The 288358-nt window shown below is 42.5% G+C and overlaps 7 protein-coding genes and 1 long non-coding RNA gene across 12 annotated transcripts; 3 read left to right on the forward strand and 5 right to left on the reverse strand.

Moving 5' to 3' along the window:
* Positions 1 to 5732: 5732 nt before the first annotated feature.
* Positions 5733 to 39709, reverse strand: LOC139423240 (ceramide synthase-like). Its single transcript, XM_071175042.1, has 5 exons — positions 39123 to 39709; positions 25067 to 25153; positions 16670 to 16889; positions 11386 to 11481; positions 5733 to 8739 (listed from the first exon to the last, which is right to left on the reverse strand). Exons 1-5 carry the CDS (start codon positions 39242 to 39244, stop codon positions 8419 to 8421), a joined length of 846 nt encoding a protein of 281 aa, XP_071031143.1. The 5' UTR covers positions 39245 to 39709; the 3' UTR covers positions 5733 to 8418.
* Positions 39710 to 50773: 11064 nt separating this feature from the next.
* Positions 50774 to 53130, forward strand: LOC139423241 (uncharacterized). Its single transcript, XR_011635816.1, has 3 exons — positions 50774 to 51460; positions 51865 to 51985; positions 52128 to 53130. It is a non-coding gene; the product is annotated as an uncharacterized lncRNA (long non-coding RNA).
* Positions 53131 to 70373: 17243 nt separating this feature from the next.
* On the reverse strand, positions 70374 to 116121 carry LOC139423242 (ubiquitin carboxyl-terminal hydrolase 2-like). 3 transcript variants are annotated; one of them, XM_071175044.1, is made up of 12 exons: positions 82618 to 83186; positions 76863 to 76913; positions 76626 to 76746; positions 75957 to 76068; positions 75611 to 75721; positions 73286 to 73350; positions 73089 to 73192; positions 72854 to 72934; positions 72656 to 72734; positions 72132 to 72239; positions 71659 to 71779; positions 70374 to 71453 (listed from the first exon to the last, which is right to left on the reverse strand). In XM_071175044.1, the coding sequence occupies exons 1-12, from the start codon at positions 82774 to 82776 to the stop codon at positions 71363 to 71365; spliced, it is 1203 nt and encodes a 400-aa protein (XP_071031145.1). In that variant the 5' UTR covers positions 82777 to 83186; the 3' UTR covers positions 70374 to 71362. The 3 variants fall into 3 exon arrangements, with proteins under 3 accessions (XP_071031145.1, XP_071031144.1, XP_071031146.1); XM_071175043.1 differs by lacking the exon at positions 82618 to 83186 and adding an exon at positions 115924 to 116121 and having other exon boundaries at positions 70549 to 71453; XM_071175045.1 differs by lacking the exon at positions 82618 to 83186 and adding an exon at positions 77113 to 77207 and having other exon boundaries at positions 70549 to 71453.
* Positions 116122 to 116162: 41 nt separating this feature from the next.
* Positions 116163 to 170546, reverse strand: LOC139423260 (tectorin alpha). The gene is made up of 24 exons (XM_071175070.1): positions 170483 to 170546; positions 170049 to 170188; positions 169586 to 169873; positions 167534 to 167671; positions 166754 to 166919; positions 166139 to 166551; positions 163440 to 164010; positions 154327 to 154937; positions 150842 to 151412; positions 149902 to 150572; positions 148417 to 149101; positions 147268 to 147467; positions 143313 to 143693; positions 142847 to 143008; positions 142606 to 142730; positions 142007 to 142287; positions 131203 to 131313; positions 130694 to 130896; positions 128702 to 128865; positions 128129 to 128377; positions 126374 to 126536; positions 126128 to 126212; positions 125866 to 125985; positions 116163 to 116518 (listed from the first exon to the last, which is right to left on the reverse strand). Exons 1-24 carry the CDS (start codon positions 170544 to 170546, stop codon positions 116382 to 116384), a joined length of 6699 nt encoding a protein of 2232 aa, XP_071031171.1. The 3' UTR covers positions 116163 to 116381.
* Positions 170547 to 185947: 15401 nt separating this feature from the next.
* LOC139423261 (tubulin folding cofactor E-like b) lies at positions 185948 to 206763 on the reverse strand. Of its 2 annotated transcripts, none has more exons than XM_071175071.1 (8): positions 206694 to 206763; positions 198185 to 198335; positions 195380 to 195519; positions 194726 to 194907; positions 193907 to 194169; positions 193218 to 193344; positions 192715 to 192831; positions 185948 to 188486 (listed from the first exon to the last, which is right to left on the reverse strand). In XM_071175071.1, exons 2-8 carry the CDS (start codon positions 198321 to 198323, stop codon positions 188129 to 188131), a joined length of 1326 nt encoding a protein of 441 aa, XP_071031172.1. In that variant the 5' UTR covers positions 198324 to 198335; positions 206694 to 206763; the 3' UTR covers positions 185948 to 188128. The 2 variants fall into 2 exon arrangements, with proteins under 2 accessions (XP_071031172.1, XP_071031173.1); XM_071175072.1 differs by having other exon boundaries at positions 198185 to 198331; positions 206694 to 206743.
* Positions 206764 to 218475: 11712 nt separating this feature from the next.
* On the forward strand, positions 218476 to 225614 carry LOC139423263 (H-2 class II histocompatibility antigen, A-Q alpha chain-like). The gene is made up of 4 exons (XM_071175075.1): positions 218476 to 218596; positions 223035 to 223310; positions 224073 to 224348; positions 225263 to 225614. Exons 1-4 carry the CDS (start codon positions 218527 to 218529, stop codon positions 225400 to 225402), a joined length of 762 nt encoding a protein of 253 aa, XP_071031176.1. The 5' UTR covers positions 218476 to 218526; the 3' UTR covers positions 225403 to 225614.
* Positions 225615 to 230558: 4944 nt separating this feature from the next.
* LOC139423262 (HLA class II histocompatibility antigen, DQ beta 1 chain-like) lies at positions 230559 to 236404 on the forward strand. 2 transcript variants are annotated; one of them, XM_071175073.1, is made up of 5 exons: positions 230559 to 230743; positions 231559 to 231843; positions 232386 to 232658; positions 232973 to 233083; positions 233255 to 236404. In XM_071175073.1, the coding sequence occupies exons 1-5, from the start codon at positions 230680 to 230682 to the stop codon at positions 233302 to 233304; spliced, it is 783 nt and encodes a 260-aa protein (XP_071031174.1). In that variant the 5' UTR covers positions 230559 to 230679; the 3' UTR covers positions 233305 to 236404. The 2 variants fall into 2 exon arrangements, with proteins under 2 accessions (XP_071031174.1, XP_071031175.1); XM_071175074.1 differs by having other exon boundaries at positions 230629 to 230739.
* Positions 236405 to 251127: 14723 nt separating this feature from the next.
* LOC139422056 (TIP41-like protein) lies at positions 251128 to 262670 on the reverse strand. Its single transcript, XM_071173197.1, has 8 exons — positions 262632 to 262670; positions 255449 to 255576; positions 255072 to 255251; positions 254812 to 254911; positions 254125 to 254256; positions 253791 to 253886; positions 253541 to 253603; positions 251128 to 252812 (listed from the first exon to the last, which is right to left on the reverse strand). Exons 2-8 carry the CDS (start codon positions 255571 to 255573, stop codon positions 252681 to 252683), a joined length of 828 nt encoding a protein of 275 aa, XP_071029298.1. The 5' UTR covers positions 255574 to 255576; positions 262632 to 262670; the 3' UTR covers positions 251128 to 252680.
* Between the last annotated feature and the right edge of the window lie 25688 nt (positions 262671 to 288358).

Raw genomic sequence — 288358 nt, forward strand, 5'->3', positions numbered from 1 at the left:
TAGGTTCAACATTAGCTACTTGCTTGAAGGTTTGTACTGAATGGCATGTTTTCCCAAAACTGTGCACCGCGTTCATCAACAGCTTTTGAAGAATGTTTGCTCCCATTGGGTGGGTGTAGCCTGATCAAAATGGGTGTGAACATGTATGGTGTGCTCATGAAGCACACCATACACAATCACCCTCTGGGCCACCATAATCACATCGTTCTTCAAAATAGTTGTCCAGTACAGTACCTTTTCCATTAAATTAAACATTGAACAACGTTCTGTTGTACTGAACGCACCTCTGGGTGGTGTTCATTGGGACACACCATAGCAAAATGGGAAACGAAAGTTCTTAGACAACTTCAGATTGAAACAGGGAGGTACTCTCTGTTTTCCGTGATTCCCTCTGAGAATGTTCTTCGATTTCATGCCTACTGCAGACAGTGTTCTCAGAAAATTGAGGCAGAGGCATGTACAGCAATTAACACAGATTCTGGTTTAAAAGGATTCATCAAATCAGTTTTATTTGTCTTTATGGGGTGTCTTTTACAAGTTGCAACAAAATAATTCCTCTCAATCAATGTTTAGGTTAGTTAAAGAGCCCATTCGTTTCTCAGATAAGAAATTCCTCGAAAAGGGCACACTACAAAAAAAAAAAACTTAATATATATATGTATATATCAAAATCAGATATATAAATATATATGAAAACATCTGATAATGTTATCAAAAATAACAGGAGGCAGGGAGTGTTGAAGGTAGTGAATAAGCTGCATTTAGTAAATTACACAGCCAAAAGGTGACATGAGGTGACAGACACTATTGTGAGGATGGAAGTCCGATTCGGGACAGAAAACGTTAACAGTACACCGTGTACTGTCATAGAGAGAGTCTAAATCCACAAAAAAACAAAGCACAGCAAACAAATTCGGAACTTGAGTATATAAAAACTAACCAAACCGTGATGATGGAAGAGATAAGCACATTGGAAGACCCCCCAAAGGAGTTGACAAACACCCTTTGTCTTAAAAAATATATAAGGCCTCCCGAGTGGCGCAGCGATCTAAGGCACTGCATCGCAGTGCTTGAGGCGTCACTACAGACTCGGATTTGATCCCAGGCTGTGTCACAACCGTCCGTAACTGGGAGTCACATTGTGCGATGCCCTATTAGCCCAGCGTCGTCCGAGTTAGGGGAGGGTTTAGCCACTGGGGGCTTTACTTGGCTCATCGCGCTCTAGGGACTCCTTGTGGCGGGCCGGGCGCCTACAGGCTGACTTTGGTCGTCAGTTGAACTGTTTCCTACGACATATTGGTGCAGCTGGCTTCCGGGTTAAGCGGGCGCATGTTAAAAAGAGCGGTTTGGCGGGTCATGTTTCAGAGGACGCATGACTCGACCTTTGTTTTCTCTCTCTCTCTCTCTCTCTCTCTCTCTCTCTCTCTCTCTCTCTCTCTCTCTCTCTCTCTCTCTCTCTCTCTCTCTCTCTCTCTCTCTCTCTCTCTCTCTCTCTCTCTCTCTCTCTCTCTCTCTCTCTCTCTCTCTCTCTCTCTCTCTCTCTCTCTCTCTCTCTCTCTCTCTCTCTCTCTCTCTCTCTCTCTCTCTCTCTCTCTCTCTCTCTCTCTCTCTCTCTCTCTCTCTCTCTCTCTCGTTGGAAAGTTGCAGCGATGAGACAAGATCGTAATTGGATATCACAGAATTGGGGATGAAAACGGGGTAAAAAATAAAAGTATGGGGTATTTTTGAAAAGAAGACGTGTACAGTAGTATTGTACAAAGAGGACAGAGGAAATGCATGCAACGGATAAAATGCATATTTAAAAAATATATATAATGTTTTATCAGCCCAATTATAGAAATGTAACCCAATTCAGTTTGAACTTGAATCCAGTGGCCAGCCAGTCAGTGGGCCATACCCTCGACACCTACCAGGCTCCTGTGAGTCCCTTGATAAGAGGGACCGGCCCTGTGTGGATATGTGTGAAATCAAAGCAGCAAAACTACTGGAAAAGTAAGCCTAGGGGGCACTGCCCCTAGACCCCAGCTAAAATGTTCCACCTATGCACAGCCATTAATCCTGATCACACTGATAATGCACAACTCACGCTTCACTGTGCCGAGGCTCCTACATAGACTGGATATGGATGGATGCTGACCTGGGATAAGGGTTGTGTTAGTGGGAAGGGGAGACACTGCCCCATGCAGTCTGGGGGGGGGGGGGGGTGACTAAAGTGCCTGACAATCTTTGGTCTACCAACCCTACAGGTTGCAATACCACAAGCCATGTCAAAATGCATTTGGAAGAAAGCAAAGAAGAAAACAATGGCACAAGCAGGAGAAAACCGCATGCCATTCCAGGTATTTTCATATTTCAGAATCCATTGTTTTCATTGTAACTCGTTTCACAATTTTTAAAACAAATCTAAGTTATACAGTTATATGTTAACATCTTCATCAAACCCTGAGCAAAGAGAGGAGCCTCCAAGAAGGCCGAACATAAGACTTCATATATTATAACAAAACAAATCTGTCCGGATTAAGAATTAAAATAAAGATGATTAACAGGATATGTGTTTTGCATGCAGACCCTTGAACCCTATGCATGATTTGAAGGCTCTGGATTGGATGTCAGGGTAGGGGGCGGGGGATAGCACTTTAGCGACACGTCAAGGTGCACTGAGTGTCAAAGTGTACGAGACCACTAGCTCTCTATAATCTGCCTCATACCTCACGACGACGTCGACCGTGACCTTGCAACAGACTAAGGGAAATTTCAAAGGTATACCATGGAAATCTCTTAAGCCATCAATGTCACCCTCACCTTTTCAGGCCAAACCCCATCTGTCATGGTCTTACATATCAAATCAATAAAAAAATACTTCAAGATGGGGGAAAATGTCTCTGAAATGTCGATGTCAACCATATAAGGTTCCCAAAAGTGGTTGTCCTGTATTGTGAGGTGATTGGTTGCGGCGGTCCTGCATCATGAGGACATTTGTGGCATTGACTTGTGAGGGCACGCAGATTCTGCTCTGGTCCAATAATAATAATACATTTTACTTGGGTACACATTTCAAGATAGTCAAGGACATCTTGCATTAAAAGAAGGCCTACATAAAATCAAGTGCAGTACATAAAATAGGGCTCTGGTCGAATGTAGTGCACTATATAGGGAATAGGGTGCCAGTTGGGAGGTAACCCATGTGAACAGATGGAGAGTCTGTCCTTTAGGCGTGTCACTGTGAGCAGTACATCCAGAGAGCCTTTTTAAAGCCATGATGGCTTGATTGGCCTTGTTAGGAAATGGCCCTGTAGCCTAATTAACCCTGCGTTCCCTGGACTCTTGAGCGGAGAGACTGGACACCTGATGCCAGCAACGGCTCATCTAGATCAGTGGTTCCCAAACTCTGGGGCGGCATAATTTTTTTAAGGAACACAGTCGAGCTTTAAAAACTTACTCTTGAGAGCTGTAATCGTAGAATGCTCAAGGTGCAATTTTGAAATTGGGTAGTGCATCATCAGGTCCTCTTGTCATGTTAGTCATTGCATACCTTAAAGAGCTATTTACAACTTGTTATAAATGTCCAGATCAACTAGCCCATGTCAGCTAACATTTTTTTAGCTCATAGATATTGTTGTAATTTTTTTGTCACTCAATATCACATGAACACACATTAGACATGGCAAAATGTATGGAACTGCAAAAACATTTGTATTAAAACTGAACAATTTTCTTTGCACCCCATGACAAAAAAGATAATTTTAATTAATTAATTAATTACAATTCTTTTTAAAAATTAATAACATATATATATTTTTGGGCAGAATTGCAGGAAATAAGCTTTAAACCTGCATTCTCTCCACCAACAAGAGAGGTGTGAACAGTTTGTCATGAACAGTGCTTGTGCCCATAGAAATAGACGTGGCGCATACGCGGGATGTTCCCCAATGCTGGTAAAAGTAAAGTAAGGGTATGAGGAGTGAGTGAGAAAGATGGAGACAGGAAGGGAGAGAGAGAAATAGGGAGGACAAGAGAGTGAGAGCGCACAATTAGAAGGCCTGGGATGTTTCTGTATGGAGATCTGTGGTCGCATCAGTCAGACAGACAGACAAAAGACACGAGTCGGGGCATATTGATAAAGCTGGACTCTGTCTCGGGGTCCGGGCCAAACCAGACAAACAATCCCATCGTTTAAAAGCAGCAGCACTCAGCTTCCCTTCCTCCCTTCCCCAGCCTTCTGCCTGCTCTGCTCTTGCTCCAGCGCCGCCCCGGAAGCACAGTGGCCTGGTTTGGTCCTTTCCCGGACAGTATTTCTCAGCAGAAAATGGCTGAGTCCCCACAATGCAGGGGTCTACGGAGTACAGCAGTGTCACCACAATGCAACCGTCCGCTAGAGAGGAGAGCCCCTACAATGCCGCAGTTTCCTAAAGAGAGCAGAGTCCCCACAATGCATCAGTCACCAACAGAGAGCAGTCCCCACAATGCAGTAGTCTCCTACAGAGGACAGCAGAATCCCCAAAATGCAACCTAACATGCAGACAGAACTTCAGCGGACAGGGCCACGTTGACAAAACTGACCTGGGGCCCAATACTTATTAAAATAGCCTCTAAGATCAGATAACGTTGATTAAATACATGATGATTTGCTCAAGCTAAAATGTGGTCAGGGCATGTAGGTTTGAAGCAAAGTTGTTTTGGTCCTCACACAAACACTTCCCTCCATTCTCAAATATATCCAATTGCCAAGGGCAGCCTTCTTAAGTCTGGTCAGTGTTAAAACTAGAAGAATGTGTTGAGTTTCAGCAGAAATAGTGTGTGTGTACGTGATATTAATGTACCTCTCACGGCCTCAAACTTTTCAAAGTGCTAACAGAATCTACAGTAGCTTCTCATTATCAAGGTTGTCGTCATCATTTTTTTTTGCATATGGTAATGCATTCTCTAAAAACAAACATTTAGTTATAATTATCCTTTATTTACAGCTATGTGATTGGTGCTCCATGCTAGCAGCACTGATGCCAACAAGCGTCAGTTCCTCCTTGCCACTATAAAACACATGCCGTGGATGGGCACTCTGGCTAAAATAACCAGCACTTCAATTTACTAGTAAATTAGTAATAATTATCTACAAGTTAACAGTGTTTAATTTATACAGAACCATTGCCTTCATATTTGAAGGCTACGGACGGAGTAGGTTAAAAGACAACATAAAACTCTGGGAAAGTATTCAAGGTATTATTGGTTTGTGGACAATATGATAAGATGTATCACATTTAAAGTAACTGGCCAGTGTCCAGATTTCTATGAAATATGACCTATAATAAATTACAAATGACTGGAATTGTTTCTTCTCCCAAAAAAAATGAATTATGTTAAAAAGCATATTTTCTGTTTTGGAATGGTGTGGGCGTACCCAAACAGCCGAATGGTGTGGGCGTACCCAAACAGCCGAATGGTGTGGGCGTCGACCAGTCAAAAAATATTGATGCGAGTAGACTGCTGGGATGACGTCATCCTCTATGTGGAAATAGCTAGCATTTTTAAAACTGTCTGTAGAGCTGGGCGATATGGACAAAAACCCATATCATGATAATGTAAAAAATAAAAAAAAAACACAAAAAATGCTCCAATGATAATTCTGCGCTAAATTATAGAAATAAAAATTGGGAGGTGCTAGAACTGGGCGATATGGACAAAAAGTAGTATTGCAATAAATGTAACAATATTGCTCGATAACAAATACAATGATCTTTTTTTTTTTTTTAAATGGACAGTTACTTTACATTAAAATATGATCCAATATTAGCAGGTGTATTTTTGACGACATCTTTGTGCAGATTGGCCTAAAGGCTATATTATTCACCACCTGAGGATGTGGGAACTCAAAATAGCTAGATTGCTAACTCTAAATATGATATTGTTGCTATATAGAATAAATAATTAGCCTACATGGCTATCAGTAAACGTAGGTGAATGTCCTACAGAAACTTTCCACCGCTAGGCCTAGGCTACATGATGTAGGCATATTAACTGCAAATGGCGGGCTCTGCTCATCTCCGCTGCATCGAAACCATACTAACTACAGCCTATTCCGGTTGTAAAGTGTTTCCATGAACTCAATTGAGGTGATAAATACATGATATACTCACAGAAAGCTGTGTCTCCTCTCTTACTACAACAAAAGTAGTTGCTTTGAAAACGGTATCCCCCCCCGCCCCCCCAAAATAGCATTTTGAGCAACGGCCATATGCTTGTGCTTCTCAGAATGCATCTCTCCTCCGCCGTGTGCAGTCGGTGTCAGCAGCCAACAGCAAAACAGGGACAAGCAGGAATCAACATAATGCATAGGCTATTACTGTTGACCATATAATAATTTTAGGACAACCTACAGAAACATTGTATAGCAAAATCACAGAAAATTCCTGATGTATGCAAAATGCTTCGGTAAGGGGAAGGTAATGTCGGTAATTTTCTGCTTATCGTCCCAGCTCTAGATACAATTTTGAGGTGTTTTTTTCCCTCCAATTTATGCTTTGGCCACAAATACAACTATAGGATGAGTCAACATTTGGGTACGAGTTAACAGAATATGAACTTTTAAAAGTGATATTTTCACTGGACAGCTCCTTAAAAAAAACTGGGGTTGTTTCCTGCTTGCTGACCTGTTCTAAGGAGCCAACCAAGTCGGGGAAAACTCATAATTAATCCCCAGAAAAGGCAATCATGAGTAAAAGTAGAATACATGAAATGAGTGTATCGCCACCATCAAGCCTTTCTTATTCTATTCGACAATCTTCTGTTTGAAAATAGAGTATAATTTTGGAGCAGGGCCGCATGCAGCTGTGTAATCATCCTGCTCCAGCATCATGCTAGGAACATTACTATTTTTTATCTAAACATCAGGTTAATCTCTACTACATGGGGTTTTAAATTGTCCTCGCCATTTTCAACCCCGTCTGTTTTATTGCTCCAACTGGCACCTAGTGGGCCGGTCCCTGGTGGACACAATGTGACCTTAAAAGGGATTCCCAGTGGTATACAAGCCCCTCCCATGTGGCCCCCAGACCCCCTATTGCCAGAGGGCAGCATTGACCTAAAAGAATCACCCCACCACTCCCACCCCGCAAACTTGACGTCGATGTGACCTTAAAGTCTTGTCTCCACCCATTAAAAGCAGCTTCAGCTGTTGCAATGGAGTCGAACCCGGGACTAAACAAGCAATCCCATTCCTTCTAATGCTGCTACAGCGCTCCCAGAGAAGTCTTGTGTATGTAAACATACGGACAAAGCTTTTGCTAAGCCACCCCCTTTAGGTAGGGAGGACACAGTACATAATATAGAGAGAGGCTCCTAGCTTGTGATGCCCCACCCTGTGTGACACTGAGGGGCGTGGGTTTAGAGAATTCATGTAAACAGACGCAGCAGGGCAGCACACAGAACCCTGTTGGGCCGTAAACAACAAAGGAGGAAGACGAGCGCGCTGCAGGCACACCGATTGGCCAGCGGCGGCAGCCTTGGAGAACTGTGAATGAGGAAACGGGACAATGGGGAGGCGCTGAGGTGGATAAAGGAGGGTGGAGTTCCACAATCCAATCACATTAAATGGGTTTTTGTGTAGCTATGCTGGTGCAAAGAGCTTGGTGCAAACATTTCTTTCTCATTTTCTCCTTCAAATGTAGATGAGGTGACACCCGTACCTATCTTAGTTTGTAAACACCCCATCCCATTCCACCCCTCCACCCAGCCTTGTCACCATTACTATCTGCATGCCAAGTCCCCTTTCCTACTTCTCCTCTCCCGCCGGCAGTCTTTTAAAGATGAGGACTGGGTGGGTGGACAAACACTTCATAAAATGTGAATTTTCAGGACTTGACATAAAAACCATTGACAAAACAAAATAAATCAACAAATTCTACATACACATTCATCTACACTAACTGATCTTCCAATCAGCAGAGCAAGTAATAGGTGAAGTGGAGGGGCGGGGGAGTGTATCACCACCCCCCCCCCCTCCTCCTCCGAAAAAAGCCAGGACCTCCATTCTCGGTCTTCTTCATATCTTTTAGGGAAACTCCAGTGTAGCACTACAAATATAACCCCTGTCCAATCACTCTAATCCAAGCACACGAGCACACACAAAAAAAAATGGAGTAGAGCTTGGACTGGGCATGGAGCGATCAGTAGTATCGAAGCAAAAGGGAAACATGGGGGTGGGGGCTCAGGGGGAGGAGGAGCAGTAGCAGTACTAGTGGAATCATAGTAGTAACGGTAGTAGTTTTGTGGAGACTGTGGTATGTAGCCGAAGTGCTTCTGCAGTAGAAGTAGTAAGTAGTAGTCGATGGTGGTTCATTTTTGTGTGACTCGAGCGCATATAGAGTAGAGAGAACCGAGAAAGAACAGAGAGAGAGCGATGGTGACGGAGTGAGCTCTCCAGCTCTAATCATTTCCCTTGGGTTGGTTGTCCGTGAGGGAGGGGGGGCTAGGTGGGGGCAGGGGGGAGGAGTGACACTGGCGCTGGTAGAGCCGCCAGCCCTTGCGGCAGAGCAGCACGAACCAGTAGACCTGCGGCGCCAGGATACACAGGCTGCCCAGGTTGACCGACAGTGTCAGGTGGAAGGGCACGCCGTAGACGGGGATGCCGTAGTGACGGCCGTAGACCCAGTACATGTAGGGAAAGAGGGCGATTCGACACAGGAAGAAGCTGAGCAACACCATGCCCCCATTGGCCTTATGGATCCAGCAGTCCTGCAGACCCAGCTGTGAGAAACGATAGGAGAGGAGGATGGAGGGAGAGATGTGTTGGGAGAATATTGAAAAGAGACAAAGAGAGAGAAAAAAGGTCATTATATGGTCAAACAGTCTTGAAATTCTAAGTGAGCAAAACTGGGCTGGAATCCCTGGAACTGTTTGAATACTTTGAAAATACATTCTTCCTTCCATGATGTAATCACTGATCTGAAGACTGGACTGGTGAAAGCTATGAAGTGGTACCCATGCATCATGGTAGATCTGTTGATAGATACACTATTACAGGAAGCGAAGGAGAGCAGAGAGTGGCCCTACTGAATGAAGAGTCAGAAGTCAGCAGAAAGTGAGCTGGAGACCAAGCAGGCCCCCTGCTCTTTGCTCTTTTAGTGAAACATATACCAGGAGTGTTTATTTAGTGAGTATCTGTATGGATACAAGTACATACAGGTACCTGCCAAAATAAAGGAAACATCAACATAAAGCGTCTTAATAGGGCGTGGCACACACAGACACCGAGACAGACACACACACACACAGACACCGAGACAGACACACACACACAGACACCGAGACAGACACACACACACACACACACACAGACACCGAGACAGACACACACACACACAGACAACGAGACAGACACACACACACACAGACACAGACACCGAGACAGACACACACACACACAGACACAGACACCGAGACAGACACACACACACACAGACACACACACCGAGACAGACACACACACACACCGAGACAGACACACACACACAGACACCGAGACAGACACACACACACAGACACCGAGGCAGACACCGAGACAGGCACCGAGACAGGCACCGAGACAGGCACCGAGACAGGCACCGAGACAGGCACCGAGACAGGCACCGAGACAGGCACCGAGACAGACACACACACACACACACAGACACCGAGACAGACACACACACACACACACAGACACCGAGACAGACACACACACACACACAGACACCGAGACACACACACACAGACACCGAGACACACACACACACAGACACCGAGACAGACACACAGACACCGAGACAGACACACACACACACAGACACCGAGACAGACACACACACACACAGACACAGAGACAGACACACACACACACCGAGACACACACACACACAGACACACACACACACAGACACATAGACAGACACACACACACACACACAGACACACACACACACACACAGACACCGAGACAGACACACACACACACAGACACCGAGACAGACACACACACACACAGACACCGAGACAGACACACACACACACACAGACACCGAGACAGACACACACACACAGACACCGAGACAGACACACACACACAGACACCGAGACAGACACACACACACACAGACAACGAGACAGACACACACACACAGACACCGAGACAGACACACACACACACAGACACCGAGACAGACACACACACACCGAGACAGACACACACACACACACACAGACACCGAGACAGACACACACACACACAGACACCGAGACAGACACACACACACACAGACACCGAGACAGACACACACACACACAGACACCGAGACAGACACACACACAGACAACGAGACAGACACACACACAGACAACGAGACAGACACACACACAGACACCGAGACAGACACACACACACACACAGACACCCACACACACACAGACACCGAGACAGACACACACACACACACAGACACCGAGACAGACACACACACACACACAGACACCGAGACAGACACACACACACACAGACACAGACACACACACACACAGACACAGACAGACACACACACACACAGACACAGACACCGAGACAGACACACACACACACCCAGACAGACACACACACAGACACCGAGACAGACACACACACACAGACACCGAGACAGACACACACACACAGACACCGAGACAGACACACACACACAGACACCGAGACAGACACCGAGGCAGACACCGAGACAGACACCGAGGCAGACACCGAGGCAGGCACCGAGACAGGCACACAGACACCGAGACAGACACCGAGACAGACACCGAGACAGACACAGAGACAGACACACAGACAGACACACAGACAGACACACAGACAGACACACAGACAGACACACAGACAGACACACAGACAGACACACAGACCCACCCTTTGAACCCTCTATGCTCCTTTGAGACCTCTCTTCCAAAGTCACTTAGATCACTTCTAGCCATGATAGCCAAAATAATGAGCAACTGGACATTTTTATACATGACCCTAAGCATAAACAATTGCCTCCATGGATATGGTCCGATTCTGGCAAAGCTACTTTGAAGCAAGATAAGACATAGATAAACAAGATTCATAACAAATATACTGTACACGCGTGAATTTCATTTCACAACATCATTCAAATTTACTTACAGACCGATAGACTGGTATTACCATCAATGAACAGGCTAAAAAGCATTATTTCGCAATGTGATTATTTTCTTCTCCCGGGCAATTGGCCGGTGTAGATTCGTTTTATTAGTCTGTAATAGCCGGCTTTTGGCCAATGAAAACCTTGGTGTGTATACATGGTTGTTATAAGTGGTGATTAGGGTGTTCTAATGTGTGTGTGCGTGCATCTCTCTCACCTGGATGAGGATCTTCCCTAAGGAGACGAAGGGCGTGCTGAGCTCTGTGAGGAACAGGCAGCCGATGAAGTAATCACCCTGGTCCCTCCTGAAGAACTGAAAGGCACAGGGAGGGAGACGGCACACAGTTACAAAAATCTGAAACAAGACCATGCACACACCGAAATACACACACACCCACCCAAAATGGTCCTCGGTACTATAGGACTTAGGCAAATCGACTTTCCCTAGGGCTGCACATACAAAAACACAAGTCAGGACACAGCTCAATAACACCAACAAGGCTACAAACCAACTTGGCCAACAGAGGTCAAAACAGGCCCAGGGTCATGTTCATCAGGCAACAAACAGAAGAAAATGGACTGAAACTGGGAGGAACTACCTGGACTTTTCCAACAAGAAACACTCACATTTTGTAGCAAAAGGTTTCCGTTGCATGCAACAATGAACAAGACCCAGACTTATGCCATAAGACCAGGCGTTAACCTCTTGAGACTAGGGGGCAGTATTTTGATGTTTGGATGAAAAACGTACCCAAATGAAACTGCCTATTTCTCATGCCCAGAAGCTAGAATATGCATATAATTGCAGATTAGGATAGAAAACTCTAAAGTTTCCAAAACTGTCAAAATATTGTCTTTGAGTATAACAGAACTGATATTGCAGGCAAAAACCTGAGGAAAATCCAACCAGGAAGTGCTGCTTTTCTGAAACCGCTCTGTTCCATTACATGCCTTCCCTCCATTTAAAGGGATATCAACCAGATTCCTTTCCCTATGGCTTCCACATGGTGTGAAGAGTCTTTAGACATAGTTTCAGGGTTTTATTCTGAGAAATGAGTGAGAATGATCACATCGCGTCAGTGGATAGCTGGGTGTGCTTAGATTTTTGCATGCGCGAGCAGCTTGGAGCAGACCTTTTCTCTCTCTCTCTCTCTCCTATTGAAAAAGCTACCGTCCGGTTGAAATATTATCGATTATTTATTGTAAAAACAACCTGAGGATTGATTTAAAAAAAACGCTTGACATGTTTCTACGAACTTTACGGATACTATTTGGAATTTTCGTCTGCCCGTCGTGACCTGCACGAGCCTTTGGATTTCTGAACAAAACGTGCCAACCAAATGGAGGTTTTTGGATATAAAAGTAACCTTTATGGAACAAAACAAACATTTATTGTGTAACTGGGAGTCTCGTGAGTGCAAACATCCGAAGATCAAAAGGTAAGCGATTCATTTTATTGCTTTTCTGACTTTCGTGACCAATCTACTTTGCTGCTAGCGGTTTGTAATGTTTTGTCTGCTGAGAGAGCTGTCCTAACAAACACTTGTTTTGCTTTCGCTGTAAAGATTTTTTTTAAATCTGACACGCCAGGTGGATTAACAACAAGCTACGCTGTGTTTTGGTATATTGCACTTGTGATTTCATGAAAATTAAATATTTTTAGTAATTTTATTTGAATTTGGCGCTCTGCAATTCAGCGGATGTTGACGAAAATGATCCCGCTAAAGGGATCGGTGCGCCAAGAAGTTTAAGGTAAGGGAATAGATCACAATGAGTAAATTAGTAAATGTATGGAGGAGCATTGATGGAAGCTGCAGACAGGGAGGATGCCAAACAGAGCGCTCTGTGTGTGTTATGTGATGATGAATAAACCAGTAGTGTGTGGGGCCGAGACACCAGTTCTGCCATCTGCCCAATGGAAGAATGACCTGCAGCACAAACTGCTGCCATGTAACACTACACCTACCTACCCCCTGTACCTGCCTGCTGGACCCAGTGTGTGTGTGTGTGTTACCTGACTGTGTGGGAGGGAAACGAAGCAGGGAGCAAGGGAGGAGTAGGAGAAGGGGAGGAGAAGAGGATCACAGCAGCTGGAACCTGAATAATGGAGGTGTAAGGTAAGGTGATCTCATATCACCATTGAAAGCCACTGAAAACTAAGATGCCAGGTTTCCAATGCACTTGACCTCTCTACATAAAATGGACACAATTTCTTATTTTACCTTTATTTAACTAGGCAAGTCAGTTATGAACAAATTCTTATTTTCAATGACAGCCTAGGAACAGTGGGTTAACTGCCTTGCTCAGGGGCAAGAACGACCTATTTTTACCTTGTCAGCTCAGGGATTCGATCTTGCAACCGTTCGGTTACTAGTCCAACACTCTAACCACTAGGCTACCTGCCACTAATACGACGTTTGTATGTGAGAGAGAGAGCGAGAGAGAAAGAGAGAGAAAGAAAGAGAGAGAGTGAGTGAGTGATGGAGCAAGCTAGCGAGATCTCAGGGTTTTCTTTAGCGGGCAATTGCCGGCTTTAGGCCCCCAAAAATAAAATGAAAAGCCTAGAAATAAAACTGTTGCCGGAAAAACAAATCCCATTGCAAACTAATGCTTTTTAGTAATTGATGGAAATAGCAGTTGATGTAAATGCATGTGACCTTCAGGCTTATCGGTATATAGGTTAATTTGCATAATTTAGTGGAATTACTTTAGACTGTATTTTCGTTAGCCATCATGTATCTTATTTATTAACTAACAACTATCACACACACACAACATTCAGAGACTATTTTGAGTGGGATTTCTCCTGCAGCTGGAATAAAACATGTGCTTTTAAAAGCAAATTAATTGCACAACAATTCTAAATGCAACCACGTGCTGAAAACTGTTTTGGTGCAACATTTTTCAAAATAGCTATTATTTTTTATTTCTCAACTGGTAATTAAAGCTAGCCTCCCATTCAAGCGCAGGCAACAGGCTATCAGCACATCACCCACCACTTTACAATGGAAGCTGGAGGCAGTATGCATTTTGAAAACATAGTTAATTTCTTGAAATCAGAATGTTTTATTTAATACTATGAGGAATGTCTTACTCTGCTTCAAAGTAACCTATTGGCAAAATCTGACTATGGGAGCAATTATTACTTCATTGGCAGAGCGTGAGTTTCAAATTTGGGGAAGCTTAAAATGTATCCTACCAATCTGTGTGCCAGTTGTGCATTTCTCAAAATCATTGTCACGTGGTCAATCATAAAATTTGGAACTAATGTGAGATCACCAGCCTCTGCCATAGGGACACATTGATACGTGATCCATTGGCGGCTAAAGAAAGATTTTTCAAATAGTATACTTTGAATTATAGTTTTAACATCACTCACATTAGATGTTAACCCATATGAATCTAAGTCCCTGAGGTTCTACTAAGCTATATGGAATTGTTTTAAGGTTATACCAAGGATCATTAAGCTAATTGATGTAGAATTTTAAGACCCCTTGAAGTATATAAAAAAAATTTAAAAGTACAAAAATTATTAGATAAATTATTTTTGGCCTTACTGCTATTAGCCCATACAAATGCATTGAATAACAGATTCACTACATGGAACATCATATAGTACCAACAAAAATATCAAAACGTTTTTCTATGTATCTGAGAGACATAAGAACAGGAAACATATACACACACTTTTTTTCTTCACACATGTATTTAACCCCATTAAGACAAGTCTTCTGACACTTGTGGAGAAAACCATCATGTTTGTGAGAATCTCATCTTTACATGGAGGGATTACATTAGTCGTTTAGGTCAAACCGTTTGGACGCTACAGACGATTTTGTAAGAAGGACAATTTTCGGGATGTTTCATGGTCTGACGAACACCCCTCTAGCTCTGTCACCTTTCACCGCAGATGCGGAAGTGCGACATAGAAAAACAAAGATCTCTAGCTTACATTTACGGATTCTCATGAGGATTTTTGTATTATGCTAATTAGATGTCCACGCTCCCCCAACATTATCAGGACAGAGAAAAACAGACATCCTCATTGCTCACATGGAGCAATCCAAATGAAAGACAAATCTCGTAAATGATGGTTATGAAATAAACCAACGTTTGTTTTTCACAAGTGTAGCAAGTTGTAAACTCTGCAAACAATGTTTCCACTCCAAGAATGAGAACAGTAAAATACTAATTAATACATGCATTAACATAAATTAATGTAACCAAATGACTGACATATGTAAATTGATAAAAATAAATAAAAGGGTAAACAATTCACACAACGAAACAATGAATGCGAAAGAATTGGCAGGAGACAGCAGAGCCATTCTGGAGAGAGATTCGCCACACACCGCTCCCCTTCTTCTTGTCTCAACATTTAAAATTCTACTCAAGACATTATCTTCACACTTATTTTAGATGCTATTCACTGACAGCCACAACTCAATAATCAGCTAGGCCTATTGCCACGCAAGCTGCCCAAATTGCGGGATAATGATCCTCGATTCTTTCTGGTGAAGAAGAATTTTGAATAATGCATTTATTTCCTACTGGACCCACCACTATGCCATCACATCAACTTTCTGTCATTGTCCAGAAGCCAAAGGCACAATTCTAGTCATATTAGCAACCCATCCTAGTTGTGGCATCTTCAGATTCCCCCTCTTTCAAAGTTACTAACAGAGATTTTCATCTCTATCACATATGGAACCGCTATCGGGTGCGCTGTTTAGAATGGTGTTTTCCCGCGAATTGTATTTTGGGAAATGTTTGAAAATGATGTTTTATTGGCTGCTTCATTACATGAGTTGAATATTCTGTTAAGGTGCATTACCATAATGTACTTGTGATTTCTGTCATGCTGAGCACCATGGGTGGACGCCTTAATGGGTTATGCACCCAATGCATATGGGTCCGGTTCATTTCTCAAATTGCCAGTAAATTAAAATGTTCCCGGTCACATTACCATAATTGTCCAGCGCCACATTTTCCGTGGGTATGTGTGTTCTCTCTCGATTATTGTCATGATACACTACTCATCTGTCGTTATGTGGATATTAGCTAGTGTTCTTGACCGAAAATGCAGTCGACGGGGAAGACAATGTAATGAAAACTAAAAGGAGAAGCAAATATCAGCTAGCCAGGCTACACACAGGTCTCTTTCACACGCTCTCTGACCCATTTCATTTTCAAAGCACTTTCCAAATAGAGTTAGTGCCATCCTCCTTCCCCTCTATCCACCCTTCCATCCCTCTCACTGTCAGGCAGCAGAATGATGAGCAGGGAATCTCACCCCCCTCCTCTCCGTTCTCTTGCACGAGAGTGATGGGCAGCATAATGGTCAGAAGGGTCATATCACGTTATCACTCTCCCCTCCTCTCCCTAATCAGTGACAGGCAGCAGAATGGTCAGCAGGGACTCCAAAACCTGACAAGTTTTCCTGGTCAATAAGTACTGTGCCATTTCGGCACAAACCAAGGTAGTGTGTGTGTGTTACTGACCAGGGTGACGGGCAGCAGGATGGTGAGCAGCGCAATGTGGTGGAGCACCAGCAGGAACTCACGGCGGACAAACGAGTTGACCGTGGTCAACGAGTGCTCCTTATACTCCTCGTGACCCTTGACCCGGAAGCGGTAGTAGTGGCTGAGGTACATGGCGTAGATATCATATGTCATGTAGGGCACGCCATACCAGATGACAAAGTAGGTGGCCAGCCAGTACCTGAGGGAAAGGGAGGGTTCATTATTTCACACCATTATGCAATGAAAACAAGAGTTTCTTATTTGACGAGTTCAGTGAGTAGCTAAGTAGGCAAGGTCATGGGTTCAATTCATTCCCACAGGGATAGCACACATATACAGCGCATTCAATGTACTTTAAATCACTTGGAATAGTGTCAAGTGTTTGTGGCATACATTTTATAACATTACCTCTAGCTAAACGTGGGAATTAAAAAATGTGGAGTGGGTGAAACGCATGACACACATCACCCCTCCCCCCCAGTCCAATTAGCCCAGTTGATTACAGCACATTAGTTGTCACACACGTGTGTTGTAATGTTACAGGCTGGCAGGCAAGTGGTAACTCATGCACACTGGCTCTACACTGCGCTGTGGGAGTATTAAGAGTATTAAGCCCTGGTGGTGGGGGGGGGAATTAGCAGAGCACTGATGCTGGGTTAGGTCAGAAGGTAGCCAGGGCATTGCTGGAGGCTGCCCTGAGTCAGTGTAGTCTGACCTAACCCAGCATCAGTGCTCTGCATCAGACTATTAGCATTAGTGTAAATATAATGCCAAATAGCACTGGCCGAGCCAAGATACAGGGATAAGGATGCTAAACGATGCTAGGTTATGCTAGGCACTGGCTGAGACAGGACAAGGACGCTAATCGAAAACGATGCTGTTAAAAGTCAACTGCCGCTGAGAACCAACTTCTCCTGGTTTAAAACTGCCTGTGTGACATCGATGAGTCAGAAGTGTAAATAGGGCCTTCCGAGTGGCGCAGTGGTCTAAGGCACTGAATCGCAGGGCTAGCTGGGTCACTAGAAATTCTGGGTTAGAGTCCAGGCTCTGTCGCAGCTGGCCGCGACTGGGAGACCCAGCGTCGTCTGGGTTAGGGGAGGGTTTGGCCCAGCGTTGTCTGGCTAAGGGGAGGGTTTGGTCGGCAGGAATGTCCTTGTCCCATCGCGCACTAGCAACTCCTGTGGCGGGCCGGGCGCAGTGCACGCTGACACGGTCGCCAGGTGTACGGCGTTTCCTCCCATACATAGGATCATTTTGTAAGGGAGTTCGTCATGAGTTACAGCAACTAGGAGTGAAGTTGGGCTTCCATAAAGATGGTACAAACTTCCAATGCATTTCAACAATATGGAAAGATGGCCAGGAATGGATTACATCCAACACGGCTGCCTGTTAACAGTCAAACCACTGGTGTTGTTGAGTACGTTAGCTAAGTAGATATCTGGTACTAGCGAGCTAATAGCTACTTTTGGTTATACAACATGTGATAGTGCTAGCGAGCCAGGCTAGCTATGATACTCGATGAAAGAAGAATGATACTGTAGCCAGCTAAATACATCAAGTGTTTTTATTTTATTTTTATTTTACCTTTATTTAACCAGGCAAGTCAGTTAAGAACAAATTCTTATTTTCAATGACGGCCTAGGAACAGTGGGTTAACTGCCTGTTCAGGGGCAGAACGACAGATTTGTACCTTGTCAGCTTGGGGATTTGAACTTGCAACCTTCCGGTTTCCAGCCCAATGCTCTAACCACTAGGCTACCCTGCCGCCCCAGTGTAATGTAGCATGTCAGAGGAAGATGTGCATTATTCACGTTAGCTGTTGTTAGCAAGGTAGCTAGCTAACTGTAGCTCATTGGCATTTAGCCTCAATACAGGGCAGGCACTTGGATACTAGCTTGCTAGCTAGCTAATCACAGGATGTAGACAGCTTGCTTTCAAAAACATTTAAACTCAAACTGGCTAGCTAACGTTAGCCAACTCAATTCAGCTCTGACAAAGATATTAGGTAGCTAGCATTCGGGGGCTTCGTCTGTTCACCCAAAACAACATACGTGTTCTCATAAAGGTTTGTGTATTTTCTTGTGCAAAAATAAATGAAGGATAGTACTTGTCTACTACAAATATAGCTATGGCTCTGCCAGCGAATAGCAAACTGTGTCGGCAAGCACTCAGCAACGTACACAGCTGGTTGCATAGTCATGGTGTCAGCGTCACCGACCTGAATCTATTCTGTAGTTAGTCCCTCTATTAGCATAAATTACTTACAAACTAGAGACAGTAATTTCTCACTATATGTTCATTGAGTGACAATATTTTATTTCATTTAATTTCATTCCATTCACAGGCTAAATACAAAACATGGTGAATTGTTTACATTTTTTATTCAGCAATGTTGTGGGAACACCTCCCCCTTCCATATTAGGAGCTGTTACAGAAGGCTGAGGCAGTGGCCACGCACAAGTTCTGCTTCAGAGTAATGGGGAGACACTTGAATCAGGTTGGTCACAGTTATGACTAGTTTCAGGAAACTAGGCGTATGTCGCATGCCACTACTTCAGGAGCAGCATTTGAAAGTAAACATGCATTTTATTAGCACAATTTTTTTTTTTTTTGCAAAAATGCCTTCAAGAACATGTTCCTTAATAACAAACTTGTATTACATCCATAAATACGAATACAATTGTTAAAATTACAAGCCTAGTTGGTTTAGCCATGAAAAAAGGACAACCTTCCCACTAGCCATGATTGGCTGAGATAATGTTCCACTGTGCAACTGGACTACTCCTTGGACCGAGTGAGTAATGCCATGCTGGCACGTGTCTCTTGTGAATTGGCTGTAAATCAGGATCTCTGATTGGCTATGTTCAACCGTGTATTTATAGTTAGTTGGCTTCCATGACTGTATGGGTCAGATATAGGAGCTGAAGTCGACCAGTATCTGTGACGAGAGGGTCCTGGAACTGATCTATGCTGCAATGCCCATTAGGTGTAGGAAAACTCCTCAGAAGGGCCAAAAGTTGTTCACTGTGTGTGTATTTATTTCTTGTGTCAGTATTTCATTTTAAATGTATTTCTTTTGTATTTTGTATATATATTTTAAACTCTACATTGTTGGAAAAGGACTCGTACATAAGCATTTCACAGTTAAGATTTGTTTACACTGCAGGCTTAACACAAAAACCAGTTTGGTTTTTCAAATCCATTTTGGACTACAGACTGTCCAAATAGCAAGTTACAAGTGTCCAAATCGGATGTGTGTGTGATCAAACAGCAGCCATTTGCTGACATGGCTACGCTAGTTGTCATAGTAATGACGGGTGTGCACGCAGTTGTGTTGGCTGATTCGTGGTGGTGCTCGTGGTTCACTCAGAAGTTATATAGCAAGCTAAGGTGACAATGCCTGCTGTAGAAATTTACCAGTTGCTTTGCATGTTCAAAATCATAGTATAAGAACACAAAGACTCATAAGGATAAGCTGATCCAACTTTCAAATGAATGAATCCTTTTTGGATCAGCCACAGCAGTCAACTTGCTAGCTAGATAGCGGTTTAACACGTTCCCTAATTTGTTTGTAAACAATTAACAAGCTAGTTAGCTACTACATGTTCTTGTCAAACTGTCAGAGTCGTTAGCAAGCAATATGCCATATAAGTCTAAAAAACACTTGAGGGCAAATTATTCTGATTTGACCGTTCAGACAAGTCACATGGCCAGGGATGATATGTATCCAACTTCAAACCAACTATAAATGTAGTTTGAAATGTCACATTCAATGTGCTCATTGGCTGTCCAGACTGCAAGAAAAATAACCAATTCGAATATGCAAATAAATAGGATTGGAGTCACTTCAAACTGACAATGTGAGCAGGGCTTTAGTTTACACCTGTTGTTTATGAAGCATGCAACACATGACATTTGATAAGGTGATTACTAATAAGACAGTACATCACAAGTGTTTAGTAATATGACCCTTCAATGAATGTCACTCATCAACTCTTCCTCGTTTTTCTACAGATGGCCTGAAGAGACCCTGTGCATTCTTCAAACATGTCAGGGAGCCAACTTTTGGCTACCCAGGCTATTTGCATTAAACTCATTTTTAGTTTTTTGACTCAAATGCACACTCACTACCCACACACACATGCATTCAGAAAGTATTAAGACACACACACACACACACACCTCTGTTTATCATCTATCCTGATGTCCTAGTCACTTTTATACCTACTTTTATCCCTATGTACAGTTGAAGTCGGAAGTGTACATACGCCAAATACATTTAAACTCAGTTTTTTACAATTCCTGACATTTAATCCAAGTAAAAATTCCCCGTTTTAGGTAATTTAGGATCACCACTTTATTATAGGAAATGTGAAATGTCAGAATAATAGTGGAGAGAATTATTTATTTCAGCTTATATTTCTTATCAATTAGTATTTGGTAGCATTGCCTTGAAATTGTTTAACTTGGGTCAAACGTTTTGGGTAGCCTTCCACAGGCTTCCCACAATAAGTTGGGTGAATTTTGGCCCATTCCTCCTGACAGAGCTGGTGTAACTGAGTCAGGTTTGTAGGCCTCCTTGCCCAAACATTTTCTATAGTATTGAGGTCAGGGCTGTGTGATGGCCACTCCAATACCTAGACCTTAAGCCATTTTGCCACAACTTTGGAAGTATGCTTGGGGTCATTGTCCATTTGGAAAACCCATTTGCGACCAAGCTTTATTGTGTTGTGTTCTGAGATGTTGCTTCAATATATCCACATAATTTTCCTCCCTCATGCTGCCATCTATTTTGTGAAGTGCACCAGTCCCTCCTGCAGCAAAGCACCCCCACAACATGATGCTGCCAGCCCCATGCTTTCAGGGTGTCGATATAGGACTCGTTTTACTGTGGATATGGATACTTTTGTACCTGTTCCCTCCAGCATCTTCACAAGGTCCTTTGCTGTTGTTCTGGGATTGATTCGCACCAAAGTATGTTCATCTCTAGGAGACAGTGTCTCCTTCCTGAGCGGTATGACCGCTGCGTGGTCCCACGGTGTTTATATTTGCGTACTATTGTTTGTACAGATGAACGCGGTACCTTCAGTCATTTGGAAAATGCTCCCAAGGATGAATCAGACTTTGAGGTCTAAAAAATAAATTCTGAGTTCTTGGCTGATTTCTTTTGATTTTCCCATGATGTCAAGCAAAGGAGGCACTGAGTTTGAAGGTAGGCCTTGAAATACATCCATATGTACACTTCCAATTGACTGATGATGTCAATTAGCCTACCAGAAGCTTCTAAGCCATGATGTCATTTTCTGGAATTTTCCAAGCTGTTTAAAGGCACAGTCATCATTGCACAGAGTGAGTCCATGCAATTTGCGACTTGTTAAGCAATTTCTACTCCTGAACTTAATTTGCCACAAAGGGATTGAATACTTATTGACTCAAGACATTTAATATTTTTTATTTGTCAATATTTAAAAAAACATAAATCCACTTCAACAATATGGGGTATTTATTGTGTGTAGGCCAGTGACACAAAATCTCTATTTAATCCATTTTAAATTCAGGCTAACACAATTGTAGGAAAAGTCAAGGGATGTGAATACATTGTAAAGGCACTGTACCTCACACATACTATACTGACACTCCAACACACACACACACACGCATATTGACGCCACACACACACACCGTCTATTATCTATCTTGACTGCCTGGTCACTTTTACCCCTACTTACATGTACATATTACCTCAACTACCTCGTACCCCTGCACATTGTCTCTGTACTGGTACTCCTTGTATATAGCCTTGTTATTGTTATTTTATTGTGTGATCATTTATTTAGCAAATGTTTCTTACTTAACTCTGCATTGTTGGAAAAGGGCTTGTAAGTAAGCATTTCACTGTAAAGTCTACACCTTGTGTATTCGGCACCTGTGACAAATAACATTTGATAGTTTGATTAATTGATGTATTCATTCGGGTTCACAGTGTGGACCGAACAGAGGTCACCGTACCGAACGGCTTGCTACGAATATGTACAGTTACAACTAATATTTGCACATTGTTATATATTAGCATAACACTGCTTCCACATTATTATGTGAAGTATGGTTTATTCTACATAGAACTGTTACACTTTAAAGTTACCAAAACACTTAGTTTAGAATATCTACATAAGTTCAGCAATTGCACTAGTCTCAAATGACTCTTTAGGCTACTGACCGATGCAAAGCTTCCTCCTGAGTGGTATGAGAAGAGTGCCATCCTCCTGCATCTCACATCTGCTTGTAGTTATTGAACTCTGCCTGCTGGAACCAAGGGTTGAGGCAAACTCTGTCATATCCAGGATGGAGTGTCATGCACTTCACCTCCCTGCCGTGTAACTGCACCCTTCTATAACCTGTAATACATTACATAGATGGAAGGGACTTCATCACCCACTGGAGACTTGAAGACAGAACCACACCCAGAGAGCTGTGCATGTCAGTGTGTGCTTAGACAGCCAAATCCTTAGAGTCGGCCAAATAGACTAATAGAATGCCATTCTAGTTCTGGTTAGACAGCTGAAGTTGTGCTCTACACACAACAGATTTTTATTTGCTTGGTAAGTGTAGGCATACTGGTCTATATTGACATTCATATGATAGTTGCAGCATAAAAATGTGTCTTTGTAACAAACACACGGATACATTTTTAGTTGATAAATGGATCTACACTAAAGCTGGGCGATGTTTGTGCAATGTCCACATGTAACCTACACCTGTAGAGATAATAGTTCTGGGATTTGTCTCCCGGGAAAGATCTAACAGCGGACATAAGGAGAGATGAGACAAAACTAGCCAGTTATAGAACATTGTGATTTAGGACAGCTGAGCTGACTCAAGACTGGGCATTCAACTCACAGTTGACACAGTTTCAATGGTAACATGTACTTACATGACATGATGAAACGTTAAAACTAAGTTGCAAGCTAATTTTATAGCAAGGTGTTGTAGAACAAGTGTCTTATGAAACACATTCCAGACACTGGCTCCTGCCATAACTGATTTGACAGAAATATCAGCTAGATAAGGTAGCGTGGTGATATCTGTAGCTGGCTATGCTAGCTGGCTATACTAGCTAGCTGCTGTCAGCTTGGCTAAACACAAGGTCAGTGCAGGCGTTAGCTGACACGTCATTCTCTAGATGGTCAGCTGAATACACGACCTGGTAATATATCTGGCTCTGGGGACTTGTGAATGTTAACCTATTTAAAAAGGTCTTACTCCCATTGGCTACGGAGACATGATCACACAGTCATCTAGAACAGCTGGTGTTCTCACGCATGGTTAAGTGTTGATTGCCTCGAAGCGAGCATAGAAAGCATTTAGCTCGTCTGGTAGGCTTGCGTCACATGGCAGCTCGCTGCTGGGTTTCCCTTTGTAATCCGTGATAGTTTGCAAGCCCTGCAACATCCAATGAGCGTCAGAGCCGGTGAAGTAGGATTCGATCTTACTCCAGTATTGACGCTTTATCTCTGATGGCGTCGGAAGTCATAGGCAGATTTCTTATTGGAGTCCCGCTCCTTGAATGCGGCAGCTCTAGCCTTTAGCTCAGTGCGGATACTTCCTGTAATCCATGGCTTATGGTTGGGATATGTACGTACGACCTCATCGATGCACTTATTAATGAAGCCGGTAACTAATGTGGTAAACTCTTCAATGCCATCAGATAGAACATATTCCAGTCTGTGCTAGCAACACAGTCCTGTAGTTTAGCACCATCTTTTTAATTGACCACTGCTACTTTTAGTGTTTAGGTTTTTAGCTTGTAATCAGGAGGATGGATTTATGGTCAGATTTGCCAAATGGAGAACTTTGTATGAGCCTATGTGTGTGGATTAAATATGATCTAGCGTTTTTCCTCTAGTTGCACATGGCATGCTGGTAGAAATTAGGTTACCATTAGTTATTCTAACTCAGGCGAGCAGAACCTTGATACTTCCCTAATATTAGAGATTGCGCACCCGCTGTTAACAGACACATACCACCCAAGGTAGAGCCTGAGTGAGTTCACTCAACCACTGATAGGGGGCGGCAATTAAGCCCACTATAAGCTCTGTGGAAAACCGAGGTGATTTGTTCAGACCACAACTTACCGTTGTCATTAGGTATGAAGAAAAGGCAAGATGATAAGAGAGGGAGGTCAGGGTGTGTTCATTAGGCACTTATCCAATAAGAAGCTCTTGCTTTTGTGGTCCTGATACTGCTTGCATGAAGCATTGCCGTGTAGCGTAAAAAAACAACTATGCAGACAGAAAGAAAACATGACTTCTTCGGCCGCACTGATTGGAGCACCCGAGTCGAGGAACTTGTCCCCCTGTCTGTTACTGGCTGACCTACCTGTCAGTCATGACGTCACCGCTGCATGCCAACACGACGATGACTCCTGCCGTGGTGGCCATGATGGCGTGGATGGAGGACACCAGCCTGAGAAGGATAAGAAATGTTTCAAAATAGAAAGTTACATATTTTAGGAGAAGCTTTAGATTCACTGTAATTAACATCTTGTTCATCAAATCAAATGTTATTGGTCAAATATACAGGGTTAGCAGATGTTAATGCGAGTGTAGTGAAATTATTATGCTTCTAGTTCCGACAGTGCAGTAAAATCTAACAAGAAATCTCACAAATTCACAACGACTACATTATACACACAAATGTAAAGGAATGAATAAGAATATGTACATATAAATATATGGATGAGCGATGGCCGTACGGCATAGGCAAGATGGTATAGAATACAGTATATACATATGAGATGAGTAATGTAGGATATGTAGACATTACTAAAGTGGCGTTATTTAAAGTGACTAGTGATACCTTTATTAAATCCGCTTATTAAAGTGGCTAGAGATTTGAGTCAGTATGTTGGCAGCAGCCACTCAATGTTAGTGATGGCTGTTTAATAACAGTCTGATGACCTTGACTGAAAAAGAGCTTCTGTCTCTTGGTCCCAGCTTTGATGCAACTGTAATGACCTCGCCTTCTGGATGATAGCAGGGTGAACAGGCAGTGGCTCGGGTGGTTGTTGTCCTTGATGACCTTTTGGCCTTCCTGTGACACAGGTGCTGTAGGTGTCCTGGAGGGCAGGTAGTTTGCCCCCGGTGACGCATTGTGCAGACAGCACTACCCTAAAGAGAGCATTGCGGTTGAAGGCTGTGCAGTTGCCGTACCAGGCTGTGATACAGCCCGACAGTATGTCCTTGATTGTGCATCTGTAAAGGTTGAGTATTTTAGGTGAAAGCCTCCTGAGGATGAAGAGGCACTGTTGCGCTCCATTCACCACACTGTCTGAGTGGGTGGACCATTTCAGTTAGTCCGTGATCTACTGTCCCGTCAATGTGAATGGGGTGGAGGGGGGTGCTCCCTCTGCCGTTGCCGGAAGTCCACGATCATCTCCTTTATTTTGTTTATGTTGAGCGAGAGGTTATTTTCCTGACACCACACTCCGAGGGTCCTCTGAGCTCCTAGGATAGGGCAGTGTGCAGGCGATTGCGTCATCTGTGGACCTATTGGGGCGGTAAGCAAATTGGAGTGGGTCTAGGGTGTCAGGTAGGGTGGAGGTGATATGATCCTTGACTAGTCTCTCAAAGCACTTCATGATGATAGAGGTGAGTGCTACGGGGCGATAGTCATTTAGTTCAGTTACTTTAGCTTTCTTGGGAACAAGAACAATGGGGGCCATCTTGAAGCATGTTGGGACAGGGATTGATTGAATATATCTGCAAACACACCAGCCAGCCGGTCTGTGCATGCTCTTAGGACGCGGCTAGGGATGCCGTCTGGGCCGGCAGCCTTGCGAGGGTTAACACGTTTAAATGTTTTACTCACGTTGGCCACGGAGGAGGAGAGCCCACAGGCTTTGGTAGCGGGCCTTGTCAGTTGCACTTTACTGTCCTCAACGTGAGCAAGTTGCTTCATTTGTCTGGGAGCAAGATGTCAGCGACGGGGCTGGTTTTCCTTTTTGTAATCTGTGATTGACTATAGACCCTGTCACATACGTCTCGTGTTTGAGCCGCTGAATTGCGACTACGTTGTCTCTATACTGATGCTTTGCTTGTTTGATTTCCTTGCGGAGGGAATAACTACACTGTTTGTATTCGGTCATGTTTCCAGTCGCCTTGCCACTATTAAAAGCAGTGGTTAGGGTTTTCAGTTTAGCGCGAATGCTCCAATCCATTTCTGGTTAGGGAAGGTTTCAAAAGTCAGTGGGAACAACATCTCCGATGCACTTGATATTAAACCCAATCATCGAGTCAGCGTATACGTCAATGTTATTGTCTGAGGCTACCCGGAACATCTCCCAGTCAACCTGATTGAAGGAATCTTAAAGCGTGGAATCTGATTGGTCAGACCAGCATTGGATAGACCTGAGTACGGGTGTTTCCTGTTTTAGGTTCTGCCTATAGGATGGGGGCAACAAAACGGAGTCATGGTCAGATCTGCTGAAGGGAGGGCGGGGAAGGCTTTGTATGCATCGCGGAAGTTAGATTAGCAATGGTCCAGAATTCTACCCACTCGTGTCAAGCATTTGATATGCTGATAGAATTTAGGAAGCCTTGTTCTCAGATTAGTGTTGGTAAAATCCTGAGCTACAATAAAGGACACAGTTGAAGTCGGAAGCTTACATACACTTAGGTTGGAGTCATTAAAACTCGTTTTTTAACCACTCCACAAGTTTCTTGTTAACAAATTATAGTTTTGGCTTTTCGGTTAGGACCTACTTTGTGCATGACAAGCAATTTTTCCAACAATTGTTTACAGACAGATTATTTCACTGCATCACAATTCCAGTGGGTCAAAAGTTTACATACACTAAGTTGACTGTGTCTTTAAACAGCTTGGAAAATTGCAGAAAATGATGTCATGGCTTTAGAAGCTTCTAATAGGATAATTGACATCATTTGAGACAATTGGAGGTGTACCTGTGGATGTATTTCAAGGCCTACCTTCAAACTCAGTGCCTCTTTGCTTGACATGGGAAAACCAAAAGAAAATCAGCCAAAACCTCAGAATTTCTGAGGGAGCAATTTCCAAATTCCTGAAGGTACCACGTTCATCTGTACAAACAATAATACGCAAGTATAAACATCATGGGACCACACAGTCGTCATACCGCTCAGGAAGGAGACGCGTTCTATCTCCTAGAGATGAACATACTTTGGTGCAAATCAATCCCAGAAAAACAGCAAATTACCTTGTGAAGTTGCTGGAGGAAACAGGTACAAAAAGTATCTAAATCTACAGTAAAACGAGTCCTATATCGACATAACCTGAAAGGCCGCTCAGCAAGGAAGAAGCCACTGCTCCAAAACTGCCATAAACAAGCCAGACTACGGTTTGCAAATGCACATGGGGACAAAGATCATACTTTTTGGAGAAATGTCCTCTGGTCTGATGAAACAAAAATATAACTTTTTGGCCATAATGACTATCGTTATGTTTGGAGGGAAAAAGAGGAGGCTTGCAAGCCGAAGAACACCATCCCAACCGTGAAGCACGGGGGTGGCAGCATCATGTTGTGGGGGTGTGCTTTGCTGCAGGAGGGACTGGTGCACTTTACAAAATAGATGGCATCAGGAGGCAGGAAAATTATGTGGATATATTGAAGCAACATCTCAAGACATCAGTCAGGAAGTTAAAGCTTGGTCGCAAATGGGTCTTCCAAATGGACAATTACCCCAAGGATACTTCCAAAGTTGTGGCAAAATGGCTTAATAAGGACAACAAAGTCAAGGTATTGGAGTGGCCATCACAAAGCCCTGACATCAACCCTTTAGAAAATGTGTGGGCAGAACTGAAAAAGCGTGTGCGAGCAAGGAGGCCTACAAACCTGACTCAGTTACACCAGCTCTGTCAGGAGGAATGGGCTAAAATTCACCCAACTTATTGTGGGAAGCTTGTGGAAGGCTACTTGAAACATTTGACCCAAGTTAAACAATTTAAAGGAAATGCTACCAAATACTAATTGAGTGTATGTAAACTTCTGACCCCCTAGGAATGTGATGAAAGAAATAAAAGCTGAAATAAATCTATTATTCTGACATTTCACATTCTTAAAATAAAGTGGTGATCCGAACTGACCTAAGAGAATTGTTACGAAGATTAAATGTCAGGAAATTTGAAAAACTGAGTTTAAATGTACTTGGCTAAGGTGTATGTAAACTTCCGACTTCAACTGTATATGGTTTCCAGTTTACATAGAGTCCAGTGAAGTTCTTTCAGGACTGTCGAGGTATCTGCTTGGGGGGGGGGGATATACATGGAACCGGGTGGCTGTACCCACTCTGACAACATATCCCGAGTGAGCCATGTTTCCGTGAACCAGAGAATGTTCAAATCTGATGTCTCTCTGGAAGGCAACCCTAGTGCCCTAATTTCGTCCACCTTGTCGTCTAGAGATTGGACATTGGTAAGTAATATGCTCGGAAGCGGTGACTGGTGTGCTCGCCTTCTAAGTCTGACCAGTAGGCCGCTCCATCTGCCTCGCTTGCGCTGACCGCGTTGTTTTGGGTCGGCCTCTGGGATCAGATCCCATGTCCAGGGTGAAGGTCCGAACAAAGGATCCGCTTCGGGAAAGTTATATTCCTAGTCATAATGTTGGTAAGCTGACGTATCTTTTATATCCAATAGTTGTTCCTGGCTGTATGTAATAACACTTGAGATTTTCTGGGCTAACAGTGTTAGAAATAATATATAAAAAAACGAATTACTGCATAGTTTCCTTGAAGCGAGGCGACCCTCTCTGTCGGCGCCATCTTGTCATCTCATGAATACAAGTTGAAGTAGAAATATGTTAATAAACAGAAACAGTATTTACAGTACTTACAGGCAATAGTCAAATGAAAAGCTGTCAACTTTGCCAATGTATGTTAGATTCCGATGAGAGACAAGCAAACAATAGGGAGAACAGCATCCTCATACCCTCCGTTTTCTAAAGTAGGAATGTCACTACACAAGTTGCAAATGGACAGAGTATAATTTTTCTTCAGGGAAATTAAGGATGTAAGCATTTTACCCAGGGTAGCCTACTCCACATCCTGCCTCACAAGCAATTGTGGCAGGCTAACAGATAAGCACCCATTTCATCAGTTTGCTGTTCCATTTGGTATTTCCTTTGGTCTTGGTCTGCAAACTTCTATTAACTATATTTCTGAGAGGTGCGATTCACATATAAGAGAATGGAATACTCCGTTTCACTTCTCCCTTTCATTCGGGGGCCTGCCTTTTATTGAAAACATTTGCGCCCAATATCTGTAATGTGGGGTGTTATGCAAATTGTCAGCGATTGGATCATCTTCACAGAAGTTGCAATAATACCCAATTCTGCGTTTTTCCACACAGGAAAATAATATAAAATGTTTAAGAACAGATTTATTTTTTATAGTCAGCATTTTGACAATACATATTTCTGAAAGCTATGGGACCTCTGCTTTAACCAGGGTTGGAGTTTAAAATAATAATAATAATAAATAATAATAAGAGTAAGTCAATTCAGATAGGGACAGGGGGATACCTAGTCAGTTGTGCAACTGAATACATTCAACTGAAATGAGTCTTCAGTTGGAATTCAGGAAGTGAACTGAAATTCCAATTAATCATAAGAGGCATTTACTTTTTAATGACTTCTGAATAAACTGAAAAGGAGAAGCTATATATTTCAAACGTTTTTCCAATTTTTAAATCATACATTTAAATGAATTGCTGAATTGGGTGACCTTAATTCGAATAGACCCCAACCCTGTCTCTCTATTGACAACGCTAAACCAGCACATTGTTTCTTAGAGGACAACGATTGGACCGGTTACTTTCTAGACTGTCCAACTGCCCCCCTATTGGAGCAGCTCTAGACTTAATCCTTGTAGTGAAGGAAATAAAATGCTAGTAAAACATAGCGACATTCAGTTTGGACTCCAGGCCAATTCAATGGGAACATAACGGGCAGGTGTGACTGACAGACACTGCAGAGACTTGATATGGATCGCCCATCACAAATCTAACCACCATTCATTCTGCACAAATTCAAGGACCAAAACACCAAATAATTATATTTCATATGGGCTGCAACCAAAATTGCACCACTATGGGCCCTGGTAAAAAGTAGTACACTAAAGGGAATAGGGTGCTATTTCAGACACAATCAAGGAGTTCGCCTTTAAAATGTGGACGAAGGGCTTGTTCAACCAGGCACTCAACTTCCGGCTTAGTTTGACAGATCTTGGCATCTCTGGCAATATGCAGCTTGAAATCACATTCCTTCACCCTTGCCCACAGCCACTCGCTATTCACGCCTTTTATGAATCGCTCAATTTCCAAATTATTAAAGGTATTTAGCAGTACAGTAGTCTCACTCCAGGCTAGGTCAAAAGAGGGAGAAGGCACACAGAGACATTTCCTGTTGAGACCTGCTGCTCCGGAGGCTCGCACCCTTCTCCACAGACCTTAGTTTCATATTGCAGCTTTAATAGGCCTATCATTTCTTTCCTATGGACAATAAAGTATCTATTCATCTATCTAGTATTTATTAGTGCTGTCACAATACCAGAATTTTGACTTCGATACCATCACGATACTCAATACCACGGCAAAAAAAATAAGGCATATAAGCCTAAGTCACAGAATGGCACTTGAAACTCAGCTACTGCTCTGTTTAATCATTGGCTATCTTTTGAGCTCAATATCATTCGATTTTTTCAAAAACTTTCAAAGACAGCAATGTATTCATTAATAATCAATTTGACTTTGGTAAAAGCAATCTAACTACATAAATGGTCATCTTTTATCTGAATGGTAACTCTATTGATCGCCCAAATTCAGTGTTCAGATAACGGTTTCAATACAGCCCATTCCTGAATCTCTCTGCAATTATCAGTGGTTTGGGAGAATGTCCTTTTAAGGTAGCCACAATTTCATCATATGATTTATCACTAGGTTTTCCAGGCGTTACTAGGCTGTGCAGTAGATTGAATGTTTTTCCTCCCATAACAGTAAAAAAAATTTGGCACAATGACTTCTGCTATAATTTCATTTGCCAACACAAAGTACTCAAAACATTCTGTGTAAGAACTCCATTGTTCCACAGATTCATCAAATGTTCCTATATTTCCAACCAAGGCAGACATTTTTTGTTTATTTTTCTTTCTCACACTTTTCAGACGGTCCCTTACTCCTAGACCCCTTTTTTTCTTCTTTTAACTCATGATGACTTCACTTTCTTCCCCAGCGAAACTCTTCCTATCCATTGAGGCTCTTGTTGCTGTGACATCAAAAGCTAGCTAGCATCACTTGACTGGCTAGCTCCACGATTTGTTTGCGTATTTCTACAGCGGAAAAAAACTCAGACTTTGACAAAGATAATGAGCCCAAACGTGAGAACATTTCTTCCTTGTTGTGTGGCACACTGTATAACTTATACAACTAATATATGGACAGGACATGAGACGGGAGTAGAAATTAACGTGGGCATTGTTTAATGTGTTTAACAGTTAGAACATTCCATGCATTTCAACGTAGGTAAGCAAGGGGGGGGGTTACAGGTGCCTTAAAAGGAACAAAACTAGAATATCAATACACAACAAAGGGATATATCTGTTCCTGGTTAATTTTTTGGGGAATGGGGCATGCTTATTTAAGATGGTGAGGAAAGCACTTAAAGAATAACCAGGCATCCTCTACTCTACTGGAAGATGATTTAACAAAAAAGCACAATCGTTGCACGACTGTACCTAACCATAAACACCAATGCCTTTCTTAAAATCAATACACAGAAGTAAATCTTTTTAAACCTGCTTATTTAGCTAAAAGAAATCCAGGTTAGCAGGCAATATTAACCAGGTGAAATTGTGTCACTTCTCTTCCGTTCATTGCACGCAGAGTCAGGGTATATGCAACAGTTTGGGCAGCCTGGCTCATTGCGAACTAATTTGTCAGAATTTTACATAATTATGACATAACATTGAAGGTTATGCAATGTAACAGGAATATTTAGACTTAGGGATGCCACCCGTTAGATAAAATACAGAACGGTTCTGTATTTCACTGAAATAATAAACGTTTTGTTTTCGAAATTATAGTTTCCGGATTCGACCATATTAATGACCAAAGGCTCGTATTTCTGTGTGTTATGTTATAATTAAGTCTGAATTGATAGAGCAGTCTGACTGAGCGATAGTAAGCAGCAGCAGGCCCGTAATCATTCATTCAAACATTACTTACGTGCGTTTTGACAGCAGCTCTTCGCAAGCACAGCGTTGTTTATGACTTCAAGCCTATCAACTCCCGAGATTAGGCTGGTGTAACCGATGTGAAATGGCTTGCTAATTAGCGGGGTGAGCGCTAATAGCGTTTCAAACGTCACTCGCTCTGAGACTTGGAGTAGTTGTTCCCCTTGATCTGCAAGGGTAACGTTGCTTCGAGGGTGGCTGTTGTCGATGTGTTTCTGGTTCGAGCCCAGGGAGGAGTGAGGAGAGGGACGGAAGCTATGCTGTTACACTGGCAATACTAAAGTGCCTATAAGAACATCCAATAGTCAAAGGTATATGAAATACAAATGGTAAAGAGAGAAATAGTCCTATAATTCCTATAATAACTACAAGCTAAAGCTTCTTACCTAGGAATATTAAAGACTCATGTTAAAAGGAACCACCAGCTTTCATATGTTCTCATGTTCTGAGCAAGGAACTTAAACATTAGCTTTTTTACATGGCACATATTGCACTTTTACAACACTTTATTTTTGCATTATTTAAACCAAATTGAACATGTTTCATCATTTATTTAAGGCTAAATTTATTTTATTGATGTATTATATTAAGTTAGAATAAGTGTTCATTCAGTATTGTTGTAATTATCACAAATAAATAAAAATCGGACAATTAATCGGTATCAGCGTTTTTGGTCCTCCAATAATCTGTATCGGCGTTGAAAAATCTTAATCGATCGACCTCTAGCTTGTAAGCATGCATTTCACACTAAGGTTGTATTCGGCGCATGTGACAAATAAAATGTCATTTGATTAAGCATACATTTTTGTTAACTGTAATTTTGTTAGTTATGCTCCAACTTTCCCTCCATCTTGTGCTAACATCAGTTCTTTATAAGTATTGGTTCCAATAGTTTAATAGAACTGCCATTCTAACAGCAGAAATGGGGCAGCTGAAGCAACCAAGATAAATGCCTTCTGGTGCAACGATGTGACCATGGCTCTCTCAATCACTGTGGAGGGAACAATCCCCGAATCAACTCAGTGATTTCTAAACAAATGTGGAAATGGCCCAAGAGAGTGTGGTTCAGTTTGTTGGAGGAGCATGGGGCGTGGAATAGCAGAGCTGTGGGTTTGAATTAGTTGTTGTATTAGCCACATATCAAATACAATTTGACTTGTTACATGATTCGTAAACACGTGTGGACTAACAGTGAAATACTTAGACCCTTCCCAACAATGCAGAGAGAAAGAAGATAGAGAAATAGAAAGTAAAAGACAAAAAGTAATAATAGATACATATTAGGGCTGGGCATTGACAGGGACCTGAAGATACGAAATTATCACAATACCATAGAATCGCAATACGTATATGTATTGTTATTCAATACTGCGATTTTATTGCGATTTGATGTTCCAAACATATTGCTTACTACGCTGAACAAAAATATAAAGTGCAACATGTAAAGTGTTTAAATCCCTGAAAATGTCCATACAAAACGCTTATTTCTCCACAAATTTGTTTACATCCATATTGGTGAGCATTTATCCTTTTCCAAGATAATCCATCCACCTGAAAGGTGTGGCATATCAAGAAGCTAATTAAACAGCATGATCATTACACAGGACTTCCACATCAAGCTACTTCACCTGTGGGATCGTCTTGACCTTCGGGGGGGTGTTGTAACTCAGTCAAATATTTTGTTGCATGTTGCGTTTATATTTTTGTTCAGTATGTGTCTGCTGTAGATAGAGAAGAGTGTAACAAGTTTGGTTGTTTCCATTTGCCACTACACAAATGTATTTCAACGTTTATGTATATATATTGGTTAATTGAGATTACATATCAATAAGGTGTATACCATTGGTCTTGCTGCAGACAGGAGGGTAATACAGTTGTCCTCCACAGCTAAATGTTCTTGTCTATTTTTAGGTATTTATACCTATTGTATATTATACTATTTTTGTAATTGTTGTCTTTGATTACAAAAGCCCAGTCTGATAATTCAATACAAGCCAATAAACAACAATCAACTGGGACTGCTGGCTGAGCATTCCTTTCTTTAAAAAAACAATGCAAGGGAGTTAAGAAGTACGATCACATCTGTTACAAGAGCATAAGAAAATTAGTTTTGATCAGTCATGGAAATAAAAGCGTTGAAAACATGTTGGCTCACTATTTAAAAAAGGAAGCTGGAGAACCAGCTAGATTATGAAAAATGCAAGAGATTTGGTACAGCTGACTAGCACTAGCTAACGCTACCAAGCAACAACAAAAATGATTATTTTTACAAATCAATACGGAGTCAAAGTATCAATATAATATCATCCAAAATAATAGTGTGATATGCAACTATCGATTTCTTCCCCCATCACTACCACATATAGTTTAATGAATACGTCTTAACTGTATGTTTCATTGGATACAAGTGTTCACAAAAGAACCATGTTATTAGAACTATATTATTCCTGCATTGGCCAATAGCCACATATTGTGGAGCAGGAGCTCCAAGTGTGTAATAATGTTTAGATTTTATAGATAGTTCTACAAAAGGACCTATAATGGAGCGATCAGGTTGCATCTATGGTAACTAAGTGCAGCAAAACACTTTTTTCCATACTCTACCTTAAAAGATTCAAAGCACCACAAGACCTGATGAACATTAACACTGGCTACATATGCCCCACCCTGGAATATGCCGCAGCTCATGGACCCAGGCCTAGTCTGATGACCCGGAGCATATTCAGAAGAGAGCATGCATGCCGCATCATCCTAGGAGGATACTCCAGTTATACTGAGGCACTACTGACCCTGTCCCTACCCAGGCTTCTTGAAAAGGAGGACACAGCTCTGCAGACTTCGCTGTCAGCCTCCTCAACTCTCCATTCAGAGACTATCTACCCCCTGACCGAAACACAGCAACAGGTAGGAACACCCGCAGCCAAAATCAACTGACAATCCAAAAGTCAACAATACAGAAGGTCACCTATCCCATACCTCTGTTCATTAATTAGTCACTTAGATCGCTGGACCTCGATTAATAATTGTATAATTTCTATACATTTTTGTATTTTGTCAACCTCTTAAATCATCCATATTTTGTATGCGCAATGATTTCAGTTTGTATTGACTGCTATGAGTGTATCATTCTTTTTACTTTACTGAACACACTCACATGACCAAATGTATGTGGACACCCCTACACCATTGCTGACAGGTGTATAAAAATCTAGCACAGCCCTGCAATTTCCATAGACAAACATTGGCAGTAGAATGGCCTTACTAAGCCCAGTGACTTTCAACATGGCACCGTCACAGGAAGCCATCTTTCCAACAAGTCCGTTCATCAAATTTCTGCCTGGTCAAGTGTAAGTGCTGTCATTGTGAAGTGGAAATGACTCGGAGCAACAACGGCTCAGCCGCGAAGTGGTAGGCCACACAAGCTCACAGAAATAGGACCACTGAGTGCTGAAGCGTGAATAAATCATCTGTCCTCGGTTACAACACTAGCTAACAAGTTCCCAACGGCCTCTGGAAGCAACAAGCCCATGATTTTGGAATGAGATGTTCGACGAGCAGGTGTCCACATACTTTTGGTCAGTATCTATCCATCTTTAACTGTATGTTTCATTGGATAAGCATGTTGACAAAATGACCATATTATAATTCATATGAAGCCTATATTATTATGTTAAGCGTGGCTACGAACAGTGTGGCTACATAGGTGATCTTATGTTCTTCCCATGATGGAAAGACCTGGGCTTATCCTGCCTGAACACACCAATAGGAGGAGGCCTTCACATCAGTCCCACACACATGGTGCACTGCAGGTGAAGATAAGGTCATTTCCATGTAAAGGGTTCCATGAGCACCAACATGTGAAAATGGGTTTCAAATTAAAGCTATGAGTCTATATAGAAAGTCTACATCTCCATTAACTTATTTTTTTAAAACATTTTTGTTGCATTACAACGTGGGATTGAACAATTGAATTGTATGTTCAATGCTCGATCTACACAAAATACTCCCTAATGTACATAATCTAACTTTTGACAAATTAATACTAATTTAATAACTCAAATAGTAGTTGCATAAGTATTCACCCATTTTGCTTAGGCAAGGCTAAATTAGTTCTGAAATAAACTTTGTCATAACAAATCACATAACTGTGTGAAATAATAGGACTTTTTTTTTTGTCCCCCATACATACAACAACTGTAAGGTCCCCCAGTCAAGTACTGAATTTAAAGCACATATTCAACTACAATAGGCCAGGGAGCTTTTCGAAAGCCTCAAAGAGGGGCAGTGATCAGTAGATGGGTAACAATAACAAATCAGACATGGACTATATCTTTAAGCATGGTCAAGTTAATAATTACATTGTGGATTATGTATTAAGCCACCCAGACACATCAAAGATGCTGTAGTCCTTCTGAACTAAGCTACAGGACAGGAACAAAACTGCTTATGGATGTCACCATGAGGTCATTGGTGATATAAAAATGTCTAGAGTTCAATGGCTGTGATGTGAGAAAGCTGAGGATGGATCAACAACATTGTAAAAAAAAAAATATGGTTTGGCATACATTTTAAGTGAAATCAGTCTCACCACAATGAAATTGTCCACAAAACACCACTTTACCCACGTGACACAAACCCCGACGAATGCTGTTCACAACGGTCTTGAGGGGAGTTGGGGCAAATGAGAATAAAACTGTTTATTGTTCATTACAAATATCAATACCATTCTTCTACTTAACAATATAGAGGGGATATATACTACATGACCTTCTGGGAAAGCTTTCCACTAGATGTTGGAACATTGCTGCAGGGACTTGCTTCCATTTTGCCATGAGCCTTAGTGAGGTCGGGCACTGAGGTTGGGCGATTAGACCTTGCTCGCAGTCGGTGTTCCAATTCATCGCAAAGGTGTTCGATTGGGTTGAGGTCAAAGCTCTGTGCAGGCCAGTCAAGTTCAAGTCTAGCAGGGCAGAAATTTGACGAACTGACTTGTTGGAAAGGTGGCATCCTACGACTGTGCCACGTTGAAAGTCACTAGGCTCTTCAGTAAGGCCATCATACTGACAATGATTGCATGGCTGTGTGCTCAATCTTATACACCTGTCAGCAACAGGTGTGTCTGAAATAGACAAATCCAATCATTTGAAGGGGTGTCCACATACTTTCATATATATAGTGTATGTGGAACGAGAAATGGTCTGGTCTAATCTTGTTATAGAATCTGTATTTTTTTTAAATGCCACTGCCTAAAATACCGCCAGAAGGAGAAAATCTCGAGCAGCACACTGCAGCTTTTCCAGATGCTCACTGACCCACTGGCACTTTAATGGGCAGGTAAAACAAATACAACACATACAGTAGCAGGCCAAGAGATCGTAAAACAAACGTATATGAATTAACTATTAATTAGGTTGCTGATGGGCATTCATGATAACATTAGTTGTCTTTTTTTGTAACCTAGTCTACGTTATTGCAGCCAGATAATGCCCGATAGCTTCTCCCGCTATCGGGATATGTGACATAATCAAACTGGTGAGGCATTCAAGGCTGACTTGACGGGTTACTGAGCTAGCTATTTAGCTATGTATCCCCCAAGGCATCAACACATGCGTTTAAGAAATGCATTTTCCGTTAGATGAGCATTGGCGAATTAATAGGAGCGTGATTAAGGCCAAACGATCGACTGTAGTTCAGCACTTTACATTGCATAACTCGGCCACCACAGCGATCGAGTTTGAAGGGGAATTATCAACTAGCTAGAGAGTGACAGGGTACAAATGAGCATCGAACTCACCCCTGCGCATGTGATTGTGTAATTTTGACCAAGACGCAGCAATATTCCCATGGTATTACTATGTTGTAATTCACAGGGCTAGCCACCACCGTTATGATAACGCAGCCTACAATAACATTATCGGGTACGACAATGGCCAAGACGACATATCAAATGTACAAAAGCATAATTTCTAATCTAATATCTTTCAGCACTGTTTGAAATAGCAACTGTGGCTAATTCGGTTAAAACCCAAGGCAAGCTCGAGACTCAGCAATTTGTTGTATCAGCTTGCATGGCCGTACTAGCTAGCATAGCCTCCTAGGGCCAGCTACTGCTTGACCAGCTATGTCCAGGATTAAACGTTTACCATCTGGAGAAAAAAAATAATAATAATTACCTCTCGCTGACCAGTACAACGTCTGCATCGGTCCACTGTTTGAAAATGGACGGGAGTACCTTCCGAAAGACGAAGAAGAGTCCGGGAAAAACTACGACGCCGCAAGCCAGCACTTGCAACATCGTTGCGCTTCTCCCACTATCGACCTATCTATTATTACAATATGGGTCGCAAGATGTATTTTACACCGCGTTTTACACCGGCGACTGGGATTCGCCGTGTTTGCTAGACAGCATTAGTGCTCACGCCACAAGATCCAGTCACCGGTGACCGCTGCGTTTTTCCCCTTGCCTCAGCAACACCACACTGTACACACAACCTAGCTAGCGAAGGTACTCGGTGATTGATTGGTCTTCACTCCTGGCGCAAAGCCGGTAACGTTAGACAGCACGCTAACTACATGCCGCGGAATACAATTTAATATCGAGGTTTGGGAATATTCTACCCGAAAAAAAACTGGGGAAAAAATAATACATATGTGAATTAAACCGAGGCAAGGTTTGACCTACGCGTCGGTTTCTCCGAGTTGGGGTACCTTGCTATGCGAACTATCAACGACTCGACAAGCGCTCTCTTATCAAAGATGTGTATAACTTAACCAAGACAGACCACAGCCTGTCGTTTCAAATGAGTCATAGTGGGCAGAACAAGCAAGGAGGTGGGCAGAGTCAAGCACGAACTAGCAAGATCCTATTGGCGCGTTTTAGCTGTATTTGCATATTTCCGATAGGGAACGCCTTCTCCATGCGCGTGTGCAATATATCAATTCCTTTTGCACTTCTAAACAACGCAATTTAAAAAAAAACTTAAGCAAAAGGTAAAGTCTAGAAAACTTAGTCCACTGTTTGTAACAAATTATAGTTTTGGGATCAGAAAACTGTATTGAGATCAATGACAAAATGTGCTATGTCAGCCAAAATCCATCTTGTTCCATCTTCTCCCACTACTGGCCACTGGACTTCCTCTCACTAACATGTTTGGTAGTGTGTGGAAACGCCAAGCGGATGCTTCATATTTACACATCCGCTGAAATATCTGTCTAATTGTTCCATCTGTGCTCTTATTCATGACGGTGCAGAGACCCTACAAGCAATGTGGACAAGGCGCATTCCGCAAGACAGCGCCATCTAGGCAGTAGCGGACCTGTGCTGCCCATATAGGCATAGTTCACCCTGATCATTTTTAATTTACTGTAATTTTCTGTTTTAGAAGCCTACTCTTACTGTACACATAATTAGGCTATGCACTGTTGCAAAATTATTCATTTTTGCAAAAACACACTATTTAAAGAGGACAAGTACAAGAGGTCATGTACATTAGAGTGCCTAGTTTGAGAAACAGACACCTCACAAGTCCTCAACTGGCAGCTTCCTTAAATAGTACCCGCAATACACCAGCCTCAACGTCAACAGTGAAGAGGCGACTCCGGGATGCTGGCCTTCTGTTGCCCATGTTAATCTTTAATTTTTATAGGCCAGTCTGAGATATGGCTTTTTCTTTGGAACTCTGCCTAGAAATCCAGCATCCCGGAGTCGCCTCTTCACCGTTGATGTTGAGACTGGTGTTTTGTGGGTACTATTTAATAAAGCTGCCAGTTGAGGACTTGTGAGGCATCTGTTTCTCAAACTAGGCACTCTAATGTACTTGTCCTCTTGCTCAGTTGTGCACTGGGGCATCCCACTCCTCTTTCTATTCTGGTTCGAGACAGTTTGCACTGTTCTGTGAAGGGAGCAGTACACAGTGTTGTACGAGATCAGTTTCTTGGCAATTTCTCGCATGGAATAGCCTTCATTTCTCAGAACAATAATAGACTGACGAGTTTCAGAAGAAAGACCTTCATTTCTGTCCATTTTGAGCCTGTAATTGAACCCACAAATGCTGATGCTTCATATATTCAACTAGTTTAAAGAAGGCCAGTTTTATTGCTTCTTTAATCAGACCAACATTTTTCAGCTGTGTTAGCATAATTGCAATATAGTTTTCTAATGATCAACTAGCCTTTTAAAATGATAAACTTGGATTAGCTAACAAAACGTACCATTGGAACATAGGAGTGATGGTTGCTGAAAATGGGACACTGTACTAGAGGTCGACCGATTATGATTTTTCAACGGCGATACCGATATCGATTATTAGAGGACCAAAAAAAGCCGATACCGATTAATCTGCCGTTTTTTTTTTTTTTTTTTTTTTGTTTGTTGTTGTTTTTTTTTTTTTTTGTAATAATGACTATTACAACAATACTGAATGAACACTTATTTTAACTTAATATAATACATCAATAAAATCTATTTAGCCTCAAATTAATAATGAAACATGTTCAATTTGGTTTAAATAATGCAAAAACGAAGTGTTGGAGAAGAAAGTAAAAGTTCAATATGTGCCATGTAAGAAAGCTAACGTTTAAGTTCCTTGCTCAAAACATGAGAACATATGAAAGCTGGTGGTTCCTTTTAACATGAGTCATCAATATTCCCAGGTAAGAAGTTTTAGGTTGCAGTTATTATAGGAATTGTAGGACTATTTCTCTCTATACCATTTGTATTTTATATACCTTTGACTATTGGATGTTCTTATAGGCACTTTAGTATTGCCAGTGTAACAGTATAGCTTCCGTCCCTCTCATCGCCTCTACCTGGGCTCGAACCAGGTACACATCGACAACTGCCACCCTCGAAGCAGCGTTACCCATGCAGATCAAGGGGAACAACTACTCCAAGTCTCCCGTTAACTAGCTTGCCATTTCACATTGGTTACACCAGCCTAATCTCGGGAGTTGATAGGCTTGAAGTCATAAACGGCTCAATGCTTGAAGCATTGCCAAGAGCTGCTGGCATAACGCACAAAAGTGCTGTTTGAATGAATGCTTACGAGCCTACTGGTGCCTACCATCGCTCAGTCAGACTGCTCTATCAAATCATAGACTTAATTATAACATAATAACACACAGAAATATGAGCCTTAGGTCATTAATATGGTAGAATCCGTAAACTATCATCTCAAAAACAAAACGTTTATTCTTTCAGTGAAATGCGGAACCGTTCCGTATTTTATCTAACGGGTGGCATCCATAAGTCTAAATATTTCTGTTACATTGGACAACCTTCAATGTTATGTCATAATTACGTAAAATTCTGGCAAATTAGTTCGCAGCAAGTCAGGCGGCCCAAACTGTTGCATATACCCTGACTCTGCGTGCAATGAACGCAAGAGAAGTGACACAATTTCACCTGGTTAATATTGCCTGCTAAGCTGGATTTCTTTTAGCTAAATATGCAGGTTTAAAAATATATACTTCTGTGTATTGATTTTAAGAAAGGCATTGATGTTAATGGTTAGGTACAGTCGTGCAATGATTGTGCTTTTTCGCAAATGTGCTTTTGTTAAATCATCCCCCGTTTGGCGAAGTTGGCTGTCTTTGTTAGGAAGAAATAGTCTTCACACAGTTCGCAACGAGCCAGGCGGCCCAAACTGCTGCATATACCCTGACTCTGTTGCAAGAGAAGTGACACCATTTCCCTAGTTAAAATAAATTTATGTTAGCAGGCAATGTTAACTAAATATGCAGGTTTAAAAATATATACTTGTGTATGGATTTTAAGAAAGGCATTGATGTTTATGGTTAGGTACACATTGGAGCAACGACAGTCCTTTTTTACAAATGCGCACAGCATAGATTATATGCAACGCAGGACTCGCTAGATAAACTAGGAATATCATCAACCATGTGTAGTTAACTAGTGATTATGATTGAGGGATTTATTGTTTTTTACAAGATAAGTTTAATGCTAGCTAGCAACTTACCTTGGCTTCTTACTGCATTCGCATAACAGGCAGGCTCCTCGTGGAGTGCAATGCAGGTGCAGGTGGTTAGAGCGTTGGGCTAGTTAACTGTATTTTTGCAAGATTGAATCCCCGAGCTGACAAGGTAAAAATCTGTCGTTCTGCCCCTGAACAAGGCAGTTAACCCACCGTTCCTAGGCCGCCATTGAAAATAAGAATGTGTTCTTAACTTGACTTGCCAAGTTAAATTAAGGTGTAAAAAACAACAACAAAAAACAATCGGCCAAATCGGTGTCCAGAAATACAGATTTCCGATTGCTATGAAAACTTGAAATCGGCCCTAATTGATCGGCCAATCCGATTAATCGGTCGACCTCTACTCTGTACGCCTGTGTAGATATTCCATTAAAAATCAGCCGTTTCCAGCTACAATAGTCATTTACAACATTAACAATGTCTACACTGTATTTCTGATCAATTCAATGTTCTTTTAATGGACAAACCATGTGCTTTTCTTTCAAAAACAAGGGCATTTCTAAGTAGTGTATATATCACAAAAGGGAATTAGAGAATACAAGTATTCACATGCTTCCTTCTTTTTATATCTTTACAGAATATTTATTCATGTAATGTGCATAATATTTCTAATCACATTTGAGACTGTACAAAATATGATATATGTATCAGAAGAGCTTTGTCAATATTAATATTTGCTCCAAATCCTATGTATAGCAAGCAGCCTCACGAGGCTGAAGAAATTTGGCTTGTCACCCAAAACCCTGACAAACTTTTACAGATGCACAATCGAGAGCATCCTATTGGACTGTATCACAGCCTTGTACGGCAAATGCACCGCCCTCAACCGTAAGGCTCTCCAGAGGGTGGTGCGGTCTGCAGAACGCATCACCGGGGGCAAACTACCTGCCCTCAATGACACTTACAGCACCGATGTCACAGGAAAGCCAAAAAGATAATCAAGCCACTTAAATAATAAAAAATTGGATGTAATAAATGTCACTATAATAATGTTTACATACAGTTGAAGTCGGAAATTTACATACACCTTAGCCAAATAACGTTTAAACTCAGTTTTTCACAATTCCTGACATTTAATCCTAGTAGAAATTCCCTGTCTTAAGTCAGTTACGATCACCACCTTATTTCAAGAATGTGAAATATCAGAATAATAGTAGAGAGAATGATTTATTTCAGCTTTTATTTCTTTCATCACATTCCCAGTGGGTCAGAAATGTACATACACTCAAATAGTATTTGGTAGCATTGCCTTTAAATTGTTTAACTTGGGTCAAACGTTTCGGGTAGCCTTCCACAAGCTTCCCACAATAAGTTGGGTGAATTTTAGCCCATTCTTCCTGACAGAGCTGGTGTAACTGAGTCAGGTTTGTAGGCCTCCTTGCTCGCACATGCTTTTTCAGTTCTTCCCACACATTTTCTATGGGATTGAGGTCAGGGCTTTGTGATGGCCACTCCAATACCTTGACTTTGTTGTCCTTAAGCCAAGTCAGAATTGCCACAACTTTGGAAGAATGATTGGGGTAATTGTCCATTTGGAAGACCCATTTGCAACCAAGCTTTAACTTCCTGACTGATGTCTTGATATTTTGCTTCAATATATCCCCAAAATGTTCCTACCTCATGATGCCACCTATTTTGTGAAGTGCACCAGTCCCTGCTGCAGCAAAGCACCCCCACAACATGATGCTGCCACCCTCGTGCTTCATGGTTGGGATGGTGTTCTTCTTTCTTGCAAGCCTCCCCCTTTTTCCTCCAAACATTACGATGGTCATTATGGCCAAACAGTTCTATTTTTGTTTCATTCATACAATCTTTGTCCCCATGTGCATTTGCAAACTGTAGTCTGGCTTTTTTATGGTGGTTTTGGAGCAGTGGCTTCTTTCTTGCTGTGGGGCCTTTCAGGTTATGTCAATATAGGATTCGTTTTACTGTGGATATAGATAGTTTTGTACCTGTTTCCTCCAGCATCTTCACAAGGTCCTTTGCTGTTGTTCTGGGATAAATATGCACTTTTCGCACCAAAGTACATTCATCTCTAAGAGACAGAACACATCTCCTTCCTGAGCAGTATGACTGTTGCATGGTCCCATGGTGTTTATACTTGCCTACTATTATTTGTACAGTTGAACGTGGTACCTTCAGGCATTTGGAATTTGCTCCCAAGGATGAACCAGACTTGTGGTGGTCTACAATTTTTTTTCTGAGGTCTTGGCTGATTTCTTTAGATTTTCCCATGATGTCAAGCAGAGGCACTGAGTTTGAAGGTAGGCCTTGAGATACATCCACAGGTACACCTCCAATTGACTCACATGATGTCAATTAGCCTATCAGTAGCTTCTAAAGCCATGACATAATTTTCTGGAATTTTCCAAGCTGTTTAAAGGCACAGTCAACTTAGCGTACGTAAACCTCTGACCCACTGGAATTGTGATACAGTAAACTATAAGTGAAATAATTTGTCTGTAAACAATTGTTGGAAAAATATTACTTCTGTCATGCACAAAGTAGATGTCCTAACCGACTTGCCAAAACTATAGTTTGTTAACAAGAAATTTGTGGAGTGTTTGAAAAACGAGTTTTAATGACTCCAACATAAGTGTATGTAAACTTCCGACCTCAACTGTATCTTACATTACACATATCACATGTTTATACTGTATTTTATACCATCTATTGCACATTGCCTTTGCCGCTCGGCCATTGCTCAACCATATACTTAAATGTACATATTCTCTTTCACCCCTTTAGATTTGTGTGTATTAGGTAGTTGTTGGGGAATTGTTAGATTACTTGTTAGAAATTACTGCACTGTCAGAATTAGAAGCACAAGCATTTCCCTACACTCGCATTAACATCTGCTAACCGTGTGTAAGTGACCAATAACATTTGATTTGATTTTAATGCATGCGATGGAGGGCAGTAGTGAGTGGAGATTTGCATGCCCAGGGTGTGGGGTACGGTGGGGTGGGGACAGGGCAGGGTTGCGCTCCGGCTGTGACGCTCACTGAGTGGTGAAGGGCCCGTGGTGTGACCCACAGGTCACCCAGTGCTGCTGAGTCCACACAGGATCCCCTTTGTTCTCCAGTCTACAGTGCTTGGGATGTCACAGCCCCTAATCCTGCCCCTGCCCCACTCGCTCCCCAGGCCAGCATTGTTCACTTACTCCAACTGAGTTCACACACATGCATGCACGCACGCACGCACGCACGCACGCACGCACACACACACACACACACACACACACACACACACACACACACACACACACACACACACACACACACACACACACACACACACACACACACAGTCGTGGTGTGATCATAACATCATACATATCCTGAGGCTGCATTTATTGTAGCTGTGGATTTTAACAAAGCTAATCTGAAAACAAGGCTCCCTAAATTTGATCAGCATATTGAATGTGCGACCCGGCTGGCAGCATTCTGGATCATTGCTACTCTAACTTCCGTGATGAATATAAAGCCCTCCCTCGCCCTCCTTTTGTCAAATCTGACCACGACGCCATTTTGTTGCTCCCAGCCTATGGACAGAAACTAAAACAGGAAACGCCCGTGCTCAGGTTTGTTCAACGCTGGTCCGTCCAATCTGATTCCACGCATCAAGATTGCTTCGATCACATGGACTGTGATATGTTCCGGATAGCCTCAGACAACAACACTGATGTATACACTGATTTGGTGAGTGAGTTTATTAGCAAGTGCATCGGTGATGTTGTACCCACTGTGACTATTAAAACCTTCCCCAACCAGAAACCATGGATTGATGCAGCATTCGCGCAAAACTGAAAGCGCGAATCACTGCTTTCAATCATGGCAAGGCGACCAGAAACATGACTGAATACAAATAATGTAGCTATTGCCTCTGCAAGGCAACCAAACAAGCTAAGCGTCAGTATAGAGACAAAGGAGAGTCGCAATTCAACGGCTCAGATACGAGACATATGTGGCAGGGTCTACAGTCAATCACAGATTACAAAAAGAAAACCAGTCCCGTCACGGACACAGACGTCTTGCTCCCAGACAAACTAAACAACTTCTTTGCTCGCTTTGAGGACCATACAGTGCCACTGACACGGCCTGCTACCAAAACCTGCGGGCTCTCCTTCACTGTAGCCAACATCAGTAAAACATTTAAACGATGGGCCAGCAAGGCTGCTGGCCCAGACGGCATCCCTAGCCGCATCCTCAGAGCATGCGCAGACCAGCTGGCTGGTGTGTTTACGGACATATTCAATCAATCCCTATCCCAGTCTGCTGTTCCCACATGCTTCAAGAGGGCCACCATTGTTCCTGTTCCCAAGAAAGTTAAGGTAACTGAGCTTAACAACTATCACCTCGTAGCACTCACTTCTGTCATCGTGAAGTGCTTTGAGAGACTAGTCAAGGATCATATCACCTCCACCCTACCTGACACCCTAGACTCACTCCAATTTGCTTTCCGCCCCAATAGGTCCACAGGTGATGCAATCGAAATCACACTGCACACTGCCCTAACCCATCTGGACAAGAGGAATACCTATGTAAGAATGCTGTTCATCGATTACAGCTCAGGATTTAACACCATAGTACCTTCCAAACTCATCATTAAGCTGTGCAACTTTGTCCTGGACTTTCTGACGGGCCGCCCCCAGGTGGTGAGGGTAGGAAACAACATCTCCGTCCGCTGATCCTCAATACTGGGTCCCCTCAAGGGTGCGTTCTCAGCCCTCTCCTGTACTCCCTGTTCACCCATGACTGCATGGCCATGCACGCTTCCAACTCAATCATCAAGTTTGCAGACGACACTATAGTGGTAGGCTTGATTACCAACAACGACGAGACGGTCTACAGAGAGGAGGTGAGGGCCCTCAGAGTGTGGTGTCAGGAAAATAACCTCACACTCAACGTCAACAAAACAAAGGAGATGATCTTGGACTTCAGGAAACAGCAGAGGAAGCACCCCCCTATCCACATCAACGGGACAGTAGTGAAGAAGGTGGAAAGTTTTTAGTTCCTCGGTGTACACATCACGGACAAACTGAAATGGTCCACACACACAGACAGTGTGGTGAAGAAGGCGCAACAGCTCTTCATCCTCAGGAGGCTGAAGAACTTTGGCTTGCCACCGAAAACACTCACAAACTTTTACAGATGCACAATCGAGAGCGTCCTGTCGGGCTGTATCACCGCCTGGTACGGCAACTGCTGTAAGGCTCTCCAGAGGGTCGTGAGGTCTGCACAACGCATGCCCTCCAGGACACCTACACCACCCGATGTCACAGGAAGGCCAAAGAGATCATCAAGGACAACAACCACCCGAGCCACTGCCTGTTCACCCTGCTATCATCCAGAAGGCGAGGTCAGTACAGGTGCATAAAAGCTGGAGAGACAGAAGCTATTTTTCAATCTCAAGGTCATCAGACTGTTAAACAGCCATCACTAACATTGAGTGGCTGCTGCCAACATACTGACTCAAATCTCTAGCCACATTAATAATAAAAAATTGGATGTAATAAATGTATCACTAGTCACTTTAAATAATGGCACTTTATATAATGTTTACATACCCTACATTACTCATCTCATATGTATATACTGTGCTCCATACCATCTACTGCATCTTACCTATGCTGCACGGCCATCGCTCGTCCATATATCTTTATGTACATATTCTTATTCATTCCTTTACACTTGTATAAGGTAGTTGTTGTGAAATTGTTAGATTACTTGTTAGATATAACTGCACGGTCAGAACTAGAAGCACAAGCATTTCGCTACACTTGCATTAACATCTGCTAACCATGTGTATGTGACCAATAAAATATGATTTGATTTGATTTTGACACACACACACACACACACACAATCCAAGCATGCACACACACACAAACAGGCATATACACACAGATGAGGGCTATTTCTCTCTCTCTCTCTCTCTCTCCAATTTAATTTAATTACATTTCAATATAAGGGGCCTTATTGGCATGGGAAACATGTTATATTTAAAGTACAAAAGGGTAAATAAATAAACATAAATAGGGGTTGTATTTAAATTGTGTTTTTTCTTCACATGTTGCCCTATTCTTGTGGCAACAGGTCACAAATCTTGCTGCTGTGATTGCACACTGTGGTATTTCACCCAATAGATATGGGAGTTTATCAAAATTGTATTTGTTTTCAAGTTCTTTGTGGGTCTGTAATCTGAGGGAAATAATGATGTGTCTCTGATATAGCGATACATTTGGCAGGAGGTTAGGAAGTGCACCTCAGTTTCCACCTCATTTTGTGGGCACATAGTCTTTCTCTTGAGAGCCAGGTCTGCCCATGGCAGCCTTTCTCAATAGCAAGACTTTGCTCACTGAGTCTGTACATAGTCAAAGCTTTACTTAATTTTGGGTCAGTCACAGTGGTCAGGTATTCTGCCAGTGTTTCTCTCTGTTTAGGGCCAAATAGCATTCTAGTTTGCTCAGTTTTTTGTTAATTCTTTCCATGTGTCAAGTAATTATAGTTTCTCATGATTTGGTTGGATCTAATTGTGTTGCTGTCCTGGGGCTCTGTGGGGTCTGTTTGTGAACAGAACCCCAGGACTAGCTTGCTTAGAGGACTCTTCTCCAAGTTCTTCTCTCTGTAGGTGATGACTTTATTATGGAAGGTTTGTGAATCACTTTTTTAAAATTGAACCTGTATTTAACTAGGCAACCCATTAAAGAACAAATTCTTATTTTTCCATGACCATGACCTACCCCAGCCCGGACTCCCAATCACGGCCGGTTGTGGTACAGCCCAGGATCGAACCAGGGTCTGTAGGGACACCTGTAGCACTGAGATGCAGCACCTTAGACCTCTGTGCCCCTCGGTGGTTGTTGAATTAAATGTCTCTTTTCTGGATTTGTATCATTAATGGGTATCGGCCTAATTCTGCTCTGCATGCATTATTTGGTGTTCCACGTTGTACACTGAGGATATTTTAGCAGAATTCTTCATGCAGTCTCAAAGGTTCTACAGCCTCAACATCGAGAGCATCCTGCCCAAAACACTACTAGGGCTAAGCTGCCTGCCATCCTGGACCTCTACACCAGGCGGTGTCAGAGGAAGGCCCTAAAAATTGTCAAAGACCCCAGCCACCCAGTCATAGACTGTTCTCTCTACTACTGCATGGCAAGCGGTACCAGAGCGCCAAGTCTTGGACCAAAAGGCTTCTCAACAGTTTTTACCCCCAAGTCCTAAGACTCCTGAACAAGTAATCAAATTGCAACCCGGACTATTTGCATTGTCGTCGTCCCCCCAACCTCTCTTTTACGCTGCTGCAACTCTCTGTTAATCTTATATGCATTCTCACTTTAACTACACATTCATGTACATACTACCTCAATTAGCCCGACTAACCGGTGCCCCCGCACATTGGCTACCTGGACTATCTGCATTGTGTCCTGCCACCCACCAGCTACCTCAATCAGCCCTGTATATAGCCTCACTACTGTTATTTTTCACTGTCTTTTTACTGTTGTTTTTCTTTCTTTACTTATCAATTGTTCACCTAATACCTTTTTATTTAAACTTAAAAACCGCACTGTTGGTTAGGGCCTGTAAGTAAGCATTTTACTGTAAGGTCTACCTACACCTGTTGTATTCTGCACACATGACAAACTTTGACAAATAAACTTTGATTTTATTTGAATTTGGTGTTTGTCCCATTTTGTGAATTTTTGGTTGGTGAGCGGACCCCAGACCTCACAACCATGAAAGGCAATGGGTTCTTTAACTGATTGAAGTATTTTTAGCCAGATCCTAATAGGCTCTATGCATTATAGCGCCTCCCACATTCTATTTGACTTCCTACCGGGTTGCTGACTTCCGGAGCGATTTACGCTATTGTTTTTACCATTAGCTTATTAGTTAGCTAACAGTCGTCGATGCATTTCTCACTGAAATAGTTTGCAACGCCTACGTTCAAATTACAGCCCCGTGAAGGACGTGCTAATAAACATTGTTCACTGCCTCTGTGTTCAGGTTCTTCAAAATGTAATGGTATTGTGTGCTTCCGTAGTTTCCCAGTCGATGTAGAGCTCAGGAAGCGGTGGTTGGTGGCAGAACGTCGTGACAACTTTACTGTCACCAAACGCGCAAAGGTGTGTAGTACACATTTCGTCAAGAGTGACTTTGTTGGGGGAAAAATTGTGGGGCGACAATACCTAAAAAGAGGTGTTGTTCCTACAGTCTTCGAGTGGAACTGGCACATTCAAAAGAGACCTGGTGTTTGGGAAAGAAGACTGAAACCTCCTGCCCCGACTGAGGAGGATGAAGAACAAGGTGCGCTGCCTATGGACTGTGCCGTCTCTTGATCTGGTTCAGACATATGATTACTGTGCAGTCCCCGAACATGGCCCTAATGGCAAACCATGAGAACATAAGAGAAATTGAGGAGCTTCGAGCCAAGCTGGAGAAACTGACCGCACAACACGGCTTTGGTCTACAGCGATTTGCTGGTTCTGACGAGGATATACGTTTTTACACAAGGTACAGTAATGATTTATTATCCTGCATTACTATTGTTTATTATTTATTATTCCAAAGTCTATGTTACCTTTGAGAACATGTCCATTGTTATTTAAAACTTGGCTAGCATATCTTAGCATAAGTAGGCACATTGAATGTATATTGTCTTTACATTAGTTTTCAGTTAACCCCCAGGTCATTGCTGCAAATAAGATTTGGTTCTTAGTCCACTTCCCAGGTTAAATAAGGACAATTTAAAACAAATTCACTGCTTTGATGAAAGCTGCTGTGAATTACAGTACGAATTGCACTAATAAGAAAAACAGGCTACAATAGCAGCTAGGTCATGTCTAGTGCTACTTAATGCTTAGAGAAAATGGGTGATGAGCTTTTTTGGTATTCAAATACTCTGGGTCTGTCTTTAGATTTGCAAACTACACCCACCTGATGGCCTTCTGGCACTTGATTGAGCAGGCAGCAGAGACCAAGTTTATAATAGTCACAAGCACCAATCCATCTGAAACAAGTATTACTTGAAGAAAACCAGTAAGGGACAACTTCATCAAATGCAGTACTTAATAGAGAATATTATTTGATCTTACTGTAACTGTTCAACATTATTTACTTTTTGTGCTATGGACTGAATGTAAGGACTTTATTGTACTAAAACTGTTTTCTTTATGTTCAGACCCTGCCATCAATCGACCAGTTCTTCTTGTTTATTACTCATCTGTCGCTGGGTCTGAAGCATAAGGATTTGGCCCATCGGTTCAGGATCCAGCAATCGACAGTGGGACAGATTATCATCGCTTGAGCCATCTTCCTCTACTGTCTGCTTGGATCAGCACGGATATGGATCCCCAAGGAAATATCAACGTGCAGCTGCCACCTGAGTTCAAGGACTATCCAGACACCCAGGTAGTGATCGACTGCACTGAACTCCGCTGCCAGACACCATCTTCACTGCTACTGCAGAGTGAGGTGTTTTCTTCCTACAAGTCACACTGTACCTTTAAGGGCATGTTGAGAATGTCACCACATGGAGCTGTCACTTATGTGTCATCGTTGTATGCTGGATCTGTGAGTGACAAGGAGATATTCAAGTAGTCTGGAATTATTTCCTTACTCACCCCTGACATCGGTGTTATGGTGGAAAAGGGCTTTCTAGTAGATGATATTGTTCCGTGCAAGGTCTACCAGCCAACCTTTCTGTCAAGACACACACAGATACCAGCGCATGAGGTTAGGGAGACCCAATCCATTGCCAGGCTGAGAGTGCATGTTGAATGAATGATCCACAGAGTAAAGGAGCATAAGCTGTTTGACACAGTCATCCCCCTGACCATCTCAGGCAGCATCAACCAATTATTTGCAGTGGCGTGCCTGTTGGTCAACTATCAAAATGGACCTTGGGTCAGAGCATAGATCAAGCCAGTGTAAATGTACATGTGTTTATTTGCTAGCAGCAAAATAATAATTTGTTTATCTATGACATGTATCAATAATTTGTATTGTAGTGAATATCGTTTGTGTGGAGCTTGTATTGGCTTTAATTAGGCAGAGTTTAGGGGTGGGGAAAATAAATAATTTAAACACAGAATAGCCAGAATGCAAGATTGAATAAAATATTAGAGGTGTAATTGATTAACTGAACTGTTGAACATTTGCTGAAATATTTTTTTTTAAACAAATCTATTCTACTGTAGTTTTCTTCACAAGAACATCAAAACGTATTTTTCATGATACCACTAAACTTGGCACACATTCAGGTGCGAGAGAGACACTTCTGAAAGTGGTGGTAAAAAGAAAAGTGATCAACCTTCTCTTATAGTTTTTGAAACCTGTAGATCTTTATATATCCTTTCAACTAGGATGTCCTCATGTGCATAGATGACAGTCACACCAGCTACAACCTGTGAGAAGGATTTGACCTAGCTCCTGCCAGTAGTAAGCATGAGATCTCTTCAACTTCAGCTCTCCATTCTATATCTTCAGGTAAGGGCAGTCAACATAACTTGGAACATTTGGGCACTTGACCTCTAAGAGTCCAAAGTGCGGTCTCACACTGGGATCAAATATGATGCCATCTGGAGAGGATCCTAACCACGGAGCATCTGGGTGCACTACGAAGCCACACGGAAAGAGGTTAACATTCTTCGGGGTGCAGTACTCCTGTACAGCCCCTGGATCCATGGCTAGCCCCCACTTCAGCTAGGCGGTCAGCTGAGGTCTCTCCCAGGACATGGCAAACCTCTCGAAAATGAGAGGATGTTATTCTCATTTTCCTGAGCTGATGCTATTCTGGGCTGCTGCTCTGCTCCCTTGTAGCAACCTCGACTTTGTGTGACATCTCGTAGGTTGTCTCTAATGCCTTGGCGTGGAACTGCTCCTGATGGCTAAGGACGTAAGCCCACTGGGAAGACTGAAGCCTGTAGACATCTAATGGAAGTATTGGTGGAGCAGGGGCATCGTCAACCTTCACAATTTCACTGGTCTTTGGCTGTGGAAGTATAGGACAGCACACTGCCAGCTTGCACTGGCCCAAAGGCGGACTCAACCAGGGGCACGTCAGCTGACAATTCCATTGTTGTCACAAGAGGGGCAGTAAGAGAAGTAAAGTTTGCATATGTTTCTGAGATGCAGAGAAAGTCCATGTCAGGCATGTATCCATTGAGTGCTTTGTAGAGAGAACTTCTGCAAAGCATTATAAAACCTTAACATCCGGTTGGAGAGGTTACTATGACAAAGACTCATGTAACTTCTCCAGAAACCACAAGCCCGAAGGTTAAAATTAAATGGATTAAAATATACAAATTCATAGATTATTATATATTTCCCCCAGTCTTTGTTCCAAACATTTGTCATTACATTGTAAAGACGCCACTGTTTAGGCTTATCATCTGGATACAAAAAAATCACAAGAAAATTAGAAATAGAAGTAAGGTATTGTTTGCTTGCTAGTCACAGGTAATGGTTTGATGCTTAAACCTGTTGGATTGAGTTCAGTGGAGCACACCATAGCAACACTTTATAAAACAGAAAATGACAATTTCTTATTGGACTAGTCCCTCCATATTTTAGTAAATGTTCTGACATTTAGTGCAGAATGAACACTATAAAATATATTTTAAAATACATATTTAAACATATACACTGAGTGTACAAAACATAAGTCTATCCATGAAAGACTGACCAGTTGAATCAAATCAAAATCTAATTGTAGTTGTCACATGTGCCGAATACAACAGGTGTAGGTAGACCTTACCGTGAAATGCTTACTTTCAAGCCCTTAACCAACAATGCATTTCAAGAAATACAGTTAAGAAAATATTTACTAAAGAAACTAAAGTGAAGAAAAAAAATCTAAAAGTAACACAAGGAAATTACATAAAAATAGCATGCCTATATATAGGGGGTACCGAGTCAACGTGCGGAGTTACAGGTTAGTCGAGGTAATTTGTAAAGTGACTATGCATAGATAGTAAACAGAGAGTAGCAACAGTATAAAAACAAAGGTGGGGTCAATGTAAATAGTCCGGGTAGGCATTTGATTAAATGTTCAGCAGTCGTATGGCTTGGGGGTAGAAGCTATTAAGGAGCCCTTTGGTCCTAGACTTGGCACCCCGGTACCGCTTGCCGTGTGGTAGCAGAGAGAACAGCCTATGTCTTGGGTGACGAGTCTTTGACAATGTTTTGGGCCTTCCTCTGACACCGCCTAATATATAGGTCCTGGATGTCAGAAAGCTTGGTCCCAGTGATGTACTGGGCTGTACGCACTACCCCCTGTAGCGCCTTACGGTCAGATACCGAGCAGTTGCCATACCAGGTGGTGATGCAACCGGTCAGGATGCTCTCGATGGTGCAGCTGTAGAACTTTTTGAGGATCTTGGGACCCATGCCAAATCTTTTAAGTCTCCTGAGGGGGAATAGGTTTTGTTGTGCCCGCTTCACAACTGTCTTGGTGTGTTAGTACTATGATAGTTCGTTGGTGATGTGGACACCAAGGAAATTGAAACTCTCGACCCGCTCCACTACAGCCCGTCGATGTTAATGGGACCTACCACTGTTGTGTTATCAGCAAACTTAATGGCGTTGGAGTCGTGCTTTGCCATGCGGTCGTGGGTGAACAGGGAGTACAGGATGGGACTAAGCACACACCCCAGAGGGGCCCCAGTGTTGAGGATCAGCATGGCAGATGTGTTGTTGCCTACCCTTACCACCTGGGGGCGGCCCGTCAGGAAGCCCAGAATCCAGATGCAGAGGGAGGTGTTTAGTCCAGGGTCCTTAGCTTAGTGATGAGCTTCGTGGCTACTATGGTGTTGAACGCTGAGCTGTAGTAAATTAACAGCATTCTCGAAATAGGTGTTCCTTTTGTCCAAGTGGGAAAGGGCAGTGTGGAGTGCGATTGAGATTGCGTCATCTGTGGATCTGTTGGGGCGGTATGTGAATTGGAGTGGGTCTAGGGTATCCGGGAGGATGCTGTTGATGCGAGCCATGACCAGACTTTCAAAGCACTTCGGGGAAGTAATCATTTAGGCAAGTTACCTTCACTTCGTTGGGCACAGGGACTATGGTTGTCTGCTTAAAACATGGAGGTATTACAGACTCAGTCAGGGAGAAGTTGAAAATATCAGTGACGACACTTGCCAGTTGGTCCGCGCATGATTTGAGTACACAACCTGGTAATCCATCTGTCCCTGCGGCTTTGTGAATGTTGACCTGTTTAAAGGTCTTTCTCACATCGGTGACCGAGAGCATTATCACACAGTCATCCAGAACAGCTGGTGCTCTCATGCAAGCTTCAGTGTTGCTTGCCTCGAAGTGAGCATGAAAGGCATTTAGCTCGTCTGGTAGGCTCGCGTCACTGGGCAACTCGCCTCTGGTTTTCCTTTCTAGTCCGTAATAGTTTTCAAGCCCTGCCACATCCAACGAGCGTCACAGCCGGTGTAGTAAGATTCAATCTTAATCCTGTATTGACACTTTGCTTGTTTGATGGTTTGTCTGAGGGCATAGCGGGATTTCTTATAGGCGTCCGGATTAGTGTCGTGCTCCTTGAAAGCGGTAGCTCTAGCCTTTAGCTCGACGCAGATGTTGCCTGTAATCCATGGCTTCTGGTTGGGATAAGAACGTATGGTCAGTGTGGGGATTACGTCGTTGATGCACTTATTTATGAAGCCGATGACTGGGGTGGTATACTCCTCAAAGCCATTGGATGAATCCTGGAACATATTCCTGTCTGTGCTAGCAAAACAGCCCTGTAGCATAGCATCCGCATCATCTGAGCACTTCCGTATTGAGTGAGTCACTGGTACTTCCTGCTTTAGTTTTTGCTTGTAAGCAGGAATCAGGAGAATAGAGTTATGGTCAGATTTGCCAATGGAGGGCAGGGAGAGCTTTGTATGCATCTCTGTGTGTGGAGTAAAGGTGGTCTGTAGTTTTCTTTCCTCTTGATGCACTTGTGACATGCTGGTAAAACTGATTTAAGTTGGCCTGCATTAAGTCCCCGGCCACTAGGAGCTCCGCTTCTGGGGGAGCATTCATTTGTTTGCCTTAGAGTTGGTTGAGAGCGGACTTGGTGCCTAAATCAGTCTGTGGTGGTAAATAGACGGCTGTGAAAATATAGATGAGAACTCTCTTGATAGATAGTGTGGTCTACAGCTTGTCATAAGGTACTCTCCCTCATGCGAGCAATACCTCAAGACTTCTTTAATACTAGACATCACGTACCAGCTGTTATTGACACAAAGACACACAGCCCCAACCCTTGTCTTACCAGACAGTAGCTTCTCTGTTCTGCCGGTGCATTGAAAATACCTCCAGCTCTATATTATCCGTTTCGTCGTTCAGCCACAACTCGGTGAAACATAAGCTATTACAGTTCTTAATGTTCTGATGGTAGGATAATTGTAATCATAGGTCATCAATTGTATTTTCCAATGATTGCATGTTAACAAGTAGAATTGATGGCAGTGGGAGTTTAGTCGCTCGTCACGGATTCTCAAAAGGCAGCCCAATCTGTGTCCTCTTTTCCTCCGTCTTTTTTTCATGCAAATGTATCTGGGCCTGTTCCTGGGAGAGCAGTATTTCTTTCTCATCTGAAATGTTAAAGGAAAAAGTTTATTCCAGTTCGTGGAGAGTAAACCTAGTTCTGATGTCCATAAGTTATTTTCGGTCATAAGAGATGGTAGAAGCAACATTATATACAAAATAATTTTTAAAAATCATTTATAAACAATGCAAAAAAACGAACAAAATATCACAATTGGTTACGGATTGTAAAATGCATACAGTTGAAGTCGGAAGTTTAGATACAGCTTAGCCAAATACATTTAAACTCAGTTTTTCACAATTCCTGACATTTAATCCTAGTAAAAATGCATTGTCTTAGGTCAGTTAGGATCACCACTTTATTTTAAGAATGTGAAATGTCAGAATAATAGAAGATAATTATTTATTTCAGCTTTTATTTCTTTCATCACATTCCCAGTGGTTCAGAAGTTTACATACACTCAATTAGTATTTGGTAGCATTTCCTTTAATTGTTTAACTTGGGTCAAACGTTTTGGGTAGCCTTCCACAAGCTTCCCACAATAAGTTGGGTGAATTTTGGCCAGAGCTGGAGTCAGGTTTTGTAGGCCTCCTTGCTCGCACACAAGTTTTCAGTTCTGCCCACAAATTGTCTATAGGATTGACATCAGGGCTTTGTGATGGCCACTCCAATACCTTGACTTTGTTGTCCTTAAGCCATTTTGCCACAACTTTGGAAGTATGCTTGGGGTTATTGTCCATTTGGAAGACCCATTTGCGACCAAGCTTTAACTTCCTGACTGATGTCTTGAGATCTTGCTTCAATATATCCACATAATTTTCCCGCCTCATGATGCCATCTATTTTGTGATGTGCACCAGTCCCTCCTGCAGCAAAGCACCCCCACAACATGATGCTGCCACCCCCGTGCTTCACGGTTGGGATGGTGTTCTGTCTTGCAAGCCTCCCCCTTTTTCCTCCAAACATAACGATGGTCATTATGGCCAAACAGTTCAATTTTTGTTTCATCAGACCAGAGGACATTTCTCCAAAAAGCACGATCTTTGTCCCCATGTGCAGTTGCAAACCGTAGTCTGGCTTTTTTATGGCCATTTTGTAGCAGTGGCTTCTTCCTTGCTGAGCGGCCTTTCGGGTTATGTCGATATAGGACTCGTTTTACTGCGGATATATATATTTTTCTACCTGTTTCCTCCAGCATCTTCACAAGGTCCTTTGCGGTCGTTCTGGGATTGATTTGCAGTTTTCGCACCAAAGTACGTTCTTCTCTAGGAGACTGAACACATCTCCTTCCTGAGTGGTATGACGGCTGCGTGGTCCCCAGGCGTTTGGAAATTGCTCCCAAGGATGAACCAGACTTGTGGAGGTCTACAATTTCTTTTTCTGAGGTCTTGGCTGATTTCTTTTGATTTTGCCATGATGTCAAGCAAAGAGGCACTGAGTTTGAAGGTAGGCCTTGAAATACATCCACATGTACACCTCTAATTGACTCAAATTATGTCAATTGTAAGTAAGAATTTCACGGTAAGGTCTACTACATCTGTTGTATTCGGCGCATGTGTCAACTAACATTTTATTTTATTTGAATTGAGGCTGTTCTGAGAGCAAAAGCGGTTGCAACTCAATTTTAGAAAGATATACCTAATTTTTTGCACACTCAGTGTATAAAAACAAATGAGCATTGAGTAGTGAATTTAGTGTGATTTATTTGAAAGTGCTTATGTGGTAGGTGTGAGCAATTGTGACTGTTAACTCTTTCCTCTTCTTTTATCGTCAGCCATTCTCTATGCATACATTTCTCCTGCACCTGCGGAAAACACACCCACCCCAACAACACCACCTACAAACCCAGAGGCTACTACTACCGATGTGTCCACCTTCGCATCTTCCACTGCTGATACTTACACCTCTACTCCAGTGACCGACCCAACATCTAACCCCACAGAGGCCACCCCCACATCCACCCAGGCCAACGAGGGAGCCCCAGAGCCAGTATTGTCAACTGGCCAGACAGTGAGTGCAACGCACACAGACACACACACAAACACACACCTTATCTATTCATTAACAGAACAGAGGAAGGGGGAACCCAATATTGAACCATGAAAGTGATACCACACTGGTTTATTGGCCATCATGTTTGTGTGTAACCAAATTAATTCAAATGCTACTATTCAAATTACTCTATTAGGCGGGAGCAGCAGTCCCAACTGCCAAATCAGAGGACAAAGTAGGTAAATAGATACAAAATGACTGAAAGTGAAATAAAGTACAAATAAAACAGACAAACAAGGAGACATACATCTGTCAATGAAAATGCCTGCTCCAGGCTACTCTGGCAACAGCAATCGTTTTTTTATTTATTTTTATAAACAAGTCCAAGTAGTCCTCCCTCTTTCAGCCATTTACTTCCATTTGGTTCTTATTTAATATGACCTGGTTGTACTGTAGGTACAGTGCATTTGGAATGTATTCAGACCCCTTGACTTTTTCCACATTTTGTTATGTTACAGCCTTCTACTGAAATTGATTAAATATTTTTCTCCCTCAATCTACACACAATGCCCCATAATGACAAGCAAATACAGTTTTTTAGAAATATTTATAAAAAAACTGAATTATCACATTTACATAAGTATTCAGACCCTTTTCTAAATACTTTGTTGAAGCACCTTTGGCAGTGATTACAGCCTCGAGTCTTCCTGGGTATGACGCTACAAGCTTGGCACCTGTATTTTGGGAGTTTCTCCCATTCTTCTCTGCAGATCCTCTCAAGCTTTGTTCAGTTGGATGGGGAGCTTCGCTGCACAGCTATTTTCAGGTCTCTCCAGAGATGTTGGATTGGGTTCAAGTCTGGGCTCTGGCTGGGCCACTCAAGGACATTCAGAGACTTGTCCCAAAGCCACTCCTGCATTGCCTTGGCTGTCTGCTTAGGGTTGTTGTCTTGTTGGAAGGTAAACCTTTGCCCCAGTCTGAGGTCCTGAGTGCTCTGGAGCAGGTTTTCATCAAGAATCTCTCTGTACTAGTCTCCTAGTAAATGCTGCTGAAAAACATCCCCACAGCATGATGCTGCCACTACCATGCTTCACCATAGGGATGGTGCCAGGTTTCCTCCAGATGTGAAGCTTGGCATTCGGGCCAAATAGTTCAATCTTGGTTTCACTACCAGAGATAGTGTCGTATGTTTTTCCCCCAACACCACGTTCCATCAATTTGTGTAGCAGACCCTCATGCCAAATTGAGTCAAAAGCTTTTTTTAAATCAACAAAGCATGACAATACTTTGCCTTTGTTTTGGTTTGTTTCTTTGTCAATTAAGGTGTGCAGGGTCAATACATGGTCTGTCATAAGAACAAGGCTTCCCTGCTAAAAAGGGTTGGAACCCAGTGTAAATCAATGATGCCTCTAGCCTCCCGTGTGGCACAATGGTCTAAGTCACTGCATCGCAGTTTCCAGTGCTTGAGGCGTCACTACAGACGCGGGTTCGATCCCAGGCTGTGTCACAGCTGGCCATAACCGGGAGACCCATAAGGCGGCACACAATTAGCCCAGCGTCTTCCTGATAGGCGAGGGTTTGGCTGGCTGGAATTTCCTTGTCACGTGGCGCTCTAGCGACTACAGCTGGACAGTGTTTCCTCCGACATATTGGTGCGGCTGGCTTCTCGGTTAAGTGAGCAGTGTCAAGAAGCAGTACGGTTTCGTAGGATGCATGGCTCTCGACCATCACCTCTCCCGAGTTCGTAGGGGACTTGCAGCGATGAGACAAGACTAACTACCAATTGGGGAGAAAAAGGGGTAAAAATAGAAAATAATTCAGTTCAACACATCAAACTAATCAAATGTCTTGCTTTGGTGGAGATGCTCACTAGATTAGTGTCGTAGGTGCAGGATGGTTCTGAAAGATGTGCCAGGGCTGTCTCGATCTCCTCAAGTACCAAAAGAAAGCACGGAGAGAGAGTCCAGCGAGACAAGGGACCCTGGCTCAGCAACAGACGTCCTCAACTGGCAGCTTCATTAAATAATACCTGCAAACACCAGTTTCAACGTCAACAGTGAAGAGGCGAATCCAGGATGCTGGCCTTCTCGGCAGAGTTCCACTGTCAGTGTTCTTTTGCCCATCTTAATCTTTTATTTTTATTGGCCAGTCCGAGATATGGCTTTTTCTTTGCAACTCTGCCAAGGTCAGCATCCCGGGCTTGCCTATTCACTGTTGATGTTGAGACTGGTGTTTTGCGGGTACTTTTCAATGAAGCTGCCAGTTGAGGACTTGTGAGGCGTCTGTTTCTCAATCTAGACACTCTGTACTTGTCCTTTTGCTCAGTTGTGCACCTCGGGCCTCCCACTCCTCTTTCTATTCTGGTTAGGGCAGTTTGTGCTGTTCTGTGAAGGGACAAGTACACAGCGTTGTACGAGATCTTCAGTTTCTTGGCAATTTCTCACGTGAAATAGCTTTAATTTCTCAGAACAAGAATAGACTGATGAGTTTCAGAAGAAAGTTATTTGTTTCTGGCCATTTGAGCCTGTAATCAAACCCACAAATGCTGATGCTCCAGATACTCAACTAGTCTAAAGAAGGCCAGTTTTATTGCTTATTTTTAATCAGAACAACAGTTTTCATCTGTGCTAACATAATTGCAAAGGGGTTTTCTAATGATCAGTTAGCATTTTAAAATGATAAACTTGGATTAGCTGACGAAGACAGCTTGGCTGTCGAAACGTTGGTATTACATTTTTGCATCTGAGCTCCAAGAGTGTGCGGCTCTCTTTTATTTTCAAACTTGGATTAGCTAACAGAGCGTGCCATTGGAACACAGGAGTGATGGCTGCTGATAATGGGCCTCTGTACACCTGTGTTGATATTCCATTAAAAAAATATATCGTTTCCAGCTACAATAGTCATTTACAACCATAACAATGTCTACACTGTATTTCTGATCAATTTGATGCCATTTTAACGGACAAAAATGTAGGAATGAATTTGCTGCATCATTGGCTGTAAGTGACAACAACGAAAGTGATCACTGTATAGTTAAAGTATTCTACCTATGAACAACATAGTTATCTACAGTTCATTTTTGTCAATGGAATAGGCCATGCAGCTACAGGTGAACTTTTGTTTGATTGTTTCTTTGTTTATTACAGTTAGGGTTATGTTTAGGCATTGACCCCAAATTCTTAAGGTTAGGCATTAAGGGTTAAGGTTTGGGATAGGCTGAAAACTAAAATATCAAAAACAACTTTCCATCACTGGATTAGAACATGCAACCGTTGGAATCGGAGGCAGCTGCTTGCGCCCATCCACAACGCCCCAGCAAAACCGAAACCTACTTGAACGTAACAGCGCTCACTATTGCTCCTAGTGGCCGGTTTCCACATCTCCCTCACACATGGATGTGCGTCTAATATTGACTTCTATCACGGGTGACCTGCTTGTTTACAACTACTTCTGGTACAAAGTCAAGGATACTTTCCTTTGGAAATAATTGGTATATGTCTTCAAGGTAATCGACCCAGAAAAATACCAAAGTATTTGATGCAAGAATTGTGAACACCATGTACGCCTCACAAAAGACCTCATCCAACATCAAGGGGCCCCATGTCCAGTTTGACATTGCACAGGAAGTCAGCAGGACCATTGGAGGGCAGACAGACCTCATGCAGCGATTTGATTAAGACTGTGAGCAGAAGTCAGTCTGGAAAGCCCTCAATCTCAAGTAGATCTGAGGACATCAACCATATAGAAAGTGTGCTTCTTAATCAGAAGGTGTTTGCTTTGACCGCTGGCAGGTTCTACCCAAGCTTCCAGAACTTGCAAATAAACCTGTTGCACAAATTGGACTATGAGGACCTAGTGTTGTGGATCAGCAACCACAAACTGAAAATACACAGTGAAAAGAACAAATTGTCAGTTAGAGAAGTAATGTAAGAGGAAATAAGACAGTACTGTAACCAATGACAATGTAGACTCACAAAAGGTGAGTCTACATTGTCATTGGTTACGCTACATTGTCATTGGTTACGCTACATTCATAATTTACATAAATTACCATTTACTTGTGTAATTACTTTTACTTACAATGTTATGTACTGTTAACATTCTTCCTGTTGTTGATGTCTGAAACTTGATATAGGAGTGCGTTGTATGGGCTGTGATGTGTACACCATGCAAGAGCAGTAACAAATGCTATTTCACAATTTTTGGGCCAAAACTGGGGGGGGGGGGAAAGCCCACACTTTTTCTACTTTGAAAGTTGTGTAAAGTTTATAGTAGTATACTTTGTTACTTATTTCATCCAAATAAGGCACCTACAAATTACAATGAAGTCATACAACCCACTGAACATTAATGTTTCCAAATCTGGAATATTTATTGAGGAGAAAAGTGAAAGATACAAAATGCTATGGGTGACAGGTCACATCTTGGCCAAAAAATATTTAAGCAAAATATTTTCTTTACAGTGTGTGTATGGTATATATTCTACTATTCCACAGCTCAATGGTAAAAGGGCCTGTTTCCACAAAAATAATATCCTACCATAAGTCTTTGGAAGTGTTAAGCAGACAATACCTACAGTATTAATCAACATGTAAAAGTCCTCATGTATACACAATCATGTTTGCAAAAGCCCCAAGTTGTCCCAACACTGAATCATAATCATGACCACTCAAGTGTTCATCATCCCCAAAAACCTCTATGGTGATAGAGGGTAGGGCTATTGTATGCCTCATGTCAGTAATAGGCAGAGCAGAAAACATTTCCTAAATTCAGAAAAGAAAGGGAATTGCACTCAGAATATTGTCTATTTTGTCAGGGTTACCGCCATTGGCTGATGCGCAATAAACAGAGACACTCCCATGAACACCTGTGTGCGCCATCTCAAGTGCAAGTTCATGTAATTTCTCTCAGGCATTTCCTGTGCTCTTCACTGACCAGCCTATATTTGGGTTGTTATTGTTGTCCTACATGCCTCTCCAAAAGACTTGAATTGCCCTCACATACGTCCTTGCAGTTGCATGAAGTAGCACAATTGTCACCCCAGTCATGTTTGGGTGATTATTGGTTGCATGACCAGTGAAATGTTTACTTACAAGCCTTTAACCAACAATGCAGTTAAAACATTTAAAAAAAAATTAAGCATAAGAAATAAAAGTAACAAATAGTTAAAGAGCAGCAGTAAAATAACAACAGCAAGGCTTTATACCGGGGGGGGGGGGGGCAATGCAAATAGTCTGGGTAGCCATTTGATTAGATGTTCAGTCTTATAGCTTGGGGGTAGAAGCAGTTTAGAAGCCTCTTGGACCTAGACTTGGAGCTCCGGTACCGCTTGCCGTGCGGTAGCAGAGAGAACAGTCTATGACTAGAGTGGCTGAAGTCTTTGACAATTTTTAGGGTCTTTCTCTGACACCGCCTGATATAGAGGTCCTGGATGGCAGGAAGCTTGGCCCTAGTGATGTACTGGGCCGTACGCTCTACCCTCTGTATTGCTTTGCTTTCGGAGGCAGAGCAGTTGCCATACCAGGCAGTGATGTAGAACCTTTTGAGGATCTGATGACCCATGCCAAATCTCTTCAGTTTCCCGAGGGGGAATAGGTTTTGTCGTGCCCTCTTCACGACTGACTTGGTATGCTTGGACCATTGTTAGTTTGTTGGTGATGTGGACACCAAGGAACATGAAACTCTCAACCTGCTCCACTACAGCCCTATCAATGAGAATGGGGGCATGCTCAGTCCTCCTTTTCCTGTAGTCCACAGTCATCTCCTTTTATCTTGATCACGTTGAGGGAGAGAATAAGGGTAGTGTGGAGTGCAATAGAGATTGCATCATTTGTGGATCTGTTAGGGCGGTATGCAAATTGAGTGGGTCTAGCGTTTCTGGGATAATGGTGTTGTGAGCCATGACCAGCCTTTCAAAGCACTTCATGGCTAAAGACGTGAGTTCTACGGGTCGGTAGTCATTTAGTCAGGTTACCTTAGTCCCTGTGCCCAAGAACACTATGGTATTTTTCCACATTCTGTTGTTACAAAGTGGGATTCAATGGATTTAATTGTCATTTGTCAACGATCCACACAAAATACTCATGTCAAAGTGGAAGAAAAATTGATTAGATAAGTATTCAAACCCTGACTCAATACATGTTAGAATCACCTTTGGCAGCAATTACAGCTGTGAGTCTTTCTGGGTAAGTCTCTAAGAGCTTTCCACACCTGGATTGTGTAACATTTGCACATTATTATTAAAAAAAATCTTTAATCTGTCAAATTGGTTCTTGATCATTGCTGGACAACCCTTTTCAGATCTTGCCATAGATTTTCAAGCAGATTTAAGTCCAAAACTAAAACTTGGCCACTCAGGAACATTCACTGTCTTCTTGGTAAGCAACTCCATTATAGATTTGGCCTAGTGTTTTAGGTTATTCTCTTGGTGAATTTATCTCCCAGTGTCTGGTGGAAAGCAGACTGAACCCAGTTTCTCTAGGATTTTTCCTGTGCTTAGCACCATTTAGTTTATTTTTTATCCTTAACAACTTCCCAGTCCGTAATGATTACAAGCATACCCATAACATGATGCAGCCAGCACTAAAATATGTTGAGTGGTACTCAATAATGTGTTGTATTGGATTCGCCCCAAACATAACACTTGGTATTCAGGACAAAAAGTTAATTGCTTTGCCACATTTCTTGCAGTTACTTGTTGCAAACAGGATGCATTTAAAAAAATATATTTTTATTCTGTACAGGCTTAATTTTCACTCTGTCAGTTAGGTTAGTATTGTGAAGTAACTACAATATTGTTGATCCATTCTCAGTGTTCTCCCATCACAGCCATTAAACTCTAACTGTTTTAAAGCCACAATTGGCCTCATGGTGAAATCCCTAAGCAGTTTCCTTCCTTTACGGTAACTGAGTTAGGAAGGACGCCTCTATCTTTGTGGTGACTGGGTGTATTGATACACCATCCAAAGTGTAATTAATAACTTCATCATGCTCAAAGGGATATTCAATATTTTTTTTTATATTTATTTTTATCCATCTACCAATAGGTGCCCTTCTTTGTGACGCATTGGAAAACTTCCCTGTTCTTAGTGGTTGAATCTGTGTTTGAAATTCACTGCTCGACTGAGGGACCTTACAGATAATTGCATTGTGTGGGGGTACAGAGAGGAGGTAATCATTCAAAAATCATGTTAAACACCGTTATTGCACACAGTAATGTCATGCAACTTCTGTGTCTTAAGCACATTTGTACTCCTGAACTTATTTAAGCTTGCCATAACATAGGGGTTGAATACTTATTGACAGAAGACATTTCAGCTTTTCATTTTTAATACATTTCTAAAAACATAATTTCACTGACATTATGGGGTATTGTGAACGAACACTGGCACTTGCCTCTTTCCGCCCTTACTACTGTAGCTCTGACTTAGCTGATAGCTACTTTATTGAAGAAAAATATACTTACTATGACTGTCGCACCTTGCTATCTTAAGATGAATGCACCAGAGGAGGCTGGTGGGATAGGAGGACGGGATCATTGATTCCACTCGAGCCATTACAATGAAGCGGAGCCAAACACATTGTTTCCATTAATACCATTCCAGCCATTACAACGAGCCCATCCTCCTATAGCTCTCCCCCCACCAGCCTCCTCTGCAATGCACTAACTAAGTCGCTCTGAGTACGAGAGTCTGCTAAATTACTAAAATGTCAAATGGAAATGTAACCCAGTGACACAAAAACTCAATTGAATCTATTTTAAATTCAGGCTGTAACACAACAAAATGTGGAAAAACTAAAGGGGTGTGAATACTTTCTGAAGGCACTGTATACAGAAACTCCAGGGCAGACAGCCAGGATGACAGCCGGGATGGTGGACTGTGCACTGGAACATCCCAATGCGAATCACAAATGCAGTGAGCCAGCGGAAGGCCATGTTGGATAGAAGCAGTCGTATTGGACTAGCAATGAATCAAAGCTTACTTCTTTATAATAAAGGAGGTGACTTAAGTGTCCAATCCTGGAGGCACACGTTATAACGCAAGTTATAACTGGTCTATAAATCAGCTACCAAAAACTAAAGATTACATTCGTCATAAATATTCATAGTTGATATTTCCGCCTATTGTATCTCTGTGTTTAAAGGTCTATATTTCCAAAATGAATTAAGATATCCTAATGCTTTTTATTTGTGTATATAGTGCAGACAATTGACTAGTTGTATTCCACATTTTAGCAATTTCAGAGCTTGCAATGTTTGATTACATAAGATTTTGTGGCCCACTCTCCTTCAAGCCAGGCATTATTTTGCAGTTTAGAAAGTGTTTAATTTAGAGCTGATTACAATAGCCACAACATTAAAAAAATACATGTTTAACTGTATGTATTTCTGTCAGGCACCACCATACAGCACTGAATTTGACAGCTAACCAAAAGTAAAGCTTACATTCATAGTTGGTATTTCTGCCGGTTGTATCTCTGTGTTTACAGGTCTATATTTCCAAGATGAATTAAGATATCCTAATACTGTTTGTGCATGTAGGGCAGACAACACACTTTTTTTTGTTGTTGAATTTTTACCCCTTTTTCTCCCCAATTTCGTGGTATCCAATTGTTGTAGTAGCTACTATCTTGTCTCATTGCTACAACTCCCGTACGGGCTCGGGAGATGAAGGTTGAAAGTCATGCGTCCTCCGATACACAACCCAACCAGCCGCACTGCTTCTTAACACAGCACGCCTCCAACCCGGAAGCCAGCCGCACCAATGTGTCGGAGGCTACACCGTGCACCTGGCAACCTTGGTTAGCGCGCACTGCGCCCGGCCCGCCACAGGAGTCGCTGGTGCGCGATGAGACAAGGACATCCCTACCGACCAAGCCCTCCCTAACCCGGACGACGCGGTCGCGGCCCGGTTACGACAGAGCCTGGGCGCGAACCCAGGGACTCTGATGGCACAGCTGGCGCTGCAGTACAGCGCCCTTAACCACCCGGGAGGCCACAACACACTACTTGTACTGACATTTTTGCAATATCAGGACAAACATAAGCACCCACCCCCCCCAAATTATTATATGTGAGAAACAGCATGGAATGTTTACAAATCCGAGCACCGAGAAAGTGATGTGCACATGTGTGTATAGAATGTATATTGTGTAGAGTAGTGTAAAGCGAATATTAGCAACTGAGTGTATACAGACAAGTATGCATGACACAAGTACCTTTTCGAACAATTGGCTTTAGAAGCTTCTGATAGGCTAATTGACATCATTTGAGTCAATTGGAGGTGTACCTGTGGATCTATTTCAAGGCCTACCTTCAAACTCAGTGCTTCTTTGCTTGACATCATGGGAAAATCAATAAATCATCCAAGACCTCAGAAAAAAAATTGTAGACCTCCACAAGTCTGGTTCATCCTTGGGAGCAATTTCCAAACACCTGAAGGTACCACGTTCATCTGTACAAACAATAGTACGCAAGTATAAATACCATGGGACCACGCAGCGTCATACCCCTCAGGAAGGAGATGAACGTACTTTGGTGTGAAAAGTGCAAAACAATCCCAGAACAACAGCTAAGGACCTTGTGAAGATGCTGGAGGAAACAGGTATAAAAGTATCTATATCCACAGTAAAACGAGTCCTATACCGACATAACCTGAAAGGCCGCTCAGCAAGGAAGAAGCCAAAACTTTTGTTATTGACCAAATACTTATTTTCCACCATAATTTGCAAATGAATTCATAAAAAATCCTACAATGTGATTTTTCTGGAATTTTTTTTCTCATTTTGTCTGTCATAGTTGAAGTGTACCTATGATGAAAATTACAGGCCTCATCTTTTTAAGTGGGAGAACTTGCACAATTGGTGGCTGACTAAATACTTATTTTGCCCCACTGTACATGCACACACCCTCTCTCTCTCTTTAATACCCACATTAACAAGATCAGTGACATAAGGATTAGTCTCCAGCCAGAGGTCACTGAGGAGAGAAATGGGGTGACTGACCTAGATGTAGAGGCAGGCTGAGGGAGAGAGTTCAGAGGGAGAGAGAGAGAGACAGAGCGGTAGAAAGAGAGCACGAAGAAAGGCAGCAGGCAGGTTACCTCCAAATTAGCCCCACGCAAAACAACAACTATCCACTGTGTTTGGGCCAAGCTGCTGCTACTGAGAAGATTTAGACTTGGACTCACACACAATCTCCCATGGGAGTATGTTAGTGGGGAGACCACCCCCTAGTGGACTGTATCATGGCCCGTATTCAAATAGTCTCAGAGTAGGAGTTCTGGTCTAGGATCAGTTTTTTGCTTTATAATATCACAATGAATAAGATTGTATGGACGGGTGGGACCTAGTCCTTGATCAGCAATCCTGCTGCGAGACATTTTATCAATACAGGCCTTAGGCATTTAGACATTTAGGGGGGCAGGTGCACAAGACATCCAAATTAATTATTGCCATTAATTTTGCTGAAAAATGCAATCTGATTAGACATCCACATCTCCATAATGGAAAGTGGTAACCCCCCCAACCCCATCTCTTAGCTTAGCTCTAGCAAACCAAGTGACGGGCTGCAGTTGTGTTGTTTTCTGCATTATGGAATGGGCCCTTAATACTCTGAATTGTTTAAAGTCATGGTTAACTGGGCAACAAAATCCATTTATATAGATCATTTGGACATGAAATGTAAAACATGCTTTATGGAGAAGATTAACCTACATTGGTTTCTGTTTAAAAAAATGCTAACAATATTAGCATTTGTTAGCAGAGACTAGTTGAACAAAGTGTGGATTGTAGTCACGGTTTGTCAATAAACTGCTTTCAAGATAAGGGAATAAATATCTAAACATGTAATTTCTCTGAACTGTTCCTTTAGGAGTTCATAGTTGGCACAGGTGGAGAAGATTACTCTTTTAATCAAAGCCATTTACTGTACAGGTGTGTGAATATTAGATAGACAATTACACCATTTTGAGTCCTTGTTTTGAACAGATCAGGGTCGTAGACACCAAACAGACAAATACAGACCAAATGGGTTAGGGATTAGCTGAATTTGTCCAATAACAAACTAGTTTTTGTAGCAAAAAACTCATCTTTATTATTTACACTAATAAATATGACCCTGGGTTCAAATACTATTTAAAATCATTACAAATACTTTAGCTGTGCTTTATTAAGCTCTCCTGTTGCAATGGAACAAATGAAAAGTCACAAACGTGCTCTGCAAACCCTGCACACCTGGCACCCCAGGCAGGCTTAAGCAATACCTCAAAGTATTTTAAAGAGTTTCAAATAGTATAGGAACCCAGGTCAAATACTGTTTGAAGTCATTCCTAGTTATGTTTAAGCCTTTTACAACTGTACCTACAAACACTGACCTCGTTCTACCCCAGATGGTGCTAGACAGTCATCCATCTCTAAAGTCACAAATATGGTGACGTTTGTTTAAATAGAATAATTTACAGAACGGAAGGTCAAGTGATAGTCTTATGTCTCAGTGGTGACCTTGAAGTGAATGACGAAACTCCGGCTTGGGGTCTTAGAGACCTCATTGTAGTGCAAAAATATATATATTTTCACCGTCGGCATGGCGACTGCGCACGCACACACCCACTCTTCCCAACGTCCCCGGGAGAACCGCTATGGTTGAACCTCAACTCAATAGCTGTATCCTGGCAGTGCAGCCTATGTGTTGTAGCTGAATCCATGGTGCCAAGGGCTACTGTATACATATATACAGAGCAAGGCTCAAAAGTCAACTATCAGACCAGGCACAGGCTTTTTAGGCTCGTTGCATAGGATCCAGGCGCTGTGTAGATCTATGTAGTCCATATATTAGCCGTATGACCAGGCTTTACGTAGCCTATATGTCCATGACATGTAGCTTCACAGGCGTGAATGAGAGGAGGAGGCCAGCTCGTAGAAGAGCACGTAGGCATCACTGCTGCGGACCTGGCTGGATGACATGGGGCTCACCCTGTAGGGAGGACGCAGAGAACAAGTGTGTGTTAATTAGAGCATTGTTATAGACACAGAGATATAGAAATATAGATAGACACAAAACAGAGCCATTGAAAACAGAGCCATTGACTCTGAGTAGTAAAATGTACACCTTAGTGGTAGTATGATAATGTTAGGGGGTTATATAGGGTGGAGGGGGCATCATGGCGTCATTTACATACCTGGAATCATTGTAGCTGTACCACTCCCCCAGGGCTGGGTTCCTGCAGTAGGCTGTGTAGTGGCCACCCAGTGTGTTCCCAGAGTGGTTGGACACCGCATAGAGATTATACACTGCATTCACTACACACACACACACACACACGTGTTATGTCATTGACATCAGAGGCCTTCATTCAGTTTCAACAGACACCCTATCATTATTGAAAGACAATGCCTGTTTTAAGCCTGATTTACAAAGAGGATGGCAAATCTATAGACTATAAAGCAAGTCAGTTGAACTGTGTGGGTGTGTGTACTGTATGTGCCCTGAGTTCAATGAAGCCAGTTGATCTAGTCAGTCGAGCCAGTGCTTATATTAGACCACTCAATAATCAAGAAATGGCACTAAAAGCAATTCTAAAAATATTAAAGTTGTTGGAGACAGAGTGCTAGCCTATTTACAGATCTTGTTGCGTGTGTGGGTACTACTTACTGCTGTTCTCGGAGGCAAATTCCCTCATGTCCAGCTCTTTGAGGGGGAAGTTGACATAGGTAGAGAGTTTACTGGTTCGGATGCGGTTCTCTGAAAAGCGCTTGAGGTCTGGGAGACAGGCTCCGTCAAGGACAAGCACATGTACAGCTCGAGCATAGTAGCATAGATACAGTAGCTATGGACAGCATGGTAGAATAGACAGCTATTGATAGCATAGCAGCATATATAGATATTGAAGTAGCGTTGAGCTATACCTGGCTTCCGTAGCTCAGCCGGCTACCGGGTTAACCCCAGAACCATAGACATTCATTACACTGTTTGAAACATAACATTACAATGATTTTGCCTGCAAAGTTCCTAGAATTAGTTCATTAGAAACAATTAATTCTAGCTCTGGTTATACTGTGTTATTGCTACTCTTCTACATCCTATAGTAGTACAACTTCACTACTACAAGATTGAGAGTAATTTAATTGTTGGGGGAACCAATGATGGAGGCCAATATGATGTAGTAGAAAGGATACGAAGCACAAGGATCTGGGGGAACTTCTGGATGGTGAACTTCTTCGTGCATTTCCTTCTGGCTTTACACCTGCAGCATGTCTAGAGGAGAGGAAGAGGGGGTTTGGTCATTACATGTAGAAACTCAGTCTCACTCACTCACTCACACACTCACTCACTCACACACTCACTCACTCACACCAAGCGCAGTAGACCCTTACCGGTTTTTCATCTCCATCCAGTACATCTTCTTTGGTGAAGAATCGCATGCAGTCTGTCAGACTCACCTCCCCTGAACCTTTCTGCGGACACAAACACCCTCAGTCAGACACAGCTTTCACTGTTTCTTTGTGTGTGTGTGTGTGTGTGTGTGTGTGTGTGTGTGTGTGTGTGTGTGTGTGTGCGTGTGTCCATGCCTGCTTGCATGTCTGAGTGTGTACGTGTGTGTACACTGACCTTAGCGATGGGTAGTGACAAGTCCCAGAATGGATCGAACACTGTGGAGCAGTAACCACACTCACTGCAGGTCAGAGAGCTCTTCAGCTGGCCAACAAACAGATCTACACAGAGAAACAGACACACACACACGATTATACACATAGGACATTACACAAACACACACACGTAATACACACTTTTTCTCAGTCACTCACCGACCACTTTGCTGTCCTCTCTCTCTAGGTATTTGTTCCACATTTTCTTCCCTTTCTCATTGTCACTGTGGAGGAGACAAACACAGATCCCAGGTGAGTTTACAGTCAAACAAGTTGTCCTCTAGAACAGACACACACTCACTCTAACATAGATCCTGGGTCAGTTTACGTTAAACAAGCTGTCCTGTAGAACAGACACATTCCTCTCTAATACAGATCCCAGGTCAGTTTACGGTCAAACAACCTGTCCTCTAGAACATAACGGTCTGAGAACCATATGTTTCTTAGAGCTAGGTTAGAGTGTGGTTGTCCTATGGTTATTTTGCATACAACCATTCCACAACTTTCTGGGAATGGTGCAGGATAGTTGCTTGGCTTTTGGAAGATCCTCAGAACATTAAGGGAACTTGAAACCCCCCCCCCAGTATTTTAGTGGTATTTCATTACTTTAACAGAACGTTTCCCATAAGTTCAAACATGGCTACATTTCATTTACATTTTTGTAATGCTCTAGGAACGTTCTCCAACTGGTTTGACATTGTGAATGTTCTGAAATAGTTCAGAGACATTAAGATGCACACACTGGTTGAATCAATGTTGTTTCCATGTCATTTCATTGAAATTACGTTGAATTGACGTCTGTGCCCAGTGGGAATGTTCTTCTGTGGGAATTTCCTAATGGCTCTATTTAAAGTAATGTTCTCAAATCGATAAGAAACAACGTTCTTCTGTGGGGATTTCAGTACTTCAGCAGAACGTTTTCTGCATGCTTCTATTTACAGTAATGTTCTCCGAACATTAAGAAGACATTCCATAAAAACCACAAAAAAGCATTTTCATAATGTTATTGAAAAACATATACATTCTGTTCTGTGTCAAAAAAAAATGATCCTCTTCTTGTTAAGTGTATTGAGGTGATATTAATGACTTTGTGTTTCCTTTGAAATAAGGTCCGTTTGAATTCACTACAATGAACAGCATTGTATGCGTAAAAAAACATGGCATCCTGGTGGCGTAGTGGACTAATTCCATGGATAGAGAACATAAAATCATAGGTTAATGCCTAAGCAAATTCATTTCCATGTGTCCTATCAGTGCTTGGAGCTCAAAACCATTAACCCAAATTAAGCTAGCAGTGTTATTAAAAGTCTTATTGAAACATGTTCTCAGAATGTTATTTAATTACCTTCAAATAACCTATCATTTCCATTCTCAGAACGTTAATAAAACCTTCCAGGAAAACTTTCAGGGAATCATAGTAAAACATTATCAGAACCTCGCTGAAACCTAAAAATGGATGTTCCCAGAACAGATAAAATGTTCACTTAAAAAAATAAAAAAAATATGATTCCCCTGTCAGGAAGCCATATGTTTCGTTCACAGCACCAATGGGAAACCAAACACGTACATTCCCACAACTTCCAAGGAACCAAATGTGCTAGTTGGGTCCTCTAACACAGATCCCAAGTGAGTTTACAATCAAACAAGCTGTCCTCTCCAACAGACACACTCCTCTTGAATACAGATACCAGGTTGGTTTAAACTGGGGCACCCAGTCTTGGTAAAAAAAGCACTTAAAGACATGCTCTGGTACTTTGCTGACTAGCAAGTATTTTTGAAACCTGCAGCTTTGGGCTATATGTGGCAATGTGTAGTTCATGCATGCATAATCTGTTTAAAGAATTACTGACTTACTTCAATCAGCCACGAAGTACCTAGTTTGAAAGCAACTGTTTTCTGGAGGCTGTCCTATGCCATTTACCCCCACGTGGGCCAGCCCCCTAGCAATTCTAGTTACAGCCTCTCGCCATTTGAGTGAGAGCTAGCAGGATGCACACAGTAGAGGAGAGAGCAATGACGTGGTGCACATATCCACACATTTGTGAAGTAGTGTACAATTTTCAGGGACTACTTTTGGCTCGTGCACTACTTTCAGAACTACTGGCTAAAAACTATTCAAAAGTACCAGAGAATATCTTTAACCAATAAAACATGACTCATTATAAAGGCAGTTAACTGCCTGAATGCCATGAGGCATGTCTAGGCATGTCTAATCCGAGGAGAACAGGTCAGGTTCATTATCTACTGGGCACACACTGTTTGAATCAACATTGTTTCCATGAAATGCCGTAGAACCAACTTGGAATAGACGTTGAATTAATGTCTGGGCCCAGTGGGTGGGCACCAAACAGAAGAAAACGGATTGAAAAGGTAAGGGACTACCAGGCTTGTCCACTAAGAAACGCAGATTTTCCTTTTCCTTTTCAAAATGGTTAAAACTACTGAACATGTCCCTGGGTTGGTGCTACAGGAGGTGAAACTTACGAGAGGTGGTCAATGTCCTCGGCCGGGAGCCTAGGCCGCACTGTCACCCTGTTGACCTCGTTGTGGAGGCCGTCCAATAGGAAACGCAGGAACTCCTGAGCGTCCTGCTGACTAGAGGAGAGAGAGAGAGAGACATTTCATTTCAAAAGCTTTCTTTTTTTTTCAACCACAAAATAAGAATTTAAAATGAAAGATATTAACAGACCTTACTGGGAAAGGGAGAGAGAGCGAGATGCCGTTTTTAACAGTTAACACTAATTTATGAACTTGCGTTCTCGCGGCACACGTATGACCATAGAAATATAATTACTAGAACAGACCACAGCCCTTTTCTGAATTCACCTACTTGTATCCCACAAATTTGGGCGCGTATCTCTGGATCTGGGTCTTGAAGTCTGAGGGACTGATGGCCTCGCTGCTGACTGACGTCCATAGGGTCTGAGTGAGTTTGGCAAACTCTGTGTGTGTGTGAGAGAGACGGGGAGACCGAGCGAGAGAGAGACAGGGGAAAGAAAATGAGACCACTTTTAGAGCCCTTGTACTGTGAAGCAGAGGTCACATTGCAGGGGAGAGGAGCCATGTGAAGAATAACAATCAGGTAGAAGACAGACGTTAGCTACTGATCAAATGTTAATAATTTCCAAACCGTGTGTGTGCTTGCGCAGAATAGCTCCTATAAATTTCAAATGAATTTACGACACAATCTGTCCAAGTATTAAGCATAGAGGTTATGTTACACATTAGAGGTCAGTATTTTAGTGTCCCCAGGTGGTTCTGGAAATATTCTTAGGATGATAATTATGCTGCATAATCATAGTTAGTGCTTCTTTACACAATGTTGTCCTAAGGGAAATAACGGATTATTATTATGTTTTATTACCAAATAGTCCACACTGGCCCACTTCCAACCTTCTCAGAATTTGACAGCTGGTAACGTCCCAATGTTATTCTAACAATGCACTTTACACTCAGGCTTAAGTAAAGTGCTCCTTGTTGGATCAGTAGTGTGCCTTACCCTCCATGAGAGCGGTCTTGGCCCTGCAGTTGTTGAGGTCGGTGCGGTGCGTGTTCCTCAGACAGTAGTCCCTCAGGTCAGAAGTGTTGCTCAGACACTGCAGGATTGAGTTCATGAAACACTACACCAGGACAGAGAGAGAGGAGAGACGACATCAGATCCACTACCAACCAGACCAGACATAAACAAAGTGTAAAAACAGACTCGTGTTTGTGATTGAAGTAATGGTTTACTCACGGTGTTGCCGAGGTTTCTCAGTCCCACCAGGCCTTGAGGACTCTTGGAGTTCTTTTGAGGCAAAGAAAAGAGAGACGCGGGTTAGAGCACAGCAGAAATCTTTCTTCACTCAGTCACACTATGGTACATACAAGAACATGGGACCAAACACGAGGTCACCAGTTTAAGCCTGCTCTTGTGAGTCAGGCAATATAACCCAGAGTACTGAAGTGAGTGAGTACTGAAAGAAACTGGTGGTATTACTATTTACCCCCGCGGAGTATTTGACTCTGTTGTGAAAACACGGACATTAGAAACTGGGTAGTTCGAGCCCTGAATGGTGATTGGCTGAAAGCTGTGGTACATGACAAAACATTTATTTTTACTGCTCTAATTACGTTGGTAACCAGTTTATAATAGCAATAAGGGACCTCTGGGGTTTGTGGTATTTTGCCAAAACACATCTAAGGGCTGTATCCAGGCACTCCGCTTTGCGCTGTGCGTAAGAACAGCCCTTAGTCATGGTATATTGGCCATATACACCACACCCCCTCGGGCCTTATTGCTTAATTATACACAGTGCATGAACTATATGGCCTTTGATGACAGTAGTGTACACTGACATGTTGGATGTTCACTGGAGTGGTGTAACGTTGTCTGAAGGGTATGGTATTACTACAGTAACACTACGGTGTAAGAGCTGGGATGAGAATAGTCGGCATACTGAACATATGACAGCGTCTGGCGGCGTATACCGCATTCCGCATGTGTGCGAGAGACTCACGGGTTGTCACCCTGTCACACGGAGCACATAGTATCACTGGAGGAATCTGCCACTGCTCTGCTAATTGTCACCATTCCACAAAGTAACACCGCCACCAACAGGCTCCTATTTTATTTGCATTTATTTTATTTAACTAGGCAAGTCAGTTAAGAACAAATTCTTATTAGGTCTTATTTACAATGATGGCCTAGGAACAGTGGGTTAACTGCCTTGTTCAGGGGCAGAATGACAGATTTTTACCTTGGATTCGATCTAGCAACCTTTTGGTTACTGGCCCAACGCTCTAACCACTAGGCTACCTGCCGCCCTTGAGGTGATAACTTTATAGCAACCCACGTGATAGAATTCACGGGGACTTGTGCTACACATGGGTAAGAGAGTGAGTAGCCCTACAATTGCTATGTTGGTTGTGTTGGAATGGATCTCAATTATTTAACATTTACTGTACGGAGAGATCTAGGTAATTCAGCAATTAACTGTCCCTATTCAACCCATTCATATGAATACTGGGTTAAGCATAAGCGTAAATTCTACACTGTATAGATTATAGACTTAGCTTGTGTCAATGTCAGTGTCAATACGGTCACCACACATACACTACATGGCCTAAAGTATGTGGACACCCATTCAAATGAGTGGATTTGGCTATTTCAGCACACAGCCATGCAATCTCCATAGACAAACATTGGCTGTAGAACGGCCCGTATTGAAGAGCTCCGTGACTTTCAACGTGGCACCGTCATGGATGCCACCTTTCCAACAAGTCAGTTCGTCAAATTTCTGCCCTGCTAAAGCTGCCCCGGTCAACTGTAAGTGTTGTTTGTGAAGTAGAAACGTCTAAGAGCAACAACGGCTCAGCCGCAAAGTGGTAGGAAGACAGACGATTTTTACGTGCCACACGGCCGAGTGCTGAAGCATGTAGCGCGTAAAAATCGTCTGTCCTCGGTTGCAACACTCACTACCGAGTTCAAAGCTGCCTCTGAAAGCAATGTCAGCACAATAACTATTCGTTGGGAGCTTCATGAAATGGGTTTCCATGGTCGACCAGACGCACACAAGCGCATGCGCAATACCAAGCGTTCGCTGGAGTGGTGTGAAGCTCGCGGCCATTGGACTCTGGAGCAGTGGAAACGCGTTCTCTGGAGTGATGAATCACGCTTCACCTGCTGGCAGTCCGACAGATGAATCTGGGTTTGGCAGATGTCAGGAGAACGCTATCTGGCCAAATGCATAGTGCCAACTGTAAAGTTTGGTGGAAGAGGAATAATGGTCTGGAGCTGTTTATCATGGTTTGAGCTAGGCCCCTTAGTTCCAGTGAAGGGAAATCTTAAAGCTATGACATTCTAGATGATTCTGTGCTTCCAGCTTTGTAGCAAAAGTTTGGAGAAAGGCCTTTCCTGTTTCAGCACGACAATGCCCCCGTGCACAAAGTCTAACCTTACGGGAACCCACTAGACAGACCAGGTCTTCCTTGAATACTGGGTTAAGCCATAAGCATATAGTTGCTTTACTCTATAAACTATAGACTTGTAATATAATTGTACATTAATCAATCAAATGTATTCATGAATCCCTTTTTACATCAGCAGGTCACAAAGTGCTATACAGAAGCATAACATTTTAATAATTTAGCTGATGCTCTTATCCGAGCAACTTACAGTTAGTGCATTCATCTTAAGATAGCTAGGTGAGACAACCACATATCAGTCTACATTCTCCCCCCCCCCCCCCCCCAACATCAGCCGTAATGTGTTAACGTAATCTTCCCTGAATACTGGGTTACACCAGTTCTGGGTTAAGCAGGTTTAATGGATAATGTTGCTTTTCTGAGCTAACTGCTACATGTAACCCACTGTATACAGTGTCCCCGTAATACACATTGCTGTAATAGAGGGACATTTCCGGGAATTGGAAATTCTTGGAAGTTACATATTAATATTAAATATTCCTCTAGTGTTCTAGCTAGTCTAGTCCAGATTGAAGTGGAGGGTTTGGTGAAAGTGCATCGCTACATCTGCTCATCTGCTGACGAATGAAACACCTACGGGAGGCAGCACCCGCCTGACACCACAGCTGACAGGACTGGGGTGGCATCACACGTGCATGTGGGTGCAGTATAAACACAAACAGTCAGGCACACACAGGCTTAAAAAGAACATGCACGCACACACACACACATGCCATAGACACACACACACTGTGAATGAAGTAGAAACAGCAGTCAGATGCATGTGAGTCAGTGACTTTCTCCTGTCCCACCCCAAACCACTCCACATACTGTACAGTATGTAGCACCACAATGTCACTTCTCACACCCATACAGGTACCAAATTCCTCATACTTCTTTCTCAGAGTTCACTTTCCACTAGTAGAGCAGTGCAGGCACTGACTAAAGGCCAAATTCATTGAGCTGGAGTGCGAGTACTGAGTACAGACAGTGCTGCTTTACATGGCCCTTCAGAGAGCTTGTCTGGGCCCACTCCTCATCGTTAGCGCTGAGACGGACCATATGGCTTGAGCCGCATGCACAGGTCAGTTTCTCACACCCTGGGTAGAAATAGCACCAGAGCCAGGGACACTGTTACAGTGATTACTGAGGAGAGGCCTGTAGAGAATGGGCTCTATTGGCATGTGGCTCACTCAGAACATGGAGGGACGTCCAACAATAAAGGGCCCTGATTGGCTAACGGCCCATCTGTTCTGAGGAGGCAGATATTCCATTGGTTGGCACAGGTTGAAAGTGTAAGAGTGGTGAGAACGCTGTGTTCTCCAACCTTGCTTTGCAGGACTAGTCACAGCCAAACAACTTGTGACTGGGCGCACACACGCAGGCGCACACACACAAAACCCGCTTCATAGCTCTCTCATACACACACTCATACCCACATAAAGTTGGCATATGGTGCCCCACCCAGCAGCCACACCACCGTAGGTGGACTGTACTGCCCATACCAATAAGACTAGAAACTGTGGTGGATAAATAATTGATAACGTATTAGAACCATTGATAATGTTGTCAAAGCAGCAATAATGTTGCATTACGGTTATGCGATGGTTGTCACTGTGACGGTGCTGACTGAGGAACATTCTGCTCTCTAGATGTCCCCGTAAAGGACATCCATATCTTTAGGCCCTCAGCCCATTCCGAGGACCGACCCATGCACCCAGTCACCCACAGCTTACTGTACAGTACATGAGATAAGACGAGACGTTCTTGGAGACACAGGCTGACATTCCTTATCTATTGGTGTTCGTTCAACGTCATAAAACAACGGCACGCCCCTAATTGTTAGTGTGACACAGGCCAAATGGTGTTAACAGTGTTCTCGATACCCTAACGTGTGTTGAGGTTATGTAACAATAGGCAAAATCAGGTTATCTTCACCCACAAGTGCTGATGGGACCTTCCTCTATCAACCAGGGAACACGGTGAGGTAAGACAGTGTTCTTGGTCAAGTGTATACTGCGGTACGTTTGACTTTGAAGGGCTAAGCCGCAGTCACTGATGGCCATGATTATGAATGGTGGTTTGTTTGGTGTTTCATTGCAAGGTTTTGTGTTGAGAACTTGACTGATAGAAGGAATGATAGACAGGGTGCTATCGGGCACTGTGAGCCTTTGGTTTGTCCACTAGGGGTCATCCTGTCATTTCCTCAGGGTTATTCATGTAAGGATTAATGAGCCGGTATTCATAAAGGGTCTCGGAGTAGGAGTGCTGATCTACGATCAGTTCCCCCATGTCCATGTAATCATATTCTGTATGATCTTAAAAGCAAAACTAATCCTAAATCAAAATCGTACTCAGATGCTTGATTCTGTCTATGTTGTATGTTATACAGGCCTTTAGTCCATTATCCATATATTTTTAAAAAATACATTCTTTCAAGAACGACTAAAGTACTGTGTAGTGTTAACGTAGTCTGTGCCACATCAGATGATCTTTTTTTCTTTAGGCCTAATTCTTCTCCTTTCAGTAGACTATAGTGCATGTTGCATTGGAGCTTCAGAAGGGAAAGGCACAAATTTGTCCCTGTCACTAATTCTCTGTACTGTACAGTGTAGCCTACATTCAGGGCCAAAAAAGAACAGCTGGAATGGAAGAAAGCAGGCCTATATTATGTGCATTACGGCCAGCGGTGCACAAACTCCTACTCGGCTTAGAGCAGTGGTTCCCAACCTTTTGCTGTTACTTCCCAGAGTAATCCAGGGGGTCCTGGTTGAGAAACGCTTGTGTACAGGATGCTCCGAGCTCTGTAAGAACTGCTAAACTGCAGATTATGTAACCAAATAAACTGCACGAGGTTACAGTAAATTGACAGGCAGGCAGCTGTTTCGAGCACTGTTTTCAGATGCCTGATGACTTGAACATAATGCGAAACTATTCCTATTGGATTGAAACGATTGCCTTTGAATGCTGTCATACCATATTTGGATCCACATTTGTTAACAACGCAACAACATTGAGCCTATATTGGCCTGTGTAGGATGACAACATTCCACCACACAAAAGTGTAATTCTATTATTTTATATTATCACGGGTGTCGAAATAACATGTAACTTTTTTTTTGAGAGGCTTGCCTATTCGACCTACAGGTGCCGAATTTAAATTAGCCTTGCTTCACTTTTGCAAATCAATAACTAAGCCACGGACCCGTCAAGATTCCAAGTTCCAATGTGGAAAGTGTAGTTTAAAGGGCTCAAGCTCTAAAAGCAATTTCATAACACATTTAATCTGTTGCTGACAGGGTAAAGTGACATTGTTATGTAAGTACGTAGACTATAGCTGCCAACACGATCCTTTCCTGAGGTTTATGTTGTTGATGGAAATGTCACCTTTAACTAAAACAAATCTATCCGATGATAAATGTAAATATGAAATAGGCACATAAGTCTAATATCAAAAATCGTCTGACAATTTATTCGCTCAGTCACAATTTGGGCACCGGCTACCTGAATATGCCTTCGCTTGCATACGGAATAGGCGCACTCACCTTGGCTTGATTAATAAGAAGACCCACAAATGTGGACACCAACATTGAGCGCGACATTGGAGGACTCTTCCTGCGCAGGTCCGTCTTTAGGAAGGGGAATGCGGTGACCGGCGGCTCCTCGGACACGGTGACGTTGTACGAATGTCGCATACTAGGCATGATGGCGGTGTAGGCTACGGTCTATACAGCAGACGATACAATCAATTAGAGGTGGCGATGCTGAAAAGTTGTCTACCGCGGGTGCAACAGTAGCTGGTCCCTGTGTAACGTGGTTGCACTTGGTAAGGAAAATCCTTCGAAACACTTTAATGATCAAATAAAACAGGCGTTGATGATCAATTGTCGCGATTTGCAGTCCGTCAGAAGTGAGACAACCCGATAGATCAGGTAGTCAAGCCTATATACTAGCCTTTATTTATTAATAAACAGTAACATATAGGCCCCAAACGGCACTTTGCCTACCAGAATAACATTAGACCCCAAACTCAATCTGGAATATCACTGCCTGCAGACTGAGGCCGATTCGGTTGTATAAGGTTCCACCTCTCTCAGTGTGGGTTGAATAAACTAGAGTCGGTGTGATGTGCCCTTTCGTTTTACTACACAGCACACGCCCCCTCGGACTCAATAGACGTCACGAAATATCTCATGCTTGTCGAGACGTCAAACGGCAGAGGACGACACGTTCTCCCCATTCACAGAGGAGGATGAGAACTGAGAGGAGGGTGGTGGAAATGCACGATATATCCGTCCGTCTATAATAATATATGCAATTTAGCTAACGCTTTTATCCAAAGCTACTTACTGTCATGCGTACATTTTACGTCTGGCGGTCTCTCTATATAGATCAATTTATCCATCCATATATTTTTATACTTTGCCTTACAGCATTGGCTTCTTCCACCATGACATGTGAATTTAGCTTGACAATATAATGCATAATATCAGTGTAATGTCATAAGTAAAACCTATAACATGGTATGACAAGCATTATGTCATGCTTATGGCATTATGTCAATCAAAAGTCAATAACGTCCAACGTTTGTTGCTTGCAAACTAAAGCAACAGTTGGTCCTAGCTCAAGCATTGCCATGCGTTTCTCTAGAATATTGTGAATGAATGACAAAACTGAGTCGCATTCACTAAGGATCAAACAGCGCGAAACATGGAGGGATCTGACCAATAAGAAACGTTGTTTTCGTTTTCCGTTATAGAACGTGTTGCTACGGTGTACAGTAATGAATACGACCCTGGGGTACAGTAAGAGCAATGTAACATATTACCCAATCAAACCTTTCCCTGGAACAGAGCTTCTTTTTTTATGCAAGCAGATATTTGGCATACCAGGGTTGTGCTCATTAGGGCACACAGTCGAAAAGGGTTTTGCAACCGTGAACGAAAATTAGCTTTCCAGTTCAGGTATTCCCTTCCCCGTTTTCTGCCATTTGGGGTCCAATGAACTCGACCCTACTCCTAATTGGCCCATCATCACTCTACAGTCATTTTCAATCTGTACGCAGAATAATACCAGCTAGAGGGGGTGTTAAGAAAAAGTAATACATAAACAGGAAACCCAACAACCACAAACACAGCTCCATAATCTTACGAAGGCAAAGTGTCGCTTTTCGCCGAATCATTACGTAAGCAGCGTGGAACTGACCCGTTCCCTGAGAATCAGTGCATTCCTCTTATGCAACGCCACTTACGTAAAGTTGGGAGTTATGGTCTAAAAATCATATCTAGATTTTTTCAGTTATGTACAATTCACGATATATATCTCGATTTAAGTGTTATCTAAATAAGCTTTTTGTACAATTAAAGGTAAAACACACTGCATTGCAAATAGTCAGCAATAATATAATACATTCAGGGATTGTGAAATTATACCTAGGCTAAATATGTGCCTTCCACAACCATAAGACCCACTAATGATTTATTTATTTTATATAACATAGATTAATCTGTCTTTTATGAAATAATCACTGATCTGGTATTCAAGTCGGTCTATTAAAATGCCCTTTTTGTAAAAAAAATAAAATAAAAAATGACCATGCATAATGCACACTGGGGGAAATGGCCAAAATATCATAACATGGTATTTAAAAATTGTTTGACAGTATTTTATGTTTTTGAATAATAAAACTCCTACATTTGCTTTATGAGTAATGCATGACCCTAGGGTGGCAACACATACATTCTAAGTGATTTCAAATGGGTCTTTCTCCATTCTGATTGTTTTATACTTTAATTCAACCCAAAATAATTTCCTGCATTTTCATAACATTTCTCAATTTCCTGCACTCATTTTAGATAATTTCCACACTTTCACATAGGGCTGCAAAATATAGAGGCCTTATTTGTAACCCAAATGTTGCAATTGTGATTTCACGTGCGATTTACATGAAAAAAAATGTGTGTGAACTGTTGGAATCATGGAAATATGTTTATTCTAATTCTATAGTTAGAATATAAATCATTGTGGGCACTTTGAATACAGTGCTGTTTGACATGACAATGAATGAAAATGCCAGGAAGGAGTTATTGTGACAGGGTAGGAACCAAAGTGTTGGTCAGTGTTTCCTAGGGGACCCTATAATCTGTGGCTACATTAAATGTTTCTTCATGCAGCCAAAATATACTGCTCAAAAAATAAAGGGAACACTAAAATAACACATCCTAGATCTGAATGAATGCATGCTCCTGATGAGGTGGCGGATGGTCTCCTGAGGGATCTCCTCCCCGACCTGGACTAAAGCATCCGCCAACTCCTGGACAGTCTGTTGGTGGATGGAGCGAGACATGATGTCCCAGATGTGCTCAATTGGATTCAGGTCTGGGGAACGGGCGGGCCAGTCCATAGCATCAATGACTTCCTCTTGCAGGAACTGCTGACACACTCCAGCCACATGAGGTCTAGCATTGTCTTGCATTAGGAGGAACCCAGGGCCAACCGCACCAGCATATGGTCTCACAAGGGGTCTGAGGATCTCATCTCGGTACCTAATGGCAGTCAGGCTACCTCTGGCGAGCACATGGAGGGCTGTGCGGCCCTCCAAAGAAATGCCACCCCACACCATGACTGACCCACCGCCAAACCAGTCATGCTGGAGGATGTTGCAGGCAGCAGAACGTTCTCCACGGCGTCTCCAGACTCTGTCATGTCTGTCACATGTGCTCAGTGTGAACCTGCTTTCATCTGTGAAGAGCACAGGGCGCCAGTGGCGAATTTGCCAATCTTGGTGTTCTCTGGCAAATGCCAAACGTCCTGCACGGTGTTGGGCTGTAAGCACAACCCCCACCTGTGGACGTCGGGCCCTTATACCACCCTCATGGAATCTGTTTCTGACCGTTTGAGCAGACACATGCACATTTGTGGCCTGCTGGAGGTCATTTTGCAGGGTTCTGACAGTGCTCCTCCTGCTCCTCCTTGCACAAAGGCGGAGGTAGCGGTCCTGCTGCTGGGTTGTTGCTCTCCTACGGCCTCCTCCACGTCTCCTGATGTACTGGCCTGTCTCCTGGTAGCGCCTCCATGCTCTGGACACTACGCTGACACACACAGCAAACCTTCTTGCCACAGCTCGTATTGATGTGCCATCCTGGATGAGCCGCACTACCTGAGCCACTCGTGTGGGTTGTAGACTCCGTCTCATGCTACCACTAGAGTGAAAGCACCGCCAGCATTCAAAAGTGACCAAAACATCAGCCAGGAAGCATAGGAACTGAGATGCGGTCTGTGGTCACCACCTGCAGAACCACTCCTTTATTGGGGGAGTCTTGCTAATTGCCTATAATTTCCACCTGTTGTCTTCCATTTGCACAACAGCATGTGAAATTTATTGTCAATCAGTGTTGCTTCCTAAGTGAACAGTTTGATTTCACAGAAGTGTGATTGACTTGGAGTTACATTGTGTTGTTTAAGTGTTCCCTTTATTTTTTTGAGCAGTGTATTTATGCTTTGCCTATTTCTCTTTGATTTAGAAGATACTGTTGCACAAACAGCATGCTGATTTAGGCCTACACCATCACTGGTATCAGGCTGTATTAGCTATCTACTTTTGCTCTGACTAAGTATATTTATTAAATAGATAGCTAGCTAGCCAACTAGTGATTGGCATTAGAGCCTAAAATTATTTAGCTAAACTTTCTAAGAAAAGACAAACTAGCTGTTTGCATATGTAAGAAACACAAATTAATAGTGTAATTATAGAACGCTTGTGGATTTATATTAAGAAGCAAAGTGGAAACAACATAGTTGTGATCAACATTGTTGCATGTGTCACTCAATGACCAACAAATGTGTTCATTGAGTGACAGGGGGCGGGGCTAGGTCTGTGTGGAAAGTGGCATGGAGAGAGAGAGGAGAGGGATGACTCAAGTAGCGTGTAAAATATGCACACAGAATTTTGCATTTAACAAACAAAACATTAATATATCGTTATAGAAGGTAAAGTAAAAATCCAAACCGGTCAGTACATCAATACTGGTATATAGTCAAATCCATTATACTGCCCAGACCTACTAATAATGACTAACTTCTTGTAGCAGGCATTATAGAAAATTAACACAGGTCTCAAACAATCTTCCAAGCACAAGCCAACGTGCTAGTGAGTAGCCAGCAAATCCTTGGGCAGCCAACTTTTGAAGAAAGCTTGGAGTGACATTTTACCTAGAAGGAGTCAGGGGGAGGAAAATTGTACTGTTTTAAATCTAATTACCTGGATTTTTACATATTGGCTTAGGCCTGTGACCAGGGTAAAAAAAAACAGGTCAGGTCTATTCAAAATTATTTGAATATTAAATTAACACAAAAAAATGTACAACTTTGTTACTCTGAGATTTTGGGGGGATGAAATTTAAAGTATGCTAATATTTTTAACACATTTTTTAGGTGGTTTGACACTTTATTCAGAAGGTAATGAAATTAGAGATGGGGAGACAGGCAAATGGGAGAAACCGTGGGAAGGTCGGAAGCACGGATTGATCCCTATTCTCCGGTGGAAAGTTGTAGCAGGTAGCCTAGTGGTTAGAGCATTGGGCCAGTAACCAAAAGGTTGCTAGATTGAATCCCCGAGCTGACAAGGTAAAAATCTGTCATTCTGCCCCTGAACAAGGCAGTTAACCCACTGTTCCTCGGCCGTCATTGCAAATAAGACCTACACCAAGTGTCAAACTCTTTCCACAGAGGGCCGAGTGTCTGTGGGTTTTCGCTCCCCCTTGTACTTGATTGATGAATTAAGGTCAATAATTAGTAAATAACTCCCCTCTCCGGTTGTGTAAGTCTTAATTGAAAGGGAAAGCCTAAAACCTGCAGACACTAGGGCCTCCATGGAATGAGTTTGACACACCTGCATTACACCAATGCTCTGCACAGGAAATACTAATATTAATGGCAGTCGGTAACCAAATCATAGATTGCAGTCTCCTTGTCCATAGACTGCTTTCAAGGCAAGGACACACATTTTGGTGAACTCTCTTTAAAATATGGCTTGTGGCCTCTCGGCTGGCGTGGTGGTCTAAGGCAGTGCTAGCTGTGCCACCAGAGACTCTGGGTTTGAGCCCAGGCTCTGTCGCAGCCGGCCGCGACCGGGAGATCCATGGGGCGAAGCACAATTGGCCTAGCGTCGTCCGGGTTAGGCAGGGTTTGGCCGGTAGGGATGTCCTTGTCTCATCGCAGTGCACGCTAACCAGGTCGCCAGGTGCACAGTGTTTCCTCCGACTTATTGATGCGGCTGGCTTCCGGGGGTGGATGCGCGCTGTGTTAAGAAGCAGTGCGGCTTGGTTGGGTTGTGTTTCGGAGGACGCATGGCTTTCGACCTTCGTCTCTCCCGAGCCCGTACGGGAGTTGTAGCGATGAGACAAGATAGTAACTACTAACAATTGGATACCACAAAATTGGGGAGAAAAGGGGGTAAAAACTTTTTTTTAAAGGGTTGGAATAAAACCCTGCTTGCTCTCCAGAATGGTTGTCCACCCCTGATCTGTTTCCCAACTGCTGGGTGTTTGAAAATGTTCTTGTTATAACAATTAATTTATCAAAATCACCCAACCTTGAAGACAAATCTAATGTAAATCAATATTTAGGTGGTTAATGCCAACGAGTTGAAGATTCTTGCCATCATCTTACTCGACATAGACAAAATATGATGAGTTTATGAGTTGTGAGTCCCCCCTACCATCTCTGCCTAGCATGTGCACAATACTGAAATGTCAAAATATATATTTGAGGTTTGGAGCATTTAATATGCAGGACATAATATGTAGGACTTATTCAAAACTGCCCATGAATGGGTGCAGAAATACATAGCCTGATATAATTCATTTTCAAAGAGTCATATCAGATTTCAAATATGTGATTACAGTGGCAAAATTGGGAAGAAGCAGAATACAATAATGTGTGTGGGGAATAACATTAGTGTTCTTGCTGACAAGCACATTAATTACCCTTTATTTTAGCCCATTGTTAAGAATAAGAATTGTTCCATTGATCAGACTAAATAAAGTACATTGCTGATGAAATCTCATGATCAAATTATGTTTATATTCATTATCTCCCCTCTAGAATCAAACGTACACCTTTGGGTTCACAATAACTTTGACAAAATTATGTTCATAGTTACAAATCAGGTCACCCTAGCAAACTTCCCAGCTACAACATACAGTATGTAAGCTGCATTTTAGCTGTCACAGCCTGCCAATCGTCAAATGAGGGGACTGCAAGTGTGGATTAAATCGATTTATGTACATGCTGTCAAAAGGCTGCATTCTGCAATAGGACCCCGAGTAACAGCAACCTAATTTTGTTGACACCATTGTACATAAAACAGCGTTACCGTGCTGCTCTTTTTACAGTTTTATAAAGTCAACGGAGAACGTTCTCTCCATTCAGCTCCACTCTGATCTTGAGGGGCGTTTTTTTTTAAACGCGCATCCAACCCCCAATCCAACCCCCAATCCCGTATTTAACAAGACCAATCATATGCTTCAATGTGCGGTGGTTCACAGTGCTGTGACAAGACAAGACAAGACAATGACCGAGGTTCCGCTCTTGATGTAAAATTGAAGTCGCAGATGCCACGATGTCAAAACAATATGGAGCACAGTTAAAAAGTTTACACACTACACAATGGACTCATTAGAAAAATTAACGCAGTAATTTTCGTTGCGTGATATATAAGAGGTGTGGCGTGCGATGGTCAATAGCGTGTCTCACGGCCAATGAGTGGGAGTTGGCAGCTCTGTAATAATTTTAGCCAATTTGGATCTATTTTGTAGCTAACAAGGTAGACCAGTTGACTTGTTATAAACACGCACTTCTGTCCGTCTGCAACAGTTTGAACAGAATGCTAGCCTGTCCACTTTGTTCAGATGTTGAAATGTCGAGTGGCCATCCGTATTTCTCCGAATGAGAACGACTTGCCAATTCGTTATATAGTTGTGTTTTATGCTTTAACACAGACTAGACAAATAATATAACAGTATTTGGCTAAAATGCCGCACGCAATAAACTGAGCATTAATTTTCAGGGGCAATTTAATCCATTTTTTTAAAGGCTGTAACCTAACAAAATCTGGAAATATATATTTTCTAAATGCACTGTATGCCAAAAATTTACTCCACTATCACCCTATCAGTGAGGTATCTGTGTACATCAGAGATGTGTAAAACAGAATAGGTTTTAATAGTGGGAACCAGTTAAGAGATTTATCGGACAGACAGCGCATCTCAGTATGGAGCGCAGTTCACAATGCATGCATCATCTCATCAGCTGGTAACTTTTTTCCTTGTGACAGGTACATTTGCTGCACCATAGTCTATGCTACAGTAATATCAAATTGCATCCAAAATAGATAATCCTGTTCAAGATACGTATATCGATGTCCTAGCCTACCCCTTTCAGGTAGTAATACATTCAATGCACTATTAGCCTTATATTTAGCTAATGATTGAATGATGGGTTAATATGCATAAGCTTCTAATTTATAGCCTCTGTACTGTTCTCTTGCACAATATGCATCTGCTCTCAGCTGGCCTCTCTCCTTCTTTGCAACATGGATTCAGGGGTAGACGTAACATAGTAAACAAAAAACCACGACACTCAAATTGATATGATATGTTACGTATGGTATGTATAAATTTGTCGATGTCCATCATTCATTTAATATGTTATCAATTACAATTCGTATGATACACTACGAATTACAAATCATACAATATGTTACAAATTTGCAATACATGATATGAATTACAATTTGTTGTGGATAACATTAGCTAGGTTAGGGGTTAAAGTGAAGGTTTATAGTTAGGAGTTCAAGGTTAAAGGTTTAAGGAAGGGTTAACTAACAAGCTAAGTACACTTAACAAAAATATAAACGCAACATGTAAAGTGTTGGTCCCCAGAATTATGAGCTGAAATTTTTAAAAATCCTCTAAATTTTCCACATGCACAAAAAGCTTATTTCTCTCAAATTTTTGGCACAAATTTGTTTACATCACTGTTAATGAGCATTTCTCCTTTTCCAAGAGAATCCATCCACCTGACAGGAGTGGTATATCAAGAAGCGGATTAAACAGCATGATCATTATACTCTAAAATGTGCAGTTTTGTCACACAACACAATGCCACAGATGTCTCAAGTTGAGGGAGCGTGCAATTGGCATGCTGACTGCAGGAATGACCACCAGAGCTGATTCCAGATCATTTCTGTCTGTAATAAAGCCCCTTTGTTGGGAAAAACTCATTCTGATATGCTGGGCCTGGATCCCCAGTGGGTAGGCCTATGCCCTCCCAGGCAAAAGTAGCTAAAAAGTATTTACAAAGTTGATAATTAGCTAAAATGCTAAAGTTGTCCGTGGTGAGATTCGAACATGCAACCTTTGTGTTGCTAGACATTCTCATTATTATAGTTTTTTGCCCTAAGTAACCTTCTGTCTTATGTAACCATACCAAACTGAAAATATCATCCTAATTTGAGTGTCCCGGATTTTTGTTTACTATGTTACGTCTAGTCTACAAGACCAGGCTTTTCTTTTAGCTCATGTGGAGTCCCAGTAAAAGCTAGACTAGAATAGCTTGTTGAAACCTAGATTTTCCCAAATCTGTGGAGACTGAAAGGATCTTGATTGTTATCCATTCCTAAGAACGGGTTTGGTAACGTATGATTCTGAACTTAATTAATGAAGTTACATATGAAGGGAGTTTCTTTAAGATTGCTTTGTAAATAAATAGAAGAGAATGCAGCTCTCTTCTTACAGACAGAGAGGTCCATCCCACATTTTTATACAGACTACAATGACGAGTCCTAAAATTGTCCCGTGATAAAATGTATTGCGGAATGGTAGACTGCATCCAAGGGTTCCAAAACAGAGGTTGACACATGCATGTAAACAACACCACCAAAAACCAATACAGGGTGAACCGTTGTTAGAACAAACCTTCTCCAATTGTCAATGCTGAGGCATGATTTATTTCGATATCAAAAAACAGTCTTGGGTCTCAGCTTCTTAGTCAGATTTTCTATATGCGTTACGAAGGACAACTTCGGACATCAATCTAGACACCCAGGCACTTATATTGAGAAACAATATAATGCAAGCTCTTGTTTGCTCAATGTTAAACACAGCAGCCAAAATAGCTCGCTATGAGTTTGAAACAAGTGCGAGAACGAGCGATAGGCTATAGCAGTTATTTATTCAGACCATACCCATTCAATCTTCGTGAAGAGAAGCAAAACCCAGGGCGGACTGACCATCTGGCATTCTGGCAGATGGGCTGGTCCATTTTTGCGCAAAATGATCATTAACTGGCTAATAATGGGGACCTCAATGAAAATAATGGGCCAGTGTGGATGCCTCAAGGAAAATAATGTCTGGTGTGTTAGAAATGCCAACACTGGTTTTTGGTCCCAGAGGACAGCTAGTTTCCGTCCTCCTTTGGGTACACTGATTTCAATACAAAACCTAGGAGGCTCATGCTTCTCACACCCTTCTATAGATTTAAGGGGTCTACAGACAATACACATACAGGGACGACTGAGCGTAGCACAGTGTTGCAATCTAGTTCTGTGTCACAAAAGGGGCAGATCCTTATAATACGCTCCACAGTTTTTTTTCCTACCTGGAAATTGAGACCCGATGTATCATTTCTTGCAAAGACTGAGGGGAAGTATTGAGTGAGTTTTGCAACGGAAGTCCCGTCCGTGTCTACATCACATCTTCTCTGGTATTCCTTCTGGTATAAACACAGAAAAGATGGACGTTATTTTACTACTTGCAAGCTTCCTTTTTTATGCTTTTTATTTAGAGATTTGCTAAGCGCAATTATGTCTATGTCCAGTTTGGAGGAGCGTCTGTGCGATCTGGTGAGACAATACAAGAACCTTTACAACCCTTCAATGCGGTTGTATTCAGACAAGCTAGCAAAAACAACAGCTGGAGGGAGATATCACGTAATTGAATCACCGATACTGATATCAAAGAAACATGGAGAAAGATTCGGGACCAAGCAGGCTGTGCCTTTTACTGAGGAGTGTCTTCCATCTGGCCACTCTACCATAAAGGCCTGATTGGTGGAGTGCTGCAGTGATGGTTGGTCCTTCTGGAAGGTTCTCCCATCTCCACAGAGGAACTCTGGAGCTCTGTCAGAGTGACCATCGGGTTCTCGGTCACCTCCCTGACCAAGGCCCTTCTCCCTCGATTGCTCAGTTTGGCCCGGCGGCCAGCTCTAGGAAGAGTCTTGGGGGTTCCCAACTTTTTCCATTTAAGAATGATGGAGGCCACTGTGTTCTTGGGGACCTTCAAATGCTGCAGACATTTTTTGGTACCCTTCCCCAGATCTGTGCCTTGACACAATCCTGTCTCGGAGCTCTACGGACAATTGCTTCAACCTCATGGCTTGGTTTTTGCTCTGACATCCACTGTCAACTGTAGGACCTTATATAGATAGGTGTGTGCCTTTCCAAATAATCCCCAATCAATTGAATTTACCACAAGTGGACTCCAATCAAGTTGTAGAAACAGCTCAAGGATGATTAATGTAAACAGGATGCACCTGAGCTCAATATCGAGTCTCACAGCAAAGGGTCTGAATACTTCTGTAAATAAGGTATATCTGTTTTTTATTTTTGTAAATCATTTGCAAAAATGTCTCTGAACTTGTTTTTGCTTCATCATCATGGGTTATTGTGTGTAGATTGATGAGGGGAAAAAATGATTTAATCCATTTTGGAATAAGGCTGTGACATAACAAAATCTAGAAAAAGTAAAGGGATCTGAATAGTTTCTGAAGGCACCGTACATACACACACAAAGTGGCAGCGTTAGAGTATTGAGCTGCTGTTTGGGGCCATGTGCCTGACAAATGAGTAACAAATGCTAATAGGAGTGTTAGTGCACTGAGACGGGGTAAGCACAGTGGTGTGGGCATGTGACCCATGGTGTTGGATGGATGCCACCTCTGGACTGCTGCTGCGAGAGGTGAATGGACTGAGAGAAAGCGAGGGAGAGGGGAGGGGTTCAAGTAGAGGGGGAATTAATGAGAGCGAAAAGAGATGGATAAGAGAAAGTGGAGTGGGTGGAGAGAGACAAAGATATTTAAAGGGATAGCTCACCCAAATTACATATTGGTTGCTTTACCCTGTAAGCAGTCTATGGACAAGGTATGACAGCAATCCATGCAGCAATCCAACTCACCTCTGTTATAGGCCTATTTCTATTTTGCCCTGTTTATCAAAAGTGTTGGAAAAATGTGTCAATAATCAACTGACTGGCTTTCTTGATGTCTATAGTATTCTCTCTGGTATGAAATCTGGTTTCCGCTCAGATTATGGATGTGTCACTGTCACCTTAAAAGGTCCTCAATGTCGTCATCATTGCCCTTGATTCTAAGCAATGTTGTGCTGCTATTTTTATTGACTTGGCCAAAGCTTTTGATACGGTAGACCATTCCATTCTTGTGGGCTGGCTAAGGAGTATTGGTGTCTCTGAGGGGTCTTTGGCCTGGTTTGCTAACTACCTATCTCAAAGAGTGCAGTGTATAAAGTCAGAAAATCTGCTGTCTCAGCCACTGCCTGTCACCAAGGGAGTACCCCAAGGCTCAATCCTAGGCCCCACGCTCTTTTCAATTTACATCAACAACATAGCTCAGGCAGTAGGAAGCTCTCTCATCCATTTATATGCAGATGATAGTCTTATACTCAGCTTGCCCCTCGCCGGATTGTGTGTTAAATGCTCTACAACAAAGCTTTCTTAGTGTCCAACAAGCTTTATCTACCCTTAACCTTGTTCTGAACACCTCCAAAACAAAGGTCATGTGGTTTGGTAAGAAGAATGCCCCTCGGCCCCACAGGTGTGATTACTACCTCTGAGGGTTTAGAGCTTGAGGTAGTCACCTCATTGAAGTACTTGGGAGTATGGCTAGACGGTACACTATCCTTCTCTCAGCACACATCAAAGCTGGAGGCTAAAGTTAAATCTGGACTTGGTTTCCTCTATCGTAATCGCTCCTCTTTCACCCCAGCTGCCAAACTAACCCTGATTCAGATGACCATCCTACCCATGCTAGATTACGGAGACATCATTTAAAGATTGGCAGGTAAGGGTGCTCAAGAGAGGTTAGATGTTCATTACCATTTGGCCATCAGATTTGCCACCAATGCTCCTTATAGGACACATCACTGCACTCTATACTCTTCTGTAAACTGGTCATCTCTGTATACCCGTCACGAGACCCACTGGTTGATGCTTCTTTATAAAACCCTCTTAGGCCTCACTCCCCCCTATCTGACATGTCTACTGGACCCCTCATCCTCCACATACAACACCCGTTCTGCCAGTCACATTCTGTTAAAAGGTCCCCAAAGCACACACATCCCTGGGTCGCTCATCTTTTCAGTTCGCTGCAGCTAGCGACTGGAACGAGCTGCAACAAACACTCAAATTGGCCAGTTTTATCTCCATCTCTTCATTCAAAGACTCAATCATGGACACACTTACTGACAGTTGTGGCTGCTTTGTGTGATGTACTGTTGTCTGTACCTCCTTGCCCTTTGTGCGGTTGTCTGTGCCTAATAATGTTTGTACAATGTTTTGTGCTGCTACCATGTTGTGTTGCTACCATGTTGTTGTCATGTTGTGTTATCATGTGTTGCTGCCTTGCTATGTTGTAGTGTTGTCACTCTTGTAATGTGTGTTTGGTCCTATATACTGTATATATATATATATATATATATATATTTTTTTTTTTTTATCCTAGCCCTCGTCCCCGCAGGAGGCCTTTTTCCTTTTGGTAGGCCGTCATTGTAAATAAGAATTTGTTATTAACTGACTTGCCTAGTTAAATAAAGGTTCATAAAAATAATAAATTTGGTTTAGTTTCTAAATGCTAACAATTTAGCATTTTTGGCACATATCCCATTCTAGTCATGATATCGATATTAGCATGTTTTGCGCATCATGTTTAAATAATCTCATAATGGATTGGATTTATATAATGAGGGACTCAAAGCCCTTTACATAGTAAGGGGGGAAACTCACCTCTTTCACCACCAATGTGTAGCACCCACATGGGTGATGCACAGCAACCATTTGTACCAGAGCGCTCACCACACATCAGCAAGCATGGTGGAGAGGTGAGGAGTGATATTTGCCAATTAGGAATGAGGGTGATGATTAGGTGGCCATGATGGAAATGGGGCCTGGTTGGGAATTTAGCCAGGACACCGGTGTTAACACCCCTACTCTTACAATACGTGCCAAGGGAGATTTAGGACACCGTTTAACATCCAAAAGACAGAAGTGACAATCAATTTGACATACTTTCGGATGATTTGAACATGATGCACGAAAAATGCTAATACCGGTATGACTGGAATGGGATTTGTGCCACAAATCCTAAAACATTAGCATTTAGAAACAGTGCCAGGAAAATAAAACCAAAGCATGGATAGCTGTCATACCTTGTCCTTTGTCATTTGGGTGAACTATCCCCTCAAGAGCAGTGCTTCACAGACTGCCACGGAACAGGTCCACAACAAATTCTGTGAACAAACCCGATGTCACTGGTTGCATGCCTGCATCACTGTGTGCATGTGTGTTTTTGTCCTCATTGTTTTTTGTTATTTATTTAAAAAATAAAAATGTAACCTTCATTTATACATGTTATTCTCATTGAGATAAAATATATTTTTCAAGAGAGACCTGGTCCACAGCAGCAGGGGGAACAATGTTTCAGACAAAACAACATTGAACAAAACTATAGACACACATGCAGTACAACAATTACATATTACGTAAAAAACAAAAAAACAAACAAACAACAACTTCACCTTGTTACTAGGTGAACGTGCACTTGCTGCATCTTTGTGTGTGTGTGTATGTGTGCGTTCACATGCGTGAGTGGGTTTTCATCTCAACAATTCCATTTTAACTTGGCTGGCATTTCATCTTTAAAACAACCCACACATCACAAGTATGCAACAAACAAACCAGGCCTGGAAGAGGAGGAAGGAAGAGCTCTACCTACAGTGGAGGAAGGAAGAGCTCATTCAGGAGCTTGTGTCCTGGGCCAAGCACACACATAGACACTGAGGAGTTGGCTGTAGAAAATGTCCTGTAATATCCCTTCATGTAGCAATTCAAGTGACAAAGTACCTCTGGTATTTTCAGCAACACAGGCTCACTTACAAGTAAACATGGTCTGACCAACATGTTCTTAACCCCACTGAGCTGAACTTTCTTATGGCCTCAAGGTGTTATGTCCCTGGCTGTGTATTATATTGAACATATTCCCTACATTGCACCTTTCTTTTGACCAGGGCCCATAGATCTCTGGTCAAAGGCAGTGCACTGTGTAGGGGTCCTGGTCAAAAGGAGTGCACTGTATAGGGTGCCATTGTGGACGCACCTGTGTGGGGAAGTGGAGAAAAGGGGACTCAAATACAATGTAGGTATAGAAAGAGCCTATAGTGTACTACACATACTATGAGTACAACATGGAACTAGAGTATGGACTGTGTACATTCACATAAGACTGACACAGTGGCACCGTTATGATGGGAACAGCAACAGCATTGGGCATGGGTACACGGTCAGTTTGTGGCCAAAGTGTAGGACATTACCCAAGAGCTTTTGGTCACTCAATGAAATGAGACTCAGCGGGAGTAAAACAACAGATCCCTTGTTTCACATCGTGTTGATGCCAAGCAGAATGTTTGTCTTATGTGGCATTGTGTCAGTCATATGTGAATGTACACAGTCCATGTCTAGTTCCATGTTGTACTCTGCCATATTATGTGTAGGCCACTATAGGCTCTTTCTATACCAAATCAAATCAAATTGTATTGGTCACATACACATGGTTAGCAGAAGTTATTGCGAGTGTAGCGAAATGCTTGTGCTTCTAGTTCCAACACTGCAGTAATATCCAACAAGTGATCTAAAATTCACAGCGACGAGCTTATACACACAAATGTAAAGGGATGAATAAGAATATGTGCATATAAAATATATGGATGAGCGATGGCCGAACAGCATAGGCAAGATGCAGTAGATGGTGTAGAATACAGTATATACCGTTGAAGTCAGAAGTTAACATACACCTTAGCCAAATACATTTAAACTCAGTTTTTCACAATTCCTGACATTTAATCCTAGTAAAAATTCATTGTCTTAGGTCAGGTAGGATCAACACTTTATTTTAAGAATGTGAAATGTCATAATAATAGTAGAGAGAATGATTTATTTCAGCTTTTGTTTCTTTCATCACATTCCCAATGGGTCAGAAGTTAACATACACTGAATTAGTATTTGGAAGCATTGCCTTTAAATTGTTTAACATGGGTCAACCATTTCGGGTAGCCTTCCACAAGCTTCCAACAATAAGTTGGGTGAATTTAGGCCCATTCCTCCTGACAGAGCTGGTGTAACTGAGTCAGGTTGGTAGACTTCCTTGCTTGCACACACTTTTTCAGTTCTGCCCACACATTTTCTATAGGATTGAGGTCAGGGCTTTGTGATGGCCACTCCAATACCTTGACTTTGTTGTCCTTAAGCTATTTTGCCACAACTTTGGAAGTATGCTCGGGGTCATTGTCCATTTGGAAGACCCATTTGCAACCAAGCTTTAGTCTTGATGTTGCATCAATATATCCACATAATTTTCCTCCCTCATGATGCCATTTATTTTGTGAAGTGCACCAGTCCCTCCTGCAGCAAAGCACCCCCACAACATGATGCTTCCACCCCCGTGATTTACGGTTGGGATGGTGTTCTTCGGCTTGCAAGCATCCCCCTTTTCCCTCCAAACATAAATATGGTCATTATGGCCAAACAGTTCTATTTTTTTCATCAGAGCGGTATGACGGCTGCGTGGTCCCATGGTGTTTATACCCCACTGTATGTATGTATGCATGTATACATACATACAAGTTTACATATACACACACACACACACACACACACACACACACACACATATACACATACATACATACATGCATACATGTAAATATGTGATTACAGAAGTTTACACATACATACTGTGGGACAAAAAAGTATTTAGTCAGCCACCAATTGTGCAAGTTCTCCCACTTAAAAATATGAGAGAGGCCTGTAATTTTCATCATAGGTACACTTCAACTATGACAGACAAAATGAGAAAAAAAATATCCAGAAAATTACATTGTAGGATTTCTTATAAATTTGTGTAAGTTGGAGAACTTGCACAATTGGTGGCTGACTAAATACTTTTTTTGCCCCACTGTACATACATATTGTCATGACGTTGGCCTGGGGGAAGGTTTGACAGTCATAAATACCTCTTTCCCCCTTTTTCCTCTCTCTACCCTACTGATTTTACATTTGCAAATTCTTGGTTAACATAGAGATTCTGGGAACATCAGAAGGTGGGGGGAAATGAACTATATTCTGGTAATCCGACCAATTGAACATATGCGGTGGTACTTAATGAATATGATAAGATGACAAATTCTACAATGGAAAGTCTACACATCAGAGTTATCGGATTCACATGGAATTGTTGTTCAATTTAAAATGTTTGAATAAGAAATTATTCGTGATGGGATGAAATGTGATTTTAGCTTCTAAAATGTGAGATTTGGGTTTTCATAAGGGCTCTGCTCATCAGTGGCCCGCCCCTGTGAAGGGACATGGGCTATAAAACTTTTCAAACACGCCCTCCTCTCCCTTCCTATATAAAGCCCTTAACGACAATATAACCTCCTGTTCCGAGGACGACGGTCCGATGTCAGAATGGTTCAGATAATAACTACAGAACGAAGCCAACATCAGCGTGAGCTTTGGTTGCGAATGGTATGAACTTTGAACTCTTATTCACTACAGAAGTGATACCTCCAAGCCGTTGAGTTAGCAACAGCCGCTGCAAATGAGGGTTAGGAAGGAACAGACAGAGTATCCCGTCTACCACTCAACGACATTCCTACAACGTATTCAATTTACCAGCAGAGACATTCTTCAAAAGAACAAAGGACTCGGTTGGGCAACACGTTCTTCCATCTACCACCAACCTACCGAAGCGCAGCTAAAAGTAAATATTTATTGCATTTTCCTTTTCCAAATGGGCGGTAATTTAGAATGCATAAGATACTGTATTTACGATAGCACAGCTTCGCCCTTTGTTCCTCAGTTTTCCCGCTCTTTCACTCAAACCCAGCCCTTTTCCTTTGTGTAACCAGCTGTCATATCTGTTCCGCCCGCTAGGGACCTTTTTCTTTATGACGTAATTTTTAATCAAGTTATGATTAAATATGTGTATGTGTAAATCTGTGTGATTAGTTAGGTATTTAGTAAATAAATAATTAAACCCAATTTTGTATTGCTGATTAAACTTGTTAGCCAGGGTTCGTGCAGATAACCAAGAATTTACAACTCTCAGATGAGACTGAATTAAGATGACGATTAATATTGACTGCTATTGATGTGAAATATTACTAGGTCTTTAAGAGTTTATTCGGAAGATAACAGCTCTATAAATATTATTTAGTGGTGCCCGACTCTCTAGTTAATTACATTTACATGATTAGCTCAATAGGGTAATATTAATTACGGAGAAATTATTTTATAGAATAGCATGTCATATCACTTAATCCGGCATAGCCAAAGACACGACAATATATATATTCACACAGAATACTCACCATGTGGTCATGCTGGAGAGCGGTGCAAACCCATCACCTGGTGATATTTGTTGGGGTGTGGCTTAAGTCACAATTATTCTACAGTATTTTAATGTGTGTGTTTCGGTAGGTATCGCCAATGGTGGGGCAGCATTTATTTTTAGAAATATGTAAAAAAATAAAAAAAAAATAAAAATAAATACTAATTAGATCAGTACAGTGGCTTGCAAAAGTATTCACCCCCTTGGCATTTTTCCTATTTTGTTGCCTTACAACCTGGAATTAAACTAGATTTTTTGGGGGGGTTGGTATCATTTGATTTACACAACATGCCTACAACTTTGAAGATGCAATTTTTTATTTTTTTATTGTGAAACAAACAAGAAATAAGACAAAAAACAGAAAACTTGAGCATGCATAACTATCACCCCCCTACAGTCAACACTTTGTAGAGCCACCTTTTGCAGCAATTTCAGCTGCAAGTCTCTTGGGGTATGTCTCTATAAGCTTGGCACATATAGCCACTGGGATTTTGCCCATTCTTCAAGGCAAAACTGCTCCAGCTCCTTCAAGTTGGATGGGTTCCTCTGGTGTACAGCAATCTTCAAGTCATATCACAGATTCTCAATTGGATTGAGGTTTGGGCTTTGACTAGGCCATTACAAGACATTTCAATATTTCCCCTTAAACCACTTGAGTGTTGCTTTAGGTGTATGCTTAGGGTCATTGTCCTGCTGGACGGTGAACCTCTGTCCCAGTTTCAAATCTCTGGAAGAATGAAACAGGCCTCTCTCAATAATTTTCCTGTATTGAGCACCATCCATCACTCCTTCAATTCTGACCAGTTTCCCAGTCCCTGACGCTGAAAAACATGGATGGTGTTCTCGGGGTGATGAGAGATGTTGGGTTTGCACCAGACATAGCGTTTTCCTTGATGGCCAAAAAGCTCAATTTTAGCCGTATCTGACCAGAGTACCTTCTTCCATATATTTGGGGAGTCTCCCACATGCCATTTGGTGAACACCAAACATGTTTGCTTATTTTCTTCTTTAAGCAATGGCTTTTTTTCTGGCCACTCTTCCATAAAGCCCAGCTCTGTGGAGTGTACGGCTTAAAATGGTCCTATGGACAGATACTCCAATCTCTGCTGTGGAGCTTCACAGCTCCTTCAGGGTTATCTTTGGTCTCTTTGTTGCCTCTGATTAATGCCCTCCTTGCCTGGTCCATGAGTTTTGGTGGGTGGCCCTCTTGTCAGGTTTGTTGTAGTGCCATATTCTTTCTATTTTTTAACAAGTGACTTAATGGTGTTCCTTGGGATGTTCAAAGTTTCTGATATTTTTTTATAACCCAACCCTGATATGTACTTCTCCACAACTTTGTCCCTGACCTGTTTGGAGAGCTCTTTGGTCTTCATGGTGCCCCTTACTTAGTGGTGTTGCGGACGCTGGGGCCTTTCAGAACAGGTGTATATATACTGAGATCACGTGACACTTAAATAAAGTCCACCTGTGTGCAATCTAACTAATTATGTGACTTCTGAAGGTAATTGGTCGCACCAGATCTTATTTAGGAGCTTCATAGCAAAGGGGGTGAATACATATGCACGTACCACTTTTCCGTTTGTTTTATTTTTTAAAGTTATTTTCAGATGATCATTTGAATCAGGCGTGTAGTGATAGGGCAAAAACTACAATGTGCACCCCTTTGGGTCTCCAGGAACAGGATTAAGAAACACTGAGTTAAAATATTAATAAGAAAGAGAGTTCCAAAACTCTGCCAATATCAGCTAGTTTTCAGTTTTCCACTCAGACCACTCCCAGACAGTCCTAGCAAAATTCTTGCTTGAGAAATTGCTCTTTGCTAAGAAGCCATTTGTTTATTTTTTTATCATTTTAATTTTTAAAAAATCAGGTAAGTTACTTAATTGTTATGCAGAAATGGTTTGATAGTCAGATAAAAATGGCTGCACAGAACCTTTAAAAATGTTTTTTTTTTTATTGCCTTCGATTTAATTTGAGCATATCATGATGTAAATAAAAGTTTGGAGACTCTGTTGTTTGTATGGGGGTAGGACTGCAATTTGCAACACTTCTGTAGAACCACCCATATAGTGCACTACTTTTGACCAGATCCCTATGGGCCCTGGTAAAAAGTAGTGCACTTTATAGGACAGGGATCATCAACTAGATTCAGCTGCGGGTCAAAGTTTTCTTGAGTGGTTGGTCGGGGGGGCCGGACGATAATAAATAACACAATTTAGAAGCCCAAACAGATAATATTTGACTAAAACGATCATTTCAAACCTTGCTTACATTTGTAAACAATCACATTCAGAAAGTATTCATACCCCTTGAATTATTTCACATTTTGTTGTGTTACAGCCTGAATTCAACATTTTATAAATTTAAGTTTTTCTCACTTATCTACAAACAATATCCCATAATGAGAAAGGGAAAACATGTTTTTAGAAATTTTAGCTAAACATAAAATACAGAAATCTCTCATTTACATAAGTATTCACATCCCTGAATCAATACTTTGTAGAAGCACCTTTGGCATTGATTACAGCTGTATTTCTGGGTAAATCTCTAGGAGCTTTCTACACCTGGATTGTGCAACATTTGCGCATCATTCTTGTCAAAATTCTTCAAGCTCTGTCAAATTGTTTTTTTGATCATTGCTAGACAACCATTTTCAGGTCTCGCCATAGATTTTCAAGCAGATTGAAGTCAAAACTGTAACTCGGCCACTCAGGAATATTCAGTGTCTTCTTGGTAAGCAACTCCAGTGTAGATTTAGTCTTGTGTTTTAGGTTATTGTCCTGCTGATGAATTAATCTCCCAGTGTCTGGTGGAAAGCAGACTGAACCATGTTTTCCTCTAGGATTTTGCCTGTCCATAGCTTCAGTCCATTTATTTTTTATCCTGAAAAACTCCCCAGTCCTTAACGACTACAAGCATACCCATAACATAATGCAGCAACCACTATGCTTGGAAAAATAGAGTAGTACTCAGTAATGTGTTATGTTGGATTTGCCCCAAACATAATTTGTCTGGAATACAGTGTTAACTGCTTTGTCAATTTTTTTTGAATTATTACTTTAGTGCCTTATTGCAAACAGGATGCATGTTTTGGAATATTTGCACTCTGTACAGACCTTCCTTCTTTTCACTTTGTCATTTAGGTTAGTATTGTGGAGTAACTACAATGTTGATCCATCTTCAGTTTTCTCCTATCTCAGCCATTCAACTCTTTAGCTGTTTCAAATCACCATTGGCCTCATGGTGAAATCCCTGAGCGGTTTCCTTAGGCTCCGGCAACTGAGTTAGGAAGGACGCCTGTATCTTTGTAGTGACTGGGTGTATTGATACACCATCCAAATTGCAATGAATAATTTCACCATGCTCAAAGGAATATTTATGCCTTCTTTTTTTACCCATCTACCAATAGCAGCCCTTCTTTGCGAGCCATTGGAAAACCTCCCTGGTCTTTGTGGTTGAAACTGTGTTTGAAATTCACTGCTCGATTAAAGAGTACAGAGATTATTATTGAGGCTATAACACTTATTTTGCACACAGAGTGAGTCCATGCACCTTATTATGTGACTTGTTAAGCACACACTTTTACTCCTTAACATATTTTGGCTTGCCATAACAAAGAGGTTGAATAATTATTGACACAAGACATTTCAGATTTGAATTTTTTCCACTTTGACATTCTGGGGCCAGTGACAAAAAAAAGTCTATATTTAATCAATTTTATATTCAAGCTGTAACACAACAAAATGTGGAACATGTCAATGGGTGTTGAATACTTTCTAAAAGGCACTCTATGTCTCTCTATTTCCAAAATTAAAATCACTTGGAACTGATTTCCTGGAAAATAAAAAATAAAACTTGGGGGAGCAAATAAAAGTACGCTTGGCCACCAGGAACCTTGATATAGGGAATATGTTTCCATTTGAGATTCAGCCCCAGAGTTCCTGACAGGGTCTTCTGACATCATCACCACCACCCACACTCTGCTCTCCGCTCCCAGCCAGCTGTCAATTACCGCTATCGCTACTAAGTCATCTCCCCCAATAGCACACTTTAAGGTGGAACATTAGCTGGTGGTGTTCCTGGGGGTTCTGATTGGTTGGTGAGTGTCATTGCCGTTGCTGCCAGCCAATAGGGCAGCTTTAGGGCGCCACATGTATCTAAACTATTTGTTTTGACATGACATAATGTTCAACTTAGAGAACATGGCAATACATAGTCTCTGCTAATATGATCTTTCTGCCTCGTAGCATTTTTTTTAATGGAGAAACAGAGAGAGAGTGTGAGCAAGATAAGAGTGTGAAACAGAGAGAGGCAAAAGAGAGGGAAAGACAAAGAAAAGGCAATATAGAAAGTTTGAGTAAGAATGTTACTTTCTGGTGCTTATTGAGAAAATGTTGAACTACCTGAAACCAAGTGGTTTATTTCCTACTTGTTTCACTGAATCCCACTGCAATTTAAAAGGAATATAAGCAGGTAATAATGAGGCAATAAAGCGGTTACCAGAATTTCCAAGTAAACACTACACTCCTAGAAACAGGTTTAGATTTGTTCTTAACGGGCTTAACGGGCTACAAACGCTTGTCACTGTAGTCAACCAAATTAAGGAGATGATTGTGGACTTCAGGAAACAGCAGAGGGAACACCCCTCTATCCACATCGATGGAACAGTAGTGGAGAGGGTAGTAAGTTTTAAAGTTCCTCGGCGTACACGTCGCACACAAACTGAATTGGTCCACCCACACAGACAGCATCGTGAAGAAGGCGCAGCAGCTCCTCTTCAACCTCAGGAGGCTGAAGAAATTCGGCTTGTCACCAAAAGCACTCACAAGCTTTTACAGATGCACAATCGAGAGCATCCTGTCGGGCTGTATCACCGCCTAGTACGGCAACTGCTCCGCCCACAACCGTAAGGCTCTCCAGAGGGTAGTGAGGTCTGCACAACGCATCACCGGGGGCAAACTACCTGCCCTCCAGGACACCTACACCACCCGATGTCACAGGAAGGCCATAAAGATCATCAAGGACAACAACCACCCGAGCCACTGCCTGTTCACCCCGCTATCATCCAGAAGGAGAGGTCAGTACAGGTGCATCAAAGCTGGGACCGAGAGACTGAAAAACAGCTTCTATCTCAAGGCCATCAGACTGTTAAACAGCCACCACTAACATTGAGTGGCTGCTGCCAACACACTGACTCAACTCCAGCCACTTTAATAATGGGAATTGATGGGAATTGATGTAAAATATATCACTAGCCACTTTAAACAATGCTACTTAATATGTTTACATACCCTACATTATTTATCTCATATGTATACGTATATACTGTACTCTATACCATCTACTGCATCTTTATGTAATACATGTATCACTAGCCACTTTAAACTATTCCACTTTGTTTACATACTCATCTCATATGTATATACTGTACTCGATACCATCTACTGCATCTTGCCTATGCCGCTCTGTACCATCACTCATTCATATATCTTTATGTACATATTCTTTATCCCTTTACACCTGTGTGTATAAGGTAGTAGTTTTGGAATTGTTAGCTAGATTACTCGTTGGTTATTACTGCATTGTCGGAACTAGAAGCACAAGCATTTCACTACACTCGCATTAACATCTGCTAACCATGTGTATGTGACAAATAACATTTGATTTTATTTGATTTAGTTGTACCCTGTAAGATACGTCCTTTGTACCTTTTTTATAGGAACATAATTGCACCCCAGTTCATACCTCAGATAGTACCTTTCTTACATATAGTCCACAAGTACAAAAGCATGCCTTTAGATAAAGTACATTTAGCCTTTAGATAAAGTACATTTAGCCTTTATAGAGTGCCATCACAGTGAGTGCCTTCACAGTGACAGAGCCACTTGTTCCTTGTAAGTGGCATAAATGTACCTCTACCATAGACCACTTAAAAACTGGTTCAACACTTCCATCAAAGGTGGCCAAAAATAACTAACTGAAAGCAACGCCCCCACTAAGCCACGCCGCCATTATAATTTCCCAGTGTGCCTTGCCTTTGAGTAAATTGTAGTTACCACATGGTTGCTCAATTAGTTTGTTTTCAACCGAATATACAACTCTTTATGACAATAAATTACATCTCATAATGCCTTATTTTAAGGCCTAAATTCACCCTAATACAGTGATCATGAAACTCATGGTTTACAGGCCACATCAGGCCTACAAGTAGGTTTGCAAAATTCCAGTAACTTTACGGAGTTCCTCCTTATTCCCTCCCATTTCCAGGAATTTTCCAACCAAGATCTCTAGAAAAGTTGCAACCCTATCTAGGATATTCAACAGTTGGAATTTTTATTAGCCCGCAACCTGCATTCAGAATGAATGCCAGAATTAGGAACATTATGAAGGAGACTACCTAAGCCATTTCAACTAGAAGAACCATTTCAGTAACAGGTGCAAAAAAATCCAACTAAGTGAATGGATTAGTTTAGAAAAATGTATGTTATTTATCTTTGTGTAGCATAAGATTAATCAATCAATGCACATGCAAAAACACAGATATTTAAAACAATTCTAAAAATCAACCTGCAGTATAGCATGCTGGGAAATATGATCATGATTATAGTACAAATCTTCCTTTTAGTATAGCACCACATTGACAAAGCCGTTAATTTCAATTGGCAAAAGTTAATTAAGTTCATTTCAAGTGGCAAATTGTATCTTATGGTGGGTATTGAGAGTATTAAGGGTTCACAAAATAAAAGTTTGTACCCTGGAAAACAGAAATGTACCTTCACCGTAGAATGTCATGACTGTACCTTTTACATTCAAAATATTGGGTACAAAAATGTTCCATTATACTAGATTATCCACACATGTAACCTAAAAGAAAAGGTACCAAACAGTACCATGTGAGATCATTATGTGTACCTCGGAAGGTACATTGTGTATTTGGATCTATCTTTTTGTACGTCAGGGAACAATTTGTACCCTAACCGTACCCTTATTTCTAAGAGTCAGGTAAACACAAATGGTTCCTTGTAAGAAGAAAAGACAGACAGCGAGAGGACTGAGGTGTCTGTGCAGTTCCTTGTATACGTGCTAGAACCCACATGGACCTCCCCAGTCTCTGGTCTCTCTGGGTTCTGTCAGAGGTGGACATTTACATCAAAGAGCAGGTAAATGGTCACGCACACACACGGACACAGGAACAATGAATGTGCTGGTTAGACTAGAAGCCTTCATCCTAGGAGGACTCATCGGCCCTGACATCAATCTATATAGCTAGCGTGACACAGAAAAGCACAGAGGACAGCAGCAATTGTAGCCTTGATTTGATAGCGTCTTTGTTAACCTTACAGCTCTGTACAGACCATTAGGGAGACAGGTAAAGTTAACAGTTTATTGCTGGGTGGCCCAGAGCCATTAAGTGTACGCTGGGCAGAGTCCAATGCCACGTAACTCCATCATGTACTTTGATGATGAATCAGGTTATGATTGGATGGTAGATGACATCTGTCGTAAGTGAGATGTCCTTGATCTCACACACACACACACACACACACACACACACACACACACACACACACACACACACACACACACACACACTGGATAAACCTGGTTGTTATTCAAGGCACACAATTGAACACGCCGGTTCTCTCCCTCCCGATGTCACCTCACCTCGCCAATATACTATACCAGGACAGTTTAAACCTGACCGCATTCCACAATCACTGTGTCACTCCAGGAAAGAGCTGTCTGGGTAAGGAAAGCTAAAAGACTCAAATGGCAGAGTTCCATTCAAGATCAATTTAACAAGGATATTTTAGAGCCAGCAGTGGGAACTGAATAGATTTCTGTTATACGTTAGCATAGAAACTATTTATTTTGGGGACAATTACATTACTTACAGAATCCTGGGTCGTATTCATTAGGGCAAACAATTGAAAACGTTTTAGAATGTAAATGAAAATAAGCCTCTCTCATTGGACAAGTCCAAGGAGTGCCCACAGTTCATTTCAGTCTGTTTCTTCTATTTGGTGCCTAATGAACATGCCCATGGTCTCAGTACTTCTCAGTGAAAGAAAAGGAAGAGGAGCGGTGTCTCTGGAAACAGTAACGCTAGGATGTGTCTTATTATTAATAAAGGTTTCCAAAAATGGCTGTAAAATCAGAAACATTACAGAAATGAATTAAAAACAATTAAATTGACCACACATACACTACCGTTTAAAAGTTTTAGAACACCTACTCACTCAAGGGTTTTTCTTTATTTTTTCTATTTTCTACATTGTAGAATAATAGTGAAGACATCAAAACTATGAAATAGCACATATGGCATTATATTTGAGATTCTTCAAATAGTCACCCTTTGCCTTGATGACAGCTTTGCACACTCTTGGCATTCTCTCAACCAGCTTCACCTGGAATGCTTTTCCAATAGCCTTGAAGGAGTTCCCACATATGCTGAGCACTTGGTGGCTGCTTTTCCTTCACTCTGCAGTCCGATTCATCCCAAACCATCTCAATTTGGTTGAGGTCGGGGGATTGTGGAGGCCAAGTCATCTGATGCAGCACTCCATCACTCTCCTTCTTGGTAAAATAGCCCTTACACCGCCTGGAGGTGTGTTGGGTCATTATCCTGTTGAAAAACAAATGATAGTCCCACTAAGCCCAAACCAGACGGGATGGCGTATTGCTGCAGAATGCTGTGGTAGCCATGCTGGTTAAGTGTACCTTGAATTCTAAATAAATCACCAACAGTGTCACCAGCAAAGCAGCCCTACATCATAACACCTCCTTCATGCTTCACAGTGGGAAATCCACATGCAGAGATCATCCATTCACCCACACTGTGTCTCACAAAGACACGGCGGTTGGAACCAAAAATCTCAGATTTGGACTCCAGACCAAATGACAAATGAAATTTCCACTGGTCTAACGTCCATTGCTCATGTTTCTTGGCCCAAGCAAGTCTCTTCTTATTATTGGTGTCCTTTAGCAGTGGTTTCTTTGCAGCAATTCGACCACGAAGGCCTGATTTCACACAGTCTCCTCTGAACAGTTGATGTTGAGATGTGTCTGTTACTTCATCTCCATGAAGCATTTATTTGGCCTGCAATTTCTGAGGTTGGTAACTCTAATGAACTTGGGTCTTCCATTCCTGTGACTGTCATCATGAGAGCCAGTTTCATCATAGCGCTTGATGGTTTTTGCAACTTCCACGTTGACTGACCTTCATGTCTTAAAGTAATGATGGACTATTGTTTCTCTTTGCTTATTTGAGCTGTTCTTGCCATAATATGGTATTTTACTAAATAGGGCTATCTTCTGTATACCCCCCAACATTGTCACAACACAACTGATTGGCTCAAACACATTAAGAAGGAAAGAAATTCCACAATTTAACTTTTAAGAAGGCACAGTTGTTAATTGAAATACATTCCAGGAAGCTGGAATGAAGCTGGTTATGAGAATGCCAAGAGTGTGCAAAGCTGTCATCAAGGCAAAGGGTGGCTACTTTGAAGAAGTAAAATATATTTAGATTTATTTAACACTTTTTTTGTTACTACATGATTCCATGTGTTATTTCATAGATTTGATGTCTTCACTGTTACTCTACAATGTAGAAAATAGTCAAATAAAGAAAAAAAACATAAATGAGTAGGTGTTCTAAAACTTTTGACCGGTAGTGCACGTGTTATGCAAGCCATAAAACTGAAATGCAAACTTACACACAATAATATTGACACAAACAAACCTACATATACATTAGAATACATTCACAGAATTGAATATACAGTGCCTTGCGAAAGTATTCGGCCCCCTTGAACTTTGCGACCTTTTGCCACATTTCAGGCTTCAAACATAAAGATATAAAACTGTATTGTTTTGTGAAGAATCAACAACAAGTGGGACACAATCATGAAGTGGAACGACATTTATTGGATATTTCAAATTTTTTTAACAAATCAAAAACTGAAAAATTGGGCGTGCAAAATTATTCAGCCCCTTTACTTTCAGTGCAGCAAACTCTCTCCAGAAGTTCAGTGAGGATCTCTGAATGATCCAATGTTGACCTAAATGACTAATGATGATAAATACAATCCACCTGTGTGTAATCAAGTCTCCGTATAAATGCACCTGCACTGTGATAGTCTCAGAGGTCCGTTAAAAGCGCAGAGAGCATCATGAAGAACAAGGAACACACCAGGCAGGTCCGAGATACTGTTGTGAAGAAGTTTAAAGCCGGATTTGGATACAAAAATATTTCCCAAGCTTTAAACATCCCAAGGAGCACTGTGCAAGCGATAATATTGAAATGGAAGGAGTATCAGACCACTGCAAATCTACCAAGACCTGGCCGTCCCTCTAAACTTTCAGCTCATACAAGGAGAAGACTGATCAGAGATGCAGCCAAGAGGCCCATGATCACTCTGGATGAACTGCAGAGATCTACAGCTGAGGTGGGAGACTCTGTCCATAGGACAACAATCAGTCATATATTGCACAAATCTGGCCTTTATGGAAGAGTGGCAAGAAGAAAGCCATTTCTTAAAGATATCCATAAAAAGTGTCGTTTAAAGTTTGCCACAAGCCACCTGGGAGACACACCAAACATGTGGAAGAAGGTGCTCTGGTCAGATGAAACCAAAATTGAACTTTTTGGCAACAATGCAAAACGTTATGTTTGGCGTAAAAGCAACACAGCTGAACACACCATCCCCACTGTCAAACATGGTGGTGGCAGCATCATGGTTTGGGCCTGCTTTTCTTCAGCAGGGACAGGGATGGGAAGATGGATGGAGCCAAATACAGGACCATTCTGGAAGAAAACCTGATGGAGTCTGCAAAAGACCTGAGACTGGGACGGAGATTTGTCTTCCAACAAGACAATGATCCAAAACATAAAGCAAAATCTACAATGGAATGGTTCAAAAATAAACATATCCAGGTGTTAGAATGGCCAAGTCAAAGTCCAGACCTGAATCCAATCGAGAATCTGTGGAAAGAACTGAAAACTGCTGTTCACAAATGCTCTCCATCCAACCTCACTGAGCTCGAGCTGTTTTGCAAGGAGGAATGGGAAAAAATGTCAGTCTCTCGATGTGCAAAACTGATAGAGACATACCCCAAGCGACTTACAGCTGTAATCGCAGAAAAAGGTGGCGCTACAAAGTATTAACTTAAGGGGGCTGAATAATTTTGCACGCCCAATTTTTCAGTCTTTGATTTGTTAAAAAAGTTTGAAATATCCAATAAATGTCGTTCCACTTCATGATTGTGTCCCACTTGTTGTTGATTCTTCACAAAAAAATACAGTTTTATATCTTTATGTTTGAAGCCTGAAATGTGGCAAAAGGTCGCAAAGTTCAAGGGGGCCGAATACTTTCGCAAGGCACTGTACATTCTCACCCACAGGCACACACTCTGAAATATCACACCCACTCTCTCTCTGCTCACATCTGAGAGAAAGAACACCAAAGTCATTACTAATATTCCTGATATTACCCAATACATCACATGGTCTGTATCTCAAATGGCACCCCTAGTGCACTTATTTTGTCCAGAGCTCTGGTGAATAGTGCGCTATATAGGGAATAGGGTGTCATTCAGGATATAACCATGATGCCATGGAAGCCTCTGCGGGAAAAGTCCTTCTAGGGAAACCTCCCATACTATTGCTAGATGAGGCATCATCACCCTGGCAAACAAACAAGACAGAACATCAGTAGAGCAGGCTACATGACTCACATTCGCCACTCAGAAGATATGGATAGTCATAAGTCTACTCTCATCTAGGATGATGATACTGAGAAACAAACTGTCATAACAAACAACATACACTCAATAACCAATGATGTAGACACACCTTATTTTGTGGTTTGGCTTCTTCCACCTTTTACATTAGTGGTTTTTTTTTTGCATTTAGGATTTATCTTTCAAAAAAAGATAAAGCTATGAAGGAAAAAAATATTGCAATATTGTCAAAACAATAAAATATATCATCAAAGATAATATCCCGATGTAACTATAGATTTTTCCCCCTCATCACTACTATGAATAAGGCCAGTCCTCCATTCCATTTTTTTTTATTTATTATTTGAAACCAAATAAACTGATTTAGGACATAAAGGTCACAACTCATTTCACTGAAACATTGAAAAGGCTGTATAAAACCCTGAATAAATACAATCTATGATGACTAATAAGTGGGTTTGGTTATGGCAGAGGCTGAATGCCTACATATGGATCTCAGTCTTGTTGTCATTCTCATAGTAGTGGCACCGCCCCAGGTCGCACTGGGAGAACAATTGCTGACAGTGCGGTGAATAAAAATGCAACTGTAATTATTTTCAGGAGATTTTTAAATGTGCGTCTGAACAGTCATCAAAACCTGCTGTTTCTTAGAATGCAGGGTTGAATCCTAACTTGAGAGACATGCGCACATGCACATAACTCTAAGTATTACGTTTGTGTCAATGAAAGTTTTGTGTGAAGGTTTCAAGTTGTTCAGTGCTCTCTAGTCTCTACCATTTTGGTACTATATTGTCAAAGATAGTATTCCTTTGCCCTCTCTGTTGGACATAGGCAAGGATGCCATCAAGTGGTCTACAGTGAGTATTGAACAAATACCTAAATTATTTCACCTCAATGTCCTTGTGTGCTTTTACCACCTGCCCTGTGTCTTGAGAGCCCAGGTCGTGTCTACACTTGACACTTACATGCGACTTCTGCTATCAGAATACGAAGACCACATTGAAAAGACAGGTCTAGATACACAAAAGTCACTGTGGTCTGATTGTGTTCAGATCTGGCTGACCACTTCAGAAGGTGGTCAGGGATGCACTGTGTGCGGATTTCTCCTCAGTCTGGACGCAATCATGTTACCGAAAGCGCATACAGTGGGCGATGTCATCAGGACTCCTCCCACAAGTCTCCAGAAAACTTGTGTTTTGGGACCGAGAGGCACCTTTATTTAACTAAGCAAGTCAGTTAAGAACAAATTCTTATTTTCAATGATTAGGAACAGTGGGTTAACTGCCTTGTTCAGGGGCAGAATGGCAGATTTTGACCTTGTCAGCTCAGGGATTCGATCTTGCAACCTTCCGGTTACTAGTCCAACACTCTAATCACTAGGCTATCTTTTCATTCTAACGTTAGAAGAAATACATTCCTAGTGTGTGAGGAATGTGTTTGCTGGCCTCAAATGCTAGCCAGCTGGCTAATATTTCGGGAAAAAAATGTTTGATTGGCTAGAGTTATGCTAACCAGTTTGCAATCACTTTAGCATTGCTTGCTAGCTACAGAGGTTAGCTGGCTAGTTAGCTACTGTCATCAGTTGCTGTTGTGTTATTATCATATTTAGCCTGGCATTTGAATAAAGCGCAGGAATAGGGAATCCGGACACACTGTGGACACATTTAAATATAGGTGTAGACGCATGACATGTTCGGAATTCCTTGAACATAACTACGATCAGAATACTACATCTGCATGCACTGTCAAGTTAAGACACGGCCCCAGAGGCCTGGCAAGCAAAGCTATGTAACCAATGCCACCATGGAACATCCAAGTCATATAGCTATCTTTATCTGCAGCTGATGTGCACCTTTAAATGTAAACTCAGCTAAATCACATTGACACGAGCAGCACAGCAGATATTGAGATGAGTGAGATGCAAGACTTTTCAGTCACACATAGTATCTGTGCATGTACAAAGGTTTACTTCACGCTGTCACAGAACCAAAACAGCTGAAGATGAGCCTTGTGCGTCCACACTCGTAGTTGTTGTAGAAATTGACCCACTATTGCTGTTTACTTTTGGAATATACAGTTGAAGTCGGAAGTTTACGTACACTTAGGTTGGAGTCATTAAAACTCGTTTTTCAACCACTCCACAAATGTCTTGTTAACAAACTATAGTTTTGGCAAGTCAGTTAGGACATCTACTTTGTGCAGGACACAAGTCATTTTTCCAACAATTGTTTACAGACAGATTATTTCACTTATAATTCACTGTATCACAATTCCAGTGGGTCACAGCGTGGTAGCCACTGCTCCAAAACCGCCATAAAAAAGCCAGACTATGGTTTGCAACTGCACATGGTGACAAAGATCGTACTTTTTGGAGAAATGTCCTCTGGTCTGATGAAATGAAAATAGAACTGTTTGACCATCATTATGTTTGGAGGAAAAAGGGGGAGGCTTGCAAGCCGAAGAACATCATCCCAACCGTGAAGCACAGGGGTGGCAGCATCATGTTGTGGGGGTGCTTTGCTGCAGGAGGGACTGGTGCACTTCACAAAATAGATGGTATCATGAGGGAGGAAAATTATGTGGATATATTGAAGCAATATCTCAAGTTAAAGCTTGGTCGCAAATGGGTCTTCCAAATGGACAATGACCCCAAGCATACTTCCAAAGTTGTGGCAAAATAGCTTAAGGACAACAAAGTCAAGGTATTGGAGTGGCCATCACAAAGTCCTGACCTCAATCCCATAGAAAATTTGTGGGCAGAACTGAAAAAGTGTGTGCGAGCAAGGAGGCCTACAAACCTGACTCAATTACACCAGCTCTGTCAGGAGGAATGGACCAAAATTCACACAACTTATTGTTGGAAGCTTGTGGAAGGCTACCAAAAACATTTGACCCAAGTTAAACAATTTAAAGGCAATGCTACCAAATACTAATTGAGTGTATGTAAACTTCTGACCCACTGGGAATGTGATGAAAGAAATAAAAGCAGAATAAAGCAATAAAATCTGAAATAAATCCATCTCTCTACTATTCTGACCTTTCACATTCTTAAAATAAAGTGGTGATCCTAACTGACCTAAGACAGGGAATTTTTAGGATTAAATGTCAGTAATTGTGAAAAACTGAGTTTAAATGTATTTGGCTAAGGTGTATGTAAACTTCCGACTTCAACTGTACGTCATATTGCTGAGTCTATCTATGAATCAACTACAGATCATCTCAGCCTCTCACAGTACATAACATTTTATTTTTACGAATAATGGTGTCAGTATGTCTCACTCACTCTCCTTCACCCACCATTCAACTATGCATAGAACTATGTATAGAACTATGCATAGAGTATGTACAGTACTTCCGTCCCACTAACTCACCTCAGAGACCCAGTAGGGAAAGCTATAGTAGTCAGCTCTGGCTGGACTCAGTCCTCTGATGGCAGGGCAGGGCTGCTGGTCAGACAGCCCCATGGAGGCCAGGTCCTGGGTGAGGGTCGACTGGCTGATCAAGCGATGCCGGCGGGACAAGGGCGAGGTGGACATCATAAGGTACGCCGGACGAGTCGGCGAGAGACCCCTACTACCCCCATTGGGGAGCGTATTAACACCAACCGGCCGCCATTTGTTGGTGGCCCCCAGGGCTCGGCTGAAGCTTTCACTGCGCCGACTTGCCTGGGGGACCTCGATCCTGGGGAGGGGTAGCTGGGCTCTCCCCCTCTCTGGCCCTCTGTGGTTGTGGCTGGGGCTGATGAGGCCCAGGTTCCTGGAGGTGGAGATGGCGTACATGGAAGATGGGAACGGGAGGTGAAGAAGCTCTGATCCCCTACGGGGGTAGCTCATGTTGGGCTCATAAGTACTATAGTAGCCCAGGGGGTTGGAGCTGGGGCTGTACCTGGGGGTGGAGGACACTCGAGACATGCTGGAGCAGAGAGGTCAGCCACAGGGAATGATACAGCAGGGATGGATACCAAGACTGGAAGAGAGCAAGGAAGGAAGAGCATCAAGTACTGGTCTGAGGTAAAGGAGTTGGACCCCCCCTTAAGATACAGCCAATAGAGCTGTCAGCTTCCATCTAAAATCAGATCTGCTGTTTTGAACAGATGTGTATTGGATACAGGTGGAAGATACACACTTTACGTGCTACACACAAAACACACACAGACGAGGCCGAATCTCACTGACACACATAGGCCCCCCCTAAAGGAGAATGGAAAACATGACACAAAAACACAGACATACAGATCACGTGCACACACACTGATACATTACAGATGCATGCATCACTCACACACACACACACACACACACACACACACACACACACACACACACACACACACACACACACACACACACACACACACACACACACACACACACACACACACACACACACACACACACACACACTATATGAAAGTCCCAGTGTCACCCCTCTGGTTATGATATTCAAGACAACCAATGCGATATTATGAGAAGCTTGTTATGTCGGTAGGCACACATGTGCACATTTGATAGGCTCCATAAATAACGTTACAAGGCTGACAAGGAAATCCACTGGCTGCCAATGTGCATGTTACTAATGCATTAATCAAATAAACTCAAACAAACACCTGTTGCTGTAGTCATGTCGTTGCTATAAACAATCTGAAAGACAAGAAAGAAAGCCTCAATTGGAGGGGGTAAAAAGTACCATAGCAACAGTAGTTGTCTTGTCCACCAATGTCCTTTCACATGGAAACAGATTTAAATCCAGTCGGTAACCAACGTTCGATTTACACTAAGCCAGTTAACGTTACATCATCGCAATGAGCTATTACTGTACAGTAGGCTATATAGAAGAAGTATGTTATCTCTCACCTTCGAAGGCACTTTTATGGAGTGTCCAAAACATGCATCTTCTGTGTCGATGTCAAACCAACATTAATTTTGCCCTTAACTATATCTGCACATTATTTATTCTATGTTCCACTTTCAATCAAGATAGGGATAAAGTTGTCCTTGCGCGCAGTGTACGGAGCATGAATGCATGTAACAGGTAGGTGAGGGCTATTTCTTCTTCTTCTTCAAATTTGTATTGGCCGATCGCAACCAACTTAAAAGGTGCTTAGAGTGCCACCTATGGTATTGGCGTGGCCCTATTAATCTACTCCTTTTATCTAGCCCTGTGTTTCTGCATACTTTTCTGTGCCCGGAATTTAGGTTTCCTGAATTTAGGTTTACGAGTGTTTTGGCACAGGGTTGTGACAACTAAGGAGGACACTGTGTCCCGGTGTTGTTGCCATTCATATTCTCCCTATTGAGTAGACTGTATCACGGTAACATCTAGATGGCTACCAATATTCGTTATTTTTTGTGCAGTCTGCTATCCTTATCGCTGGCGACACTGCTGTTACAGCTGCCCTGTGGCAAGCACCCTATTTTCCAAAAACACCGCTGCTCTCGTATCAGCTTTCTCCATTCAAATCTTAGTTTAGCATTAGAATTATTCCACAAAAATAACGAAGGATCAGCTGCTAGAAAGATATCACCTATGGCTGCAAATATTATAATGCTTACACCCACTATAATAATGCACTAAATCAAGATTTGGCACATCATTGCCCTTTTTATTGCACTTTTTAGGCTACACATGAAATATATTGAGACAAATTACAGACAGTAACCTATACAAGTAGTAAAATACTCAGTTGGTTGAACATTAAATGTATTTCAATATGATTGAAAAAGGCCTATTGCCTACTGTATTTATTATTTATTTCAGTCATCTCGGGTTTTAATTTGAAGCATTTTTTATGTCTCTTGTTTGGTTCAATTGTGTTTGTAGTCAACTTTGTTCTGAAGTTATCTGTGTTAACAGAGAGGCGCATAAACCATGTGATTATTTGTTTATTGGAGATCTTCTGTGTATAAATGACATTGGAGGGCAAAAAAAGCATCTAACGACCCAGTTAGCTGTTCTACCAGTGGTCTGAGGCAGCCAGAGATGGGCAATATTTCTGATACTTGTATTTGAAATACGTATTTTAATTACTTCTGGATATTTTGTAGTTTGACACTGGTTTGAACTACACTTCATCTTGTATTTTCCATTTTCAAAATACTGTAATACGAATTTTCAAAATACTAAATACTTTTCTATACCATTTTTTGTTTGTTGAGCCAGAGCATACCAAATATGCTCAATGGGTGACATGTCTGGTGAGTATACAGGCCATGGAAGAACTGACATTTTCCACTTCCAGGAATTGTGTACATATTCTTGTGACATGGGGCCATGCATTATCATGCTGAAACATGAATAGCACAGTCGCTCTGTGCATTCAAATTGCCATCTTTAAATGTCCATAGCTTATGCTTGCCCATATCATAACCCAAACGCCACCATGGGGCGCTCTGTCAGCACAACGCCATACACATGGTCTGTGGTTGTGAGGCCGGTTGTACGTACTGCCAAATTCTCTAAAACGACTTGGAGGCGGCTTATGGTAGAGCAATTGACATTTAATTATCTGGCAAACTCTGGTGGACATCCCTGCATTCAGCATGCCAATTGCACGCTCCCTCAAAACTTAAGACATCTGTGGCATTGTGTTGTGTGACAAAACTGCACATTTTAGAGTGGCCTTTTATTGTCCCCCCAGCACAAGGTGCACCTGTGTAATGATCATGCTGTTTAATCAGCTTCTTGATATGCCACACCTGGAAAGTGGATGATCTTGGCAAAGGAGAATTGCTAAAAGGGATATAAACACATTTTTTGCAAACAATTTGAGAGAAATAAGCTTTTGGTGCCTATGGAAGATTTCTGAGATATTTTATTTCAGCTCATAAAACATGGGACCAAGATTTTACGTTTATATTTTTGTTCAGTGTAAAAATGAACAATTGCAAAGCATGCTGAATATTACTCTGATGAGCTCTGCCCCGAAACAAGGCCAATAACCCTTTGTGCTTTGCCGTTTATTTTTGGTATGTTCATTTTCACATATACACATTTGTATTTTGGTCATTTAGCAGACTTAACCTTTACTGAGAATGTTGTTGATGTTCGGGCTGGCTACATGCAAATGTATTTTTATATTTTAAAATACAAAAGGCGTGTATTTTAAGTCAATACATTGATCTTTATGGTATTTTGTGCCTGTATTTTGTAATTGTGTTTTCTAATTTTTGCCCATCCCTAGGGGCAGGCATTAGATTAGGTTTACTAGCGTTTTCAAGTACAACATTAATAACGGTGGTTTTGGGAAACAGCTCGGAGATTTAACGATGCTCCTACAAAGGTTCTAACGATGAACTTAGCCTTAAGATGTTTTTGGGAAACCGGGATCTGGAGTGTGAATTCATTGCGCTTTGTGGCACAAAAGGGAAGGGGAAAAGGACGGGAAAAAGGGAAGAAGAATTGCCTACCAACGAACGCTACAGCCATTAAAACCTCACCACTATTCCACTACTTGGTCCTATCTGATCCTACACAAGGCTGGCAGCCTGGGAGGACAGGACACTATCGTTCGACACACCTTGTAAGCACTCTGCAGTACTTCTCTGTAACTGCCACCACAACATCTATTTTCTATGATTTTACGTTCCATTTCTGCGGTACAGTTGATAACCATGGCTATAAACGCTAAGAAGCCAACCTTACTAAAATGCATGTTATTTCAGCATGATCTCAGAGATCATAGATTTTGTTGCGATTCTGCCATGGGCAGATAGAACATTTGGAAATGTTATAAAACAAATCCATGCAATTCTACTCATTTTGCCATGGGGCAGAGATACATTTTTGCTGTTCTAAAGCAAGTTTCCTGCAGTTCTACACATTTTGCCATGAGGAAGGCAGAACATTTTGCAATGTTATAACAAATGTTCTGCAATTCTATTCATTTTGCCATGGGGCAGAAATAAATGTTTGCAGTTGTAAAGTTACATTTCCTGCCATTCTACCCAATTTTCCATGGGGTGGAGAGACATTTTTTTTTAAATTAATTTCCTTCAATTCTACACATTTTGCCATGACTATGCCATGTTAATTACATCTGAGTAAGAATGACTAACAAATTCACTGGGGGCCGCCTGGAGGTCAGGTTGCCCGGTCCGTATTCGGCCACAATTACTACAAGCTTAGATAACTGGCTAGACTAACTTACAAGTCTAAATATTGCTAGCTGACATGACTAATTTAGGGACTGTCAGTGACTGACAACACAAGAGAAAAACTGCTGAAGCACAACCAAATTTTGAACTTGCACCTTGTGTATTATTCTATTTTAACTACCAACAGTAAGTTGAGACCCCAACTGAGTTCCTAAAAAAATATATAGTAGTAATCATTTGGGGTCTTCACTGCCTCAGCATTATACACCTTCTGTACTACTCTGATCTTGGCAACATCAACCTACCTTTCTCTCTCACCAGACACTTCTGATCTCCAGTAAAAAAAAATGTGTTAAATGTCTTTTAGACCCGCCCATCACACGGTAGTTTGGGCGACGAGATACCCATGTCCTGCACACGCTCACCTGTAGAATTTCGTGCCTATTTATCATTCACCTGTACAAAGTCAAATTACCGGTAAGCATATTAGCATTTGTAGCACTTTCACAAATGTTTACCATATAATTAGTTGAGTTTCTGTATATTTGTTCAAATGTTTTTTTCCAACTGTGTTTTAACCCCTTTTTCTCCCCAATTTCGATCTTGTCTCATTGCTGCAACTCCCCAACAGGCTCGGTAGGCGAAGGTCAAGTCATGTGTTCTCCGAAACATGACCCGCTAAACCACCATTCAACTGAAGACCAAGGTCAGCCTGCAGGTGCCCGGCCCGCCACAAGGAATTGCTAGAGTGCGATGAGCCAAGTAAAGCCCCCCAGCCAAACCCTACCCTAACCCGGACGACGCTTGGCCAATTGTGCGCCACCCTATGGGACTCCCGATCATGGCCGGTTGTGATACAGCCCGGGATCGAACCCGGGTCTGTAGTGACGCCTCTAGCACCGCGTTACAGTGACTTAGAACCACTCAGGAGGCCCCGAGGCCCTGAGTTTATGTTTTTATAAAATCATTGAAGCATTAATGCATGTAGGTGCAACTTTTTAAGAAACATTGACATAACAGAGACTTAGAATTATGAGAACCATTCAGTTTATTCTGGAAATGGTATTGCTTCTCTAAAATGGGATGGTTGCCTTTCTTGTCTTGCTGCCTTTTTTGGGTTACTTAATTATCCAAATTCAATATTTAAAGGCCATTTGAAATTCATACAATATCACATAAAAAAGCCTGTATTAACAATATGTACATTTGTACATAATGAAAATGTTATGAAATCCTCCGATATTTTCTAAAATAAAATTGTTATTGCTAGCTATATGGAGTTGGGTGAGCTTCCTTCTGTGTCATTCATTGTACATAAACATTACCTGTTCACGTGCTGTGAACAGCATAGGTAGGCACATCTGGTATATTTCCATTACATTTATGGGGGGTCAATTAAAGAAGACATCCTCTTCTGTAAACCACTGTAAACCAGGACAACAGGAGAGGATATGGACAGCTTTGTGACATCAAATGGACTTTGGTGGTCAAGATGTGTTTGTATCTGTACTGATGGCGCAAAAGCCATGACAGGTAAACATAGTGGAGTGGTAACGCGGGTGCAAGCAGTTGCTCCCGACGCCACTTGGGTACACTACAGCATCCACAGAGATGCTCTTGGTGCCAAGGGAATGCCTGACAGTTTGAAAGACATTTCGGACACTACAGTGAAAATGGTTAACTTTGTTAAAGTAAGGCCCCTGAATTCTCATGTATTTTCTGCACTATGCAATGATATGGGCAGCAACCATTTAACGCTTTTACAACATACAGAAGTGCGCTGGTTATCATGTGGCAAAGTATTGACATGTTGTCACGAGAATTTTCAATCCCAATGATGATAACTAAACAATTATTTAAGCTTTGACCAATCCCAGAGGTTTGTAAGACCCTGGGTTTAATAATAATTAGGCAAAGATTCAGCTTCTGCAAATGGTTCATAAGGTTTATTCAGAGAACGTTCTAAAGTCCACCAAAATGTGAGCAGTCTATAACCCCCCCATATACACGCACACATACACACACAGATAAGAGGGACCTTGGAAGGAGCCTCTTTCCTGTTGTCCTTTGTTCTCTCAGCTCTCACACCACTACACAGCAACACAATGGTCTAGTCACACATATTATGGAATTATCACTACTAACACATTTCATACAATTATATGATTTCAGGGTGGAATCATTAGTCATTACTTTAAACATATAAATTCCCTTATTACATGTTTTTTTTTTCACTTGTCTGACTGTAACGCCTGTTGGTGGAAGAAGTGGATGGCCAAGGTGCAGCGTGGTACGTGTTCATGCTTTTATTAGAACTGAACACTGAAATAACAAAAAGAATGAACGAAAACCGAAACAGTCCTGTGAGGTGCAAAACAGAAAACAACTACCCACAAAACCCATGTGGGAAAAAGCTACCAAAGTATGGTTCTCAATCAGAGACAATGATAGACAGCTGCCTCTGATTGAGAACCACACGGACAAAAAACAAAGAAATACAAAACATAGACAATTAACATAGAATGCCCACCCTAGTGACACTGACAGCTTGCATGAAGACGAGTTTCTTACACGACTGGTCTATCTGGGTGATGTTTTTTCTCGCCTGAATGATCTGAATCTAGGATTACAGGGACTCTCCACAACTATATTCAATGTGTGGGACAAAATTGAAGCTATGATTAAGAAGTTGGAGCTCTTCTCTGTTTGCATTAACAAGGACATAACACAGGTCTTTTCATCATTGTATAATTCTTTGTGTGCAAATGAACTCAAGCTTACGGACAATGTCAAATGTGATATAGCGAAGCACCTGAGTGAGTTGGGTACACAATTAGGCAGGTACTTTCCCGAAACGGATGACACAAACAACTGGATTCGTTATCCCTTTCATGCCCTGCCTCCAGTCCACCTACCAATATCTGAACAAGTGAGCCTCGTCGAAATTGCAACAAGCGGTTCTGTGAAGATTTAATTTAATCAGAAGCCACTTCCAGATTTCTGGATTGGTCTGTGCTCAGAGTATCCTGCCTTGGCAAATCGCGCTGTTTAAACACTGATGCCCTTTGCAACCACGTACCTATATGAGAGTGGATTCTCGACCCTCACTAGCATGAAAACTAAATACAGGCACAGACTGTGTGTGGAAAATTATTTAAGACTGAGTCTCTCTCCAATACAACCCAACATTGCAGAGTTATGTGCATCCTTTCAAGCACACCCTTCTCATTAACCTGTGGCGAGTTATTCACAATTTTCAATGAACAAATAAAGTTTTATCATTTATGTAAGATGGCTAAATAAAGAGCAAAATTATTGATTTTTATTATTTGTGCCATGGTCCCTTAAGAGCTCTTTGTCACTTCCCACAAGCTGGGTTGTGACAAAAACTCACGCTCATTATTATGTTTAATAAATGCATCGTATAGTGTGGGTGTGGCAGGCTTACAATGATGGCAAAAAAACAACATTTGAGAGTGTGCTGGCCTTGGCGCTAGAAGGGGTATGCAGCTGGAGGTTGAATGTTTGAAGGGGTACGGGACTGTAAAAAGTTTGGGAACCACTGCACCAGAGCATTACTTTGTATGTTACTGAGACTCATACTGTAGTTTCAGATTAGGGGATTAGGGGCTGAGAAGGGAACAGGTAATCGATTCACATACACAGCCTCTAATTCACATATAAATAATGATACAATGATTTTAAAAACATTTTAGCAACCAAGCTTTGCTATCAAAGATAAATGTAGAGCAAACTATACCCTCACCTCTCATAAAAAAACACTGTATCTAGCACAAATTCACTAAACTGTTTGTTAAATGAAATATACCGACTTTCTGCTGTCTAGCTAAAGTATACGTGAATAGAGAGACTCTTTTGGAGGGCTTTTTCCATTGTGATCCAGTGCCCCAGTCTTGTGAGTTGTTGTTGTTTTTGTTTAGTGCAATGGGTGGGAAGTGCCTCTCTGCTCTGTGATTGGTTGCTGTGGCAGTCTCTGTGACAGTGAGTAGGAAGTGTAGATGTCTGCTCTCCTCTGGTTGGCTGTTTTTTTCGTGTTATATCTCTCTCCCTCCTCTCTCTCTGACTGTCCGCCCAGGGTTAGGAGAAGAGGGAATTGTGTGTGTGAGTGAGGAGCACGGAGACCACGGTGCTAAGAGCCAGAGGGAAAACAAGGGGTCGAAGGTCAACGCTGGAGCTGACAGCTGCATGGAGGGAATAAAAAATAGAATGTCTTATGAAGGTTAGAATAGAAGGTCAGATGAGAAAGAAGGTTGAATCTGTTTGAAATTCACTGCTCGACTGAGGGACCTTACAGATAATTGTATGTGTCACAGATGGTTGGTGGCACCTTAATTGAGGAGGACGGGCTTGTGGTATTAGCTGGAGTGGAATGAGTGGAATGGTATCAAATACATGGTTTCCATTCCATTTGCTCCGTTCCAGCCATTGTTATGAGTCGTTCTACCCTCAGCAGCCTCCACTGGGATGTGTGAGGTTGTCATTCAAAAATCATGTTAAATACTATTATTGCACACAGAGCGAGTCCATACAACTTATTATGTGACTTGTTAACCTTGCCATAACAAGGAGTTGAATATTTATTGACTCAAGACATTTCAGCTTTTCATTTTGACATTATGAGGTGTTGTGTGACACAAACTCTCAATTTAATACATTTTTAATTCAGGCTCTAACAACAAAATTTGGAAAAAGTCAAGAGGTCTGCATACTTTCTGAAGGCACTGTAAGTACCTTCAAAATTAAGACAGAGTATGTGCCCACTGTACAGTGCGCGGGATCAATGCATTTTCAATTCAGTCTATTGAAATGGAATTGACCCAATCTCTCGTACATTGTACTCCCTTTTTTCTTTGCCAAATTCCCATATTATGCAGAAATCCTGATTTGAGGATGACGTTTTTCTTGCTTATTCCCTTCTGATTCCGATAATCTTCCAACCGGGATTTCTGTAAAACCTGGGAATTTTGGGAAAGTTAACGGAATTTTGCAACCCTAATTACTGTTAAAGGAATTTTTCTTCATTGAACCTATTGAGATGGGAAACATGTTTGTTATGAAGTTGCTCTCTATGACAGAATGGTACAATTAGGTGAAAAATGTATTTTTAACAAAATTACACTACCTTAAAGGCAGTATTCATAGAATGACCCATATTATTTATCAGCACTCTATAGACGTGAGAGGATGATGTGTGTCTACCTCGACAGCTCTTTCCGTCCCTCTGCAGCATCCCAGTCACACAGCTACACATTGCTCCCATTCCTTTACTGGTGCAGATCTGCTCACAGCCTCCGTTACCCACCTCACACCAGTCCGACTCTAATATGTACACATAAACACAAAATTATTAATCACACACATACTGGTATTTACACAAACATAATGCATGCATATGTTGCAGTTGGGCATCACACACACACACACACACACACACACACACTAGGGCAACACTGATGTGTACCTCGCCTTCTGATGGGTCCTACAGTGAGGATCTGCTCCTTGTGATCGCTGTAGTCTGAGTACATTCTCCTGTTGTGGGGACAGTTCTACAAACACACACACACAGACGTGATAAGGTGGAATAACGTAGCCATTGTAAGCTTAGCCATTGTATTCCTGGACAGATTAAAGTGGTTCCTGATGTAATATCGACCTGTGTTCAGTGGTCACCACCATGTTCAGTGTGCAGTGTTCAGGATCTCCTCACCACTTTGCAGGCATTGGTCTCGTGGTCACACAGTGACACGTCACAGTGGAGGTGGACCTCACTGTAGTCCCCGATGAACTTGAAGACGGTGACGTGGAAGCGACAGGTGAGGGACACCCCGTTCTCAGCCATGCCGATGGTATTGTCCTTGACGTTGGGACAACTTTGGAACAGAGAAGGAGAAGTTAGTGTGGTCCTTTCCTTTGTTGTCTTACAATATCCTACAGCCAGGATTTCTGGAAAACCTGGGAACTTTGGGTGTCACGACTTCTGCCGAAGTGTTCATAGTGGAGGTGGACGCGTCTGAGACTGGGATAGGAGCTGTGCTCTCTCAGTGCTCGGGTACGCCACCGAAGCTCCACCCCTGTGCCTTCTTCTCGAAGAAGCTCAGCCCGGAGGAGCGAAACTATGATGTGGGGGACCGGGAGCTGTTGGCTGTCGTCAAGGCCTTGAAGGCGTGGAGACATTGGCTTGAGGGAGCTAGACACCATTTCCTCATCTGGACTGACCACCACAATCTGGAGTACATCCGGGCGGCGAGGAGACTGAACCCTCGCCAGGCAAGGTAAGGTGGGCCATGTTTTTCACCCGTCTTGTGTTTACCCTTTCTTACAGACCAGGCTCCCAGAACGTTAAGGCAGACGCATTGTCCCGGCTGTATGACACAGAGGAGTGGCCCATGGATCCCACTCCCATACTCCCCACCTCTTGCCTGGTGGCGCCGGTAGTGTGTGAGCTGTACGTGGACATTGAGCGGGCGTCACGTGCAAAGCCCGCTCCCCTCTAGTGTCCAGCTGGGCATCTGTACGTTCCGTCTGCTGTCCACGTCCGGCTGATATATTGGGCTTACACATCACCCTCCTCTGGTCATCCTGGGATCGGTCGGACTGTGCGCTGTCTTAGTGGGAAGTACTGGTGGCCCACTATGGCTAAGGATGTGAGGGTTTATGTTTCCTCCTGCTCAGTGTAAGGCTCCTAGGCACCTGCCCAGAGGTAAGTTCCAACCCTTACCCGTTCCACAACGGCCGTGGTCGCACCTGTCGGTAGATTTCCTAACCAATCTTCCTCCTTCACAGGGAAACACCACGATCCTGGTCATTGTGGATCGTTTTTCTGTCGTTTCCTTCCTTTGCCCGGTCTCCCTACAGCCCTACAGACTGCGGAGGCGCTGTTTACACATGTCTTCCGGCACTACGGGGTGCCTGAGTTAATAGTGTCTGATCGGGGTCCCCAGTTCACGTCGAGGGTCTGGAGGGCATTCCTCTCTCCCTTCCAGTGTGTATTGGGGTATCAGCCGGTTCTGGCTCCTTGGCATCAGAGTCGGAGTCCCCCCGATTACCGCATTAACACCTCGTTCCATGTGTCTCTCCTCAGGCCGGTGGTAGCTGGCCCGCTCCAGGAGTCTGAGGTGCGGAAGGTCCCTCCGCCCCCTCTGGACATTGAGGGGGCCCTGGCGTTGTGTATTTAACCCTTTGTTTCCCCTCATGTTTTTGTCGGTGATTGTTTGTATGTTTTGTGCAAGTCATGTTCTGGTGTGCGATGGGTTTTGTACCCTTTTATATAAATGTTTGTATATATTGGTTTTCTGAGGTTTTTATTAAACATTTATTAAACTGCTCCGTTTATACCAAGTTCACTCTCCTGCGCCTGACCTCCCTGCCACCAGCACGCACCCATTACATAGGGAAAGTTGCGAGAATTTTCAGAGCCTAATAATGGATAGGGTGCTATTTTGGCCGTAGGTGTTGAGCCTACCCTCTCTCTATGAGGACGTAGCGGAGGTGGTCGTTGCTGTAGCGGGACGGCGTGGCCCAGCACATATTGACGATGAGGATGAGCTGGTCCTCGTCGGCCCCCTCCACAAACACCCCCACAAAGATGACGTCCCGTGTGCTCAGCACCACCTCACCCTCGCGGTACGGTTGGCGGTACGAGGAGTTCTTGTACAGCGCCATCTTAGTGATGAAGTTGCCTTCCTGGGTGGGGAGGGTGAGGTTGATAACACTGGAGAGAGGGAGAGAGAGAAAGCGAGAGGGAAGTTGGGAGAGAGAGAGATAATGTGGGGAGGAGATAGGGAGAGGGAAGTCAGGGAATGGAAAGCATTGAATGTGTGCAATCTCTTGTCTCCTTGTCCAATGTGACATAGCACATACGGTATATCTATCGTTCAAATAAATGTATAGATATAAAACCAAAATAAGTAAGTATTCTAGATTTCCTGCTAATTCCCTTCTGATTCTGGGAATCTTACAATTGGGATTTCTGGAAAGCCTGGGAATTTTGGGAAAGTTTGCAACCCTAGTGTTGAGAAAAAGAAGGTCCTCTAACCTAAGCATGGGCTTGAGCACGGTCTCCAAGGATATTTTGATGTCTAGCTCGTAGGCGCAGGTAAACTCCACGTTGATTGTCTTGTCCCTGGTGATGATGTTGCCTGTGTTGTTCACACTCTCGATCCACACTGTGTTCTTGTACATGATGTGTGTGCCGTTGGACTGGTAGAAAATGAAATGTTCACATTTTGAAGATTCAAATTCCAGACAATAACCGTCATTACAGTAGGTATAGTATGACTATTGATCTGGGAAGATATTTCACTAGTAACTACTGGCAATTTGGATACACTGCAAAAAGTAAAATCTAAGCAAGCCTAAATACACTGTATATACAAAAGTATGTGGACACCCCTTCAAATTAGTGGATTCAGTTATTTCAGCCACACCAGTTGCTGACAGGTGTATAAAATCAAGCACACAGCCATGCAATCTCCATAGACAAATATTGGTCGTAGAATGCCCTTACTGAGGAGCTCAGTGATTTTCAACGTGGCACCGTCATAGGATGCCATCTTTCCAACAAGTCAGTTTGTCAAATTTCTGCCCTGCTAGAGCTGCCCCGGTCAACTGTAAGTGCTGTTATTGTGAAGTGAAAACGTTTAGGGGCAACAACGGCTTAGCCGTGAAGTGGTAGGCCACACAAGCTCACAGAATGGGACCGCCGAGTGCTGAAGCAAGTAGCGTGTAAAAATTGCCTGTCATCGGTTGCAACACTCCCTACTGCGTTCCAAACTACCTCTGGAAGAAATGTCAGCACAAGAACTGTTCATCGGGAGCTTCATGAAATGGGTTTCCATGGTCAAGCTGCCGTACACAAGCCTAAGATTACCATGAGTAATGACAAGCGTTGTCTGGAGTGGTGTAAATCTCACCGCCATTGGACTCTGGGGTGATGAATCACGCTTCACCATCTGCCAGTCCCGACAGACAAATCTGGGTTTGGCGGATTCCAGGAGAACGCTGCTTGCCCCAATGCATAGTGCCAAGTGTAAAGTTTGGCGGAGGAGGAATAATGGTCTGGGGCTGTTTTTCATGGTTCGGGCTAGGCCCCTGAGTTCCAGTGAAGGTAAATCTTAACGCTACAGCATACAATGACATTCTAGATGAGTCTGTGCATCCAACTTTGTGGAAACGGTTTGTGGAAGGCGCTTTCCTGTTTCAGCATGACAATGCCCCCGTGCACAAAGCGAGGCCCAAACAGAAATGGTTCGTCGAGATCGGTGTGGAAGAACTTGACTGGCCTGCACAGAGCCCTGACCTCAACCCCATCGAACACTTTTGGGATGAATTGGAATGCCGGCTGCGAGCCATGCCTAATCGCCCAACATAAGTGACCGACCTCACTAATGCTCTTGGAGCTGAATGGAAGCAAGTCCACGCAGCAGTGTTCCAACATGTAGTGGAAAGCCTTCCTAGAAGAGTGGAGGCTGTTATAGCAGCAAAAGCGGGACCAACTCCATATTAATGATTTTGGAATGAGATGTTCAGCAAGCAGGTGTCCACATATTGTTGGTCAAGTAGAGTATCTTCTATTGAGTGATAAATATATATATATATATTTTAAGAGATTTATCACTCAATATAAGATATTTAGGCTTACTTAGATTTCACTTTTTGCAGTGTAGTAGGACAGATCTACCCTATTGGCTATACGGATTATAGCAGATTCTCACCAGGAAAATGGAGCTCTATTATCCCTGAGTCACAAGCCTAAGACGTATTCGCCACCTGTAAGTGGAAGTAGCACTCTAACCACTAATCCAAGATCAGATATTTTTTCATCCCGCTAATGATTACAGTTCTGATTAAAGGTAGACTAATCCGACTGTAGATCTGTGGCTACCTGTCTGATAGAGCCACACTGTTCCTTTGTGTTGTTTATGTGGAAGGAGACCACTGATACAGGGACAGATATGTTATCACACCCCTAATGATAAAGGTTAGAATTGAAAAATGATCCACTGACCCTCAATCTGTGGTTAATTACCTGTACAATGGAGCCGCAATGGCCCTTGGAGTTGTTGATGTGAAAGGAGATGAAGTCCTCTCCCTCAATGCCGGGGCAGTACTGGTCATTGATCCTCACGTCCTCACGCTCAAAGCCCAGCTGGAAGAGCTTACACTTGGAGATGGACACCTCCATCTGGGTGTGTTTACATGTCACCTCCGCCTGGATTATGTCATCCTCGCCTGGCGGGAAAACTGAGGGCTTGAGAATCATAAGAATACAGTAGCTACCCAGTATTCAGTTTCTAGACTTGGGCTTAAGTCGTGTTCAAACGGTTTACTCCCATTTCATGCCTAGTGAACACAACCCAGGTATTTCTTGTAAGAGATTTGATCAAATGTGACCGAGTAGGATAAATAAATAACTGAGATTAAAAAAAAAAAAAATTCTACATTTGTCTCTATTCTTGTCTAGCCCAACAATCAATCCCCCCCCACCCTCGCTCACCCCCTTCTCTCGACTCCCCCACTCTGCCCCCTCGCACTCACCACCAGCGTTGTTGGGCAGCTCAGGGCAGCCACACAGGTCTCCCCCGTTCTCCTGCTCACACGTGTTGTTGGTGCAGATCTCTCCTGCACAAGGGTCGTAGATCCATTCTGCTAAAGACAGATCCAGGAACAATGTTAGCTGTCACACCATTAACACTCAACCATGAGAACACAACTGAACTGACTGTCATTCTTGAATAGCCTGATGCTCAGTTTAGAGAAACATAAATCAAATTTCCCTGAAATTTCCTCCACGGACACCTACGCATGCTCAAAGTTTTGGATCCACACCCAAGTAATTCATTGACCCCACAGCTACACCTCAGTTAACTGTGTATCATCTGCGTAACAATGAAAGCCATAACCATTGCATAACGTGTTTTGTGTTTTACATCGCCCTCCGGTAGCATGTGTAGTAAGAACAATAACGGACCTACCCTGCGGAACTCTGTATGTTGCCTTAAAGTAGGGGTATTCAAATCTTACCCTACAAGTTCCAGAGTACTGCTGGTTTTCTGTCCTACCTGATAATTTAATTGCACACACCTCCCAGCTAACAAAAAAATGTTCCCACAACTTTAGAGAATGTTCCCTTTAGAGTCTCATTAGGTCATTACCTAATATTTTCATATGAATCTTCCAGTGATGTGCAAGAACTGTTTCCCAGAGACCATTCCCTTAATGTCAAACGAAACTTGCCCAGAACATGGTTACCATGTTCTCAGAATTTTCTATATTAATGTTTTGGACACTTTTCATTGGAACGTTGTAAGAACATTCATGTGTCTAGTTTTCTGAGGGTTAGGAGAATATTCCATCAACGTCACAACCAAACACACATAGAACATGGTTGTGATGTTCTCGGAATATAAGATATGAATGTTCTAGACACGTTTTGTGGGAACGTTGAAAGAACATTCCTGTGTTCAAATGACATAGTTTAAAACAGTATGTTCTGTCAAGGTCCTCTGGAGGTTTTTGTCTAGTTCCCAGCTTGTTCAGAGGGACGTCCCTAAATACCTTTTTACGACTTCGCCTGATGGTCCCAAAGAAACAAAAAATAAACATGTTTCTTTACACACCACCTCCTTTCACTTTTCCGAGCCAATCAAAGTCCAAATCGGTGAACCACTGATCCATTCATAGCTCTTTGTCTGTTGGCAAGGTCAGGGACACCCACACATAAAGTGTTTTTAACATACAATGTTTTGAATTTACATATTTGCAGGGCCAGATTAAGACAGGGGCTTACCGGGGCTGAAGCCCCTTGGCCCAGGTTCAAGAGGAAACAAAAAAATATATAATTATAATAAAGGAAATATATACTGTATATATTATATATGTAGTGTATATTTAAGTGATAATCCCAGAGAAGCCGGTGTTTGGAGGATATTTTCGGCACAGTTGTTACCGTGCCAATATATCCTCCAAACACAGGATTCGAGGGCATTATCACTTTTATACAACCGGTTACCAACATGTTTAAATAATGATTGGCATATTTTTATTAAAAATGTTATTCCCAAAATATAGTCCCGAAACAAATCTAGGGTTGCTACCCAAGCCAGCTGGTTGTTCGTTCTATTTGTTCGGTTGCCAGAGACGCGACCGAGTCATTCAGTCTTTTTGTTCTGTATCTATCTCTGTACCCAGTCGTTCATTCTAAATGTTGCTTGCTAGCTAGCCAACTACGGCTAACAGTGCAGACAGAATAACAACAGTAGCTGCATTTGTTTAAGCTGTTTTCTAGTGACATTTATTTGGACAATGAGCCAATGAGGCACGATTTCGCCTGACATAGAAAATGTGCTCATTAGGACACTGTTGTTCAGAGGAGTTCGCCTCTGCACAACACAATAACTTCAAACTGAAGCTGGAAAGACTCCAAACTAGCTGCACTTCATTTCGTTTTACCTTTTTTCAATTGACATTTCTTTGTATATATCCATAAAAATGATGCCAGCTCATTCATGATTTCGACAGGCTGAAAAACACTGCCTGCCTCTCCCTCTCGTCCCGACTCCTACAGGTTCATTACTATGGGACAGTTGAAGATCACATTTGAATATTGAAACAATGTTGCAAATGTCAGAGAGACAGACAGCAAGGTTTATATAAATGTCCACTGTTGAAAACCAAATGCTAGTCTAAAAGAAATGTGAGATAATGACTAGATTATTTTTACAGTGGAGATCAAATGTATAACTTCCCTGCCTGAGCTGATGAAACAGTGGATTGCGCAGTCAGATGGAACAGAGTAAATAGGCATTTTAACGTCATATATTTAGCCGATGGTATCTTGTGTAATAGACACTGGCTGGAATGCGCTTTTAACCAATCAGCATTCAGGATTAGACACACCCGTTCTATAAACATATATATAGTACCAATCAAAGGTTTGGCCACGCCTACTCATTCAAGGGTTTTTCTTTATTTTTTAAACTTCTTTCTACATTGTAGAATAATAGTGAAGATATCAAAACTATGAGATAACACATGGAATCCTGTAGTAACCAAAAAAGTTTTAAACAAATCAAAATATATTTTATATTTGAGATTCTTCAAAGTAGCCACCCTTGCCTTGATGACAGCTTTACACACTCTTGGCATTCTCTCAACCAGCTTCATGAGACAGTCACCTGGAATGCATTTAACATGTGTGCCTTCTTAAAAGTACCTTTGTGGAATTTCTTTCCTTCTTAATGCGTTTGAGCCAATCAGTTGTGTTGTGACAATGTAGGGTGGTATACAGAAGATAGCCCTATTTTGTAAAATACCATATTATGGCAAGAACAGCTCAAATAAGCAAAGAGAAATGACAGTCCATCATTACTTTAAGACATGAAGGTCAGTTAATGCGGAACATTTCAAGAACTTTGAAAGTTTCTTCAAGTACAGTTGCAAAAACCATCAAGCGTTGTTGATGAAACTGGATCTCATGAGGACCGCCACAGAAAAGGAAGACCCAGAGTTACCTCTGTTGCAGTTAACTCTAAGTTCATTAGAGTTAACTGCATCTCAGATTGCAGCGCAAATAAATGCTTCACAGAGTTCAAGTAACAGACACATCTCATCATCAACTGTTCAGAGGAGACTGCATAAATCAGACCTTCATGGTCGAATTGCTGCAAAGAAACAACTAAAGGACACCAATAAGAAGAAGCGGCTTGCTTGGGCCAAGAAACATGAGCAACGAACATTAGATAGGTGGAAATCTGACCTTTGGTCTGATGAGTCCAAATTTGAGATTTTTGGTTCCAACCGATGTGTCTCTGTAAGACATGGAGTAGGTGAACGGAGGATCAATGCATGTGTGGCTCCCACTGTGAAGCATGGAGGAGGAGGTCGGATGGTGTGGGGGTGCTTTGCTGGTGACACTGTCTGTGATGTATTTAGAATTCAAGGCACACTTAACCAGCATGGCTACCACAGCATTTTGCAGTGATACGCCATCCCATCTGGTTTGAGCTTAGTGGGACTATCATTGGTTTTTCAACAGGACAATGACCCAACACACCTCCAGCCTGTGTAAGGGCTATTTGACCAAGAAGGAGAGAGATGGAGTGCTGCATGAGATGACCTGGCCTCCATAATCACCCTACCTCAACCAAATTAAGATGGTTTGGGATGAGTTGGACCGCAGAGTGAAGAAAGAGCAGCCAACAAGTGCTCAGCATATGTTTCATCAAGGCAAATGGTGGCTACTTTGAAGAATCTAAAATATAACACTTTATTGGTTACTACGTGATTACATATGTGTTATTTCATAGTTTTGATGTCTTCACTATTATTCTACAATGTGAAAATTGTACATATAAAGAAAAACCCTTGAATACAGGTGTGTCCACTTTACAGGTGTGTCCACTGTGTAAACGTCATAATAAATAAATGTGACTGGTCAATTGTGTGAGTTATCCAACCACAGAAGCCCACTCTCAATGTTTAAAATACACCAGAGAGCATCATTTTGCCACAGAGGGTCAATAGTTTATAAAAAATATAACTGCACAGGCACATACAGGTATCTGCCAAAATAGAGAGAACACCAACATAAAGTGTCTTAAAAGGCTGCAAGAACAGCTTCAATGAGCCTTGGCATAGATTCTACAAGTGGTCTTAAACCTTGCCAGGAAAATGCACCCAACACCATAACATACTTTTTATCCCTTGTTTACTCAAGTGTTTCCTTTATTTTGGTAGTTACCGGTATGTCTACAATTGGGAAGGCAGCAGTTTGGGCAGCATGTTGTCGTGGAATAATCAGAATTTGTTGGTAACACATGTAAGATGTTTTATATTCATCATATGTTTGTAAATTACTTCTCATCAAGAATGTTATTTTTGTATAATACTGTGGCAGGGTTTGCAGTATCTGTTCTATGTCAAGACTAAGTTGTTTGGGCTAGAGAGAGGGGAGAGGTCAAGCGTGTATCTCTTGGCTCCACAATGTTTGTGTGCCAGTCAGTGTGTCTCTGTGATCTTGTCAAGATAGGATTGGTTGTATTTAGAGTTGGTTGTATCTAAATGACAATTTGATATATGCCTGTTGATATGGAGGATTGGTTTATGGTTCTGGGGTTTGAGTAAGGAGACAAAGCTGAACGATTTATTATGTCTATGCTGTCTGACTATGTGTGTTTTTTTGCTATTAAAGGAACTCAGCTGCAATGAGAAGGGGCTCTCAGAGAATTCATGGTTAGACACTGAATTGCCTGAGAGTCACAGGATTGTGATAGAGCTGATATAATTAAAGATGGACTTTGATAACTAACTCTGACTTGTGTGTGGTTTGCTCCCATGATTTGGTAAATAGAGGAAATTTCCACGACATTTGGCGACGAGGAGGGGATGTGAATCTTCACTCAGTGACCGTTCCTACGATCTAGGTAAATAAATCGTGCACGAGGGATCCCCTAAACTTGGGATCTCAGGGAGAACCACACTTTGGGAACAAAGCAGATGGACCAACCTTTGATCTAAGAGGAAGCGAGCCGAGTGGATACCACATCTCGAACTGAGTGTTTTTTAAAGAAAAAGGTGAGCGAACCACACACAGATTTGAAGTCAAGTTTTTTAATTATGTCTGTTACGTATACTCTGAGCGTGAATTCCTTTGTAAGCAGGGCCGAGTCAGAGGAGAGTAATCTGGGGGTTTTGTGGACTCAAAAGATACTCTGCATTGTCCGGTTGCCAGTGACCAAGAGCCCTCCTGACACTGAATTGATCACAGTGGGGATTTGGTGATAGTCTGTCGGGGTGATGGGCCAGGGGGTCTGTGTGTTCTAGGTGAAACACGGCACTTGGTGAAGCCCTATTGGAAGAAGGACCTCATTCTGTGCGTCTGTGTGATTTGTCTAAGTGACCCTCAGATGTGGTGAATTCCAATTATTTTAAATGTGCTAGCCAGGTATGCCCTGGGTTACTCTGTGTGAGTATTTTCTTATGGGATCACTAGGTAATAGTTGTCGGACCGTTCTGTGTGAGCGGGGTAGGGTTGACTCTGTGTGGGCAAACCTTTTTTCTGAAGTTCTATGTGAACATCTGACCAATCCTGTGTGGATGATCCTGAAAGTTCTGTGTGAGTACCTAAGATTTCTTAAGTTTTATATGGATTCTGTGAATTATTTGAAATTATGATGAATTGTATGTGTGTATAATCAATTACTAGAGATTTGATGCGCAGAATCATTAGATACAATTTAAACCACCCATTCGTAGACGTACGTAGGTTTTGAGTTGATATCTTAAATGGATAATTTGATAAAGATGAAGTTTTTAAGCACTATTAAAATAATCTACAAAATCTGGGAAATTGAGCTCTAGAAACTGATTAGAGTGTGTCCACTTTTGGTTATCTTACCCTAACGATGCAACTATAGAACGCGTATTGGATTATCTCCGTCTGGGTGAAACATTTGAAATTAAACTGCCCTTAAGGTCTGAACATGTTATCATTTTTCTTCCCAGTATGAGAGAAGTTGCGGGATTTATTGAATAAAGTTAGAGAGAATTAAGGGGGAATCTCAATGTAATTTATAATGTCATACAAAGCCTAAGGTTTTCCATCAAACTAATTATCATTGCGTGATTAATGTGATGTAGTAAAGTAATTGAAAGCCGTTGCATAAGTAAACATAATCTATTTTTATTAAAAGGCGCAATATCTGTTTCCTAGTCATTAACTGTCGATTTTATTCTTTGATTGCTAATATATTCATTTGGAATTTGAGAATCATAGCTGGAGTATGAGAATCATAGCTGGAATAACGTTTGTTCTATTAAAATTGGGCTATTATTCTTCTGGGAATTATCGATAGTGACGTGTTTTGATTTTACTGAAAAATTGGGTTTATATGCGGAGAATCTTAGTTTTTCGGAATAGCATTAGTGGTTCAGTGGTAGAATTCTCGCCTGCAACACGGGAGGCCCGGGGTTCCATTCACAGGCTGGCTGAATTCTGAGTTTTTGATTGTAAATAATCTATTTGTATGTTTTGCCTGGAAAGTTATGGTCGCTAGTGTTTGGATAAGAGATAAATTGAACGTTTTCAATAGATTGTTTAGGTTAAATTGATAGACTAATTCAATTTTAAATAATAACGAAGCAAATTCTGATGCAAGACAATGTCTGTTCACTAAATTATCTGCTGGAATAATGTATTGAGAATTGGGTCGTATTTAAATTACTGTATCAATAGAGAAGACAGTTACCTAAGTTAAAGAAATTCTGAATAATAGCGGGGAGAGAATGGCAATGGAAAGTGATTACCGAAATGTTTTTCATTCTTATAGATTGACTGACGCATGTTATAATTTTGGCGCTGTGTGTTATTTTTAAAGAAATAGGATACATTTCATAAGTGTGGAGAGCAAAGAGAAGAGGAAGTTATAAAGTTGGGGTTTTAATCTTACGATAGAGGTAAGGAAAAAACGTTGAAATGAGAGGGGTTATATTTTTGCCCAATGAGAAAAAGAAATAGGAAAGTTGAGTTGAAAGTATGGAAGAGAGTTAGTTACTGTGTTGACTACTAATTGTCAGGGAAAGTTGCTGGAGGCAGGTAGATTGTTGCAGCATAACGAAAATGTGCGTTATTAGTTTGAATATACAATAACCTTACTCTAATTGTTTTGACCGTTGTTCAGGTACATTTTTTTCTGTATTTCTAGCAGCTGATTCGCTAGGTGGGCATCATAGATTTGTGGGAGACTGGATGTCTGAATCATAAAACATTGTGAGAATAGATTCTGATGGTTATTGATTCTTGGTTTGATTGTTTAAGTAACACCAGTTAATTTGAGTAGGAAAGTTCATGTAGTCTAACATTATAGTATGTTTCCACTATGTGGAACAATGTCAGGTCATTAAAGATGATTGCTGGATTGAATAGTATGAGAACCTGTTGACAAAAGACTGAATGGGTATGAATGTTGAAAAGCAAGCTTGGGCCAAACTAGTAAGCTAATATGTTAAGTGGGGGAGTATAATAGATTTTAATTATAGTGTTGTTACCGCAATAGTCAAAACAATTTCATGGAATTAACATTAGGTTTGGTTTATAGTTCACGTTTGAGTTTCTGAATCGATGTAGTGTAATGAATACTAATACTAAGTTTTCTCCGGGAAAATTGACATTTCACTGTCTCTCTCTGGAATGTTTCCAGGGACTATACTCTTGGGGAGAGTGAGTGAAATTGAGGCCATAAACTACCACATTGAAAGGGGCACTCACCACATTGGGATTTTAATGAGTTTTTATTTTCTGACTTTTCATTACACATGCAAATTCTTTTGATAAAGGAATGTTCTGGGAACATGGAAATACAAAAATGTTTGGAACTAGTTGATTATTGTTTGCAAATTGTTTTATATAGTGAAGCACTGCTTTGAAGGGTTTTGTATGACCTATGACCTTCTGATGACTTTCCGTTGTGGCTTGATCACCCGCATTGGAAAGCCATTTGGATAATAAATGTATGGTCATCTGTAATACTGCTTTCAAAATAATTTGTGTAATTGGTAAATATGTTTCTTAGCCATATTTGTAATTTGGACCACTGTGGAGGGCATTTCTTTTAACTAAGGGTATTCTGCTTTAAGTCTATTTTCCAATGACCATAGGGGTTAAATAAAAATTCAGTTTAGTGATTTTAATTTGATTAGGTTAGCTGAAATGTTGTTTTACATTACTCTCATACGGAGAGACGTGTGTAAAACATGGGGGAGGATTCAGTTTTTTGAGGGTTTGATTTGAAGTTATACAACTTAAGTGATATGTGAAGGAGTGTATTGTATTGTTGAGTGTATTGTATTGTTGTGTTTGTTTTGTTCTATTCCCGAGGGGTATAGGTCTAACTTCTTGATCCTTGGCTCTACGATGGAGTTGACAGTGAGATGGGGAGTATAAGCCAATTTGAAAGAATAGTTTCAATAGAATGTTTTGATATTCTCTGTGAAATATGTTTAGATGTGTGTATTAAGAATAATTGGTAAAAGTAATAATTTATCATGTAGTTAATGAACTGAACTGAACTGTTGTTCTGATCTGTTCTTTCGAGGTTATCATGAAAAGTGACATCAGACGGTATCTTAATGCATGGAAGAGATAATTTGGACCGAATGGTGTGTGTACCTCAAAACCCCCTCTAACTGGCTGAAGAAGAGAGACAAAGGCATTGAAGGAGGCTTTCCAAACCACTTCTACCGAGAGAAAAGAACCAAGCCAGAAATTGGTGTACAGTATCAGATCTAAGCTCTCATACTGTGAGAGTCCACTTGGAGTGATCATGGAGAAAGATCTGTTCTAACATTTTCCTATGATGCTGGTATATTGGTTGACGAATGGACAAGACATGAGCGGTAAAGATGAGACATTGAAATTGGGACATTATCATGGGCCGTCCACTTTGAACTGTAAAGCTATCTGAAGAAAAACGAAGATGCCAGAAGATGCCGTGCCTGAGGGGGGGGGGGGGGGGGGGGGTATCAGGTTGATTGAAGAGGTCTACACCATGTAAATTGTAGTCATTTAGATTAAGAATGCATTGAGATACTGATCTGTATTAAAATCATGATTAAAAAAGTTAATAGTAGAATTATGGGATAATTATACTGTATGTAAATCTGCTAATATTGATGTGTGTTAAATTGATGTTTTTACTTTGAGTGATAAGACAAATTTGAATCACTGAGGAGTGCTATTCTAAATATTGGTTGGATAAATAGTTGGGTTGTTACTTATGATTTGGAATATGAATGATTTCACTGCCCTATGCTCTATTCCTGAGTATATTTCTGAGCAAGTGAGGAGGCCTGTGTTTAGAAACTGGTTCTCATGTAACTTAAAGAGCATAAATATGTTATGTTTTATTTTCCTCAAATGGATTATTCTGTGTTATTAAACATGTGCAAGTTTGTCTTGTAGAATAAAGATTGTAAACTTAGTTCCAGAAGGGAGAAAGCTTACATATAAGCTAAGGTATTTGACATTGAGGGGATTTGAATTTTAAAATATTGAGTATGTTACTATTCTAATTCTTCAGAAGGGACTGAGTCCCTTGAGAGGGGAATGTCGTGGAATAATCAGAATTTGTTGATAACATATGTAAGATGTTTTATATTCATCATATGTTTGTAAGTTACTTCTCTTTTTGTAAGTTACTTCTCATAATACTGTGGCAGGGTTTGCAGTATCTGTTCTGTGTCAAGACTAAGTTGTTTGGGCTAGAGAGAGGGGAGAGGTCAAGCGTGTATCTCTTGGCTCCACAATGTTTGTGTGCCAGTCAGTGTGTCTCTGTGATCTTGTCAAGATAGGATTGGTTGTATTTAGAGTTGGTTGTATCTAAATGACAATTTGATATATGCCTGTTGATATGGAGGATTGGTTTATGGTTCTGGGGTTTGAGTAAGGAGACAAAGCTGAACGATTTATTATGTCTATGCTGTCTGACTATGTGTGTTTTTTGCTATTAAAGGAACTCAGCTGCAATGAGAAGGGGCTCTCAGAGAATTCATGGTTAGACACTGAATTGCCTGAGAGTCACATGATTGTGATAGAGCTGATATAATTAAAGATGGACTTTGATAACTAACTCTGACTTGTGTGTGGTTTGCTCCCATGATTTGGTAAATACAGGAAATTTCCACGACAATGTGCACTAAATATACAGCTTCTTGCATTATGGCCATAAACATTTAATCCATAGAAGGGTTTTATAACCTCTCACCTTGGCAATTTGACTGTTAAACTCATGGGTACACTAGCAATGGATGCCAGTCCTCCTGATTTGAATGGGAACTGTCATCTATGGATGCCAGTCCTTCTGACTTGAATGGGAGCTTTGACTGACTATGGTTGGTTGAGGCTGTCGGTATGCCTCTTTTGCAGATTTCAAAATACAATCGCGGGAAAAACGTACCGTTTGGAAAGCAAATGCCTACTGCTGGAAATACTCATCTCTGTACAACCAATAGATTTTATTTTTCTCAACACCCAATTTTTTGCTAACAGCAGAACTGTTTTTTCAAAGTAGCTCATCTTGAGATGGGCTATTGCCACGACGAGCGCATCGGCCATCCCCGTGAGTAGCCTATGGCTTCACCTTTATCATTAGGGGAGTCAGTGTGCCACTGGAAATGTTAGTTAGTAGCCTACTGTAGCATATACAGTATATATATATATATATATTCATTAACATGTTTTATCAATATTCACCCTTGTACCTCCCCTTGTAACCCCTTCAGAAACCCATTCTCTCCTCCCAGTGGCGCCATGCCCCCATGACCGTCCCCATGCCTGTGCCCTTACAACAATTCTCCTGGGCAATCCACTTGGTGGTGAGCGTGCCTAGGGAGCGGCAGGCCTCGGCGTAGGCAGCCAGCGAGCCGCACACCTGGGCCTTGTGGTGGTTGTAGCAACCGTCCAGGTAGCAGGACTGGTAGAAGGGCCTGGGGTCCAGCAGGCCGTGGCAGGGCTGGAAGAAGCCCTTCATCTGGGTGAGCTTCTGGCACCCCTCCTCGCCCTGGAGGCCCAGCACAGCTGTGTTCTCACACGACTGGGCCAGCGCCATGTACTGGGTCTCATCACAGCTGGAGTGAGGGAGGGTGAAGAGATGGGAGGTAGAGGTAGAGTTGGGCAGATCCATCCATGCTTTTGAATGCACCAATGATACAATATGTTTCAACTAGCACCACTACATTCTCCATAAATCCTAGGACATTCTGGACGTTGCTAATTAACCAGTAAACACATTTTTTAATGGCTTGGAGGAAGCAATAACACCATAGGGTGTTTTTTAAAATATATATTTTTTAATAGAACTGTCAATTTAACCACTAACTGTCTATCTCTCCCATGCCCCCCCCCCCCCCCCCTTCCCCCTTCCCCATGGCTCCTCTCCCCCTCACCTGTTCTGCATGCCATTGGTCTTCCAGCTCTGGGCCAGCTCCAGGGCGCTGATGGCCGGCTTCCCACGGGAGGTGATGTAGTCGTCAGTAGGGTCTCCATTGAAGTTGCCGCAAAGGCCGCACACCTTACAAATAATAATACATGCTATTTTATAGCTCTCTTAGTTATTTTCTAAAACCCAAAGATGCTTTACAATAACCAGGTAATGTTCTCCAACCATAAGGGGAAACAACAACAAACCTTGTTTTGCAACCGCTGGCCCATAGTGATGCTGAGCGTGTTGAAGCGGTTGTAGCGCACCTGGATGTCCTGGGGCGTGTCGATGACCAGGAAGCCCTCTGATGTGGAGACGCGCGTCATCAGGCCCGTGACAAAAGGCAACGACACAGGAGTGCCATTCACCTGGTTGGGGGGAGGACAGGCTGTGAGATTCATGCACTCGTGGTCAGACTTACACACACACACACACACAAAAAATTGTATGATAGATGTAACTATACACATGACTCACCATCCAACCTCAAACTAATAAAAAAAAAACACATTTCACATGTATTCTCTCCAAAATAAACAGATGATAGCGATGCAAAAATAAAATGCACCTGTTGACATCACCCCCACCCCAAATCATCTTCCTGCGGCCATGCACTCATCCATCCAACCATCTAACCACCCTTTAAATCTACCCTCAGTCCCTCCCCATCACCTTCACGGTGCTCCCGGAGATCAGGATATTCTCCTCGTTAATATAGAGGTATGCATGGGAGATGGTGGTGAGGTTGGGTGTGCTCCACTTGTCGAAGTTTGCGATGAGCTGAAAGGAGAGGTCAGGTAGCTTGTGGCAGTTGGTGGACAGCACGAAGGAGCAGGAGGCAGGCAGGCGGAGGGACGCCCCGTCAAAGGTCCTGAAGACACCGCCACCGGACGCCACGCAATGCTGCGAGCGCTGGGTGAAGCAGCCGCGCACGTCATGGCGCAGGGCGCACTCCTCCTCGGCCTTGCAGCGGCGCGGGTCACACTGGATGAGATTACGGCCGATGCACTGGCAGCGCTTGGTGCAATCACTGTTCCAGAACAGCTGTTTGGGCTGGAGGAGGGATAGCAAGCGGAAGGGGAAAGGAAACAAACTTAATGAACTCATTTTACAATATATATTTTTAATGCCTTTCCTTGCTCACAAAATAGATTTAAATCCCAATGGGATTTTACCTGTATAAATCAGTGCAAAAAAAACCTTTGACCGCGCTACAGAAGGCTCTACTGCTCTTCTAAAACACACCTACTCATTCAAGGATTTTTCTTTATTTTTACTATTTTCTACATTGTAGAATGTAGAAAATAGTAAAAATAAAGAAAAACCCATGAATGAGTAGGTGTGTCCAAACTTTTGACTGCTACTATATATATATATATATGAAAAATCTGAAGGAAAAAATAAATTATTATAGATTCTTCAGGGGGTGCTATAGCACCCTCAGCACCCGTACTTGCTGTGAATATGTTTCCTGGGAGGTTTTTATTAACATTCTGAGAATGGAAATTATAGGTTATTTGGAGGTTTTTGAATAACTTCCTTAAAAATTACACTGAATGTTTCAATAAGACTTTTAACAACACCGCTAGCTTATTTTGGGTAAACTTTTTTTACTCCAAGCAGAGATAGAAGACATGGAAATTAATGTCCTTTCATATTAATTATGCAAACACATGTATTCAGTGAGATTCAACCCTATAATCTTAAATTATCTATCCATTGAATTTGTCCACTGTGCCACCAGGATGGAGCTAGCATGCCATGTTTTTTTACGAATACAAAGCTGCTAATTTTAGTCTATTAAAACAGACCCCATTTCAAAGGATACAGCTCTCATTAAGATCAGGTGTGACCAATTAGTGGACCCCTGAACAATTAACAAGATAGAGAATAGAGAGAGTTTTGTTTATGCTGAGAACAGAATGTACAGTGCCTTGCGAAAGTATTCGGCCCCCTTGAACTTTGCGACCTTTTGCCACATTTCAGGCTTCAAACATAAAGATATAAAACTGTATTTTTTTGTGAAGAATCAACAACAAGTGGGACACAATCATGAAGTGGAACGACATTTATTGGATATTTCAAACTTTTTTAACAAATCAAAAACTGAAAAATTGGGCGTGCAAAATTATTCAGCCCCCTTAAGTTAATACTTTGTAGCGCCACCTTTTGCTGCGATTACAGCTGTAAGTCGCTTGGGGTATGTCTCTATCAGTTTTGCACATCGAGAGACTGAAATGTTTTCCCATTCCTCCTTGCAAAACAGCTCGAGCTCAGTGAGGTTGGATGGAGAGCATTTGTGAACAGCAGTTTTCAGTTCTTTCCACAGATTCTCGATTGGATTCAGGTCTGGACTTTGACTTGGCCATTCTAACACCTGGATATGTTTATTTTTGAAACATTATATTGTAGATTTTGCTTTATGTTTTGGATCATTGTCTTGTTGGAAGACAAATCTCCGTCCCAGTCTCAGGTCTTTTGCAGACTCCATCAGGTTTTCTTCCAGAATGGTCCTGTATTTGGCTCCATCCATCTTCCCATCAATTTTAACCATCTTCCCTGTCCCTGCTGAAGAAAAGCAGGCCCAAACCATGATGCTGCCACCACCATGTTTGACAGTGGGGATGGTGTGTTCAGCTGTGTTGCTTTTACGCCAAACATAACGTTTTGCATTGTTGCCAAAAAGTTCAATTTTGGTTTCATCTGACCAGAGCACCTTCTTCCACATGTTTGGTGTGTCTCCCAGGTAGCTTGTGGCAAACTTTAAACAACACTTTTTATGGATATCTTTAAGAAATGTCTTTCTTCTTGCCACTCTTCCATAAAGGCCAGATTTGTGCAATATACGACTGATTGTTGTCCTATGGACAGAGTCTCCCACCTCAGCTGTAGATCTCTGCAGTTCATCCAGAGTGATCATGGGCCTCTTGGCTGCATCTCTGATCAGTCTTTTCCTTGTATGAGCTGAAAGTTTAGAGGGACGGCCAGGTCTTGGTAGATTTGCAGTGGTCTGATACTCCTTCCATTTCAATATTATCGCTTGCACAGTGCTCCTTGGGATGTTTAAAGCTTGGGAAATCTTTTTGTATCCAAATCCGGCTTTAAACTTCTTCACAACAGTATCTCAGACCTGCCTGGTGTGTTCCTTGTTCTTCATGATGCTCTCTGCGCTTTTAACGGACCTCTGAGACTATCACAGTGCAGGTGCATTTATACGGAGACTTTATTACACACAGGTGGATTGTATTTATCATCATTAGTCATTTAGGTCAACATTGGATCATTCAGAGATCCTCACTGAACTTCTGGAGAGAGTTTGCTGCACTGAAAGTAAAGGGGCTGACTAATTTTGCACGCCCAATTTTTCAGTTTTTGATTTGTTAAAAAAGTTTGAAATATCCAATAAATGTCGTTCCACTTCATGATTGTGTCCCACTTGTTGATTCTTCACAAAAAAATACAGTTTCATATCTTTATGTTTGAAGCCTGAAATGTGTCAAAAGGTCGCAAAGTTCAAGGGGGCCGAATACTTTCGCAAGGCACTGTATATGTTTTAATAACGCTCTTACAACGTTTTCTGAACGTTACTAAAGTTCTTGTGGTTTTTATTGAAAGTTTACATTCTCGGAACAATTTGAGAACATGACTTTAAATAGAACCATGTGGAAACCTGTAGGAAACTTTATGCTGAAGTACTGAAATTCCCACAGAATAACGTTTTGTTAACGTTCTTGGAAGAATTTTATTTTTATTTTTATTTTACCCCCTTTTCTCCCCAATTTCGTGGTATCCAATTGTTAGTAGTTACTATCTTGTCTCATCGCTACAACTCCCGTACGGGCTCGGGAGAGACGAAGGTCGAAAGCCATGCGTCCTCCGAAACACAACCCAACCAAGCCGCACTGCTTCTTAACACAGCGCGTATCCAACCCGGAAGCCAGTGCACCTGGCGACCTGGTTAACGTGCACTGCACCCGGCCCGCCACAGGAGTCGCTAGTGCACGATGAGACAAGGATATCCCTACCGGCCAAACCCTCCCTAACCCGGGTGACGCTAGGCCAATTGTGCATCGCCCCACGGACCTCCCGGTCGCGGCCGGCTGCGACAGAGCCTGGGTGCGAATCCAGAGTCTTTGGTGGCACAGCCCTAGACCACTGCGCCACCCGGGAGGTCCTTGGAAGATTTTGAGAACATTCCCAACGTCAAACTATTCCCAATGTCAAAATGTGACCATGCTTGAACTTTTAGGAAACGTTCTGTTAATGTAATGAACGTTTTTCTGTCAAGTTCCTTAAATGTGCTGAGAATGTTTCAAAGCCATTGTCACCATCAGACCAACTCCTTGAATGGCCTACTCCATGAAGTTTACACTTGTGTCTAAAAAACATTATTTACCTCAAAACATATTATTTTTACCATTAAGTGTGTTAACCTTACTGTATTTATACGCAGGGTTTTGTTTTTCAACAGAAAAAGTAAAAAATTAGCTGGAGTGCGTCTTTAAGTACTTTCTGTGTACTTTCTGTGTACTACTCACAAGCCATAATTGAAATCTTAAGCTAACTAGCTTGCCACATGTATACGAATGTCTGTGGAGACAGACTACTGTCTGTGTGACTGACTCACCTCATAGTACTTGCCGTCGTTGTAGCAGCCACAGTTCTGGGGCCGGACGCAACCCTTGCCATTGAGGACGTATCCCTGGTCACACTGGCAGCCCTCCACACAGTCTTGGGTGCACTCCCTCTGGCCGCGGGCTGGGGCGCACTGCGGTTGGCACACTGACATGCAGCTAGAGTAGTGGCTGTTGGCTGGGCACGTCAGCACTGGGGACGGAGAAAAATACATGTCTTTATATGGGTAAAGGAAATGTGAGTTGTGTCCAAAATGGCACCCTACTCCTTATGTAGTGCGCTAGGGAATATGATGCCTTTGATTGAGACACAGACATGACGATTACATGATTAATTTACCTGGCATTGGTTCTCTGGACAGATTACAGTTTGGGTGCAAAGTGGAGGATAGATGCAGAATACATAAGAACAAACGTTAAAATATCAGTTGGTTATTCATTTGACAGCGTACTGTATGTCATTGTGTAGGACGGTAACATAAAGCTGCTGCTTTGTGATTCATCTCTCCTTTACTCATATGACTGAGAACTCTATGTAACCTTGGTGAAAGTATCCGTTGTTATTGTTGGGCACTAACTTCTAAACTCCTGAGGGTATGGACATCTATTGAGTGAGAAAGGGGAGGGCAGAAAGTTTACATTTTGTAAGAACATGCTTTTGTAAAATCTCATGTATCCTATGGAGAGGAGGAGGGCAATGGTTCTGGTTTCAGTCAACAGATAAGGTAGGACAGGCGTGAGTTGGGGAGGAGTGAGGAATTTTGGCCGAGGTCAGATGAGTCCAGGTCAGATGAAGTGAGAAAGAACAGGCACCACTAAAGTCCTGTCTAGCAAACAGAGATGTATTGGTTGTCCCAGATGTGCAAGGAGGAGACTCAGCATAGGAGGAAGGTATAAATATATGTGCTTGTGTAAACATGTTTTGTCTTTGCAGCTGTTTGACCCAGTGGGTGAATAAACTTGGTTTGAGCTTTGACCAGTTGTCCGTTAGTTTTTCACTCTGTTTGTCAGAACCTAATAATATCTAATAGGCTATTACTACTGAGGAGTAGTCCCATGTAAGATAAGCCTCCACCTGGGCTGGAAAGAATTAAACTCAACTCAATCTACTTGATTCGTGCCTCAATTATTATTGTGCTCACCACAGGGCGTGTCACTCCTCCAGCCTAACACACGCACCCCCTGGGTCTGGCATGTGCTGGTGTAGATCTGCAGCCAGTTGCAAATGGTCCCCGAGGCACCCCGATCCAGGCATGTGTCCTGCAGGCAGTTCTGGTAGAAGAACGCCGGCGCCACCTTGCTGTGGCAGCGCGCAAACACACCGCCGCGGTCCACGATCAACCCGCACAGACGCACTGCCTCGGGCTCCACAAACAAGTGCAGCCCATCGCCCAGGTGGAATCGGATTCCCGTGTAACCCCCGCCATCAACATTGATTCCTCCTCCCTCACCATCTTGGGCCACGCCTTCCATGTAGGCGTCCGCGACGAGTAAAGGGGCATCGGTGGCAACAAAGCCTCTCTCGACCAACCCACAACGTGGGCACGAGTCGCCGCAGCCCACCTGGCAGAATGTGTCTTGCTCAGCCCAGGCCATGCCCCAGTTGCTGGTGGTGAGTGCGGGTGGAGAGGAAAGTGGCATGCCCTGGCACAGGCCGCAGGTGGTGTTGTAGAGGCGTCGAGGCAGCGTGAGCAGGAGCAGGGTGTTCCAGTCGAAGGCAACCTTCAGGCCAAAGTCCGTCTCCAACACCAGCTGCATGCCGAAAGTGAAGATGTGGACCTTCCCCGGCCCCAGCTTCAAAGGCAGGTACAGACGTTCCTTATTCACCTGGGAGAGAGCATGGGAGAGTGAGTCATGACTGTTTGTGTGTGTGTGTGTGTGTGTGTGTGTGTGTGTGTGTGTGTGTGTGTGTGTGTGTGTGTGTGTGTGTGTGTGTGTGTGTGTGCGCACGTGTGTGTGCGCGTGTGTGTGTGTGCGTGTGTGGGGGAGTGTTGTGTGTGTTATAACTAGCAAGTGTGAGTGTATAGGATTGAGTGTGTGTATTGTGGTTCTCCTCAGATCTTTCGGTTGGTTTGTGAACCTTTTCCAAATGTCGCTCAGGTCAGCCGTTACCCTGAGCCCAATCCAGTCTAATAAAAGATGCCAATGGAAATAAGATCCGCCCTGAGCCAATCAAAGAGGAATTCACTCTTCGCTCCGCTATTCTATCGGCTTCATTAACAAATAACTCTCCCTCACATGTCTGTGTGAGATTCACAACACATCAGTCACACTGGAAGGATGAATATGCATAGAAATGAAAAGTGTCAAGACATTGTAAGAACACATTTCTCCTGTCTTTTTTTCAGTTGGATTCTCTGAAAAGCCTTGGTAAGATTCTTGGCCTGTTACTTACCACGTTTTTCTTCCTAATAAAGTCTAACAAGACTGACTGTGCCCCAGGCTTTTCACCCTACTGAGTGGAACCGAGCCAAGTCAAAACAAATTTTACTGGGCTGGCCTAGTTACGCATCCACCATAGTTTCTGGAATCGTGCTAAAAAAGGACAATGGGAAATGAAAATATCTGAGCCAATACAGTTTAATTCAGGATGGAAAGGTAGTGTGAAAAGTGTATAATACACTCACCGTGATTGTGTGTTTATAGCTCCGAGAAACCTCAATCTCATAGCCGTAGACTTCCAAGATGAACCCCCTCACCCAGATGGCTTGCCCCGTGTCCCTCTCCTCGTTCCGGGCTGACAGCTTGAAGCGAGGGAGGTCGGCGCTGGTGCTCGTCTTGGGTCGGGTGGCGGTGCTCTGGTCCATATCCTCCTCTCCCGCCACTCCGCTGTTGCACCTCGTTGTAGCCAGGATCAAGGTACAGCTACTCTGCAGCTCGAAGGGCACACCTCCGAATGGCAGGAAGTGACTGTAACCAGCGGCAATGCACTGCGCTTCGGTGCGCGGCTGGCAGAAGTAGAGGCCCTCAAGGCCCTCCTGGCAGTACTCACCCTCCTGGCACGGTGTCAGCGTGCAGTAGACGCGGTTGTCCGAGCCATTGCAGTAGCAGCGCTCCTGGCACTCCCAGTCATTCCAGAAGATCTGGTTGGTGGCCAGCTGCCGGCCCCCAGAGCTGATGCAGCCGCAGTCGCTGCGCGCCACGCACTGGCCGTTGTGGAGTGCAAAGCCCTCCCTGCACTGGCAGCCCTCCCGGCAGGACAGTGGACACAGCTCGGCGAGCTCGTCCAGGCCGGCGCAGGTCAGTGGGCAAGCGCTGGTGCACTCATCGTAGTAACTGTTCTCCGGACAGGGCAAGGCTGCGGGAAGGAGAGAGAGGGGTGGGCAGAGAGAGATGAGTGGGGTAATAGACAAATAGAGAGAGAGATAGAGGGATCGTAACAGAAAGTAAAAGAGAGTGAGAAAAAAGGAGAGAGACATAGAGAGAGGTCGGGACAGAGATAGAAACAGAAACAAGAGAAAGGGCTATTCAGAATTAGCAGAGCCAAGGTTTGGTTAATAAAGGAAAAATACACAATCAGTCCATCACTCAACATCACTCCAAGGTGGTGGCGAGGGACTAACTCACGGCAATTGGTAGCACTCCTCCAGGCAGCAAGGTCCACCTGGGCATCCTGACAGGCCGAGGCATATGCCTGCAGTGAAGAGCAGAGCACCGAGCGGTTTCCCTCCCGCATGCACATGTTGTACAGGCAGTTCCGGAAGAACGGCGAGGGGTTGACGGCACCGTGGCACGCCAGGAAGGAGCTGTTCCCCAGGTCGTTGATGTTGCCACACATCCACGGGCTCTGGTAGAGCCGCAGGTCCGTGCACATGCGGTACAGGTCGTCGCAATCGCCATTGCATGTCAGGTCGTCAGCGATGGCCCGCCAGCCCTCAGTGAAGAGTTCGAGGGATTCGGCCAGCCGGCCGTTAGGCAGACGGAGATCGTCGCTGGCGTTTCCGTTGAAGAGACCGCACAGGCCGCAGGTGGCGTTGTAAAAGAGGGTAGAGAGAGAGATGTTGAGGAGGCCCTGACGGGTGTAGCGGACTAGGACCAATCCGCTGGACTCCACTACGGTAGCGTTGCCAGGGGCGCGGTAGATCATTAGGGTCTCCAGTGGGTGGACATAAGGCAGTAGTACCAGCTCACCGTTCAGCTGGGATTTAGACACATCATAACATTATGTCATAGAGAGGTAGTAGCAGCAACATTCAGTCACTGTAATGTACAGTAGTGCAGTGATATATCTGTTACGTAGTTACCCATTTTCAATCAGTAAGGCTGGTCCGAATGGATCTTTTCATTCATCTAGTAAACTCATAATTCACATCGCTTCCTATCTCACTCATCAGCATAGCAGGTATTTACAGTGCCTTGCGAAAGTATTCGGCCCCCTTGAACTTTGCGACCTTTTGCCACATTTCAGGCTTCAAACATAAAGATATAAAACTGTATTTTTTTGTGAAGAATCAACAACAAGTGGGACACAATCATGAAGTGGAACGACATTTATTGGATATTTCAAACTTTTTTAACAAATCAAAAACTGAAAAATTGGGCGTGCAAAATTATTCAGCCCCCTTAAGTTACTACTTTGTAGCGCCACCTTTTGCTGCGATTACAGCTGTAAGTCGCTTGGGGTATGTCTCTATCAGTTTTGCACATCGAGAGACTGACATTTTTTCCCATTCCTCCTTGCAAAACAGCTCGAGCTTAGTGAGGTTGGATGGAGAGCATTTGTGAACAGCAGTTTTCAGTTCTTTCCACAGATTCTCGATTGGATTCAGGTCTGACTTGGCCATTCTAACACCTGGATATGTTTATTTTTGAACCATTCCATTGTAGATTTTGCTTTATGTTTTGGATCATTGTCTTGTTGGAAGACAAATCTCCGTCCCAGTCTCAGGTCTTTTGCAGACTCCATCAGGTTTTCTTCCAGAATGGTCCTGTATTTGGCTCCATCCATCTTCCCATCAATTTTAACCATCTTCCCTGTCCCTGCTGAAGAAAAGCAGGCACAAACCATGATGCTGCCACCACCATGTTTGACAGTGGGGATGGTGTGTTCAGTGTGATGAGCTGTGTTGCTTTTATGCCAAACATAACGTTTTGCATTGTTGCCAAAAAGTTCAATTTTGGTTTCATCTGACCAGAGCACCTTCTTCTACATGTTTGGTGTGTCTCCCAGGTGGTTTGTGGCAAACTTTAAACGACACTTTTTATGGATATCTTTAAGAAATGGCTTTCTTCTTGCCACTCTTCCATAAAGGCCAGATTTGTGCAATATACGACTGATTGTTGTCCTATGGACAGAGTCTCCCACCTCAGCTGTAGATCTCTGCAGTTCATCCAGAGTGATCATGGGCCTCTTGGCTGCATCTCTGATCAGTCTTCTCCTTGTATGAGCTGAAAGTTTAGAGGGACGGCCAGGTCTTGGTAGATTTGCAGTGGTCTGATACTCCTTCCATTTCAATATTATCGCTTGCACAGTGCTCCTTGGGATGTTTAAAGCTTGGGAAATCTTTTTGTATCCAAATCCGGCTTTAAACTTCTTCACAACAGTATCTCGGACCTGCCTGGTGTGTTCCTTGTTCTTCATGATGCTCTCTGCGCTTTTAACGGACCTCTGAGACTATCACAGTGCAGGTGCATTTATACGGAGACTTGATTACACACAGGTGGATTGTATTTATCATCATTAGTCATTTAGGTCAACATTGGATCATTCAGAGATCCTCACTGAACTTCTGGAGAGAGTTTGCTGCACTGAAAGTAAAGGGGCTGACTAATTTTGCACGCCCAATTTTTCAGTTTTTGATTTGTTAAAAAAGTTTGAAATATCCAATAAATGTCGTTCCACTTCATGATTGTGTCCCACTTGTTGTTGATTCTTCACAAAAAAATACAGTTTTATATCTTTATGTTTGAAGCCTGAAATGTGGCAAAAGGTCGCAAAGTTTAAGGGGGCCCGAATACTTTCGCAAGGCACTGTATATGGCAGGGGTTATAATGATACCTTGTCAGCATGGCAAGTATTTATAGTATAGTGTCTTAACGTTAGCATAGCGTCACGTCTCTTCCTCCTTTTCTATTAGCAAGCGTGTGGAATATCATTCACCTATTAACTTCAGCCTATGAGCACGGCACACTAAGGCAAATCCACCACTGTTGCTGATTAACCTACTCACTCGTGCAATAATCACTATCTTTCTTTCAACCAATGGGCATGAATCTAAGGGAGTATTTATATGTCAACTCAAACCTTGTTGTTTTGCAGCAACAGTCAGTCGTCCAATGACCTATCTCCCCACAACCACCAGCATAATAACCTTAAGACCTGTCATTGGAACTCCTTTCCCAATGCATAGGGCAATCTGTCATCAGCATCTTGCTCTGGGGAGCATTCCTTGGAGACAAAGCCTACACCAAACTATTCAATAAAATGCCTTACTATATTATCTCTGTTGTCATTCTGTTAAGCCTGTATTCAATTGAACTACATATTCCAGCTAAATTACTTTGAGAAAGGTATTCATCTCATGATGACAGACTTTCAGGGCCAGTTTCCCAGACTCATATTTAGCCTACTCCTGGTGTAAAAATATAATGCTAAATGAAGTTTCTCCACTGAAAGTGATTCTTAGTCCAGAAGTAAAGTTGCCTTGGGTCCAGTGGAGGCTGCGGAGGGGGGACTGCTCATGATAATGGCTGTAACGGAGCGAATGGAATGGCATACAATAAAACGGAAACCATGTGTTTGATACTATTCCACTTATTCTACTACATCCATTACCATGAGCCCGTCCTCCCCAATAAGGTGCCACCAACCTCCTGTGCCTGGGTCTGGAAAACCTACCCATAATGTAGCACAATATCAATGCTCAGATAATCTTTACACATACTTTTGTATGTTTATTTGTCTGGTGACTCATGCATTTTCTCTCAATCGGACTGAGGTAGCACCAAAATAGCCTGGTCCCCATACTGTATATTTGGAATGACAATGAACAAACACAGAGAAAAGTTGGCTAAAGCACAAACAGACTGGAGCACCAGGCTATAATACTGACCTTCACTGTGTCAAAGTCCGATCCACCCATCTGGGCCTCCAGGTTAGCCACCCTGACCATCACAGGCCGCATCCAGTATGGACCCTTGTTTACCAGCTGCCGGCCCATCTTTACTTCCACAGCAGACACGTTAGCCGGCATTGGCCCACACAACCTCAGCAGGTAGTAGGAGCTGTCGTCCGGGAAGGGCATGGAGGTCCCGTCGAAAGAGGCCGTCACAAAATTCTGGCCTAGAGAACACACCCCCTCCCTGCGGGGGTAACAGCCCAACAGGCCGAACTCTGTCACACACACTTCGCCTTCTCTACATGAATCGTTGAAGCAGGAGACTTTGCCGTTGGGCCCACAGACGCAGCGCAGGGTGCACTCTCCACCCTCGCCGGCAGGGCCCGCCCAGAAAGTGTCGTTGAGAGGGTAGTAGAGGCCCTCATGCTCGCAGCCGCAGTCCTGGTGCCGGACGCAACGGTTGCCACTCAGCACGTATCCCGGGTCACACTGGCAGCCCTCTGTGCAAGGGTGGGTGCAGTACAGGTGGGAGGTGAGGTCCGAGCATGAGGCGGCGCAGGCACTGGTGCACACCTGGTAGTGGCTGGACTCAGGGCATTTCAGGGCTGGCAACCAATCAAAGGAGAAATAGGATGTTACTGTATTTAACGAATCAGATTAACCTAAGATTGTTATGCTGTTATGTGCTACATGATTACATGATTACATAAGTTACATTATGATATTAACCACATCTAAGGGACAGATCGACATTTACTGGGGGAGTGGTGGTCAAAAATAGGGGAGGGTTGTCAAACTGCTGCAACTGACAGTTGAACTTGAGGTGAGGAAGACCGTTTCAGGCCTACCAGAGTAACTCATATCTAACAATATAGTGTTTATCTTTATACAAAATATAAGGATAGAACATTTACAAATTACCCTCCTTCTGTACATCTATATCTGTGTAGTAGACGCAGTAACCATCTGACATAAAGAAGTCATCTGACATGCTCAAATCTCTGACAGCTAAACCGTGAGGTGGACAATTATTGTTTTAGTAAAGTAGCTTAAAACCCCTCCAAAACAATAGACTATAAAGTGTTGTATATGCTACACATCGGAACACAAGGAATAGTGTATTTGTAATTAGTTATAGGCTGTTATTAAGGACACGTAAATGTGTCTCATTTGGCCAACATCCCTCGTTTATTGATGGTGCTGGCTGCACCAGGTTGAATTTGAATGCATATGAATGTCCATTAAATTTCTCAAATGTTCGGTAAATTAAAATCTTCCCTGTTATGTTGTCCGGTGCCAAATTATCCTAAAGGAAACTCTGAAATGGCATATTGTTATTATGAAGATTTTAGAAAATTCGCATGAAAATCTGTCGCCAATTGGATGGAAACCTAGCTATAGACATGTTGAAAACTCTGGCAAGTTTGCTAGTCCAGTGTCACTTTGATTATTGTAACGAATGTCGTCGGGAGAAGGAGAAGAGCACCAAGGTGCAACGTGGTAAGTACAGTTCTGCAAGGTGCAATACACGAAACAGAAAACAACTACCCACAAAACCCATGTGAACAAGAGCTACCTAAGTATGGTTCTCAATCAGAGACAACGACAGTCCCTGATTGAGAACCATACCCGGGCAAAAACAACGACATACAAAAAAAAGCCTCTCTATGGCCAGGGCGTGACAGTACCCCCCCCCCCCCCCCAAAGGTGCGGACTCCAGCCGCAAAACCTGACTCTATAAAGGGGAGGGTCCGGGTGGGCCTTCTTTTTGGCGGCAGCTTGGGTGCGGGACGTGGACCCCACTCCACCTCAGTCTTGGCCCACTTAGGTGGCGCCTTTGGAGTGGGGACCCTCGCAGCGGGCATCGGACTGAAGACCCTCGTAGAGGGTGCCACTGGACTGAAGGGCGCCTCTGGACTGAGGGTCTGTGATTCTGGCGGCTCCGGAGTGACTGGCGACTCAGGCGCCTCTAGACTGACGGGCGGCTCTGGCAGCTCCGGACAGGAGGGCGGCTCTGGCAGCTCCGGACAGGAGGGCGGCTCTGGCAGCTCCGGACAGGAGGGCGGCTCTGGCAGCTCCGGACAGGAGGGCGGCTCTGGCAGCTATGGACTGGATGGAGACATGGTTCTGGGAGCAGGCACAGGACTCACCAGGCTGGGGAGACATACAGTAGGCCTCCTCCTTAGCCGAGGCATCGGATGCACTGGGCCGTGGAGGCGCACTAGAGGTCTCGAGCAACGAGCCTGCACAACCTGTCCTGGCTGGATACCCCCTGTAGCCCGACAAGTGCGGAGAGTTGGAACAGGCCGCACTGGGCTGGGCTGTGCTGGCGAACCGGGGACACCGTGCGTAGGGCTGGTGCCGTATAATCCGGGCCCGGCATTATCCCTCCTGGCTCGATGCCCACTCTAGCCCGGCCGATTCGAGGAGCTGCGATGTAGCGCATCGGGCTATGCGTGCACCCTGGGGACACTGTGCGCTTCACCGCATAACACAGTGCCTGCCCAGTCACTCTCTCGCCACTGTAAGCACGGGGAGTTGGCTCAGGTCTCCTACCTGACTCCGCCAATCTCCCCGTGTACCTGACTCCCCCAATATTCTCTGGGGCTGCCTCTCGTGCACGTTACCTCGAGCCAATTCCTCTTAGTGTTTCCGCTCCGCTCTAGCTGCCTCCAGCTCCTCTTTCGGACGACGATACTCTCCCGGCTGTGCCCGGGGTCCCTTGCCGTCCAATATTTCCTCCCATGTCCAGGAGTCCATTACACGCGGCTTGGTCCTTTGGTGGTGGGTAGTTCTGTAACGAATGTCGTCGGGAGAAGGAGAAGAGGACCAAGGTGCAGCATGGTAAGTATTCATAATAGGTTTAATAAATACCAATACTTTAACAAAAACAACAAACAAACAGTTCTGCAAGGTGCAATCCACAAACAGAAAACAACTACCCACAAAACCCATGTGGGCAAGAGCTACCTAAGTATGGTTCTCAATCAGAGACAATGACAGACAGCTGTCCCTGATTGAGAACCATACCCGTGCAAAAACAACGACATACAAAAACATAGAAAAAAGAACATAGAATGCCCACCCTAATCACACCCTGACCTAACCAAAATAGAGAATAAAAAGCCTCTCTATGGCCAGGGCGTGACAATTGTGCCTTCACATCATGGTTCACCAGCAGCCCCAAACTTATAAAGAATAAGCTACCACCAAAACAAAGTTGTAAGAATTGTACTTAAAATCATCCCTCATGCTAATCTGAAGGTTGAGCATTTATTCATCTCCATCTCTATCTATCTATGTAATTATATATTAATTATGTAAAAAATAAGTCTTGCAATCAAAAGTTTGGACATACCTACCCATTCAAGTGTTTTTCTTTCTTTGTACTATTTTCTACATAATATGTGGAATTTCTTTCCTTCTTTAATAGGTTTGAGCCAATCAGTTGTGTTTTGACAAGGTAGGGATGGTATACAGAAGAGCCCTATTTGTTAAAAGACCAAGTCCAAATTATGGCAAGAACAGCTCAAATAAGCAAAGAGACACAACAGTCCATCATTACTTTAAGACATGAAGGTCAGTCAAAACAGTACATTTCAAGAACTTTGAAAGTTTCTTCAAGTGCAGTCGCAAAAACCATAGAGCGCGGTTGATGAAACTGGCTCTCATGAGGACTGCCACAGAAAAGACCCAGAGTTACCTCTGCTGCAGAGGATAAGATCATTAGAGTTACCAGCCTCAGATATCGGCAATTAACTGCACCTCAGATAACAGCCCAAATAAATGCTTCAGAGTTCAAGTAACAGACACATCTCAACATCAACTGTTCAGAGGAGACTATGTGAATCAGGCTTTCGTGGTCGAATTGCTGCAAAGAAACCACTGCAAAAGGACACCAACAATAAGAAGAGACTTGTTTGGGGAAAGAAACACGAGCAATGAACATTAGACCGGTGAAAAACTGTCCTTTGGTCTGATGAGTCCAAATCCTTTGGGTTCCAACTGTCGTGTCTTTGTGAGACGCAGAGTGGGTGAACAGAAGATCTCCGCATGTGTGGTTCCCACTGTGGAGCATAGAGGAGGAGGTACTTCGCTGGTGACACTGTCAGTGATTTATTTAGAATTCAAGGCACACTTAACCAACTTGGCTACCACAGCATTTTACAGTGATACGCCTTCCCATCTGGTTTGCGCTTAGTGGGACTATCATTTGTTTTTCAACAGGACAATGACCCAACACACCTCCAGGCTGTGTAAGGGCTATTTGACCAAGAAGGAGAGAGATGGAGTGCTCCATCAGATGACCTGGCCTCCATAATCAGCCGACCTCAACCCAGTTGAGATGGTTTGGGATGAGTTGGACCGCAGAGTGAAGGAAAAGCAGCCAACAAGTGCTCAGCATATGTGGGATCTCCTTCAAGACTGTTGGAAAAGCATTCCAGGTGACTACATCATAAAGTTGCTTGAGAGAATGCCAAGAGTGTGCAAAGCTGTCATCACGGAAAAGGTTGGTTACTTTGAAGAATGATTTGTTTAACACTTTTTGGTTACCACATGATTCCATATGTGTTATTTCACTATTTCACTCTTCACTATTATTCTACAATATAGAAACTAGCCAAAATAAAGAAAACTCTTGAATGAGTAGGTGTGGCCAAAAACGTTTGACTGGACTGTACGTATGTCAGATCTCCCCAAGGAGACATCCTGTAGTGGACCAGCTACCACCGGCCTGAGGAGAGACACATGAAACAAGGGGTAAATACAATAGTAAGAGGGGAGCTGTAACCTATAACACACCTTGTTTATTCTCCTCAGGACTTTAAATGGCCCCACAAACCACGGACCCAGCTTCCGGCAGGGCAGGCGGAGAGGCAGGTTTCGGGTCGAGAGCCAGACCCGGTCCCCCGGTGCGAACACGGGGGCCTCACTACGGTGGCGGTCAGCGCTCACCTTCTGTCGCCCACCGGCCCGTTTAAGGGATTCCTGGACGTCTCTCCAGGTCTCCTTTGAGTGCTGCACCCAATCCTCCATCGCAGGAGCCTCGGTCTGACTCTGATGCCACGGTACCAGGACTGGCTGATAGCCCAACACGCACTGAAACGGTGACAGGTCCGTGGAGGAGTGGCGAACCTCGCCCACTCTCCAGGCCGGTCCTAGGAATACGACCTCAGAAACCTGCCCACATCCTGGTTCACTCTCTCCACCTGCCCATTGCTATCGGGGTGAAAACCAGAGGTCATGCTGATCGAACCCCCAGACGCTCCATGAACGCCTTCCAAACCCGGGAAGTGAACTGGGGACCCGATCAGAAACTATATCCTCAGGCACCCCGTAGTGCCGGAAGACGTGTGTAAACAGGTCCTCCGCAGTCTGTAGGGCCGTAGGGAGACCGGGCAAAGGGAGGAGACGGCAGGACTTAGAGAACCAATCCACAACGACCAGTTTCGTAGTGTTCCCCTGTGATGGAGGAAGATTAGTAAGAAAGTCCAGACAGGTGTGACCAAGGCCGCTGTGGAAAGGAGAGGGTCTGTAACTTCCCTCTGGGCAGGTGTCTAGGAGCCTTACACTGAGCTCACACCGAACAGGAGGAAAGATAAACCCTCACATTCTTAGCCAAGGTGGGCTCCAGTACTTCCCCCTAGGAGCCCGCACTGTCCTCTCAATCCCCAGATGACCAGAGGAGGGTAGCGTGTGGGCCCACCTGATCAATCTATCACGAACACCAAGCGGGACGTACCTCCGACCCGCTGTACACTGAGGTGGTGGAGGTCCTAACCGAGATGCCCGCTCGATGTCCGCTTCCACCTCCCATAACACCGGTGCCACCAGACAAGAGGCCGGAAGTATGGGGGTGGGATCGATGGACCGCTCCTCGGTATCATTGAGAGGGGACAGTGCGTCGGCCTTCGCGTTACGGGAACTTGGTCTGTAAGAGAAAGTGACGCGAAATCTGGTAAAAAACATCGCCCACCTTGCCTGACGATTATTCAGTCTCCTCGCCGCCCGGATGTACTCCAGATTACGGTGGTCAGTCCAGATGGTCCTAAATGTGGTTTTCCACTCATCTCAATCCCGGATTCGCAACAAGTTATACGCGCTCCTAAGATCCAGTTTTGTGAAGAATGACTCCACCGCCATGGCGATGAGAGGTAGCGGGTAACTGAACCCCACTGTGATGGAATTTAGACCTCTATAGTCAATGCATGGACACAGACCTCCCTCCTTCTTCTTTACAAAAATGAAACTCGAGGTGACAGGTGATGTGGAGGGCCGAATGTACCCCTGTACCAGAGATTCGGTGACATATGTCTCCATAGCCACCGTCTCCTCCTGTGACAGGGGATACACGTGACTCCTGGGAAGTGCGGCGTTCAGCTGGAGGTTTATCGCACAACCCTCCAGTCGATGTAGTGGTAATAGGGTCGCTCTCTTTTTACAGACGGCGATTGCCAAATCGGTATATTTGGGGGGGGGGGGATGCGCACGGTGGAGACCTGGTCTGGACTCTCCACTGTCGTTGCACCGATGGAAACTCCCACACACCTACCTGAGCACTCTTCTGACCACCCCTTAAGAGCCCCCTGTTTCCACCAAATTTTGGGATTGTGATAAGCCAACCAGGGAATACCCTGGCAGGCTAAGGCGTAGGCCACTGGAAACGCAGGAGAATCGATTAGGAAGAGACTAATACGCTCCTCATGAACCCCCGCGTCACCATGTCCAGTGGAACCGTGGCCTCCCTGATCAACCCTGACCCTAACGGACTATCTAGGGCGTGCATGGGGAAGGCTTGGTCTATCTGCACCAAGGGAATCCCTAACTTCCACGTGAAACCGCGGTCCATAAAACTCCCCGCTGCGCCTGAATCGACTAGCACCTTATGCTGGGAATGAGGGGAAAACTCAGGAAAGGAAATCAACACATACATTTGACCAACAGGGGGCTCTGGGTGAGCCGGGTGCTGACTCACCTGAGGTGTTCGAGCCGTGCTCTGCCTGCCCTCTCGACTCCCAGACACTCCTCCAGCACCGGTCAGCAGTGTGTCCTCTCCGACCACAACTGGTGCAGGAGGTGGCTCCTCCTCCGGTGGCCCTTGCAGCAGCACCTCTAACTCCATGGGTGTCGGAGCAGGAGTGCTGGGGGGTGGAACAAACAGACCCTGATCAAGACACCCGTGAGCAGCCAGCAAGTTGTCCAGCCTGATGGACATGTCTATTAGCTGGTCCAGTGTGAGAGTGGTGTCACGGCAGGCTAGCTCCCTGCGGATGTCCTCCTGCAGGCTACACCTATAATGGTCCATCAGGGCCGAGTCATTCCACCCCGTGCCGGCAGCCAGGGTCCGGAACTCCAGTGCGAAATCCTGTGCACTCCTCGTCTCCTGCCTTAAGTGAAACAGCCGTTCACCCGCAGCTCTGCCTTCTGGTGGGTGATCAAACACCGCCCGGAAGCGGCGGGTGAACTCTGGGTAATGGTCCCTCGCAGAGTCCGGGCCCTCCCAGACCGCGTTGGCCCACTCCAGGGCTTTACCCGAAAGGCAGGAGACGAGGACATTGACACTCTCTTCTCCCGAGGGGGTCGGGTGAACGGTCATCAGGTAAATCTCCAGCTGGAGCAGGAACCCCTTACACCCGGCAGCCGTCCCATCGTAGTCCCTTGGGAGAGCTAGCCGAATCCTGCTGGGTCCGGACGCCGCCGGAGAAGGTGTTGTTGCAGCCTGGCGAGTGGCTGAAGATGAGGTAGGGAGGCCGCTCCTTTCCCATCTCTCCATTCTCACTAACACCTGATCCATAGCTGTCCCCAAACGGTGTAATACCGCCGTGTGCTGTTGAACACGTTCCTCCATGGACGGGGTGGGCGCGTCCGCTCCTGCTGACTCCATGATTTAGGGTGCAGGATTCTGTCAGATCTCCCCAAGGGGATGTGGGTGTGGAGTCAGGCACAGGAGAAACAAGTAGCCACGAAACAACACTCAGACACAGTCCAGGGAAAAACCACCTGTTAAACATGAACTGATGAAAACGAAACCCAAACTCACTGATAGTCAAACAAAAACAATCCCACACAAAACCCCAAGGGAAATGTCGAGATAAATACCCCCCCTAATTAACCAAAATGAAACCAGGTGAAACACAAAACAGACATAACCAAAAGAAAAGGAAAAAGGATCGGTGGAAGCTAGTAGACCGGCGACGACGACCGCCGAGTACCGCCCGAACATGGAGAGGAGCCACCTTCGGTGGAAGTTGTGACAGTATTTATTTTACTGACAAATTCAATCAATCAATCAATCCAAACTGTGCAGCAGCCAATTGATGAATGGAAAGAGACATCTGTTACAAAATACCAAAAAGTTTAATGACATTCGGAGATTGTCAAGCCAAGCCTTCGATACTAGGTAAGCCTACAAGGTAGGGAGGGATATATTTTCAAGATTGACATGGTCTATTTATTGTGGTGTTAAAAACGCAAACCATGATATTAAAGTGCCCAAAGTCGTTATGCTTTGTTTATTGGTTGTGTGGTGCATTGGCACAGAACCCTGTTGGTGGAAAATTTATTAATTTAATTAATTTAATCAAATTAAATATGGCATCAACATGTTGGAAATCTGATTTCACCCTAGCTGATCAGTGTGTGCAGCCGACTCTGATCGTAGTGTAATGAAACAGGCAGGGAGAGTGAGCTCGTCTGTGGTGGTCGGCCAACACTCAACCTTCTGGCCCGTAGCCCTGTGTGGCATCGACTGTGCCACAAAAGCATGCTGAAGTGGCAAAGTTGATATCCACTTTTAGAAACACAGTTATGTTATTTGTGGTCATAAACATTATTTTCAGTTAATTATATGGGGGGAGGGTGTTCAATTTATTTTACGGTAAAAGGGGAGTCATGTGAAAATATTTTAAACTTTGGGGAGGGGTATGCATTTTTTTTTAGGACACTGAGTTGGACCAGCCCCTCCCAACCAGTAAATTTAGATACATCACTAACAGAAACAGTAGGTAACATATTTATTTTAAGGATAGGTAGCTATAAAAATGTCCAAACAAAAACATTTCTACCCGACATATAGATTATATACATCGGGACAGAAGATCACCCACCACAGAAGGTGTGTGACCTCCAGGTTCGTATGGTGACCCCCAGGGCTTGGCAGGCTAAGGCGTAGGCCTGAATGGCCTGACAGAGGGTGGTAATGTTGTCCTTGTTGTTGCACATGTCGTAGACACAACTATAGACAAAGGCCGTTGGGTCCACCACTGCCCTGCAGTCCCTGAAAGGCCCGTCCGTCTTGTTGATGATTCCACAGTAGTCCGGGCGGAAGTAGAACGCCTCGGTCAATGGTTCACAGACACTGCAGTTCTGGGCACAGCCGTCTGTGCAGCGCCAGTCAGCATCCTCCGCCCGCCAGCTGCCACCCAGCGCCACTACGCTCTCGGCCAGCGAGCCGTCGGGCAGCACAGGGTCGTCGGCAGGGTCGTCGTTATAGTTACCGCACAGGCCGCATGTGTTGTTGAAGTAGGAGCTGGGCAGGGAAATGGAGGCGTAGTGCTGCCCATCGTAGGTCACCAGGAGGCCGAAGTCGGTCTCCAGGGCGACGGCCATGCCCGACTGGTACACCCTGACTGCACCTAGCTGGAGTTGGACTGGCAGTGTCTTCATCAGTCCATCCACCTTGAAAAGGAGAGGTAGGAGATTCAGGGCAGATTATGTAGGACAGTACCACATAAACACCATATTAGATTAGATAGCCCAGCTAACAATTCTAGAGAAAGATAACTTTTTTGTAATGTTACCTGTAATGTTCCCCAGATGTTTGAGTGTCCAGTTTTCTGTTAGTTAGGGGAACATTCTATGTATGTTAGCAAAAACCTCCTGAGAACCTATTTAGCATGTTTTGGCAAACATTCCCTTAATGTCAAACATAACTTACACAGAACATGGTTGCCATGTGTTCAGAACATAATATATGCATTTTCTAGACATGTCTCATGGGAATATTTCAAGAAAATGTCTTTGTATTAGTTGTCAGGACTTCACCTGATGATCCCAAAGAAACATTCACCCTCCAAAATATTCACATTACACATTTCGCCTTTTTACTGTTGCTGAGCCCATCAAGGCCCTGATTGGTGAACCACTGATCCATTCACAGCTCTTTGTCTATTGACAATGTTCGGGACACAGTGCTTTCAACTTACATATTTGACACTCTTTGAAAAACATGATTATACTGTGCATGTTCAATTATACAGTCATTATTATTCAGCATGTCCTCACCTCGGAATTTGAACTCACAACCTCTTGGTTCACGGCATTCTGATATTTATGCTACGCCACCGTGTCTGTGTCAGTTACAGTTAATCTGAATATTCTCTCATCATTTATTTGATGTACTTATTTCAGCAACGTTAGGGCTTTCTATATAGTGATCTATTGTTGGTGGGGCACTTTACCAGGTTTTAATGTTACTCCTCAATCACTATGATCAATAAAATGTTTTTTCTTGAGTGCACTTGAAGAGATTTACTTCAAAGTGCATTTCAAGCAGACGATGGAGAGATGCTCATGTAACAAAGTTAAGAACATGCCTTAACCTCAATCCACAGCTAGCTTGAAATCATTTGTGCTCAAGGGGTAATCCTACAGGTTCCCATCTTTCATTGAGAAACACATGTTTATTAGATCAATTACGGGTGCTGCAAATGTTGCCAAATAATGACATTAACATACTGTATACTGCTAATAATGTGAGTGTGACTCCCCTAGCAGGTCACAAACCCAGGCCACAAGCACCAATGACGAATGCCCTAACCACTGTCCCAATAAGGGATAACCTGAGAGCAGGTGCTTATGGGGCCAGTATAGTCTGGCACTGTCCAGAAACAAACCCTAACATCGTCTTCCTAGGCACTTGTGTAGATCTGAAACATCTGGATATGTGTAAGCAATAGGGTGAATACACTTTGAAGGAAATCTCAGCTCTGTTAAAGGCACACTCAAGAAAAACAGGTTTTTAAAAAAAGTATAATTGCGAATCAAGAGTAACATTAAAACAAGGTTATATGCCCCACCAACATTAGAAAACTATATAAAAGCCCTAATATTTCTGAAATAAGTAAATCAAATGAATTAAGAGAGAATAATCCGATAACACAGACATGTAGCAGATACATCAGACGGCTGTGAACCAAGAAGTTGTGAGTTCAAATCCGAGGTGAGGACATGCTGAATAATAATTACTGTATAAATGAACATGCACAATGTAATCATGTTTTTCATAGTGGGTCAAATATGTAAGTTGAAAGCACTGTGTGCGTGTTCCGAAAATGGTCAACAGATATAGAACAGTGAATGGATCAGGGCCTTGATGGGCTTGGCCACAGTAACAAAGGGTGCTGTGTAATAATTAAACAATTGGGTTTCTTTGGGACCATCAAGCGACGTCCTGACAGCTGATACACAGGAATGTTCATGAAAGGTGTCTAAAACCATATCTTATATTCTGAGAACATGTCAACCATGTTCTTTGTATGTTTGGTGGGACGTTGATGGAATATTCCTATGAAAACTTTAGGTAACGTCCTAATGAATCTCTTGGAGAGCGGTACACAGGATCTGCTGGTCTTACCTGTCAAACTACATGATCAGACCACTGTTATGTACCTAGCCTCCCAAAGGCACAACATCTGACCTATGACCATCTGACCTATGGCAAACTGACAAGACTGGGTCAGCCCGCTGAGCTAAAACCTAGACATCCCTACAGATTTGTCCTCCTTGAAAGTGCTGCTCTGCTCACCTGTATTGTGCCCTGGCTGCCCTTAGGCAGGATGACTCTGTGGTCGTACACCTCCACAGTGACATCTTTCAGCCAGGACACAGAGGCCATGCCGCGGTTCTCATTCTTGGCCTCCACGCTGAAGAAGGGCAGGCCAGCCACCTCCCAGCAGGGCCGAGCTAACAGGTAGGAGCAGGTGCCCTGGAAGTGGTAGAGGAAGCCATCAAAGGTGTGGTAGTGAGGGTCGCCGAAAACCACACAGGTGCTGGTGCGCGTAGACTGGCAGTAGAAGGCACCCTCCTTCTGCTCACAAGTTTCCAGCTGGCTGCACGGCGCCTCCCGGCAGAGCACCTCATTGTCCATGTCCAGGCAGCGGCACCGCTGGGAGCACTGGTCGGACAGCCAGAAGATCTCACCGCGCCGATAGAACCGCCCTAGGAGAAGATATGGACATTCATGACTATGGGTCTCCCCAGCCATGATGTTTTTTTAATAAGGGGACTCATGCTGTGTTATGAGGAGAGTGATTCAAGTTTACAGAAACTGTCTACATGGACTTGACTAGTACCTAGACATTTGAACCTAGACATTTGACCAGTGTGTCAAGTCTTTGTTTATGTTATACTTTTTGCCCACCATTGTAACTGCAGCCATTGGCAGGGTCTATCAGGGCAGTGTCTACACGGAAGACCCACCGGCCAGGCAGGTTTACATTGGTCGTCCTCTCGATTTCAACCACGGCATTGGAACGGGACCCAGGTAGGTTGAGGAAGTTACCGATTTCTCCTCCATTAAAACCTGACTGGAGAGGGGAGATATTGGGAAAAGGCAAGTGAGGAGGTTATCACTTTCATAGAGGTGGGAGGCATCAAGATTGGTCTGCTGTATTTTAGCTATATCTGGGAGGTTGTGATTGGTCTGACATGTTTTAAGGGTGGTTTATGGGGCATCATGATTGAACTGATGTGTTTTAGAGGTGGTAAGTGGGGCGTTGATATTGACGGGATTCGATTAAGCTATGACCGGGTGAGGAAGGTGCGCCCTGCACAAATCGAATGGTAATCTGTGCTGCTCTGTTATATTGTCAACCATGCAGAATGGTGCATTGTACAACATCTATTTCCATTAAAATATAGATTCAAATTTTCAAACTAGTTATCATTGGGAAGTTGGATAAAGCGTTAAAAAAAAAAATCAAAAGCAATCAATTTTGCATGTGAAAACACAGAATCTTACTCATTACTCCACGCGCTTAACGGGGCACCTGGCTCACACGGAGGGAGGCAGTCCGGTTCCAAATCAAATGCAATCAACACTAACCCGGTTCACCCGGGACATGCCAGAGGCATTAATCGAATCCCCTCATTGGTTTGATGTGTGTCAGGGATGGTATATGTAGGATATCATGATGACTACCTGTGCTGTGCTACCACCTAAACCAGTCAGAGGGTCTCCTCCACTGGCTGTGCCTGTGCTCCAGTTGATCTCTCCATAGTTGAACATGGAAAAGCATGACAGACCGTCGGATATCAACACAACCTGAAATGTGTTCACCTATAGAGAGGTGAGAATGTGCAAGCATATGGTAAGTTCAATAGTGAGACAAAGCAAAAATTCACCACCTGGAGGAATTGACCTTTTAACCTAAACAAACAACCCCTATTAGACTAAACGAATACTTACCCAGAAGTTCAAAGAGATTTCAACTTGAGACGACTACATACAGTGGGGCAAAAAAGTATTTAGTCAGCCACCATTTGTGCAAGTTCTCCCACTTAAAAAAGATGAGAGAGGCCTGTAATTTTCATCATAGGTACACTTCAACTATGACAGACAAAATGAGAAGGAAAAAAATCCAGAAAATCACATTGTAGGATTTTTTATGAATTTATTTGCAAATTATGGTGGAAAATAAGTATTTGGTCAATAATAAAAGTTTATCTCAATACTTTGTTATATACCCTTTGTTGGCAATGACAGAGGTCAAACGTTTTCTGTAAGTCTTCACAAGGGTTTCACACACTGCTGGTATGTTGGCCCATTCCTCCATGCAGATCTCCTCTAGAGCAGTGATGTTTTGGGGCTGTTGCTGGGCAACACAGACTTTCAACTCCCTACAAAGATTTTCTATGGGGTTGAGATCTGGAGACTGGCTAGGCCACTCCAGGACCTTGAAATGCTTCTTACGAAGCCACTCCTTCGTTGCCCAGGCGGTGTGTTTGGGATCATTGTCATGCTGAAAGACCCAGCCACGTTTCATCTTCAATGCCCTTGCTGATGGAAGGAGGTTTTCACTCAAACTCTCACGATACATGGCCCCATTCATTCTTTCCTTTACACGGATCAGTCGTCCTGGTCCCTTTGCAGAAAAACAGCCCCAAAGCATGATGTTTCCACCCCCATGCTTCACAGTAGGTATGGTGTTCTTTGGATGCAACTCAACATTCTTTGTCCTCCAAACACGACGAGTTGAGTTTTTACCAAAAAGTTATATTTTGGTTTCATCTGACCATATGACATTCTCCCAATCTTCTTCTGGATCATCCAAATGCTCTCTAGCAAACTTCAGACGGGCCTGGACATGTACTGGCTTAAGCAGGGGGACAAGTCTGGCACTGCAGGATTTGAGTCCCTGGCGGCGTAGTGTGTTACTGATGGTAGGCTTTGTTACTTTGGTCCCAGCTCTCTGCAGGTCATTCACTAGGTCCCCCCGTGTGGTTCTGGGATTTTTGCTCACAGTTATTGTAATCATTTTGACCCCACGGGGTGAGATCTTGCGTGGAGCCCCAGATCGAGGGAGATTATCAGTGGTCTTGTATGTCTTCCATTTCCTAATAATTGCTCCCACAGTTGATTTCTTCAAACCAAGCTGCTTACCTATTGCAGATTCAGTCTTCCCAGCCTGGTGCAGGTCTACAATTTTGTTTCTGGTGTCCTTTGACAGCTCTTTGGTCTTGGCCATAGTGGAGTTTGGAGTGTGACTGTTTGAGGTTGTGGACAGGTGTCTTTTATACCGATAACAAGTTCAAACAGGTGCCATTAATACAGGTAACGAGTGGAGGATAGAGGAGCCTCTTAAAGAAGAAGTTACAGGTCTGTGAGAGCCAGAAATCTTGCTTGTTTGTAGGTGACCAAATACTTATTTTCCACCATAATTTGCAAATAAATTCATTAAAAATCCTTCTCATTTTGTCTGTCATAGTTGAAGTGTACCTATGATGAAAATTACAGGCCTCTCTCATCTTTTTAAGTGGGAGAACTTGCACAATTGGTGGCTGACTAAATACTTTTTTGCCCCACTGTATGAAAAGTTACTCTCAGTTCTGCACAAGCATCACACAGAGACACATGATTAAAAACATTTATTGTAGGATAAATGGTACTACCAGTGGCCATCGCCGCATGCATGCAGGTGTTTTGTGTGTGGAGCATATAGCAGCCTGGGATTCGTGATTGTGGTTATTTTACCGGGGTGGTCTGACTGCCTCCGTAGAAGGTGACCTGGTGCCAGGTTGTGATGAAGATCCAGGTGGCTGTGAAGGTGGGCATGTTCTTAAAGTACTTGCGGATTTCTTGTGTGGCCCGCTCCAGTAACTCTGGGTCTGTGCTCTCACGGTAGTACACGTCTCCGCGGATGCCGTTGTGCACGTCTGCCCATAGTGGGGCAATGAAGGATCTGCTGTCACTCAGGGGGAAGGCCTCGGGGGTGAACTGGCTCACCTGTACTTCGAAGGAGATCACACCGTTGTTGTTGACCTGCAGAGATAGAGAGAAAGGGAGGCACGGTCCCAATTGATTTGTTGATGAACAGATTGATGATCAAAATAACAATTATTGGTTAGATGGATGATATGGTGGATCAACATTTCTCTCTTATGAGTTGGGGATATTTACTGGTATTGAAGGAAAGAAGGGGTAAATGGGAGCTTACATAGATGGAGCGGTAGGGGTTATTGAAAAAAATGAATGGCATGAGTATAATTATTTCAGTGGAACTCCCATCATCCATCTTGGGTGTCTCCAGATCTCGGTAGGTAGGCCCATAGGGGTACATGATCTCCTGAGAAAGAGCTGAATGAAGGGGAAGACAACTGCCGTAACAGATCGAGCAAAGAATGGGGAACAACTGTTCATAAACATATAGACTACTCATGTAATCTGATACATTTTGGTGATTTCAATCAAGAAAAGAATAAAGTCATGCTTGTTTAACCAGAAAGAAAGGGAAAATAACGTATGTCTTCTAAACATACACAACTTTCACTCTTTCGTAACGGTCTATAACACAATGATCCTTAAGCAATTTGCTCTGATCTTATATCTCTAGATAAGATACAGAATCAGAATCGGAGCCACGTCCCTCACCTTCTCTCTGAGAAAAGAAGCTGAAGAGGTAGAAGAGAATGACTGGAGTGCCTGGTCTGATCATTCTAGATGGAGGAAATAGAGAAGGGATTGAAGTAAGGCCACTGAGGACAATGAGAGTGAGAATAATTAATTGAGGGCAAGGCATTTAATGAGAGGGATTAAGAAAGGTGTTTTTGATTCAGTTTTCTGATTGTTCCAAAGCCATAGACCCACAAAACTTCATGAACCACATCACCAGCAACTTGAACCATATATCTTCTAGGAGGCTGATACCAAAGTGACTCACAGAGACAACTCCTCATAAAAAAAAGCGTTTAACAAGAGCACTCGGGAACGAGAGACAACTGGCCAGCCCGTCGACGATGACACGTAACTTCTTTAAGATCAGTCTCCCAGGTCTCCCGTGGGGGTACCCCTGCCCTTCTCTCTGCCATAGTGGCCCATTAGAGGAGCCTTGAAAAGGCCCCATTATGGGTTCAGGAACAATGTGTCAGGATCACATTTACCTTGCGGTCCCGTGTGAGTGGACCAAGCTAGGAACCCTGCGGGCCAACCCAAGCCCCTCCAGCGTCTCCTTGTCTGAGGAAGGAAGCTAGGCCTGGGACCTCATTACCATGTCTGTTTGGGAGCCATGCCTTGTTGGCTAAAAAGAGGGCAGCGTAAGCAGTGGAGCACTAATGGCTTTAATTGAGCTGGCTTGAATTGCCAGGGTCCTTACTTTGGCCCTCGTGGGTTGCGTTGGTGCCTGGCTTGGCAGGCTTTCTACTGCCAAATTGTACTGAAATAAATATAAATTGCAACAATTTCAAAGATTTTACTGAGTTACATTCTCTGTCAAAACCTATTAATACAACAGTAGCTAAGATGGGGAGAAGTCTGTCCATAATAAAGCACTGCTCTGCCTTCTTAACAACACTATCAACAAGGCAGGTCCTTCAGGCCCTAGTTTTGTTGCACCTGGACTACTGTTCAGTAGTGTGGTAAGGTGCCACAAAGAGGGACTTGGGAAAATTACAAGTTGCTCAGAACAGGGCAGCACAGCTAGCCCTTAAATGTACACCCACAGCTAACACTAATAATATGCATGTCAATCAGAAGTGTTGACAAACTGAATGTACTGAGTTGTCTGTTTTAACTACTAGCACACAGCTCGGACACCCATGCATACCCCACAAATCAAATCAAATTTTATTTGTCACATACACATGGTTAGCAGATGTTAATACGAGTGTAGCGAAATGCTTGTGACATGCCACCAGAGAAAATGTTGTATTGTAGATATGCAGTGGTGTAATAATGATATATGATGTACTGTTTTATCTTTTGTTTTATATGTAAGTGCCTTAATGTGCCATGGCAGCAGCTAATGGGGATTCCTAATAAATATAAATGGGTACTATGTCTGGTGAGTATACAGGCCATGGAAGAACTGGGGCATTTTCAGCTTCCAGAAACTGTGTACAGATCCTTGCAACTTGGGACTTTGCATTATTATGCTGAAACATGAGTTGATAGCGGTGGATGAATGGGCCTCAGGATGTCATCACGGTATCTCTGTGCATTCAAAATGCTATTGATAAAATGCAATTATGTTCGTTGTCCGTAGCTTATGCCTGCCTGTACCATAACCCCACCACCATCATGGGGCACTCTGTTAACAACGTTGACATCAGCAAACCGTTCGTCCACACGACGTCATACACGTGGTCTGCAGTTGTGAGGCCTGTTGAACGTACTGCCAAATTCTCTAAAATGTGTAATGGAATTTTAATGTTTGTGCTTTTCTGATAACACATTTCTGTGTTCTATTCATGTGCTGTTCTAATAACCAATTTCTGTGTTCATGCAAGTGACTGATTTAAAAAATCCTCACTTATCAGTATCTGCAATTTGGCAGAATGCCCAGACCTTGTTTTGAGAACAAACTAAAGACATCTCAGTTTCAAGTTCTCAGCTTAGAGAGAAGAAGTCTCGTGAGCTATTGGTCTGTCACATGTTACAAACCAGTATTGGTCGGTCACATGAATGAAAGAAAACGGTAATGATGAATTAATTAAATCATGCAAAAATAACTTGTCTGTGTATAGCCGTATATAAGACAACTCCTGGGTCTGCCCAGGAAGAGCTTGTGATTGACATGTGTACTATGGTGCATTGAGTTGGTTGGAACCAAATAAAGGATGATTAATTTAAGATTGACTTTGAATGTCCCAGTGTAAGTATTTCCACGACAAATGACATTGGAGGCAGCTTATGGTAGAGAAATTAACATTAATTTCTCCGGCATCATCTCTGGTGGACATTCCTGCAGTCAGCATGCCAATTGAACGCTTCCTCAAAACTTGAGACATCTGTGGCATTGTGTTGTGTGACAAATCTACACATTTTATATTGGCCTTTTATTGTTCCCAGCACAAGGTGCACCTGTGTAATGCTGTTTATTCAGCTTCTTGACATGGATGAATTATATTGACGAAGGAGAAACGCTAACGAACATGGATGTAAACAAATGTGTGCACAAAATGTGAGAGAAATAAGCTTTTTGTGCACCTGGAAAATTTCTGGGAACTTTTATTTCAGCACATGAAACATGGGACCAACACTTTACATGTTTCATTTATACATTCTATACTGAACAAATGTACTGCCAAGTTGATCCAAGGGACAAGACCTGATCTAATTCAAAGCAGCATTTGATTGAATGGTAGTAGAATGTTAAATGAATGGTTATCATAAATTGAATGTAAAAATAAAGCTTACATTTGCATCATGTCCAGAGCTCTAAAATAAATAAATGTATAGCACTGGTGCTCCCAACATATAAAAGTTAGGAGCACAACATAATATCTACGCGCACCAGAATAATTTTAAATGTTTATTGACTGAAATGTAACATAAATCAAATAACATTTTTGGTATGCAGATGTTATAGCGAGTGTAGCGAAATGCTTGTGCTACTAGTTCCGACAGTGCAGAAATATCTAACACGTAATCTAACAATTTCACAACAACTACCTAATATACACGAATCTAAGTAAAGGAATGGAATAAGAATATATACATATAAATATTTGGATGAGCAATGACAGAGGCATAGGCAAGATGCAACAGATGGTATAAAAATACAGTATATACTTATGAGATGAGTAATGCAAGATAGGTAAAAATTATTAAAGTGCCATTAAAGTGGCCAATGATTTCAAGTCTGTATGTCGGCAGCAGCCTCTATGTGTTAATGATGGCTATTTAACAGTCTGATGGCCTTGAGATAGAAGCTGTTTTTCAGTCTCTTGGTCCCAGCTTTGATGCACCTGTCCTGACCTCGCCTTCTGAATGGTAGCAGGGCGAACAGGCAGTGGCTCGGGTGGTTGATGTCCTTGATGATCCTTTTGGCCTTCCTGTGACATTGGGTGCTGTGGGTGTCCCGGAGAGGTGGGTAGTTTGCCTCTGGTAATGCGTTGGGCAGACCGCACCACCCTCTGGAGAGCCTTGCGGTTGCGGGCGGTGCAGTTGCCATATCAGGCGGCGATACAGCCCTACAAGATGCTTCAATTCTGCATCTGTAAAATTTGTGAGGAGTTTAGGTGACAAACCAAATATCTTTAGCATCCTGAGGTTGAAGAGGCACTGTTTGTGCATTCTTTATCAAACTGTCTATGTGGATGGACCATTTCAGTTTGTCCATGATGTGTACGCCGAGGAACTTCAAGCTTTCCCCCTTCTCCACTGCTGTCCCATCGATGTGGATAGGGGGGTGTTCCCACTGCTGTTTCCTGAAGTCCACAATCATCTCCTTTGTTTTGTTGACGTTGAGCGAGAGTTAATTTTCCTGACACCACATTGAGTGCCCTCACATCCTCTCATCGTTGTTGGTAATCAAGCTCACTACTGTTGTGTCATCTGCAAACTTGATGATTGAGTTGGAGACGTGCATGGCCACCAGTCATGAGTGAACAGGGAGTACAGGAGGGGGCTGAACACGCACTCTTGTGGGGCCCCAGTGTTGAGGATCAGCGAAGGGGAGTTGTTGTTTCCTACCTTCACCACCTGGGGGTGGCCCGTCAGGAAGTCCAGGACCCAATTGCACAGGGCAGTTGAGACCCAGGGCCTCAAGCTTAATGATGAGCTTGGAGAGTACTGTGGTGTTGAATGCTGAGCTATAGTCAATGAACAGCATTCTTACATAGGTATTCTTCTTGTCCAGATGGGATAGGAGAGTGTGCAGTGTTATGGCAATTGCATCGTCTATGGACCTATTGGGGCGGTAAGCAAATTGAACTGGGTCTAGGGTGACAGGTAAGGTGGAGGTGATATGATCCTTGACTAGCTTACTCACGTCGAACATGGAGATGGAGAACCCACAGTCCTTGGTAGTCAATGGCACTCAATTATTCTCAAAGTGTGCGAAGAATGTGCAAAGTTTGTCTGGAAGCAAGACAACGGTGTCCGTGTCCGTGGCGTGGCTGGTTTTCTTTTTATAGTACGTGATTGTCTGTAGACCCTGCCACATACGTCCTGTGTCTGAGCCAATGGATTGCGACTCCACTTTGTCTCTATACTGACATTTTCCTTGTTTGTTTGCCTCGGAGGGAATAACTACACTTTGTATTCAACCATAATCTCAAATCACCTTTCCATGGTTAAATGAGGTGGTTCAAACTTTCAGTTTCGCGTGAATGCTACCGTCTATCCACGGTTTCTGGATAGGGTAGGTTTCAATAGTCACAATGGGTACTACATCTCCTATATACTTCCTTATAAACTCAGTCACCGTAAGCCTTGTAAGCGTTCTGGAATATTTGAATAGAAATGGTCGAGAGTCTTAGCAGCGCAAGTAGTACAGTCAATATATTTATAGAACTTCGGCAGCCTAGTCCTTAAATTTGCTTTATTAAAATCCCCAGCTACAATAAATGCCTCAGGATACGTGGTTTCCAGTTTGCATAAAGTCCACACAATCTCCCATAATGACAAAGTGAAAACATTTTTTCATGTTTTTGCATGTTTATTGGAAATTATATACAGATATAAATATATTTGATTTGATAAATTATATATATAGCCCTTCTTACATCAGCTGATATATCAAAGTGCTGTACAGAAACCAAGCCTAAAATCCCAAACAGCAAGCACGGTGGCTAGGAAAAACTCCCAAGAAAGGCCAACACCTAGGAAGAAACCTAGAGAGGAACCAGGCTATGAGGGGTGGCCAGTCCTCTTCTGGCTGTGCCGGGTGGAGATTATAACAGAACATGGCCAAGATGTTCAAATGTTCATAAATAACCAGCATGGTCAAGTAATAATAATCACAGTAGTTGTCGAGGGTGCAACAAATCAGCACCTCAGGAGTAAATGTCAGTTGGCTTTTCATAGCAGATCATTGAGAGTATCTCTACCGCTCCTGCTGAGAGTTGAAAACATCAGGTCTGGGACATAGGTATTCATACCCCTAAGTCAATAATTTGTAGTAGCACCTTTGGCGGCGATTACAGCTTGGAGTCATCTTGAATGTGTCTGTATCAGCTGTATCAGGATGTTCTCCCATTTTTCCTTGCAGATTTTCTTTAACTCGGTTAAGTTAGATGTGGAGCGGCGGTAAACAGCAATCTTCAAGTCTTTCCACAGGTTTTCAATGGGATTCGAGTCTGGGCTTTGGCTGGGCTACTCAAAGACTTTCACATTCTTGTTCTGAAGCCATTCCAGAATTGCTTTGGCTGTATGCTTGGGGTCATTGTGCTGTTGGAATGTAAATATTTACCCCCAGTTTAAGGTGGTTTACACGCTGAAGCAGGTTCTCATCAAGGATTTGCCTGTATTTGGCTCCATTCATTGTTCCCTCTATCCTTAGTTTCCCAGGCCCTGCTGCTGAAAAGCATCCCCATAGCATGATGCTGCCACCACTATGCTTCACGGTAGGAATGGTGTTAGATGTGTGATGAGCTGTGCCTGGTTTGTGTACCTCAAGAGACTGGTGTATGACTGGTGGTGTTTCTATACTGCATGCACAGTAACAAAAGATCACCCGATTGATACATATCATCATGGTATCACATGGCCATATCTCCATATTACAGAGCATGTTTACGGAAGACAGGGGGGACCACCTTTGCTAATTAGCTATCTAGCATGCTCCGAACACCTGTGTGTAATGGAAGAAGGCTGCCAGAAACGTGTTGGCACTGAAAAATACTGTCGGCTACAACTGTGACTGCCAGTTAAAACAGTGTACAGTAAGTGTATTTTGCAGTTGTGAAATTATTTTGATGTGATATGAAAGTAGAGGGCTTTATGTTTCTAGAACCGTAATGCAATTGTGAATTGATTCACGTTTAGATATTTGGCTGTTTTGTTCTGTTCTGTTCTGTTCTGTTTTGTTTGCCAGAGCCAGTCTACATATGAAAATGGCATATAAGGCTTTGGATTGAACAAATCTGCGCACCCATGTTAATTTATGCAAATATGAAAATAGTTATATTTCCAAAAGTATAGATAGAATCAAATATCCTTTGACAAGTAGTCTAAGTTGGGCTGGTCTGAACATCTCCATGTTGGTTTGGTGTTGATAGCTTAAACGGTGTAGAAGGAAATAGGTGTAGAATTTTGAATTGTTTTACCATTTGAGTCTATGGCCTTTTCTTTGTTGTTGAATTGGGAGCTCATTTAAATATTGCTATTGTTCAAAAAGTATAAATGCTATCAAAATATTTTCTCAAGCAATCCGAGTTGGGGTAGTCTATTTTTTAAAAATTGGTTTTGTGTTTACAGCTTAAACCGTTTAAGCATGATGTATGTAAACACCTTTGATCTGAGTGCTTTGATCTGTACGGGGGTGGTGGTGTGTGTCTGTGAGACTTGGGGGAAATGGCCATTGCAATTTGGGGTACAAAAGGCCTATTGTGACTTTGATCAGTTTTGCGGATTGGTGAGGAGGGGTGGTGGGTCATGGTATAACCAGTTTGATGGTTGGGTTGTAGTCTGTTCAGAAAACCTTAAACCTTTAAGTTTAAAATGTTGTTTTAGTGTAAGCCAGAGATGTGAATTTAAAATGATGCCAATCATTGTTATTTTATTTGTAAACAGAGAAAACAGTCCTTATATTCAAAATGACAAGAAATGTGTTTCACAGGAGAGACTAGGGTCCTTCAGCAAGAGTGAATTTCAGGATGATAGCTTACTGAAATACTACATTTCTTGTGATGGTTGTATTGTATAAAAAACATTCATAATAATTTATTTCTACTTCTGTCTGTGTCTCTCTCTGTGTGTGTGTGTGTGGACATATTTAACTATACCTGTGACCTATTGGGGACATTTTATTAGCCCCCACAAGGTAAAATGCTATATCTAGGGGGGCTTAGGGTTAAAGTATAATTAGTGTTAGAATTAGGTTTAGTGTTAGAAGTTAGTGTAACATTATCCTCAACGTGATCTCTGAGGAATGTGATGTGAATTAATTATCTCTTCCAAATCTACACGGCCATCTCTTTAATGCGTGTACAGTATTCAGCCTGATGGTAAATTGTGTTCAGGTGTGCCAAGGTTAGTGGACCCTGGTGAGAGGGGGCCATTGTTCAGTCATCTATCTCCCTGTCGTCATGCTTTGTCAACACAGAGATTACCACAACCCCTATTTTCACTCCTTCAGTTCCCCCACACGATATCTGACAGGCATTTACTCCATATTGTTTCAACAGAACAATTGAGATAAAGCCTGGGGACTGCACTGAGGGTTGTAACAAATACGGGCTCTTATAGTGGTGTAAACACAACCCTTCTGGGGCCACAATCCAGTGCCCTAAACTTCTGACTGTATCAGGAGGAGTCTACTCTAGCTACAACAAATAGAACAGAAAACAACTGTAGAAAATTATCCAAATCATGCCAATTACATCTAGCAGAACATTCAAATAATGCACCATTATTGCCATGCATCTTCAAGACATAAATAGATTAAGGACTGTTGGCTAATGCTCCTGAGATACGAAATGACAGACTGATAAACTTCTAAATCACAACATTAGCACATACATGTTGTCAAGTCAAAAACTATAGTGCCAGATGCTCAGCAGTAGGCATTATTAGAACATGCAACATCAAATCCTAATACAGTATTAACTAATGACACAGAGATTACATTATTCTAAGACCAAATGCCAAGGATGGCACTGTCATCTTCCCTATGCGACATCACCATACACATGTTCATAAAGCAGTATGAAGTCCTCTTTGCTCTCATGTCCTGCTTTCCTAAGAGCTGAACTGGGTGAGGCTATAAACTGTCATGAAACCTTAAATACAACATGAATACCAGTAACAGGGATAATCCAACATGTTAGGAATTTCTGTATTATCTTTAAAAAACTATGAAATTCCAAGGATAAACGAGTTTGAACACACACCTGTCCGGGAGTCAGATTCAGATGCAGCTCACCTGTCCATCAATCGGTGATGCACGTGTTGGAGGGAAAGGGAGAGAGGAGAGAGACAGAGAGAGAGAGCTAGAGGACGAGGTAGATAGATGGACCACTCACCTGTCTTCAGAACACGGACATTTAACCCCTCACCACTCTCACCAGGCTTCCTCCAGTACACAGATGTGTTTTATCCAACTGGGAACCATCCACAGAGTTTAAAATAAGTGAAGAGAGGCCTGGAAAAAGACGGAGGGGTGGCAGTTGTTATGGTGATAATGGGAGGGGAGGAGGGGGCGGGGGGGTGGACGTCCAAACAGAGGGGGCGCTTCTCGTTCACTTCCAGCAGGATTACCGGTACTGTTAAAATGGGAGTCCCAGAAAACAGCCAAAATCCTTGCCTAGGGCATGCAATGGATATCGAAAGGAGCAGGAAGAAAGAGATTCCTTGTATGAGAGGGGCGGCAAAAGTGTAAGCCCCTGCCAAAGCTCTGGAAGGAACTTTACTAAAAGAGGCAGGTGCAAATTTTTACCAGGGATAGTGTTCAACTTAATCTGAGATCAAAGTAGTAGGTGGGGAGGGGGACTTTGAGTGGGCAGAGAGGGAGAGGGAAAGTGAGGGAGAGCAAATGAGATATCCTGGAAATGAGGGCAGAAAGACTACACAAGCAAAGGCAAATTATTGAAACCAAACCTTATTCCCCTCCAATCATGGAAGACAAAACAGTTACAACAAAGAGGATTTCGGACATAGATGCCAGCCCCTTGAATTGAGCCCTGATTCCTCCCATCAGCCCTGTCCATGTCTCTGTATGGCTAAAGCTTTCCACCTGAGAAGCTCAGACCCAGCCAATTTACATTTTTTATTTCACCTTTATTTAACCAGGTAGGCCAGTTGAGAACAAGTTCTCATTTACAACTGTGACCTGGCCAAGATAAAGCAAAGCAGTGCGACAAAAACAACAACAGTTACACATGGGATAAACAAATGTACAGTCAATAAAACAATATAAAAGTATATATGTAAATATATACAGTGTGTGCAAATGTAGTAAGATTAGAGAGGCAAGGCAATAAGTAGGCCACAGTGGCGAAATAATTACAATGTAGCATTAACACTGGAGTGATAGATGTGCAGATGATGATGTGCAAATAGAGATACTGGGGTGCAAAACAGCAAAAAAAATTAACAATATGGGGATGAGGTAGTTGGGTGGGAAATTTACAGATGGGCTGTGTACAGGTACAGTGATCGGTAAGCTGCTCTGGCAGCTGATGCTTATAGTTAGTGAGGGAGATATAAGTCTCCAGCTTCAGTGACCTTTGCAATTCGTTCCAGTCATTGGCAGCAGAGAATTGGAAGGAAAGGCGGCCAAAGGAGGAGTTGGCTTTGGGGATGACCAGTGAAATATACCTGCTGGAGCACGTGCTATGGTGGGTGTTGCTATGGTGACCAATGAGCTGAGATAAGGGCTTTACCTAGCAAAGACTTATAGATGACCTGGAGCCAATGGGTTTGGCAACGGATATGTAGCGAGGGCCAGCCAATGAGAGCATACAGGTCACAGTGGTGGGTAGTATATGGGGCTTTAGTAACAAAACGGATGGCACTGTGATAGACTACATCCAATTTGTTGAGTAGAATGTTTGAGATTATTTTGTAAATGACATCGCCTAAGTCAAGGATCGGTAGGATAGTCAGTTTTACGAGGGTATGTTTGGCAGCATGAGTGAAGGATGCTTATAGATAGATTTAATTTGGGATTGGAGATGCTTAATGTGAGTCTGGAAGGAGAGTTTACAGTCTAACCAGACACCTAGGTATTTGTAGTTGTCCACATATTCTAAGTCAGAAGTGATGCTAGTCGGGCGGGCAGGTGTGGGCAGCGATCGGTTGAAGAGCATGCATTTAGTTTTACTGGCATTTAAGAGCAGTTGAAGGCCACGGAAGGAGTGTTGTATGGCATTAAAGCTTGTTTGGAGGTTTGTTAACACAGTGTCTAAAGGGCCAGATGTATACAGAATGATGTCATCTGCGTAGAGGTGGATCAGAGAATCACCAGCAGCAAGAGCGACATCATTGATAAACACAGAGAAAAGACTCTGAAAATAATTTAACCCTGTGGCACCCCCATAGAGACTTCCAGAGGTCCGGACAACAGGCCCTCTGATTTGACACACTGAACTCGATCTGAGAAGTAGTTGATGAATCAAGCGAGGCAGTTATCTCTGGAACCAAGGTTATTGAGTCTGCCGATAAGAATGCGGTGATTGACAGAGTCAAAAGCCTTGGCCAGGTCAATGAAGACGGCTGCACAGTACTGTCTTTTATCAATGGCGGTTATGATATCATTTAGGACCTTGAGCGTGGCTGAAGTGCACCTATGACCAGCTCGGAAACCAGATTGCATAGCGGAGAAGGTACGGTGGGATTCGAAGCGGTCGGTGATCTGTTTGTTAACTTGGCTTTTGAAGACCGTAGAAAAGGCAGGGCAGGATGGATATAGGTCTGTAACAGTTTGGGTCTAGAGTGTCTCCCCCTTTGAAGAGGGGGAGGACCGCGGCAGCTTTCCAATCTTTAGGGATCTCAGACGATACGAAAGAGAGGTTGAACAGGCTAGTAATAGGGGTTGCAACAATTTCAGCTGAAAATTTTAGAAAGAGAGGGTCCAGATTGTCTAGCCCAGCTGATTTGTCGGGGTCCAGATTTTGCAGATCTTTCAGAACATTAGCTAAGTGCGGGGGATTGGGAAAATTGCTGCGGGGTTGCAGAGCTGTTGGCCGGGGTAGGGGTAGCCAGATGGAAAGCATGGCCAGCCATAGAAAAATGCTTATTGAAATTCTCGATTATCGTAGATTTATCGGCGGTGACAGTGTTTCCTAGCGTCAGTGCAGTGGGCAGCTGGGAGGAGGTGCTCTTATTCTTCATTCTTCATATACAGTGTCCCAAAACTGTTTGGAATTAGTGCTACAGGATGTAAATTTCTGTTTGAAAAAGCTAGCCTTTGCTTTCCAAACTGTCTGTGTATATTGGTTCCTGACTGCCCTGAAAAGTTGCATATCGAGGGGGCTATTCGATGCTAATGCAGTATGCCACAGGATGTTTTTGTGCTGGTCAAGGGCAGTCAAGTCAAGAGTGAACCAGGAGCTGTGTCTGTTCTTAGTTCTACATTTTTTTAACGGGGCATGCTTATTTAAGATGGTGAGGAAAGCACTTTTAAAGAACAACCAGGCAACTTCTACTGACAGGATGAGGTCGTTTATTTATCTTTATCTTTTAAGTATTTTAAGGAGCGTTTGACAGTGATGAGGGGTGGTCATTTGACCGCGGACGCATTACGGACTCAGGCAATGAGGCAGTGATCGCTGAGATCCTGGTTGAAGACAGCAGAGGTGTATTTGGAGGGCAAGTTGGTCAGGACGATATCTACGAGGGTGCCCATGTTTACAGATTTAGGGTTGTACCTGGTAGGTTCCTTGATAATTTGTGTGGGATTTAGTGCATCTAGCTTAGATTGTAGGATGGCCGGGGTGTTAAGCATATCCCAGTTTAGGTCACCTAACAGTACGAATGCTGAAGATAGATGGGGGGGCAATCAATTCACATATGGTGTCCAGGGCACAGCTGGGGGCTGAGGGGGGTCTATGACAAGCGGCAACAGTGAGAAACTTATTTTTGGAAAGGTGGATTTTTAAAAGTAGAGGCTCGAACTGTTTGGGCACAGACCTGGATAGTAAGACAGAACTCTGCAGGCTATCTCTGCAGTAGATTGCAAAAAGAGAGAGAGAAACAAAGAGAGAAAAAACACACACAGGCTTAAACTCTGCTTTTTCAAGACCTTGGGTAGTTCTACTTACAGAATTAACATGAGTCACTTTGGACACACTGTGTTCTCTTTAATTAGGAATGGCCTCATTTACATGGGCACAGAGCATACATCATTTCCATAGATCCTGGAGAGATAAGGTATAAAAGAAATGGCAGGTAGATCCGTTCTGATAGGGTCTGGGAAGGAGAGGGGACTCAGTTGGGTCTTTGTTGCAAGAGGGACAGTGGAGGTAACTGGAGCGAGGGGGAGCAGGACGTGTCAAAGGCTGCAGGACTGAGGGCTGACCTGGGGCTCCTATTGACCAGTGTAGGGGCTCTTTGTGGTGGATTATTTTACTCCTCCCATGCGTTGTTGTGTAATTGCATAAACTCTTTACCAACCTGTGAAAAGAGAGCAACACACCAAAAGGGGACAACAAAAAAAACATGTTCCCAGTGGGCCTGCCGGGACCGAGATCCTCCTGTGCTAACGGCCGGTGTTTTGGGAAATGTCGAGGACGGGGAGAAGGAGGAGGAATTGAGATGGGGACAATAGGCCTGATTTTCTCACTTGAACTCCCACTCTCGCATGGACTCACACACACACACACACACACACACGCGCACGCACACACTTCATTAGCCAAAATGATAGTTTACTTTATTTAACTAAGCAAGTCAAATTCTTATTTACAATGACGGCCTACCAAAAGGCCTCCTGCGGGGACGGGGGCCTGGGATTAAAAATAAATAAAAAAATACAATTAAGGATAAAACACACATCACAACAAGAGAGACCTAAGACAACAACATAGCAAGGCAGCAACACGTGACAACACAACATGGATAAAGGTCTTTCACTCCCTCTCCCTCCATTTAGCTCACTGGGAATGGGGACAGTGTTGTATAAATCGGTTGTTACATAGTGAGCTCAGCTGAGGTGACGTTGCATATTTGCCCCATGTAAGGTAGCACACATCTATTCCTCAATGAAGAACAGATATTTCTAGGAACAGTCTTGCTGACAAGGAGGTTTACTTCTAAATGGTCTGATTGTAGTTTCAATTGTTAAAAGTTGAGAAAATAAAATAGCAATGATTGAAACGGACTGATCAGTTACATCAATGTCATAAAAGCATTACATCAACAGTTTCTGTGGGACCACCCAGTGACAGGTGAGGGTATTTTGTGGGAATAAAGTCTGGCGCATTGAACATCAAAAGTTCTGGAGAGCCCATCAAGCTTGACCTTCCAAAAAATGGTCCTTAGACTGGGTTACAGGTGAGCTCAGTGCGAGAGACATTCAATCCCCAGAGTGGGCCACTCCATGTCAACCCTCTAACCTCCCCCCTATGCCCAGCAGTTAGCCTTGTCTTGCCCTCCTCTCCTCTTCTTTCCTCCACAATGTAGAAACTCCTTGTGGTAACCCAAACCTCACATTCCCAAACGACTCCTACTCCTGGGCACACAATTGGCTCCGTTCAGCCCTCACTGCCCTTGCTTCTGCTCCATAATGCAATGGGGGAGATCAGGATACAGCCTCCCCGGGCCAGGTCTTGGGTACGGGACAAGGGTGCGAAGAGGTAACGCAACATCTCAACCCCCACCACCTCCCAACTTTGGCGTGACCCTGCATTAACGGGACAGCCCTGTTGTCACAGCCTGGTAACCCCAAGCCAGCCCAGTGTTCCCTCTGTAGAGGAACTTGAACTTGCGGCCCTGCTGCTCTAGTCAGAGAAGGCCCAGGCTGAGGGGACTTCAGCCCCATCTGTTGCGTAGTGACAGAGCCTCTGCTGGGACTGGAGGTTGGGATTGGGAGCCTGCGGGCTGGGTGCTTTAAGCAAACACCCAGAATTGGCGGAGTGTGACACTGATGGCATCAGCCAAATGTGTCTTGTGTGGTTCACACACTGCCTGGAAGATGGGGAGTGAGGGGAGGAGGAGCTTTCGGCACCTCCAGGCTTGGTGACACCAATTAAGCCTGATTACCTTGCAGCCAAGTTGTTGCAGTGATCTGGGCGGTTGTGAGACTGGACTGGCTTGGCTCCAGTTGGAAGACTTGTGCTCCATGGTGGTGACTTCAGTACGTACATTACCACTCAAAAGTTTGGGGTCACTTAGAAATGTCCTTGTTTTTGAAAGAAAATCTATTTTTGTGTCTATTAAAATAACAAAATTGATCAGAAATACAGCGTAGACATTGTTAATGTTGCAAATGACTATTGTAGCTGGAAACGGCTGATTTAAAAAAAAAAATGAATATCTACATAGGCCCATTATCAGCAACCATCACTCCTGTGTTCCAATGGCACGCTGTGTTTGCTAATCAAAGTTAATCATTTTAAAAGGATAATTGCTCATTAGAAAACACTTTTGCAATTATGTTAGCACAGCTGAAAACTGTTGTTCTGATTAAAGAAGCAATACAACTGTCTTTCTTTAGACTAGTTGAGTATCTGGAGCATCAGCATTTGTGGGTTCGATTACAGGCTCAAAATGGCCAGAAACAAAGACTGTTCTTCTGAAACTTGTCAGTCTATTCTTGTTCTGAGAAATGAAGGCTATTCCATGCGAGAAATTGCCAAGAAACTGATGATCTTGTACAACGCTGTGTACAACTCCCTTCACAGAAGAGCGCAAACTGGCTCTAACCAGAATAGAAAGAGGAGTGGGAGGCCCCGGTGCACAACTGAGCAAGAAGACAAGTACATTAGAGTGTCTAGTTTGAGAAACAGATGCCTCACAAGTCCTCAACTGGCAGCTTCATTAAATAGTACCCGCAAAACACCAGTCTCAATATCAACAGTGAAGAGTTGACTCCGGGATGCTGGCCTTCTAGGCAGAGTTGCAAAGAAAAAGCCATATTTCAGACTGGCCAATAAAAAGAAAAGATGGGCAAAAGAACACAGACACTGGACAGAGGAACTCTGCCTAGAAGGCCAGCATCCCGGAGCCGCCTCTTCACCGTTGATGTTGAGACGGGTGTTTTGAGGGTACTATTTAAAGAAGCTGCCAGAATCCTTTCCAGATCCTTGACATCATTCGTCTGCGCTTATGGACTGCCCTCTTCAAGCCAGTTCCGGAGACCGACATGGCCATTGCGTGGCCATAGATCTTTATTTTCATGTCATCCAACAAATGTAAATGCCTGGAGTTTGATGAACAATTACCAGTTGGAGGGACGTTCAAGTGCATTTTCCCACCTTCCCACTTGGTTATGAACAAAGCATGTATATTAAAAAGTAAACCAAAAAAAGTAACACTTTATTCGTCTTTAGTCCGATATTTACTTGGAAATAATATGAGGCTATCCTAATTATACTGTTTAACAATTTCATCCTGGTTTCTTTGGCATTCACTGATACAAAGTAACCAACTATGTAGAATTCTTTGAAGTACTGTGTGTGTGTGTGTACAGTGAGGATCAGAAAATACCCATTGTTATCCCGTAGGTAAATACCATCTGAAATGGGCTGTAAATAAAGCATTACCAACATAAAGTAAAGAAACCCTTACATTATTACCACAATAAAGCAAAATTACATTATTAAATAGATTTACCCGATAAATACAATTATTTTACAGGGTCTTAGACAGACGTGTATTACAGTGCTATGCATAAAGTCAGATTTAACAACAGTCAGCAGGTAACATATGTCCATAAATTATCTCTGTGTGTACAGTAAGTTTGATTTTAAGCAAAGATAAAAAGGGACAGCATTTTCTTGAAACTGGAGGCATTGAAGCTTTCAGAAAAAAAATCAGAATCACTTTGATAATTATCAATCTGATCATCTTCCAAAAAACATAACATAAAAACATAGGAGATACACTATGTACTATAACATACACTCTTATCGTACGTAGGTCTCTCAAGATTAAGTTACAAGTCCATGCAATCCTCCATAGTAAATGACGGCAGACTATTTTTTTTAAATCCAACCACAATCCCAGCCCACATACACTATATTGCATACTTTACCATTACCAACCATGCGAACACAACATTAACGGATCAAGAAGCACCTGTGATGTGCCTAAAATAATTCCCAAAAGGTTGAGATCCATTTACTTTTCTAAACAAAGCCTAGCGCTGGCAGACTATGGCCACGCTCATTTAGCTTTTGCACCGGTGCAAACTTTGCATAATACTTCAAGTAAAAAGATCAAAGAGGAATTCAGATTAAAAAGGGATATATAAATTGGTAGAGTGATTGGTAAATAAACCCAGTTTCATCGTCACCTTGGTTTACTGATTTCTCCCATGTATAAGAAGAGTAGCTAACCTCTGACGCCAAAGCAGAGTGAAATTGACTTTGGACTGGGCAGCAACAAAATATGATTACCATAGGGCATTTCTCACATCTTTCCACCAATTGGAGGTCTCTGAATCTGAAGACACCTATTAGACAATATGAACCAATGGGAGAGCACAAATTCTGGGGCCACATTGTTGACCCAGGGTGTACTAAAACAATGGACACTGGTTCCAGTAAGAGGTGTTGGGTGTGTGAGACGGATGTGAGGTGTGGATGATGGGGAGAGAGGAAGATGGAGAGAGAGAGCAAGAGGTGAGGAAGGCCACTGCCCGTTGGGTGAACCCATTGTAATCCAAGCACAGAGGATGTGACTGTGACACAGCAGCCGGTATGTGGTTACTCAGTGAGGCTGGCCTGGGGTTCCCCGCCTCTCCCTCCAACACCCACTCCGCCCTCGGCAGGGGAGAGAGCTGCTCCCTTCATGTGGAATCAGACAGCAGGAAGACCTACAGCAACCCGAGTGCACCTCCTTCTCCAGATCCCCCTCTCTCTCCACCTTTAATAGCAACTGCCCACCAACCCAACCCCTTCTATTTGGCCTCGTCTTGTCTCTTTCCGCCAGATCGCCTGAGTGAGTTGGAGTCAATGATGTTCCGTGTGGTCTCTATGTGTCACAAGCTCTATCATCCTCAAAGCTCAATGAAGCGTCTCTCTCAGCGCACCACCCCCTGTGATTCTGACTCAGGGGTTATCTTGGGATATCTGAAGCACATGATTTAAGAATTGGGTGAGAGAGGGAGGGTATGCTAATTGTGCTAACATTACTTAAAAACTAATATTTCTGATAAAATACTATTCTGGGCTCTATTTTAACAAACCAAATACAATGGAAAATCTCAGTGGTGTGACGTGCCACCAGCGTCTGACAATAGCGATGCTTCGCACCAATCCAAAATTGGAACACGCACACTAAGTCATATATGTGTGTGTGTGTATATATATTAATATAGATATATATATATAAAGTAAGTTGCTTTACCAAGAAACATCAAAAAAATTCAATAAAAAGACAGCGTAGACAGTTGGTGTCCAGAAGCTGGTCAGTCTATAAATAAGTCCCACACACACACACACACACACACACACACACACACACACACACTTCTTAGGAGTCCAAGGAGGTGGACGAGATTGTGCGGCTCTTAGTCTTGGGCACCACCAGGATCTCATCTCCGTCTTGGATCATGTACGAGTGGAGTGCCCGACTGCTGTACTTCATCTCCTCAGGTCCCAGCGCGGAGCCTAGCTCGCGGGCGATGTAGTACAGCCGCATGCCGTTGGCTGGCAGGTCCACCAGGGCCCTGAGCTCCTTCTTGAGCTCCCCGACTGTCTGCTCCAACCGCAAGCTTAGAGTCTCCGTCCGCTCGCCCCAGCGCACCTCCAGCGTGGCCATGCAGCGCGGACGCAAGTCCACTTCGGCCAGCGGGGCAAGCCGTCCGTACTTGGACACCAGGACATGGTACCTGTGGAGACCAGACAGAATGGACCGGAGGTTAGGATTTGTCATTTGGTAGAGAGAATGGTGGCGATTGGTCAGTTTTGGCAGGCGCTCTTATGCATACATTATGGCAGGGATTCCAAATTATTTTTGGCCCGTGACCTAATTTTTATTTCAAATACATTTGACCCCACCATGTGAAAAAAGTGATGTAATAAATGGCCAATGCTTACTTAAAAAAGAATTGGGGCTATGACACCCTAATAGAGCCTTTTGTAGGCCACCGGATCAATCCCCTGCCCACATTCGGAAAGTATTCAGACCCCTTCATTTTGTTACATTACCGCCTTATTCTAAAATGGATGAATTAAAAGAAATCCTCATCAATCTACACACAATACCCCACAATGACAAAGCAACAACAACAAAAAAGGTAAAGACAATTTTGCTAAGAAAAATTCTATAAAATAAAAATACCATATTTACAGAATTATTCAGACCCTTTGCTCGCAATTGAGCTCAGGTGCATCCTGTTTCCTTTGATCATCCTTGAGATGTTTCTACAACTTGATTGGAAACCACCTGTGGTAAATTCAATTGATTGGACAAAATTTGTAAAAGGCACACACACATCTATATAAGGTCCCACAGTTGACAGTGCATGTCAGAGCAAAAACCAAGCCACGAGGTCGAAAGGAATTGTCCATAGAGCTCCGAGACAGGATTGTGTCGAGGCACAGGTCCGAGGAAGGGTACCAAAACATTTCTGCAGCATTGAAGGTCCCCAAGAACACAATGGCCTCCATCATTCTTAAATGGAAGAAGTTTGGAACAACCAAGACTCTTCCGAGAGCAATCAAGGGAGAAGAGCTTTGGTCAGGTAGGTGACCAAGAACCTGATGGAGCACCAGAGTTCCTCTGTGGAGATGGTAGAAACTTCCAGAAGAACGACCATCTCTGCAGCACTCCACCAATCAGGCCTCTATGGAAGAGCGGCCAGATGGAAGCCACTCCTCAGTAAAAAAGGCACATGACAGCCCACTTGGAGTTTGCTAAAAAGGCACCTAAAGGACTCTCAGACCATGAGAAACAAGATTCTCCGATCTGTTGAAACCAAGATTGAACTCTTTGGCCTGAATGCCAAGCGTTACATCTGGAGGAAACCTGGCACCATCCCTACGGTGAAGCACAGTGGTGGCCATCATGCTGTGGGGATGTTTTTCAGCAGTAGGACTGGGAGTATTGCGTGTAGATTGATGTGGGGATTAATTATATATTTTTTAATAATAAGGCTGAAACATAAAATGTGTGAAAGGTCAATGGGTCTGACTACTTTCTAAATACGCTGTATGCATAACTTTATGAGCTGGATTGCCTGTCTTTGCAATTTGTTTATTTTCGTTTGCGCTCATTAGCATATTTAGCTAGCAGCCTCCATGTAAATTCGCTATTACTTATGCAAATGTTGTTAGCATTCTGGTAATAGACGTCCAATTATGTTTCTGGCTGGGTTTTTCGGCGCCCCCTTGTGTACTAAGCTGGTAATACCGTAAATCCCAGGGTGAGAGAAGGACAGTATGACGACATGAATCTGGATGCCGCCCAATCCTACTGTGTACCCATATCTATACCCACACATGCAGTCAGAGCCAGCCCTAGATTGTTGGGGGCCGTAAGCAAAATATATTCGAGTTTCAGAGTTAATTTCCTACAAATCTATACATTTTGCCATTGGGCAGAGAAAAGACTAGGCAATTTTATAACAAATTTCATGCAATTTTACTCATTTTGCGATGGGACGGAGGGAAAAATGTCAAATTTTACAGCTAATTTACTGAAATTTTACCCATTTTGCCATTAGGTGGAGAGAAATGTTTGCAGTTTTTAATATGATATCTTATGGAGAGTGACTAACAAAATCAATGGGGCCCACCGGTTGTTAATTAGACCATGATTACTACAAGTATACATAGCTAGCCGCAAGACTAACTTACAATAAAATAAAATAAAAGTCAGCTAAGGGCTAATTGAGTGACTGTCAGTGACTGACATACCAAGGGAAAAACTGCTGATGCACAACCTCACCCCGACTGTTCTCCACACACTTTTTTTTAAAGTATTTGGAAATTGATCTGTGGTCCTATAAAAAGGGAGGCTGCCAAACCACAGTTTGGTATTTTATTAGGATCCCCATTATCTGTTGCAAAAGCAGCACCTACTCTTCCTGGGGTCCACACAAAACCCATCTTATTATCCTTGGACTAACCGCTATCCAAGAAAACAGCTTTCTCTGACACTGTGGGGGTAAGTTGGGACAAATGTGTGTGACTGAATGAGTGTGTGTGTATATTTGATAAGAGTGGTATGTGCTCGTTCGGGAAACACAGCGAGCCCTCTACCGCTCTCTCAGCCGTGAGAAAGCGCTCACCCACCTTGAGGGAACGCTGAGTTAGCGATAAGGAACGATTAAATAAAATCCCAGAGGAAAGCCTATTTTCAAAGCTACTGTAACAGTTGGGCCAATCAAACCAATTTCCCCTTCTCTCGCTGAAAACCCCACCTGGTTAGGGTTTCAGTGTGGGTGTGTGTGTGTAGCCAGAGTTTCAGCCTAAAGCAGCAAGCGCCACCGCCATGGAAATTCTCCTCTAACCCCTCAGTCAATGCAGAAAGTGCCATTCTGTGAGAAACCCATTTTTCATTCACTCAAAGGTCTCATTTAATGTGGAAACTTGTATATTGTACCCTGTAAATTATATTGAGAGTGAGGTATGGTAATGCTAAATGCAATTTCTAATGGTCCTAGCTTAGTGTGGTGCCTGAAGAAAGCGGTGGCATTAATTTAATACCTGTGTTTCTATACACAGCTAAATGTATTGGGTCCAGGGGAGGCTGGTGGGAGAAGTTATAGGAGGACGGGTTCATTGTAATGGCTGGAATGGAATAAACAAAATGGAGTCAAACACAGTTTCCATATGTTTGACTCCGTTCCATTAATACCATTCCATCCATTACAATGAGCCCATCCTCCTATAACTCCTCCCACCAGCCTCCTCTGTGTGTGGCTAATACCTTACCTTGTAACTGCCCTAGATCTCTGGTGTTTCATGCTTCTCTCTCAGCTGCCTAGTCACTTCCCCGGTAATCCCCTCAATTCCTCTTCTCTGTCTCTTACTAATTACCCCACGCTGCATCTCACCCTTCTCTTCACACCATAAGCCCCTTCATCTCTCCCTTCTACCCTTCTCTGTAGGCCCTGCTTTCTTTCTCTCTCCTTATCCCAAGCCCAATCCTCTCCCTCTCCCTTCTATCCTTACCCACCCCTCTCATAGCCCCTCCTCTCTCATAGCACCTCCGCCAAAAGGGGATAGCCCGGCCGCCTAAGTCCTTCTCTGTGCTCACTGACCGCATCCAACACACTCTCACACACGTCCACATGTGTACCCACACATACACAAAGAAACAGGCTTAGACCCAAGAGCAAGTAAACACTTTCTCTCTCTCTCCTTGCTTTTAAAATGTAAAGAGAAAAAGAAAACCTAAAGAGAATGGTTTGTGGCTTTGAGACACTTCCATTGCAGTACCCTTATTAATCTGAGACACTGTGTCGGTTTGGAGTCAAGTTTTGGGCTACATCAGCTCCGGTTACACATGGAAATGAGTCAACCTCTCGATCCCCCCCTAAGAAAGAAAAAAAAGAGGGTGAACGAGCGAAGAAAAATCTACCTGCCACCTTGTGTATCGGTTTTCCGATCTGAGTATTCCAAGGCACAAAGAAGTCATTGAGTGGGCAGAGACTGGCGCCATTGTCTCGCAAATGTTACTTTCCCCCAGTCAGGGAACACGCTCTTCCCCCGCAAATCCTTCCCTTGCATTCTCCTAAGGTTAAGTGGAATGTGGCTGGCAAAAAGTGTGGGCCAATCAGTTTTCCAGCATGGGCCCAAACCTACCCCCCCCCCCCCCCCCCCCCCCCCCCAAATTCCCATCACGGGAAGTCCTGAGATGACAATAGAACACTAGGGGAAGTTAACCTAAGCAGAAAGAGGTAGGAGGTAGCTGAGAGGTAGTGAATCAAAGTGATTCCCGTCCATTGTTAAGGTACAGTAGGTGTCTCAGAGGAGGGCTCTTGCTATTATGAACCAGAGATAAGTTTTACATGAGGTTGTTCTTATCAGAAGAAAAACGTATGTATGCGCCTGTTTTACAGTTCCTCTGACAAAGATCCACTTCAACAAACTAGTGTGTGTCAACAGTACCTATGAGGCAGCGTCTCTTCAGGAAGGTCCAGGTAGTGTCTGATGAAGAACCTCTCAGCGTCTTCTCTCTCCCCTTCCGTCACCACACTACCGTTTAACACAGACACAGATGGCAACCTGCAAAAAGGACAAAGAATATGTATGAGTGTGTGTGACGTGTGTCAAATCAAACAGGTGTGTATTCAATTGTGTGTGTGTGTGTGTGTGTGCCTCTTCAAAAGGTATCTTGAATAATCCCACAGCACTTGCCCTCCCCGACCCGATTAAAAAACAAATAGATAAAATCACATCCTACCGTTTGTATTTGCACCTTTCTTGCACTAAAACAAACACTTGTATTTTCTTACTAGCAGTGACTTTGCTGATAGCCACTTTATTGAGGAAAGGTTTTACATACTATGACTGTGCAATGTGGTTGTCTTACCTAGCTACCTTAAGATTAATGCACTGTCACTTTGGATAAGAGCGTCTGCTAAATGACTAAAATGTGTGTGTGCACTCACTGTGCCACGGTGAGGCTGCGTCTCTCTTTGTTTGTGTAGGGCTGCAGTAAGGGAAGCCCCATCAGCCTCACCTCCTCCAGCTTAGGGAAGAAATTCAGCCTTTCTATGTCCTCCCATCGGTTCAGCCCTTTAACACACACACACACACACACAATATCAGAACTCATTCTCTATGGAATCCCAGGATACAGTATTGAATATGGTGTACGGAAGTAGTACAATACATATATTTTCACATCAGACGGCTCATAGAGTGCTCTTTTCTGAGGTGTGTGTACATATTTTTTTTTTTTAAAGACTTGAAATGCCAAATGTACATTTAAAATACATTGGAATGTAAAAGAACTTGAGCCCTTCTAACTCGACCTACTGATTTTTAAAGGGTTCCCTGTCCGGCAGAGGGGAAAGAGAGAGGTACAGAAGCAGAGGAGTAGTAAGAACCGGAGAAAAGGGAAAAAATAGTGAATGGAAAGAGTATAATTGGGTAGAGGAAAGAGGGATATTTGTCTGTCTGTATGCTCATGCTGTGTGTGTGTGTGTGTGTGTGTGTGTGTGTGTGTGCGAATCATCATGCTGTGTACGAGTATGTTTGCGTAGGTGTATCTTAATGCTACGCATGTGTGCATGTGATCATGCTGTATGAGCATGCTTGTGAATGTGTGTGCATGCGTGACCCTCCCTTCGGATACCTGAGTTGTTGAGGTTGATGCTGCGCAGGTTAGGAAACAGGCGCTGCAGTGTGTCCTGAGGTGTGTCCTCCTCCACAGAGCCCAGTTTGTTGTTGGACAACACCAGGTTTTGCAGGCCTGGGTACATGGGCCCAAACTTACGCACCTCGTCCCACTCCTGTAGCTGGTTGTCTGTGATCTGAAGCAGGCGCAGGGAGGGGCAGGGAACCGGGGATTCGGCCACTTGGTCGTACTCATTCAGACAAAGGAAGAGCTCCTCTAACCTACAGGGGGCGATGGGTATAAGCATCAAAAAGAGGTAGCTATGTGTAAATGGAATCGAAATACAAAGTATGAGATATGAGTAGGGTGAAGTTGCCCCTAGATGCTGATCTTTGGTAGATTTCACATTTTCCACAATAATGGTTAAGGTTAGGATTGGGGGAAGGGAAGCTGATCCCCAGAGTTACGAGATACATGGGACTACAGTATCCAGGACATACCTGAACATGATACATGGAAATATAATACATGCCTTAAACCCAAACTGGACTACGCACCACTTGTTTTGGTATACAGCTATGGGACAGGGCTTGGGAAATGTAACCCCTCAAATTCATAGACATGTATATGGCGTTGAAATACATGTTAAATATGGATACAAGTAAATATAATACATGCCTGGACAAGCTTGAACTTGAGAAGGTCAAAGGTATAATGGCAAAAACACACAAAACACATAGACAAATACAAATAGCTAAATACTGAAATACAAAACACACACATTCATGTATTCACGTGTGCCATGTGATTCGCAGTCCAGTGTCTGTCATGACTTACTCAGGGGTCTGGCGTGTGAGTGTGTGTACCGTGTCCCAAGTGACACGCGTGTTGATGAGAACCAGGCGGCGGACCCGGAAGAACACCTCAGCCAGGCCCGGCTCCAGCTCAATCCCACTCAGAGGGTTCATACTCAGGTTAAGGAAGTCCAGGTTGGGGATGTTAGACACAATCGTGCAGATCTCGCAACCCAAAAAAAACAGATTGGAGCTATCACACTTACTGACTGACTGTACTGGCAACCCAATTGTAGATAGTATACACGATGCTGCATATCTGGCAACCCAAAGACAGATTGGCGCAATTGGAACTGACTGACAGATGAAGGTCTTGTTCGTTGAATTTGTTTGTTGAATGATGTTTTTGGGCAATTGTTTTGTGTGACGTGGTAGGTAGCCGCTCGTGGATACAATCCGTTTCTTTTACCATTGTTACATGCTTATTTAATGCTAGCCAGGATATACTGGACATTACAAAATAACCAATGGACTTTAAAAAAAAACTTTGTGGATAAAACAACACTCTAGATGTGTAGAAAATAAGGCAAAACTCTCTGTAGTGCCAGCCTTCCTGCTAATAGCTAGCTGCTGATAAAGGAATGGTGCATAACATGACAGCAGGGCTGAGGAGGATGAGGAGAACTACAGTACCCACCTCCCCCCAGTCTTGTAGCTGGTTGTGGGACAGGTCCAGCTCCACCACATGGGCACAAAAGGTGGCCACCTCAGCTTCGTCCCCAGCTTTACTGATGCCACAGCCGTCCAGGACCAGCACACTCGGCAGATTCAGACGATCTGGAGAGAGACAACAATCTTTCTAGTGAATAATTGTTCTTTATCGAATGACATGTACAATACATGATGGACAAAAGCCTGGTATCACTTCTTGTTATTACTCATTTACATCACTACATAGGCAGTGTCCTTGGGGATAAGCTAACGAATGAGAGAATGACTCGTGTGTGAATACCATATATAAGGGATACAAGTAGGCCTACATGCAGTATTCCTGGGTAACTAGAAGATGAAAACCTGTGTGATTACCTTATATAATGCATTTGAGTAGGCCTACATATAATTCTTACCTCTTAACTATGTTTTTCTGATAAAAAAGGTAAGTAGGTTGTAGTGTGGCCTTTGACTCTTCTGCTTTGAGGAATAACAACTTTTTCAGACATGTTCATCAGACTATAAATGATCTTCCATTCAATAAAACAGTTTAGCAGGGAGCGAGACAAATGCAAGAGAGAAAAGATGCATAAGCCACCTAACCACAAAGTTATTACTCAATCACTGACTTCAAATGGTCGTTGAAACTGGGAAACATCCCAGTTATGAAGTCATAAATTTGACATGATTGTGTCGGAATAATGACTCATCCAATGATATTAAATCTAAGTAGATGAGCTAGCTAACGTTGCTAATGATAAAGTTAATTAGCTTGCTTAACATTGACAACAGAGTCAAACTAGCTACATTATCCATATTGACAATGTCAAAAATGTATTTGCTTCATCACCTTTTGATTGAAAAGCCAGTGACAATACGTCACAACTCAGGTAAAATTATCTCCAACATTCCCACTCGGAAATCCAACTTGGGAGGGCGGTCAAGTAGTTGTTGCCCAATTGGAACCTCGTATTTCCCACTTCTGAGCATTGAAGTCGACCGATTATGATTTTTCAATGCCGATACCGATTATTGGAGGTCCAAAAAAAGCCGATACCGATTAATCGGACGATTTCTAAAATGTATTTGTAATAATGACAATTACAACAATACTGAATGAACACTTATTTTAACTTAATATAATACATCAATAAAATCTATTTAGCCTCAAATAAATAATGAAAAATGTTCAATTTGGTTTAAATAATGCAAAAACAAAGTGTTGGAGAAGAAAGTAAAAGTGCAATATGTGCCATGTAAGAAAGCTAACGTTTAAGTTCCTTGCTCAGAACATGAGAACATATGAAAGCTGGTGGTTCCTTTTAACATGAGTCTTCAATATTCCCAGGTAAGAAGTTTTAGGTTGTAGTTATTATAGGAATTATAGGACTCTCTCTTTCTATACCATTTGTATTTCATTAACCTTTGGCTATTGGATGTTCTTATAGGCACTTTAGTATTGCCAGTGTAACAGTATAGCTTCCGTCCCTCTCCTCGCTCCTACCTGGGCTCGAACCAGGAACACAACAACAACAGCCACCCTCGAAGCAGCGTTTCCCATGCAGAGCAAGGGGAATAACCACTCCAAGTCTCAGAGCGAGTGACGTCTGAAACGCTATTAGCGCGCACCCCCCTAACTAGCTAGCCATTTCACATCGGTTACACAAGCCTAATCTCGGGAGTTGATATGCTTGAAGTCATAAACAGCGCAATGCTTGACGCACAACGAAGAGCTGCTGGCAAAACGCACGAAAGTGATGTTTGAATGAATGCTTATGAATGCTTACGAGCCTGCTGGTGCCTACCACCGCTCAGTCAGACTGCTCTATCAAATCATAGACTTAGTTATAACATAATAACACACAGAAATACGAGCCTATGTCATTAATATGGTAAAATCCGGAAACTATCATCCCAAAAACAAGACGTTTATTCTTTCAGTGAAATACGGAACCGTTCCGTATTTTATCTAACGGGTGGCATCCATTAGTCTAAATATTCCTGTTACATTGCACAACCTTCAATGTTATGTCATAATTACGTAAAATTCTGGCAAATTAGGCGGCCCAAACTGTTGCATATACACTGACTCTGCGTGCAATGAACGCAAGAGAAGTGACACAATTTCACCTGGTTAATATTGCCTGCTAACCTGGATTTCTTTTAGCTAAATATGCAGGTTTAAAAATATATACTTCTGTGTATTGATTTTAAGAAAGGCATTGATGTTCATGGTTAGGTACACATTGGAGCAACGATACGCATCGCATCGATTATATGCAACGCAGGACACGCTAGATAATCTAGTAATATCATCAACCATGTGTAGTTAACTAGTGATTATGATTGATTGATTGTTTTTTACAAGATAAGTTTAATGCTAGCTAGCAACTTACCTTGGCTTACTTCATTCGCGTAACAGGCAGTCTCCTCGTGGAGTGCAATGAGAGGCAGGTGGTTAGAGTTTTGGACTAGTTAACTGTAAGGTTGCAAGATTGAATCCACCGAGCTGACAAGGTGAAAATCTGTCGTTCTGCCCCTGAACGAGGCAGTTAACCCACCGTTCCTAGGCAGTCATTGAAAATAAGAATGTGTTCTTAACTGACTTGCCTAGTTAAATAAAGATTAAATAAAGGTGTAAAAAAAAAAAATCTGCCAAATCGGTGTCCTAAAATACCGATTTCCGATTGTTATGAAAACTTGAAATCGGCCCTAATTAATCGGCCATTCCGATTAATCGGTCGACCTCTAATTTGAAAGCATCATAAGATATAGCTCCTTGACCGCTCACCTTTAATGGGCGACCCCTGTGGACTGGAAAGCACTACGACACCCATGCCGTTCCCACGGCAGTATGGGAAATTCTCTGGGTTGTACTTCTCACTGACCACTTGGACGAAGGTGCGCAGCGCCTCTTCAGAGGACTCCATGGCCCCAGCTGTCTGATGAGAGAGTGAGAGAAATGAGTGGAAGACATACTTCAAATCAAATATTATTTGTCACATGCTCCGAATACAACAGGTGTATAAAAAGGGGGGGGGGGGGGGGGAAATGATCAGATGAAGCACATGCTAAGCTACAGGACTGTTTTGCTAGCACAGACTGGAATATATTCTGGGATTTTTTGTATTTTTTTTTAACCTTTATTTAACCAGGCAAGTCAGTTAAGAACAAATTCTTATTTTCAATGACGGCCTAGGAACAGTGGGTTAACTGCCTGTTCAGGGGCAGAACGACAGATTTGTACCTTGTCAGCTCGGGGGTTTGAACTTGCAACATTCCGGTTACTAGTCCAACGCTCTAACCACTAGGCTACCCTGCCGTCCCCATTCTTCCGATGGCATTGAGTTGTACACCACATCAGTCACTGGCTTCATCAATAAGTGCATCGATGACGTCGTCCCTACAGTGACTGTACGTACATACCCTAACTAGAAGCCATGGATTACAGGCAACATCCGCACTGAGCGGTTCTCCAGGAGCGGTACTCTAACCCGGAAGGTTTTAAGAAATCCCGCTATGTCCTCCGACCAACCATCAAATAGGCAAAGCGTCAATACAGGACTAAGATGGAATCCTACTATACCGGCTCTGACACTCGTTGGATATGGCAGGGCTTGAAAACTATTACAAACTACAAAGGGAAGCAAGGCCGCAAGCTGCCCAGTGACACGAGCCTACCAGACGAGCTAAATTGCTTCTAGGCAACAACAATGAAACATGCATGAGAGCGTCAGCAGTTCCGAACAACTATGTGATCACGCTCTCCATAGCCGCTGTGAGTAAGACCTTTAAACAGGTCAACATTCACAAGGCCGCTGGGCCAGACGGATTACCAGCATGTGTACTCTAAGCATGCGCTGACCAACTGGCAAGTGTCTTGACTGACATTTTCAACCTGTCCCTGACTGAGTCTGTAATACCAGACCACCATAGTCCCTGTGCCTAAGGTAACCTGCCGAAATGACTATCGACCCATATCACTCATGTCTGTAGCCATGAAGTGCTTTGAAAGGCTGGTCATGGCTCACATCAGCACCATTATCCCAGAAACCACTACAGATGGTAGTGCGTACAGCCCAGTACATCACTGGAGCCAAGCTTTCTGCCATCCAGGACCTTTATACCAGGCAGTGTCAGAGGAAGGCCTCCAGCCACCCTAGTCATAGACTGTTCTCTCTACTATCGCACGTCAAGCGATTTCGGAGCACCAAGTTTAGGTCCAAAAGATCTCAATTAAGTAAACATTTATTAGAATGACCTATTTCAATGATGTAACAAAGATTCACTCTACTCTAATGTTCTTCAGCATATCCTGTTCGACTCTCGTTTGATTTCACTTAACCTGCATAAAGTCTTCACAACAGTCTATTTGGTGTGGCAAAAGAAAAGCCCATGCACTCTCTCCAACTCCAACTGTCATGGAGTGCTACTGGGTGCGTAGGCTTTAGTGACAGCCCAGCACTATTTCAATTTCAAATAAACAACGAATCATGGTCTTCAGTCTGACTCTGAACCACAATTAGTTGAATCAGGGCCTGGTGTGTTTCTTCTGGGCTGGAACAAAAGTGTACATACTCAGTGGCTCTCCAGGTCTGGAGATAGAGAGCTCTCACCCCTGCTGTAAGGACACAGAGGTCTGATTCTTACGGTGCTTCCTAAATTATCAGACTGATCGGTTTCACTATCTGGTTGGGTTAAGTTCTATCTGTCTGCAAACTGATTCTCTAGCATGGACCCATCTGAACTGACAATACCCTTTTCACACTACACTGTATCATGTTGACCAGGGCTGGGCAATATATCAAGTTTTATCGTTATATTCACGTTTAAATTTTAGCGCGGTATGGAAAGTGCCTGTATCGCAAGAATCGATGTTCTGTTATAATGTTGTAATGTTTTACAAATGCAGCATCTCACTGTCTCTTCTCTGTCAGCCCAATGTCAAATCATGTCCAAATTTCATGACAACACGTGCACAGAGGTTATCCACCAAACACAACCCTAGACAGCCTTTCACAAATTGTAACCACGACGGAGAAGTGCAGCGGCGGTAAGAGTTCCACCAAAATGGAAAGTGAGGAAGCCATCTCAGCCTCTCGTGAGGATGAAATCATCCCCAAAAATGGCAGCAATCTTTTTCAGTAATATGGAAGTGGTTCGGGTTTAAGAGGTCTGATGTTCAGCAAACGAATGTCCTGTGCAAAATGTGTCGAAAGACAATTGCTAGGAAAAGCAGCAGCACAACCAACCTGTTCCATCACTTGCAACTGAAACACGCGGTGGAATGAGAGGAACATGTGAGACGATGCAATGCCGATTCCAGTCGCCCGATTCCCAAAACGTTGGCTAAAAGACAAACTACCATAGCCGCATCCATTTCAAACGTAATCCCGAATGACAAGAAAGGTTTGAGGTGGAAAGAGATAACAGATGCAGTGACCTATTACATAACGAAAGATATGGTCCCAATCTTTACAGTAGAAAAGCCAGGCTTTAAAAAGCTGTGAGGTACAGTTGACCACAAATATCAGTTGCCAAGCCACAAGTACTTCACGGAAGTAGCCCTGCCTCGATTATACACTGCTACCTGCGAAAGAGTCGCAGAGAAGCTGGCTAGTGTTTCTTATTTTTCCACCACAGCAGATCTATGGTCGAGCAGAACGTCAGAGCCATACCCAAGTTTGACAGTCCACTACGTAAATGAAGACTGGAAATTACAAAATGTCTGCCTCCAGACATCTTACTTCCCCAATGATCATACGGGTGAAGTAATAGCCCAGGGTCGCAAAGACTCTCTGGCATCGTGGAAAATGAGCGAAGACCAACAGGTGTGCATGACAACTGACAGAGGGAGCAACATGATAAAAGCATTGCGCTTGAAGAACTTGACCTGCCTGCAGTGCTTTGGGCACAGGCTTCACCTCGCCATCGGATAATTAAAGTGCATTCAAAAAAGCAATATTCAGGCCAGCTGTAGGCTAATGTGTTAGTAGTTGTGTCATTCTGCCAATCCAATAGCAAATAACCACAGGCTGTTTTAATTATAAAAAATGAACTAAATAAATACATTTTCAATCAAAATGATTATATAAATTAAAATCCATGTGTACTTGTGTGTATACTGGGTGTGTTATCGTGTATGTGTATTAGAGGTCGACCGATTAATCGGAATGGCCGATTAATTAGGGCCGATTTCAAGTTTTCATAACAATCGGAAATCTGTATTTTTGGACACCGATTTGGCCAATTATATATATATTTTTTTGCACCTTTATTTAATTAGGGAAGTCAGTTAAGAACACATTCTTATTTTCAATGATGACCTAGGAACATTGGGTTAACTGCCTTGTTCAGGGGTAGAATGACAGACTTTTACCTTGTCAGCTCGGGGATTCAATCTTGCAACCTTACAGTTAACTAGTCCAACGCTCTAACCACCTGATTACATTGCACTCCATGAGGAGACTGCCTGTTACGCGAATGCAGTAAGAAGCCAAGGTAAGTTGCTAGCTAGCATTAAACGTATCTTATAAAAAACAATGAATCAATCATAATCACTGGTTAACTACACATGGTTGATGATATTACTAGTTTATCTGGCGTGTCCTGCATTGCATATAATCGATGCGGTGCGTATTTCGCGAAAAAGGACTGTAGTTGCTCCAATGTGTAGCTAACCATAAACATCAATGTCTTTCTTAAAAATCAATACACAAGTATATATTTTTAAACCTGCATATTTAGTTAATATTGCCTGCTAACATGACTCGTTGCAAACTGTGAAGACTATTTCTTCCTAACAAAGACAGCCAACTTCGCCAAACGGGGGATGATTTAACAAAAGCGCATTTGCGAAAAAAGTACAATCGTTGCACGACTGTACCTAACCATGAACATCAATGCCTTTCTTAAAATCAATACACAGAAGTATATATTTTTAAACCTGCATATTTAGCTAAAAGAAATCCAGGTTAGCAGGCAATATTAACCAGGTGAAATTGTGGCACTTCTCTTGCGTTCATTGATATGCAACAGTTTGGGTCACCTAATTTGCCAGAATTTTACGTAATTATGACATAACATTGAAGGTTGTGCAATGTAACAGGAATATTTAGACTTATGGATGCCACCCGTTAGATAAAATACGGAACTTCACTGAAAGAATAAACGTCTTGTTTTCGAAATTTTTGTTTCTGGATTTGACCATATGAATGACCTAAGGCTGGTATTTCTGTGTGTTTATTACATTATAATTAAGTCTATGATTTGATATTTCATAGAGCAGTCTGACTGAGCGGTTGTAGGCAGCAGCAGGCTCAGAAGCATTCATTCAAACGGCACATTCCTGCGTTTGCCAGCAGCTCTTCGCAATGCTTGAAGCAAAGCGCTGTTTATGACTTCAAGCCAATCAACTCCCAAGATTAGGCTGGTAATACTAAAGTTCCTATTAGAACCAATAGTCAAAGGTATATGAAATACAAATGGTATAGAGAGAAAAAGTCCTATAATAACTACAACCTAAAACTTCTTAACTGGGAATTTTGAAGACTCATGTTAAAAGGAACCACCAGCTTTCATATATTCTCATGTTCTGAGCAAGGAACTTAAACATGAGCTTTTTTACATGGCACATATTGCACTTATACTTTCCAACACTGTGTTTTTGCATTATTTAAACCAAATTGAACATGTTTCATTTTTTATTCGAGGCTAAATAGATTTTCATTTGAGTATTATATTAAGTTAAAATAAGTGTTCATTCAGAATTGTATGTAATAATGACAATTATAACAATACTGAATGAACACTTATTTTAACTTAATAGAATACATAAATTAAAATCAATTTAGTCTCAAATAAAAAATGAAACATGTTCAATTTGGTTTAAATAATGCAAAAACACAGTGTTGGAGAAGCAAGTCGGCCGATATACATTTTCTTATTAAAACGGACGATTTTGGTCCTCCAATAATCGGTACCGACATTGAAAAATCATAATCTGTCGACCTCTAATACATAGGCACACAGGCTTTACTCAGTCAGTGGCAGGTCATTAGTAAAGCTTTTTAAAAGTTAAGGGCCCTAGAAAGCTGCCCTGGAGAATGCCTGTCCACCTGGATTATGTTGGAGAGGCTTCCAGTAAAGAACACCCTCTGTGTTATGTTAGACAAGTAACTGTCTATCTACAATTCTAGCAGGTTATGTAAAGCTGCACTGAAGTCTAACAAAACAGCTCCCACAATATTTTTATTATCAATTTCTGTCAGCCAATCATCAGTCATTTGTGTAAGTGCCGTACATTTTGAATGCCCGTCCCTATAAGCGTGGTGAAAATCTGTTAAAAAGGTTAACTGTGAAATTGAATTGTATCTAAGGGTTGGTAACAGGCGGATTGGCTGGCTATTTGAGTCAGTAAAGGGTGCTTTGCTATTCTTGGGTAGCGGAATTACTTTTGCTTCCCAGGCCTGAGGGCCTGTAATCCTCAGTAATTTTCAATCTTGTAGGCCTAGATTGAAGAGATGGCAAATAGTAGTGCCAATAGTGTATGCTGTCATCCTCAGTAATTTTCCATCCAAGTTATCAGAGCAAGGTGGCTTGTAATTGTTGATACAAACAAACCATCTGTACTGACAAATCATGGGTTTCACCACACAGGCAACAAAACAACACAGTGCTCAGTATCCTTCGCTCCCGCAATAAGGAAAGGGAAGTAGCTAGATAGTGTAGCCAATATCAGGCCAGGGTGAAGGCTAAAGCACATTTATTGTAGTGATTTTTACTAATAATGAAGAGCAACCAGATGCAGCACTTGACACATTTGTGAAATTGCTTATTCCAGTTACTAATAAGCATGCAACCATTAAGAAAATGACAGTTGTCAAAAACAGTTGTCCCAGACACAACCATGAGATGGAGCATGAAAATGTACAACTACGTTACACTTTCGTAAAAAACAATTACTCATAAAACAGAATGAACCTGAACACTCACAATTCCCAACTTCGGCAGACAAATTTCTAATTCTTGATTACGTTTCTATAACCCTTACCGAACCTGAACCATTTTACATTTTAACTTAAATGGGGAAGGGATGTGCAAAGGATCCCGGATAGCACGGACCGGGCGCGCAGGGAGCAGCACGAGCAGCGACGACATCATTACGTCATCCAAAAACATGGCAGACATTGGATTAATATAAAATGTTAATATCGTCGGCTGTGAGTGATGACATTTTTTGGGGATCTCTGCTACAATTATTTTAATTATTCAATTCATGTTTTGTGTACAAAGGTGATGACTTAAGAGTCTTAGAGAAGTCCGATTTCAAAATTTCTGTGGCCATCAATGGAAATTGTCTTTCTGGTTCGGGCGTCAGTTAAACTGCAGTACTGAAGCATAACTGTATGTCGAAAACGTGATTCTGTCGAAAACGTGATTCTATACCGGAACCGTGGGCCACACAAGCAAAGGCTATGTTCGAGAGCATCAAAATCGCAATGTATCATGGGTAAATTGTCACCGACTAACCTACAAATAATAATGATATTTATGATGAAAGGTGATTTGTAAATAATAATAATTATTATTATTATTTTAATTTGTAAAGCACTTTCATACACCCAAGGCGCTGAAGAAAATAAAACATTTTATAAAAATTATGAAAACTATCCAAAACACAGAACATCTTAAGCAGACAACAATCAAAGCTGTCGTCAGATCTGATAAACAGGAGAACAGAATTGACATAGGCCCTTGAAAGCTTTACTCAACAGCTCAGTCTTTAGCTGTGCCTTAATAAGGATTAAACAAGACCAGAGACTCTGCAGCCTGACCAGGGTTGCCATGTTCGCACTTTTCTTGAAAAATGTGGCTACTTTCAGAACGATGTGCAGGTGAAAATGTATTGGTCGCAGGTGGCAGGTTTTTGGACTACTTCTAAATTGCACCGAAGCCACCATGGCATTTCGCTTAGATATATATTTCATTGTGACCTGCTGCTGACTATCAGGCAGTGAGTCGGCTGTTACTGAGTTAATGAGTGAGTGAATGTTGGGGAGGATTGAGGGGTGTGTTGCATAGAGAACACTGTAGGTAGACTATTTAGATTGGTCATTATGCAGACACCCTCTTTCCATAAAACATATTAACGCGCTAGAACTGCTAGAACTAATACAAAGGGGACAAAGCATTTGAAAAGGACTTAAGGCGCTCTAGAGCTCTTTAGATGAATTTGCTCAGAGGTGGTTTAAAGTAAATGTGAAGAATGATAGGCTATATTTGATGAGAAATGATCTGGCAAGTTTAATGAGGGCAAATTATATTTTCTCCTGTGGCATATTCTTAAACTAGCAATAATTATTATTTTAATGGTAAAACGAATTTAGCTTCTTAGCCTACCTCGTTAAAAATGAATAAATCAATAAACCCTGAATTCTCACAATAACTTTATGGAAAAGGGGTTTCATGGGTAAATGTGGCAACTCTCTTGCTGGAACAAAATAAAAGGTGCTAGTTTTCAGGCCTTGTGGGCAGTTCAGGGGTCATTGGGCTTTACACTTTAGCTTGACATGGCAACCCTGGCCCTGACAGTGACTGAAAGTGTGTTCCACAGCCAAGGAGCCGCACAACCTAAATCCCTGTCACCCATAGTTTTTAGACTGCTGTTGGGCTGCTGAAGGTAGATGGAGTGGCAAAGGGTAAGTGTGGGGTGCCCATGGGGTAGGAGGAGTTCAGACATTTACTTGGTTCCAGAGTTGTGGATAGCTTGGTAACTGTGAACCAGGATTTTAAAGTCAATGTTTAAGTATAATTGATAATAATAGATCAGTCATTTGGCAATCGCTTTGATCCGAACACGGCCATAAACTAGATAAATGGAAAGGGCTCATCATCAAGACTGACTGAACAGAATCTATTCGTATCCACTCGACTCTCGCTGTGCAACAAACGTCATACATTTGTAAATGTATTATAGCCTCTTCAGGGTAGAAGGCAATCTACGACATAACAAGTATTATATGGATGGGCAATGCGACGTCATTGTTACATTGTTATAAACAATGGCATAATGTACCCGTTTTTGTATTCTGAACTGGTTGGTTGTTTTTTGATACTGTGCGACCACCAATTAGTTTAAATAGAGAATCTGGTTCCCAAAACAGTAGCTACTTGGACGGGTAAAGAAATGCTCATGTACTTAAGGCATATATTGCACCTCAATCAATGGTGCATAACAATAATAATCAGACAACTGGACCACATCTCTTTCGAAAAGGCATTGAGAAAACATTCCTTACCTTTCTCTGTCGTTTCCTTCGAATGGTTGTTATTGTTATTCAGACCGCTGTGAAGCGGGCTAGAATAAACAAGTACTTCCGGGTCACGGATTTTTTTCTATTCCTTCAGAATAAAAGTCACGTCCGGTATACTTTGTAAATGAATAATTAGGGCGAATATTTGCTAAATTATCTATATATTTTATGCTAGTTATCATAGAATGATTTAAAGAATTTCTATAAGATGTACTTTTGTGTACTCATGTCATTTTTCCTCCAGAGACACAGCAATTCATTTTTGTCATCCCTAGTGAACATCCGTCTTTGTTCCGTATCTCTGAGGCCATATGAGCCACTGTCCTGTTGTCCCTTTGAGAGGACACTCTGGCGTTTTCAATAATATCACGTGTTGGGGTGTGACCTTGACATAAGAGCTTATCAAGAAATGTCCTCTGTTGTAGACACCCTGATATCCCAACTATGTTTTTCACCTACTTTTCACCTATTGACCTTAATGGCAATTACAATAAAATATAAAATATATATTTATATTTTATATTTATGTATATTTAGTGAGTGGTTCCCAAACTGTGGGGCGCCCGAGGTGTAGGCTTTTTTTTTTTAAGAAACTCAGTCCAGCTTTACACTTAGTCTGGAAAGTTGTAATAGTAGAAATTTTGTAGTGCATCATTAGTTCCTAGTGTAATGTTAGTTATTGCATACCTTAGAGAGCTATTTATAACTTGTCAGAAAATGTCTACAACATTTTTATATCAACTAGCCCGTCAGCTAACATTATTTTATAAAAACATGTTAGCTGACGGGCTAGTGGATCTGATAGTGTTTGTTGAATGACAACAAACACTTAATTGAAGAATCCCTACTGTTGATTAATGACTGACAAAGGGGCGTAGACTTTGGCTACCGACTTCGGTTTGCACTAACAACCAAAAAAGAACTTGTCGAATACCAAAATTAACAAAAACGTCACAAAATGTCGTCAGTATAATATATGCACAAACTGTCCCGAACTGTTTCGTCTGGGAAGCATTCGGACACCTTTACAAGGACGACATGTCCTGAACAGAATCGGCCTATGTTTGTTGTATTGTGGAAAAATTAGCTGCGGAACAGGCACTTGAACGCACTCATGACTCCATTCTATGCGCATTAAAGTTATAATCGGTTTGTCTGAAGTGCCTTTTGAAAGCCTAACACGTTGAGATCGGAATTTATAATTTAGTTAGCCATGTTGGCAATAGAATAAGTATTCAAATGATGCCCACCTGACCCAGATTGCGATTTATAATGGAACGTTTTTTGGATTGCGTAAGCAACTACAGTAATTACGTTGGGCTGTGTGTCAAACAAAAAACAACAACAAGTGTATCAGTTCCTCAATGGCAAAGCTAGGAGAGCTAAAAAAAAATTTAAAAACCTTTATAGTAGAAGGATCTTTCCTTGAGTCATAAAAGTGCATTGACATTACTTAGGAAATGTACACAGTTTGGAGAAGTGTGTGGCCACTTGGAGACACAAGTTAGACCTCACTCAAACCCTTGTAATCCTTATTTCTTATCTTGCACCTATGCTAAAATGTAATTAGTATTCTTACTTTGTTACTGAATGTATCCAGAGTATTTTTTTATTCTGTTTTTGACAAATGCTGTGAAAAGTACAGGAAATGTAAACTGCACCTAAAATCAACAATGGAAATGTTTGGATTCAGTCTTTTCAGGGTAACTGTTGTGTCCTCACCTCCTGGTCTGATAATTTCCCCATAATCTCCATAGTGTTCTCTTTCAAATGCTGCCATGGTTAGGCATATGCTTTTTATAGTTCTTCTGTTAGAAACATTTAAATTTGTCCCTGTACATATAGGCCAATTTCCACAAGTGTAAATGTATGTAAGGGCTAAACAAAAGTCCCCCAGGAAGAAGATAGATACTATCTCAATAGGTGCTAAAGGTAGTTAACTTCTGTGAATGGGCTATGTCCTAATTAGCTAGTTAGCTAATTTACCAAAAGTTTTCATTACATTTCATATTCATATATTGTAAATGATGATAAACTACTACATGCATTTTGATTGTTGACATTTAGTGCTGTTTGCTGCAATACTTTTTGTTGGCATGTTGAAATGAATCCCATACATAATTTTCGTTGATTTTAAATGTTAAATGAAAGGTAAAAATATCATATGTTGCAATTCTTCTTGTAGTTGGTGTGAATGCCATGTATTATCATCAAGTTCCTCTGCGAGAAGAACTGAGTAGAACTGAGTAGTTTTCTTAGTCATAACTAGAATGACACATCAAAGGCTTTTCTTCAATGAAGTGCCTTATAAATAAACAATAACAACCTCCTATTTCTCAACACAGATCTAGAGAACCAGTGAAAAGCGTTCAGGGTGAAGGCAGCGGACGCCATGCCTGAAAGTGACTGGACACCGTTTGAGATCCTACGGACATCGTGATTGTAGGAGGGGGCGTGGTGGTCTGGTCCATCGTCTACTGGCTGAAGCAGAAGATGATTCTGGACAGGTTGCTGGTGGTGGAGAGGGATCACACTGTGAGTGGCCTAGGCTGTGTCATGTGACCTCACTCATGCCCTCCAAATTCATCTGAAACTCCTGTCTACCAGCGCTTTAGATAAGTTTGTGACTATGCCAATGTCACAGCATTGTGGAACATACAAGCCATGTACACACTACTGAGCCAAGCAAAACCAAGCCAACTGAGCTGAATATTGATGATGTTGATTTTGGTGATGCTGTGTTTTAGGTATGCCACAAACACAATGACTACTGCAGAAGGTGACAAGGTGGATTTCGGAAGAATCAAATATGCTAATGCAGGTATGTCTCCTGATTTGTACAAGGACACTTTTCACTAAACATTAACTCTCCAATTAATAATTTTCAAGTTTTAATGTTACATGCACAAGTACAGTGAAATGCCTTTCTTGCAAACTCAAATCCCAACAATGCAATAATCAATAATAATGTAATGATAGAAATAAAAAACACGAGAAATAAGAACAAATATGAAGAACACAATAAGTAAGTAAGCATATTATATACAGGGTCAGTTCCAATACCATATTTACAATGTTCAGGGATAGTGGAGTGATGGAAGTACAGACCCCTTGGCTTTTTCCAGATATTGTTGCGTTACAGAATTATTCTAAATTGGATTTGATAAGATTTTTTTTTTTTTTGCAAATGTCTGAAAATGTATTAAAAATGATTATTTATGAGTATTTAGACCCTTTACTTAGTACTTTGTTGAAGCACCTTTAGCAGCGATTACAACCTTGAGTCTTCTTGGGTATGACGCTACAAGCTTAGCACACCTGCATTTGGGGAGTTTCGCCCATTATTTTCTGCAGATTCTCTCAAGCTCTGTCAGGTTGGATGGGGAGCGTCGCTGCACAACTATTTTCAGGTCTCTCCAGAGATGTTCCATCGGGTTCAAGCTCTTGCTGGGCCACTCAAAGATATTCAGAGACCTGCCACAAACCACACCTGAATTTTCTTAGCTGTGTACTTAGGGTTGTTGTCCTGTTGGAAGGTGAAGGTCCTGAGGTCCTGAGCACTCTGGGGCAGATTTTCATCAAGGATCTCTCTGTACTTTGCTCCGTTCATCTTTCCCTCAATCCTGACTATTCTCCATGTTCCTGCCGCTGAAAAACATCCCCACAGCATGATGGTGCTACCACTATACTTCACCGTAGGGATGGTTCCAGGTTTCCTCCAAACTCCAAGCGGGCTGTCATGTGCCTATTACTGAGAAGTGGCTTCTGTTTGGCCACTCTACCATAAAGGGCTGATTGGTGGAGTGCTGCAGAGATAGTTGACCTTCTGGAAGGTTCTCCCATCTCCACAGAGGAACTCTGGAGCTCTGTCAGAGTGACCATCTGGATCTTGGTCACTCCCCTGATCAAGGCCCTTCTCCCCCGATTGCTCAGTTTGGTCAGGCGGCCAGCTATAGGAAGAGTCTTGGTGGTTCCAAACTTCTTCCATTTAAGAATGATGGAGGCAACTGTGTTCTTGGGACCTTCAATAGTGCAGACATTTTTTTGGACCCTTCCCCAGATCTGTGCCTGGACACAATCCTGTCTCGGAGCTCTACCCACAATTCCTTCGACCTCATGGTTTCTTCTCTGTCAACTGTGGGACCTTATATAGACTGTTGTGTGCCTTTCCAAATCATGTCCACTCAATTGAATTTAATACAGGCAGACTTCAATCAAGTTGTAGGAACATCTCAAGGATGATCAATGGAAGCACCTTAGCTCAATTTCAATTCTCATAGCAAAGGGTCTGAATACTGATGTAAATAAGGTATTTGTGTTTTTCATTTGTAATACATTTGCAAAAAAAATCTAAACCTGTTTTCGCTTTGCCGTTATGGGGTATTGTGTGTAAATTCATGAGGAAACAAATTAATACAATTTTAGAAAAATGCTGTAATGTAACAAAATGTGGAAAAAGTCAACGGGTCTGAATAATTTCCGAATGCATTGTAGATACGTGTCGGGGTAAGGTGACTAGGCAACAGCACATAAGATAAACAGAGTACCCACTGTGACTATTAAAACCTACCCTAACCAGCATTGTTTAAAGTGGCTAGTGATATATTTTACATCAATTTCCATCAATTCCCATTATTAAAGTGGCTGGAGTTGAGTCAGTGTGTTGGCAGCAGCCACTCATTGTTAGTGGTGGCTGTTTAACGGTCTGATGGCCTTGAGATAGAAGCTGTTTTTCAGTCTCTCGGTCCCTGCTTTGATGCACCTGTACTGACCTTGCCTTCTGGATGATAGCGGGGTGAACAGGCAGTGGCATGGGTGGTTGTTGTCCTTGATGATCTTTATGGCCTTTCTGTAACATCGGGTGGTGTAGGTGACCTGGAGGGCAGGTAGTTTGCCCCCGGTGATGCGTTGTGCAGACCTCACTACCCTCTGTTCGTTAAGCCAAGGAGTGCTTGGTGATAAAGGAGGAAGCAGCCTGCACAAAGGGGAGGAGTAAGGTGAGAACAAAGTGCGTTATGAAGAGTGGGAGAAGAGAGAACAATATCTGTGTGATTACCCATTGTGACGTTGACTGTCGGATTACGCCCCTCGTGTACCGAACCGGATTGGCTGAGAACCCGAGTGTGAGGATTACCCCTGGAGAACTGAACGGACAACGAGAACGGCTTGTGGACTGTGAAGTAATTGGTGAATTCCCCCTCCTTCCCCCAGTGTACCTAAATCCCTAATAAACTCCCCATTTGCATTCTAGTTGTGCTACTGGTTCATGTTTTGTTATTGAACTTGACGTGGAAACCCCACACCCTTGAGCCTTCTACAATACATATGAGATGAGTGATGCAAGAGATGTAAACATTATTAAAGTCGCATTATTAAAGTGACTAGTGATCCATTTATTAAAGTGGCCAATGATTTTAAGTCTGTATGTAGGCAGGAGCCTCTGTGTTAGTGATGGGGGTTTAACAGTCTGATGGCCATGAGATAGAAGTTGTTTTTCAGTTTCTCGATCCCAGCTTGGATACGCCTGTACTGACCTCTCCTTCTGGATGGTAGTGGGTGAACAGGCAGTGGCTCGGGTGGCTGTCCTTGATGGTCTTTAAGGCCTTCCTGTGACATCGGGTGCTGTAGGTGTCCTGGAGGGCAGGTTGCAGGTTGAGGTTGCCGTACCAGGCGGTGGTGATACAGCCCAACAAGATGCTCTCAATTGTGCATCTGTAAAAGTTTGAGGGTTTTAGGTGACAAGCCAAATTTCTTCAGCCTCCTGAAGTTGAAGAGGCACTGTTGCGCCTTCTTCACAACACTGTCTGTGTGGGTTGACCATTTTAGTTTGTCCGTGATGTGTACGCCAAGGAACTTAACACTTTCCACCTTCTCCACTGCTGTCCCTTCGATGTGGATAGGGGGGTGCTTCCTCTGCTGTTTCCTGAAGTCCACGATCACCTCCTTTGTTTTGTTGAAGTTGAGTGAGAGGTTGTTTTACTGACACCACACTCCGAGTGCCCTCACATCCTCTCGTTGTTGTTGGTAATCAAGCTCACTACTGTTGTGTTGTCTGCAAACTTGATGATTGAGTTGGAGGCGTGCATGGCCACGCAGTCATGGGTGAACAGGGAGTACAGGAAGGGGCTGAGCACGCACCCCTGTGGGGCCCCAGTGTTGAGGATCAGCGAAGTCAAGGTGTTGTTTCCTACCTTCATCACCTGGGGGCGGCCCGTTAGGAAGTCCACGACCCAATTGCAGGGCGGGGTTGAGACCCAGGGCCTCAAGCTTAATGATGAGCTTGGAGCGTACTATGGTGTTGAATGCTGAGCTATAGTCAATGAATAGCATTCTTACTCTTGTCCAGATGGGATAGGGCAGTGTGATGGTGATTGCATCATCTGTGGACCTTTTGGAGTGGTAAGAAAATTGAAGTGGGTCTAGGGTGACAAGTAAGGTGGATGTGATATGATCCTTGCCTAGTTTCTCAAAGCACTTCATGATGACAGAAGTGAGTGATAGTCATTAAGTTCAGTTACCTTTGCCTTCTTGGGTGGAACAATGGTGGCCATCTTGAAGCATGTGGGGACAGTAGACTGGGATAGGGTGATATTGAATATGTCCGTAAATACACCAGCTAGCTGGCCTGTGCATGCTCTGAGGACGCGGCTAGGGATGCCGTCTAGGCCGGCAGCCTTGTGAGGGTTAATACATTTAAATGTCTTACTCATGCCGGCCACGGAGAAGGAGAGCCCACAGTCCTTGGTAGCGGGCTGTGTCGGTGGCACTGTATTATCCTCAAAGCGGGCAAAGAAGGTGTGTAGTTTGTCTGGAAGCAAGACGTCGGTGTCCGTGACATGGCTGGTTTTCTTTTTGTAGTCCATGATTGTCTGTACCCTGAGCCGATGGATTGCGACTCCACTTTGTCTCTATACTGACATTTTCCTTGTTTGTTTGCCTCAGAGGGAATAACTACACTCTTTGTATTCGGCCATAATCTCAAATCACCTTTCCATGGTTAAATGCGGTGGTTCGCACTTTCAGTTTACTGACATTTCGCTTGTTTGATTGCCTGTTTACACTGTTTGTATTCAGCCATATTCCCTGTCAACTTGCCATGGTTTGTACTTTCGGTTTTGCTCGAATGCCGCAATCTATCCACGGTGTCTTATAAACTCACTCACCGAATCAGCGTATATGTCGATATTATTCTCTGAGGCTACCGGGAACATGTCCCAGTCCACGTGATCAAAACAATCTTGAAACATGGATTCCGATTGGTCAGACTAGCGTTGAATAGCCCTTAGCACGGGTACATCCTGTTTGAGTTTATGCTTTTAGGAAGGAGCAAAATGAAGTTGTGGTCAGATTTAACGAAAAGGAGGGCGGGGGAGGTCCTTGTATAAATTGGAAGTTCTAGTAGCAGTGATCCAGTGTTTTAAACCAGCACGAGTGCTACAGGCAATATGCTGATCGAATTTAGGTAGCCTTGTCCTCAAATTTGCTTTGTTAAAATCGCCAGCTACAATAAATGCAGCCTCAGGATATATGGTTTCCAGTTTGCATAAAGTCCAGTGAAGTTCCTTGAGGGCTGTCGTGGTATCACCTTGAGGGGAATATACACGGCTGTGACAATAACCGAGGAGAATTTCCTTGGGAGGTAATACGGTTGGCATTTGATTGTGGGGAATTCTAGGTCAGGTGAACAAAAATATTTGTTCCTGTATGTTGTTACAATTATATTCCATGAGATGTTAATCATGAAGCATACACCCCCGCCCTTCTTCTTCCCGGAGAGACGTTTATTCCTGTTGGCGCGACGCACAACGAATCCAGGTGGCTGTACCGACTCCGACAGAATATCCCGAGAGAGCCATGTTTCTGTGAAATAGTATGTTACAATTCCTGATGTCCCTCTGGAAAGCAACCCTTGCCCGAATTTCGTCTACCTTGTTATCTAGAGACTGGACATTAGCGAGTAATATATACGGAAGCGGTGGGTGGTGTGTGCGCATCGGAAGTCTGACCAGAAGACCGCTCCGTCTGCCTCTTCTCTGGCGCCATTGTTTTGGGTCAGCCTCTGGAAACAGTTCAAATGCCCTGGGTGGTTGGGAACAAAAGATCCGCTTTGGGAAAGTTGTATTCCTGGTCGTAGTGCTGGTAAGTTGACGTCGCTCTGATATCCAATAGTTCTTCCCGGCTGTATGTAATAGCCCAGAAAATATTAAGTGTTAACAATGTAAGAAATAATACATAAAAACAAAATAGTGCAAGGACTAGAAGTGAGGCAGGCCTCTCTGTCTGTCAGACACTAAAAAAAGTGTCAATAAATAAGTTATTAACATTCTGCTGATTTATGAAGGTTCTCTCATGAATCAAAGGTTGCTGTTGGGTGTGTGTTATTTAAATAGGTTGATGAACCTGAAAAGCTTGTGTGTGTCAGAACCAAGATGGTTTGGAGTAGTCCAACCTGAGACCACCGCATCAAGTCTTCCTCTTCTGTTCCCATGCTGGAGACCATGGCTTGATTAAAACCTGTTACAATGGTGCCAACATTTTGTGGCTGATCTTTCAGCGGGTGAGTGGTGAATGTGTCAAAAATCGAATGGGCCAACACTACATGGTATAGCTTGTTTTTGTTGTGTGTATTTGTTTAGCAAAAAAAAAAATATATATTTTTTGTTTGTTGTTGTTGCCTGTTTTATGTTATTTTGGCATTAATGCCTGTCTCATATGAGTTTGTAAACAATGTAAAAAAGCAACAAAAAAAACATTGAGTTAATAAAACTGCACACAAACATGGTCTCTTTTTGGCTTTCTTGAGTAAGGCAGCTCCAAAACGCAGGTGTTTCAGCCTAGCTTAGTGCTTTCTGTGGTGGTGGGGCAGCCAGCGGAAAATACAGCCCGTAGGGGTTGGTAATGCTCTCTATTTGCGCCGTGATTGGCTCAGTGTTCTGTCATTCATGGGGACACTACATCACCGCAAAATCTACGGGTAGTGCTTGAAAATTCAAGCCCCTTAAGTGCTGCCATATTTACATTAGAAGTGCCCATCCAAGAAGGCTCAAGGTCATTGTCCACAGATAAAATGTCAAATCACATATAGTAGCTTTGACTGGACTGACCGTGTCAACGAAAAAAATCATACTTTCAAAATCTTAGCTAGGAAACTAGCAGTCAAAATCATGAATCAAGTTGACAATCTACTGGCAAATCATTTTCAATCCTTGTCATATGAAGAGAAGTTACAAAGAGATATCATAGATAAAATGTATCGGTGCTCATCGGCCAATGGACATAACATTATACAACAAGTTGGAAATCGCAAATTCAACAATGAGTGGTTTGGAAGGAATCAGTGGCTAACTGCAAGCATTGCAAAGCAATCACTAGCTTGCTATTCAGTGGAGTGGGTGTGTGGTCCAAGTCTGGGTTTAAGGGTCTCTTTTCCAAGCTTTAAAGGATAAACACTCAAAATTGGCCATTCTGTCAATCCAGCATGACTTCTGCCGCGTTCGAAACAACTGGAAACTCGGAACTGGCTAATCTCAGAATTCGGTCTGTTCAAGACAGTGGTCATAAAACTCTGAATTAAATGGCTAAATTATACATAGTATGACCATCTTAAAACAATGCCTTATGTTAGCTTAGTAATTATTGCGATCTAAGTGCTTAGACCTACAAGGGTCAAAACTGTAAATAGGCCTCACAGAAACATTTAATGTCATCTTGGTAAGCCACTCCAGTGTAGATTTGGCTTTGAATGATTGAGCTGCTGAAATGGGAATTCATATCCCAGTGTCTGTTGGAAAGCAGACTGAACCAGGTTTTCCTCTAGGATTTTGCCTGTGCTTAGTTGTATTCCATTTATTTTTATTTAAAAAAAACTCCCTAGTCCTTGCCGATGACAAGCATACCCATAACATAATGCAGCCACCAACATGCTTGAAAATATGAAGAGTTGTACTCAGTGATGTTTTGTGTTGGATTTGCCCCAAACATAATGCTTTGTATTCAGGACAAAAAGTTAATTCCTTTGCTTAAAGCACATCAGAAGGTTATAAACAACTTCTCTGACAGAAAACAGCCTATGTGACATCGATATTAGTTTATGTCATAAACTCAGTGTCGTCCAAAACTGACTTTTTTAAGTCAGTTTATCACTTGAGGGTTGGGTTTTGATTTAGACTATGCTCACTTGCCAACTAACACGGGATACACAGCTGGGGTGTTTGCACTCTATCCAATCCTACCACATAACGCACAAACAGCAGACAGTTTCCCAACAGTGCAGCGGATCAGATTTTTTTATTTTTACATAAGACAACACATCACGCATTTTTTAATTTTGAAATACTGGACCAAACATGTTAGCTAGATGTAAAATGTATGTAAAACTAAAACCTCCTCTGCAAAAATGCTAAAATGTATTACAGATTTATTGAGTTATCTTATTTTGAGGAAGTGATACTGGCTTTGTTCCTATGGTGTCTCATGGGGGACAAACATTACATCAATAACTGCCACATCGAAATCCTGACACCCACTATTATTGAACACAGAATGAGTCCATGAACTGATTTGTTAAGCACATTTTTACTCCTGAACTTATTTAGGCTTGCCATAACAAAGGGGTTAAATACTTGACTCAAGGCATTTCAGCTTTTAATTTTAAAATTAATTTGTTAACATTTCTCAAAACAAAATGACATTTTTGCTTTATGGGGTATTGTGTGTAGATCAGTGACACAAATACTTAATTTAATTCATAACATTCAGGCTGTATCAATTTTTTTGGGGAAAAGTTAAAGGATGTGAATACTTTCTGAAGGTGCTGTATATGGTTCTTATCATGACACAAGGCGAGACACAGATGCAGACACAGGAGGCAGATGGTTGGAGTATTATAATTTTAACTTAATCCAAAAAGGGGTAGGCAAGAGAATGTTCGTGTACAGGTAAAAGGTGAAAACTAGTTCAGAGTCCAATAGGTACCGAAGGGCAGGCAGATTCAAGGTCAGGGCAGGCAGGATGATTAGGCAGGTGGGTAAGTAGTCCAGAGTCAGGCAGTGGTCAAAACCAGGAAGACTAACAAAAGATAATAGAAAAGGGGTACGGGGGAAAAACACGCTGGTTGACTTGACTAAACATACAAGACGAACTGGAACAGAGAGACAGGAAACACAGGGATAAATACACTGAGAAAAATAAGCAATGTGTAATCATACATTAAAAAACAAACTCATTGTATTGTGATGGACATTTTATGCTGTGTATGTGATTGTATGTTTAGCACAATGCTGCTCTTGTAATAACCTGTCTTGGTTGGGTTCACGCGAGTGACTGGTTGAGTGCACAGAGGAAACCACACTTTCACTCATAAGCAATTTGGTAGTACGCCCAGAACATTGCTTGGCAAACTAGAAGGAGTGATACACTATGTCAGTTTCAAGGTAAGAATCCTTCATGTGGTATCAGTCAGTCAGTCCCATAGAGAAACCATCTATGCTTATATGTTTGTGTAGCAGTATAAAATAACTGAATGGGAACATCCTCTTCAGAGTTTACATCAAGCTTGTATTGAGTTTGTGAACCTCTCCTTGCGTTAATAAAGATTGCTTCATTTACTTTGAGTTTGAGTCCTTAGTGGTGAATTTCCACGACAGTATTTAATAACTTGGCCTGGGTGTATAAGTTTGGTGTGTGGTCACGTAAGAATGAAAGGAATTTCCAAATTGGCTGCATAGCAGAAACAACACATTTGTAGTTTCCTCCTTTTCAGAGCTTCCCATCAGAGACTGAAAGAGCTAGATTCTGCAGCACTCTCTCAAACACACAGATGAGCTTCGAGATGAACTACTCTGTGATTATACTGATTCTCACTGGAGCCGTTTGCACTTCTGCAGAAAGTAAGAGTTTGATTGATGTTTTATGCTGTACTAGTGTAAATGCCTTTGTTCATGTTTGATATACACTAACGGTCAAAAGTTTTAGAACACATACTCATTCAAGGGTTTTTCTTAATTTTATTACTATTTTCTACATTGTAAAATAATAGTGAAGACATCAAAACTATGAAATAACACATATGGAATCATTTAGTAACCAAAAAAAGTGTTAAACAAATCAAAATAAATGTTATATTTGAGATTCTTCAAATAGCGCCCTTTGCCTTGATGACAGCTTTGCACACTCTTGGCATTCTCTCAACCAGCTTCATAAGGTTGTCATCTGGAATGCATTTCAATTAACAGGTGTTTCTTCTTAAAAGTTAATTTGTGGAATTTCTTTCCTTCTTAATGCATTTGAGCCAATCAGTTGTGTATTATGGCAAGAACAGCTCAAATAAGCAAAGAGAAACGACAGTCCATCATTACTTTAAGACATGAAGGTCAGTCAATACCGGACATTTCGAAAACTTGGAAAGTTTCTTCAAGTGAAGTCGCAAAAACCATCAGGTGCTATGATAAAACTTGCTTTCATGAGGACTGCCACATGAATGAAAGCTCCAGAGTTACCTCTGCTGCAGAGGATGAGTTCATTAGAGTTACCAGCCTCAGAAATTGCAGCCCAAATAAACACTTCACAGAGTTGTATTTTACCTTTATTTAACTAGGCAAGTCAGTTAAGAACAAATTATTATTTTCAATGACGGCATAGGAACAGTGGGTTAGCTGCCTTGTTCAGGGGCAGAACGACAGATTTTTACCTTGTCAGCTCAGGGATTTATTCTTGCAACCTTGCGGTTATTAGTCCAACGCTCCAACCACTAGGCTACCTGCCGCCCCAGACTCATCTCAATATCAACTGTTCAGAGGAGACTGTGAACCAGGCCTTCATGGTCAAATTGCTGCAAAGAAACCACTACTAAAGGACACCAATACGAATAAGAGACTTGCTTAAGCCAAGAAACATGAGCAATGGACATTAGACTGTTGGAAATTTGTCCTTTGGTCTGGAGTCCAAATTGGAGATTTTTGGTTCTAACCGCCCGTGTCTTTGTGAGACGCAGTGTGGGTGAACGGATGATCTCCGCATGTGTATTTCCCACAGTTCTAATGCTTCCGTAATGACAGACGCTGGGAGACGAGAAGCAAGAACAGGGTGTGGATTTAATAATAAATAGACTTGAAACAAAACAATAACAGCTTCTGGACAGAAAAACACAACAACATCAATGCTGACTCCGGAATAAAAGTGACAGATATACTTTCGCAAGGCACTGTATTCGGCCCCCTTGAACTTTGCGACCTTTTGCCACATTTCAGGCTTCAAACATAAAGATATAAAACTGTATTTTTTTGTGAAGAATCAACAACAAGTGGGACACAATCATGAAGTGGAACGACATTTATTTGATATTTCAAACTTTTTTAACAAATCAAAAACTGAAAAATTGGGCGTGCAAAATTATTCAGCCCCCTTAAGTTAATACTTTGTAGTGCCACCTTTTGCTGCGATTACAGCTGTAAGTCGCTTGGGGTATGTCTCCATCAGTTTTGCACATCGAGAGACTGACATTTTTTCCCATTCCTCCTTGCAAAACAGCTCGAGCTCAGTGAGGTTGGATGGAGAGCATTTGTGAACAGCAGTTTTCAGTTCTTTCCACAGATTCTCGATTGGATTCAGGTCTGGACTTTGACTTGGCCATTCTAACACCTGGATATGTTTATTTTTGAACCATTCCATTGTAGATTTTGCTTTATGTTTTGGATCATTGTCTTGTTGGAAGACAAATCTCCGTCCCAGTCTCAGGTCTTTTGCAGACTCCATCAGGTTTTCTTCCAGAATGGTCCTGTATTTGGCTCCATCCATCTTCCCATCAATTTTAACCATCTTCCCTGTCCCTGCTGAAGAAAAGCAGGCCCAAACCATGATGCTGCCACCACCATGTTTGACAGTGGGGATGGTGTGTTCAGCTGTGTTGCTTTTACGCCAAAGATAACGTTTTGCATTGTTGCCAAAAAGTTAAATTTTGGTTTCATCTGACCAGAGCACCTTCTTCCACATGTTTGGTGTGTCTCCCAGGTGGCTTGTGGCAAACTTTAAACAACACTTTTTATGGATATCTTTAAGAAATGGCTTTCTTCTTGCCACTCTTCCATAAAGGCCAGATTTGTGCAATATACGACTGATTGTTGTCCTATGGACAGAGTCTCCCACCTCAGCTGTAGATCTCTGCAGTTCATCCAGAGTGATCATGGGCCTCTTGGCTGCATCTCTGATCAGTCTTCTCCTTGTATGAGCTGAAAGTTTAGAGGGACGGCCAGGTCTTGGTAGATTTGCAGTGGTCTGATACTCCTTCCATTTCAATATTATCGCTTGCACAGTGCTCCTTGGGATGTTTAAAGCTTGGGAAATATTTTTGTATCCAAATCCGGCTTTAAACTTCTTCACAACAGTATCTCGGACCTGCCTGGTGTGTTCCTTGTTCTTCATGATGCTCTCTGCGCTTTTAACGGACCTCTGAGACTATCACAGTGCAGGTGCATTTATACGGAGACTTGATTACACACAGGTGAATTGTATTCATCATCATTAGTCATTTAGGTCAACATTGGACCTTTACTGAAAGTAAAGGGGCTGAATAATTTTGCACGCCCAATTTTTCAGTTTTTGATTTGTTAAAAAAGTTTGAAATATCCAATAAATGTCGTTCCACTTCATGATTGTGTCCCACTTGTTGTTGATTCTTCACAAAAAAATACAGTTTTATATCTTTATGTTTGAAGCCTGAAATGTGGCAAAAGGTCGCAAAGTTCAAGGGGGCCGAATACTTTCGCAAGGCACTGTAGGGGAGGTAAATCCAGGTGAGTCCAGGTGAGTCCGATAATTAAGCGCAGGTGCGCGTAACGATGGTGGCAGGTGTGTGTAATGATGAGTGAACTGATGACCTCGAGCACCGGAGAGGGGGCGCGGGAGCAGACATGACAGTACCCTCCCACTAGGGGCGCCACCTGGCGTCCTACCTGGGCGAGCCTGACGGTCTGGCCGAGGCGTGGGAGCCTGACGAGCCAGCTGAGGTATCCCCGATTGCGTCGGTAGCGGCACCCGGACCCGACGTCACCCCCCCCCAAAAAAATTATAATAAAAATAAAAAAACATCCCTGATGCCTCCAATTGTGGAGTCAGCATTCTGTAACAGTTCCGTATTGACAGACGCTGGGAGACGAGATGCAAGCACAGGGTGTGGATTTAATAATAAATAGACATGAAACAAAACAAGAACAGCATCTGGACAGGAGAAACATATCAACATCAATACTGACTCTGGAATGAAACTGAGGAGGTGACAGATATAGGGGAGGTAAATGACGTGATGGTGTCCAGGTGAGTCACAAAATTAATTGCAGGTGTGCATAACGACCGTGGTAGGTGTGCGTAATGATGAGTGAACTGATGACCTCGAGCACCTGAGAGGGAGCAGACGTGACAAACGTAAAGCATGGAGAAGAAGGTGTTATGGCGTGGGGGTGCTTTGCTGGTGACACTGTCTGTGATTTATTTAGAATTCAAGGCACACTTAACAAGCATGGCCACCACAGCATTCTGCAGCGATACGCCAACCCATTTGGTTTGGGCTTAGTGGGACTATCATTTGTTTTTCAATGACCCAACACATTAAATCAAATGAAATTGTATTGGTCACATACACATGGTTAGCAGATGTTAATTCAAGTGTAGCAAAATGCTTGTGCTTCTAGTTCCGACAGTGCAGTAATATCTAACGAGTAATCTAATGATTCCACAACAACTACCTAATACACACAAATCTAAGTAAAGGGATGGAATAAGAATATGACATATAAATATATGGATGAGTGAACACACCTCAAGGCTGTGTACAAGCTATTTTACCAAGAAGGAGAGTGATGCATCAGTTGACCTGGCCTCCACTATCCCCTGACCTCAACCAAATTGAGATGGTTTGGGATGACTCGGACCGCAGAGTGAATGAAAAGCAACCAACAAGTACTCAGCATATGTGGGACCTCCTTCAAGACTGTTGGAAAAGTATTCCAGGTGAAGCTGGTTGATAGAATGCCAAGAGTGTGCAAAGCTTTCATTAAGGCAAAGGGTAGCTATTTGAAGGATCTCAAATATAAAATATATTTTGATTTGTATAACACTTTTTTGGATACTACATCATTCCATATGTGTTATTTCATAGTTTTGATGTCTTCACTATTATTCTACAATGTAGAAAATAGTAAGAAATGTAGAAAAACATTTGAATGAGTATTTGTTCTAAAACTTTTGACTGGTAGTGTAGATATTACCATCCTGGAAAAATGATATAAACCTCAGTTGATTAATTTGAAGTAATGTGTTTTCCCCCCATTTCAGTTCATCATGAAATTCACTTTATCTACGGATGCTTTGAGTCAAGTGATCCTGCGGTGGGACTTGAGATTGATGGAGATGAAGTCTTCTATGGCGACTTCAATAAAAACAGTAATACGTGTCTAATAGCAGATGTAGTGTTTACATTACCTAAATTCATATCTATTACACCAGAGGATAAAGAAAGGGCTTGTGAATATGCTACCATTAGCAGAGTTTGGTGCAAAGACTGCATCGCATGGGGCAAACAGTCTGAACCGAAAATACCAAAAATCAAAGGTAAGTGAAGATTGATGGAAATGTCTCACATAAACTGATAAATAATCAGTGATTCAATATGATTTGTGCGTCTCCAAAATCAATCTTTGTCAGAGTGGTCTGTCGAGCGGAGTTAATGTCATATACTATGCATGCCAGTCTCTCTTAGTTAAGGGTTGAGGAGAGACTGACTGCATCACTTCTTTTTATAAGAAACTTAATGAGTTGAAAATCCCAAACTTACACACAGCCCTGACACACACTTAACAAACCACACAGCCCTGACACACACTTAACAAACCACACATGCCACCAGGGGTCTTTTCACAGTCCCTGAATCCAGAACAAATTCAAGAAAGCGTACAGTTCCATCTCATATTGCTCAAATGAACAGCAAACCTGGTTTAAAAAAACAGATAAAGCAACACCTCACAGCACAACGCCTCTCCCCTATTTGACATAGATAGTTTGTGTGTACATTATGTGTTGATATGTAGGCTACTTGTGCCTTTTTAAAATTGATGTAGTTCTGTCCTTGTCTATTAATATTCTTTATTGGGTCATGTTTCATGTTTTGTGTGGACCCCAGGAAGAGTAGCTGCTGCTTTTGCAACAGCTAATGGGGCTCCTAATAAAATACCAAATATGCTATATTCTGAGTAGGTCTATGTACAGTATCTGCCTTAATCCCAAATGAATGGGACAATAGGCAGTGACATTTCGAAAGTCTGACAAACTTCAATTTTTGAGTGAATACAGTTTCAGGCTTTTGTTGCCCTCTAGATGCCCCTGAGAGCACCATCTACCCCAGGGATGAAGTGGAACTGGGGGTGGAGAACACCCTCATCTGCTTTGTGAATGATTTCTTTCCCCCACCTGTCAAAGTCAACTGGACCAAGAATGGAATGGAGGTGACTGAGGGATTGTCTCTCAGTCATTACTATCCTAATAAAGATGGAACGTTCCACCAGTTCTCCAGCCTGAGTTTCACCCCACAAAAGGAAGACGTCTACATCTGCACTGTGGCGCACACGGCCCTGAAGTACCCCAAAACCAGGGGTGAGAGAGGACATAATATTTTTCTACATGGTTCTATACTGAACAAAAATATAAACGCAACATGCAACAATTTCAACGAGTTACAGTTCACATAAGGAAATTAGTACATTTAAATAAATTCATTAGGCCCTAATCTATGGATTTCACATGACTGGGAAGGCAGCGCAGCCATGAGTGGGCCTGGGAGGCCATTGGCCCACCCACTGGGGAGCCAGGCCCAGCCAATCAGATGAGTCCGGGTGGCTGGTCTTAGACGATCCCTCCAGGGAAGAAGCCGGATGCTGAGGTCCTGGGTTGGCGTGGTTACATGTGATCTGCAGTTGTGAGACCGGTTGGGCATACACCAAATTCTCTAAAATTACGTTGGAGGTGGCTTATGGCAGAGAAATTAACATTAAATAATCTGGCAACAGCTCTGGTGGACATTCTTGAAGTCAGCATGCCAACTGCATGTTCCCTCAGAACTTGAGGCATATATGGCATTGTGTTGTGTGACAAAACTGCACATTTTAGAGTGGCCTTTTATTGTCCCCAGCACAAGGTGCACCTGCATAATGATCATGCTGTTTAATCAGCTTTTTGATATGCCACACCAGTCAGGTGGATGGATTGTCTTGGCAAAGCAAAACGCTCACTAATAGGGATGTAATGAAATTTGTGGACAAAAATTGAGAGAAATAAGGTTTTGTGTATATGGAAAATGTCTGGGGTCTTTTATTTCAGCTCATGAAACATGGGATCAACACTTTACATGTTGCGTTTATATTTTTGTTCAGTATATTTACTTTAATATTAAACCTTAAGAAGGAACTCAAACAGCTCTGAAATTGAGACCTGAAACAAACCATTCCAAGGCAGTATCTGATGAGTGGTTGTGTATTGTGCAGATTCTGGTGACACATCTTGTCTTCCAGAATATAAGGTCAGTGGGTCCAGTGTTGGTCCTGGTCCTGCTGTATTCTGTGGAGTGGGCCTCACTCTTGGGCTGCTGGGGGTGGCTACTGGAATATTCTTCATCTACAAAGGAAAGAGAGCCACTGAGTCTCAGGAATAAAGATGGGAAGTGAGGCACTGGACTAGAGCGATCTAGCCATAATTTCATGTGATGTCATAATCATCACATTAAATTCTGCGCAATATTGGTAAATCACAGTCAGCACTGTACGCCATTACTCGCTGTTGATATCTGTCTATTCGAGTGTAGAAGGTGAATTGTATTTTTTAGAAGTGGTTTTTTTTACAATAAAAAATAAATAAATTGGGAGATACTGTAGGGTTCTGCTTTTATTTGTATACCTTGTGTTCTGGAACGTATCCCTGTCTTTCATTTTTGTTAATTGATTTCTCCTGTGTTTATTTCTCACCTGGTCTCATCAGCTCACAATTTAGTTCAGTTCTTTCTGTTTGTATGGTTGTGATGTATTGTTTCTTTTAGACTGCCTAACTGTGTTTGACCATTGCCTGCCTGTGACCACGATTCCTGCCTTATGCGAAGGCTTAATAACCTCTTTGGGCTAGGTGGGACAGTAGCGCCCCACCTCGACAACATCCGGTGAAATTGCACAGCGCGAATTTCAAAATACAAAAATCGTAATATTAAACATTCATGAAAATACAAGTCTTACATCGTTTAAAAGCTTAACTTCTTGTTAATCCAACCGCGTTGTCATATTTCAAAAAGGCTTTATGGCGAAAGCATACAATGCGATTATCTCAGGACAGCGCCCCGCATACACCAGCATTAAAAACATTTTCTAAACAAGCAGAGGTGTCACAAAAATCAGAAATTGCGATAAAATTAATCACTTACCTTTGAAGATCTTCCTCTGTTTGCAATCCCAAGGGTCCCAGCTACACAAAAAATGGTTGTTTTGTTCGATAAAGTCCTTTATATCCCCAAAAAGTCAGTTTAGTTGGCGCGTTTGAGTCAGTAATCCACCCATTCCATTCGTTCAACATGCAGACAAAGGAATCCCAAAAGTTACCGGTAAACTTCATCTAAACATGTCAAACAACATTTCTAATCAATCCTCAGGTATCCTAATATGTAAACAAATGATCAAATTTAAGACGGAATGTAGTATGTTCAATACCAGAGATAAATAACGAAGTGCGCACCCTCATCCACGAGCGCAACAAGACTACAGTCCAAATGAGAGCCACCTTGAAAAATGCTAATTAATTACTTAAAAATCATACGATGTGATTTTCTGGATTTTTATTTTAGATACCGTCTCTCACAGTTGAAGTGTACCTATTAAATTACAGACCTCTACATGATTTGTAAGTAGGAAAACTTGCAAAATCGGCAGTGTATCAAATACTTGTTCTCCCCACTGTATGTATGTATGTATGTATATATGTATGTATGTATGTATGTATGTATGTATGTATGTATGTATGTATATATATATATATATAATATTTGAGATTCTCTAAGTAGCCACCCTTAGCCTTGATGACATCTTTGCACACTCTTGGCCTTCTCTCAACCAGCTTCACCTGGAAGGCTTTTCCAACTGTCTTGAAGGAGTTCCCACATATGTTGAGCACTTGTTGGCTGCTTTTCCTTCACTCTGCGGTCCAACTCATCACAAACCATCTCAATTGGGTTAAGGTCAGGTGATGGTGGAGGCCAGGTCATCTGATGCAGCACTCCCATCACTCTCCTTCTTGGTCAAATAACCCTCACACAGCCTGGAGATGTGTTGAGTCATTGTCCTGTTGAAAAACAAATGATAGTCCCACTAAGCCCAAACCAGATGTAGTAGCCATGCTGGTTAAGTGTGCCTTCTAAATAAATCACTGACAGTGTCACACGCAAAGCACCCCCACACCATAACACCTCCTCCTCCATGCTTCACGGTGGGAACCACACATGTGGAGATCATCCGTTCACTCATCAGACCATATTTCCACCGGTCTAATATCCATTGCTCATGTTTCTTGGCCCAAGCAAGTCTCGTCTTCTTATTGGTGTCCTTTAGTAGTGGTTTCTTTGCAGCAATTCAACCATGAAGGCTTGATTCACACAGTCTCCTCTGAACAGTTGATGTTGAGATGTGTCTGTTACTTGAACTCTGAAGCATTTATTTGGGCTGCAATTTCTGAGGAAGGTAACTAATGAACTTATCCTCTGCTGCAGAGGTAACTGGGTCTTCCTTTCCTGTGGCGGTTCCAATGAGAGCCAGTTTCATCATAGCGCTTGATGGTTTTTCTGACTGCACTTGAAGAAACTTTCAAAGTTCTTGAAATGTTCTGTATTGACTTACCTTCAAGTCTTAAATTAATGATAGAGCTATGTTCTGTATACGACCCCTACCTTGTCACAACACAACTTATTGGCTCAAACGCATTAAGAAGGAAAGAAATTCCACAAATTAACAATGCACACCTGTTAATTGAAATGCATTCCAGGTGACTACCTCATGAAACTGGTTGAGAGAATGCCAAGAGTGTGCAAAGCTGTTATCAATGCGAAGGCTGGCTACTTTGAAGAATCTGTTTGTTTAATAGTTTTTTGGTTTCATATGTGTTATTTCATAGTTTTGATGTCTTCACTATTATTCTACAATGTAGACAATAGTAAATATAAAGAAAAACCCTTGAATGAGTAGGTGTGTCCAAACGTTTGACTAGTACGGTACATTCCTAAGCTTATTCAAATGTAAATGTTCTGACTTACAAAAAACATTTTACCACTGCTATGTTTTTTTCTGGAATTAATTTCATTTATGTGTCTGGCTTTTTGTGTGAGTGAGGTTTGAAAGTACTGAACTTTCAACAGTCCATTACATTACACAACAGTGTGTCCTGGATGAGGGTGTTAATAACAAAACTGCAGTCCCACTGCAGTCCCACAGTTAAGAACAAATTTCTATGTTTTGTTTCTGTCTTAATTCGAAGCAAGGTCATTGATGGAGAATGGTTGCAAGTGCTGTCCTCCATGTATGAATATAATAATAATTGCCCTAGATTACATTTGTTTGGATTAGATTTGGCCTCATGGATACTTTCTGGATTTCAATTGGTGACTTCCTTTCTGAGAAATCAATTTTGTGAATTTAACAGTAACAAACAGGAACCTCTTTTTGTGGTGTGCAGTGAGTTAAAAGTATGTTCCTGAATTAAGTTTTGTACATTAGGGGATTTTTAGCGACATTTTTAGCTTCCCGAAATCTCATGAAACTATCAACTCCACCTTCACATGACTGGTGCCTCCCCTTGCAGATGTTTCCCCTTGCAGTTTTCCAAAGCTCAGAGGGGAACTAACTCTGAGAAGTAAACATGTTAATGTTGATTCTCTCCCCCATCCACAGATTTGCCACAGTAAATACTAGAGTAAGTTTAAATGTTTTATTTTTATGTAACCTTTATTTAACTAGGCAAGTCAGTTTAAGAACAAACTCTTATTTACAATGATGTCCTACCGGGGAAGTTAACTCCGTTTGAAACAGGACTAAGTAATACCTTACTTTATATTGTTCTTATTACTATTTAAATCACAGGGACATTGTACTCCAATGTTTTCAGACATCCACAATTAGTCTAATGTCAAAATGACATGATTTATCTAAAGCGACTTACAGTCATTTACTTTAGGTATAAAGGTGCTAAAAAAGCTTGTCATATGCCAGAAATTCAAAATGAATGGGAAAGATAAGCACCGCCAGTCTAGAGATTACATTGCCTATTTTTTCCTTCCTTTTGGATTTTGGCAAAGGACACGTTTTGATTTTGGAGTGTGATGTCCCTTTAAGCACATATTTACACTGTTCTTATAACAGAAGCCTAACCCTAATTTTGTCCACTATCTCTGAATCAACATACAGTATGTACTAACAGTGGCCATGGGGATTCACCTAAAGGGAAGGGTTTAGGAAGTGAAAGAGTATGGTTCTTGAAATGAATGCAGTAAAGAGATCTATACACGTCTGCTAATACAGAACTAGTAAAAGGCCCAGTGCACTACTTTTGTGATTTTTTAAAACTAATGTATTTGAGTGTTTAACAGCATTTGTCATATGAGTCTGATAATTATCTGTACAAAACAGTTTATTCTTGAGGAATATAAAAATACTTGCTTGGTATATGTTTTCCAGTTTCTTGAAATACTTGGCAAACGCAACTCACTTTTATGTGAAAACTGAAATGGTCTAGCCATTCCTTTTCCATTTTAGTAGATGCTCTTATCCAAAGGAACATACAGTAGTGAGTGCCAACATTGATATACTTTTTCGTACTTGTCCCCTATGGGAATCGAACCCACAACCTTAGACTTGCATGCCGCTGCTCCACCAACTGAGCCACATCATCACAAACCACTTTATGTCTCAATGTACTCAATTACTGTATTGTGCATTGTTTTTCTTCATGGTGATGGAAAGTCTACAGGCTCAAACCTAGATGACCAGCCTATGTACAATACCGTAATGTACATTTACATTAAGTGGTTTGTAAGGATGGTCAATTAATACTGCACAAAAGTGGTTGTTTTCCATGTTATTGAATCAAACATTTTTTTACATTTGATGTGGATGTTTTAGGAATTTTCCCATATTATGGCACCTTTTGATGTACACTACAGTTCAATAGTTTGGGGTCACTTAGAAATGTCTTTGTTTTTGAAAGAAAATCTAAAATTTTGTCCATTAAAATAACATCAAATTGATCAGAAATACAGTGTAGACATTGTTAATGTTGTAAATGATTATTGTAGCTGGAAACGGCTGATTTTTAATGGAATATCTACATACAGTGGTTTCTCCTTTAAAAGTTACGTCATACAGCTGCATTTTAACCTAACTCCTAAACCTTACCTTAACCCTAACCTTAACCCTTAGCCTAGCCAATGTTAGTCACATAGCTAACATTGGCGTTAGTCACCTAGCTACCTTGCGAACGTTAGCAAAAACAAATTGGAATTTGTAACATATAATACGTTCAGCAAATTGTTAACATAATAGTATTTTTTTAAACTGCATTGTTGGTTAGGGGCTCGTATTAGCATTTCACTGTTGTATTAATTGCAATTCGTAACATATTGTATGAATTGCAATTCGTAACATATCAAAGGAATTGTAATCCATAACATATCATATACAAAATGGATAAAGAACAGCCAAAACTTAATACCGTAACATATCATACTAATCGGAATGTCTGGATTTACATTTACTATGTTACCTCTACCCCGGAGTCCAGGTTGGCAACGGTCCTGCTGAGTTCAAAACTGAAGTTTCCCAGCTGTCTAAAAGGGTGGTTCTTGAAACATAGCTTTAGTTTCCTGTGTTGTTCCACAGTTGAAAAGTTCTAACTCTGAGACTTGATCATGTATGTGCTGAATTGCTTCCCCATCCACCTGCTGCTCCTCTTCTCCTCTCTGTCTGAAGTAGGTGAGTTCAAACAATCATAATCAAAAATTAGATTTGATTGCTTTTCAACAGTAAAAGAAAGTGGACATTGCAATTGGTTGAACGGGAGGCGCATTAACAGAAATCCCATGCAGCCTTGATTACAAATTCGAACACTGGAATATGAGATTTAGGCCTAATCTACACCTCGATTGGGATGATAGAAATCCTCATAATTTCGTTTAATCATTTTTCACTTTAATTATTTGTAATTATTTCGCTAGCCTTCACTTTCCCGTTCTGAACTTCTAACGCGAGTGGGGTGGGTGTGGCTTCTTGACAATGATTACAAGAGTAGCTGCTCAACGATTTGGTTATGACTCCAAGGCAGTTTCACCTCCAACACCGCCAAAACATATCGTAACGACCTGGGTTAATAAGCGCGGAAATCGACCCTGCCGCATGGGGTCGATAGCGCGCCGGACCTCGGGCTCATTACAATATGTTATACATGTGTCTGCAATCGGCGGTTAAGGCTTGATCTGATTGAATCTAGGCAAAAGTGTTTTACATTTGTCCCATGTTCTTGCAATTAAACAACACATTTGTATGGCTAGTTATAAGCTAGTAATTTACACACTATAAGACAAGGATGGGCAATAATTATGGCTCGAGAGCCACGTAGGGATTTTGAATTTCAATGGAGGGCTGCACAAATTATTTTTGGGTCAATTTCTTCAGGGGGCATTTAATGGCTGGCGCCAGATATATCCTAATAATTATATTTCTGAAGTGTGCATACCTTCAAATCCGTCTATTAAAAAATAATTTTACATGTCCTTTTTCTGTTATTATAGTTGATTCCTCAGATGAAGATTTTGCACACGATGATGCATGGTGTCGGTTTAGCTCCAGAGATTTACATGATATGGAGTATATTTTAGAGCATCATTTTAACAAGATCATGGTGGCTCAGTACAACAGCACCACAGAGAGGTGGACAGGATACACAGCATGGGGAGTGATATCTGCAGAAAAGTGGAATGAGGACCCAGATGAGATCCCCAGGAGGAGATCAGATATGGATGTGTTATGCAAGCCATATGCTAATCGGATCTACAACACAACAGAGATGTTTATGGGTGATTATAACAATTCACTAACAACTGGAAGTTATCCTTCACTTGATTTGTTTTATGTCTATAGCATATGCTCTGCAGTACTTGATAACATGTCACATTTTCTTCAGTTACATGATTGTGTTTCAACAAAACATAGACCATGGAGTAATGCTGTAGGTCAGTTGTAATAATCTAGTAAAGTACAGTAGTTCAAAGCCATATTCTTCTAAATAAAGGAGGAATTGTTGGAATGAACCATAAACAACTGGAAATCTTACTGACTGTGGATTTAACTGCTTGAGCTGGGAAGGGACAGACTAAGGGGACTTTTCTGACTAGCATCCCATTGACAGCCCGACCAAAATCTTAAACTTACCCTTTCCCAACCAAACCCTGAACCTAATTTAGACAAATTTGGAAATTCAACATTGGAGTGCTGGTCAGGCACATTTCCCACCATTTTAGGCTACAGATCTCTGTAGCAAGCACTCAACATTTCTGCTTGAAACCTTATTTTTCCAGTTATAATGTATCATCATTGATTCATTGACCTCCTTCTCTAGTTGAGCCCAATGTCACACTGAGGCTAGAGGGGCCATCCAGTGACTCCAGCCTTGTGTGTAGTGTCCACTTCTTCTACCCCAAACACATCAGAGTGACGTGGCTGAGGAACGGGGAGGAAGTGACCTCAGATGTGACCTCCACTGACGTACTGGCCAATGGACTCTGGAGCTACCAGATACAGTCCTATTTGAAGTACACACCCACAACTGGAGAGAGGATCACCTGTATGGTGGAGCACATCAGCCAGACTGAGCCCAAACTTTATTACTGGGGTAAGGGTATGGGTGGAGTAAGGGTGTGTGGGTGGAGTAAGTGTATAAGTGAGAATGACTTCACTCGACTCCCCAACAGGGCTGCAGAACAGTGGCTATTTCATTTTAGGGCTCACTAATATGAACATGGGGACAAGGAAAGACAACTCTTAACTCATCAGCTGAAGAGTAGAACAGTCACAAGTCGTCTCTTTGAAATGTTCACCAGTTTGTGTCGTATTGCCCAATGTCTCTGTTGAATAGGGAGATTAAAATACTATTTTCTTTTGCGTGTGGTTTGGAGACCATAATCTTTGTTAAACGTGTATTTGCAGACCCCTCCTTGCCTAAGTCTGAGAAGAATAAGATAGTGATCGGTGTCTGTGGGCTGCTGCTGGGGGTGGTCTTTGTAGTAGCTGGACTGATCTACTGGAAGAAATCTACTGGTGAGGAACCACAAGACTCATTAAAAATGACTGAAAAGACACAGATAATGCTACTCACTGTATATCTCTGGTTGTACTGCTATCTGCCTGTACTACTGTTGTAGACTCAGTGCTCGATGATGGTTTATTCTCATGCCTCTTAATTCAGTATCTCTGTTTTACTTTCAACAGGACGGCTGTTGGATCTTATTGGTGAACTTGATTATGGGACTTGTGATTGAGGCCGTGTGGACGAAGGCTTGCTGATCAAATCCCTGTCGTTAACTGATGGTAGCTGATATAGTTTGCTTTTTAGCTGCTGTTGCCTCTAGCAGCTGCCCCCCCCCCCCCCCCTATTCAAAATGCCAACATTGCGCCAACCATGGCCTGCTTGCAAAAATGTAGATATTATAGTTTCATTTTAAGACATTAGCTTGCCTAAACACACAAGTAAAGGTTGGGCTGGTGGATAAAGATACATGAACTGGATTTAGATTCGATGATGAATAGGATCCTTGAGTACATTTGCACAAATGACAGTGAAGGCTACTCCTCCACAAATTCCCAGGCTACACGTGCCTGAATTGCTTACCCATATGGAAAAATATAAGAATCTTATGAGGTCCTTTGTATGTTGAAGAAAATATGAATAATATTTTTATATGTCAGTCTATACTCGTAGAAAAAATTGTTATTTGGGTTTCTATATAGAACCTTTGGTTCTTTGGACGAGATTAAAGAACGCTTTACGAAATAAGGTTCTATATATACTCAGGGCCAGTTTATGAGGTACACCCAACGTTGCTCAATTAGTATCAAGGGACCTAACGTGTGCCAGAAAAACGTTTCGCACGCCATTACACCACCGCCAACAGCCTGTACAGTTGACACCAGGCAGGATGGGTCTATGGACTCATGCTGATTATGCCAAATCCTGACTCTGCCATCAGAATATAATAGAATAGAGTAGGCAGTTAGAGTTCCAATTATGACTATATACACTGAGTGTACAAAACATTAAGTACACCTTCCTAATATGGAGTTGCAGCCCCCCCCCCCCCCCCCCCCCCCCCCCCTTCCCTCAGAACACAATTTGTCAGGCAAGGACTCTAAAAGGTGTCGAAAGCATTCCACAGGGATGCTGGCCCATGTTGACTCCAATGCTTCCCACAGTTGTGTCAAGTTGGTTGGATGTCCTTTGGGTGGTGGACCATTCTTGATCCACACAGGAAACTTTTAAGTTTAAAAGTTGACCCAAACCGGTAAGCCTGGCACCTACTACCATACCCCGTTCAAAGGCACTTCAATATTTTGTCTTGCCCATTCACCCTCTGAATGGCACACACACACACAATACATGTCTCAATTGTCTCAAGGCTTAAGAATCCTTCTTTAACCTGTCACCTCCCTTTCATCTACACTGATTGAAATGGATTTAACGTGACATCAATAAGGGATCATAGCTTTCACCTGGATTCACCTGGTCAGTCTGTGTCATGGAAAGAGCAGGTGTTGTTAATATTTGTATACTCAATGAATGTCTGCATAGCATTTTGCCTTCATTTTGACAGATTACCACATACTTATTTCTGAAGATTATCCTTTTACTGCAGTGGGATAAATCAGGGTCATACTGAGGGATACTTGGTCTCAAACAAATTTACTTTGAAACAAAAGTATACACACAGTTATGGGCTTAGAAAGAAGAAGTCACCTGTACCATGTCAGATATAGAGTTGAAATGTATTCAATTTTAAGTTTGTTTCAACATTACACTTTATATACATCACAGAAGACTAAAATGTACTGTTTGACATTGAAACACCAGATTTGAGATTTATTTTAAAGTAATAATCTTTCTTATTTATGAAATTATGAAAAATATGAATAACATTCCACCCATGAGACCAAAGAAGGCAATTTTGGTCATTGACTGCAGGAAAGGGCTACCTCATGTTTTTGCACTTTTTTCCCCTTCTTCTTCTCTGGAACCATAGGCAACAATCCAGCCTAAACCCCCAAACAGCAAGCAATGCAGGTGTAGAAGCACGGTGGCTAGGAAAAACTCCCTAGAAAGGCCAGAACCTAGGAAGAAACCTAGAGAGGAACCAGGCTATGAGGGGTGGCCAGTCACCTTCTGGCTGGGCCGGGTGGAGATTATAACAAAACATGGCCAAGATGTTAAAATGTTCATAGATGACCAGCAGGGTCTAATAATAATAATCACAGTGGTTGTCGAGGGTGCAACAGGTCAGCACCTCAGAAGTAAATGTCAGTTGGCTTTTCATAGCCGAACATTCAAAGTATCTCTACTGCTCCTGCTGTCTCTAGAGACTTGAAAACAGCAGGTCTGGGACAGGTAGCACGTCCGGTGAACAGGTCCATAGCCGCAGGCAGAACAGTTGAAACTGTAGCAGCAGCATGACCAGGTGGACTGGGGACAGCAAGGAGTCATCAGGCCAGGTAGTCCTGAGGCATGGTCCTAGGGCTCAGGTCCTCCGAGAGAGAGAAAGAAAGAAAGAAAGAGAGAAAGAAAGAAAGAAGGAAATTAAGGAAGAGAGAGAGAAAAAGAGAGAGCATACTTAAATTCACACAGGACACTGGATAAGACAGGAGAAATACTCCAGATATAACAGGCTGACCCTAGCCCCCCGACACAAACTATTGTAGCATAAATACTGGAGGCTGAGACAGTAGGGGTTGGGAGACACTGTGGATTTCAAACTTATTGTGTAATGTTTTTGTCCAATGGCCGATGAGCACCGATACATTTGATTAAAAGGATTTGCTAGTAGATTGTCAAATTGATTCATGATGATAACTGCTAGCTAATATTTTGAAAGTATGTCCAAACAAAGCTACTGTAGATAATATGATTTGAAGTCCTTTTATCTGTGGCCAATGACCTTGAGCCTTCTTGGATGGGCACTTCTAATGTAATTCTATGGCAGAACCTAAGGGGCTTGAATTTTCTAGCTCTACCCTTGGACTTGGCGATGACATAGTGTCCCCATGAGTGACAGAACACTGAGCGAATCACAGCGCAACGCTCCGTATTTTCTGCTGGCTTGCCCAACCACCACAGAAAGCACTGAGCTAGGTTGAAACACCTCCATTTTGGAGCTGCCTTACTCAAAAAAACAAAAAAGAGACCATGTTTATATGCGGCTTTATTAACTCAATGATATATATTTTTTTACATGGTTTGCAAATTGATATGTGACACGTATTAATGCTAAAATAACATGCAAAACAGACATAGCCCCTCCAAAACTGCTTTTGTAATGTTTAATAAGAACTGTTTTGCAAAACGTTGATGTTTAAATAAATGTTTTTCAAGAATTGCTGGTGTCCTGATACCTTTTCTCTTATGTGATCTGATCGAGTAAATCCAAAGTAAACATGTGAACCTTTCTGAGTTGGTCTAAATGAATACATCATGTAAGAATTAATATATAATAGGATTAATCATTCAGCTAAAATAACACAACTTCATGGATCTATTTGAGTTCAATCAACTTAATATAATATTTTTATTTCTATCATCTTTACTCAGTTTATTTGACCACATCCAAATAACATAATCAAGCTTATCTACTCACAAAACCAATCGAAACTTAACAATATTATGTGTACATTTGTTGCCTATAATATTTTGAGTAGATTCAACAAATCATTTTTTACAGTGTGCATTTCACTGTTACACCATGCCCAAACCGGACGCACACAGATTTTGTCCCCACACACAAAACACGATCATGACGCGCAGGTTGAAATATCAAAACAAACTCTGAACCAGTTATATTAATTTGGGGACAGGTTGAAAAGCATTAAACATTTATGGCAATTTAGTTAGCTAGCTTGCAGTTGCTAGCTAATTTGTCCTATTTAGCTAGCTAGCTTGCTGTTGCTAGCTAATTTGTCCTGGGATATAAACATTGAGTTGTTATTTTACCTGAAATGCACAAGGTCCTCGACTCCGACAATGAATCCACACATAAAACGGTCAACCAAATCGTTTCTAGTCATCTGTCCTCCTTCCAGGCTTCTTTTTCCTCTTTGGACTTCATATGGCAATTGGCAACTAACTTTCATAATAAGGTGCATTACCACAACCAACCTCGGGTTCATCTTTCAATCACCCACATGGGTATATGTTCCTAAAGACCAATGAGAAGATGGCACGTGGGTAAATGCTCCTAAAAACCAATGAGGAGATGGGAGAGGCAGGACTTGCAGCGCGTTCTGCATCACAAATAGATTCAACTTCTATTTTAGCCCTTGGCAACGCAGACGCTCATTGGCGCGTGCGAGCAGTGTGGGTACAATGATTGAATAACATGTATGTGTAAATTTATTTTGCAACGCTCATGCATGCGACGCATCCGTTTTGGGCATGGTGTTATGATTATTTATGGAGCAGACGAACATGCACAGGTAGCCTACTTTTGAAGTAATTTGTTTGACAATCAGATGAAAGCATCATGACTGTTTGTCTTCATGCCACTATGAAAAGTAATTTATTTTTACCATTAAATTAGGTCTTTGTTATTAGGCCCATAAACCCTTTTTATGCATGGTATGCGCAAGAGCAACCAATAGAGACCCCCGAATGTCATGGTGTAATTCACACTCTGCTGTAACTAATGGACAAAGTCGTATTGTATTGTAAAAAAGTCAGTCAGAATTGACGTGGGCCATCATTCAAACTAAGAGATGCCTCCCTGGCCACAGATAACAATCAGTTATGGGCCACACCACCATTCATCTGCCAGTGTAGCCTATCCCCTACAGCGACATTGCGCAAAAGGATGTGAAGCATAATCTGGATATGTGTGCAACAAAAATTCAACATTCACCTTCTGCTACCATTTCAATGGAATGCTGTATTTGCCTTGTAGCATTGGGTTGCAGAAGCAGCTGCAGCACATTCTGTGTGGTACATACCTTTGATTTATCGAATATATGCCTCAAATTGTGTGTGTAGAAGGCTTGACAGAAATGGTAGCAGAAAGTGAATGTTGAACTTTTGTTGCACACATATCTAGATGATGCTGCGTATCATTTTGCGCAAATAGTGTTATAGGTGTGATCGAGGCGTCAAGCCATTAGACAATTTGATGCTTCAAACAATGCAACTAGATTAACAGCAAAGTAGCTGAATTAGCATTTTTTTAAGCCGTTTTGGTACATCCATAACAATGAGCTAATGATGCGCGATTTCGCCTGGCATAGAAAATGTGCTCTCTCGTTAGGACACAGTTCAGAGGAGCTAGCCATCTACACAGCTAACGCAATCACTTCAAACTGAAGCTGGAAAGATAGCAACTACCTGCATGTCATGTCAATTTACCTGTTTTTCAATTGACATTTCTTTGTATACATTATACCCAGAAAAATGATGTTGATTCCAGATTTCGACTGGCTGAGAATATATGTCTGTTCATTCGATCGGTTAGGTTGCCAGAGACTCGACCCAGTCATGAAGTCGTTTTGTTTTATACTGAACAAAAATATAAGCGCAACATGCAACAATTTCAAAGATTTTACTGAGGTACAGTTCATATAAGGAAATCAGTCGATTGAAATAAATGCATTCGGCCCTAATCTAGGGATTTCACATGACTAGGAATACAGATATGCATCTGTTGGTCACAGATGCTTTTTTTTTTATGTAGGGGCGTTAGAATGTTGTCCCACTTCTCTTCAATGGCTGTGAGAAGTTGCTGGATATTGGCGGGAACTGGAACACGCTATCATACACGTAGATCCAGAGCATCCTAAACATGCTCAATGGGTGACATGTCTGGTAAGTTTGCAGGCCATAACTGGGACATTTTCAGCTTCCAGGAATTGTGTAAAAGTGGGTGAATTATCTTGACAAAGGAGAAATTCTTACTAACAGGGATGTAAACAAAACATTTTGTGGTATGGAACATTTCTGGGATCTTTTATTTCAGCTCATGAAACATAGGACCAATACTTTACATGTTGTGTTCATATTTTTGTTCAGTGTATATATCCATAACAATTATGCTGATTCATGATTTCGACTGACTGAGAAAAGATGTCCGTCGCGTCTAGACACGTTAATTGTCAATTGGACAGTAGAGATCAAGATTCACTATTGAAACAATGCTGCAAATGTTGAGAGACAGACAGCAACGTTTGTACAAACCCCCCTTGTTTCAAACCAAATGTTAGGCTAGAGGCAAGGGGAAATAATGTCTAGATGCTTTTTACATTGGAGATCAAGTTCATTCATTGGCTGGCTGGGCTGATGGGACAATGGATGAGCAGGGATTTCTCAGATGCAATAGAAAACAAGATTACTATTTTTTCGTCATAGGCTTACCCGTGCGAAACAGTTTTTTTTTAGTATGGCTTAGAATGTATTTTAACCAATCACAATGCTTGTTTTGACCAAGCAGTCTATTTTAAGATACCTTACTGGAATTATGGAAAATCACCCTCAAAATGAACCTTTCCTTCAAACGAGGAGAAACTATTTTACCAGGTGCCATCCTGCTGCACAGTTGTGATATGTACACTGGGTGAAGTATCACTGTGCAGGTGCATGTGGACATTGCATTTAAGTGGAACTGACAGCGTTTTAACTACTTTGCGGATATGAAACAGACAATCATAATATCAGTCAAAAATATCAAATTCCCAGTTGATGCTGCATAAACAACTTCATAAGAGGTTTTAAAAATAGATTCTTCTTGACTCAACATTCCATGGCGTACACTAAGGCATTGTTGGCAGAATAGATGGACGCAGTTCAATGCATGATTAATACATGATCACAAATACATTTCTTGGTAGTCCCAAAAATATTGCTATAAGGCTGTAAATCACTTCTGGCCTGGTACATTGTTTGCTGCCGCTATTCGGGATGCACTGTTTCAGTTTCAATGACTCAATATTTTGGACATAAACGGACGAATGTAACAAAGGCTGGGAATGTCAATACATTCAAACTAGCAAGGGCAATGCTAGCTAGCTGTAGTTTATGCTTTCAGTACTAGATCAATTTTCTGATCCTTTGATGGGGTGGACAACATGTCAGTTCATGCTACAAGAGCTCTGATAGGCTGGAGGACCTCCTCTGGAAATTGTAATAATTACAGTGTAAGTCTATAGAAGGGGTGAGAACCATGAGCCTCCAAGGCTTTGTATTGAAGTCAATGTACCCAGAGTACATTGTACTTCCGTACCCAGAGTACAGAAGCCAGCTAAATAGTGTGATTTAATCAATTATTTGGTGATGTGATTATATTTAGTATAGTTTTATCTAAAAAGGATAACATTTTTAATGTTTTACATTTTAAATCTTTATGAAATTCACTGAGGAGGATGGTCCTCCCCTTCCTCCTCCGAGGAGCCTCCAATGCTGTCAACACACAGTCCGTTTCTAAGTGAATGATGGCAGGCCTGTGTGGCAATGGCTTGTTTGCATTAAGGCCTACTGTAGCTCTGATTGACTATGGTGCACCAGTCTGTGTAGACTCTTCTCCTGGGCGAGACAGATGTTTTTATTAGGTTTTATTAACTGCAGGGTCTATTAATTGTCCAAATGCACTTTCCCATTTATATTGCTATAGAATTTTCACAAATGCCTTAGTATACATAATTCCCAAACATTCTAAGAATTTATGAAAATGTGAAAACGACCATATCCAAGTGATTGCTTGTCAGAAAATGTTAAAAAGTATCATATTCTTCCTGGGGGTGCATATAAACAAATTTTAATAAGATTTCGTGTTTCTAAAATGCTGTCAGTTCCACTTTAAAGGTGAATGGAAACACTTAAGGAAGTACAGCGTAGCAAAATATGTGGAGGTATTCCTTAATATTAAATGGACCGCTCTTGCCCGGAAATGTGTCATTCATCCGCAGACATCGAATGTTAGCCATCCTACTATATCAGGTAAATCGAAAATTACAATGTTGTACGTGTGATGTCAGGGGAAGTTATGTGCTCAAGTTAACGTTTCCAAAAGCTAACCAAACAAAAACATAATTACTTTTATGATACTTATGATATTTATGTTTGAGCCGTCATATGCATTAGTAGAACCATTTCTAACTTATTTACATTCGTTTTTACTTACACTTGTATGTTGACTTCTCCATATTAATGTTGGTTTAAAGTTTTGCCTGACTTTTCTTAGCGGATGTACAATCATCACAAATTGAATTATGGGGCATTTCAGGCCTGGAGTGAAAATAATTGTACACTCGCAAACTGAGGGGCTTACGTTGCCAACTTCCCTTGCTTGGCTAATCATTTGGACCAAAGACAAAGATGGCCACGGGGATTCCCCCGAGAGAATAAGGCAAGGTTAAGTTGAGGAGGGTGTGTCTTTTATGAGTTTGAAACGCAGCATATATATTTTTAAAGTGAGCACAATTTTTGCATTTACTACTTATCCAGTCAGCCATGTTTTATTCATGTCATGTAGCTAATAACCGTATCTGAGCTGGCCAACCTAGCTAGCGGTATGGTAGATTCAAAGACGGTACCATAGATTTTTTATAATTAGCCTAAGATAGACCAGAGCTTGTTGTTTCCAATGGGAGCAAATTAATCATAGTGGGCAGAACAAGCATGGAGGTAGGAAGAGCCAAGCAGGAGCTAGGGAGATCATATTGGCTAGTTATATCATTTATTTGCATACTTCCGTTAGTGAACACCTACTCTGTGAAGTGTGCATGTGCAATAACTAAATTTGCCCTTGCACTCCTTTTAAACAACACCATTTTTTTCAAACTTTGGTAAAGTCTACAAAATGCAGTCTACTCTGTGATTCGAGTTTAAGAAACAGAAAATTGTATGGATATAAAATGGATATAAAATGGAGATAAAATGTTTAATCGATGAGACAATTAGCAGGCTTCCTGTCATCACCATATTTGGTGTTGAGTGGAAACGTTAACCGGATGCTTCACATTTATACATCCGGTGAAATATCTGTGACAGTACAGTGGTAGATTGAAAGGTATATTAGCTAGCTTATCACATTACTGTGTGATGCGATGACCTACTTGATTATATTAACTTGCTAGGTTAGTACAGAAATTTGCATCCTGTAGTACAAACTCAAAAAAGTTCTGGGACACTGTAAAGTCCATGGAGAATAATAGCACCTCCTCCCAGCTGCCCACTGCACTGAGGCTAGGAAACACTGTCACTACTGATAAATCCAAAATAATTGAGAATTTCAATAAGCATTTTTCTACGGCTGGCCATGCTTTCCACCTGGCTATCCCTACCTGTCAACAGCCCTGCGCTCCCCACAGCAACTCGCCCAAACCTCCCCCACTTCTCCTTCACCCAAATCCAGATAGCTGATGTTCTGAAAGAGCTGCAAAATCTGGACCCCTACAAATCAGCGTAACTAGACAATCTGGACCCTCTCTTTCTAAAATGATCTGCCAAAATTGTTGCAACCTCTATTACTAGCCTGTTCAACCTCTCTTTCATATTGTCTGAGATTCCCATAGATTGGAAAGTTGTGGCTGTAATCCACCTCTTCAAAGGAGGAGACACTCTAGACCAAACTGCTACAGACCTATATCTATTCTACCCTGCCTTTCTAAGTTTTTTGAAAGCCAAATTAACAAACAGATTACCGACCATTTCGAATCTCACCGTACCTTCTCCGCTATGCAATCTGGTGTCAGAGCTGGTCATGGGTGCACCTCAGCCACACTCAAGGTCCTAAACGATATCATAACCACCATCGATAAGAGACATTACTGTGCAGCCGTATTCATCGACCTGGCTAAGGCTTTTGACACTGTCAATCACCGCATTCTTATTGGCAGACTCAACAGCCTTGGTTTCTCAAATGATTGCCTCGCTTGGTTCACCAACTACGTCTCCGATAAAGTTCAGTATGTCAAATCCACAGGGTTAAATTCTCGGGCCAACTGTATTCATCAATGATGTCGCTCTCACTGCTTGTGATTCTTTGATACACCTCTACGCAGACGACACCATTCTGTATACCCTTCGTTGGACATTGTGTTAACTAACCTCCAGATGAGCTTCAATGCCGTACAACTCTCCTTCCGTGGACTCCAACTGCTCTTAAATGCAAGTAAAACTAAATGCATGCTCTTCAACCGATCGCTGCCCACACCTGCCGCCAGACTAGCATCACTACTCTGGACGGACTTAGAATATGTGGACAGTCTATCACAGTGCCATCCGTCTTGTCACCATAGCCCCATATACTACCCACCACTGTGACCTGTATGCTCTCGTTGGCTGGCCCTCGCTTCATACTCGTCGCCAAACCCACTGGCTTCAGGTCATCTACAAGTCTCTGCAAGGTAAAGCCCCGCCTTATCTCAGCTCACTGGTCACCATAGCAGCACCCACCCGTAGCACGCGCTCCAACAGGTGTATCTCACTGGTCACCCCCAAAGCCAATTTTTCCTTTGGCTGCCTCTCCTTCCAGTTCTCTGCTGCCAATGACTGGAACGAACTGCAAAAATCTCTGAAGCTGGAGACTATTACTAGCTGAAGATGGAGACTCTCACTAGCTTTAAGCACCAGCTGTCAGAGCTGCTCACAGATCACTGCACCTGTACATAGCTCATCTGTAAATAGCCCATCCAATCTACCTCATCCCCATAGTGTATTTATTTATTTATCTTGCTCCTTTGCACCCCAGTATCTCAACTTGCACATTCATCTTCTGCACATCCTCCCATTCCAGTGTTTAATTGCTATATTGTAATTAATTTGCCACCATAGCCTATTTATTGCCTTACCTCTCTTATCATACCTCATTTGCACATGCTGTATATAGCTTTTTCTACTGTATTATTGATTGTATGTTTGTTTATTCCATGTGTAATATATTTTGGACTGTGATAAAACATTTCAAAAAATGCATGCCCACCCACCCTATTTCTCTCTATCACGCACGCACGCACACGTACACACACACGCACACACACACACACACACCCTATTTTTCTCTATCACGCACGCACGCACACGCACCCGCGCACGTACACACACACACACACACACACACACACACACACACACACATTTAAATGAGTTCAAGCACACAGTAGAAATAGAGCAGCAAGCAGCAATGCCAGGGTTCAAGCTGTGGGCCTTCTGTGCCACCATCAGGAGAAATTGGACATCTCTTATAAGACATGTCTATGTCCTGGAAAGTTGGCTGTTGTATACAACATTTTCGAGCCACATTATTGCATATTGAGCAACAACCATCCAGGTTTAGGGACACCGATCTCGTAGAGGTTAATATGAGTTACTTCTATACTTCTTACCACATTTGACAAATATCAGAAAACATGATCATGCAATATGCTTTTGATGTATTTTGGACCACTTTAAACGCCTTCTCCAGAACCGCTGGACATATTGACACCACATTTTGTATATAGCATCTATGTACAGTGCCTTGCAAAATTATTCACACCCCTGGGTATGTTTCCTATTTTGTTTCATTATAACCTGTAATTTAAATTGATTTTTATATGGATGTAATGGACATACAGTACACAAATAGTCCAAATTGGTGAAGAGAAATTTAAAAAATAACTTGTTTTAAAAATTCTAAAAAATAAAAAAATTGAAAAGCGGTGCGTGAATATGTATTATATTCCCGTTGCTATGAAGCCTCTAAATAAGATCTGGTGCAACCAATTACCTTCAGAGGTCACATAATTAGTTAAATAAAGTCCACCTATGTGCAATCTATGTGTCAAATGATCTGTCACATGATCTCAGTGTATATACACACCTGTTCTGATAGGCCCCAGAGTCTGCAACACCACTAAGCAAGGGGCACCACCAAGCAAGTGGCACCATGGAAGCCAAGGAGCTCTCCAAACAGGTCAGGGACAAAGTTGTGGAGAAGTACAGATCAGGGTTGGGTTATAAAAAAATATCAGAAACTTTGAACATCCCACGAAGCACCATTAAATCCATTATTTAAAAATTGAAAAAATATGGCTCCACAACAAACCTGCCAAGAGAGGGCCGCCCACCAAAACTCAAGGTCTAGGCAAGGAGGGCATTAATCAGAGGCAAGTATCTTTCCATAGGACCACTTTAAACTGTACACTCCACAGAGCTGGGCTTAACGGAAGAGTGGCCAGAAAAAAGCCATTGCTTAAAAAAAAAATAAGCAAACACGTTTGGTGTTCACCAAAAGGCATGTAGGAGTTTCCCCAAACATATGGAAGATGGTACTCTGGTTAGATGAAACTCAAATGTTGCTTTTAAGCCATCAAGGAAAATGCTATGTCTGGCGCAAACCCAACACCTCACATCACCCCAAGAACAACATCCCCACAGTGAAGCATGGTGGTGGCAGCATCATGTTGTGTGTATGTTTTTCCATTGGCAGGGACTGGGAAACTGGTCAGAATTGAAGGAAGGATGGATGGCACTAAATACATGGGAATTCTTGAGAGAAACCTGTTTCAATCTTTAAGAGATTTGAGACTGGGACGGAGGTTCACCTTCCAGCAGGACAATGACCCTAAGCATACTGCTAAAGCAACACTAGAGTGGTTTAAGGGGAAACATTTCCAATTGAAAATCTGTGGTATGACTTAAAGATTGCTGTACACCAGCGGAACCCATCCAACTTGAAGGAGCTGGATGGAGCAGTTTTGCCTTGAAGAATAGGTAAAAATCCGAGTGGCTAGATCTGCCAAGCTTATAGAGACATACCACAAGAGACTTGCAGCTGCAATTACTGCAAAAGGTGGCTCTACAAAGTATTGACTTTGGGGGGCTGAATAGTTGTGCATGCTCAAGTTTTCTGTTTTATTGTCTTATTTCTTGTTTGTTTCCCAATAAAAAAATATATTGCATCTTCAAATTGGTAGTCATGTTGTGTAAATCAAATGATACAACCCCCCCAAAATCCATTTTAATTCCAGGTTGTAAGCCAACAAAATAGGAAAAATGCCAAAGGGGATGAATACTTTCGCAAGCCACTGTACCCATGTCATTAAATGCAATATCTTCCAGGAATGTATCTCAAACAAATCAAATTAAATCTTATTTGTCACATACACATGGTTAGCAGATGTTAATGCGAGATGGTATCGAGTACAGTATATACATATGAGATGTATATGGCCACTATGAGCCAATGAGCTTGCATTCAGGTTTTTTTCTGAACCATACTTTACAGGTCAGCTAGACTCATATCACTGAGCATGTGTGCCAAATTTCATCACTCTGAGTCAAAAAGTTATAGAGATATAAACACAGAGTTTTGTTACAATACAAATATCTGTGTCTGATTTATATGCATTTATGTACCAGCCCATTTTAATGTTTATGTTGTTTGACATATTAGCCTGACAAATGTAGACCTTGATCCATAGATTTTCAGTGCATTCGGAAAGTATTTAGACCCCTTGACTTTTTCCAGAGGTTGTTATATTACAGCCTTATTCTAAAATGATTTAAAAAAAATTCCCCTCATCAATCTACACACAATACCCCATAACGACAAAACAAAAACAGGTTACGAAATTTGTGCAAATTTCTTCTAGATAAAAAACTGATATCACATTTACATAAGTATTCAGACCCTTTCCTCAGTACATTGTTGAAGCATCCTTTGGCAGTAATTACAGCCTAGAGTCTTCTTGGGTATGACGCTACAAGCTTGACGCACAGTGTTCTTGGGGACCTTCAATGATGCAGACATTTTTGGGTGCCCTTTCCCAGATCTGTGCTTCCACAAATCCTGTATCGGAGCTCTACGGACAATTCCTTCGACCTCATGGCTTGGTTATTGCTCTGACATGCACTGTCAACTGTGGGACCTTATATAGACAGGTGAGTGCCTCGCTCGCTCGCTCGCATGCACGCACGCACACACACACACACACACACACACACACATCAATTGTGATTCTAAGAGCAGCTAGGTAATACACGTAAATTGTTACAACTGAAATGCACTTACTGATGGGGTTTCACATGTCTCCAAAGACACCAGGATGGTCATTAAATCTCAGATAGAACGTATCCTCCAGCGCAGGCATCTTTCCAGCTGTGATGAACACAGACACACACAGATTAGACCTAGAGAAAGGAGTCCATTATCAGGTTGGCTTCATTAAAGTATTCCTGGCGTTATTCCACATTTTGTTGTGTTACAGCCTGAATTCAAAATTAAATAATTAAATAATTTTCTTTTTCTCACCCATCTCAACATAATACCCCATAATGACAAAGTGAAAACATGTTTTTTTTTTTTTTGCAAATGTATTGAAAATGTAATACAGAAATATCTCATTTAAATAAGTATTCACACCCCTGACTCAATACTTTGTGGAAGCATCTTTTGCAACATTTACAGCTGTGAGTCTTGCTGGGTAAGTCAAAGAGGTTTCCAAATCTGGATTGTGCAACATTATCCTGTTATTCTTTTCAAAATTCTTCAAAAGCTGCCAAATTGGTTGTTGATCATTGCTAGACAACCATTTTCAGATCTTGCCATAGATTTTCAAGTAGATTTAAGTCAAAACTGTAACTCCTCCACTCAGGAACATTCACTGTCTTCTTGGTAAGCAAATCCAGTGTAGATTTGGCCTTGTGTTTTAGGTTATTGTCCGGCTGAAAGGTGAATTCACCTCCCAGTGTCTGGTGGAAAGCAGACTGAACAAGGTTTTCCTTTCGGATTTTGCCTGTGCTTAGCTCCATTTATTTTGTTTTTATCCTGAGAAATTCCTAAGTCATTAACAATTACAAGCATACCCATAACATGGTGCAGCCACCACTATGCTTGACAATATGGAGAGTGGTACTCAGTAATTTCTTGTTTTGGATTTGCCCCAAACATAACACTTTGTATGTAGAACAAAATGGTAATTGCTTTCGCCACATTTTTTGCAGTATTACTTTTTTGTTACTTGCTTTGGTGCAAACAGGACACATGTTTTCGAATAGTTCTATTCTTTACAGGCTTCCTTTTTTCACTCTGTCAATTAGGTTAGTATTGTGGAGTAACTACAATGTTGATCCATCTTCAGTTTTCTCCTATCAAAGCCATTAAACTCTGTAACTGTTTAAAGGTCACCATTGGCCTCATGGTGAAATCCCTGAGCGGTTTCCTTAGTCTCCAGCAACTGAGTTAGGAAGGATGCCTGTATCTTTGTAGTGACTGGGTGTATTGATACACCATCCAAATTGTAATGAATAACTTCACCATGCTCAAAGGGATATTCCATGGCTGCTTTTTAAAATATTTTTTATACCTATCTACCAATAGATGTCCTTCTTTGCTAGGCATTGGAAAACCCCCCTGGTCTTTGTGGTTGAATCTGTGTTTGGAACTAACTGCTTGACTGAAGGACCTTACAATAATCTATGTGTGGGGTACAGAGATGAGTTAATCATTCAAAAATCTAATTGTAGACCTCCACAAGTCTGGTTCATCCTTGGGAGTAATTTCCAAATGCCTGAAGGTACCACGTTCATCTGTACAAACAATAGTACGCAAGTATAAACACCACAGGAAGGAGACGTGTACAGTCTCCTAGAGATTAACGTACTTTGGTGCGAAAAGTGCAAATCAATCCAAGAACAACAGCAAAGGACCTTGTGAAGATGCTGGAGCAAACAGGTACAAAAGTATCTATATCCACAATAAAACAAGTCCTATGTCAACATAACCTGAAAGGCCGCTCAGCAAGGAAGAAGCCACTGCTCCAAAACCACCATAACAAAGCCAGACTACGGTTTGCAACTGCACATGGGGACAAACATTGTAATTTTTGGAGAAATGTCCTCTGGTCTGATGAAACAAAAAAAGAACTGTTTGGCCATAATGACCATCGTTATGTTTGGAGCAAAAAGGTGGAGGCTTTTAAGCCGAAAAACACCATCCCAACCGTGAAGCACGGGGGTGGCAGCATCATGTTGTAGGGGTGCTTTGCTGCAGGAGGGACTGGTGCACTTCACAAAATAGATGGCTTCATGAGCTGAGAAAATTATGTGGATATATTGACGCAACATCTCAAGACATCAGTCAGGAAGTTAAAGCTTGGTCGCAAATGGGTCTTCCAAATGGGCAATGACCCAAAGCATACGTCCAAAGTTGTGGAAAAATGGCTTAAGGACAACAAAGTCAAGATATTGGAGTGGCCATCACAAAGCCCTGATATCAATCCTATAGAAAATGTGTGGGCAGAACTGAGAAGCGTGTGCGAGCAAGGAGGCCTACAAACCTGACTCAGTTACACCAGCTCTGTCAGGAGAAATGGGCCAAAATTCACCCAACTTATTGTGGGAAGCTTGTGGAAGGCTACCCGAAACGTTTGACCCAGGTTAAACGATTTAAAGGCAATGCTACCAAATACTAATTAAGTGTATGTAAACTTCTGATCCACTGGGAATGTGATGAAATAAATAAAAGCTGAAATAATTCAATCTCTCTACTATTATTCTGACATTTCACATTCTTAAAATAAAGTGGTGATCTTAACGGACCTAAGAAAGGGAATTTTTACTAGGATTAAATGTCAGGAATTGTGAAAAACTGAGTTTAAATGTATTTGGCTAAGGTGTATGTAAACCTCCGACTTCAACTGTATATGGGGGATACAATCTTCCCAGCTCTGCAGATTTTGCTGCAAGGAGGCAGAATCCTTCTATAATTTATTTTGGTACTGTCCATATGTAGCTCGTTTTTGGTCACAGGTCCAGGACTGGCTGAAGAATTGCAACATTTACCGAGAACTAACGCTGCAGATAGCCATACCGGGTGATTTGAAGTCACTTTACAAATGAACTCGAATAACCTGTACCCCCTCACATTGACTCGATACCAGTACACCCTGCCTATAGCCTCGTGATTGTTATGTAATTTTCTTGTTAATTTAGATTTTTTTTTGAATCTACTTTTATTTTATAGTTATATATAGTTTATAGTTATATATAGTTATAGTTTATTTAGTAAATATTTTCTTAACTATTTCTTGAACTTTATTGTTGGTTAAGGGCTTATAAGTAAGCATTTCACCAGTTGTATTTGGCGTAACTGACAAATCAAATTTGATTTGATCCTAGCCCAGGCCAACGACCTGAGAGGACGGGAAACTACCACTCAACACACCCTATAACTCTTCTGAAGTCAATTCTCGTACCTACCTCCAAGTACATCTCTGCAGCTGCCACCACAGCATCTATTTTCTGTGATTTCTGCGGTACAGTTGATAGCCATCGTGATGAACGCTAAGAAGCCAACCATACTCAAACATATTTCTCATTGGCCTATCTTTCTTCACTGCGTCAGTATAGAGCAGAAATCTTCTGCACTACTCTGACCCTGGCAACCAGGACACCTCCAATGACCAGCAACATGAGCACCCCTATCGTTGACACACATTTTCCCACTAAAACTACACATTCCTCTTTCCCATGTCCTCCAGCACACTTCCCACATCTTGGATTCTCCCTCCAACACACTGCTGCAACATGCCCATAAACATGACACCTATAACACAGCAGTCTTTTTGGCACTAAAGCTCTAACAGCATAACTCATATTTAACATTACTTTGTCAGGTAAAGACTCTGAATAAAAGCTGTTTCACCACACTCCCCACCAGGTCTGCGTCACACCAAAAGGCGGGCGCCACAAACACAAGGAATCTTCAACCTAAATTGCTCTACCTCCACACTTACAGCTACCGCAGAAATAACTCCCTTCAATGGTGCCCTGTACCTAAGTGCAAAGTAAGATACAGGTCTTCCACAAGTTGCCTCGCACGAAGCGCCTGCTTCATCTGATATGAAGAAACACAAACCAACATCAAGCTCCACCGACTCAACAGCACCCACCATCTTTCCCACCCAACCTGAAACCACCCATGGGATCAGCCGAAAGGCTTGGTTCCACCTTCTCCAAAAATCTCACACCCACTGGACCAAATGTATCTTTAACATAACCATGTCCATCACAGTTAGGTTTGATAGCTAAACGTGAGAATTGTGTTCCATCGTGCAGCGTATAATGTCTGAAGGGAAACAAGTGCTTTCCGCTCTGGTGTAGTTTATTTATTTACACATTGGCTCTTTTGATCACATGAGGAATGGAACTCCATAATACACTGAACAAAAATATAAATGAAACATGCAAGAATTTCTAAGATTTTACTGAGACAGTTCATACCAAGGAAATCCATCAACTGAAATAAATTCATTAGGCCCTAATCTATGGATTTCACGACTGGGAATACAGATATGCATCTGTTGGTCACAGATACAAAAAGTAGGGACGTGGATCAGAAAACCAGTCAGTATCTGGTGTGACCACCATTTTCATCATGCAGCCCGACATCTCGTTTGCATAGAGTTGATCAGGGTGTTCATTGTGGACTGTGGAACGTTGTCCCACTCCTCTTCAATGGCTGTGCAGTTGCTGGATATTGGCGGGAACTGGATCACGCTTTCGTCCACGTTGATGCAGTGCATCCCAAACATGCTCAATGGGGGACCTGTCTGGTGAGTGTGTAAGCCATGGAAGAACTGGGAAATTTTCAGCTTCCAGGAATTGAGTACAGATCCTTGTGTCATTGAACCGTACATTATCACGCTGAAACATGGGGTGATGGCGGCGGATGAATGGCACGACAATGGGCCTCAGGATCTCGTCATGGTATCTCTGTGCATTCAAACATCGATCAAAAAAACTTGTGTTCATTGTCCGTAGCGATTGCCTGCTAATTCCATTATCCCGCTAACAACATGGGGGCACTCTGTTCACAATGTTGACATCATCAAACCGCTGGCTCAGTCCACACGAGGTCTGCCATCTACCCGGTACAGTTGAAACCAGGATTAATCCGTGAAGAGCACACTCTGGTGGACATTCCAATAGCACACTTCCTCAAAACTTGAGACAACTGTGGCATTGTGTTGTGTGAAACTGCATGTTTAGAGTGGCCTTTTTTTTGTCCCCAGTACAAGGTGCACCTGTGTAATGATCATACTGTTTAATCAGCTTCCTCATATGCCACACCTGTCAGGTGGATGGATAATCTTGGCAAAGGAGAAATGCTCACTAACAGTAATAAACACATTTGTGCACAACATTGAAAAATAAGCTTTTTGTACATATGAAAAATGTCTGCGATCTTTTATTTTAGCTCATGAAACATGGGACCAACACTTTACATGATGTGTTTATATTTTTTTTCAGTGTAGCCATCTCTGTGATATCCAAGCCAACGCTGCATGCATTTAACATAGCACAACCTTCAAGTATCAGACTACGTTACATAGAATTCAACACAACCATTATGTGGTTTTCTAATAGAAAAGACGCAATTATCACAATTTTCCAACCAAAACATTTACATTAGAGGAAATGTGAAATAACACTCAAAATAAGAGGCCACCTGACCATGCCAAAATTAAGTTCTATGAACTTTTTTTTTTTGTGTGTGGAGGGAGGCAGGTGCAGTGTTCTCAGTTTATACAAAATAAAGGGAGGGAGGGTAAACTCTTCCTTGGTTGGCCTGCCCTTGTCTTAAGTCCAGACACAAGTGAATGTGATGTCCAGTCATAGTGCCCAGCCTGCTCTCCATCACTGGAGGGCCTCTGTGTTCCCTGGCTGAGGGCCTGTCTCAGGGAGCTCCAGCTTTTCACACTTAGTCAGTTTCAGGGTTAAGTGCTGGGAGATCTCATTGGGGTCGGTGTACAGAGCAGCAGGGACGTTCTGGAAGACAAGGAGGGAGATTTTGCAAATGACTAACCCTCTACAATAGTGGTATGATAGTATCAGCTGCACAGTGACATGCATGAAGTAGCATGAATGATTTGGACAATATGTTTTAGACAAAATCATACATACTTTTTAGCAAAGGGTGGAAATGCTGACCACTTGTGGTTAAAAGTGACCTGAGATTGGAAGTTTGGGAGTTCAAACCCTGGCCGAGTCATACCAAAGGCCTTATAGTTGAATGCTCTTTCCTTTTGTCATAGAATTGCATTGAAATTACTTAGAATATGTGCAATTTGGAGGTGTGGCCACTTGGAGACAAAAGTTAGACCTCTCGCTCAAACCATTGTAATCGTTTTTTTCTTATCCTGCACCTACTCCAAAATGTCAATGAATATTCTTATGATACTGAATGTATCCAGAGTATTTTCAGATTTCGTTATTGACAAATGCTTTAAAAAGTTCAGCAAATGTAAAACGCCCATCAACAGGTTAATGTTTGGATTCAATCCCCTGTCAGGTGAACTGTTGTGTCCTCACCTTCGGTGTGATAATTTCCCCATAACCTTCAAAGTGTTTTTGTTCAAATGCAACACTGGTCACACATGTTTTTTCCATGAGTGTAAAGGGGTTTAAGGATCTGAGGCATCAGTGCTCCAAGCTTTCAAGGAGAAGAGTGTACTAAACTACACATGTACTCTCCAAACAGAAAATACAATTCTCACCTGCAATTCTGAAATGTTGCTTTCTCGAGTACTATACTCTCTGATCATGTAATTCTTTCCAGCCTGTAAAGAAAACCAGGGTAAGTGATGACTCATTTCATAAGTAGGCCTAGCCATTTCATAGTTGAACTTCTTAACAGTGAATATTGTCCATTTCCTGCTAAAGATATCCACAGAAAATGACTCTCATGCACATCCACTCTGGTGGTTAATCGATTGTCATTTCTCAGGACAGCCCAGTCACACTTACCTCGTGGTAGAGCCGCGTGTCGTTTATACGGATCAGAACTCCATCCACTCGCAGGAAGAACCTCAGAAGCAGGAAAAAACTGGTGGGCATCACTCTCTGCATCACACAAGTGGGTAACAAGAGGAGAAGTCATTCTTCAAAACCTCATCAGCCTCTCAGAGGCAAGCATTTCAGAAAATGCATTTAACATAAGTAGTTGAATAGGAAAATTGCCTTTTTAAAAATGTTATTCCTGGTCTTACAGCCCCCGCAAGAGCATGTCCTTTGGTGCTCGTCACGGAGACGGACATATGTTATCATAAAGTATCAGTTCCTGTATGAAAGTACCACTCACTATTTTGACGCTGATCATGGACACTCCGTGGTCGTGCAGCTCGTCCTCAAACAAAAGCACGTCGTCGAAGAACATGATCTGCTCTCGCGCCTTCAGCTTCTCCATGTCAATGCGCTCCGACGTTTCTGTCGCCTGATGGAATAGCAGGTGTGTATTCATTAGTGCACACCATAGCAAAAATAAAATATTTTGCCACGAATATAAAAGTTTCTCATTAGACACATTCAGGTAGGCCCCTCCCCATTTCAGCCCGTTTCATTCCTAGTGAATGCCCCCCCAGACAAGAGACATCTTGAGACCAAAAAGCTTTAGAATATTAAGCCTATGCGAAAAACTATTGCGTTCCAGGCTAACTACATTGCAGTCATTGCATTTCATCAACCGATGGTTGTGTGACACATCAGTGACGGCACAGTCGGGCGTCAGACTGCCATATCATATGGCGTGGTTAGATGACATGTTAATCACCTATCCAAGCAATGTGAGATCTGGCAGGCATCAGCAATAAAGTCTGTCTTAAACACAGCCAATGACTTACGAGAAAATCTTCCACTTAGTCATGCATCAATGTCAATATGAGTCTAAGTTTAATTGGGACTTAGAAGTTAAGATGTGTCCCTTATTTTGTGATGTTTGTGTTTGGGATATTGTGTTGTATCCACAGTGTGAACCCGAAAAGCCTCTCACCGTCATCTGCAGGTCCTCTCCTAACAAGGTGCCTCTGTAGTCTGTGGTGTATGTCCAGTCGTAGCGTTTCACTACCTCCTTGGAGTGTTCAGAATCAGCCCTGGGAATACAGCCACATCCACTCACTGAGATCATTCCCCATAATAGGACGGATTAGGACTAAATCATTTAAAATGCCACTGCTTTTTCTACTTCAACAGCATTTAGACAGTGAAGGTGGCTAGTGTATTATCACAGAGGTCTTATGATATGGGTTGTACCTGCTCTCTTGCCATTCCTGTGCACAGGCCACTTTCACAGAGTCATGCATGTTGTTGACCCTCTTGAGGGCATCGATGGCATTGAACTCAATGCCATAACCGTCTGTGTGCTGGATGCGTAGGATGTTGTCCCCAAACAGCATCTCTGGGAGAGAGGGCATGTGCATCTCCTCCCCTAACCTGGGACGAAACGGTCAAGCTTGAAACCTGAACAACTAACCTCAATGCAGCTTAGTTGGTAAATTGACGAGATTTGAATGACTAAAAGTAAGTCTAAGTCGATAAACAATCGACCCAATGTAGACTAAACCTTAAGAATATTAAACAGAGAATTAAAAAGACAAAGTATTTGACACAAAATACTTGGAATAGCTTACCGTTCAATGTCCTTAGATTTCATAATGTGGGTTTTTGCAGCAGTTACTTTCCATGGTCCGAATGTGAAGTCTTGCTTACTGCTCTTAAATCCATGGGTCATCATGGCTGACAAATTGGCAAACATCAACTGTAAATACAGACACCAAACCCATCAGAGACAGAAGTAAAGGACGTCACGATAGCCTAGACAGCCAATAGTGGCCGCTAGATCTGCACTGTCTAGGATTCACGTGTATTCCTGGTATTACACTAGCGTCCCCGTGGACCGGCTGGTAAATAAAACATCTGTCATTGGGGCTTCTAAGGCATAATTTTCCTTAACTAGCTTTAAATGGTGAGCTGTTGGGTAAAAAATGGTACAAATGTGTAATGTCTTAATAAAACAAATTTTCCACCACTATTTTCAGATTCTGACAACTTATGCCCCACAAGAATTTCCTTACGCTGCAGGTCATGTCTTGCCCCGCTACTGAACAGACAAGTGTAAGTTAGTGTTTGTAACAAAAGATGAAGGAGAGCCTGTCTTGTCAGAGATGGCATTTGTTTTGAACAAACAAACACTGCAGAGCAGCTAACTAGCTAAAAGCTAGGTTGATGATTCCACTGTAGCAACCTCCACCTAATAATTATCATAAAAAACAAACGTCATTACTATCACAATAAACTAACGGGAGGCAACAGCCATAATATAGTTGGCTTAACAGGCAATGTAACATTACTATTAAAATAGTACACACAGGAATAGGTAATTATTTACAAATTGCTAGCTAACCCATAAAGCCATCACCGAATACCATATATTTTCATCTTCTGTGGTTTGGTAACTTCCTGTTCTTCAATGAACTCTGGCTGGACTGAAGACATCGTCAAGTTAGAAAAATGTCAAACAGGCTGACTACACCGTTCGTGTCACGTGCACGAGCGTTGCAAAATACAGTTAGAAATCTATATATAGGCTAACGTCACGCTGCTTAGCGAGTACTACTTCCTCCTGATTCGACTCACAGAGGCTTGAACCACAGTTTTATAACTAATCCAAGATAGGCTCGTCTGTTGTTTCCAATAGGAACAAATTAATCATAGTGGGCAGAACAAGCAAGGAGGTGGGCAGAGTCAAGCACGAGCTAGTGAGATCCTATTGGCGTGTTCTATCATTTATTTGCATATTTCCATTATGGAACGCCTACTCTGAAGTGTGCAATACCTCAATTAGCCCGTTTACTCTTCCTAAACAATGTACGTTTTGGAATCTTTGGCAAAGGGTAAGTGGAGCGTGTGTGCCCAATTTGACTGGAGCGCGAGCGAAAATCCCAAAGGAGCGTCAGTCAGCCTGCTCCAATTTCGCTCCAATAGTGCTCACTTCATAAGCTTAGGGCATGCCCACCCCAGCATGCATTTGTAGTCTACTTGTGTGCTGCTATAGCCCCTTACTTTAGCTACTGTCATGGAGTTCGCTATATATTTTCATACAGAAACTGATAAAACATACAGGTGCTACATCAAGGTGACTTACAAAGATGAGGACCAAGAGCAAGTGAGGGAGTGCGATGATGTAGTGTCCACAACTAAAGAATCATTTTGGGATCTGAAAAGACACTTATCCCAAAAGCATGATGGTGTATTTACTACCGGCACATGCTAAAAGAAAAGAACGAGGTGGGTAGACAAGTGTGTCATTGGAGCAAAGTATTCCTAAACTAAAAATCTGATCTCTTAAAACAATTTGTTCATTTTTGTTATATTATCTATACAATAGGCCATAATAGATTTTTGCACAATAGGCCTGGCATATTCCCACATTCAAGGAGCTTTCCGTTTTGATTGGGTTATTTTGCCTTAAAACCTTTAGACCTGCCTATAGAAAAAAAGTAACTCTGCATCTCTGCACAGCCTGGCAAGAGTAGCCCAAGGGGGTGTATAGCATCCCCAGTGGCTCTGCAAATGCGGAGAGGATATTCACAGCTGCTGGCCGGCTCTCCAGGCACCATCGCATGAGCCTGAAGCCCCAGACCGGCCAAACTCTTGTTTCTAAAAATGAATTCAAAGGCACTTAGTCATTTTAAATTTAATTTGTATTTAATTCTAAGCAAGTCGTAGCCTATATGTTCAATGTATAGACTATAATGATTAAACGCCAAGCACTTTGTTCCTACCAGCCTATTGTGTCGCACTCGCAAATGCTTCACAATGTATTTCTTTGTAGGCTATAGACTTGAAATAATATAGCCTAAATATTAATTAGGCTCCCTATCTGGCTCCTGACCTATTTAGAGTGTTTATATACTGTTTAATATGACATGTAGCTTATTTGAAATGATGTTCACTTTTTACATTCCCCTTTCCATGTTTATTCAAGTACTTTTCATTGAAATCCATATAGGGGTCCAGGTAGTCACAAAAGTGGCTGTTGGCTAAATTGTGATTTTTAATGAAAGGAGTTTAGGAGAGAAAAAAAAACTGAGCACCAAGAGGTTTTTAGCTGAGTGGTAGGAAAGGACACGAAGCGCACATCTCAGATGAGTAGGATTTCCAACTGCTCACATGCTCTGCCCAAGGCCTCTGCTTTGCTAGCACAGATGTCCGCCCTCATGAAGCACACGTCCACCCTCCTGAAGTGGGACACTTCATACCTAGCTATTACAACAGAACACAATTCCTAATGATTCTCAATACTCCATGAAAGTCGGTCATTAAATAGTTACCACAACCACAAGTCAGACTTTGTGGGACTATCGCCCTGTAGCACTCACTTCCGTTATCATGAAGTGCTTTGAGAGACTAGTCAAGGATCATATCACCTCCACCCTACCGGACACCCTAGACCAACTCCAATTTGTTTACCGCCCCAATAGGTCCACACACTGCCCTAACCCATCTGGACAAGAGGAATACCAATGTAAGAATGCTGTTCATCGATTACAGCTCAGCATTTAACACCATAGTACCCTCCAAACTCGTCTTTAAGCTCGAGACCCTGGGTCTCAACCCCACCCTGTGCAACTGGGTCCTGGACTTTCTGATGGGTGGTGAGGGTAGAAAACAACATCTCCACCCCGCTGATCCTCAACACTGGGGCCCCACAAGGGTGCGTTCTCAGCCCTCTCCTGTACTCCCGGTTCACCCATGTCTGCGTGGCCATGCAGGCCTCCAACTCATCATCAAGTTTGCAGACGACACTACAGTGGTAGGCTTGATTACCAACAACGACGAGACGGCCTACAGAGAGGAGGTGAGGGCCCTCGGAGTGTGGTATCAGGAAAATAACCTCACACACAATGTCAACAAAACAAAGGAGATGATCGTTGACTTCAGGAAACATCAGAGGGAGCACCCCCCTATCCACATCGATGGGACAGTAGTGGAGAAGGTGGAAAGTTAAGTTCCTCTGCATACACATCACGGACAAACTCAAATGGTCCACCCACACAGACAGCGTGGGGAAGAAGGCGCAATAGCGCCTCTTCAACCTCAGGAGGCTGAAGAAATGTGGCTTGTCACAAAAAACACTCAAACTTTTACAATGCATAATCAAGAGCATCCTGTCAGGCTGTATCACCGCCTGGTACGGCAACTGCTCCGCCCACAACCGCAAGGATCTCCAGAGGGTTGTGAGGTCTGCACAACGCATCACTGAGGGCAAACTACCTGCCCTCCAGGACACCTAAACCACTCGATGTCACAGGAAGGCAATAAAGATCATCAAGGACAACAACCACCCGAGCCACTGCCTGTTCACCCCGCTATCACCCAGAAGGCGAGGTCAGTACAGGTGCATCAAAGCTGGGACCGAGAGACTGAAAAACAGCTTCTATCTCAAGGCCATCAGACTGTTAAACAGCCACCACTAACAGTGAGTGGCTGCTGCCAACATACTGACTCAAATCTCTAGCCACATAATTAAAAAAAAATTGGATGTAATAAATGTATCACTAGTTACTTTAAACAATGCCATTTTATATAATGTTTACATACCCTACATTACTCATCTCATATGTATATACTGTACTCTATACCATCTACTGCATCTTGCCTATGCCGTTCGGCCATCGCTCATCCATATGTACATATTCTTATTCATTCCTTACACTTGTGTGTATTAGGTAGTTGTTGTGAAATTGTTAGATTACTTTTTAGATATTACTGCATGGTCGGAACTAAAAGCGCAAGCATTTCGCTACACTCGCATTAACATCTGCTAACCATGTGTATGAGACCAATAAAATTTGATTTGATAAACCCAGCCTATTTCTACAATTTCTTACCCTTAACCCTAACCACACTGCTAACCTTTGCTTTTTGGTCCCAATTTAAGGTTAGGAAAACAAAAATAACCATGAACATCCCACCTACTTATTTTTGAAGTCCTATATATATTTTTTTATTATTACAAAATTCCCTATAAAAACACGCCACTTCGATACAGCTACGACCGATGATCAGTATGAAGAGGAGTCTGACTGTAGGAGTGTTTTTGGAAAAAGTGTATTTTTGCTGATCCATGTGCTTTCAGGGTGGGTGAAAGCGGAGTTGGATGCTGTGGAATCAGTGAGGGTAACCAGAAGCGGTCTTGTGAAAATCATTTGTTTCTGCTGGTCAGAGGGAGAAGGCGCTCCGCATTAGAATGAATGGGGGCAAGAAATGTGAATTGTTTTGCACTCAAGAAAAGGGTGCCATTGAAAGGAGTGATTAATGGGGTAGCAGTAAATGTAAAAGTTGACCAACTGAAGGGGAAGATTCCCAGTGTTTGTGATATTTTTCCCTTGGTGCGACGCACACAGGGTGGCGCAACAGAAGAGTCATTGTCTGTTCTTTTGAGTTTTGATGTTGAGTCTTTGCCCGACAAAGTGATGTTAGGATATATAAGTTATCCTGTACGAGCTTTTGTGCCAAATACATTACATTGTTATAGGTGTCAAGCTTATGTGCATGTGGCAGCAGTGTGTAGGAGGGAGGTTCCTGTGTGTGAGAAGTGTTCAGAAGGGTGTAGCATTAGGGAAAGTAGTGGTATGTGTTAATTGTAGGGGTGCCCATTGCGCTGGGGATCAGAAGTGAGAGGCAGGTTGAGGTTTCCAGGGTTAGAGTAGCGCAGAAGTTGTCATATGCTGAGGCAGTGAAGAAAGTAGAGGAAGATGGGTTAAGGGGGGGGATCCTGAGAAGAGTGGTGTGAGTAGTAGATCTGTACCAGTACAGAGCAATAGACCAACAAGTGATATGTTAGAGTAAGATTGGATTTTTAGCAATGGTTATCAACTGTACTGCAAGGATGGAAGTAAGTCGCAGAATTTGTAGGTTGTGGTGGCAGCTGCAGAGAGGGATTTGGGTGTGTGAGACTTCAGAAGCATTACAGGGTGTGTTAAGTGGTGGTGTCCCATCCCTTCAGGTTGTTGGCCTGAAGTAGGACTAAATAGATTTAAATAGTGGACTAGGGTAGAGTTCTTTTTTATTTGTATTATTTGAATGTTGTGTTAGATGGTAGGGTATTTGTTTATTTATGTAACTCTGTGTTGTTTGTGTCGCACTGCTTTGCTTTCTTGGCCAGGTCGCAGTTGTAAATGAGAACTTGTTCTCAATTGGCCTACTTGGTTAAATAAAGGTTAAATTAAAAAAAATACAAAAAAATAAAGGGAGTTTTACAGTCTAGTAGGTGGAGGTAATGCAACATTTATTGAATACAAATTGCCATTAAACCTCATCAAAGAAGAACAGCTACGACCAGAAGTTATTTTTGAGCAGGTTATAAATTACGCAGCAGGTTAAGATAATTAAACAAGCAGGTTGAAGAATTGGGCTAAGATTAGGGAAAACCCGCCCATCCAGCATCACTACTCTGGACGGCTCTGACTTAGAATACGTGGATAACGACAAATACCTAGGTGTCTTGCTAGACTGTAAACTCTCCTTCCAGACTCACAATAAGCATCTCCAATCAAAAATTAAATCTAGAATCGGCTTCCTATTTCGCAACCAAGCTTCCTTCACTCATGCTGCCAAACATACCCTCGTAAAACTGACCATCCTACCGATCCTTGACTTCGGCGATGTCATCTATAAAATAGCCTCCAACACTCTACTGGATGTAGTCACAGTGCCATCCGTTTTGCTTTTGCCACCAAAGCCCCATACACTACTCACCACTGCGACCTGTACGCTCTCATTGGCTGGCCCTTGCTTCATACTCGTCGCCAAACCCACTGGCTACAGGTTATTTACAAGTCTCTGCTAGATAAAGCCCCGCCCTATCTCAGCTCGCTGGTCACCATAGCAGCACCCACTCGTAGCACGCACTCCAGCAGGTATATCTCACTGGTCACCCCCAAAGCCAATTCCTTTGGTCACCTTTCCTTCCAGTTCTCTGCTGCCACTGACTGGAACGAACTGCAAAAATCACTGAAGCTGGAGATTCCCATCTCCCTCACTAGCTTTAAGAACCAGCTGTCAGGGTAGCTCACAGATCACTGCACCTGTTCATAGCCCATCTATCTACCTCATCCCCATACTGTATTTATTTATTTTGCTCCTTTTGCACCACAGTATCTCTACTTGCACATCCATCTTTTGCACATCTACCATTCCATAATTGCCATATTGTAATTACTTCGCCACCATGGCCTATTTATTGCCTTAACTCCCTTATTTGACCTAATTTGCACTAACTGTATATAGACTTTGTTTTCAACTGTATTATTGACTGTATGTTTTGTTCATTTCATGTGTAACTCTGTGTTGTTGTATGTGTCGAACTGCTATGCTTTATCTTGGCCAGGTCGCAGTTGCAAATGATAACTTGTTCTCAACTAGCTTACCTGGTTACAGGAAGTAGGCGTGGCTCATCATAGCGGCGAACGTCTAAATTCTAGCTATTGTAAAATTCAACGCTATATAAAAGAAGCAGCAGGTAGCTGACAAACGGGCACGAATATTTATTCAAAAGATGTAGCAAACAACCATGCAATAACTTGATCAAGCATCCCACAAACGTATTTATCTAGCTGGCTAACACTAGCTGCGCCTCCGGGTTGTTTTGTGACAAGCTGGCTGGCTCACCATCACCATATAAGCTTGTTATCTTAACTTCAGTACTAATGGATAGCCATCCCAAATGAATAACCTACTGAAAAGACAGATAATTGAAATTAAAATCAGATATTACATTAAAAAGATAGCTAAAAGTACACAACTTACTCCAGTATTTTGATCGTCAGATAACGTCCATGAAAGAGAGCTTCACAGAAATGCTTCCGACGTACTTTTCATTCTTGTATTATATGGTTCCGCATCATTTAGCCATATACTAGCTGCTTTGTAAGACAGGTCCCAAAAATGAATTGAACAGAAATAAAATGCTTAAGAACATATTATCTTAGAAATGTTTTCATATTTATGTATTTTTTACTTGAAGTGTATGGCAGTTTTACTTTTTATATGTTGTGGTGATATTCTGCGCTGTCACCCAGACATAAGAGAGAGAAGATGACTGGTATCAATGACATAATCAGAGGCATTACAGTCAAGTGTTTCAAAATGGTAGTGTGAGAATGTCCTAAGTAATTGATCCCATCCTAGGATTTGGTACAGTGGATGGTACTGTCTATGGCCCGATTGGTACAGTACAGCTTGCTCGCAAGTCAGTTAAGAACAAATTCTTGTATACAATGACAGCCTACACTGGCAAAACCCGGACGATGCTGGGCCAATTGTGCACTGTCCTATGGGCCTCCCAATCACAGCCGGTTGTGATTCAGCCTGGATTCGAACGAGGGTGTCTGTCGTGACACCTCAAGTACTGAGATGCAGTGTCTTTAGACAGCTGCGCCATTCGGGAGCCCCTTGTCTATGTATGTATGGCAGTGGAGAGAGAGATTGAATTATGGTCTCCCAGTTTTGAGTAGACATGGGGCTGCTCAGTCCCAGGGGATACACTGAGGCCAGTTTCTTGGGACGTTCCCAAGAGGAGAAAGGTAAAGAACACTCTCTAGAAAACAGTAAATGTGACATTCATAAACTGAACAAAATGCATTTGTTTGGGTAAAAAAATCACAAATAAGTCCCCTACAAAAAGCCTGACCCATAACCTACGTTATATGTTTATGACTCGTACTGTAGTTGGAAATGTGCGATAACAGTGAAGGTTTTATTACATTTGTACTGTTTTCTAACGCATTTTAATCAAATCAGTGTATTAGTCACATGCTTACTTAACCCTAACCAGCAATGCAGTTTATAAATAAGAAATAAAAGGAACAAGTATTTAAAGAGCAGCTGTAAAATAACAATAACCAGACTATATACCGGGTACCGGTACAGAGTGAATGTGTGGGGGCACCAGTTAGTCGAGGTAATTGAGGTAATATGTACATGTAGGTAGAGTTATTAAAGAGACTATGCATAGATAATAACAGAGAGTAGCAGCGGTGTAAAATAGGTGGTGGAGAGGGGGGTGGGCAATGCAAATCATCTGGGTAGCAATTGGATTAGATGTTCAGGAGTCTTATGGCTTGGGGGTAGAAGCTGTTTAGAAGCTTCTGGACCTAGACTTGGCACTCCAGTATCACTTGCCATGTTGTAGCAGAGAGAAGAGTCTATGACTAGGGTGGCTGGAGTCTTTTTAATTTTTAGGGCCTTCCTCTGACACCGCCTGGTATAGAGGTCCTGGGTGGCAGGAAGCTTGGCCCAGTGATGTACTTGGCCGTACGCACTACAGTTGCCATACCAGGCAGTGATGCTCTTGATGGTGCAGCTGTAGAACCTTTTGAGGATCTGAGGACCCATGCCAAACCTTTTGAGTCTCCTGAGGGGGAATGGGTTTTGTCATGCCCTCTTCGCAACTATCTTGGTATGCTTGGACCATGTTAGTTTGATGGTGATGTGGATACCAAGGAACTTGAAGCTCTCAACATGCTCCACTCCAGCCCTGTCGATGAGAATGGGGGCATGCTCGGTCCTCCTTTTCCTGTAGTCCACAGTCATCTCTTTGTCTTGATCACATTGAGGGAGAGGTTGATGTCCTGGCACCACACAGCCAGGTCTCTGACCTCCTCCCTATAGGCTGTCTCGTCATTGTCGGTGACACGGCCTACCACTGTTGTGTCATCGGCAAACTTAATGAAGGTGTTGGAGTTGTACCTGGCCGTGCAGTCATGAGTGAACAGGGAGTACAGGAGGGGACTGCGCACGCACCCCTGAGGGGCCCATGTGTTCAGGATCAGCGTGGCGGATATGTTGTTACCTACCCTGACCACCTGGGGGCAGCCAGTCAGGAAGTCCAGGATCTAGTTGTAGAGGGAGGTGTTTAGTCCCAGGGTCCTGAGCTTATTAATGAGCTTTGAGTGCACTATGGTGTTGAGCTGTACTCAATGAATAGCAGTCTCACATAGGTGTTTCTTTTGTCCAGGTGGGAAAAGGCAGTGTGGAGTGCAATCTGTGGATCTGTTGGGGCGGTATGCAAATTGGAGTGGGTCTAGGGTTTCTGGGATAATGTGTTGATGTGAGACATGACCAGCCTTTCAAAGCACTTCATGTCTACAAACGCGAGTTCTACGGGTCGGTAGTCATTTAGGCAGGTTACCTTAGTGTTGTTGGGCACAGGGACTATGGTGGTCAGCTTAAAACATGTTGCCATTATAGACTTGGATTGGGAGAGGTTGAAAATGTCAGTGAAGACACTTGCCAGTTGGTCAGTGCATGCTCGCAGCACATGTCCTGGTAATCCGTCTGGCCCTGCGGCCTTGTGAATGTTGACCTGTTTAAAGGTCTTACTCACATCGGCTGCGGAGAGCGTGATCACACAGTCGTTCGGAAAACCTGGTGCTCTCATGCATGTTTCAGTGTTATTTACCTCAAAGCTAGCATAGAAAGCATTTAGCTCGTCTGGTAGCCTCGTGTCCCTGGGCAGCTCTCGGCTGTGCTTCCCTTTGTAGTCTGTAATAGTTTGCAAGCCCTGCCACATCCGACAAACGTCGGAGCTGGTGTAGTACGATTCGATCTTAGTCCTGTATTGACGCTTGCCTGTTTGATGGTTCGTCGGAGGGCATAGCGGGATTTCTTATAAGCTTCCGGGTTATAGTCCTGCTCCTTGAAAGCGGCAATTCTAGCCTTTAGATCAGTGCGGATGTTGCCTGTAATCCAAAGCTTTTGTTTGGGGTATATACATACGGTCACTGTGGGGACGACATCTTCAATGCACTTATTGATGAAGCCAGTGACTGATGTGGTGTACTCCTCAATGCCATCGGAAGAATCCCGGAACATATTCCAGTCTTTGCTAGCAAAACAATCCTGTAGCTTAGCATCTGCTTCATCTGACCACTTTTTTATTGACCGTGTCACTAGTGCTTCATGCTTTAGTTTTTGCTTGTAAGCAGGAATCAGGAGGATAGAATTATGGTCAGATTTGCCAAATGGAGGGCGAGGGAGGGCTTTGTACGTGTCTCTGTGTGTGGAGTAAAGGTGGTCTAGAGTTTTTTTCCCTCTGGTTACACATTTAACATGCTGATAGAAATTTGGTAAAATGGATTTAAGTTTCCCTGCATTAAAGTCCCCGGCTACTAGGAGCGCCGCCTCTAGATGGGCATTTTCCTGTTTGCTTATGGCGAATACAGCTCATTGAGTGTGGTCTTAGTTCCATTATCCGTCTGTAGTGGTATGTAGACAGCTATGAAAAATAGAGATGAAAACTCTTTGGGCAAATAGCGTGGTCTACAGCTTATCATGTCATACTCTACCTCAGGTGAGCAAAACCTCGAGCTGTTGTTTACAAATATACATAGTCCGCCCCCCCTTGTCTTACCAGACGCCACTGTTCTATCCTGCCGATAATGTTGTCGTTCAGCTACGACTCCATGAAGCATATTATATTTCAGTTTTAAATGTCCCATTGGAAGTTTAATCTTTCTCGTATGACGTCGATTTTATTTTCCAATGATGGCATGTTAGCTAGTAGAACCGAAGGCAGTGGGGGTTTATTCGATTGCCTACAAATTCTCAGAAGGCAGCCCGAATTTCATCCTCTTTTTCTCCGTCTTCTCTTCCAGCAAATGACGGGGATTTGGCCCTGTTCACGGGAAAGCAGTATGTCCTTCTCGTCGGACTCATTAAAGGAAAAAAACTTCTGCCAGTTTGTGCTGAGTTATCGCTATTCTGATGTCCAGAAGTTATTTTCGATCATAAGACACGGTAGCAGCAGCATTATGTACAAAATCATTTTAAAAATAAGTTCCAAATAACACAAAAAAAACAAACCAAAAAACACAGTTGGTTAGGAGCACGTAAAACATCAGCCATCTTCTCCGGCTACACGTCTAGTGTTTGATACTTCATAAATCATGTTGTCACTATTTCCTGCATGAGAGACAGAAAAGCTGAATAATCACTGAAATTAGTACACTTGATGATCCTAATAAGGACCACTACAATCAACACCACTACAATAACGACCGCAATCAATATCCCACTCACTGGGAAACCTGCAACATAATCAGGAAAAGTGTGTAATATAAATCAAATCATGAGAGAAAAGTCATTGACATGCAGTATTCACAGAACATAATCATGCCAGAATAGAAATTAGATCAGTATTGGAAAATAGACTTCTCTTAATATGGTGATGATGGAAAAGTACATCATTTTTACATTTACAATTTGGTCATTTAACAGACAATCTTATTCAGAGTGACTTAAAGTCAGTGCATTCAACTATATAGATTAAACAACCACTGTTACAGTCAATATCCAGGTTTCCTTCCAACCAGGGCCATAAGCAGGGTTTGAGTTTTACTGAGATCCATAAGGAGGGGTTGAGTGGGGGGGTTCCCCCTCCCCAGGATTTTGTTTAAGTGAAGCTCATTTACAACATTTCTATGCAATTCCAAAACTTTACAATGCTATTTGGAGAACAGCAAACACAAGACAAAATGACCTCAGCCATTATCACCTTGGATGCTGTAGGTTCATTCACCTCCATCAGGCTTAAATTGTTTACTTGCTAGTTAGGTTGGTAAATAAGGCTAAACTGTAACATCCTTTCTGCTCTGAGAACATGTTTGAGTAAGTTAAACTTCCATTAGTCAATGAGATTCACAAACAGTTGGATATTCAAATGAGCTCTTCCCACATTGGGGCACTGGGACAGACTGCCTGAGCCCGGCTAAATAGTATGGATGTTTTGGAAATACAGATGGCACTACTACGTACTAGGGCACTTTATTAGAACAGCAATAAATGCAGGCTGATTATTTCACAAGCGTGAGCCATTTCTGTCCTTTGCTTTGTCATTATGTTATTGATATTTCCGTTGTAAGCCACATAATAAGCTAGCTAACTACTACTGCTATCTATCAGTCAGTTAACAGTTAACTAGATTTCCTCTTGACATAAAACTTTTAGCTACAAACCCCATGATATAAAATAGAAGAGAATGGTGAGATTGTTGTTGTGTAGAGGATTTGCTTTGACATTATTCAGGGTTTCAGATAGCCGCTAATCTTAAGCTAACAAGGTTTTTTTGCCATTTTCTTTAATTAAAGGCAGGCCTATGGCATACCCTCTCATCAGCCTGATCTCAGAGCATTTCGTATTATTCTGAACATAAATCCGAGACACTCCATTTAGTATGATATATTACATTTAGTATGGTTACTAAGACAGATGGTCGAAAAATCAAAAGTAGGGTGGTTGGTGGGGGTGGATGGGTAGGCATTAAACGCAAATGTCTAGTAACCCAAAGGCTGAGGGTTCCCATCTTATCACAGACAGTTTTAGCAAATTGGCAACTTTTCAACTACTTACTACTTTTAACTACTTAGAAAGTACTTAGCATGTTAGCTGACCCTTCCCCTAAACCTAACCTTAACCCTGTTTGCAAACCCTTCCCCCAACCTTAACCCTTTAAAGTAACTCATTAACTTAACCCTAACCCCTAACCCTAACTCCTAGCCTAGCTAACGTTAGCCATCTAGCTAGAATCCGTAACATATCATACCTTTACACATTTGTAACATATAACACATTTAGTAAATTCTTAACATATTGTAAATTTTGCAAATTCGTAACATATAATACGAATTGTAATTTGTAACATACATTAATACATCCACATATTAATACATACCATACAAAACATAACATATCATACTTAACAGCCCTTCACTGACACAGAGGTAGGCTATTTAAATAGTGAATCGTGGGTGGGGGAATTGGCCGACAAATCTATGGCTATAGCAGCTATAGCCCAATTTCCAACAATATGTTTCAGGGCAAGAAACACATTGTTTTTATTCAAATCTATTTTAGTAGAAGCAAGCTATCAAAATTGACCTCAGGTCCTCCTTCTCAACTTCTCGCTCTCCTTCTCAAACTGAACAGTCCGCCTGCAAGTTCTAGAATGTTTTGGACTAGGCCTAACAAAAAATACTTTCTGATTGGTTAGGCAGCACACAAAAAAGTTTTGATCAGCAAGATCAGAGCAGGCCGGGGCTTAGGGTTGTAATATTCATTGCAGTGTATATACAGCCCAGTAATACAGCCTAGTTTAATTTACACCATCCCAGCAGCTCTTACAAATATTACTTTGCTCTGACCTTCTCTGAGCCTGCACTTCAGCCCCTTCTGTACTCCCTACTTACTCATGACTGTGTGGCTACCAAAGTCTCCAACTTAATCAATACGTTTGCTGATGATACAACAGTGGTAGGCCTGATTACCAACAACGACAAGACAACCTATAGGGAAGAGGTGAGAGTTTTGGTAGATTGGTGACAGGAAAATAACTTCTCCTTCAATGTACACAAAATGAAAGAGCTGATCGTGGACTACGGGAGACAGCAGAGAGAGCACGCCCCAATCCACATCAATGGGGCTGCAGTGGAGAGGGTCTGAAATGCACATCACATATCACTGAGACATACACATCACTGAGGACCTGCAATTGGGTCCTGTACTTTCTGACGGGCCGACCCCAGGTGGTAAAGGTAGGAAACAACATCTCCACTTCGCTAACCCTCAACACTGGGGCCCCAGAAGGGTGTGTGTTCAGCCCCCTCCTGTACTCCCTGTTCACCCATGACTGTGTGGCCATGCACACCTCTAACTCAATCATCAAGTTTGCAGACGACACAACAGTAGTGGGCTTGATTACCAACAATGACGAGAGGTGAGGGCACTCGGAGTGTGGTGTCAGGAAAACAACCTCTCCTTCAACATCAACAAAACAAAGGAGATGATCGTGGACTTCAGGGAACAGCAGAGGGAGCACCCCCCTATCCACATCGAAGGGACAGCAGTGGAGAAGGTGGAAAGTTTTAAGTTCCTTGGCGTACACATCACAGACAAACTGAAATGGTCCACCCACACAGACAGTGTGGTGAAGAAGGTACAACATCCTGACAAACTTTTACAGATGCACAATTGAGATCATCCTGTTGGGCTGTATCACAGCCTGGTACGGCAACTTCTCCGCCCACAACCGCAAGGCTCTCCAGAGGGTGGTGTGGTCTGCACAACGCATCACAGAGGGCAAACTACCTGCCCTTCAAGACACGTACACCAACCGATGCCACAGGAAGTCCAAAAAGATCATCAAGGACAACAACCACCCGAGCCACTGACTGTTCACACCGCTACCATCCAGAAGGCGAGGTCAGTCAAGGTGCATCAAAGCTGGGACCGAGAGACTGAAAAACAGCTTCTATCTCAAGGCTATCAGACTGCTAAACAACAATCACTAACTCAGAGAGGGTGCTGCCTACATTGAGACAAAATCACTGGCCACTTTAATAAATGGATCACAAGACACTTTAAACAATGCCACTTTAAATAATGCCACTTTAACAATGTTTACATATCTTACACTAATCATATCATATGTATATACCATCTTTGCATCTTGCCTATCACGCTCGGCCATCGCTCATCCATATATTTATATGTACATTTTCTCATTCACTCCTTTAGATTTGTGTGTATTAGGTAGTTGTTGGGGAATTGTTAGATAACTTGTTAGATATTACCGCACTGTCGGAACTAGATGCATAAGCATTTCGCTACACTCGCAACAACATCTGCTAACTGTGTGTATGTGACCAATATGATTTGATTTGATTTGAAATGTTCCCTTCACACTGACATCGTGGTGAAGAAGATGCAACAGCACCTCTTCAACCTAGTGAGGCTAAAGAAATATGGCTTGGACCCCAAGACCCTCACGGATTTCTACAGATTCACCATTGAGAGCATTCTGTCGGGCTGTATCAACACCTGGTACGGCAATTACACAACCCGCAATCACAGGGCTCTCCAGAGGGTGGTGCGGTCAGCCCAATGCATCATCGGGGGCACACTGCCTGCCCTCCAGGACATCTAAGGCAATCAGTGTCACAGGAAGGCCAAGAAGATCATCAAGTACCTCAGCCACCCCAGTCAAGGCATGTTGATAAATCAAACACTGATAAACTCCTGTATCTGTTAGGCGAAATACCTCCTTGTGCAATCACAGCAGCAAGATTTGTAGCCCATTTCCATGAGATAAGGGCAACCAGCAGAGCACGAACAGCATCGTAAATACCACTAATATTAAACTGTTGATTTATCTTCCCCTACTATTCGTACAACAACTATTTGCACATAACTAAAACACTGTATATAGCTGATAATTTAACACTTGAAATGTTCTTTATCTATTTGAAACTTTTTTGAGTGCAATATTTACTGTTAAATTCTAATAGTTTTTTGTGGACATTGTTTTGTGTCTTCTCACTTGCCTGTTTATTTCACTTGCTTTGGCAATGTAAACACGTTTCCCATGCAAACAAAGCCCATTTGAATTGAATTAAACAGCTTCTATCTCCACGTGCTCAAACTGGCCGGCTTTTGACCAAGTACTCTGCCCTGAACCTTAGACAATGTCACTAGCCGGCTTTCACCCTTTCTTCTACCCTGCACCTTATAGACTGCTGAACTATGTACATACAATCATTGAACACTGGTCACTTTAATAATGTTTACATACTGTTTTACCCACTTGAATGTACAGTACCAGTCCAAAGTTGAGACACACCTACACATTCCAGGGTTTTTCTTGATTTGACTATTTTCTACATTGTAGAATAATAGTGAAGACATCAAAACTATCAAATAACACAAATGGAAACATGTAGTAACCTAAAAGTGTTAAACATGTAAAAATATATTTTAGATTCTTCAAAGTAGCCATCCTTTGCCTTGATGACAGCTTTGTACACTCTTGGCATTCTCTCATACAGCTTCACCTGAAATGCTTTTCCAATTGTCTTGAAGAAGTTCCCTCATATGCTGGGCACTTGTTGGCTACGTTTCCTTTACTCTGCGGTCCAACTCATCCCAAACCATCTCAATTGGTTTGAGGTCGGGTGATTGTGGAGGCCTGGTCATCTGATACAACACTCCATCACTCTCCTTCTTGGTCATTTAGCCTGTACACAGCCTGGAGATATGTTGGGTCATTGTTCTGTTGAAAAACAATGATAGTCCAACTAAGTGCAAACCAGATGGGATGGTTTATCGCTGCAGAATGCTGTGGTAGACATGCTGGTTAAGTGTACCATGAATTCTAAATACATTACAGACAGTGTAACCAGCAAAGCACCATCACACCTCCATTCTTCTCGGTGAGAACCACATGTAGGGAGATAATCCGTTCACCTACTCTGTACCTCACAAACACACGGTGGTTGGAACCAAAAATCTCAAGTTTGGACTCATCAGACCAAAGGATCAGATTTCCATCTGTCTAATGTTCATTGCTCTTGTTTCTTGGCCCCAGCAAGTCTCTTCTACATTTTGGTGTCCTTTGGTTTCTTTAAAGCAATTCGACCATGAAGGCCTGATTCACGCAGTCTCCTCTGAACAGTTGTGTAATGATTTGCACTGAGAGTCGGGAAGCAAGTTCAGGGAGTGAGTGTTTTAATAAATAAACGCAACTAAATACAAAACAAGAAACACAAACAACGTACAGAAATGACACTGGAACAGAAACAATGACACCTGGGGAAGGAACCAAAGGGAGTTACATACAGTGCCTTGCGAAAGTATTCGGCCCCCTTGAACTTTGCGACCTTTTGCCACATTTCAGGCTTCAAACATAAAGATATAAAACTGTATTTTTTTGTGAAGAATCAACAACAAGTGGGACACAATCATGAAGTGGAACGACATTTATTGGATATTTCAAACTTTTTTAACAAATCAAAAACTGGAAAATTGGGCGTGCAAAATTATTCAGCCCCTTTACTTTCAGTGCAGCAAACTCTCTCCAGAAGTTCAGTGAGGATCTCTGAATGATCCAATGTTGACCTAAATGACTAATGATGATAAATACAATCCACCTGTGTGTAATCAAGTCTCCGTATAAATGCACCTGCACTGTGATAGTCTCAGAGGTCCGTTAAAAGCGCAGAGAGCATCATGAAGAACAAGGAACACACCAGGCAGGTCCGAGATACTGTTGTGAAGAAGTTTAAAGCCGGATTTGGATACAAAAAGATTTCCCAAGCTTTAAACATCCCAAGGAGCACTGTGCAAGCGATAATATTGAAATGGAAGGAGTATCAGACCACTGCAAATCTACCAAGATCTGGCCGTCCCTCTAAACTTTCAGCTCATACAAGGAGAAGACTGATCAGAGATGCAGCCAAGTGGCCCATGATCACTCTAGATGAACTGCAGAGATCTACAGCTGAGGTGGGAGACTCTGTCCATAGGACAACAATCAGTCGTATATTGCACAAATCTGGCCTTTATGCTCTGGTCAGATGAAACCAAAATTGAACTTTTTGGCAACAATGCAAGACGTTATGTTTGGCGTAAAAGCAACACAGCTCATCACCCTGAACACACCATCCCCACTGTCAAACATGGTGGTGGCAGCATCATGGTTTGGGCCTGCTTTTCTTCTGCAGGGACAGGGAAGATGGTTAAAATGGATGGGAAGATGGATGGAGCCAAATACAGGACCATTCTGGAAGAAAACCTGATGGAGTCTGCAAAAGACCTGAGACTGGGACGGAGATTTGTCTTCCAACAAGACAATGATCCAAAACATAAAGCAAAATCTATAATGGAATGGTTCAAAAATAAACATATCCAGGTTTTAGAATGGCCAAGTCAAAGTCCAGACCTGAATCCAATCGAGAATCTGTGGAAAGAACTGAAAACTGCTGTTCACAAATGCTCTCCATCCAACCTCACTGAGCTCGAGCTGTTTTGCAAGGAGGAATGGGAAAAAATTTCAGTCTCTCGATGTGCAAAACTGATAGAGACATACCCCAAGCGACTTACAGCTGTAATCGCAGCAAAAGGTGGCGCTACAAAGTATTAACTTAAGGGGGCTGAATAATTTTGCACGCCCAATTTTTCAGTTTTTGATTTGTTAACAAAGTTTGAAATATCCAATACATGTCGTTCCACTTCATGATTGTGTCCCACTTGTTGTTGATTCTTCACAAAAAAATACAGTTTTATATCTTTATGTTTGAAGCCTGAAATGTGGCAAAAGGTCGCAAAGTTCAAGGGGGCCGAATACTTTCGCAGGGCACTGTATATAGAGAAGGTAATCAAGGAGGTGATGGAGTCCAGGTGAGTGTCATGCGTTCGCCCCCAGCCGGTGCGTTCGGCTCCAGCCGCAGGACGCCAATCACAGGGACGATCTCGGGGATTAGGAGCGGACTGGTCACCTCCGCTGAGGGGCAGAAACCTGACGAACCGGCTGAGGCGGGAGAACATGATGAGCTGGCTGAGACCTCCCCGGTAGCCTTGGTCGAAGCACGGGAACCTGTTCACCCAGCTGAGGCATGGCAGCCTGTTGAGCCAGCTGAAGCATGTGAGCCTATCTGAGGTATGGAAACCGGTCGAGCCAGCTGAGGCAGGGGAACACATCGAATCTGACAAACCGCCTGAGGCCTCCCAGGTAGCTCCGGTTCTGACATCTGGACCCGACATCACCTCCCAAACAAACAAAAAACATTCCCTGAGTCATTTTGTAACGATGTGCGCTGAGAGTCGGGAAGCAAGTTCAGGGAGAGAGTAATTTAATTAAAAAACGCAACTACATACAAACAAGAAACACAAACACCTCGCCTTTTTTCCCGTCATCAGCCAGCCTTAGCTCGGACAACACCTGCCAGTCTGCACAGCGCAATATCAACCCAGAGCATATCGGACTGCTTCTCTCTACCATATCACCAGATTCCTGCCGCTCTGGATCATTACACCGGATCATTACTCCAGATCACCGCAACTAGCTAGCTGCAAACGAGTGGCTACTGCTAGCGAATGCCTCTGTCCCTAAGCAATCACCAGCTAGCCTTGAGCTAGTCTCGAGCTAGGCCCATATACCAGCTAATTCTAGGGCTACAATACCTCTTTTGCCAATTGGTCTGGACCCTTTATTGTCGACAATGAGACCCGCCGATCCATCACGACTGGACTGCCGACGTGATCGCCCGATGTGGTCTCAACAGGCTATTCTGTTACGATGTCGCCGAAGAACCAGCTACTAGCCCCGGCCTGCTAGCTTTTCAGAACGCTGTGTCCCCTGCTCGCCTAGCGTAGTAGTGACTACCGAACAGCACCCTGAGTCACCTATTGCTGATCTTTTGACCCTATGATCACTCGGCTACACAGCTGATGACCCCTGGACTATTTCAATAACACAGTACCTCATTTCGTTTACCGGTCGGCTTCAGCCTCGAACTCAGGTCCTGTATGTATCTAACTTACCCGCTCTGCCCATTCTATCGCCATTTACCCGTTGCTGTCTTAGCTCTCTCCTCAAATCAAATTTTATTTGTCACATACACATGGTTAGCAGATGTTAATGCGAGTGTAGCGAAATGCTTGTGCTTCTAGTTCCGACAATGCAGTAATAACAAGTAATCTAACTAACAATTCCAAAACTACTGTCTTGTACACAGTGTAAGGGGATAAAGAATATGTACATAAGGATATATGAATGAGTGATGGTACAGAGCAGCATAGGCAAGATACAGTAGCTGGTATCGAGTACAGTATATACATATGAGATGAGTATGTAAACAAAGTGGCATAGTTAAAGTGGCTAGTGATACATGTATTACATAAGAATACAGTCGATGATATAGAGTACAGTATATACGTATGCATATGAGATGAATAATGTAGGGTAAGTAACATTATATAAGGTAGCATTGTTTAAAGTGGCTAGTGATATATTTACATCATTTCCCATCAATTCCCATTATTAAAGTGGCTGGAGTTGAGTCAGTGTCAGTGTGTTGGCAGCAGCCACTCAATGTTAGTGGTGGCTGTGGCTGTTTAACAGTCTGATGGCCTTGAGATAGAAGCTGTTTTTCAGTCTCTCGGTCCCAGCTTTGATGCACCTGTACTGACCTCGCCTTCTGGATGATAGCGGGGTGAACAGGCAGTGGCTCGGGTGGTTGATGTCCTTGATGATCTTTATGGCCTTCCTGTGACATCGAGTGGTGTAGGTGTCCTGGAGGGCAGGTAGTTTGCCCCCGGTGATGCGTTGTGCAGACCTCACTACCCTCTGGAGAGCCTTACGGTTGAGGGCGGAGCAGTTGCCGTACCAGGCGGTGATACAGCCCGACAGGATGCTCTCGATTGTGCATCTATAGAAGTTTGTGAGTGCTTTCGGTGACAAGCCAAATTTCTTCAGCCTCCTGAGGTTGAAGAGGCGCTGCTGCGCCTTCTTCACAATGCTGTCTGTGTGAGTGGACCAATTCAGTTTGTCTGTGATGTGTATGCCGAGGAACTTATAACTTGCTACCCTCTCCACTACTGTTCCATCGATGTGGATAGGGGGGTGTTCCCTCTGCTGTTTCCTGAAGTCCACAATCATCTCCTTAGTTTTGTTGACGTTGAGTGTGAGGTTATTTTCCTGACACCACACTCCGAGGGCCCTCACCTCCTCCCTGTAGGCCGTCTCGTCGTTGTTGGTAATCAAGCCTACCACTGTTGTGTCGTCCGCAAACTTGATGATTGAGTTGGAGGCGTGCGTGGCCACGCAGTCGTGGGTGAACAGGGAGTACAGGAGAGGGCTCAGAACGCACCCTTGTGGGGCCCCAGTGTTGAGGATCAGCGGGGTGGAGATGTTGTTGCCTACCCTCACCACCTGGGGGCGGCCCGTCAGGAAGTCCAGTACCCAGTTGCACAGGGCGGGGTCGAGACCCAGGGTCTCGAGCTTGATGACGAGCTTGGAGGGTACTATGGTGTTGAATGCCGAGCTGTAGTCGATGAACAACATTCTCACATAGGTATTCCTCTTGTCCAGATGGGTTAGGGCAGTGTGCAGTGTGGTTGAGATTGCATCGTCTGTGGACCTATTTGGGCGGTAAGCAAATTGGAGTGGGTCTAGGGTGTCAGGTAGGGTGGAGGTGATATGGTCCTTGACTAGTCTCTCAAAGCACTTCATGATGACGGAAGTGAGTGCTACGGGGTAGTCGTTTAGCTCAGTTACCTTAGCTTTCTTGGGAACAGGAACAATGGTGGCCCTCTTGAAGCATGTGGGAACAGCAGACTGGTATAGGGATTGATTGAATATGTCCGTAAACACACCGGCCAGCTGGTCTGCGCATGCTCTGAGGGCGCGGCTGGGGATGCCGTCTGGGCCTGCAGCCTTCCGAGGGTTAACACGTTTAAATGTCTTACTCACCTCGGCTGCAGTGAAGGAGAGACCGCATGTTTTCGTTGCAGGCCGTGTCAGTGGCACTGTATTGTCCTCAAAGCGGGCGAAAAAGTTATTTAGTCTGCCTGGGAGCAGGACATCCTGGTCCGTGACTGGGCTGGATTTCTTCCTGTAGTCCGTGATTGACTGTAGACCCTGCCACATGCCTCTTGTGTCTGAGCCGTTGAATTGAGATTCTACTTTGTCTCTGTACTGACGGTTAGCTTGTTTGATAGCCTTGCGGAGGGAATAGCTGCACTGTTTGCATTCGGTCATGTTACCAGACACCTTGCCCTGATTAAAAGCAGTGGTTCGCGCTTTCAGTTTTACGCGAATGCTGCCATCAATCCACGGTTTCTGGTTAGGGAATGTTTTAATCGTTGCTATGGGAACGACATCTTCAACGCACGTTCTAATGAACTCGCACACCGAATCAGCGTATTCGTCAATGTTGTTGTCTGACGCAATACGAAACATGTCCCAGTCCACGTGATGGAAGCAGTCTTGGAGTGTGGAGTCAGCTTGGTCGGACCAGCGTTGGACAGACCTCAGCGTGGGAGCCTCTTGTTTTAGTTTCTGTCTGTAGGCAGGGATCAACAAAATGGAGTCGTGGTCAGCTTTTCTGAAAGGGGGGCGGGGCAGGGCCTTATATGCGTCGCGGAAGTTAGAGTAACAATGATCCAAGGTCTTTCCACCCCTGGTTGCGCAATCGATATGCTGATAAAATTTACGGAGTCTTGTTTTCAGATTAGCTTTGTTAAAATCCCCAGCTACAATGAATGCAGCCTCCGGATAAATGGTTTCCAGTTTGCAAAGAGTCAACTAAAGTTCATTCAGAGCCATCGATGTGTCTGCTTGGGGGGGATATATACGGCTGTGATTATAATCAAAGAGAATTCTCTTGGTAGATAATGCGGTCTACATTTGATTGTGAGGAATTCTAAATCAGGTGAACAGAAGGATTTGAGTTCCTGTATGTTTCTTTCATCACACCATGTCACGTTAGCCATAAGGCATACGCCCCCGCCCCTCTTCTTACCAGAAAGATGTTTGTTTCTGTCTGCGCGATGCGTGGAGAAACCCGTTGGCTGCACCGCCTCGGATAGCGTCTCTCCAGTGAGCCACGTTTCCGTGAAGCAAAGAACGTTACAGTCTCTGATGTCCCTCTGGAATGCTACCCTTGCTCGGATTTCATCAACCTTGTTGTCAAGAGACTGGACATTGGCAAGAAGAATGCTAGGGAGTGGTGCACGGTGTGCCCGTCTCCGGAGTCTGACCAGAAGACCGCCTTGTTTCCCTCTTTTTCGGAGTCGTTTTTTTGGGTCGCTGCATGGGATCCGCTCCGTTGTCCTGTTTGTAAGGCAGAACACAGGATCCGCGTCGCGAAAAACATATTCTTGGTCGTACTGATGGTGAGTTGACGCTGATCTTATATTCAGTAGTTCTTCTCGACTGTATGTAATGAAACCTAAGATGACCTGGGGTACTAATGTAAGAAATAACACGTAAAAAAACAAAAAACTGCATAGTTTCCTAGGAACGCGAAGCGAGGCGGCCATCTCTGTCGGCGCTGGAAGTTCGTGATCAACACCTGTGAATGCTTTATGCCTCTCTCTAATGTCAATATGCCCTGTCTACTGCTGTCTTGGCTAGTTTTTACTGTTTTATTTCACTGTACAGCCTTCAGTCCCGCTCAAAATGACTTAGATAGATAGCTATTTCGTCCCACCCCACATACATGTGGAGACCTCACCTGTCTTAACTTGTCCCTCCAGAGACAAAACCTCTCTCATCATCACTCAACACCCAGGTTTACCTCCACTCTGGGATATACAGTGGGATATTAGTTATGTTTCACTTCCCAAGGCTTCCACTAGATGTCAACAGCATTTAGAACCTGTTTTGAGAATTCTACTCTAAAGGAGGGCTCTTTGAGTGAGTGGTCTGGCAGAGTGCCACAGCCTCAGTCTGGCGCGCTCACATGAAAGGTAGCTACGTTCCACTTCATTTGTACAGACAAAGGAATTGTCCGGTTGGAACATTAATGAAGTTTTATGTTAAAAACATCCTAAAGATTGATTTCTACAGGCTGTAACGGAACTTTCTTAACTTTTAGTTCGGCGCGTTCGGCGCGACCTGAACGCGATTTTGGATTTGTTTACCAAACGCCCTAACAAAAGAAGATATTTGGACAAAACTGATGGACATTATCGAACAAATCAAACATTTATGATAGAACTGGGATTCCTGGGAGTGCATTCTGATGAAGATTATCAAAGGTAAGTGAATATTTAAAATGCTATTTCTGAGAAATGTTGACTACCCAATATGGCGGGTATCTTTTTGGCTGATTTGTTGTCTAAAGTACTGTACTCAGATTATTGCATGGTTTGCTTTCACCGTTAAGTTTTTTTTAAATCTGACACAGCGGTTGCATTAAGGAGAAGTGTATCTAAAGTTCCATGTATAATAGTCGTATCTTTATCAATGTTTATTATGAGTATTTATGTAAATTGATGTGTTTCTCTGCACAATCACCTCATGTTTTAGAACTACTGAACTCCGTTTTTTTTATATAAATATGAGTGTCATCTGATGAAGATCATCAAAGGTTAGTGATTAATTTTATCTCTATTTCTGCTTTTTGTGACTCCTCTCTTTGGCTGGCTTAATGGCTGTTTTTCTGTGGCTTGGTGGTGACCTAACATAATCGTTTGTGGTGCTTTCGCTGTAAATCCTTGTTGAAATCAGACACTGTGGCTGGATTAACGAGAATTGTATCTTTAAAATTGTGTAAAATACTTGTATGCTTGAGGAATTTTAATTATGAGATTTTTGTTGTTTTGAATTTTGCGCCCTGCACTTTCACTGGCTGTTGCTGTTGCAGTCCTAAACAGGTTTTAACACCCCGGCCGTCCTACAATCTAAGCTAAAATGCCCTCAATCTCACACAAATTATCATGGAACCCACCAGGTACAACCCTAAATCCGTAAACACGGGCACCCTCATAGACATCCTGACCAACCTGCCCTCTAAATACACCTCTGCTGTCTTCAACCTGGATTTCAGCAATCACTGCCTCATTGCCTTTGTCCGTAATGGGTCCAAGGTCAAACGACCACCCCTCATCACTGTCAAACGCTCCCTAAAACACTTCAGCAAGCAGGGCTTTCTAATCGACCTGGCCCGGGTATCCTGGAAGGATATTGACCTCATTCCATCAGTAGAGGATGCCTGGTTATTCTTTAAAAATGCTTTCCTCACCATCTTAAATAAGCATACCCCATTTAAAAATTGTAGAACTAAGAACAGATATAGCCCTTGGTTCACTACAGACCTGACTGCCCTTGATCAGCACAAAAACATCCTGTGGCGTACTGCATTAGCATCGAATAGCCCCTGCGATATGCAACTTTTCAGGGAAGTTATGAACCAATATACATACAGTGCCTTGCGAAAGTATTCGGCCCCCTTGAACTTTGCGACCTTTTGCCACATTTCAGGCTTCAAACATAAAGATATAAAACTGTATTTTTTTGTGAAGAATCAACAACAAGTGGGACACAATCATGAAGTGGAACGACATTTATTGGATATTTCAAACTTTTTTAACAAATCAAAAACTGAAAAATTGGGCGTGCAAAATTATTCAGCCCCCTTAAGTTAATACTTTGTAGCGCCACCTTTTGCTGCGATTACAGCTGTAAGTCGCTTGGGGTATGTCTCTATCAGTTTTGCACATCGAGAGACTGACATTTTTCCCCATTCCTCCTTGCAAAACAGCTCAAGCTCAGTGAGGTTGGATGGAGAGCATTTGTGAACAGCAGTTTTCAGTTCTTTCCACAGTTTCTCGATTGGATTCAGGTCTGGACTTTGACTTGGCCATTCTAACACCTGGATATGTTTATTTTTGAACCATTCCATTGTAGATTTTGCTTTATGTTTTGGATCATTGTCTTGTTGGAAGACAAATCTCCATCCCAGTCTCAGGTCTTTTGCAGACTCCATCAGGTTTTCTTCCAGAATGGTCCTGTATTTGGCTCCATCCATCTTCCCATCAATTTTAACCATCTTCCCTGTCCCTGCTGAAGAAAAGCAGGCCCAAACCATGATGCTGCCACCACCATGTTTGACAGTGGGGATGGTGTGTTCAGCTGTGTTGCTTTTACGCCAAACATAACGTTTTGCATTGTTGCCAAAAAGTTACATTTTGGTTTCATCTGACCAGAGCACCTTCTTCCACATGTTTGGTGTGTCTCCCAGGTGGCTTGTGGCAAACTTTAAACAACACTTTTTATGGATATCTTTAAGAAATTGCTTTCTTCTTGCCACTCTTCCATAAAGGCCAGATTTGTGCAATATACGACTGTTGTCCTATGGACAGAGTCTCCCACCTCAGCTGTAGATCTCTGCAGTTCATCCAGAGTGATCATGAGCCTCTTGGCTGCATCTCTGATCAGTCTTCTCCTTGTATGAGCTGAAAGTTTAGAGGGATGTCCAGGTCTTGGTAGATTTGCAGTGGTCTGATACTCCTTCCATTTCAATATTATCGCTTGCACAATGCTCCTTGGGATGTTTAAAGCTTGGGAAATCTTTTCGTATCCAAATCCGGCTTTAAACTTCTTCACAACAGTATTTCTGACCTGCCTGGTGTGTTCCTTGTTCTTCATGATGCTCTCTGCGCTTTTAACAGACCTCTGAGACTATCACAGTGCAGGTGCATTTATACGGAGACTTGATTACACACAGGTGGATTGTATTTAACATCATTAGTCATTTAGGTCAACATTGGATCATTCAGAGATCCTCACTGAACTTCTGGAGAGAGTTTGCTGCACTGAAAGTAAAGGGGCTGAATAATTTTGCACGCCCAATTTTCCAGTTTTTGATTTGTTAAAAAAGTTTGAAATATCCAATAAATGTCGTTCCACTTCATGATTGTGTCCCACTTGTTGTTGATTCTTCACACAAACATACAGTTTTATATCTTTATGTTTGAAGCCTGAAATGTGGCAAAAGGTCGCAAAGTTCAAGGGGGCCGAATACTTTCGCAAGGCACTGTAGGTAGTTAGGAAAGCTAAGGCTAGCTTTTTCAAACAGAAATTTGCATCCTGTAGCACAAACTCCAAAAAGTTCTGGGACACTGTAAAGTCCATGGAGAATAAGAGCACCTCCTCGCAGCTGCCCACTGCACTGAGGCTAGGAAACACTGTCAACACCGATAAATCTACAACAATCGAGAATTTCAACAAGCATTTTTCTACAGCTGGCCATGCTTTCCACCTGGCTACCCCTACCCTGGTCAACAGCTCTGCAACCCCCACAGCAACTTGCCCAAGCCTCCCCCATTTCTCCTTCACCCAAATCCAGATAGCTGATGTTCTGAAAGAGCTGCAAAATATGGACCCCTACAAATCAGCTGGGCTAGACAATCTGGACCCTCTCTTTCTAACATTATACGCCGCAATTGTTGCAACCGCTATTACTAGCCTGTTCAACCTCTCTTTCATATTTTCTGAGATCCCTAAAGATTGGAACGCTGCAGCAGTCATCCCCCTCTTCAAAAGAGGGTGACATTCTAGACCCAAACTGTTACAGACCTATATCCATCCTACCCTGCCTTTTCTAAGGTCTTCGAATGCCAAGTTAACAAACAGATCACCAACCATTTCGAATCCCACTGTACCTTCTCCGCTATGCAATCTGGTTTCCGAGCTGGTCATGGGTGCACCTCAGCCACACTCAAGGTCATCATAACCGCCATCAATAAAAGACAATACTTTGCAGCCATATTCATCGACCTGGCCAAGGCTTCGACTCTGTCAGTCACCTCATTCTTATCGGCAGACTCAACAGCCTTGGTTTCTCAAATGACTGCCTCGCCTGGTTCACCAACTACTGCTCAGATAAAGTTCAGTGTGTCAAATCAGAGGGCCTGTTGTCCAGAACTCTGGCAGTCTCTATGTGCCACAGAGTTAAATTCTCGGCCGAATCTAACTAACCTCCAGACGATCTTCAATGCAATACAACAGTCCTTCCGTGGCCTCCAACTGCTCTTAAATGCTAGTAAATCTAAATTCATGCTCTTCAACCGATCGCTACCCGCACCCGACCGTCCGTCTAAAATCACTACTCTGGACGGTTCTCACTTAGAATATGTGGACAACTACACATACCTAGTTGTCTGGTTAGAATGTAATCTCTCCTTCCAGACTCACATTAAGCATCTCCAATACAAAATTAAATCTAGAATCGGCTTCCTATTTCGCAACAAAGCATCCCTCACTCATGCTGCCAAACATACCCTCGTAAAACTGACTATCCTACCGATCCTTGACTTTGGCGATGTCATTTACAAATTAGCCTCCAACACTCTACTCAGCAAATTCGATGTAGTCTATCACAGTGCCATCTGTTTTGTCACAAGTTGCCCCATATACAACCCACCACTGCGACCTGTATGCTCTCGTTGGCTGGCCCTCGCTTCATATTCGTCGACAAACCCTCTGGCTCCAGGTCATCTATAAGTCTTTGCTAGGAGAAGCCCCGCCTTATCTCAGCTCACTGGTCACCATAGCAGCACCCACCCGTAGCACGCTCTCAAGCAGGTATATTTCACTGGTCACCCCCAAAGCCAACTCCTCCTTTGGCCGACTTTCATTCCAGTTCTCTGCTGCCAATGACTGGTACGAATTGCAAAAATCACTGAAGCTGGAGACTTATATCTCCCTCACTAACTTTAAGCATCAGCTGTCAGAGCAGCTTATCGATCATTGCACCTGTACATAGCCCAACTGTAAATAGCCCACCCAACTACCTCATCCCCATATTGTTATTTATTTGTTTTGCTCCTTTGCACCCCAGTATCTCTACTTGCACATTCATTTTCTGCACGACTATCACTCCAGTGCTTAATTGTTAAATTGTCATTATTTCGCCACTATGGCCTATTTATTGCCTTGCCTCCCTAATCTTACTACATTTGCACACACTGTATATAGACTTTTCTATTGTGTTATTGACTTACGTTTGTTTATCCCATGTGTAACTCTGTGTTGTTTGTGTCGCACTCCTTTGCTCAATCTTGGCAGGTCTCAGTTGTAAATGATACATTGTTCTCAACTGGCCTACCTGGTTAATTAAATAAAGGTGAAATACATGTATTTTTAAGTAAAACATTTAAGTAATGATTGACTTGTCACGTGTGCTCCCTCTCCGGCCTCTAGGTCACCAGGCTGCTCGTTATGGCACACACCTGTCACATTGTGACGCGCACCTGCCCGTCATCAGACTCACCTGGACTTCCCTCATTACCTTATTCTGTTTCTTGTCTGTGTGCTGTTAGTGTTTCTTGTTTTGTATTATTTTATTAAAACACTCACTTTCTGAACTTGCTTCCCGACTCTCAGCGCATTCGTTACAGGACTGTTGCTTGTTTCTCTTTGCTTATTTGAGCTGTTCTTGACATAATATGGACTTGGTCTTTTACCAAATTAGGCAATCTTCTGTATGCCACCCCTACCTTGTCACAACACAACTGATTGCCTTAAACGCATTAAGAAGGAAATACATTCCACAAGTTAACTGTTAACAAGGCACACCTGTTAATTGAAATGCATTCCAGCTGACTACTTCATGAAGCTGGTAGAGAGAATGCCAAGAGTGTGCAAATTTGTCATCAAGGCAAAGTGTGGCTACTTGGAAGAATCTCAAATATTAAATATATTTTTGGTTACTGTCACGAATCTCGCCGAAGATGGTGCCTCTTCCTGTTCGGGCGGCGCTCGACGGTCGTCGTCGCCGGCCTATTAGCTGCCATCGAATCCCTTTCAGTTTGTTTCTGTTTATTGGGTTTAATTGGGTACACCTGTTTTGAGTTAGTGTTTGCTTGTAGGCTATTTAAGGGCACTAGGCCCGCTGGGTATTTGTGCGGGCTTGTTTCCTGTTATCTATGTACGAGTGTTATCAGTATTTTTCAGGACAGTTTTTAGTCCGTTGTATTTTGGGACGGGTTGTTTCATGCGCCCTGGTGTTTTGCATGTCGTGGTTCCACAGTCTATGGAATAAAATATCCACGTATTGAATTACCTGCTCTCTGCGCTTGACTCCTCCACTCACCATCGTTAGAAATTGTAACAGTTACTACGTGATTCCATATGTGTTATTTCATCGTTTTGATGTCTTCACTATTATTCTACAAGGTAGAAAATAATAAAAATAAAGAAAAACCCTTGAATGAGTAGGTGTGTTCAAACTTTTGAATGGTACTGTTAATACTGTATTCTGGTCATGGTGATGGTTCAACCTCTATAACTACTGCTGTACACACCTTTTCTATTCACATACTGCCCATACTGTCTATACACACCATTCACATACATACAGTACAGTATATATTTATAATCCAGACTCTGGTCTGGAAGTTAAATTCCTGCAATTGTATCCATTTTGCCATGGGGTTTTGTGCTGTGTATTTAAATACTGTGTTCTCGACATAGCTAATTCTAATATTTCTACTACAGTATATTGCATTTTAGTTACACTGTTTATACATACTGCATTTTTATTTATATACCGGATTCTTGACATAGCTCACTAATATATATACTGCTGTACATATCCTTCATAGTATATCTTGTGTAAATTCATCCGGTGTATATACAATTGAAGTCGAAAGTTTACATACACTTAGGTTGGAGTCATTAAAACTAGTTTTTCAACCACTCCACAAATTTCTTGTTAACAAACTATAGTTTTGGCAAGTTGGTTAGGACATCTACTTTGTGCATGACACAGGTCATTTTTCCAACAATTGTTTACAGATGTCATGACTTCGGCTCCTCTCCTTGTTCGGGCAGCATTCGGCGGTCGACATCACCGGCTTTCTATTCATCGCCGCTCCATTTCCTATTTATCCATTTGTTTGGTCTTGTTCCCTGCACACCTGTTTTTCATTCCCCAATCACACTACATGTACTTATTCCTCTGTTCCCCCTCATGTCGTTGTGTGAAATTGTTTTGTGTTACGTGTCAATTTTGACACACTTGACTGATTAGTTTATTCGGTGTTTTGTCACGGGGTATGTTTATTTGTTTGAACAATATTATTGTGACTGTTTGCACGATTTGCACTTTTGCCTATTGGCTGTTGTGGCTGTTGGTTTCTCCTGCCTCAATAAAGTGTGCGCCTGTTCACAACTCCTTGCTCTCCTGCACCTGACTCCACTCCCAATATGCACACCATTGACAACAGACAGATTATTTCACTTATAATTCCCTGTATCACAATTCCAGTGGGTCAGAAGCTTACATACACTAAGATGACTGTGCCTTTAAATAGCTTGGAAAATTCCAGAGAATTATGTCACGGCTTTAGAAACTTCTGATTGGCTAATTGACATCATTTGAGTTAGTTGAAGGTGTACCTGTGGATGTATTTCAAGGCCTAACTTCAAACTCAGTGCCTCCTTGCTTGACATTTAAAAAAATCTAAAGAAATCAGCCAAGACCTCAGAAAATAAATTGCAGTCCTCCACAAGTCTGGGTCATCCTTTGGTGCAATTTCCAAACGCCTGAAGGTACCACGTTCATCTGTAACAATAGTACGCAAGAATAAACAAGTATAAACACCATGGGTCCACGAAGCCGTCATACCGCTCTGGAAGGAGACACGTTCTGTCTCCTAGAGATGAACGTACTTTGATGCGAAAAGTGCAAATCAATTCCAGAGCAACAGCAAAGGACTTTGTAAAGATGCTGGAGGAGACAGGTACAAAAGTATCTATATGCACAGTAAAACAAGTTCTATAATCGACATAACCTGAAAGGCCGCTCAGCAAGGAAAAAGCCACTTCTCCAAAACCGCCATAAAAAAGCCAGACTACGGTTTGCAACTGCACATGGGGACAAAGATCGTACTTTTTGGAGAAATGTCCTCTGGTCTGATGAAACAAAAATAGAACTGTTGGCCATAATGACCATTGTTATGTTTGGAGGAAAAAGGGGGAGGCTTGGAAGTCGAAGAACATCCCAAACATGAAGCACGGGGGTGGCAGCATCATGATGTGGGGGTGCTTTGCTGCAAGAGGGACTGGTGCACTTCACAAAATAGATGGCATAATGAGAAAGGAAAATTGTGTGGATATATTGAAGCAACATCTCAAGACATTAGTCAGGAAGTTAAAGCTTGGTCGCAAATGTTTCTTCCAAATGGATAATGACCCCAAGCATACTTCCAAAGTTGTGGCAAAATTGCTGAAGGACAACAAAGTCAAGGTATTGGAGTGGCCATCACAAAGGCCTGACCTCATTCCTATCGATTTTTTTTGTGCAGAACTGAAAAAGCTTGTGCGAGCAAGGAGGACTACAAACCTGACTCAGTTACACCAGCTCTGTCAGGAGGAATGGGCCAAAATTCACCAATATTGTAGGATGCTTGTGTTTGACCCAAGTTCAACAATTTAAAGGCAACGCTACCAAATACTAACTGAGCATGTGTAAACTTCTTACCCACTGGGAATGTGATGAAAGAAATAAAAGCTGAAATAGATCATTCTCTCTACTCTTATTCTGACATTTCACATTCTTAAAATAAAGTGGTGATCCTAACTGACCTAAGAAAGGGAATTTTTACTAGGAATAAATGTCAGGAATTGTGAAAAACTGAGTTTCGATGTATTTGGCTAAGGTGTATACAAACTTCCGACTTCAACTGTAGATACATTTGGATTACTGTTACCAGGGATTACTGTTACCAACTTTCACTAGAGATGGGAGGGGACACCCCACATTCTGAAATTGCATTTTTGTCTCCCCTAGTTTTATCCTTGGAATATGGTACAAAGCGAGCCAAAAGTGTACTTCAGGGCCATGCGGACGCCTCAGAGTGGTAGATTAAAAAAAAAATCATAATAAAAAATAATGTCCCCACACTTCTAAAACCATAGTTGCACCCCTGTCTGTTACAGTGCTATTTGAGTTGTTAATAGCATTTTGCTGTTCCCGCTATAACATCTGCTAAACTGTGTACGCAACCAATAAACTTTGATTTGATTTGCTTATGTGCTGATTGACACCTTACTACCTAGAAACACATTGATGGCTCAGCTCAGCTTTAGTTTGTGTTGTGTTCTGTTGTGTTGCATGGCAAAGTTGTGGGAATTATAATGTCATATTAGGGGTGGCAGGTAGCCTAGTGGTTAGAGTGTTGGGTCAGTCACC

Source organism: Oncorhynchus clarkii, chromosome 12 (genome assembly GCF_045791955.1).
Source record: "Oncorhynchus clarkii lewisi isolate Uvic-CL-2024 chromosome 12, UVic_Ocla_1.0, whole genome shotgun sequence".
Taxonomy (NCBI): domain Eukaryota; kingdom Metazoa; phylum Chordata; class Actinopteri; order Salmoniformes; family Salmonidae; genus Oncorhynchus; species Oncorhynchus clarkii.

Bases quoted from the DNA above. Each gene is read 5' to 3' on its own strand.
- LOC139423240 (XM_071175042.1), bottom strand. From the start codon at position 39,244: ATGTTGCAAGTGCTGGCTTGCGGCGTCGTAGTTTTTCCCGGACTCTTC. The intron at 25,154-39,122 runs GTAATTATTATT...TATCCTTCTCAG, and splicing joins GTTGTACTGGTCAGCGAGAG to GCTGGTGTCCTCCATCCACG. The intron at 11,482-16,669 runs GTCAGTAACACA...TGTGCCTTTCAG, and splicing joins TCCTGCTGCCCGTCACCCTG to TTCTTCAGGAGGGACCAGGG.
- LOC139423242 (XM_071175043.1), bottom strand. From the start codon at position 116,091: ATGATGTCCACCTCGCCCTTGTCCCGCCGGCATCGCTTGATCAGCCAG. The intron at 75,722-75,956 runs GTAGGTGAATTC...TCTCTCCTCTAG, and splicing joins CCCAAATTTGTGGGATACAA to TCAGCAGGACGCTCAGGAGT. The intron at 72,935-73,088 runs GTCAGTGTACAC...TTGTGTCCGCAG, and splicing joins TGTCACTACCCATCGCTAAG to AAAGGTTCAGGGGAGGTGAG.
- LOC139423260 (XM_071175070.1), bottom strand. From the start codon at position 170,546: ATGATCAGACCAGGCACTCCAGTCATTCTCTTCTACCTCTTCAGCTTC. The intron at 170,189-170,482 runs GTGAGGGACGTG...CCCTTCATTCAG, and splicing joins CTTCTTTTCTCAGAGAGAAG to CTCTTTCTCAGGAGATCATG. The intron at 131,314-142,006 runs GTAAGGGCACAG...ATCTGTCTTTAG, and splicing joins GATTGCCCAGGAGAATTGTT to CAGAATGGATCTACGACCCT.
- LOC139423261 (XM_071175071.1), bottom strand. From the start codon at position 198,323: ATGGAGTCCTCTGAAGAGGCGCTGCGCACCTTCGTCCAAGTGGTCAGT. The intron at 195,520-198,184 runs GTGAGCGGTCAA...GTCTCTCTCCAG, and splicing joins ACAGGGGTCGCCCATTAAAG to ATCGTCTGAATCTGCCGAGT. The intron at 193,345-193,906 runs GTATCCGAAGGG...TGTGTGTTAAAG, and splicing joins CATCAACCTCAACAACTCAG to GGCTGAACCGATGGGAGGAC.
- LOC139423263 (XM_071175075.1), top strand. From the start codon at position 218,527: ATGAGCTTCGAGATGAACTACTCTGTGATTATACTGATTCTCACTGGA. The intron at 223,311-224,072 runs GTAAGTGAAGAT...GTTGCCCTCTAG, and splicing joins GAAAATACCAAAAATCAAAG to ATGCCCCTGAGAGCACCATC. The intron at 224,349-225,262 runs GTGAGAGAGGAC...CTTGTCTTCCAG, and splicing joins GAAGTACCCCAAAACCAGGG to AATATAAGGTCAGTGGGTCC.
- LOC139423262 (XM_071175073.1), top strand. From the start codon at position 230,680: ATGTATGTGCTGAATTGCTTCCCCATCCACCTGCTGCTCCTCTTCTCC. The intron at 230,744-231,558 runs GTGAGTTCAAAC...CTGTTATTATAG, and splicing joins CTCCTCTCTGTCTGAAGTAG to TTGATTCCTCAGATGAAGAT. The intron at 233,084-233,254 runs GTGAGGAACCAC...TACTTTCAACAG, and splicing joins CTACTGGAAGAAATCTACTG to GACGGCTGTTGGATCTTATT.
- LOC139422056 (XM_071173197.1), bottom strand. From the start codon at position 255,573: ATGTTTGCCAATTTGTCAGCCATGATGACCCATGGATTTAAGAGCAGT. The intron at 254,912-255,071 runs GTACAACCCATA...CTGTATTCCCAG, and splicing joins CAGGAATGGCAAGAGAGCAG to GGCTGATTCTGAACACTCCA. The intron at 253,604-253,790 runs GTAAGTGTGACT...TTTTCTTTACAG, and splicing joins ACACGCGGCTCTACCACGAG to GCTGGAAAGAATTACATGAT.